General features: G+C 40.0%; 2 protein-coding genes across 2 annotated transcripts; one reads left to right on the top strand and one right to left on the bottom strand.

Moving 5' to 3' along the window:
• Positions 1–1,858: 1,858 nt before the first annotated feature.
• On the bottom strand, positions 1,859–55,377 carry MARCHF5 (membrane associated ring-CH-type finger 5). Its single transcript, XM_047760018.1, has 6 exons — positions 55,018–55,377; positions 31,060–31,262; positions 13,114–13,244; positions 5,843–6,026; positions 5,551–5,717; positions 1,859–4,781 (listed from the first exon to the last, which is right to left on the bottom strand). The coding sequence occupies exons 1-6, from the start codon at positions 55,050–55,052 to the stop codon at positions 4,665–4,667; spliced, it is 837 nt and encodes a 278-aa protein (XP_047615974.1). The 5' UTR covers positions 55,053–55,377; the 3' UTR covers positions 1,859–4,664.
• Positions 55,378–92,220: 36,843 nt separating this feature from the next.
• CPEB3 (cytoplasmic polyadenylation element binding protein 3) lies at positions 92,221–254,225 on the top strand. The gene is given in 10 exon segments (XM_047759869.1): positions 92,221–93,230; positions 93,232–93,396; positions 130,816–130,906; positions 141,525–141,581; positions 175,699–175,866; positions 177,756–177,845; positions 201,146–201,264; positions 215,366–215,480; positions 224,997–225,178; positions 251,766–254,225. Coding segments are annotated over 10 exon segments (2,199 nt in total). The 5' UTR covers positions 92,221–92,246; the 3' UTR covers positions 251,994–254,225.
• The last annotated feature ends 34,133 nt before the right edge of the window (positions 254,226–288,358 follow it).

Below are 288,358 nucleotides of genomic sequence, written 5' to 3'. Positions count from 1 at the left end.
GGGGTGACACTGCAAGGCTGTTGTGTCAGGAAACGCCACCCTCCCAGGTTCCTGTCTTCATAATGACCTTTCAGCTGGAGCCCAGCAGTCTGTGCAAAAGTCAGCCCTCTCTCTCCACCCTCCTTCTAAGCTCTGAATCACAGCCTTGCAGGGGTGGGGTGGCCAGGAGGAAGAGCCCTTCTCTCAGGCCTTCGTTAACCTACTGTCTACTCTTCTTTAGCCTAGAGGTAGTGGTTGTTATTGCTTTTTCTCCCGCTACTTTAAAGCCCTTCTTTCCTCGAGTGTTTACTTCCTACAATGATTCATTGTATTACATTTTACCTGTTCAAATAACTAGTGTGATTTCTATTTCCTGACTAGACCCTGACTGATACATTACATGATCATCCTGCAAAAATTTACCAAGATTAATGCTTAAGTTGTGCACTTTACATGTTTTATTTTTGGTGTACAGTTATCTGAATTGATACACTGATACATAAGAATAAATACATTGATAAATGTGAGTTATTAAAAGATCATGAGTATATTACCTCTCAGTTCCTGTTAGATTTTTTTGCTTGCTAATTTTAAACTAGAGACAGTCCACATTTAAACAGGGCATGTCTTCTAAGGTTTCAAAGTATTCAACAGTGGCCCCTGAATGCTGTTAACTTATGGAATATAGTAAAAAAAAGTAAAAGCAAAACCCTCCTCATTCTTACAGATCTTACATTCTTACGGTGGTAATATCATAAGACTAAGTAAGAACTCTTGTGTACTTAAAAACACTCTATAGACATCTCAAAGCAGGTTTAGTTCCCATCCATGCCAGGACTAAGCACAGGGCCTGGCTCGTAGAGGTGCTCAACAAACATCTGGTAAAGCAGGTTATGTTGTGGACATGCAGTAACTTTGTAAGGCTCTTAGTAGTAAGAGAAACTCACATGGGGTTGACCAGAAGGGCCTAACATCTGTTACTTGCCCAAGGCTTCTACAGTCATTCAGCTGCAAACCCTTCTCTTCCTTTTGCTCAAAATCTCTCCTCCAGGAAGGCAATTGAACAAGACATTTGATCACTCTACCATTTCTAATAGGTACGTGGGTAGCAGGTAGCAGAAAAGAGGCAACCTTGAAATCCCAGGGCTCCAAAGAAAGGTTGCGGGCAAATGAACCTCTAAACTGGCACAGATTTATTTAGTTTCTCTGTATGTCAAGGTGTCCAGAATGTTACCTCACTTAACTCTCACAATAACCCCGGAGAGAGGCTGTATAATCTTCATGTTACTGATGAGGAAGCTGAGGATCTCTCTGAAATGTAAAGTAACTTGCTCTACAACTAATTAAACATTACCTAGAATATGTACCCAGGGCTGTCCCACTCCATGCCATTTCTCCTCTACCAGTCAGTCTCACAGAGGGTGGTAATGAAATGACCTAGACACAATACAATCCCCATGGACTGAAGAGCCTTTATTTGATAAACTCATTCTAGAAGACCCTAATCTTCTTCAGAAACTTAAGTTCTTAGTATCTCAGAGGAAGCAACTTGTTCTGTGTGTTCACAAACCACCCAAGTATACTTAAGATACCCTGTGCATGAGACCACCCACAGATCTTGCCTAATCAGCATCCAAGTGGCTCTGAGGGTAAGTAAGAGGGGATTCATTTTAAAAATTAGAACATACTTCACATTTAGGCTAGCCTGCTTACAAAATTAAGACAAATTCCTCCATAGTTTTTAAAAAAATTCAGATTACTTTTACTAAGGAAAAATCTTATTAGCATCTCAATTACTATGATTTAAAAAGAATTACATAGGGTATAGAATAAACAAATTATGTTTTGGGAGTTGTTCAACAGACAAAGTACACCTAGAGAACATAAAAATTCTTTATTTAAACTAATCCAGCCAGTGTTGAGATAGTCTATGTTAAAAATAAGACGTTTAAAAAAAATTACAGCACAGTTAGCAAGGCAGTGACTAATTAAGTCACTCAGTTTAATTTTATATTCTTCACAGTCATTTGATAATCAGGTAATGATGAACAATATTTTCTGCCACTTTGGAGATAAGTTAAATTCTGCAAAGAAGAGAATTCTACTAGTTGTCATTGAATTCTATAAAAGAGGTTTAAAACATTAAAATTCATAGAAATAACACAGTAAAGCAACATGAAAATAAACTGGAAAACACAAATACACCCGCCCATCCCAAGAGTCTAGAGCATTCCTTTGATCTGTCCCTTTAATGCCTCTCTACTAGCTCATTCCCTTTTCCTAGAGTGGTCAGCAATTAAGACACTACTGCTCTCTCTGTATGGGGATATTTTGAGTCTAAAGTGCCTTTGCTCTTTTAATTTCTCACTTAATCCTAGAAACAGTCTTCTGAGATTAAGTATCACTTGAATTTCAGAGATGAAGAAAACTGCAGCTGAAAGTTAAGTCGCTTGGCCAAAGTCATACATATAGTTACCAAAAGCAGAATTAGGATTTGAACCCAGTTTCATCCAGCTTGGGTCAGCCCATGCTTTTGCTGCTTCAGGGTGGTACAGGCCACTTTCTGGAGACAAGTTTTTGGTACTTCTTGAGCTAGTACGGTTCTTAAGATGTAAATGTGTTCAACTCCAGGGCTGAGGCCACTCTGGTCCCCAGGCACTTGCAATTCCCTTCCCATAGCCCTAGAAACTACTTCTTCCTTCCCCTAAGGGATTATAGTTGTTTCTCTGGCCCTGACAAGCCCTGATGCCAAATAAACCCAAGCAGCTACTCCCTCATTTGGGGCATAAAGTAGTAAATGGGAGCTGTGTGCTTATATAATTTTAGTAAAGGCTGCTAAAAGCTGTTCTAGGTAACAAAATTATTCAGGAACTATCCAGTATGCCTTTTCATATTGAAAATTAAAGAAAAGCCAATATATTTTATAATTATAGCTGTATAATCTAAGTTACTTTTATATATAATCATAGATTTTATATTTCCCCTTCAGAACTGTAGCAGTGTTCTTAAAAAGGCTCACTGTCAGTCAAATATTCCCTTCCTCCCCAAATAATTACAACTTTGAATGTTTAAAGGCCATTCACATAAATTTCATGTTATTTCTCAAAATTAAGACATTCATACTAAAGAAAGGTACCAGTCTTAAATTACTAAAGTTAACATACATTACTGCAATCTAACATAGCTCAATCTATATTTGCTACAATCCTAAAGAGAAGTGGCCACTTATCTGTAAGGGGGAACATTTATATTGTCATGCATTAGGTATGGTGAACAAGAAAATAAAGAGGGTTTTTTGAACTATCTTTAAAAAATTTGATATTCATGAAAATAACTGCAAGATCATTCAGGTTACTGAACATTAAAAGGGCTGCTACTGAACAGCTGAAAATGTTTTTGAAAAATGAATATAAATCTAGTTAAACAGTGATTATTAAGGTGCTAGCCTCCTCAATACAACAAGCAATTAAAATTTAAAAACATTAGTATTTGGGGGGTTTTTGCTTATAATAAATTGACAAAAAACAATGACCTTAATATTTACTCAAGATTTCTTGTTTTCATAATTATCTTCTCACTGACTGGTATAAAAACAAAGAGCTCAAGGTCTCACCTTGGTTTACTTGCTGCTAGTTTTTTTGTCTGTTGAAACTAGACCATAAACTACATAAAAGCAGGAACCAAGTCCAACTTGTTCACCACTGCATCGCACACAGCATTTTGCACAGTGCTTGTGCAAGTAGGAGGTGATCAACAGACACCTGAATAACGGAATCTATGAGAGGAGAGTAAAATAACTTTATTGATCTTTTGCAAATCCTTCTCTGTGCTCAAACAACTATAAACCGGCAGCTCTAATTTTTATAAACATGGATTTAAAAGCCTTACTCCAGTGATGGAAGGACCTGATGTCTGTCTCATGTCTCTCTCTCTTCCTCTCTCTCTCACACACAAACACACACACACACACACACACACACACCACAGTAATTAAGACTGCATGAGTCAAAATCACATTATGAACTATGAGATGTCGACGTTATATAAATAATAGTGAAAAAGTGATCTGGAAGCCCTGTGAATTTTTACCCTATACATTTTGGAGGACATCACCTGGGTTAAGAAAAAAACATAACAAAGTTGCATTTGTTCAGATAATCATTTGAATGTTTACATAAATTTTTGGCTTGTTATTTATAACTAATTTATATTTCCTCATATTAATATATAGTCCTGTTTAGCCTGTAATCAAATTATGCCAGTGAGAAAAATTCTCATAGTACCTTCACTGAGTTGCTGAATCTAAGAAAACACTGAACATGAACATGTACAAAAGAGCCATTTGAATAAAATAGTATGTGCATTTTTAAGTATTTGCACAGTTTGATCTTTACATTTCTTTCTGGAGAAAATATGATCAAAACTCAGGTTCACCATGCTAAGATAATGGTTCAGATGACTGCCATAAAAGAAGTACATAAAGTACAATGAAAACAAATCACATCCTCAGGTTCCGTGATTACTGAGAGGGTTTCCCCTGCCCTAAGTGCTTTATTATATTTCTTAAAAATATGAGAGCAGCAGTTTGTCACAAATCTCCACTACTGTGCATTAATGATGGAATCAAAACAACACAACAGACTCATATGAATGAGAGAACTGCAGAACAACGAGAAGTCACAGTTCTATGCTTCTTCTTGCTCTGGATAATTTAGAATTTTGCGGTGTGCCTGACGTAAATATTGCTGCTGTTTAAAGTAAACCTTGAATGCTCCTTTAATGGCAACAAAAGCAATTCCACCCTAAAATAAAAAGAAAAATTAGCTTTTTATAATGCAGATTTAGAGAAACATAATAAAAATAATTTTACTTAAATCACAAAAGACAGGCACTGATGCTAATTCAGGTGACTGCAAATGAAAAAGTTTTCTTTTTTACTGAGGGGTGAGATATGAAGAGAGACATTACAGGTAGCAGAGATCAGAGATGCCTCTCTAAGTAATCTTCTTTCACTCAACTCTAAATTTATTCTCATATAGTAGAGAGAGTAATACCCAGGAACTATGTGCAGGCTGCCACCAGAGGGTAGAAGTGGCAACAATAATAACGTCAGCAAACAACGTGAGAACTTACTATGTGCTAGTACTTCAAGTGAATTATCTCATTTAATCCTCAAAATAATCCAGGGTAGCTATTTCTATTCTACAGGCACAAAGAAGTCAAGAAATTTTACTTAGGTTTCTCAGCAAGGCGATGTCTGTGATAGGATTTGAATTGGGCAGTCTGACCCTATAGCAGAAGCTCTTCACCATATCTTGTTGGTGACAGGGATGGGTGTAACGATTCATGCTTTTTCCAGGGAGGAAGTGACCCACAGCATAGTTCCAAAAGACCAGAACTACTGTGGCAGATCCTCCTTTTTACTGCTATTGGATGACAGTAGGGGTCAGAGAGAGGCTTATGGTACCAGGAGCCATAGAATATTTTTCTAGTCCCATTTTTTTTTTTAAATATACAGTTCATTCTCTTTTGTATAGTCACTTGAAAAAAATAATATTAAAGCCATCTTACCAAGATTGTCCTTTGTAAGTTAGAGTTAACACTACTGAACATTAGTTTACCAACTATTGTCGCAATAGTAGGAAAGACAAGGGCTCCACACAAAATTCGGGTGGCAGAGACATGATCTGCTAAAGGATTAGCCTCAGCTGGAATTCGAGGAACAGGACAACCAATCCCTAGAGAAAAAAATGTAGGGTATTAGTACTAAAAAATCAGAATAGCTACAATATCTTTGGCATGCTAAGAATCGGCCACAAGATTAATTTGTTATGCTCGTTTTGACCATAATTCAAGGTCTTACCTGGAAATATACTGTTTAAAATTTGTAGTTTATTTGAGTATTTGCGCCATAGTCTAAGCACATAATCCTCCCAGCGAATCATCTTGCCTAATATCAGCATGACAGGAATAGTAGGAAGTCCAATTAAAAGGAATAAAGGATCAGCTCTCTCCATAACATCCAGACCTTCTTTATGGCCTACAACCTGTGAAACAGATAGCATTTGCTACAATCATTTCCTTATCTAATAAAAGGCTGCATGTTTGAGTGTAATTCATTTTAGAGGAAATGCTAAATCTTAAAATAATACAGAAATAGAGTTTTAAAAATAAGCTGGAAAGCTATCAGTCCTGATTTATTTTTAAGAAGTGTCTCTCATTCAAGGGGGGAAAAAAAGCTCCCAAGCTGTTTCATATTACTTTGGAATAAAAGCTTTAAAACCCACAATAACATTTCAGTTAGAGGGGAGGGGACTTCTGGTTCTTGCTTCCATTCCTCTTACTTAATTTGGTTAGACTGGGCTATAATTTTAGGTCTCATGTGTCTTCCAGAAGAGCATCTGTTTTTCTGTTCTTCCTACTAGGAGGTAGCACAGCTGGCCAAGGCTGGCCTTCAGATGGCCTGAAAGCTCATTTCTCCTTGGCTTTCTCCCCATTCAGTGGTATCTTAGACTAAGTATGATTTCTTTGGCTGACTAAATGCCTGCTCCACAGACCTAACTCCCCTAAAATGCAATCCCAAGGTCTAGATCCCAGGGACTGCTACAGGAGTTCCAGTTTTGGCTAGAGGTTCCAGTCATTTTCTCTAATCCAGGAAGCCTAGGCCCAGAGATTGTCTTTACCTATACTGCTTGCCCCATGACATTCTATTTTTTACATCATTTTATTATTTTTCAATATTATCACTTTAGAGTTACAACTAAATGTGACTTAAATACTTCCAAAGTATTAGCAAATAAATTCATAAAGTTGAAAACTTCCTTTGTTGGGTTATTATTATTATTATTTTTTAGAATTTAGGGTTTAAAAATATAGAGTGATCAGCATGGGGTAGCAGTAAAAACCTTCCAATCAGGTGTCTAAGAATGGGGAAACAAAAAAAAAGATACAGGGCAAAGAGTCAGCAAAGGGCCTTTGTCCCATTTGTGCTCAAGCTGAGGCTGACCATACATGCATACCTGCAAGCATTCATTCAACTGAATACCGATTACGTGCTAGCTATAGGCCTAGGTGCTAGGAATTAAAAGGTGTGCTAAATAGACGTCTTTTGGAAGTGTGCAAATATAAATGTTAAGGAACTAGGATAATATAATACCTGTAGTGTTATACCACCTGCTACTACAGTCAGACTCAAGGGTAATAAATGAAAGATGAATTAAGCAATAGCGTTAACTTAGGTCAATAAAAATTAGCAAATCTTGCATAGGATAATGTGCATTCTGTTTTTTGTTCCTTTTATGGCCGCATCTGTGGCATGTGGAAGTTCCTGGGCTAGGGGTCGAATTGGAGCTGCAGTCGCTAGCCTATGCCATAGCCACACAACACTGGATCCAAGTCACATCTGCGATCCAAGCTATGGTTTGTGACAACACTGGATCCTTAACCCACTGAGAAAGGCCAGGGATCAAACCTGCAACCTCATGGTTCCTAGTTGGATTCGTTAACCACTGAGCCATGACGGGAACTCCAAAATAAGATTATTTTTAAGACTTCAATTTTGAGGTAAGATTCAGGAGCTATAGACTGTCTTCTGTAAGAATTTTGTATCCATGTATAAAAAAGGCCTATGGAACTTTAGGCTTATAGAAAGGTTTGTTTTTCAGCTTAAGAGCTAAAAGCTAGATCTTCTTAGGTAGGTCTGCAGTTTTCACCAATGCTGAAAGGCTAAGAGTTTTAATTAATTTTAAAGCACTGCCTATAGAACTCTACTCTTAAACAGGAGAACAGTGATGAACAGGTTTTCTTAGAATTAAGGATAATTAAATGTAATATAATTAAGAATGGACAATGCTTGTAGGGTTTGTCTTTACACTAGTGGCAGAAGTGGTTATTAAGGTTCCATTATTCTAGGATAAAATTTTCCAGCTGCCTTTGGGACCAGGTTTCATTTAAAGAGCCCTAGATTAGGGATAGGATTAGCTTCTTCCTGCAAGCTAAGAGTTAAATGATAGTATCTATGCTACAAGATTGTTGCAAGAATTATATGCACCAGTACTTGAAAGGTGTTCAGCCAAGTGTGGTGAGAAAAAAAGTTATCATGTTGGAGTTCCTGTCGTGGCGCAGTGGTTAATGAATCCAACTAGGAACCATGAGGTTGCGGGTTCGGTCCCTGCCCTTGCTCAGTGGGTTAACGATGCGGTGTTGCCGTGGGCTGTGGTGTAGGTTGCAGACGCGGCTCGGATTCCGCGATGCTGTGGCTCTGGCGTAGGCCGGTGGCTACAGCTCCGATTCAACCCCTAGCCTGGGAACCTCCATATGCCGCAAGAGCGGCCCAAGAAATAGCAACAACAACAACAACAACAACAACAAAAAAGTTATCATGTTGTCTATTCAACAGAAATTTATGTGGAAGGGCCCATTCAAGATCTTCACAATGAACAGGGATTGGGCCTAAGATTGGTTCATGAAGAAATAAATGGGAATAAATGGATAAAATATAGTGATCTGATTCCTTAATCTGATTTACTTGACTTCAGAGTAGTCAATTAAAAAAGGGCGGGGAAAATAAAATAGTCAAATGTTAAAAAGCAAACCCCCAATACTGCTGATAGTACAGAGTACACAAATGTTATCAAATATACTCAGAAAGATAAGTCTCCCAATACTCTTAAATCACACAATAGCACCTACCTACTGTCACAGCTAATCTCTCTCATTTCTGAGCTAAAAAAATCTTTTCAAGTGAGACAGCACACGTGAAGGTTACTTCTAAATGGTAACACATATATACATGTCTTATAATTTCAGTTCTTTTCTGTCACCTTATTAACCTTTTTACTGTCACTATTAACACGTTCATTTTCGCTCATATCATTTCTTCCTCTTTACTAATCCAAATTATTCCCTTCAAGGGTCAGCTTAAGACTTATTTTTTCATAACTTCAAATGATCTTTCACTTTTATTGAATTAAAATACCGTGAATATAGTCTTCTGCACTCTCTTCACATCTCTTTACATAACCTTTAACTGCTCTCCAGCTTTTCACTCAAGTACACCTTGTCTCAGACTATACTGCTTGAGGCTGGGGATCAGGGCTTTCAATTTGTTTCGTATTTTCACAGACCTCAGTTCAGTGTTAATTTTTTGAATGACTCACACTAATAGGTTTTAAAAGGCCAAAATAGAGCTCGTGGCCCTTTACGGGGGATACAAACTATATTCTTTAATTGGCTCCTGCTGTTGAAATGTCTAATTATCAAGATTCTGTTAAGATTGATCTAGCCTAAAATCTTTTCCTCAAAAGGAGCCACCCTGATTCTTAGAGTCAATTAGGTCTTAAAGAGAAGTCACTCAGTCTCAAAGGGCTTTTGTTTCCTCATCTACAAATATACTTCTGTGTAATGTATTTGGATATTACACAATGCACAATTTTGGAGTTCCCGTCATGGCTAAATGAAAATGAAATCTAACTAGTATCCATGAGGATGCAGGTTCGATCCCTGGCCTTGCTCAGTGGGTCAGGGATCCGGTGTTGCCATGAGCTGTGGTGTAGGTTGCAGATGCAGCTTGGTTCCTGCGTTGCTGTGGCTGTGGTGTAGGCTGGCAGCTGCAGCTCCAATTTGACCCCTAGCCTGGGAACCTCCATATGCCATGGGTGTGGCCCTAAAAAGAAAAGAAAAGAAAAAAAAAAGTATAATCTCTAAGTTTTCAGATCTTTGTGAATCCTAGCGAATGTTCCTGAACTTCCTTGATCTAATGATAAACTGATACTCATTACTGGAGTTTAACAAATAACTGTAGAGAATATTATCAGTCAAACCTGTTACAGGAATTCCTGTTGTGATTCAGATTCAATCCCTGGCCTCACACAGACTGTTAAGGATCAAGGAACTGGCATTGCTGTGGCAAAGGCTGGCAGCTGCAGCTCTGATTTGACCACTAGCCTAGGAACTTCCATATGCTGCAGGTGTGGCCCTAAAAAGCAAAAAACAAAAAAAAAACCCCAAAGGCCAAACCAAAACCAAAACCAAAACCAACAACAAAAAAAACCCCAAACCAATCCCCCTGCTCCCCAACAAACCCATTACTATTTGATAAAACAGGGCATATTAAAAAAAATCAGTACTTGGAGTTTCCATCATGGCTCGGTGGTTAACAAATCTGACTAGTATCCATGGGGACTCAGGTTCAATCCCTGGCCTTGCTCAGTGGGTTAAGGATCCCACATTGCCATGAGCTGTGGTGCAGGCTGCTGACATGGCTCAGATCCCGTGTTGCCGTGGCTCTGGGCGTAGGCCAGCAGCTACAGTTCTGATTCGACTGCTAGCCTGGGAAACCCCATATGCCACGGGTATGGCCCAACAAAGACCAAAAAAAAAAAAAAAATCGTGACAGTCTTTTAAAGTCTGTGAATATGCTATACAAGGAAAATCAATGTATAAGATTGTCTCTACTTTCAAGGAAGTTACTTGTTAATAAGAAGAATAAAGCCTGAATATAGCAAAAGCTAATTAACTTAGGTAACCTAAGAAATAGCACTTGGTCAACACTAGATTAGCTGCCATCTGAGGAACTAAAATGGCATACACTTTGCTGTACAGCAGAAATTAAAACAACACGGTAGATCAACTATACTTCAATACAATTTTTAAAAGTATGACATGAATGTTAGAGTTTCTGCTGTGGTACAATAGGATTGGCAGCATCTGGGGAGTGCTGGGACACCGGTTCAAATCCCTGGCTTGGCACCATGGGTTAAGGATCTGGCATTGCTGTGAGCTGTGGCCTAAGTGGCAACTGCAGCTCTCATCTGATCCCTGGCCCAAGAACTCCATATGCCGTGGAGAGGCCAAAAACGGAAAAAACAAACAAACAAACAAAAAACCCAAAAAACCCAAAGAAAAAGAAAGACACGAATGTAGAGGAAGAAGAAATCACACTGGGCAGGAGTTGCCTGATAAGGTTTCATGGAGGAAAAGTGGCTGAACTAAGCCTAAAGGAGGGTTTAAATTTGGGTAAGTGGAGAGAGGAGAGGTATTAGGCAGGCAGGGTGACATAAGCTAAAGGACATAACATAAGGATGGGTGGAGTAGACAGTCCAAGAGTCCTCAAGGTAGAATGAAGTTATGATTGTGGAGAACACTGGTAACAGGTTAGGGAAATGGAATCTTTTTCAAGTCAGTGGTTCTCAATTTTTACCCACTATCCTATGACAAATGATTTGTGATTCATTCCAGTGACTATATCCAGATTTCTGGGGTGTCACCAACATTTTATGAGGAAGCCTTGCAATATTCTGTCTCATCATGATTATTAATGGAGCAACCAGAAAGACTGCTTGCTCACTATGGACCTAGCATAGATGGATTATGTGCAATTTCTAGAGTATTACATATAATTCCCTTAATCTCCTTTTTTTTCAGGTACTCTTTAGTTTATATTAAAGAAAAGCAAGTTATATCACCTACAAACCTATGTGTGTTAACTATTACTAAGGTTAGTTATTATGAAACAATCAATACACGTCCTGCTTTTAAAAATGATTACTTAAGGCAAAGAAGATGGTAAAATTTGAAGTAAGATGTTGAAAGGCATTATTTTAGCAAGATTTATTTGGAGGGATGGATTGACAGAAGAGAATGAAGTTAAAACAACCAAGAGGCTTCTTTAGCCATCCAGGTATGATGGAGGAATGACAGTAAGTCAGGTCTTAAAGACTATGGAAGGAAGCCATAGATGTAAGACATATCAAAAGAGAAACTGGACTAGATCAATTGACTAGATACAAGCTATGAAGTAGAGTTAAAGGTAATCCTATGTAGGCTATAAATTGAGTAGATGGAAACATAATTGTAGAAATCAAAGATATAGGAAAATTATAGCAGGGAATAAATTTAGGTTTCAAATTGAGGAAAAACACAAGTTTTATTTCAATAATAGTGTGAAGGCACAAGAGGTCATTTAAGGAGAACCAAAGTGCTCTTACAGAATTTTTTTTTTTTTTTTTACTTTTTTTTTTTAGGGCCACACCTGAGGCATATGGAGGTCCCCAGCCTAGGGGTCGAATTGGAGCTACAGATGGCCTATGCCACAGCAACACCAGATTCAAGCCATGTCTGTGACCTACACCACAGCTCATGACAATGCTGGATCCTTAATCCACTGAGCAAGGCCAGGGATCGAATCCACAATCTCATGGTTCCTAGTCTGATTCACTTACGCTGCGACACAACGGGAACTCCTAAACTGCTCTTACAGGATTGAATCTGGGAAAAGGTTAGGGCAAAAGGCATAGGTCTGCACACAAAACACAGAGTTATGATAGCTGGAAATCTTTAAGGAAGAAGTATAAAGTAAGAAGAGTCAAGGGCCTGGGACTAAATCTCAAAATCTAAGTCTCTCATCTTTACCAGCAGTTACTGATTGTAGCATTGTTTTGTAATAGCAAAAAGCTAGAAATAATTGTCTAATCAACAAGAGACTGGTTAGTAAAGTGTTGAAAATCTATACAAAGAATGCTATGCAGTTTTCTCCATACTTATGTGAAAAGATCCTCAAAATTCACTGTTTTTGGAAAAAGAGGTGTTTATGTTTAGATCTAATATCCTTCCTTTTGGAGGGAAAGGTATAGTGTATGTAAGAGAACATTTATTTTTTCTTGCATATGAACAAAGAAAGTATGGAAGAATATATCTGAAACTAATACTAGGGGCTACATGGTGAGAGGGGAACCTGGGCAAATGAGCGACAGGAGTAGGAAGTCTTTCCCCTAGATAGATTTTTATATATTTTCTTATTTTTAAGCCATGAGAATGTTATTACTTGTTCAAAATAATAATTTTTTTTGTCTTTTCTAGGGCTGAGGCATATCGGGATTCCCAGGCTAGGGGTCTAATCGGAGCTGGCAAAGCCACTGCAATGCCAGATCTGAGCTGCATCTGCGACCTATACCACAGCTCACGGCAACGTCGGATCCTTATCCCACTGAGCAAGGCCAGGGATCGAACCTGCAACCTCATGGTTCCTAGTCAGATGGAAACTCCCCAAAATAACAATTTTTAAAACTCCTAATAAAAACCTATCTAACTGATCTTCATATCAAAAGTAACATCAAATAGAATAAAATAGTGAACCTGCATCACTGTCACTGCTCCGTAAGTCACAGCTGTCCAATAGATAGAGCCAACCATTATTCCCGCTGCAGCAAATGGACAGGCTTTTGAGATCAGTCTATCTGCAAGATCCAAGACGTAAACAACTGGACCTATAATACAAAGAAAACAAGTAAAGTTTCAACATAATACCTTAAAAAAAAAAAGACCTGTTCAGTATCTTCACAGGTCTAAAATATTTTAATGAAGTTGGGTGTTCTGATGCTTTAGAAATAACTTTGATAAATGCAATAGGAACCTGAATTTCAAAAGATTTAGAATTTCTCAGTCATTTGCACGAATAGCTAAGTTTTACTTCCCAAATCTGGGAAACACTCTCTTCAAATTTTTACCTTTATCAGTAAACCTAAGAGTAAAGCCTCAAACACAGCTGCTTCTTAGGGAAATAGTTCTCTTACTCTGTTAATCACACTGGCTACAGCAGAATGACATGGCCATTTCAGCCTGCTCTTTCCCAAACAGTTCCTGGCCACAATTAGATTCTCTAGTACTTGATAAGAATATAACTTCTTTGACTTCACTCATTACTTCCTTGGCAGTGTATGAAGGCAACTAGGCTATTTTTTTTCTTTTTTCTTTTTTTTTAAAAGGGCTGCACCCATGGCACATGGAAGTTCCCAGGCTAGGGGCTGAATTGGAACTGCAGCTGTCAGTCTATGCCACAGTCACAGCAACTCGGGATCTAAACTGAGTCTGTGACCTACACCACAGCTCATGGCAATACCGGATCCAAGGCTATTTTCTTCAGGTTACACCAAGTCAATCTATCTTACTTTGATTTTCAATATGCTACACTTAGCTGAGTATTACTCTCTAATAAGGTTCTTTTAATGATCACGCAAGTTTTTATGGCATTCTAACAGTTGTATGCGCCAATTATGCTTCTATTATATGTGCCTACTAAGTGAAATTTGGTTATTACCTCCCTCTGGTAGTTACTTAGGAATTGTTACACTTGGAGGAATTCTAATTAACTACCATCAAGCCCAATATAATTTAGCTCCAGAATTTTCAAGAATAGTGAAAAGGTCTTAGGCCTGAATTAGAGCAAGGCCGAAAGAACTGAATATCTTAAGCTTAACTAAAGGAACATGAAACCTTGACTTAGTAATCATCATTTGTTGAATGCCTTCTATCTACAAATATTACTTAAGACATTTTCTTAAGAAATATATAAGAGTTATTACCTACCTCTGGGGGTTACAGTCTACAGGAGGATGCTATATACAAAATCAATTTATTTTCATTGTACAAAGAAATTAATATCACTAGTCACTGTATAAAGAGAGACCACATTGTGAAGAAGAAAGAACATTAGGAGAGATGTCCAAGAGATCTAAGATTTAAATTTAGCATATTTACCTACTTTCGTCAAAATATAACTTACATATAACATTTAAAACTATGACAAGGTACCTTTTGGGACCAAAGAGATAAAGTAAGCCTAGTTCAGTGCATACTGACCCTACATCCTCTAGTAATAGTTAGCAATTCTTGAATATCTACATGATAGTAGGCACTCTGCCACACATGAGTCATTATTTATTCTCATAATGTAGGATTTAATCCTTAAAATACACAAATTTGCTGGGCTAGGTTTATAACTTCCTCAGAAGGCACAATAAAAAGCATTTTAGTGAGTCACCAAAGACCCCTCTAGTGCTGGTACAAAAAGCTAAATAGGTGAATATAAAACCTCAAAACTTCAGCTTTTATATTCCCTATCGTAATTATTAAATCAGAAAACTGAAGCCACAAGAGAACACAACTAGACTCTTTACGCACATGTATCTACCTACCCACATCACACCTATCTGAGGTCAATCCCTTCACTTATATACCAGATCTCACCCCCCTGCCAACTCAATTCATGGCTCCAGCAATTCACTTCTACTCTCATTTCCCCCCACCCTTTACTGGATTATTTTCATCAAACCAACATGTCATTTATTTCTTCTGTCTTAAAAAACAAAAACAACCCCCACCACCCCCAAATTCTTGATTCTTCTTTTCCCACTGCTTCATTTCTCTGCTCCCTTTACAACCAAATTACTTGAAAGACTTCTGTTTTCACTCCCTCTCCTTCAATTCTCTCTTGAACCCCCTCCACCAAAACTGCTCATCAAAGTCCTTAACAACCTACACACAGCTAAAGCCAATGGCTTAATCTCAGCCTTCCTCTATTTGGCCTTCCACCACACTCCGACAGATGTTCCCTTCTTCCCAATATGTGGTTCTTCCTTGCATTGCCAGGACGTCACTATCTCTTGGTTTTCTTTCTACCTCACTAGTCAGTCATTTTTTCAGTCTCCCTTGCTGGTTCCTCTTTTTCTTGACCTCAATGAGGCCCATACTGTCAACTTCTAACTCATCATATTCCCTATTTGATTATTCTGCTCTATTTTATTTTTCCCAGAGCACTTATCACTTACTATACTCTAATTTACTTGTTAATTCTGTTTCCACCTATTAATGTTGGGTTTGAGGAACTATGGTCCGTGGGCCAAATCTACCTGAATGTTTTTGTAATTAAAGTTTTATAGGAACATGGCCACATGCAAAGCCTAAAATACAGTTGCCCCTTGAACAAGGTGGGTTTAAACTGCGCAGATCCACTTATACTTGGCTTTTTTTTTCCATAGTAAATACTACAGTACAACACAATTCTGTTGGTTGAATTGATGGATGCAAAACCATGGACAGAGGGGAACTGTGGACACGGAGGACTGACCATAAGTTTTTTGTTGTTGTTGTTGGTCTCCTGTCTTTTGAAGGCCGCACTTGAGGCATAAGGAGGTTCCCAGGCCAGGGGTCGAATCAGAGCTGTAGCTGTCAGCCTATGCCACAGCCACATGAGATCCGAGCGGTGTCTGCGGCCTATACCACAGCTCATGGCAATGCTGGATCCTTAACCCACTGAGCAAGGCCAGGGATTGAATCTGTGTCCTTGTGGATGCTAGTCAGATTTGTTTCCACTGAGCCATGATGGGAACTCCCTGACTATAAGTTAGATGTGGATTTTCGACTGCACAAAGGGTTGGCACTCCCAACCCCATGTTTTTTAAGGGTCAACCGTATTTACTTTTAGGTCTTCCTTTTGCATTATTTTGTATGAGGCCCAAGTGATAAGACTATTTTCTACCCAGTCAGAATCAGATTCTATTAAGAAAGAAGGTATTTTACCTGCTTCCAACTCACCTCCCCCTCCTCCCACCTTTTCAAAAGGGTAGTTAGAAAAATGTACTGATGGAGCAAAGCAATATAACTTCTAAGAAGAAGTAACAGGTCAATTAGATGAGAAATAGTTCCTAAAAAGTAATCCATCACCACCAATTTTACCTATTATGAACATGGACAATATAGAGATATTTGAATTGTCTTTCCCTTAAAAGATCTCAGAAGGTTCTAACACCGTAAACTCAATTTTCTCCCTAAATCACTGGGTATGAATTCTTTCTGTACAAACAAAAACAAACAAATCCTCATACTTCCTTCTGGAAAATATTTTACTCATCCCTTGGGTCATATGAAACAGATGTGCTGGATTAAATGAACACACTGGTTGCATTTTATAATCCCCAATTCTAGTTTTCCTGACAAAAGTTTGTCTGAGCTTTTGTCTTAGTTTATTTTGCCTAAACCTCTCAAGTCTCTTCCAGATAGAAGAGTCCAAGATTAGTTTAATATTTAAAAGGAAGCATAAGCGATCAGTGTTAAAAATGCCATTTAGAATCATGAACTGCCACTGGGGGAAGTATTTCTGAGGGCTAAGATTACCTAGGCAAGCTATTTGCTGAATAAGAACAATCACTGAAAATTTCTTTTTTTTTTTTTTTTGGCCTTTTTGCCTTTTCTAGGGCTGCTCCCGGGGCATATGGAGGTTCCCAGGCTAGGGGTTGAATCCCAGCTGTAGTCACTGGCCTACGCCAGGGCCATAGCAACGCGGGATCCGAGCCGAGTCTGCGACCTACACCATGGCTCACAGCAATGCTGCATCCTTAACCCACTGAGCAAGGCCAGGGATCAAACCCTCAACTTCATGGTTCCTAGTCGGATTCGTTAACCACTGTGCCATGACGGGAACTCCAATCACTGAAAACTTCTGGATGGCATCCCTCAATCATACTTTTCTTATTAGGAAGCTTATCATGTGCTACTATCCTATGACTTGGTGTCATCAAAGGAAAATAGCCCCAGCCACTAGATTCTTCTTATTGTCCTATTACAACAAAAAGAGGTATGGGAAATAAAGAAAGGCAAGACTCTAGCCCTTAAAAATCTCAATTCTAATGGGGAGAAAGAAGTATGAATGAATGGAACCTCACAAGTTAAAAATGTAAGGTTAACAATAATAAGGTTTAAAAAAATAAATAAATAAAAAATAAAAAGGTTTAAGTATTTTAAAAAGGCGTTATTGAATTTTTAATGCCTCAGTGGGCTTCATCACTTATGTTTTCAACAATACTGTATTTATACAATGAATGGCAATTAGAGAAGATTTGTATAAATACAAGTTTTGAAAATTCAGTAATTTAAAGGACACTAGGAAACTTGCAATTAGAAGGAAATCTATTGTGAATTCTTTTGTACAATAAAGCTTTTGTAAAGAAAATAACTGTACCCTAAAGTTTTCGGTAAATTCAAATTTTCACATTTCAGATTTGAATGACATCAAAGAATGATCTGGGAACTACTAGGGAAACTCCTAAGTCCATGTCTACTGAAAAGAAGTAATCGATTTTATCTGGCAGACTCTGCAAAAGTAGATTTGTTGTGATTTAAATTTAAGTCTGTATGCATGGTGTTAAAGGTACATCTTGAAAATTATGAAATTAATGACTGAAGGGCAGGTAATACATAGTGCTCAGAATATCCTGGCATTGCTTACTATGATACCCAGAATTGCCAGGACTTTTCTTGGGGATAGAAAGGTATCCTCAAAAACACGTCTGACCAGTTCTTGGGAAGTAATTCCTAAATGCTGCTGGAGTGTTCTAACACAAAACATAATTGAATGCTTCACAAGATAACCTTATGGAAGTTCCTGAGATGGTATCAGCTCCCATGAACTCCAGGGTTTCTGTTAAATGGTCACATTTAAAAAAGAGATTTAACAAGAAAAATATACTGCAGAAGCTACTCAAGTTTCCAGGTTTTACTGGTTTGCGTTTTGCTTTGCATACAACTAGCTTTGACCCAGACCCAACTCAAATGCCGACTTGCTAAGCCAAAACATCAACCCCACTTTGAGATTCAGAACCATCCAGAATTGCAGATTGTGGAGGCCACCAAGAGTCTAACAATGTAGTTCTAAATTTCTTTCTTTGCTCAAAGTCTTCTTTTTGCTGCACACTATTTCTGGAATGTCCTATCCCTATTTTGATTAAATCCATGAAAACCCAACTTCCCAATGAAAACTAACCTAACCTGATAGAGGCTAATTGCTCTATTCCCCCCATTCATATCCACGAGGCTTCCTTTACATACTATCCCACGAAATGCACTTACCCCTTTGCTTGTGCATAATGTTAGTACTTTATATTCTTGTTCAATGTTTGCTCAGTTGTCTCAATGTCCTTTATGTCTGTCCATGTCAGCATCATCTTAGACTGAAAACTCCCAGGGGGCAGGGGTCATGTCTGTTTAACTCGTTTTGTACAGTGCCTAGGATAGAACCATGTACAGATAGGTGCTTAAAAAAATGCTTTTTAAATGATGATTGGCATCACTCTTAGGGACTCTCTAAGCTATCTCAGCACATGGTACTGGGCAGTTTATCAGGGCACTTTGGCTTGTTTCACAGGGTGTTAGAATATAATGGCACAGGACCTAGGCTGCAGCACTCTGTGGCAAGTATCTGACTCAATTACTTGTTAAAAAACAAAAGTATTAATTACATGGTCTCAAGACAACAAATGTAGATTTTTTTTGAGGACATGAAATAATATCAAAACCACAATTCAATTAAGAGTTAAAAGTATGTGGGAATTTTAATGGGTAGTAGTTTTAACTTTTAATTCTTTCTCTAGAATTCATCACTGTTTTATACACTAAGACTCTGGAGGCTAGATCTAAGAGCCTCAGATGAGTTTATGTAAGTTTCATTTTTAATTGCTGTATTTGTGGGTTGAGATTTTACCGTTTTTTATGTAAAAACAAACATCCTGCAAACTCAGCTGCAAATTATTTTCCTTAATAACAAGAACTTAGTCATTAGATTGTAAACAGAAGAAAGGCTATGTTCTTGGACAATTTTTTATTTAACCAGACTAATAATAATTGACCAAAAACCTCTCACAACAAAACAAACAACACTAAAGAATAAAGATCTAGAGTCGAAGCAGATGAGTACCATGTTCGTGTGTGTGTGTGTGTGTGTGTGTGTGTGTGTGTGTATGAACAGTAACTAAAGACCATTGTGGTATTTCTTTATGATTACATAGTTTGTGCCAAGGGAAAGCTTAAATTTATTCTCATTGGAATAAAATAGCCCATAGAATATTTGAGAGCTATAAGGTCAACTATTAAGTACGTATTAAGCACCTATTGTACACACAGCATTTTACTATGTATTAAAATAAATGTAAATAAAATTTAACACACCAGCCTCTGCCTCCAAGGAGCCTACAATCTAGTCAGGGACAAACAATAAATACATATTAAACAACTGGAAAACTTTACAGCAAATAAACATATGATAGTATCATACAAACTATATAGAAAGATGTTAAAAATTTTTTAAGTTAAGATTATAGAGGGGGTAAGGATAAGAGTTTTTAAATTACTGTATGTATGTACTTACTAATTAACAGAAGTTAACCTTGAACCTAGAAATCTATGATCTGAAAAGGAGGGGGCAGGCCAAAAGACCTAACTAGAAGCAAAAGACTTTATTCAGAGGGTTTACATGTGTTTAAAAATCTAGTATGCCAGTAAAGTAGGGGTTAATTGATAGAAACTGTGGCCAGATTTTGAAGAACATAACACAATAGGAAGTTCCTGGTGAGAGACATGCTAAACAAATAAGCTATTTTAGGAAAACTATGATTATTTAAAGTCAGAACAAACTAGAATAGAACCTGCATGATTTTGTGTCCAAAGTGAGTACAAAGAAAGAGAAAGTAACACTGATCCCAAAGTAGCTTAATATAAAAGAGAGTTGAATTGGAAAGGATAAAGAAACATCAAAATTTATTAGAGAAAAACATTGTTTTGAATGTCTTTTTATTAGGATAAAACCATTCCTAAGGTATTAAATTTTCTGAACTTCAAAATAAAAAGCTGAAAAAGTTGTCATGATGAAAGAAAAACCATTGTCAGTTATTATTATTCTTACATAAAAATAGATGGCAATATTAATATTCAATACTATATATATGCCAAGGAATTGTTATTACATATTCTTTTTCTTTAAACATACCAATATATATATATTTCAAATTCTCCATGATGAGAATTACCTTTATTAATAAGAAAAACTACTTTTTTGAGAATAACATAGGCTATCATAAAATTTAGGCAACCATACCCTAAGGAAAGTCAACTTTTTTGGCTGTGCTCGTGGCATACAAAAGTTCCCAGGCCAAGGACTGAACCCATGCCACAGCAGTAAATGCTAGATCCTTAACCCGCTGTACCACAAGGGATCTTTCTAAGGAAAGTCAACCTACCGTTACTGTTTCATTTTCTTTTCCCCTTTATATGAGAAACTCACCTAAGGCTCCTCAGGAGGCAAATAACAAGGGTGGGTAAGGATTAGGTAGGGTCTACTATATGAACATGGACAAAATGCTATCTCTGGGCCTCAATTTCTACATATGTAATGATAATGAAGATATTTACCCTCAAAAGTTTTTGTGAAAATCAATGTATATGAAGCTTTTAATATAGTACTTAGTGTTCTGCTGTAATAACATCAGATATTAGCTCTTTCAAAAATGACATACTAAGGCACAAAAGAATTTGGGAATAAGAGGTATAATCCAAGAGAGATGTTTGAGGAAAATTTTATGGTTTAGAACTCTGGTATAAAAATAAAACCATTTCAGAGTTCCCATCGTGGCGCAGTGGAAACAAATCCAACTAGGAACCATGAGGTTGTGGGTTCGATTCTGGGCCTCGCTCGGTGGGTTAAGGATCCGGTGTTGTTGTGAGCTGTGGTGTAGGTCACAGATGCAGCTCAGATCCGGTATTGCTGTGGCTGTGGTGTAGGCGTAGGCCGGCAGCTGTAGCTCTGATTAGACCCCTAGCCTGGGAACCTCCATATACCTCGGGGTCTGGCCCTTAAAAAAAAAAAAAAAAAGCAAAAAAATAAAAACAACAAAAAAACCCCCAAACCATTTCATAAAAATCTGAGGTAAGAAATAAAGGTATTTTTTGCTTAAAGGACAAGGAGGAGGAAAATCTGACTAGTATCCATGAGGATATGGGTTCAGTCCCTGGCCTCAATCAGTGGGTCAAGGAACCAGTGTTGCCATGAGCTGTGGTGTAGATAGCAGACATGGCGTGGATCCCACATTGCTGTGGCTGTGGTGTGCTGGCAGCTACAGCTCTGAATCAACCCCTAGCCTGGGAACTCCCATATGCTGTGGGTGTGGCCCTAAAAAGCAAAAAAAGTAATAATTTAAAAAATAAATTAAAAAACCCTCTTAATTATATGAAGAAGGTACTTGAGTTCTTAAGCCTATACTGGTTTTCAAGTACTGAAATAAGCCAACAATGTATTTTGAGAACAATCAGTAAAGTAACAGGTTGGATTTATGTGAGTAATAGAGGGCCATATGGCTCAAGAAAAACAATGGAGACGTTCTTAGAGAGTAAGGACAGCTTAGAAAATAAAAAAGTAAACTGAAGCAATGGAAAACTTTAAGTTTGTGGAAAATGTATTTTATATTTAGTACCCTTTTCAATCAACAGCATTCTTTCTTGCTTTCAATGGTTTAGCCACCTCACAAATAAAGCAATGTAAATTAAAACTATGAGATCCCTTTTCTTTTCTTTTTAATGGCCACATCCATGGCACATGGAAGTTCCTGGGCCAGAGACTGAATCTGAGCCACAACTTTGAACTATGCCACAGCTGTGGCAATGCCAGACCCTTTAACCCACTGTGCAGGGTCAGGGAACAAACCTCCGCCTCTGCAGCAACCGAGCCTCACTAGTTGGATTCTTTTTGTTTTTTTTTAGGGCCGCCCCCACGGTATATGGATGTTCCCAGGCTCGGGGTCTAATCCAAGCTGCAGCTGCCCGCCTATGCCACAGCCAAGCCGGATCCTTAACCCATTGAGCGAAACCAGGGATTGAACCTGAGTCCTCATGGATATTAGTCGGGTTTGTTAATCACTGAGCCACGATGGGAACTCCACCCTAGTTGGATTCTTAAGCCACTGCTTTATAGCAGAAACTTCTGAGATCCCTTTTCTTACCTAACAAATTGTACTGATTAAAATGTTAGCCAATCTATTGGAAGCTGTAAGTAAAAATGCAAACTCATCTATTGCAGGTACATATACAAATGGTATAACACCTATGGAGGTGAGTTTGGTAATATCCAGCAGATGGATATGCACAATTCACCTTTTGACCATATAATCCCTTCTCAGTTCATCTTTAGTAAGTATTCTAAGCTAATAAATGCAAAAAAAAAGGAAAAAGAAAATTACAATGCCATTCTTCTGTGCAATCTAATGAAATAGATCTAGAAGAAATAAATGAAAAAAATTATCAATCTCTGCTAAAACCAGTAGATGGAAGCTGACAGGGAACTCTACTGGATGCATCAGATTGATAACACCTATATCTACTCATCAGTCTTATAAAAAAAAGATAACTATACATTTTTCCTGCTTTATTGGGCTATTATTGACATATAAGTTTAAGGTAGGGAATGTTATAATTTGATAAACATATATATATTGAGAAATGATTGCCACAATAAGGTTAGTTAACACCTCAATCCTCTTACATAATTACCATCTTTGTTGTGGTAAACACTTGAGATCTACTCTCTTAACCTTCATTTATATAATACAGTTGTTGTTAATTATGGCTACCATACTGGATACTGATGCCTACAACTGACTCTTAGAGTTTGGCTATTTTAAAGTCCACTTATAAGGGAGAACATACAGTATCAGTCTTTCTCTCACTTATTTCACTTAGCATAATGAATGCCCTTAAGATACACCCATGTTATTGCAAAAGGTAAGGCTTTTTTTTTTTAAGTGGCTAAATATTCCACCATATATATATATATTATATATATATATATAATATATATATTATATATATATATATATAATATATATATTATATATATATATATATAATATATATATATATATAATATATATATATAGACACCATATTTTCTTTATCTATTCACATGTTGATGGATGCTCAAGTTAGTTCCGTGTCTTGACTATTGTGAATAATGATGCCGTGAACATGAAGGGGTAGGTATCTCATTGAGACGGTGATTTCATTCCTTTGGATATCTGTTCAGAAGTGGCATTGTTAGATCATAGAATAGTTAAAAATTTGGGGGGGGGGGCATTAATCTCCACATGTTTTTCCATAGTGGCTCTACCAACATACATTCCAACAAACAGTGCACACAATACTCTTCCTCTACAGCCTTGCTAACACTTGTTGTGTACTGTCTTTTTGTTAATAGTCATTCTAACAGATTCGAGGCAACATCTTATCATGGTTTTGATTTGCATTTCCCCAATAACTAGTAATGTTGAGCATCTTTTCATTCATCAGTTGACTATTTGCATGTCTTTTATGGAAAACTATCTTTTCAAGATCTTCTGACTCTCACTATGGAGAAGTGGGTTAAAATCCAACTGCAGCAGCTCAGGTTGCTGAAGAGATGCGGGTTTGTTCCCTAGCCCGAGAAATTCCATGTACAGCACATATGTGTAGCCATTAAAAAAAAATCTTCACCCATTTTAAATCAGATTGTATGTGGTTTTCGCCTTTATTTTTTTTTGTATGGATTCCTTATATATTTTGGATATTAATCCCCTGTCAGGAGTTCCCATCGTGGTGCAGTGGGAACGAATCCCCATTGTGGTGCAGTGGGAACGAATATGACTAGGAACCATGAAGTTGTGGGTTCGATCCCTGGCCTCACTCAGTGGGTTTAGGATCCAGCGTGGCTGTGAGCTGCGGTGTAGGTCACAGACACGGCTTGGATCTGGTGTTGCTGTGGCTCTGGTGTAGGCTGGCAGCAACAGCTCTGATTAGACTCCTAGCCTGGGAACCTCCATATGCCACAGGTGCGCCCTAAAAAGACAAAAAAAAACCCAACCAAACAAAAAATCCCAAAACCAAAAAACCCCATCAGATAGATGGTTTGCATATATTTTATCATTTTCCATAGGCTGCTTTTTCAGTTTGCTACTTTTTTCTTTTGCTGTGCAGAAATTTTTTTTTCCTTTTCTTCTTTTTACAACTGCACCTGTGTAGGAGTTCCCGTCTTGGCTCAGTGGTTAACAAACCTGACTAGTATCAATGATGACACAAGTTTGATTCCTGGCCTTGCTCAGTGGGTTAAGGATCTGGTGTTGCCATGAACTGTGGTGTAGGTCTCAGATGTGGCTCGCATCCTGCATTGCTGTGGATGGGGCATAGGTCAGCAGCTACAGCTCCAATTCAACCCCTAGCCTTGGAACCTCCATATGTTGCAGGTGAGAATCTAAAAAGACAACAAACAAACAAAAACAAAAAACCCTCCACCTGTGGCATATGAATATTGTGGCCAGGGGTTGAATTGCAGCTGCATCTGGGGCCTATGCCACAGCCATGGCAACACTGGATCCAAGCTGCACCTGTAACCTACCACAGCTTGCATAACACCAGATCTTTAACCCAGTGAGTGAGGCCAGGGGATGAACCCACATCCTCATGGGGACAATGTCAGGTTCTTAACCCACTGGGCCACAATAGGAACTCTAAAATTTTTTATTTTACTATTATTTTGGCCAAATTCACAGCATATGTAAGTTTCTAGGCCAGGAACTGATCCCTCGCCACAGCAGTGACAACACTGGATCCTTAACCCGCTGTGCCACAAAAGGACTCCCTGCAGAAGCGTTTTAGTTTGATGTAGTCCCATGTATTTAGTTTTGCTTTTGTTGGTTGTACTTTTGGTGTCATATCCAAAAAAAATCATTGCCAAGACCAACACCAAGGAGACTTTCTTGTTTTATTCCACTGTAATTTCCAATCTTAAACCTCTAATCCATTTTGAGTTTTTCCAGCACCATTTACTAAAGAGACAATTCTTTCCTCATTGAGTATTCTTGGCTCCCTTGTCAAATATTGAACATGTTGTTGAACATGTATGTGTGGGTTTAATTCTGGGCTCTCAATTCCGGTCCACTGGCCTACATGTCTTTTTATACTACTACCTTATTATTTTATTAAAGCTTTGTAATAAAGTTTGAATCAGTAAATGTGATGTCACCTGCTTTGTTCTTCTTCCTTAGGATTGCTTTGGCTATTTGGGAGTCTTCTGTGGTTCCATACAATTTTAGAATCATTTTTCCTACGTCTGTGAAAAATGTTATTGGACTTTTTTTTTCTCTTTTTCTCCTTTTAGGGCCGAACCCTAGGCATGTGGAGGTTCCCAGCCTAGGGGTCTAATCAGAACTGTAGCTGCTGGCCTACGCCAGAGCCACAGCAACACCAGATCCAAGTCTCGTCTGCGAACTACACCACAACTCATGGCAATGCTGGATCCTTAACCCGCTGAGCAAGGCCAGGGATCAAACCCTCAACCTCATGGTTCCTAGTAAGATTTGTTTCTGCTGCACCAAGACGGAAAACTCATCATTGAACTTTTGATAGAGATTAAACTGAATATATAGATGGCTATGAAGTATGGACATTTTAACAGTATTAATTCTTCTAATTCATGAACATAAGATAGCTTTCTAATTATTTGTGTCTTTAATTTCTTAAATCAATGTCTTGTAATTTTTTCATTTTACTCACAAGTATTTATTATAAATGGGATTTGCTTTATTTCTTTTTCAGATAGTTTACTGTTAGTGTGTAGAAACACAAATGATTTTTTGTTTTTTTTTTTTTGCTTTTTAGGGCTGCACCCGCAGCATGTGGAGGTTCCCAGGATGGGGGTCCAATCAGAGCTAAAGCTGCTGGCCTGTACCACAGCCACAGCAACACTGGATCTGAGCCACATCTGTGACCTATGCTGAGGCTTGCAGCAACAACAGATTCTTAACCCACTGAGCGAGGCCAGGGATCGAACTTACGTCCTCCTAGATACCATTTTGAGTTCTTAACCCATTGAGCCACAATGGGAACTCCAATAATTCCATTTAGAATAGCATCAAAAAGGAATTCCCTCATGGCAGAGAGGGTTTAGGATCTGGCATTGTCACTGCAGTAGCTGGGGTCACTGTTGTGGCATGGGTAGGATCCCTGGACTAGGAACTTCCACATGCTGCGGTGGGGGCAAGCATCAGAAAGAATGAAACACAAGGGATACAAACTATTAGGTATAAAATAAGCTGCAAAGATACAGCATGGGGAATATAGCCAATATTTTATAATACCTATAAATGGAGTTATGAGTCACCTTAAAAATTGTGAATCACTGTATTGTACACCTGTAACATTATATTATACAGCAACTACATTTCAATATAAAATAAGAATTAAAAAAATCCCTACCTTAAAAAAAAATGAAGGAAATATACCAGAATAAATTTAAGATCTGTAAACTGGTAAGTATAAAACCTCAGTGAAAGACATGAAAGAAAAGTAATCTAATGTGAATCAATCTCTGCTACCCCTGTGAACCAAGACGGCAGAGGAGATACTCCTCCTCTGAATCCTCCTGTTTAGCTAAACAAGGTAACTATCCAGTTTTAAACTTCATGGAAATGCTTTATTTTTAATGGAAGACCAACTTTTTTCTTCTGGTGTAGCCTTCATGTTTTAAGTCAATGCTCCTTAAATCACATAAATTATCTGATGATCTCATGAAAATGCAGATTTTGATTAATTACACTGGGTGTGGGTGTGGGTGGGGCTATGGCTCTTAATTCTTAACAGCTCTCAGATGATTCTAATGCTGCTGGTCCTCAGATCACACTTCCAATAGTTTTAAGCACCTGTACCTATATACATGTAACTGTCAAAACTCACTAGAAAAAAAAACAAACCCTAGGATGGGAAGCAAATAATGAGAGGAATGGAAGTCTGTCTGATGAGTTCTCTATGTTTTTTATAACTGAGCACAATATATTCCCTACTGAAAATTAAGAACATACATTTGCATCATCCCTCCATTCTGACTACCGCTAAGAACCAGAAAAGATGCAAACTTTGACTAGCTAACCAGACAGACTGAGGCTAAATCCATAAGAAAAATTTTTAAAACACCTGTTACACAGAGATCATCTCATAGAATGTTAACCATCACCTCTTTCTGCATTTTTCTTTTGTCTTTTATTCCTTCTGTCCAGAGTTTCCTAAGTATCATTTGGGGACCAATGGTGTTCCTTGGCAATCAATTGACTGGTTTATTATAGATAATTCGACTTTAAAAAAGTGATAAAAGCTTTGATCACAAACATTTCACAAATTTGAAAAGACTGTGACTTTCAAGGAAATTTTTTTAGGTTCTTAATTGCTGTTATGTTCCAAGTGCCACATGTGCTTTACAAAGATACTTAAGTGGGGATTGTTTCAGCTAACAAACTTTGATGTCATGTGAGTTGTTTATATTGGTTAAATATATATTTTGTTGTTCCTATCATAATGTGTTAAATACCCAATTTTGGAAAATGAGTCAATGGCTCAAAAGTGTTTATTAAAAAGTAATAGTGATAAAAACACATTTGACTCAGAATATCATAAATGGTAAGTAGTATGAATAGAGTGAAAATAGTATGATCTTATCACAATGGACTGCGACTACTGAATTACAAGTTATTAGTTTGTACCAGGAGACCTTCTTGTTCCCACCATACTGTAATGCATTTTTAAATGGGGACTTAAACATTATAAAACGGACAAGAAGCCACAGAAGCATTCACATAATTTTCAACCACTCTAGTAAACCTATCAAAGCCTGCATTATAAATTTTGTCATTGGAAGCAAAGATTAAAAACTACAGTCAAAGGAACTTCAAGGCATTTTAACAAAAACAGGTATAACTATAGTCAGCTACAAAATCAATGACAAATATGCTCAGAAAGAAAACAATCTACTGGTAAATTTCTTATCATATAACACTACTGGACATTAGGTAAGAGGTGAGGTATATATGAGTGAAAACAGTTACTCTCATGGCTACATGAAACTATTAGTATTCAGAGTATGAATCAACTCTTGGTATAAACATAATATGTAAATCAAGAAATAAAGACAATTTTAGGGAGTTCCCGTGTGACACAATGGTTAGCGAACCCAACCAGGAACCATGAGGTTGCAGGTTCCATCCCTGGCCTCGCTCAGTGGGTTAAGGATCCAGCGTTGCTGTGAGCTGTGGTGTAGGTTCCAGACGCAGCTCGGATCTGGTGTTGCTGTGGCTCTGGCATAGGCTGGCAGCTGTAGCTCAGATTTGACCTAGCCTGGGAACCTCCATATGTCGTGAGTGTGGCCCTAAAAAGACAAAAGACCAAAAAAAAAAATAAAGAAAGAAAATTTCTGTTCTGATTATCAATGAAAATACACTTTAGAGAAGGGATTTTCCCTTAACCAATAATTATTTTTGAATTTTGACCTGAAAACATATACTGGGATCAATATGGCCCCAGGCACTAGCCATGCACCTGAAAGTCAACTCACACATTCACACATGGCTTCATTTATAGAAAACATCTGGCATTTGAGAGTAAGTCTTCTACTCCTGAGTCTGTTAAAGACTGAATGGAAAATTGTGACTATAATTCAAACTGCAGCCCCTGGACAGGTATCCCCAGCATGTCATAACAGCAAGAAAGAAGCAAATACAACACTGCTTTTCTCTCTTGTCAGGAGGAAAGATGCTAACAAAAACTTCAAATGAATATATGTATTTTTTCCTATGACACCAATGTCAGTAAAAAATTTCTATGATTATCTGTGGCTTACTCAAGTGGCAGATCTCCATGACATATAGTATACTGAATAACTTGAAACTCTCATATGAGGGTGCAATAACAATTCTTACGATAAAATACAAAGACTAAATCATGATACACATGGTTTACCCAAAGAGTTTGACTTTTCCAGAATCTAGCCATTTTCTTTCCTTGCTGCAAAATGAAATCAGTGTCTTATTAGCTAAACTTTAAAAATGCATTCAATTACCACACTAGACTTGAAAACATATTTCCTAGAACTTAAATACAACCAAAAGGGCAGAATCACCCACTGCCATCTTCCAAGCTTCTCTGCTGTGGGCTTACATTTGTTAATTCAGTGCTTCATTGGACATTGCAGGTAGTTTTCAGTGAGAATTCTTGCAATATTTTTTTAATCCATCCATCTAAATAGCTAAAACATCTAAAAGAATCATCCTTTACTTGCTGCTATTCCCAACAACCTATTGTTGAAAAGTGGAGTTATCTAATTCGGCAGAACTAAAGAGTAGTTAAAGAAGCAGTTAAATAGGAAACTCTAACTTTTAATTTAGTAAGCCAGATAGCAATGCGGTGAAAGACTGCAGCAGTAATTTGCATTTTGTGATGCTTATAGTACTTTAAAACAATGCTTTCATATTATAATGACAAATTTTTGGATTACTCTTTTGCGGTACTTCACCTAAAATCAATGGTATGCATAAAGACCTATCAATGAGGTCCACAAATTCAAAATGTTTGAGAAGCACTCCTTTCTTTACTGTTTTCCTTTCATAGGAAGCCATCATTTCTTCCTATGCACTGTTAGAGAAATATAGACAACTACAGAAATTTTGTTTGCCTTTATTATCAATCTTCTTACACTAGAAAAGCAATTAACTATTTGCATTTATGTTGTCTCATTTTAAAAAAGGGTCTGATTTCAACATGTATTGCACCTAGAAAAAACAACATCTAATAATCATTTCCAATTTCTCCTTGAACCTTATACCCTCACAGAGTCATTGTTTTCCTTCTGACCTTCCCAGAACTGAAACTGCCTTCATAAACCTCTTGATGACAGTTACGGGTAAGATTAAAAATGTTTAACAACTGGTATGGTATAAACACCAAAGAGAATGACACCAGTTCATAATCATGTGGTTGTAATGGAACATGCTACTAAATTATCAGCCTTAGTTACTTTAAACATGCTAACTAAATTATCAGCCTTAGTTTCTTTAAACAGTCTGCTACATTTATTTTAACACCAGCCCCATTCTCAAGGACCTTTGGTTATTCCTTGACTGCCAATTCACAGAAAGAGAAGAGCAGTTTTCATGACAGACAGCCACATAAACTGGATTCCAAAGGTGAGTTTAACACTGTCTTTTATTAAACCTTTAATTTCCCTACTTTTATTCCTTAATAGAAGAATTTAGAAAAATAAGTATTAGGAAGAACACATGATTGTTTTCTTTCTCCCATACCAATGGTTTCCAGAGAATGAGGCTCTTCAGTCAACTTTTTATTACAGTTTGTTATTTGATTCTATCCATAGATGTCCAAGTTCTTTACCTACTCAACCAAATGAAAACTTAATACACAGACAAATGGAGGGATTTGGAGATATATTAAGGACAGAGTAAACTGTTAGAAAAACAAATAATGTCTGATATTTAGAGAGAAAACAGAAAGAGGACAGAGAAATTCACAAAAAAGCAAAGAGATGAGTCATTTCAAAATAAATATAGGATCACAGAGTTATGTATAATATAATAACATGACACATATTTGTGTTGGTTTTAAGAATCTTCTTACCCAACTTTGGAAAAACTATTAAGTATTCAGCATTGCACTGAGGACATGCCACTCTGGCTGTACTGTTTCCTCTTTGTTTTTCATCCACCCAGCGCTGTAGACAAGCCTGGTGAACCCATTTTGTAGATCCTCTGCATCTGCATGGTCTCACCCATTCAGCTGTTCTATCATCTTCATCAGTGGCAAAACATACCCAGCAACTTCTATAAATCAAAAGAGAAAATAACCACATTATCTTTAAGACCCCAGCCTCCTCTCCACTGCAACTCTCAATGGGATGAGTCTACTATGTTACATTACAGAACTTTCAATTCTATATTAAAAGACTGAGGAGACAAAACAACCAACACATTTCCAGTACAGTGGTTTCTTCTTTTTTGTTTTTCCTTGTATTCTTCTGCAGAATCTTATGTTTTCAGAATATTGTTTTTGTGTACTTCCTCCATCTTTCTAGTAATTCTTCACCTTCTCTAATAAACCAGAATGTAGAAACAATTCTCAAGCTGCTTTTTTAAGACCTAATAATTCTTTGAAGAGTGGTAAATACAAGAATATGTGAAATTCAGTGTATCTCTCATTTCATCAACATTAACCTCATAACCTCTTGAACCTGAAGAACTATGGTAGTACACAAATTATTTCACATATGGTCTCATTCAATTTTCAACTAAGACAGGAAAAAACCCCACTCATTTTTCTTTCTGGTAAAGTATGACTATAAGAGAGAAAGATGATTAAATTTAAAAAGTCCAAAGGGAAGAATGAAGACATCAGGATAAACTGTTTTAGGACAGTGATATGGTAAATTTGGGCCTACATGTTCTATTATAGGTATGATTGTTTTGTTTTTCTGTGGGAATTAAAAATTCTGAAATGGTTAATTTTAAAACAATTTTCCTATTTCGGTTTTAAGAATACTTCATGAATTCTAATTTATTCTTGTGGAATCAGGTTGCAATTCCTTTTTTTTTTTTTTTTTGGTCTCTTTAGGGCTGCACCCACAGCCTATGGAGGTTCCCAGGCTAGGGGTCGAATCGGAGCTGCAGGTGCCAGCCTATGCCACAGCCACGGCAACGAAAGATCCGAGCCACGTCTACAACCTACACCACAGCTCGTGGCGGCAATGCCTGGACCCTTAACCACTGAGCAAGGCCAGGGATTCAACCTGCATCCTCATGGATGCTAGTCAGTTTCATTTCCACTGAGCCATGATGGGAACTCCAGGTTGCAATTCCTTATTTGTTCTCCCAATTAACACAAGTTTTGACATCAATTTCCATTACGGCACATACAATTTAATTCAATGACACCATTCACTGCCTGCCCCACCATCCACAGTTAAAGTTTGACTGCAAAAAAGGAAATAACTGCTAATTAAAGCTTGTTACCTACTGTGCACTTTTCATATAATTAGATAAGTGATTTCTGTCAAAACAACTAGCTAACTATGCACAGTGGGAAAGTCTATATATATATAACTAGGTACTAGAGATGGGTGAGGTCTCCAGTCTTTGTAGGACAACATGAATTTTAATTGTGTGCTCCAATTAAAAATTTTCAATTAGAATAGAGAAAAAACTGAACTGAATACATGGCAACAAGATCCAAAACATGCTTTTACTCAGCTTTCAAATTCAGGTTTCTCACATCTACCTAGGTAAAACTGGAGGTAGGTAGCAATTGTTTGAACATGCTCTCTGATCCACCTCAGGCAAGCTGTCTGGGCCCTCATGCTATCTTAAGTTTATCCAAAAATGTCTCCTTCTCCACCTTCTGAAACTTTAACCATTTTTTAAGACTACAATTGTAGCACTAAGTCATTCACACTGTTGTCCAACCATTACCACTACCCATGATTTGACTGGGTTTCACCAGTTTGTTTTTTTTCTCATAAAATTTCAATTGACAAGTAAGGAGCAAATAGACCAGTTAATTGTGTTAGTACATATTTTCCCCATTAGGAAGGTGATTTTTTTTTCTTTTTCTTTTTAGGGCCATACCAGTGGTATATAGAAGTTCCCAGGTTAGGAGTTGAATCGTAACTATAGCCGCTGGCCTATGACACAGCCACAGCAATGCCACACCTGAGCTACGTCTGTGACAACGCTGGATCCTTAACCCACTGAGCGAGGCCAGGGATCGGACCTGCATCCTCACGTATCCTAGTCAAGACTTGTTACCCGCTGAACCACAATGGAACTCCCTTCTAAGTTTTTCATATCAACAATGGAACATAATCAGTATTAAGGTGAAATGAATTTTAAATTAAGCCAATTACCAGTCATTAGGAAATAAAACGTAAAAGAACCTTAATACTATGTCACATCAAATGAAATGGCCTTTGTCTGTTTTTTGACTTACATAAATAGCAGTTTCATATACTAATCTAATGGGAATACTTGTATATCTATAATCCCCATAAATTCTGGATAGATTTAAGTTTATTTTTCACCAACATTTTATAAGAAAAAATTTCAAAGCTTCAAAAAAAGTTGAAAAACTGCTTCTGTTTGGTGAATACCATATTTGTATCTAGATTCTATGATTCTTTATCATTTTGCTATATATGTGCTTTACCATATATTAATTCCATCAATCCATCTTATTTTTTGATTCATTTCAAAGTTTCAGACATACTTTATCCCTGAGTACTTTCAGTTTTACCTTTTAGAAGGTACTCAACTGACATTTAAAACAGGATTTTTTTTTCCTTTTAGGACCATACCTGCAGCATATGGAAGTTCTTAGCCTAGGGGTCCAATCAGAGTGGCAGCTGCTGGTCTGTGCCACAGCCACAGCACAGCCACAGCCACGAGGGATCTGAGCCGCATCTGCAACCTACACCACAGCTCACGGCAACACTGGATCCTTAACCCACTGAGCCATAATGTGAACTTCAAAAATAGGATTTTTTTTTTCTAATTTCACCACTATGGTAGATAAGATAGTTGGAAAATGATACACAGTAAAAGTTAGGCATTAAACCTAACTGGAAGTGTTAATACCAATAACCTTGTTTTATTATTGTTTTATTCATAGTGACAGTATACAGCTTACTAATTGGATTTTGAACCTTATGCTCACTAGAGATTAACTGAAATTATCCTATGGAGGAAATAATAATAAAGAAAACTTACTGATAACAATACTCTCAAAAAGTTTTGCTGATTTTCAACATCTACCAACTTACCACATCCATTTCCTACTTATTTCAACTGCTTAACAATAAATCTGATGATGGCCATCTGAGATCAAATAGTATTACCCATAATATGTAAACTTCTGATAACACCACCAAATTACTGGATCTAATATTATAGTTTCGGGTTCCCTTGTGGGGCAGTGGGTTAAGGATCTGGCATTGTCACTGCAGCAACTCGGTTTGACCAATGGCCTGGGAACTTCCACATGCTGAGGAGCAACCAAAAAATAAAAAAAATTAAAAATTATAGTTTAGATACAAATAAACGAAGTGGAAACATCTAACTTAGTAACAGTACAAAATAAGTACACAACTGAAAACTACAGAAATTGACCACAATTTACTGAGCATTTATGATTCCATGTAGTTTCACTGGTTCCATGTGGCTGCATAAACAAAATAAATGGAAGATGGTATCTACCTGGAAAACTCTGTAATTTAATTGGGGCTACATCTAGTAGATGCAAGAGATTTGTTCTAAGGTTTCAGTGAAATTATCGTAGTACCATAGGAACATCCATTTAAGAAGAAGGAATAAGTAATAGTACAGAAAATGTTACCTTCTAAAGAATTTACCTTATAGGTAATAAGAGTTTAATCTATGTAATACGGAAAGAACATTAGTCTGTGAATAAAAGGGTCAGGTACATGGGAAATTAAAGTATATAAAAATGGACACATAATATTTTTAGGCTGACAGACTGTAAGACAGAATTTTTAGTGTTCAGGGCTGGAAATGAGCCTCTGCAGAGACCCAAGCAGGTGCAATCGGACTCTTAACTCACCACACCATAGCAGGAACTCCTAAGTCTTTTTAAAAGTGAGAAAAGTGGGAGTTCCCTAGTGGTTTAATGGTTAGAACCTGGTGCTTTCACCACTCCAGCCTGGGTTCAATCCCTGATCTGGGAACTGAGATTCTACTTCAAGCTGCTGCCACAACCAAAAACCAAACAACAAACAAACAACAACAACAACAACAAAACAAACAAAATGAGGAAAGAAAAGATTCCTTTACATATTTTGTTCCCTACTCTCATTTCCCTGAGAGCTCAGTGGGTTAAGGATCCAGTGTTGCCACTACTGTGATTCCTGGCCAGGGAACTTCTGGATGCCACAGGCATGGACGGAAAAAAAAAAAAAAAAAAAAAGGAAGGATCAATTTGGATAAATTAGCAGGGGGAAATGATTTTATTATAGGGATTCTCAAAACAATTGTCTCTGGACTAGCAGTTCAAAATCACTAGAGAGGAGTTCCTGTCGTGGCTCTGTGATTAACGAATCAGACTAGGAACCATGAGGTTGTGGGTTTGATCCCTGGCCTTGCTTAGTGGGTTAAGGATCCAGTGTTGCCGTGAGCTGTGGTGTAGGTTGCAGACGTGGCTTGGATCTGGTGTTGCTGTGGCTCTGGCGTAGGCTGATGGCTACAGCTCCAATTCGACCCCTAGCCTGGGAACCTCCATATGCCGCGGGAGCGGCTCAAGAAATGGCAAAAAGACAAAAAAACAAAACAAAACCCAAAATACAAAAAAATCCAAAATCACTAGAGAACTTACAAATTATAGAATATAACTATAATTCTACTTTAAGTTATTATATATTTTAATGTTATAATTTATGAGATGGCAATTTTAATGCCCTTAAAAGTGAAAATTGTCTATTTGCCATTTTAAAGGACAAAGCCAAAAAACCTTTCAAAGTCCACACCTAAGAAGAGGTTGTAATTTCTGACCAAACTCTAAGAGTTTCTCTTAATTTCCTTTCCTTGTTTTCTTCAATCCTCCAGTCTCTCAGAAAAGTTCTCAGTGTAAAGCACAAACGTTATCTGAGAACTTGCTAGAAATGCAAATTCTCATACCCACCCAGACACACAGAATTGGAAACACTGAGAACAGGACACAACACTACATTTAAAAAATTTACGTACTTTAAATTTCTTATTATTTTTCTTAATTGTGGTAAAATACATAAAATTTACCATCTTAATCATTTTTCTTTTAGGGCCACACCCATGGCATATGGAAATTCCCAGGCTAGGGGTCAAATCAGAGCAACATGGGATCTGAGCTGTGTCTGCAACCTACACCACAGCTCACGGCGATGCCAGATCCTTAACCCACTGAGCAAGGCCTGGGATCAAACCCACGTCCTCATGGACCGAGTTTGTTAACCAGTGAGCCATGACGGGAACTCCATCGTAACCATTTTTAAGTGTACAATTAAGTGGTATTAAATACACTTATACTCTTGTGCTACCATCACCACCACCCACCCTTGTAATTCTTTAGCTTGTGAAATGAACTTGAATTAAACAACTCCCTAATCTCCTCTGTCCCAAGCCCCTCACAGATTATACTTTCTGTCTTTATAATTTTGACTACTCTAAGTACCTCCTATAAGCAGAATCATCCACTACTTGTCTTTTTGTCTTCAAGGTTCATCCACATTGTAGCATATTGCAGACTATCTTTCATTTTTGAGGCTGAAAAATATTCCATTATATGCAGATATACCACATTTTGCTTATCCAGTTATTGGTCATACTAGGATTGCTTCAAAGTTTTAGCTATTGTGAATAATGCTACTATGAACATGAGTGTACAAATCTCTTTGAAACCTTCTTTTCAATTCTTTTTGGATATATACCAAGAAGTGGAATTGTTGGATCATATGTTAATTTTATTTTAATTTTTTGAACAACCACCAACGTTTTTAAAAACAAGCCCTTCAGGTGATCATGATACTTAAAGTTTGAGAATCTCTGCTCTGGCCATTCTTCTTTCCCTTTTCCAATTTCTTCCCTTTATAAGTTTTCTCAATTTACCATAATACAAAAATGGAATTTTATTTTACATTCAATGTAAACATTTTTAAGTTATTTGGTTTTTAATTTAAACAGTAAGAAAAATGCTTGAGACTTTCTCTCCTAAGGAAAAAAGCTAGCTGAATTTGGGGAAAAGATTTTGTCATCTCAGGATATTTTAAACCCTAACCCCTGTGATTAAAGAACCTGGGCTTTGGAGTTCAAATTCCTGCTTACCACTTATTTTAGGTTTAATGAAAATCTCTTTTCAGAGTTTTTGCAGGGGTTCTCAATCCGGGGTCCGTGAAAAATTAATAGGGATGGTAAATTTGGATAGGAAAAAAATTACATCTTCATTTTCACTAACCTCTAAATAAAATTTAATTTTCCTACAATGATGAATGTTAGCAAAACACAGTAATATTAGTTCAGAAATTAGAAATTAGTATAGTGACCAGAAATATTCATATTATAGCTGTGCAAATCCCAAAATAACATTTAGCCCGTTGTTAATTTGCAATTATCTGCCCCACCAATAAGATCCTGTCTTTTAAGGTGTTAAAGCTCATATTACTATGTCAGATTTTATATTTTGAGAGCTGTATTTCAATGTAATTGGTTCATTTCTGACCTATATATTTTGTTTCATCCTTTTAAAACATTCAGAGTCAGAACTCATAGGCTCAACTAAACTGTCAATGGAGTTCTCCATGTGTAAAAAGGTTTTATGTTAAGATTCCCTATTGCCAACAATTAAACAAGTAATCATGAAACTGTTAAGAACTGTCTGGCACATGTACAACCATTAAATGAACAGTAGCAATAATGGCATCAACAGAGATGAAAAAGATGGTGGCACTCTTACATCTATGCCTAGGTTTTATGGATGCTTTTTCTTACCTAAATTAGCATATAAAGCAATTCTGCCTGGCACCCAGTTATTCAGTAGAAACATCCCGCATTTTTCTCCAATATTTCAATAGGCCAACACCTCCACTTAAGATATTCATTCAAATCCTCAATTCATTTTCTTCTACTCTTTCTTTCCTTCACAAGGTTTTCTAGATTCCACCTGCTCACTGATATACACACTCACTATTTACATCCACATCTTTCCACCAAACAAGTTGTAGCTCATTAGTTTACAGAGTAAAGGGAGGTCTGGAAATTATTATATTGGTTCAGAGATCAAAGAACAAATCACTGTTATAATATGAAGAACTAAACCAGACAAATCTAAAGACTATAACATATTCCTTAAAATAAATGTATGGTCTAACTGGTATTGGTAATATCACTAATCTGTATGTATAACATGCTACTCTTTATAAAAGATCATCATTTAATTCCACATAACTTTATATTAAAATTATAACTTTTTCCAATTATAAATCCTTCTTAATAGTAAAATTTATAAACAGTTCAAGGAATACATAGCTAGTCTGCCTTAATCTAAGGGTAGTCAAGGTCTCCTAAATTAACTTAAGTACCTAACTAAGTACATTCATTATTTGATGCCACAAGAAATACATTTAAGGAACTTAGTTGAGCTATGGAACAAATATATGCATAAAAGATTCACATAAAAACAACCACATAAAACATGAAGTGCCAAGAAACGATGTCAGTGACCACAGATATTATAGAAATGTGATGACGACTATAAGGAACAAAGAATAAATTAGCTCAGGGAGTTCCCATCATGGCGCAGCAGAAATGCATCCAACCAGGAACCATGAGGTTGTGGGTAAGACCCCTGACCTTGCTTAGTGGGTTAAGGAGTGCCGTGAGCTGTGGTGTAGGTCACAGACATGGCTTAGATCTAGTGTTGCTGTGGCTGAGGCACAGGCCAGTGGCTACAGCTCCGATTAGACCCCCTAGCCTGGGAACCTCCATATGTCACAGGTGTGGCCCTAAAAAGGAATTAAAAAAAAAAAATCTGAGAAAGGTTTCATGAAAAGGAAGAACTACAAATGAGATGAGGATTGGGAAATGAAAAGAATAAAGAGTATCTAAAGTAAGAATACCAGTATAAACAAGCTTAGAGATAGAAATGAGCATATGTTCACGGACAGAGAGCAGACCAACATGGCTGGAGCAGGAAGGTTAACCCTAGGTATTACAAACCAGTCGGGAAAGGATGGATGACAAAGGTAACGTGACTTCATAGAGTTAATCTGTGACTAAACCACTGTTTCTATGATCAAGTTAATTATTTAGAAAGTACGCAGAAAAGTAGGGAAGGAAATTTCAACAGAATAATTTCTCACTGGCACATAAATTAGGCAAGATAAGTATGGTTATCTAATAAAATAGCTGGCAGTAAAGTCTATCTTTGCAAACTCAAACTCCAAGTGTTTATCTTGGATTATTACAAAGATCTGGAAAACCTAGGCCTTCTTCCCTAGAGATCACTTTGATGAAAACTAGAGTGTAGCAGAATAGAAGAGTTCCAGAATATAGGAGTGAGAGCAATGAAACAAGCTTTAAATTGTTGCTGTTGTATTATATACAGTATCTTAACAATGTATCTGTAGGACTGTTTTAATTTACATAACACTTAAGTCATGCTCTTAATTCAGAACAGGCTTACAGAACCTTGCTCTGGTTATGTAAAGAACGACCCAATTTACAAGGAAAAAAAACTGCTTTGTCTCAGGATTAAAAGTGTCACATCCTATGTATTATTAAACAGAAACTATATGCCACCAAGGAGACTAAAAATCCCGTTATATGTTTGTCCAACCAAGCAGAATGGAAGTTAAAGTACGTGGATTCATCAAAAGAACTCTCATAGGACGGGATTAAGATGGTGGAACAGAAGGACTGGAGCTCACCTTCTCTCATAAAAACAACAAAATTACCACCAAATGCTGAACAACCTTCAACCAAATGGATTGGAAACTTTCAAAAAGATATCCTACTCCTTGGAGTTCCCATCGTGGCTCAGTGGTTAACGAATTTGACTAGGAACCATGAGGTTGCGGGTTCGACCCCTGGCCTTGCTCAGTGGGTTAAGGATCTGGCGTTGCCATGACCTGAGGTGTAGGTTGTAGACGCGGCTCAGATCCTGCGCTGCTGTGGCTCTGGTGTAGGCTTGTGGCTACAGCTCTGATGAGACCCCTAGCCTGGGAACCTCCATATGCTGTGGGAGTGGCCCAAAAAATGGCAAAAGGACAAAAAAAAACAAAAACAAAAACAAGACAAGATATCCTACTCCAGAAGACAAAGAGGAGGCCACGTCAAGAGGAAGGTGGGGGAGTTCCCGTCGTGGCGCAGTGGTTAACGAATCTGACTAGGAACCATGAGGTTGCAGGTTCAATCCCTGGCCTTGCTCAGTGGGTTAAGGATCTGGCGTTGCCGTGAGCTGTGGTGTAGGTTGCAGATGCGGCTCGGATCCCATGTTGCTGTGGCTCTGGTGTAGGCCAGTGGCTACAGCTCTGATTCGACCCCTAGCCTGGGAACCTCCATATGCCATGGGAGCAGCCCTAGAAAAGGCAAAAAGACAAAAAAAAAAAAAAGAGGAAGGTGGGGTGATTATACAATATAAGCAACCTTATACCTACCCTGCCAGGTGGGAAGCCCACAGACTGTAAAGTTATTGTATCACAGACACTCACCTAAAGGAGTGAGAGTTCTGAGCCCCATGTCAGGTCTCCAGGCCTTGGTATCTGGCACTGGGAGAAAGAGCCCCCAGAACATCTGGCATTGAAAGCCAGTGGGGCTTGTGTGCAGGAGCTCCATGGGACTGGGGTAAACGGAGACCCCATTCTTGAAAGGTGCACACAGGCTTTCACATGCACTGGGTTCAAGAGCAAAGCAGAGGCTCCTTAAGAATTTGAGTCGGACCTGACTGCAGTTCTTAGAGGATATCCTGGGAAAACAGGGAATGACTGTGGCTCATTGTGGGGGAAGGACATTGGACGCAAAGCTCTTGGGAATATTCATCAACCTGTGTTCCCCTAGAGGTAGCCATTTGGGGGAAAATCTGGCCCCACCCATCAGCACTAGGAACCCCCAGTTCAAACAATAATCTAGGTGAGAATCACAGTCTCACCCATCAATAAACAGGCTGCCTAAAGACCCCCCCAACCCCAAGCACACAGCCACATCTAATCCCACCCAGAGACAATGCCCCATCCACCAGACAAATAGGAATCAGCCCCACCTACCAGTGGACAGGCACCCATCCTTCCCATCAGAAAGCCTACAGCAAGCCCCCTTACCAACTTCAGCCACAAGGGGGGCAGATATCAGAAATTAGAGAGACTACAACTCTACTATCTGCAAAAAGGAGACCACACCAAAATCCCATAAAATGAAAAGGCAGAGAACTACATCTCAGATAAGGGAGCAAGAAAAAACTTCAGAAAAACAGCTAAGTGATCTGGAGATTATGAGCCTCTGGGAAAAAGACTTTAGACTGATGATGCTGAAGATGATGCAAGACATTGGAAATAAACTGGAGGCAAAGACTGATAATTTACAGCAAACATTGAGCAAAGAAATACAAGATTTAAAACTTAAGCAAGCAGAGATGCAAAACACAGTAACGGAAATAAAAAATTCATTAGAAGCAGCCAACAGCAGAATACAGGAGGCAGAACGAATAAGCGAGGTGGAGGACAGAAGTGGAAATCACTGATGCAGAACAGCAAAGAGAAAAAAGGGATTGAAAAGAAAGGAAGGCAGTCTCAGAGAACTCTGGGACAACGTTAAACACACCATCTGTATTACAGGGGTGCCAGAGGGAGAAGAGAGAAAGGGACAAAAAGTATCTGAAGAGATAATAGCCAAAAACTTCCCTGACATGGGAAAGGAACCACTCACTCAAATCCAGTACCATATACAATAAACCCAAGGAGGAATACCCCAAGGCACATATTAATCAAACTGACCAGAATTAAAGATAAAGAGAAAATACTGAAAGCAGCTAGGGAAAAGAAACAAATAACACACAAGGGAACCCTGATAAGGTTATTGGCAGATTTTTCAGCAGAAATTCTGCAGGCCAGAAAGGAGTGGCATGATATACTTCACGTGATGACAAGAAAAAAACCTCCAACCAAGATTACTTTACCCAGCAAGGCTCTCATTCAGATTTGAAGGAGAAATCAAAAGGTTTACAGGTAAGCAAAAGCTAAGGGAATTCAGCAACACTAACCAGCTTTACAACAAATACTAAAGGAACTTCTCTAGGCAGAAAAGAAAAGGCCACAACTAGAAACGAAAACACCACAAATGACAAGGCTTATCAGTAAAGGTAGGAAATCATCCATGCACAAATATGCTACCAAAATTAGAAATCGTGAGAAGAGGAGGGTACAAATGCAGGGCACTGGAGATGCACTTGCAGTTAAGAGAGCAACAACTTAAAACAATCTTGGATATGTACAGACTCCTATATCAAAACTTCAGGGTAATTGCAAGCCAAAAATGTACAACTGATACCCACACAAATAAGAAAAATCAACTCAAATACAACACTAAAGTGAGTCATCAAATCAGAATAGGAGAGAACAGAGAAGGCAAGAAAAAAGAGCAACAAAAACAAATCCAAAGCAATTCATAAAATGGCAATGAGAACATACATATCAGTGATTACCTTAAGTGTAAATGGACTAAATGCCCCAACAAAAAGACACAGACTGGCTGAATGGATACAAAAACAAGATCCATATATATGCTGTCTTCAAGAGACCCAGTTCACTTCTAGGGACACATACAAATTGAAAGTGAGAGGATGGAAGAAAATATTCCCTGCAAACGGGAATGAAAAGAAAGATGGAGTAGCAAAATAGACCTTAAAATAAAGATTATTATAAGAGACAAGGAAGGACATTACACAGTGATCAAAGGATCGATCCAAGAAGAAGATATAACAATTGTAAATATATATATGCACACAACATAGGATCACCTCAATATATAAGGCAACTGCTAACAACCTTAAAAGGAGAAATTGATGATAACACAGTAATAGTGGGGGACTTCTAACAACCCACTTACAGCACTCAGACAGAAAGTCAACAAGAAAATACAGGCCCTGAATGAAGCATTACACCAGATGGAGTTAATAGCTATTTATAGGACAGTCCATCCAAAAGCAACAGAATACACATTCTTCTCAGGTGCACACAGAACATTCTCTAGGACTGATCACATTCTGGGCCACAAATCAAGCATCAGTAACATAAAGAAAACTGAAATCACATCAGGCGTCTTTTCTGACCACAACACTATATGACTGGAAATCAACAACAACAACAACAACAAAAAGCTGCAAAAAACACAAAGACATGGAGATTAAACAACATGTTACTAAACAACCAATGGCCAATGGCTCACTGAAGAAATCAAAGAGGAAATTAAAAAATACCTAAAGGAAGTGAAAACACAGATACAACACTCCAAAACCTATGGAATGCAACAAAAGCAGTTCTAAGAGGCAAGTTTATAGCAATACAAGCTTACCTCAGGAAATAAGAAAACGCTCAAATAAACAACCTAACTTTACATTTAAAGCAGCTCGAGAGAGAAGAACAGACAAGATCCAAAGTTAGCAGAAGGAAAGAAATCATAAAGATCAGAGTGGAAATAAATGAAATAGAAATAAGAAAACCATAGAAAAGATCAATGAAACTAAAAGCTGATTCTTTGAAAAGATCAATAAAATTGATGAACACTTAGCCAGACTTACCAAGAAAAAGAGAGGACTCAAATCAATAAAATTAGAAATGAAAAAGAAGTTACAACAGACATCACAGAAATACAAAGGATCATAAGAGACTACTATATACAACTATATGCCAATAAAATGGAAAACCTAGAAGAGATGGACAAGTTCTTAGAAAAGTGCAACCTTCCAAGGCTAAACCAAGACAAAATAGAAAAGACGAATGGGCCAATTGCAAGTACTGAAATTGAAACTGTGGTTTAAAAACTTCCGATAAACCAAAGTTCAGGACCAGATGGCCTCACAGGTGAATTCTATTAAACATTTAAAGAAGAGCTAACACCTAAATGTCCTTCTGAAACTACTCCAAATAATTGCAGAGGAAGGAACACTCCTAAACTCATTCTATGAGGCTACCATCACCCCGATACCAAAACCAGACAAAGATACCACAAAAAAAGAAAACTATAGGCCAATTTCACTGATGAACAAAGATGCAAGAATCCTCAAGAAAATACTAGCAAACCGAATCCAACAATACAGTAAAAGGAATGCACATCATGATCAAGTGGGATCTATTCCAGGGATGCAAAGATTCTTTGATATCTGCAAATCAGTCAGTGTGATACACCACATTAACAAACTGAAGAATAACAACCATATGATCCTTTCACTAGATGCAGAAAAAGCCTTTGACAAAATCCAACACCCATTTCTGATAAAAAAATCCTTCAGAAAGTGGGCACAGAGGGAACCTACGTCAACATCATAAAGGCCATATATGACAAACCCACAGCTAACATCATTCTCAGTGGTGAAAAGCTGTAAGAATTCCCGCTGAGATCAGGAACCAGATGAGGATGTCCCCTCTCACCACTACTATTCAACATAGTTTTGTCTTTTTTTTTTTTTTTTGCTATTTCTTGGGCTGCTCCTGTGGCATATGGAGGTTCCCAGGCTAGGGGTCTAATCGGAGCTGTGGCCGCCAGCCTACGCCAGAGCCACAGCAACGCAGGATCCGAGCCGCGTCTGCAACCTACACCACAGCTCACGGCAACGCCAGATCGTTAACCCACTGAGTAAGGGCAGGGACCGAACCTGCAACCTCATGGTTCCTAGTCGGATTCGTTAACCACTGTGCCACGATGGAAACTCCTCAACATAGTTTTGGAAATCCTCGCCATGGCAATCAGAGAAGAAAAAGAAATAAAAGGAATCCAAATTGGAAAGGAAGAAGTAAAACTATCACTATTTGCAGATGACATGATACTATACCTAGAGAATCTTAAAGACTCTACCAGAAAACTGTTAGAGCTTATCCATGAATTTGGCAAAGTGGCAGGATACAAAATTAATACACAGAAATTGGTGGCACTTCTATACACTAACAATGAAAGATCAGAAAGAAATTATGGAAGCAATCCTGTTTACCATCACATTCAAAAGAATAAAATACCTAGGAGTAAACCTACCTAAAGAGACAAAAGATCTGTACTCTGAAAACTATAAGACACTGATGAAAGAAATCAAAGATGACACAAATAGATGAAAAGATATACCACGCTCTTGGATTGGAAGAGTCAATATTATCAAAATGACTATACTGCCCAAGGCAATTGACAGAATCAATATAATCCCTATCAAATTACCAAGGACATTTTTCACAGAACTCGAACAAAATATCTTAAAGTTTGTTTGGAAGCACAAAAGACCCAGAATAGCCAAAGACATCCTGAAAAAGAAAAATGGAGCTGGAAGAATCAGGCTCCTGGCTACAAAACAACAATCATCAAAACCATGTGGTACTGGCACAAAGACAGAAATATAGATCAGTGGAACAGGATAGAAAGCCCAGAATTAAACCCACACAGCTACAGCCAACTAATCTATGACAAAGGAGGCAAGAATATACAGTGGAGAAAGGACAGCCTGTTCAATACGTGGTGCTGGGAAAACTGGACAGCCGCATGTAAAATAGTGAAATTAGAACCCTTCCTAACACCATACACAAAAATAAGCTCAAAACGGATTAAAGGTCTAAATATTAGACCAGATAGTATAAAACTCTTAGAGGAAAATCTAGGCCAAACACTCTCCAACATAAACCATAGCAATATTTTCTCAGATCCACCTCCTAGAGTAATGACAATAAAAACAAAAATAAACAGTGGGACTTAAACTTAAAAGTTTCTGCACAGCAAAAGAAACCCTAAAAAAAACCAAAAAGACAACCCACAGAATAGGAGAAAATCTTTGCAAGTGAATCAATGGACAAGGGATTAATCTCCAAAATTTATAAATACCTTCTGCAGCTCAATACCAAAAAAACAAACAAAAAAAAACCATCAAAAAATGGGCAGAAGATCTAAACAGACAATGCTCCAAAGAAGACATACAGATGACCAAAAAACACATGAAAAGATGCTCAACATCACTAATTATTAGAGAAATGCAAATCAAAACCACTGTGAGGTACTAATTTACACAGCCAGAATGGCCACCATCAAAAAATCTACAAACAAGAAATGTTGGATAGGGTGTGGAGAAAAGGGAACCCTATTACTCTGTTGATGGGAATGTAAATTGCAACCACTGTGGAAAACAGTATGGAGAGTTCTCAGAAAACTAAAAATAGAATTATTGTCGCGAGACATGTTTCTACCATATTTTCTTAGCCTCTTTGCTTCTGTTTTCTATGCTGAAAACTCCAACTTGTCCTGCTTTACTTTACCCCATCTTCCTGCTTGGAAAACAGTTGAAGTGCTGGTAAATGACTTAAGCTTAAGAAATAAAATGTAAAGGCAATAAGTTATTCATGTGGTCAGCTGAATGAGGACATAATGTATTGGTCTAGGCATGCAGGACCTGTGCAGATAGGCAAGACTTTGCCCAGCATGATTATGTCCTCCAAAGAATAAGAGGAAGAGGAGCCTCATGGCCCCAAGGGGTTTATAAGGGGTCGTTAGCAGAATATGCATTAGCAAGGAGAACCGAGATGCAAACCTAGGTATGCCGGGTTGCTGCAGATAGGCATGCTGTTTGCAGAAGCACAATAGTGATTCTCTAGAATGCTATGCATAGATAGCTGCCGCCAAGCTTCCTCACTGCTAATGACTGTTAAATGTGTAAAGGTCAGAATAAAAGCTTAATCAGCTACTGGATATGTGACTTTTAAAATAATTAAAAAAAACCCCTATATCCTGCACCTATAACCCCCTCCTCACTTGACGTAATCCTAAAGAGCACAATAAAAGCAGTGTGGTTTCTTGAGGAGGCGCTCGTGGTCCCTGAGACCTTGAGTCCCCTGGTTCCCACCTTTGATTAAGATAAATGTCTCTGTGTCTTGTTTTATGTTACTTTTTCCTTAAGTTTCGCAGCACCCATTCTTCAGCCCTAACCTGCTAAGCTGGTCTCGGCAAATTATCATTTGATCCAGCAATTCCACTCCTGGGCATCTATCCAGAGAAAACCATGACTCAAATAGACACACATACTCCAATGTTAATTGCAGCACTCTATACAATAGCCAAGACATGGAAACAACCTAAATGTCCATCTGCAGAGGAGTGGATAAAAAAAGTAGTACATATACACAATGGAATATTACTCAGCCATTAAAAGGACAGAAATAACAGCATTTGCAGCAACACGGATGGACCTAGAAATTATCTAGCTAAGTGAAGTCAGTCAGACAGCAAGACACCAACATCAAATGCTATCACTTACATGTGGAATCTAAAAAAAGGACAGAATGAACTTTGCAGAACAGATATTGACTCACAGACTTTAGAAAACTTATGGTTTCCAAATGAGACAGGTTGAGGGCTGGGGGGATGCACTGGGGGTTTGGGATGGAAATGCTATAATTCTGTTGTGATGATCACTGTACAACTACAAATGTAATAAAACTCATTGAGTAATTTTTAAAAAATCCATAAGAAATAACTTAAAAAAAAAAAGAGCTCTCATAATCATGACAAATTATGAAAGAGGGGAAGGGAAATATACCACAATGAAAGCAATCATTTACTGAGCATATATATTCAGGTCATGCTCTTTGTCTCTGATCTTCATTAACTCTGCAAAGCATAATCATTTCCTTAAGGAAATAATGAAACATAAGTCCAGAAAAGTTAAATAGTTTTTGCCCAAGGCCTCAAGATTAGGTAGAAAAGCATGGGTGTAATCTAGGGCTCGACTCCAAAACAGCTTTTTTCACACCACACCATGCTGCCATATGGACAGTGTGTTCTGAGAAAATTCTCCATTTCTCATTTCTATGAAATTATAGCCAATATAAGAAATTATATATGGAGTTCCTGCTGTGGTGCAGTGGGTTAAGAATCCGACTACAGTGGCTCAGGTCGCAGCTGCAGCTTGAATTCAATGCCTGGCCTGGGAACTTCCATATGTTGCAAGTGCAGATATAAAAAAGCAAGCAAGCAAGCAAGCAAGAAAAAATTAATCATGTGTTTCATTTTTTGCTAAGGCACTTTTAAGCAGCCATAAGGAATTTTTATCAGAGATCTAAACCCTTTCCAGTACATTCCAACGTGCCACATAAATATTACCATCTCTCATCTTATGAACTATATGGCATGTAAAGACATGGGAGACATATATATATATATGTATGGCACATAAAGAACTGCTATACAAGTGTGGAGAAGGGGAGAAATAATTTCTGGCTGAAATAGTCAGAAAAGCTTTATAAATGAGGCAGAAACTAAATTGGGTCTTGAAGAGTGGGTAGAATTTTGAAAGACAAGATACTAAAAAAGAACACAGGACAGTGAGGAAATCAGTTTGGCCTGGCCAAAAGACCTTTATACATTACATAGTCATTTTGTTTTTTGTCTTTTTAGGACTGCACTCACAGCATACGGAGGTTCCCAGACTAGGAGTCAAATCGGAGCTGTAGCTGCTGGCCTACACCACATCCACAGCAATGCAAGATCTGAGCCGTGTCTGTGACCTACAGTACAGCTCACAGCAATGCCCGATCCTTAACCCACTAAGAGAGGCCAGGGATCAAACCTGTGTCCTCATGGATTCTAATGAGATTCATTTCCACTGAGACATGATGGGAATTCCTATATATTCTTTCTTAAAGGAGAGACAAAGTTTTAATAAGGTAGTTGGTGCCAGCCACACTTGTGAGCACAATAAATGTGATTATGGAGATGTCTTGAAGACCAGTCTAAAGCATGTGAAAGAAAGCTTAGTAAGCAATTTAGAAAATGCAAAAGATTTTCGGAAAATGAGATATTTTAAAAGTGGTGAAATAATCTTCAGTAAGATTATTCCAGGCATTGGTACTTTATAAAAGGTGAAAAGAAAGACATTATGATTCAACAGTGTTTCCAATGTACATTCCCCTTGTAAGGAAATGGGATAGGAAACAGTTTTTGTTCTCAGTTAACTTTCATTGAATGTGCATGGTGATGGTGGTAAAGGGTATTTGTGGAAGGCTCCATGACATGGGATAAGCACGTTAAAAAAATTACAATAAAGGAGTTCCTGCAGTAGGTTAAAGGATCCGGTATAGACTGCAGCTGTGGCTTGGATTCAATGCCTGGCCTGGGAACTTCCATATACCATGAGTGTGGCCATAAAATGAAACAACAACAACAACAACATAGTGTGATGTACTATGATGAATGCACAAGGTTCCACGGAAGTACAGTAAAGAGTAACTCACTCTGCCTGAAGATGTGCAATACTTTTTAAGGTGATTATTTGAGCTGAATTCTGAAGACAGATCAGACACGAGATTATGTGGGGAAGCATACGAAACACAATCTACAATATTTACTTATTAAAGACTTATTTGTTGAATACCTACTATGTACTAGCACCTAGGTACTAGGAACAAAATACAGTAAAAGAAAATAATTCCTTGAAAAAAAAAAATAAAGATGGGTCAGAGTCAGCCAGGTGTCAAAAGCAAAGTTGTCTAAAACAAAAAGAAGATGTAGAACAGGATATGTTCCTAGGACAAAGAAGTGGAGTTCAGAAGAGTATGGTCAAAGAATGTAAGGGCTGGATTGTATTAACAGAGCTAAACACCTTCACTTGGGTCTTGAAAAGTTTAGATTTTATCCTTTAGGTGATGCAGAGACTGGCTGGTTTTAAAGCATGGAAACATGATTATAATTGTTCCTTGGCCAATTCTGGGACCATTCTGTAAATCAAACTGGCAAAGAAAAAATGGAGTTGGAGAATCTCTAGTATTTGATAAGCAAGTAGATTTGGAGGGAAACAAACCAACAAAAGATGTAGGTTTTGTGGCTGGTGTACTAGAAGAAAGGTCCTATCAAAGGCCAAATTGGGAGTTCCCATCATGGCTCAGTGGTTAACAATTCTGACTAGGAACCATGAGGTTGCGGGTTCAATCTCTGGCTTTGCTTAGTGGATTAAGGATCCAGCACTGCCATGAGCTGCGGTGTAGGTCACAGATGCGGCTCAGATCGTGAGTTGCTGTGGCTCTGGCGCAGGCCGGTGGCTACAGCTCCGATTAGATCCCATATGTACGTGCAGCATATGGGAACCTCCATATGCTGCACGTGCAACCCTAGAAAAGACAAAAAACAAAACAAACAAAAAAAAGGCCAAATTGGGAAGTCAAGAACCCAGGAAATATCAGTAGTTTATAAAGTTTTAGAAAGGTTAAGGCATTAGTAACAGTGTATATACCCAAACAAAATGTCTACTGAGCAGCTAAGAAGGAGACACTAAAATGTGGGGGAAAGAGGTCAGGAATAAAGACATACATCTAGGAGTCACTCAAAGAACAAAGATAGTAAGTGGGTACACTTTTCAAAGAGGAGTGCTAAGTGCTGAGGACTGAACCATACTTCTGTGATTGAAGGGAGTAAAGGTAAGGTGATAATATAAGAGGGGGAAAAAAAGCAATAGACAAAGAGTGTGGTAGACGAGAACACAGTTTCAAGAAGTTAGGGGTGGTGGTCATCAGTTTCATTTTCATTACAGTCATTAGGTTTACCACTTAAAAAATTATTGGTAATCTTTAATACTTTTAGTAGAGCTAAGGACAAGAAAGATGAAAAATATAAATATCAAGATAAATAACTGCTAAACTAAATTTAATTATTGACAAATGACAATTATAAAAATATAAAAATTATAATGAGAGATAATAAGGAGAAAATAAGAATCTAAATGTCATAAACAGGGGAATAGATTAAGAAAGAAAAGGGTGGTATGTTAATACAATGGATTTTATATATATATATATATATATATATATATATATACTCTCTTTAATTGCTGTACATCACAAAACTCAATATTTAAAAAAGCAAGTTGTAGATTGATATATTTAAATTCTAGAAACAAAACCAAAACTACATACAAAAGAATTAAAGACTGGAAGAACATAAACCCATTTATGATAGAGGAGTGGGGATGGGGAAAAGATATGGGACTGGGGATAGTGATCAAAGGGGATTTGTTATCTGTAAAGTTTCCACTTTTTACAAAGAGATGAAAGTAAATATAACTAATTACTAATGTTTAATTCTAGGTATTACTCTGTAAATGTCAAAATGGGATAGGTGGAAAAGATTGAGGAAAAAGATGTACAAGAGAATGAGAAGTCGTTTCAGTAACTGTGAGATGGTTATATAAATCAGAACATCTAAAGGGATGTACACCCTTGAAGTAGGGAATCTAATTCACTTTGCCAAGGCAGAAGGCCAGTGGGGAGCAGATTATTCTTCCTGCCTTTCTTCCCATGTGACGGTTTGGAGACACTGGCTTCATGCCTTGCCTACTCACCAGGTGCAAGTAAGTGATGCAAAACAGCCTCCACAAATTCCTGAGTGTTTAAAGTGAAAGGGTACACAAAAGTCAAGTCTCCAGAATCATCTCTCATCAGGCCTAAAACCTGAAGTCCATTCCTGCAGTTTGTTACAATATTCTTTGCATTCTCTATAAATTTATTACTAATTCTGAGAAATAGAAAACAAGAAAGTGTATGGTGATAGAGTAATCTATAACAGACTTCTTCTTAAAAAAGTAAAGCAATGAAGGAAAGGAAGAGAAACTGATCAAGATCCCAAGAGCCTGATGTAAAGGGTTTGATTTTATGAGCGATTATAATTTCAGGGCAAAGATTTGTGACCCCAAATCATTCATGACACTAGAAAACCACCCCTTTTCCCACTACTCTCAATTTAAAAGGTTCAAATGATAAACTTATATAAAATAGTTGCTTATTTATAAAAATGAAAGGCAATCAAAATATATATCTATATATACTCTTTCCACCTACAAATACTGCAAGAATAAAATTTATCGATACGCTAATAAGTGCTAAACTAAATTCAGTTATTCACAAATGGCAAAGCAATTGAACTTCAGCTATTAGTAAGTTACTACGAATTTAAAAAACTTTGTGATGAAACATGATGAAGAATAATGTGAGAAAAAGATTATATATATGTATGACTAGGTCACTTTGCTGTACAGCAGAAATTGACAGAACACTGTAAATCAACTATAATAGAAAAAATTAAAATAAAAAAACCTTGAAAAACTAAATGTATAAAGTGTTCATACCATTCATATTACATAAATATAATCTTCATTTTATTTGACAGTTTACGGAACACAAACCTCACTAGAATTAAAGCTCCATTTCAGCATTTTTGCTTATGTTCACCACTATATACCAAGGGCCTAGAATGGCACTGGGCAAATGTTGTCAGTATATATTAAACCAATACAACAAGCACAAATGTTTAATAAGCACTATAAAACATATTTTTAACCTAGAGGAAAAAGAACAGTATAGCTATACACATTTCCTTACTCTTAAGGACAGAAGTTGCACTGAAGAAATAAACACAAGGGCAAGTTTCTTAGCTAAATATGCCCCTCAGAAATTGCCACCCAAAGAAAAGCTGGGGGTAAGCCAAATTCATGACAAGAAATCTGGGCCCTAATAGGTTGACATATTTTACTCTCTTGGGCCCATCAGTACTCCTCAAATCAACCTATTAAGTATCTTTGCATTCAATTTGCATGTAGGGCCAGCCTAGATTAAGATGATAGTAAATATGAAGAGGATGGGGGAGGGGCAGGGATTGCTACAGTGGTTGGTTACACTAGAATTTTAAGTACCTTCTGTGTGCACAGCATATGAATAGTGTTTCATTGTTTATAAAGTGCTTAAACATGTTTCATTTATGCAATCTGGTGAGGTAGGATATTGCCATTTCATAAATGAGGATGTGGAGCCTCAGAATTTGAGTGCAAAGTCACATAGCTGGTAAGCAGAAAAATAAGAACATCAAGATTTCTGCCCAAGCTTATCTCATTCAGCTGTACTACCTCTTGTAGTGGTTTTCAACCACAAAAAATATTTGAAAAGTGTCTGAAAATATACATGCTCAGGTCCCGTTCTCCAGAAATTTGTAAACTAATTGGTCTTGGGCAGAGCCAGGAATCCATCCATATTTTAAAATGCTTCTCAGGTGATGCTAACATGTGGCCAGGTTGCAAAATACTGATTAGATAATCAAGATCTTTAAATGTCATCTTAAGAATCTTTCTTGGGGTATATACAAGAAGTACAGAAGATGAGGGAAGCCAGAATTACAGTCACTTGTTTCAGTATATGCTGCCAGAATTTCCAAGTTCCTGTTGAGATGTTTTAAATGCCTCACTAGTACTTCTTGGCTTTTTTCTTTCTTTCTTTCTTTTTTTTAACTTGTATGGAAATCTCCAAAGAACATATGAAAGTCAGACACAAAAGTTTTCTAAAAGTCACCTACATAAAAGTGGTTTTCCCTCAGAGGAAAAAAAAAAGTTAATTACAAAATACCCTGCACCAGAATAGGGTCTCATTTGATTGCAACTGACAGTGGCAGAAAGGTGGACTTCTCTGGGTATATTTCAGTATCCTATGAAATTTGTGAGTATGGTAAATTATCAAACCCCTAGACAATTGGGGAAAATGACCAAAAAGTTCATGCATTTGTTCATAAAACAAATACATATATACTGAGGACCTGCTGAGTACCAGGCTCTGTTGTGGGATTCAAAATAAATAATGAGTAAGCTGCCATCTTCCAGGAGGTTGTAAACTGCTTACATGAAGGGAGTAGTCAACACAACCAGACCTGAATGCTCTCATCAAACAAGGGCTGGATTAATCACTGGGTCACCCCAACTAATAAACAAGTCAGTTCCATGATTTCTATCAACTTAGACATCTCAAAATTCTAAGCTCCAAAGGAAACGTCTGTCACTTTGGAAGAAGGCCTACTCTTGGGGGATGTGTGTTCTGGGTGGGGCAGATCCAAACAGCATTTAATTGGGTATATCTCATTTAAGCGAGGCCTTTCATTTAACACCTTCCAGTCGGACCTTCCCTCAGTACAAAGAGCTGTACCTCATGCTGAACAGGGGGACAAGTGGTCTACTGAAAGGTGTAGGCAACCAAACATGCATTATTAGCCTGTAGCATTGGCTATGCTGGGAAGTTATGTCCTGGTTTAGGGGGAAATGTGGATTACCGGTCCCCAAAAACTCTTGATAGAACCCTCGGACTAGAATATGAACAGCAGAGGGCGGTGTAGCCGATTTCACAGAATTTTACCCCCTGGAGCCCCCAGGAGCTGGCCCCAAAATAAGATGAAACTTGCTCTGTGAACTCAACGAATAGTAAAATATGCTAAGTGTTCAGGGTTGGACTCACGGCTGTTTTCCATAACCTCTACTCTGGTCTGACCGTTAAAGTCCCTTGCGGATACTCTTGACCTTACAGCCTGGGGTGGGGATGGGATGGGGGAGTTAGGAGAAATGTAATCAGCCTATCAGGCTTTCCAAAACAATGCTTATCTTGGAATAAGTATTAAAATTGGAGGGGGATCACTCCCCAGGAAAAGAGTCTGGTTCTCCTTGCCAGTGACATCACTGACAAACACATTACAACAAAGTTTGGGGGGAGGGGAGAAGAGTAAGAAAAAGAAACTAATTCTGTGGGTTAACACGAACCCCTCTCACTTCTCAACGGCGTTCGAACAATACTATACGGCACTCTTTAAGTTTCGCTTTAGGTCTACGCATCCAGGCCACCCGCTCTTTCCTCTCCCACGTATGGGCTCCAAACTTTCTGCCCCTCACCCGGCCCCCAGGCCGTGGAACTCCTCCCAGCACGCCGGGCTCCGCTTCCGAAGAGCCCCGAGGCTGGGTGCGGCAGGGCCGGAGCGAGGGTCCGCGGCTCGCGTCCTCCCCCAAGGTTGCCCGTACCTGTCCAGCATCTGCTGTAGGGCTTGGTCCGGCATCTTCCGCGGAGCCGGCGCACTCGCCTCCCCAGTGGGCCCGGTCAGGGCCGGGCCCAGGGACAATAGCACTGAGAGGCGGCGGAGTAGGCCTCAGTCCAGCGGCCGCCACGAACCCGCCAGCCAGCCTCCCGGGGCGGCTCCGCGAGCCCAGCGGTGGCGGTGCGCGGCCCGCGGGCGCCCGGAGGAGGCGGTGGGGAGCGAGGAGGAGGAGCCTGGGGCGGGGAGGCGGCGATCGCGGCCCGGGTTCCTGCCCGTCGGCCCGGGGTTCCGGTCCATGGACCGCGGGCGCCGAGTTGCTGCCGGCGGAGGAGCTACCTCTGTGAGGTAAGAGTCACCGCCTCCGTGCGCGCCGGGGTCACGACGCAAGGCGGCCCAGAGCAGCCTGGGAGATGTAGTCCTCGGACCGTCCCCGCTAGAGGCTGCACAGCCTGCCCAGACCACCGCCGCTGCGCCCGCCGCCGCCCGGCCGGCGCCCTCCCGTTTCCTTCCTCCAGGGGGAAAAATGTCCTGCGGGCCGCTTTCCAGGAAGCAGCAGGATGTGCCGCTCCACTGTCAGTAGCATCAAGGTCAGCCCTCCCTGCCTGTTTCTTTTCTCTCCGCTTTTGCGCTCAGGTGGGACCGAGCCAGGTGAGGGGTGGGGGCTGAAGAGCCATTTCTCAGCAGGGTCCCCAGTCCTGGCCGCGGCGTCCGGGCGGGCCGTGGCGGAGGTGGGGGTGGCAGAAGCGCCTTCTGAAGCTCTCGGCGCAGGGGCCAGCCTCTGCCGCATCTGAACCCATTTTGGGGAATTACACAACCCCCGCAAAGGGTCGGATGCTCTAGTGTTATTCCTGAGGGGTCAGGAGGACAGGGGCTACCGTGACCAGATGGTTCCCACCCGAGTGTGTATGTTTGCCCCGGGGGATGGGGTGGGGGAGAGGGGAGAGGGGAGGTGGGATTGGGGGAAAGATTATTTTCTCCCTCTCTAGGAACCTTCTAAATGTGCCCGGGCTTTCAAGGGCTCTCCGATAGTCTCCAAATGGAACATGTTCGTGAATAAACAGCTCTTGCTTACTCAGCTGTGGGTTGTCAGGGGTGTTTGTTTCTCTCTCTGCTTCTGGTCACTGTTAACCATTTATAGGCGCCTTGACACCTCCAGGCAGGTGGATGGATGGATATGGAGGTGGGGGGGAATCAAAAGGGAAAAATCATAAATCGCTCCTTGGGTTGTTCTCTGATGTTCTAGGGACAGCTTTGGCGGGAGGAAAGGAGCTGTTGGCTAAAATGAATGCGTCTTTTGGACGACCTGTGGCGTTCTTTAGTGCAGTGATTGGTACGACGTCTGGTAGTTTTCCCTTGATTATGTCTAATTTCTGCCGCAAGAGGCTTGATTTTTTTTTTCTTCAAATCAAAATGTTTTTTAAGCTCTTTTTTTTTTAACATAGAATTTTACAATCAGCTCTTAATTCTGTTTAAAGTTTGCGTCCTGAATATATTTGAACTAGAGTGTACATTGCCAGGAAGAAAAACAAAAATAACATGTGACTAGAAGTTTATTTGGCCTCCAATTTCTGAAAGATACTTTTATGAAAGGCTTTAGAAATTTACATGACTAGTTATAATTAATGCTTCTGCCTTTTTCTCATGAAATGAGAAGCAGGCCCTTGATAGGGAAGAGAAATAAGTAATTTAGGGTGTTTGATATTGTGAATGCCTATTTATTGCTACTCCTACTGTGTTAAGTCCCTTGCTGTGTGTTTATCTCTTAAGCAATTGTCAGTCACAGGATGGATGCATACATGCTGCTCAAAAAATAGAATTTGATCCTAGAATATCTATTAAATAGGTTAGGACAAACGCCATTTAATTTCATGATTTACACTAAAAGGAGTTCTCACCTCATCTTAAGATTTCTATTTGAATCCCAAATTGGAAAGTGATATGATAACAGTTCTATTGATAGCAGAATGGTGTGCAGATTAACCTTATTTTTTTAAAAAAAGAGTTTATATTAGCATCTTCATGAAAATTCCATTTCCTGGCTGTGTCAAAAAATCCTTTGAAATAGAAAAAAAAAGTTATTCATCTTAAGAGTGATAGCAAGAGAATGTATGTGTATGTGTATGTATATATACATGACTGCATCACTTTGCTGTACAGCAGAAATTGGCACAACATTGTAAATCAACTATATTTTAATTTTAAAAAGTGATTATTAAGAAAAAAAAGTGATCAGCACCTGACCTAGTAGTTCCATTCCTTGATATCTACACAAGAAAAATAAAAGCATATGTCTACACAGAAGCTTGTATGCCAACATTCATAGCAGCATTATTTCTAATAGCCAAAAGTGGAAATCACCCAAATATCCATCATCTGATGAATGGATAAACCAAGTGTGGTGTATTCATACAATAGAATGTTATTAAGTGGTAACAAGCAATGAAGTTCTGATACATGTGAAATATGGATGAATCTTGAAAATATGATGCAAGTGAAAGCCAATTTCAAAAACTGCATATTGTATGATTTCATTTGTTTTTAATATTAAGAATAAATTCATAGAGACATAGATTAGAGCTGGAGGGGTTGGGGAGAAATGAAGAGAGATTGCTAATGGGTATGAGGTTTCTTTTTGGGTTAAGGAAGATATTCCAGAATTAGAGTAGTGAGGGTTATACAACTTTATCAATTATATTGTAGTTTGAAAAGCAAGATAAAACAAAATTAGATTCTGGTGATGGTGGCACACTTCTGTAAATATACTTAAAATGAATTGTACACTTAATATGAATTAATTTGTACATTTAGTGTGAGTTAATTTTATAATATGTAAGTTATGTCTCAGAAAAGTAGTTAGAAAACTAATTTGTTCCATATAAAATGTTCATAAAGATATCTAAAGAGAAACAGATAACTGATAATTCTTTATTGTCAAACATATATTTGTGTGTATATATATATATATTTTATTTTATTTTATTTTATTTATTTATTTATTTATTTTGGCTGAGCCCATAGCATGTAGAACTTTCCAGGCCACAGATCGCCTGTGCCATAGCAGTGACCTAAGCTGTTGCAGTGCCCACACTGGGTCCCTAACCTGTTGCACCACAGGAGAATTCCTAACTTTTTATATTTTGTAATTAGTAGGGGCAAAAATCACGATTAATAAAACTCATGAAGTAAGTCCCTTACATTTGAAATGGGTGACACACACAGCTTGTACTTCAATTTTGTTTGTCCACTTTGTTTTCATTGCTCTTGCATTTTCCAGTAAAACTTAGAATAATTGGAATGATAATTTACTCTCTGATTTTGAAGGAGAAAAGTCTTGATTACTTAAGATATTAGTCTGACCCCTTCCCCCACAAAAAAAGTAGAAACGGACTTAGGCATTTTACATAGAGTTAAAGACTTATGGTAAATGATATTTAGCCAAGAGAGTAGCAACATCACTACAAAGAAATAGTTTCTTCAGTGCTACATTTTAAAATAGAAATTAATCTACTGAAAATATTTCAAGATTCTTCCACCCTCAGAATAAGAACAAGGATTGATAATGTTGTTTCCTAAAGAATTATGGGATATATTCATAATTTTTAATGGATTTAGAAATATCTGAGTATAGAGATGCTCTAGATATGTTAGGAAGTTTAAAGTAGTATATTACTTTAATGTTCTGCCATGACATTTGTTTTGAACCGTCTGCCAAAAGGAGCTCTGGAGGTATTCCATAGAGATAATATAAAATATCCGGGTGCCCTCTAAGAATTGTCAATTGCCAAATTTGGTGATAAACTTCAGGCTGAGTCTACATTGCAGGCCAAAGAATAGTCTTCATTAATTTATTCTGCTGACATTTCCAGAGGATTTATGATTTGCCTGGGTGCCCTAGTCACAAATTAAACAATACCTTTTAAGAACATACAAACTACCTAACAATACTTATTCTTAAGAAGAAATAAAACAAGGCACTTAAGAAATACTATATAATGACACATGGCAGCATATGATGAAGTGCCAAAGTGAATGGCATAGAAATAAAAAGGGAAGTAAAAGTTTAAAGGAGACTGTTATGAGCTGGTATGTTAAAGAAAACTTGGTGAAACAAGGGGAATTTAGGCTCTACCTTGTAGCAAAAGGAGGAATTATGTAGATAAACAGGTGGAGAAGAATCTTGGGTCTGGATAAGGATAAAAGGTGTAGAGAGAGGAGTTAACCTCCATAACTGGAACTGTGTGTCTCTATTGGTAAGAGTGAAAAATATGGTTTTGTTAAGTAGGGAATAGTTTAAAGGCTTTAAAGCTATTATTTCAACAAGTGTTTATTGAACAAGCAATATTTATGTGGACAGGTACTAAGTTAGGCACTGGGATACAGTAATGAGCAAAAACAAGCACAGTCCCCACCTTTATGGAGTTTATAATGGGAGAGAGGTAATTACATAAATATATTTTTTTTTAGGTTGCAAATGTAGTACATGGGGTTATCAGAGATAATAACTAGGGTTTTGACCTAGACGGGGAGGTCAGAAAAGTTTCTTTCTGGAAGTGTCCATTATGCTGAGGCCTTAGGAAGAGCAGGAGTTAATTGGACAAAGGAATGGGAAGAGCATCCCAGGCCAAAGAACAGCATGTGCAAAGATCCTGTGGAGGAAAGCCCTGAGATGAAGAGGAAAAGCTGAAACAAAGAGGGGACTTGGGGGGAAAAATAAGGACCAAAAAGGTCAGTCAAGTAACAGACTATAAATAACTCTGTAGGCCAATTTAAGGAATTTTGCCCTTATCCTAGACTCCTGCCAGAAGGAGTTTAGACATAGGAAATTGACACCATTGAAACGCACCATGAAATGGAGAGTTAACTTGTAGTGGTTCCCAAACCTGCTGTGAGTCAGAAAATTACCCTGTATGTTCTGATCCATGTGCCCAGTAGTTGTGCTCAATTAGCTGTTTTTGTTTTTGTGTTTTGTTTTGTTTTTAAAAAACAAGTTTCCTAAGTGATTTTTAGACCAATGGTATCACTGCAGAAATACCACAGTGGCTGAGAGCTTCAACTCAAGCCTATATTTGAGTTTTAGCATTGCCACTTAGAGGCTCAGCAATTTGGGGCAGGTTATTGCATCTTTTAAAGCCAAAGTTTCCTCATCTTTAGGAGGAGAATTACACAACCTATCTCACTGGGCTATTGGGAGGATTAAATGAGAAAATTCATTTAAATTGTTCAGGACAATGCTGGGTATGGCTAAGGTCTCTGTTGGTGTTAGCTCTTAATTATTACTAAAAGTTCTTGAATGAAGGTGAGATTGATTTAGAGGTATTAATTTTGCAGTGGTATGCAGGGTGGGTTGGGAACAAAAACAAGTTAGGACTGGCCTAGGTCTCAGTAACTTAGCCACGGTCTGTAACTATTTCAGAAGTTTGCTTTAACACAGCTATAAGTTCTTGAAGAGCCTTAGGCTAAGTAGTTCTCAACTAGAAAATGTTCCTGAGCCTCTTAAAGGACTTTTATGGGAAGACCTTGGTCCACAGAATACACTTTACTGGCTTTTAACATCTATAGGATTACTTTGAATTGACTTTTTCTTAATTCTGGACAGTGGCTTTATTGGCCACTTAGAGAGGACAATCTAAAACGTATCTGTCTTCAGTTTCTATACAGAAGATAGAATTTTAACATCTGATAGCCACTCTAATGGAATAGATATTTATAAAGGGTAAATAATTGCACAAAAAAGGTCACCCACTAATTAGTCTTCTTTTCCTCCTCGTAAATATCGTGGAGACCCATTGCTTTTCATTGTCATTGCTCAAATTCCTCTCCCTGGTTTAGGTATCCATATGCAGCGGTTTGTCAGGTGTAGATAAAAATCATTGGATAACATACCCCATCTTCCTTCTTGTGATCTTGTTCCAGAAATATCAATTTTATGAGAAAATGTATATATAAAGAATTGTTATCTTTTTAAAAACAAATATGGATGTCGTAGAGCAGCAATTCTCAAATGGTGGTCTCGCAGATGTGTAGGACTCCCTGAAAACCTTTCCAGGAGGTATGTGAGGTCAAAGCTTTTTTTTTTTTTTTTTTGCTTTTTAGAGCCTCACCCGCAGCAATGGAGGGTCCCAAGCTAGGGGTCCAATTGGAACTACAGCTGCCGGCCTACACCACAGCCACAGCAACATCAGGTCTGACCCCCATCTGCGACTTACACCACAGCTCACCCCAATGCTGGATCCTTAGCCCACCGATGGAGGCCAGGGGTAGAACCTGCACCCTCATGGTTCCTAGTCGGATTCGTTTCCACTGCACCACGATGGGGACTCCCAAAGCTATTTTTATAATAACACTAAAGCACTATTTGCCTTTTTCACTACATTGGCATTTACACTGATAGCACAAGCAATGGTTGATAAACTGCTTATATCTTAGCACCATTAATGATGCTGACACCAAACTGTACTAATGGTGATAGAGTCTTTACCACTACATACATGGAGTAAAAATGAAACAAAAGTTCACTTAAGAATAATCTTGATTAAGCAGTAAAAATTATTTGTTTATTAAATCATGAGTCTTGGGTATGCGTATTTTTAATATTCTGTGTGATGAAATGGGAAATATGCACACTTCTGCTGCATCCAAATTAAGACAGTTGTCTCAGAGAAAGCAGTTCACATGCCACACTATTTTTACCTGAAAGACAACTGATAGTAAAATTTTTAAACCTTTGAGCTGTTAAGAAAAAGTGAAAATTCACTCATTTCAGAATGGGAGAAAATTTTTGGAAATCATGTATCTGAAAAATGACTTGTATCAAGAATATATAAATAGGAGTTCCCATCATGGCTCAGCAGTCATGAACCCAACTAGTATCCATGAGGATGTGGGTTTGATCGCTGGCCTTGCTTGGTGGGTTGAGGATCTGGTATTGCTGTGGCTGTGGTGTAGACTGTTAGCTGCAGCTCTGATTCGACCCCCTAACCTGGAAATTTCCATATGCTGCAGGTGCGGCCCTTAAGAGACTATGTATATATGTATATGGGTTGCACCTAAATAACAGGTAGATAACCCAATTGAAAAATGGACAAAGGATCTGAATAGACATTTCCAAAGATATACAAAAGGCCAGTGAGCACCTGAAGAGATGCTCACCAACATTAACCATCAGAGAAATGCAAATCAAAACCAGAATGAGGAGTTCCCATCGTGGCGCAGTGGTTAACGAATCTGACTAGGAACCATGAGGTTGCGGGTTCAATCCCTGCCCTTGCTCAGCAGGTTAAGGATCCGGCGTTGCCGTGAGCTGTGGTGTAGGTTGCAGACGCGGCTTGGATTCCGAGTTGCTGTGGCTCTGGCGTAGGCTGGTAGCTACAGCTCCGATTCGACCCCTAGCCTGGGAACCTCCATATGCCACGGGAGCGGCCCAAGAAATGGCAAAAAGACCAAACAAAAACAAAAACAGAATGAAATACCATTTCACTCTCCCTCGCATGACTATAATAAAAAAGATGAATAATAAATGACATGTGACAATAAATGTTGACGAGAATGTGAAAAAATTAGAGCTCTAATACACTGCTGTTGGGAAGGTAAAATGGTGTGGCTGTTTTGGAAAACAGTCTGGCACTTCCTTAAAATGCTAAACATAAAGTTTCCATATAGCCCAGCAGTTCTACCCTGGTTATATCCCCCAAAGAGATGAAAACGTATGTCTAAAACAAAAACTTGTGCATGAATGTTCATAGCAGCATTATCCATAATAGCCACAGAGTGGAGCAACCCAAATGTTTATCAGCTGATATATAGAAAAAATGTGATATGTCCATATAAGGGGATATTATTCAACAATAAAAACGAATGAAGTATTACTAAATATTATAGCATAGTTTTAAAAACCGTGAGCTAAGTGAAATAGGCCAGTCCAAAAGCGAACATATTCTCTTTGTATGAATTTTTCAGGATAGGTAAGTCTACAGAGACAGAAAGTAGATTAGTGGTTGCCCAGGAATGGGGGAGGTAGAGTTTTGAGGAATGACCCTTAGGGGTGTGCACCTCCTTTTGAGGTGATGAACGTATTCTAAAATTGAGTGTAGTGATGATTTGACAATTCTGTGAATATACTAAAAATCACTCAAATGTACATTTTTTTGGGGGGGTCTTTTTTGTCTTTTTTGAGGGCTGCACCTGTGGCATATGGAGGTTCCCAGGCTAGGGGTCTAATCAGAGCTGTTGCTGCTGGCCTATGCCACAGCCACAGCAACACAGGATCCGAGCCACGTCTGCGACCTACACCACAGCTCATGGCAATGCCAGATCCTTAACCCACTGAGCAAGGCCAGGAATTGAACCCACAACCTCATGGTTCCTAGACAGGTTTCCGCTGTGCCACAATGGGAACTCCTCAAGTATACACTTTAAATGGGTGAATTATTTGGTGTTTGACTTATATTTCCAAAAAGCTGTAGTTTAAAATAACACCAGATAAAACCTTAAAATCCATTATTAGTTGATTTAATAACTTGCAGCATATCAATATAACAGTATTACATAGCTGAGCTAGTGAAACAAATGAGATATTTCTGTATTGGCCATAATGAAAAGTTGCCAAAGATGTAGCAGTCATCAGTTAGGATTCCCAACCCCAACCCCCACCCCCAGAAACCAACTCTAGTGAAATCAGTCCCTCTAGGGGACATTTGTTCATGTCTAGAGACTTTTTCAATAGTTACACTAGGAATGCTCTTGGCATCTGGCAAGTTGAGACCCAGGATGCTGCAAAACATACTATAATTCACAGAACAGCCCCTCACAACAAAAATGATGTAGCTCCAGATGTCAATAGTGCTGAGGTTGTGAAACCCTGAGTTAACTTAAGCAAAGGGAAATTCACTGGAAGGGTATGAGTGAGATCACAGGATTGAAAGTAAGGCAGGAGAATCCAGCTGGAAGCAGTCGTTTAGCAGACACCACAGAGAATCTTGCAGGAACATCCCATGCTCTCCTATGGGTTCATCACTGGAATGGATAGACTTCCTCCAACGGTTTTTATTCTGCTCACAGTACAAAATCTGAGGTGGGGGAGCATTTAATCAATCTTCGTTGCGGTTGGCTAAGGGACGGCAGTATACCTTAAATGAAGGCAATCCCTCCAAAGGAAGTCCATCCACTAGCAAGCACTTATTGACCGTGTAGTTATGATCTGGGTACTATTTAGGTGCTGGGGATAGAGAAGGGCAAAAGAGACAAAAATACTCTTGTGGAGCTTATATTCTTATGATACTAAGTCAGGGCAAATCTTTAAGTAATATCTTAAAGTTGAATGGTTGCCAAACACCCAAACAGATAAATACTTCTTATGTGTTAAGTGAAAAAAAGCAGGGAGTAGATAGTGTGTATAGTATTCTCCCATTTACTTTTTTTTTTTTTTTAACTTAGCATATGTGTAAGGAGGTTTCTAGAAATACGTAGGAGATCTTTTTTTTTTTTTTTTTTAATTACCTGGAGGGGGGAGGACCTGGATATGGGGAGAAGAGCCTACTTTTCATTACCCTTATGATGTTTTTCATTTTCATCATATATATTTTATAGCTGATATTTTAATTTTTTTTTGTCTTTTGTCTTTTTTGTTGTTGTTGTTGTTGTTGCTATTTCTTGGGCCGCTCCCGCGGCATATGGAGGTTCCCAGGCTAGGGGTTGAATCGGAGCTGTAGCCACCCGCCTACGCCAGAGCCACAGCAACGCGGGATCCGAGCCGCATCTGCAACCTACACCACAGCTCACGGCAACGCCGGATCGTTAACCCATTGAGCAAGGGCAGGGACCGAACCCGCAACCTCATGGTTCCTAGTCGGATTCGTTAACCACTGCGCCACGACGGGAACTCCTATAGTTGATATTTTTAAATTAAATTTTAAAAGAAAAAAAAAATCCTTGGTGGAAGTGAAGGATGATTGAAGGCTTTAAAAAGTCGCAATAGGGAGTTCCCATTGAGGTACAGTGGAAACAAATCTGACTAGTAACCATGAGGTTGTGGGTTTGACTCCTGGCCTCGCTCAGTGGGTTAGGGATCCGGCATTGCCGTGAACTGTGGTGTAGTTCGCAGACGCAGCTCAGATCCCGAGTTGCTGTGGCTGTGGTGTGGGCTGGCAGCTACAGCTCTGATTTGACCCCTAGCCTGGGAACTTCCATATGCCATGGGTATGGCCCTAAAAAGCAGAAAAAAGAAAAAGAAAAAAGTCACAGTATTGTGGTTTGGTTTATTATAGAAAAACAGAAAGAAAGGAAAAAGAAAATATGACTGCAAAGTGGCTTGTAATCATTCAATAAATATTTGTTGAACACCTACCTACCTTAAGTCCTTTTTGGACAAGGTGGAGTATAAATAAGTAAAAAAGCATCAGCCACATATGGGACACTCTGTGAGGTGCTGTATCTGGGACAGGATTGGAATTTGAAAAAGATTTAACAACTGCCCTCAATGAGTGCTTGTTGACATCTACTTACTCAACACCTAATATGTGGCGTGTACTGGGCCCTTTATACACGTTATTTCAAATACTAACAATGACCTTATCAGGTTGATGGCTTGGTCTCTTACATCATAGATGAGAACTTGAACATTGGAAAGATGAAGTCATAGCAAATTAGTGGCACAGCTGACATTTGAATCCAGGTATACTTCAGAAGAGTGTATGAGTATTTGAATAGTTAAATAACAAGAAGAAAATGATTGGAATAGTTAAATAACAAGAAGAAAATGATTTATTATTGGAAGAGCAATCAGAGGACTGCCCATGATTAATTTTTGAGGAGTTTTACAGGTAAGTACTCTAGGAGCTCAGAGAAGGGGAAAGAAGTTGCTGCGTATTAGAGTGGTCTGAGCAGGCTTCATTGTGGAGGAGTGGTTTGAACTAGGTCTTGAAGGAGGAGTATATGAATGTATAAAGAGAAAGGCAGAGTGCCAATCTTTACTAAGCAGAGTGCCATCTTGAATCTAGAAACATCCCACCTAATCTGCATAGCCTCATTTGAGAGATGAGGAAACAGAGACTCCTCTCACCCCCAGCCCAGCCAGGAATAGGCAATTAATAGGCATTAATTGTTGGTAATCTGATAGGTGTGAAGTGAAATTTCATTGTTTAGTCAAATGTTTACCTCTATTTTATAGCTTCTGGGTTTACCTCTTGAGTAAGATGAATTAATGATAGCAGAAAAAGTATACATAGTAAACTGAAAGACCAGGATATACTCTTTTGGGAGATTAGACAATTCAATGTAAATAGTTTTCCTCTACTTAGGGAGTTTTAGCCCTTTATAAAAGTATTATAACTAATTTTATAGCCTACAGCTGAAATCTCAACTTGGCCAGCCTGAGAAAGATCACCCATTTGTTTATTCATCATCATTTCTTGAGCTCCAGCTATGTGCCAGACACTGTGGGAAACACTGAGGATACAAAGATGTGAATAATACATTGTTATATGTTCTTGTCATCAAGTTGTTTACAACTTAATGGAAGATACATGTTGTCATATATTTAAAGTATATGAAAATCTGAGCCAATACACATGTAGGCACTCCCTGAAACCTAGGAGTCCTTCTTGAGTCGTCCTTCTCCTTTAGCCCATCCTCCTATCCTTCAGTCATCACCAAGTGTCGTCCATTTATCTCCTAAATACCTTTCAAATCCATTTATTCCCATAACCCCTGCCTTCATCCCACTCCAGGTGCCTGTCATCTCTTACCTTGGACTATTCATAATTGGTCTCCCCACAGAATCTTTCATCCCCTTCAACTGATCTGACAATTGGCATTTCCAATCTACGCTTTCTTCCTTTGATTCCCAAGTAGAATGACTTGTTAAGAAATGTAGAACTGATCATGTTCATGTTTAAAATCCTTCTGTGGCCTGTTGAAATCCTGGTAAGAAGGAGCCAGTAGAAAGCATAAAGTTAGCAATTTGGAGAAAATGGAAATTATCGATAAATTAGTCTTCCAAGCTTCATGAGGGCAGGACAGGAGCATACTTATTTTGTTCACTATTATATCCCCAATGCCTTGCACAGAGCCTGGCCCTTGGCAGGTGTTCAGTGAATTTAAAAAAGAGTCACACAAAAAAATAAAAATCATTTAAAGATCAAAAGAAAAGAAAAGAAATAAGAGCGACACTTCTAAGACTGGAATGAACGCTGAGATGTTTCCCTGGAGTTGGAAGTATCAATACAAATTCATGATGGAGTTCCTGCTGTGGCTCAGTGGGTTCAAGGACCTGGTGTTGCTGCAGCTGCAGCATAGGTTGCAGCTGAGGCTTGGATTCAGTCCCTGGCCTGGGAACTTCCATATGCCATGGGTATGGCCATAAAAACAACAGCAACTGCAATGAAACAAACTCATGATTTTACAGATATAGATACATAGATATGTGCACACATATGCTTTTAGCTCTTGTCTGCTCGGAGGGCCTAAGGCGTTAATATCCCAGAACCAATGATTATACCTAATGCTATCTCCAATGAAGGGAACAAGGGCATTTTGGAGAAATTACTAATTCTAGACTGATAGGAAAAATACATGAGCCTATAACATCTGCAGTGCCAGAAAGTAGTGCCTCCAAAAATGACATGTCAAAAGGTCCTAGGAGTCAACTTGAAGGGACCCCAATGTCCAAATCAAGGACATTTTGAGTAACAAAAGTAATAAAAATGAATTATAATCTGTAGAATACTATATGAATCTATCGAGTCTATGCTGATAAAAATAAAGGAGTAAATTAGGGGAGAAGGAAAAACTCTTCCTTAGAATAGCATTCCAGCTAATTAGAAGGGTTGATGACAGTAGCAAATTACCACTTGCAAATGCCACAGGAATAATTGATACAGACAAGAATCATTGATGGATGCTCAAGTTGGTGGGTGAAAGTATGTTGATAAACAGGATATTCACATAGTCAGAAAGTGTCTTCCCAAAGATATTTAGGTAAAAGGGGAAAGATAGTAGCTTTACAGTGGAGGAATCTGGAAGACACTACCTTAATCAAGTGATCAAAGTTATTATCACCACAATGGGACTATTCCATATCATGTTCCTTCTGAAATTATGCACTTAGAAAGGATACAACATGACTTCTGTGGTATTGTTGCCCAAAATGTATGACCTGAATTTGATTGTGAGAAAACATCAGAGACACCAAAATTGAGGGACATTCTACCAACAGCTGGCCAATGCTCTTCGTGTCAAGGGCATGGAGTTCCCTACTGGGCACAGTGGGTTAAGAATGAAACTGCAGAGGCTTGGGTCAATGGGGAGGCGTGGGATTCAATCCCTGTCCCTGTGCAGTGGGTTAAAGGATCTTGCGTTGCCGCAGCTGTGGCATAGGTTGCAGCTGTGGCTCTGATTCAGTCCCTGGCGTGGGAACATCCATATGCCTCAGGTGCAACCATTAAAAAAAAAAAACTCGGAGTTCCTGTCGTGGCGCAGTGGTTAACGAATCCGACTAGGAACCATGAGGTTGCGGGTTCGGTCCCTGCCCTTGCTCAGTGGGTTAACGATCCGGCGTTGCCGTGAGCTGTGGTGTAGGTTGCAGACGCGGCTCTGATCCTGCGTTGCTGTGGCTCTGGCGTAGGCCGGTGGCTACAGCTCCGATTCAACCCCTAGCCTGCGAACTTCCATATGCCACGGGAGTGGCCCAAGAAATAGCAAAAAGACAAAAAAAACAAAAAAACAAAAAAACTCGAGGTCTTGAACAACAAAGACTGAGAAGCTGTGCCATATTAACGGAGACTAAGGAGGAGTTCCTGTTGTAGTGCAGCAGCAATAAATCCGACTAGTATCCATGAGGGTGCGGGTTCCATCCCTGGCCTTGCTCAGTGGGTTGGGAATCCAGTGTTGCCACGGGCTGAGGTGTGGGTCGCAGACGCGGCTCAGATCTCAAGTTGCTGTGGCATAGGCCGGCAGCTGTAGCTCTGACCTCTAGCCTGGGAATTTTCATATGCTGCAGGTGCGGCCTTTTAAAAAAAAAGGAGTCTAAGGAGACATGACCACAAAATGCAGTGTGATCCTGGGTTGGGTTCTTAGAAGGGACATTAGAGGGCCAGTTGGTAAAATAAGGTCTAAAAATTAGATCAATATTACTTTTCTGATTTTGATAATTATACTTAAATTAACATTTAAGATGTTAACATTTGGAGAATGCTGTTGAAAAGCATAGGGAAATTCTTTTTTGAAACATTTTTGTAATTCTGAAATTATTTTAAGATGAAAGTTTTTTTTTTTTTAAAAGGTAAAATAAAACTCCACTTTTAATAGTTTTGTATTGTCCTTGCCTACTTTTATCTGCTTTACTTTACTCCCCACCTCGCTCTGACTTCCCAAATGAACTTTGAGCCCTAGCATGCTGACCACTGGCTTTCTTTAGTTCCTTGACTATGCCATGACTCCTTCTCTTCAGATCCTGAAGATAGGAAGAAACATGTATTCTTTTTGCCTGGAGCATACTTCCTTTGCACTTTATCCTTTTGTTCTTTAAGGCTTATTTTACTTACTCTAGCAAACCCCCTCCCTGACCCCCTCATTCAGGTCACAATATTATATGGTTTTGTAACATCTGGTACTTTTTCATAGTATTTTTATTGCAACTGCCATGAAATTATTTATTATGGAACTTACTATTTCAAGTCTCTGTCACTCACTGGAAATTAATGTTTGTAAGAAATGAAAAGATCGTGTCTTTTTTTGCTCAGTGTTATTTCCCTATTGCTTTGCACACTCTCCATGACTGCTTGAGTAATTAATTAATACAAGTCATGCAATGGAGCACCCTACCCCACCCTGCCAAAAAAACCTCAGTGTGGATGAAACTGACACAGGAGATATTTTAAGTTTGGGGAGATGAAGGTAGGGGCCAGAATTGGTGGCAGTGATAGGAAAGGATAGATGGAGGAGTCTTATCATGGAGGAGCCATAGGACTTGATAAGGGAGGAGGAAAATTAAAAAGTGATTCAGGTTTAATCACCCACTGTATGAAGGCACACAGTTGAAATGGCACTTGAGTCACTTTTCCAGCAGTATTATGAAAGGATGATGTATCTAGGAGTACATCTAGGAGTTCCCTTGTGGCACAGTGATTCAAGGGTCTGTTGTTTTAACTGCAATGGCATGAGTTTTGTCTTTTGCCCAGGAACTTCTACATGCTGCAGGTGAGGGCAAAAAAAAAAAAAAAAAAAATTAAACATGAAGTGTTTATTTTATTTTATTTTTTGCTTTTGCTTTTTAGGGCTATACCCCACGCCATATGGAAGTTCACAGGCTAGGGGTTGAATTGGAGTCACAGCTGCCAGTGACCTGCACCACAGCTCATGGCAACACTGGGTCCTTAACCCACTGAGCAAGACCACGAATCGAACCAGAAACCTCATGGTAGATTCTTTTCTGCTGTGCCACAACAGGAACTCTGAAGTCTCTATTTTTAATAAAAATGCCATATGTCCATGGTAAAATACTATATTATGTGGTAGATACTAATTGACATGCTAATTAGTGTATTTGGTATACTAAAAATTACTAGAGTATTTTAGTAAAAATATACCCAAAACATTGTAAATCAACTTTACTTCAATAAGATTAAAAATACTATATATCCATGATAAAATACTGTGTGCCTTGATAAACATTAAATGATAAACATGACTGTATGAGAATACCTGAGTATCCTTTTGTAATGGGTACTATGATACTCCAACCTAGATCCTCTCTTCATGGGTGATGTACTCTCAGCTGCTGGGAATTTTAGTTCCTGATGGTGTGAAGCTTTGTTTTTGCTGGTGTTGCATTAGGTTGCAGGGAACTGCCACACTTTAGTTAATCCTACCAAGAGCCCGCAGCCACTGACTGGCTGATTTAAGATGCAAAAGCCCAGCTTCCTTGCTTCATTTGAGGACAAGTCTGAGGGACCACCATCCCAGCTATCACAGGTATTGGCTGAGTTGCAACCACCTTGGGAGCCACTGTCTCCCTCGGACTCATCTGGCTTTCCTCATGTCATTGCAGGTATATTTGCCAGTTGTGTCCAGCCTCAAGAAATCACTTGCTTGGAGTTTTGTTGTGGCTCAGTGGTTAAGAATCCGACTAGTATCCATGAGGATGCGGGTTCAATCCCTGGCCTTGCTCAGTGGGTTAAGGATCTGGCGTTGCCGTGAGCTGTGGTGTAGGTTGCAGACGCGGCTCGGATTCCACATTGCTGTGGCTGTGGTGTAGGGCAGTAGCTACAGCTCTGAGACTACCCCTCAGAACTTCCATAAGTCACACATGTGGCCCTAAAAAGACAAAAAAAGAAAAAAAAAATAACTTATTTGAGGAGTTCCCGTGGTGGCGCAGTGGTTAACGAATCCGACTAGGAACCATGAGGTTGCGGGTTCGATCCCTGTCCTTGCTCAGTGGGTTAAGGATCCGGCGTTGCCGTGAGCTGTGGTGTAGATTGCAGACGCGGCTCGGATCCCGCGTTGCTGTGGCTCTGGCGTAGGCCAGTGGCTACAGCTCCGATTCGACCCCTCGCCTGGGAACCTCCATATGCCGTGAGAGCGGCCCAAAGAAATAGCAAAAAGACAAAAAAAAATTATTTGAAATTTATTTGAAAATTATTTGAAAAAATTATTTGAAAAATCTCAGAATCTGTCACCAAGGAACCTAACCTATGGCATTATCTAATGTGCAAAGGTTGCCATCATTGGAATGTCTTTTTGTGTATCTGGGTTTTGCTTTTGTTTTCTCCCCCGGATACACCCCCCAAATGCCCAAATTAAATGTACACCTTGATGAATTTTCAAAAAGAGCTTCATTTTTATCAAGGAACAAGAAGGGAGTTCCCGTTGTGGCTCAGTGGGTTATTAGCCAATTGACTAGTATCCATGAGCACTATGGTTCAATCCCTGGCCTACCTCAGTGGGTTAAGGACCCAGCATTGCTGTGAGCTGTGGTGCAGGTTGCAGATGCCGCTTGGATCCTAGGTTGCTGTGGCTGTGGCATAGGCTGGCAGTTGCAGCTCCTGTTCCACCCATAGTCTAGGGCAAGTTCGGCCCTAAAAAGAAAAAAAAAAGAAAGAAAGAAAAAGAAAGAACAGGAAATAGAGTTTGGAGAACCAGCTCCATTTCAAACTTCCTTGTGGTGAAAACTGAGAAAAAAGGAGGTTTTGCCAAGGAAAGTCAGAAGTTTCTTGGGTTTTAAAAGAGCAGTTTTGTTCTTTTGGTTGACTACAGTGTACCCTGAAATGAGAGGAACATTCTAAGTACACTTCATAATATACTTCAAGTGGGGAAAATAATGAGTATCAGAGGAGAAACTGAATGATTTCACCAGGAGGAGAAAGGAAAAGATGATCCTCCTGAAAGTCAAATACCTGTAAATCAAACATGTCAAAATTTTGCTAAACTTTTGAGTAACCAAGATTTTTCTATTAATCCGTCTCTTTATACTACTCTTTTGATTTTGAGGTGAAATTTCGGAATTCCTCCATGGTTTTGTTTATCAATGATAAATATATTTATGAATATAAATATTTGTTCAGTTCTTTTTGTCTCTTACCACCACCCTCATTCTCTCCTTCCTGAATGATACTATAGCTGGCGTCCTAATCAACTCCCTCTGTTTCCACTCTTACCCCCACCACAGCCTGGTTCTTCCAGAACCATGGTGACCTTTTCAAGACATAAATCCTAGATCATGCCACTGCCCTGCTTAAAACTTTCCAGGGGATTCCCATCACATGTAGGAAAAAAATCTAAAATCTTAATTTAGCTTAAAAGGCACTCCACCAGATGGCTCCTGCTTACCTTTCAGATCTCATTTTGTACCCCTTTTTCCTTCTTGACTTACTCTCTAGCTACAATAGATTAGATATTCCTCTAAAGCAGGGTTCAGAAAACTAAGGGAGGGTCAAATTTTGCCAGCAGCCTATTTTTGTACTGCCAGGGAACTAAGAAGAGCTTGCTACATTTTTATTTATTTATTTAGAAGGTTTTTTTTTTTTTTTTTTTTTAGGGCTGCACCCATGGCACATGGAGGTTCCCAGGCTAGGGGTCTAATCGGAGCTGTAGCCGCCAGCCACAGCCACAGCTGCGCAACACCAGATCCGAGACGCGTTTGAGACCCACATCACAGCTCATGGCAGTGCCAGATCCTTAACCCACTGAGCAAGGCCAGGGATCGAACCTGCAACCTCATGGTTCCTAGTCAGATTCATTAACCACTACGCCACGACGGGAACTCCTACTTTTTTAAAGGATTGTAAAGCAACTACAGTAACAGGAGCAAAAAATGAAGAATATGCAACAAGATGGATGGGTCTTTTTATTCAGGTGTCAGGTGTTACTTCATCATTGAGGTCTTTAATAACCACCTAATCCAAATGCCTTACCAGATAGATACTCTCAGTCATATCACTTTTTTTGTTCTTTATAGCACTTATCTGATATTTCTTATTTTTATTTTTCCATAACCATTCCCCTTCTCTCCCCGATCCCCCATGTAGAAAGATCTTTTCTTTCTTGAATACTACTTTTGAGTATTCTTAATCTTGCATTTAGACAGAAGAGAGGGATAGTGAGTGTCGGGAGCCTACTGCATAGTTGGTGCTCAATGCATGAGTGAATTTACAGATTATTTCTGCATATGAAGTTTAGGGCTTGTGCTTTCTTTTCTGTCTTCTCTGAGAGGACCTATATAGTGTAAACTGCAATGAAGAGCCACTTTGGAAAGGAGAAGCCAAACAATGTCTCTCTCTTAAGAGAGCAGATAAACTTCTCTTTTCCTCCTGGCTTTCCTTGGGAGAGGCCATTGATAGAAGAGTGGGGTGTTTCAGAGGGATGCCTCAAGGACTTCTTATTTAAAAACTAAAAAAAAAAAAAAAAGGTTTCTTCTTTTCATCTTTTCTTTTAAGAGAGGAATTTTTTAGAATAGTAAGACTGATGGGAGTTTCATTCTCTTAGAGGCTCTGAGGCTCTTGGGTGAAGAAGGTAGGCAGAGGCCTCTGCTTGGGCGGTGGATTTAACTCTAAGAGGAGCCAGGTTTATAAAAGAGAAGCCAAGAACAGTCTGAATAGGGTTTGTTCTAGGTGATCAGGTGTGTGGGGGTGGATGATAAAAGCCCCATAGGCACAGGTCCTGGATTTTTATGGAGTGCAGTTATTTCAGATTGTCAGGCCACGTGTTTTTTGGCTTAGAAAAATTATGGTCACAAAAGCAGTGGGAGGCAGCAGGCTGATTGTAAAGAAAATGTGGGCACGATCCTCTGGGTGTGGCAGGATGTGAGAGCTAAGAGTTAAACTTTGGAGTCAAAGTGGACCTGTGCTTATTCATCCACTAGTAATGTCACCTTTGGCAAATTATTTAGCCTTTCTAAACCTTGGTTTCCTTATCTGAAAAATGAGAAGAATGATAACTTCTGTCTTTAGTACTACTATGAGGATTAACTGATAAGACATGTAAAATGCTTATTTAGATGCCTACATAAGTAACTAAACAGTTAGTATAGACATCTTCATCACCATTACCAGATGGTGAAGAAATTCTCTGAAGCTACAATTTTTTTTTTTTTTTTGGCCGCACCCTCAGCGTGCAGAAGTTCCTGGGCCAGGGATCCAACCCAAGAGGCAGCACTGACAACACCAGATCTTTAACCTCTGGGCAACCAGGGAACTCTTAAAGCTACACATTTTGAAACTAATAAACAATTAAATCTGTATCCTCAGAATTCCCATTGTGGCTCAGAAGGTTACAAACTCAACTAGTATCCATGAGGGTGTGGGTTCGGGATCCCTGGCCTCGCTCAATGGGTTAAGGACCTGGCGTTGCTGTGGCTGTGGCATAGGCTGGCAGCTGCAGCTCTGATTTGACCCCTAGCATGGGATCTTCCATAGGTCTCAGCTGTGGCACACACACACACAAAAACCACAAAACAAAACCAACCCCTGTATCCTCTAGCAGTTAAGGGTATATCTCACTGTATTCTGCCCTAGGATATGGAAAGAGGTGGAGTAAGAAACATCTGAGTAGCAAGATCATTGTTGCTAGAAGAAGCATAGGCTTAACACAGCTCATTTGACTCCCAGTATTAAGCAGGAAGTAGACAAGGAAATTTGTACCTGAGTGTAGACCTTCCAGATAAACCCATCTGCATGTCAGTGTTAGCTTTGGATTTCAAACACTGACCTCTCTTGCTTTACATTTTACTAAAATTGTTCATGTACATGCTAATATAATTCTGATTAGGTGGAGCAGCTGTTATTATTATCTCTATTTTATTCTGGAGGAAACAAAGACTGAGAAATTAAGAGCATAGGCTTTAGAGTCATATTGCTGGGATTTGAATCCTGGCTCCTCCACTTCTCAACAGTGTAACCTCGGGTAGGTTACTTAAGCTTACTAGGGCCTCAATATCTTCATCTGTGAAATGAAGGTAATGAAGTTATATACCTCTTAGGTTTGTGTGAAATTATTCTTCACATAAACAAAGTCCATGGTAAGGCCAATAGTATGTGCTCAATGAATATTTGTTATTGTTATCTTCCAGGGCCAGGCAGCTAATAAGTGGTAATGCTAGTGTCTAAATTTAGATAATTGGATTTCAGACCTCATGTCCTTTCCACACCCCACCTCCCTTGTATTAACAATGTTGACTTCCTGCCATTGTGATGATGTATGATCCGTAGCATTAGGACAGGTGGTCTAATTTGTTTTTCCAGAAGTGGTAGGAGATCCATCTAAAGGATCCCTCTTGGTACAGGTGGCACACATATCTATTTCTCAGCTTCCTTCATAAGAGAACAACTGTGGCTTCGGGACAGAGCTACACTGAAAAACTTTGGACTTTGGTTCAACTGGTTGGAGCAATGTACTGAGGATACCAGTCTGCTACAGGAGAAGACAGAGATAGCCTTCGTTAAACTGAACCAATGGGAGACTTATGTATAGTTGAAAAAGCATGCTAACTAGTAGGTTGGAAGACTTGAATCTTAATCTTGGATCCACCACTCATTAACTATGTCTTGTAACCTTTGCGAGCCTGGGTTTCCACATCTTTATTTACTTTTTATTTTTCTATCTTTATTGAGATATAATTGGCTCCTGCATATTTAACATAGGGATCCCAATAGTAATCCTTGGTGCTGTCATCTGTTGACAGTCCCTTTGTGGAAATTAGGAAAAGGTGCCTTTCCTCCAGGCAGATGCAGCACTGCCACTAAGGTTCATGAGCTTGGTGAGCAGAGCATATATTAGACTTCAGTCTCCACTAGCCTCCTTGGCCAGTCTTCTGGTGCACTGCAGAAGCAAACACGAGGGCCCTGTCTGTGCTGTTTTTCTCCACCACACAGGGCTGCTGATATCAAGTGAGATAATAAGGTGAAGGAATTTGGTAAACTCCTCTGTGAATGTGAGGGATGGATATCACGCAAACACTACTTGGTTTCAAACACCAGGATCCAACAGTGACCTGGGTAGATACACTGACCATTGCCCTTCCCTTTGGTTCTGATGATCCTGGTAACTCATTAACTTGTACAACATCTGCTGTGTACTTGTATAGAGATTGTGGCCAAAAAAGGTTTTCGCCATCATTTTAAGCCTAGACCAGCCTTTCTCTTGGTCTCTGAAGACCAAAATCAGTTCTTTTGATGATTCAACCTTTTGAAAACAATCATGTTGTTTTTAGAACACCACGGAGTAGGGCTGGGTCCTGGTGGAATTTGGAATTTTTTGGTTAAAACTTATCTCTACTTTTCAGGCAAAGGTCATTAGTATAAAAGCTTTGTGTCAAGGGGAGAGAGATAAGTTGCTGAACCACAGTTTGCCCTCTTTTCACACCTTTGAAGCCCAGGCTGTCTGCTGGGCTGTTTCGATCAAGTAGGACAAAGAGAATCTGCTTGTGTGAGTCACTAATGAAAAGACAGTTTAGAGTCAGACGAAACTGAAATTAGGTCCTAATTCTGGCACTTAATACTTTTGTCCCCTTGAGCAGGTAAATCACCTAAGTTTCCATTTTGTCATCTGGAATTAGGGACAATAACAGTACTTACCACATAGGGCTTTTTGTGTGGATTAAATGAACTAATATGTAGAACACTCTTAGCACACAGTAAATGCTCCATAAATGTTAGCTCTTATTACGAGGCTCCTTGCTAAAGGTACTCTACCAGACTTTGAAGAACAAAAGCATAAGTTCCAGTGCCTTCCCTGAAGAAGTTTAGAGTTCTAGTTGGGAGTTAACATAATTATATCAGAAAAAGTAAATAAAAATGCAAAGCTGTGAAGGTGTGGTACAGATAGATAGGATTTTTAGGAACTAGTGTTTGAACTAGGCCCCGAAGAAAGGTGAAATTGGTGTAATAGAGAGAATGAGAAGGGTATGCCACATGGTTTAGCAAGGTTTAGCACCATGACTAGGCCAATTTGCCTGAAGAAGTGGGGCTAATGCTATCTGAAACATAAGCTGCGATTAGAAGGAGAAAACCCTAAGTACTAGGGTTAGCATTTGCTCTTGTCCTGTAGATAATAATGCGTGATACGACGAAACTTGCACATGGAAACGTCTAGCAGGCAGCTGGAATGCTCTTGGGAAAAATGCTTAAAGCCATAAGTAAAACTTTGGGAATGGGAGTTGAATGTGGAAGCTGGTGATACTTCCAAGGCCAGCCCCTTGAGAGGTGCCTGTTGATTCAGTTTAATGAGGGCAACTTTTGAACAGCATTTAAGGTGAAATGGTGAAATTGGAGATTTGAAGAACAGCTTAAACATTACCCAGGTAGAATTTGCTTCTCTGAAGTCTTCTGAACACATGGCCTCTCAGAATAATATTTTAAATAATATTTTAAAATGAAAATTTTAAATATAAAATGGCAGTTGTTTTGGGGGAGAAGAAACAACCCATATAAAGCCCGAGTATATTTTCTGAAATAATTTTGCAACTTTCATAGTCTCCAGAGGGTTCTTGTAACTGAGCTACTATGATAAGAGTAGGAAAGTGAACAAGCTGTAGTTGACATGGAGACATGCTGCATCAAAAGCAGTAAAGGCAAGGACATTGTGAGGAGGGGATTCAACTGGCCACTGGATAAAAATCTAAAAATAGTGTGGGATGATTTTTTAAGAGCACAAATTTAGTTTCTGTGTAAATTTACCCTCCCCTTTTTTTTTTCTTTTTTGCATATGGAGGTTCCCAGGTCAGGGGTTAATTGGAGCTGTAGCTGCTGGCCTACCCCACAGCCACAGCAACGCTAGATCCTTAACCCACTGAGCGAGGCCAGGGATCAAACCTGTGTCCTCATGGATACCAGTCAGATTTGTTTCTGCTGAGCCACAATGGGAACTTCACTTTACACATTTTTGATGCATAAAACTTTTTATATAAAAATATCTGATCTTGGTGTTCCCATCATGGGTCAGTGGAAACAAATCTGACTAGTATCCATGCAGACGCAGGTTCCATCCCTGGCCTCTCTGAGTGGGTTAAGGATCTGGTGTTGCCCTGAGCTGTGGTGTAGCTTGCAGATTCGGCTTGGATCTGGTGTTGCTGGGGCCACAGCTCTGATTTGACCCCTAGCCTGGGAACCTCCACATGCCACAGGTACAGCCCTAAAAAGCCAAAAAAAAAAAAACCAAAACATATATATATATGGTCTACTAAACATTCTTCCAAAGCCAAGATAAACACAGATACATGAAGTATATATGAATATTAGGATTTTTTCCTTTTTCAAATTTGAGATATAGTTGACATATGAATTTTAGGCGTACATCATAATGATTTGATATTTATACATATTGCATAATAATCACCGCATAAGTCTAGTTAACATCCATCACCACACATAGTTACAAATTTTTTCTTGTGATAACTTTACAGATCTACTCTCTTAGCAACTTTCAAGTATACAATACAATATTATTAACTATAATCCCTGTGCTGTATGTTATATTTCTGTGACATAACTTTTGATCACCTTAATGACTATTAGTTTTTAAAATAAACTTAATTACAATTGAAATCTAGAAACATGGGGAACGTAGATGAAGACTGTTCATCTTTTTTTCTCTAATGGAATACACATTTATATGTCATTCTTTGAAAGAAAATCTCCAGCTGATAAACATAGGCTGTAAGTACATAAACATATTTTTACTGTTTCATTATCACATGAAAATGAAGAAGAATGACAGAGTATTAAACATATTAGGATGCTGAAAAGGACTTAATCTTATTTGGCATAACAAAAGAGTAGAGACTTTTTTTCTACTTTAGGTTATTATCAGAGCAATAACCATAATATTATTCTTTGTTGTGTACACTATTCATACATTGTTTTCAAGAGGTTCTTTTAACTAGGAAGTATAAACTGCTGCAACTTTATTAAAAATTTTGCTAATGTGTATCAGAAACCTTAATATTGTTCCTTTCAACCAGGTGCATTTTTTTCTTTAGAAATATGGCTTTAAGGAGTTCTGGTCGTGGCACAGCAGAAATGAATCTGACTAGGAACCATTAGGTTGCCGATTGGATCCCTGGCCTCACTCAGTGGGTTAAGGATCTGGTGTTGCCGTGAGCTGTGGTGTCGGCCTCAGATGCAGCTTGGATCTGGTGTTGCTGTGGCTGTAGTGTTGGCCTGCGGCTACAGATCTGATTCGACCCCTAGCCTGGGAACCTCCACATGCTGTGGGTGCAGCCCTAGAAAAGACAGAAAGACCAAAAAAAAAAAAAAAAAAAGAAGAAGAAAGAAAGAAAAAGAAATACGGCTTTAAGGAAACAGTTTGGAAAATAGCAAAAATGTAGAAACAAATGTCCTATAATGGGAGAAAGGGTGAATTAATTACACCAAATTTTAGTGCGGAATATCTTCATTAAACATTAAATATAGTGTCATTAAGGATAGTGTTTTTGAAATACCTTTAATGGCAAAAGAATTTCTCTTCATCTGATGTGAAGTGCTCTAAGGAGTTCCTGTTGTGGCTCAGTGTGTTAAGAACCCGACATAGGAGTTCCTGTCGTGGCTCAGTGGTTAATGAATCCGACTAGGAACCATGAGGTTGTGGGTTCCATCCCTGGCCTTGCTCAGTGGATTAAGGATCCGGTGTTGCTGTGAGCTGTGGTGTAGGCTGCAGACTCGGCTTGGATCCTGCTTTGCTGTGGCTCTGGCGTAGGCCGGTGGCTACAGCTCCGGTTCGACCCCTAGTCTGGGAACCTCCATATGCCTCGGGAGCGGCCCTAGAAAAGGCAAAAAGACATAAAAAAAAAAAAAAGAACCTGACATAGTGTCCATGAGGTTGTGGATTTGATCCCTGGCCTTGCTCAATGGGTTAAGAACTGCATTGCTGGAAGCTGTGCTGTAGGTTGCAAATGTGGCTCGGATCCGGTGTTGCTGGGGCTGTGGCGTAAGCTGGCAGATGCTGTTCTGATTTGTCCCCTAGCATGGGAACTTCCATATACTGCAAGTGCGGCCTTAAAAAGAAAAAGGAAAAAAAAAAAAAAAAAAAAGAAGCAGCAGCTCTCTCAGCCTCTATAAATTGAGGTAAAAGATATTTTTCACCTATGATTTACCTCTTTATTATAGGCCCAGTGCCTGGGTTACAAAGATGAATGGTCCTGATCCTGGACTATTGTAGAAAAGACAGATACGTAAACAGATAATTATACTTAAGTATAAAGAATATTGTAGTAGGAGTTCCCGTTGTGGCGCAGTAGTTAACGAATCTGACTAGGAACTACGAGGTTGCGGGTTCGGTCCCTGGCCTTGCTCAGTGGGTTAACGATCCGGCGTTGCCGTGAGCTGTGGTGTAGGTTGCAGACTCGGCTCAGATCCCGCGTTGCTGTGGCTCTGGTGTAGGCCAGTGGCTACAGCTCCGATTCAACCCCTAGCCTGGGAACCTCCATATGCCGAGGGAGCAGCCCAAAGAAATAGCAAAAAGACAAAAAAAAAAGAATATTGTAATAGAGATGTGTGTGGTGTAGAAGTATATAAGGAAGGAATGAGCACTTCTGTTCACATGGTCAGGGAAATCTACAAAGAGGCGACGTTTGAACTGGGTTCTAGTGGGTGAGTAGGAGTAGTTTATCAAGAGGTAGAAAGGCATTTCAAGCAGAAGGAATATGTGCAGAGGCGTCATAGTGGAAGAGCATGACCCATCCAGGGACCTGAAGTAGTTTGATATGACTGGAAACAAGAGTAGAAGAGATGTTTGTATTTTAGCTTCTTGGCAAGGGAAACGTAATGAAAGTGTTATAGGAAGGGTCATACCATAGTAAAACTGTGTTTGATTACTCAGGCTTTGGGACAGAGGCCACTTTTGGAAGGGTATTAGATGTGAGACATTAGGATACTACTGCCCTAATTCAGATAAAGCATTATGCCAGCTGTGAATGAAGAAGGGGGCATTTTCAGCAGAAATTTAGGAGGCACAATTAACAAGTTTTAGTGGCTAATTGGACTTGTTGCTCACTGAGGGGGAAGGGAAAGCCAAAATCATGTCCATCATTCCTAACTTAAGTGACCAGATGGATGTTGGTACCACCAAACAGGATTAAGATAAGTAAACCAGGAGTGAAGCAGAAGCCCATTTGTGGGAGGAGAGGTGTTACAGGATCCTTGGATAGAGAAATTGTTACTTAAATAGTGCTTTGGAGTTTAGCAAAAAGATTTGTTGTGGAAACCTAGATAGTGGTGAACTCAGTTTCCCAGTTCGTGAATGTAACACTTTCCAGGGAGAGAGTAGGAGAATTAGGAAAACCTTGGTGGAAGTTGTACTGAGTGGCCAAGAGACTAAAAAGAAACTTCAGAAGTGAAGAAGCAGGAGAGCAGTGTCTTCAAAGATGATGGAGTACCTTTTTTTTTTTTGTCTTTTTGCCTTTTCTTGGGCCGCTCCTGTGGCATATGGAGGTTCCCAGGCTGGGGGTCTAATTGGAGCTGTAGCTGCCAAGCCTATGCCAAAGCCACAGCAACTTGGGATCCAAGCCGAGTCTGCAATCTATACCACAGCTCACGGCAACGCCAGATCCTTAACCCACTGAGCAAGGCCAGGTATTGAACCCGCAATCTCATGGTTCCCAGTCAGATTCATTGACCACTGCGTCATGATGGGAACTCCAATGATGGAGTACTTTTGGAATTCCTGCTGTGTCGCAACGGTATTGGTGGCCTCTTGGGGGCGCTGGGATACAGGTTCGATCCCCAGCATGGCACAGTGTGTTAAAGATCTGACATTGCTGCAGCTTGGATCTGATCCCTAGCCCGGCAACTCCATATGCCTCAGGAAGGCAGAAAAAAAAGACAATGGAATACTATTGTGTTAGTTTTCTACTGTTCTATAACAAATTACCACAAGCTTAATGGCTTAAAAAAAAACCCACTCATTTATTAACTTATGGTTCTATAGGTCAACATGACTGAGTTCTCTGTTTAGGATGTCAAATCCACTTTCAAGTTCATTCTTCTTATTGACAGAATTGCAATTATAGGACTAAGGTTCCTGTTTTTGTTCTAGCTTGGAATCTTGGACGGCCATCTTAGAATTCTGCCTGCTACAAGTGTTTTATGAAGGATAAATGGCAAATAAAATAAGAATTGAAAAAGTGTCTTTTGGTCTTTGGTGACTTGTCAGTAGCAAGAACAATTTTAGCACGATGGTAGGAGCAGAAGCCAGATGCAGTCAACTGGAAGTGAGAATGAAGTAGAGCTAGGATTCAGAGGTTTCTTTCAAACAGCCTATCTGGAATGGGAAGAAGAAAGTTAGGCATAATTAACTGATAATCCAGGTCTCAAGAAAACTAGATGGAATGAGCTCTAGACTGCAGATGGAAGGATTAATTGTGGACCTGCAGGGGAACTCAGCTTCCTGTGAGATAGGAGGAAAGCAAATATGAGTGGAAATACAGATAAGTTTGTCAAGGGCGTGTAGGCAGCTGAGAAATTGAGCATATTACTGCCTAATATGTTCATTTTCCTCTTAATGGTTAGAGACAGGGTCAGTAAAAAAGCAGGTGAAGGTTTTTATTGCTACTTGGAGCCTAGGAGGTCTTTCATAAAATTGTTGAATGAATGAATGAACTGAAGACTAATGGACAGAGAGGCAAGAAACGTAAAGAACCGCAGGTGCTCTTCAAACCACACCTGACTCTTCTGGCTCCCCTTTTGTTCCCTTTGTCTTCTTCTGTTCTCAAACTTAGTCTGATTTAGAATTGCTTAACAGGTCCTTACTCAGAGGATGTGGACTGACTTCTTGTAAATAGGCCTTAATAATCTTAAAAGCTTTCTAGGTTACTTAGGGAGTATCTAATTTACCATAGTTGAGCAAAATTATTTTTTCCCTCCTTATGCTGTGAGGTATTTGAAATCAAGGGATTTGAGCTTTTCTCATCTTTGCATTTAGTGCCTCTATTACAAGTCTGGCACATAGCAACTCCCCAGTTTATTTCTGTAGCTTAGATGACCCAGACTTAAGGCTCCCTTTCTTATGTGGCCAGATAGTGCTATTTTTTCCTTTTTATCCTACAGAAGATAGTTAACCTTTACATATACATGTTTATGTTTTATAAATTTAAAGAAAGTATAACAAAAATGCAAAAAAGTGCAAAAATCCTAGGTGTCCCATTTTCTGAATCTTGAAATACACCTGTGTAACAGTATCTAGTTAAAGAAACAGAGTATATCACCAGCATCCCTGCAGCCTCCTTTCATGTCCCCTATCAGTCATTATTTCTCTGCAGAAGTCACCAGCATGCTGTCTTCTAGCCCTGTAAATTGGATTTATTAGAACTTTATATAAATGGAATTATGTAGTATGTATTCTTTGGTGTCAGACTTTTTTCACTCAGCATTGTAGTCATGCAGTTCATCTATGTTATGAGTTGAAGTCTATTCATTATCTTTGCCTTATGATATTCCATTTTATGACTCTCACAAATTTACTTATTCAATCTATTGTAGATGGACATTTGCATTTTTCCCCAGATTTGGGCCATTATGAATAATGTTGCTTTGAACATGTCTTTTGGTGAACATATGTTTGCATCTTTGTTTGATACATATATATAGAGAGAGAAATGCAGAATTACAGGGTTATAAGGTGTGTCAATATTCACTTTAATAGTTCCTGCTAAATAGTTTTGCAATGTGGTTGTCTAGTTATACTAAATTAAATTATACTTCCTTCAACAGTGTTTGAGCATGAGTTGCCCCACACCCTTGCTACTGTGTGGTATTGTCTGTTTTTTCCAACTTTAGGCTAGCCATTCTGGTTTTATTTTTTATTTCTCTGATGATTAGTGAGGTAGAGCACCATATCATATGCCTTTTGGCCATTTGAATATCTTTTGTGGGAGCCTCTTGCCCGTTTTTCTCTGGGATGTTTGTTATTAATTTGTAAGAGTCCTTTATATACTTGGATTACAAGTCTTTTGTTGAAAAAATATGCATATATGTTGAATATATTTTTCCCTTTCTGTGATTTTTCATTGTCTTTTGGTTATTCATTTAATTTATTAAATTTTTCCTTTATAGTTACTGCTTTCCCGTTGAAGAAATTGTTGCCTACTCTGTCATGAAAATATTCTGTTCTTTTTTTTTTAATTAAAAAAATTCTTTGGGCTGCACCTGCAGTATATGGAAGTTCCCATGCCAGGAATTGAATATGAACTGCAGCTGTGACCTAAGCCATAGCTGCAGGAATGCCAGAGCCTTAACCTGCTGCTCCACAGTGGGAGCTCTCTGTATTCTCTTAAAGATTTTATTGTTTATTTTTTACATTTAGACCCGCAATCTGCCTGGAATTTATTTTTGTGTATGGTGTGGCAAGGATGAAGATCTCTTTTTTGCCATATGGATATTCAGTTGACTCCAATATTCTGTATTGAAAAGACCATCCTTTCATTACTGCAGTATTACAGTTTTCATAACCTTTTGGTCCATTTGTCTATTTGCTTATTCTTGTGCCAATAACCACACAAGCTAATTCCTATTGCTTTATAATAGGTCTTAATATCTGGTAGTACAAGTCCCTCTAGGTTTATTTTTTGCCACCTAGATTGCCTTGGTATTCTTGGCCCTTTGCATACAAAAGTAAATTTAATTTAATAAATATTTACTAAATACCTGTTTATTATGTGGTAGGCACAGTCATGGATGTTGGGCATGTTGCTGTCAATAAAATAGGCCTGGTCCTTTCCTTATAGTTGGAAAAGCCACTCACATAGAGTGAGATGAGAAGAGGGCTTAGGATAGAGCCCCAAGGAACTCAATATTTAAAGTCAGTTTGCAAAGAAGACAGAAGGAGTGTGTGTGCGTGCACATGTAGGCAAGCTTGTAAAGTCCCAAATGCAAGAACACCAAGGAAGGATAACATGAAAGAAGCCAAAGGAAGAAGATATATCTAGAAAGTATGGTCAGTTATGTCAATGTTGCTATATAAGGTCAGGCAAGATAAGACTAACAAACATCCTTTGGACTTAGCTCTTAGTGGCTATTGTGAAGTTAATGGAGCAGCTTTTGTGGAGGGGTATAGTGTGTGTCTTTATTAGATTGTAAACTCTTAGATGGGAACAAAGTTCCCTGTTCAATTAGTGCCTAATGAATGTTATTTCGTGATGATAATCCAATGATCTGCATACTGGTGAGCATTGTAAGGGTCAAAACTGTTTTATCCCACTTCCCATTCTTGCAGCTGATGAAGAAGTAATTGCTTTTGTAAATGGAGAGTAGTTTAATACTTACTCAAACCTTGGCTGTTTTAGATAATCAAAAACTATACTTCAAAAAGACAAAAAGACACAAAAAAAAAAGAAGTGGCATCCAAAAATATTGGAGTTCCCGTCGTGGCGCAGTGGGTAACAAATCCGACTAGGAACCATGAGGTTGCGGGTTCGGTCCCTGCCCTTGCTCAGTGGGTTAATGATCCGGCGTTGCCGTGAGCTGTGGTGTAGGTTGCGGACGCGGCTCGGATCCCGCGTTGCTGTGGCTCTGGCGTAGGCCGGTGGCTGCAGCTCCGATTAGACCCCTAGCCTGGGAACCTCCATATGCCGCGGGAGCGGCCCAAGAAATAGCAAAAAGGCCAAAAAAAACACAAAAAAAACAAAAAAAAACCTATACTTCATCCATCCGTTCGTTACATGTATTCATTTATCCAGCAACCACCAGCTACCCACAACTTAACAAGCGCTGTGCCAGAGATGTAAGTCAGGAAAGAAGGAAGCCTAGAAAGATGTTTTTGATCCATATATAATACCTCAATGAGTTAACTTTGCAGTTGCAATCTCTTTTTGCAGCCTTCCATGACTATTCAAATAGGGACTATGGTTAAGCTTCGTGACCTAAAGACAAAATTTCAGAAAATGCTTCTTTTTTGGTTAAATAAAAGACAAGATTTCAGTAGAGAAGGTCTTTGTTTTTGTTGGGGGGTCCTCCTATAATTTTCTTGGCTGTGCCTAAAGCATGCAGAAGTTCCATGGGCCAGGGATCGAAGCTGCTCCATAGCAGTAACCAGAGCCACAGCAGTGATAATGCCGGATCCTTAACCCACTGAGCCACCAGGGAACTCCTCTCCTATAATTTATTGTTTGCCTGGTATTAATTACACTTTGGTATATATTTGAGCCTTCTCTTTAAATTTGAGCGCTCATTTTAGGAATGGAAGAGCAGAGATAGTTCATTTTCAAATACAATAAAATTACATTAAGTATGGGCAGTGCTAATTATTGTCATTTATCAAGAGTCAGAGGCGAAAGTTTATTTTTCTTCATTGGGTGAATTATTGGTAAATCTGTACTTGGGGTGAGGTGGATTGATAAATGCCCAAGTAAACAATTTTCAAGAACACCTGAATAACTTAAGAATTTACTTTACCAATAAAATCTTGACATATTAATTTCAAGTAATTTTTAAAAATCTATTTCTTTTGTTGTTGTTGTTGTTGCTATTTCTTGGGCCACTCCCGCGGCATATGGAGGTTCCCAGGCTAGGGGTTGAATCGGAGCTGTAGCCACCGGCCTACGCCAGAGCCACAGCAATGCGGGATCCGAGCCGCGTCTGCAACCTACACCACAGCTCACGGCAACGCCGGATCATTAACCCACTGAGCAAGGGCAGGGATAGAACCCGCAACCTCATGGTTCCTAGTAGGATTCGTTAACCACTGCGCCACGACGGGAACTCCTAAAAATCTATTTCTTAAGACAAGTCTTTGTAAGGATTTTATGAGGGGACTTTTTTTTTTTAACTTAATTGAAGTACTTTAAAATGTAGAAGTTTGGTAGGCTAGGGAAGTCTTCAGGAATAAGATTAACCTTGAGTTGATCCTTACAGACTCTGGAATGAATATGGTGAGTATAGCACTTTGGCAGGAGTAAAGCATTCTTTAGGAAAGTAGAGGAGAAAAAAAAAAAAGGGTAATACATGCTAAGTTCACACAGGAATAAGACCATTTAGTTTTTTAAAAAGAGATTTTGGGGCGTCCTCATTGTGGCTTAGTGGGTTAAGGCCCTGATATTGTCTCTGTGAAGATGTAAGTTCAATCCCTGGCCTTGATTGGGGAGTAAAGGATCTGGTATTGCCTCAGCATAGGTTGCAGATATGGCTTGGATCCTGTGTTGCTATGGTTGTGGTTGTAGGCCTCAGCTGCAGTTCTGATTTGACCCCTAGCCTAGGCACTTTCATATGCTGCAGGCGCAGCTGTAAAAAAGAAGAAAAAAAGAAAAGAAAAAGAAAAAAAAAAAAAAGAGCTTTTGGCAGATTGATTCTAAGTGATTTTTTCCTCTTCAATTGTTAGTTTTGGTTTTTTCCTTAGAAGTAACTAGAAACAAAGACTGCTGCAAATTGTAGTCTCTGGTAGTACTACTTTAGTTCTAATTGGTGAAGAGGGGAAATAGAAAATTAAGACAGTTTTAAATGATGCTTAACATTTTTAGTTGCAAGTTCAACCAGCATAATCATCAACTGACATTTACTCTGAACCCCTTGGACTAAATGGCATTGAACCAAACTCCTAAAGAAACACTATCTTTTGCTTATGTGAGCAAGCTGGTAATTGAACTATTGCTCTCAGAAGTTATAGATACCAGTTGATGTTAAGATGTTGTGAGATTCCAGCTTTGGAGTCAGGAGGTTAAGATAGTAAAAATGTACACTGAAAAAAAATGTTTGTATAGAAACTATCAACTTTCTATCTTGAATGAAGTCACTGCCCTATGCAGTGAAATGTTAAACACGTCAAATTATTTTTTAATATTTTACCAAGTACAATTTTAGCTTAGAAGAGTTGAATTTTATTTGATTGATCATTGTATGAGTAATACAAGGTAAACTTTCATTTTGATGAGTAAAATAAGGAGATGAGTTGCTTTAGAGCATATCAAGTAGAATCTCGAAATAAGTGAAATTTGTGCCTTTATTGAAAATCAAATATGGGAGTTCCCACTGTGGAATAGTGGGTTAAGGATCGAGTGTTGTCTTTGTGGTATGGGTTTGATCCCTACCCCCTCCCCACCCCCTTAGCTCAGTGGGTTAAGCATCTGGCATTGCCAGATCCCTGGCAGGGAACTTCTATATGCTGCAGGCGCAGACAAGAAAAAGAAAATCGAACACAAAGAAACCTTGGTGTATGTAAGACATAAACAGAAAACTAGTGGATACCAGTGGGAAGAGGGGAGGGGCAAAATAGGGGTATGGGATTAAGAGATACAAACTACCATATGTAAAATAGATAAGCTACAAGAATATATTGTATAGCACCGAGAATTATAGCTATTATTTTGCAATAACTTTCAATGTAATATAATCTATAAAAAATTGAATCATTATGTTGTACACCTGAAACTAATATAAATATGGTAAATCAGCTGTACTTCAATAAAAATACAGAAAATCAATTAAAAAAAGAAATATTAGTGGATAGGTGTCAAATTTGTGACTGAACCTATTTTTAACCTGACCTCCAAGGTTAATATCACATTTAATATTAAGGTACTTTTCATTTTATCATATTAAACATGTTTATTTAAAATATCAGATTTTAAGCAGCACCCCTACCCCCCCCCCCATCCTTCCCCATCCTATCTCTTTCGCTATGTTAGAGTTCCTATTGCTGGCTACCCAGTTATTACCATTCTATTACCATTTAAGGTGGCTCTGCTGGATTTATTTATCTTGAGTCCTATGATCCAGTTTTCTTTTAACCTGGCTTCCTAAATCAAGTTGACAAACCAGTTTATTTTCCCCCCTTTTCATCTCGACAACTCGTGATTAGATTGGTTAGGAAGATAAAATGTAATTCGGCACAATCTCTTTCCCTTAGAGTCGTATTCGCGAGGCTTCCTCCTTTTCTGGCTGAACGTGCTTTAGTCGGGCAGAGTACCTTGTGAAGGACTTCAGCCCCCACAGTTCCCTGTGTGCGCATGCCCTCTCTTCTTACAGTTGTCAAAGTGCTTTTGCCAGAGCGGTCACATAATCAACCCGAAAGAAGAAAATAAATACTGTACATTTAAAAATTTTATCGATCCTTAAAAACTGGACACTCAAAGGTAACTGCTGCTAAGAATTTGTTACTTGAAATTGGGCGATTGCATGTAAAGGAAGGTCTATTGTGTGTGTGGTGGGGGGAGGGGAAGGAGGTATCTATTTCTCGGACTTTGCTGTAAATAAGAAAAAAGAAAAAAACAAACCAAAAACCCACCCAAACGAACAAACTGTACAAGCAATTACTGACATTGCATATTACCTTTGTAAATGTTATTCTAATCTATTGCTTATCTTTTGTTTAAAAGGGTCTTATTTATTAAAGATGGGTCTTGACCTTGACAGTGAATTTATGCAGAAAGTGAAATTTGTCTTTAAGGAATGTTGAGAAGAGACATGGGTGTTCCTGGTATGGTTAAATTTCTAAATTTAATAAATATATTAATGTTAGTCATAGCCTTAAAATATTCTGAGTCCACCTTACTTTTTCGCTTTTTTGCTGTAGTACAGCATTAATTTTTTTCGCCAAGAACATATAGTTAAAACCGAAAGCCTTAACAGAAAGCATTAATATGAGCATTGGTAAAGCTGAGTGATATTAAAATTATAATCAAATGCACATTTCAGCCATGATGATATGCCTATTGTAAAGACAATTCTAGCCCACTGGAAGAGACTCAAATCCCAGATTATAATGGTTTACTGCAGCACCGCTTAAACCAAGAATGAAAATGTCTCTTTCTATATCCGTTTCCTTTGGCAGCAATAGAACTTTGTGCTCTTGTGAATCCAAGCTTTGCTTGCCTCTTTGTCATATTTTACAATACTGATTAAAGACACTATTTTAGACCAAGGGAACTAAGGAACACAAAACCAGTCTGAAGGAGGTTTTCTTGATAGTGGCTGGCAATTTGTGCTGTGTATTGGGTTGGGGTTTTTTGGTGGGGGGCTGGGAAGGGAGGAGTAGAAAGGGAAGTTAAGTGGCTTGTGAAGCTTTTCCTTGAGCCCACTCTTTTGTCTGTGTATGAAACTTTAAAATGAAAGATTAAAATTTAAAAGATATTATTCAATAAAATAATAGAGCTACTTTTAATCCCATTTCTTAGTCTGACATATTTTGCTTTAATAGCTGAGTGGTAGCATATGTTTTCTAACACATTTATTTTACAGCTGTTATTATCATGAGAATGTCCAAAGGCAGAACTTCTCTGTGTTTCTAAATGTCCTTTCACAAGTGTCCTGAAAAGATGCTTCTCCAAGTATGAGTTAATTAACTGCGTTAAATATATTAATAACTTTGTTGCAATTATACTGAATCATCATCTAAAAATAATTATATATTTGGTCATATGCTCTTTGAACATGTCAAAATATTTGTTTTCAGGGTCTGAGCACTGTAATATTTATGTTTTTAAAACAATTAACATGTTCTAAGGGATGAGCTAACTCAGTGATAACTATGTATATGGAAATCTGGTTTTGAGCGATTACTATTTTCATCCTTGAATGATAAAACAGGCTTATGGCAGAGGTGAATATAGCCCTTCTATGCGAAATGGAAAATACCATACGCTCCTTATATGGCTAAATGAGGCAGTGATGGCAATGCACTATAATTACAATGTATGAGAATTTGGGACTTTGTACTATGCTATTTTTAACACTTTAACTAGCATATGGTAATTCAGGGTCTTCAAACCATAATCTTTCACTGCTAATACTAGTGATAAAAGAATGGATTCTAAATTTGCTGAAGTCTTGTGATCAAGGCAGCAGCAGGGGGATTCAAAGATGAAAATCTGGCAACCTCAGAACTATCTTGACTTTCTACTTAAATCTTAGAGGGATTTTTTTTTAAGCCCCACCCCCACCCCATAGTCGGTGTCCCTCCCCACCGCCCCCTCCTCCCTCTCTCTCTCTCCTTCTCCCCTCCCTTTCTCCTTCCCTCCCTCCCTCCCTCTTGTGCTCTCACTCTCTCTGACCTCAAATCCAACCAGAACACTTCTTCACTCTGCAGAGAAATTCTCAGGCTCCTGTTGAGACCTGAACCCCTGAGATGTCAGGAAATCTCTTGTGTGGCAGAATTGGAGACGCGAAAACCGGAGAATAAGCAGAAAACCCTTAATCCTAAGAGTAACAAGAAGCAAGCACTTCTAAACGTATCAGTAGATTTTTACCTCTTTAAAAACAGTGGGTTTCTTAAATGTCTCCTAACAAAATGGAGTAGCTGCAGTTACTGGGAGGCCAGAAAATGATTGTGCAGCTGAGTCCTCCTCCTAACAAATGCCAAGGATTTCCTCCCTCGTGGTTCGCCGCTGCTAAATGAAACAATTATCAAGGCAAGAAGGCAGTTTGCTAATCAAGGGGAATAAGACTACTGTTTCTTTAAAGTGCCCGAACTGGGAAGGGGGGAAGAAAGGGTCGTGTGTGGTGTCTTTTTAACCTTGCTGAAGGACGCAGCAGTATTTATTGACGTATGCAAATAGCTGGGGGAGGGTGGTGCTTGGGAAAAAACAGGAACCAGAATCAGTTTTCTCATTGCAGGGTGAACGCTCTGAGTTCCGGTGAAGGGAAAAGAGACGTGGCGAAATTGCTGTCTTTCTGTCTTATAAGCACATCTCTCACTAATACAGAAAAGGAACCTAGGCATCAGAAAGGGTGAAGACGCTCTCACAGTATTTTTAGAGACCTTTCACGAGCCCCCCCCCCCCCCCCCCCCCAGCCCGACCTGTTCTTCTAAATGGGAGATTATGGATTTGCATTGCAATTGGCTAGTAGCGGTGGCACTGGATTTTCGCAAGTAAAACACCCGCCTGCTTCAGCTAGGGGCATTAACGAACACATTGACAATAACGCGTCTCTCTTTTTTCCCGTTTCAGCTGCGCAAACCATGCAGGATGATTTACTGATGGACAAAAGCAAAACCCAGCCCCAGCCCCAGCCGCAGCGGCAGCAGCAGCAGCAGCCCCAGCCCGAGCCCAGCACAGCCGAAGCCCCGTCCACGCCCCTGTCTTCAGAGACCCCCAAGCCGGACGACAGCAGCGCAGTGCCGGCCCTCAGCCCCGCCGCGGCCCCGCCGGCCCCCAACGGCCCCGACAAGATGCAGATGGAATCGCCGCTCCTGCCGGGCTTGGGTTTCCACCAGCCCCCTCAGCAGCCGCCGCCACCGCAGGAGCCCGCGGCACCGGGAGCGTCGCTGTCACCGTCCTTCGGCAGCACCTGGTCAACGGGCACCACGAATGCGGTAGAGGACAGCTTCTTCCAGGGGATCACCCCAGTCAACGGGACCATGCTCTTCCAGAACTTCCCGCACCATGTCAACCCAGTCTTCGGAGGCACGTTCTCCCCGCAGATCGGCCTGGCGCAGACCCAGCACCACCAGCAGCCGCCGCCGCCTGCGCCGCAGCCCGCGCAGCCCGCGCAGCCCCCACAGGCCCAGCCCCCGCAGCAGCGCCGGTCGCCGGCCAGCCCTAGCCAGGCGCCCTACGCGCAGAGGGGCGCTGCCGCGGCGTATGGTCACCAGCCCATCATGACTAGCAAGCCGTCCTCGTCCTCCGCTGCAGCGGCCGCCGCGGCCGCCGCCGCCGCTTCGTCCGCGTCGTCCAGCTGGAACACGCACCAGAGCGTGAACGCCGCCTGGAGTGCGCCGTCCAACCCATGGGGCGGCCTGCAGGCGGGCCGGGACCCTCGCCGGGCGGTCGGCGTGGGCGTGGGCGTGGGTGTGTGGGGTGCCTTCACCGCTCAACCCCATCTCTCCGCTCAAAAAGCCCTTCTCCAGCAATGTGATCGCGCCGCCCAAGTTCCCCCGCGCGGCCCCGCTCACCTCCAAGTCCTGGATGGAGGATAACGCTTTCCGGACTGATAATGGTAACAATCTGTTGCCATTTCAGGTAATGCTCCAGTGCACCTGCACACACCCTTCTTTCTGTTCCACTCCCTTTGCCCCGTCTTCCCTGCCATTTTAAACGTCCATTCATTTTTGTTCTTTAAAAAAGGCAGTGATGCCCAACTCCCCTGCCCCTTTCCAAAACCTTTAGTTCACTGGGGTGTTCCACTACTTGGGACAAGGGTGGGGGAACATTGCGACTGCTGCCCTATATGTGTACCCTGACAAGGTAGAAAAGGGCCTTTTTCTTTTATTTTTTCCTTCATCATGCTTGTGCCTCTTATTTTGACCTTCTTTGACAAGAAAAGCTGCAAGTGTATGGCAAGGTGCCGGCATAGTCCCAGGATGAGTGGGCTGAGATGCCAGTCGTTTTAAGTAGCTACATACACATTTCAGGTTATGCAATCCTGGACTCAGTGTGTCTCCTGAAAGTGGGCCACTCCCAAACCACCCTGGCCTTACTCTTAAAGAGGTTAACAGCCCTTGAGTGGTGCTATTTCAGACAGTTGCATATGCTCAATTAAACTAATGTGAACACATGTGTTTATGTCTCGCTAAGGTGCTGGCATCATTAATAGCAATCAGCATATTGCCCCTGCCGGGAAAATTATGAGTGTGAGATTCCAATAAACTCTATCAGGGGCCAAGATGGAAGAGTGGAAATTCTAGGGGTATACCCATTTCTATGTTACCTAGAGGAAGGACTTAAAAATTGTTTTTTTTCCAGAGGAAAGAGACAATAGGACACGACCTTCAGAGCCATATTGCAATGGAGTCTATTTGCTAGCTAGCACTGAAATATTTAAAGCTGCAGTGTCCTTCAGTTGGGTTATTTAAGAAGACAATGCAGATCAATTACACCATTTGAGACTGGGCAAAGTGAAAGTCTTGCAACTTTAATGAAAAATGAGCCTTGTGTCTTGGTGTTAAATGCCAATGAAAAACCCAGGAAGTGCCCCAGACAAAAAGGTTGAATGGAGCGTCCTTATTCTGTTCTCACTTTGTGATCCAGCCCACGGCCACATCGGTTGGCAGTGTCCTGGACATCTTGAGTTGGAAAGGGGTGGTGAGGGTGAGTGTTCACTGGGGGCCTTTGTTCTCAGGCAAACATTTATCCTTCACTTACAAATTGATTTGGCCATACACTTCTAGGCTCAATTTAAAAAGAAGAGAAAGGAAGGAGAGAGGAGGGCTTTGGATAAGACCCAGTTTGGATCTTTGGATCCAAGGAAATGAAACAGAAAAAAGGACTTCTTTGAGCATTGCTGAAAAATGGCAGAACCGACGTTTGACAGGTTTATTAAGAAGCACATGATTCTCTAAGCTAGAGCAAAGGTTTTTAACCTGGACAGTTCAGGAGTGTTCCCTGAAACCCATAAATTGTGTGTATGAGAGTTTTTTGTGAGAGGATCTTAACAAATTTCTACAAAGGTCCTTCAGGATTGGAATATTTTAGTATTAAGATATATCGCTCCCCATTATCCTAAAGTTTATTATAATAAAATGAAGACACTGCAAGCTGGGATTAGTTTGATAGAGAAAAGGAGGCGGAATCTGCATTCTGGAATTTCTCTTTGCTTCTTTCTGTGTGTGTGTGTGGGGTGGGGTGGGGTGGCAGGGGGCCGGACAGGGAGACTGCATCTGGTAAGAGAGCCCATCTTTTTCTAATGGTCCTTTTATTCTGCTGCTCTTTACCTACATCCATTCTTAAAGATAACCTAAAATCTGACAGGGAGGTTTAAGGCCTGGAGACTGGTAGTGTAGACATCATTTACCTTTTTCTAGGAGTAGAGTCTGAATACAGCTTAGCTTCTGATCAATTATCTCCAGAAATGGGGACTGGGGAGAGATTAAATCCATAAAATCTCCCCCAAACTGATTCTGACAAGTAACGTGGGGATTGCCAGTTGTTTCTCAGCAAACCTTTTACCAGCCTTGCTAATGAGAGCCAGATGGACTGGATTGAGTTTGAACTCTTGTTTTCTCATCCCTGGTAGTGCTATTGAGTAGGGGAAAGATGGCCAAAAGATTTGTAGGAGGAGAGATTTGATTGAAAATTGAGCTTTATAAATTTGGCCTCAGGAAGAATTGCATGGACTTTATGTCTCATTTCTTTTTCTTTAAAATGGAGCTTCAGGGTTTTGAAGCAATATTAAAGCCAGAGTAGGAGGAACCTGGCTGTGTTTGGCTTGGAATATTACCAGACTTGGTTTGTGTTGAAAAGCATATCAAGTTTAAAAGACAAAAGCAAAATATCTTGAATCTTGGGTATAGAATTTTACATGTTTGTGTATTTATTTAAATCGTTTCTGTACTAAAGAACAAATACCTTAAGTAGTCCCTAATGACTTTTAAAAAATTATTTTGACAAATAGAACTTTTTTCTTTAAATTGAGAAATAGGATTTTTTTCTTCAAATTTTTTTCCTTTATGTTATTTTATAGAATACCAGTTTAATTTTTTTATTTCACAGACTCTGAGCTAAAAGGGGCTTTCAACAGTGATCTGATGTATCTTTTTTTTTGGCATATGGAAGTTCCGGGGCCAGGGATAGAACACGCCACAGCAGCAACCCCAGCTGTTGCAATGAAAATGCCAGATCCTTAATCCATTGTACCACAAGGAAACTGAGGAATGTATCTTCATATTAAAATAAAAAAAAAATCCATACCCTCCCAACTCCAGCAGTGTGGCTTCACTCTCTTTTGCCAGCCAACATAATAGAATTTTTGGAGCTTTACTTCTGTGGTTTATATTGTGAAAACAATAATTGTATTTGAATGTGGTTTTTCAAACTAAACATACTTTCTTACACCCTTCCCTTAGTTCAAATAAAGTTGATTCCTCTGGGTTGGGGTGGCTGCTTCCTTAGGGATTTCTTTTATTTAAAAGCTACTTCATTTCTGTAAGTAAGAAAACTGAGGTCCTAAAAGGTAGAGTGACTTAACTCAGGTAACCAGAGCTTTGGCTAATTTTGTTGAAATGTGTCCTTAACTTCCCTGCAGCACTAGTGCTGTCAGGTTCTTTGGGCTCCTTTCAAAGGGACTTACTAATCCAACTATCTCATGAGGTTCTCTATCTGGCTCTTAGTGGTGTACCCCCACCAACAGAGCTCAAGAGCAGTGAGGCACCCCACCTGGGGAATTAGACATATGATTCATTCTCTATTTATGTGAGACAGGGTAGCCTTAGGTATGTGAAAGGACTAGAAGAGAGGATTTTTCTGTATGTAGTGAATTTGGGTTTAAATAGCACTTTTGTCCAGAGACGTTTAGAAGGGACTTTGAGATCACCTATTCCACTACACTGCTCATTTTCCAGAAGAGGATATTTTCAGATATGTGAAATGACTTGCCCAAGTTCAGGTGGGTAGTTTCTGTCAGAAGCAGACTTTGGAGGCAGATTGCCTAGGTTCAGCTCTCAACTCTGCCACTGTTTGGGCAAGTCATTGGCCCATAGTAAAGTGCCTTATAAATGTTGGGGTATGATTATTGTTATTATAATGTTGACCAGGGGCTCTGCATGATCTTATCATAATATGAATTACTGATATTACTGATTTTTCATCCAGGGCAATTTTGGAAAACTCTAAACTTCAATGTAGTATTATTTAGTCTTTTTTTTTTTTTTCCCCCTGTCTGAAGGTACCCTCTGGTTACTGTAACAATGTGGTAATCCACCATTTACCTTTACAAATAGTTTCTCATTGGAACTTCTTTAAGGTAGGAATTCCTGTTGTGGCTTAGCGGTTAATGAACCTGACTGGTATCCATGAAGATGCGGGTTCCCGCCCTGGGCTTGCTCAGTGGGTTAAGGATCTGGCGTTGCCGTGAGCTGCAGTGTAGGTCACAGATGTGGGTCGGATCCTGAGTTGCTGTGGCTCTGGTGAAGGCTGGTGGCTACAGCTCTGATTCTACTCCTAGCCTGGGAAGCTCCATATGCTGTGGGTTCAGCCCTAAAAAAGACCAATTAAAAAAAAAAAAAAAGGAACTCCTTTAAGGTAGAAGGCTATTATTATCCTCATTATCCTAATAAAGAAATTGAGGGTTGGAGCTCCCATTGTGTCTCAGCAGGTTATGAACCCAACTAATATCCATGAGGATGTGGGTTCAATCCCTGGCCTCACTCAGTGGGTTAAGGATCCGACGTTGGCTGTGAGCTGTGGTGTAGGCTGGCAGCTGCAGCTCCAGTTTGACCCTGTAGCCAGGAGCTTCCATATGCTGCAGGTACGGCTCTAAAAAGCAAAGAAAAAAAAAAAAAAGAAGTTGAGGGTTACTGCTGTACGTGACCTTCTGATATGTTCTGGAAATCGTGTTGTTAAAATATTGTATGTTAGAGTTCCCACAGTGGCGCAAGGGGATCGGTGGTGTCTCTGGAGCACTGGGACACAGGTTTGATCCTGGCCCCAGCACAGTGGGTTAAGGATCCAGTGTTGCTGCAGCTGTGGTATAGGCCACAACTGTGGCTCACATCTGATCCCTGGCCTGAGAACTCCACATGCCACAGGGCAGCCAAAAAAAATTTTTTTTTTCATATCAATAGAAACAGGAAGATGGAGTTCCCGTCGTGGCACAGCAGAAACGAATCTGACTAGAAACCGTGAGGTTGTGGGTTTGATCCCTGGCCTCCTCGCTCAGTGGGTTATGGGTTAAGGATCCGGCATTGCTGTGAGCTGTGGTGTAGGTCGCAGATGCAGCTCAGATCTGGCGTTGCTGTGGCTGTGGCATAGGCCGACAGTTACAGCTCCGATTGGATCCCAAGCCTGGAAACCTCCATATGCTGTGGGTTCGGTTCTAAAAAGACAAAAAAAAAAAAAGAAAAGAAACAGGAAGAAAGGTATAATGCCCACGCATGTACTACCTCTTGGATTCAACAGTAGTCAATATTTTCCCTTATTTATTTATTTAATCTATGAATTTTTGAATATTGTATTTTTAGAACAAAATTCAAACTATATTCTGCCTTCTGTCTGCATTTCTGCCTTTATCGCTCCCCTCTTTTCCTACCCTATATCGACTATATGGATTATAGACTATATAGACTTTATATTTTCTGGCATAAATCAACTTCAGTATCATTTAGTATTAATTTGTGCTGGTGACTTATCTATAACAGAGAAAGGAATTCCTTTTATGAATTCAGGGGGATAAAAATTATTAAAAAATAAATGTCTATCCATAATAAATTTTGCAGTAGCATGTTTGTTGCAACATACTGTAGCAACATCACTGTGTTCAACCATGCTTTTTTAAAACCATCTTTCCAAGAAGTAATATAAATTATCCTTTGAATAAGGATAGTATGACCTAGATTTAAAACTAGAGACTCTTCCGTAATTGGTTTCTTAACTACTGCTCTAATGCAAAACCACTTAAAATCCACCCAACCCCACAAACTGTTTTAGAACCTATTACGGCATGGTTAATATGTATGCCAGCAAAGCCACATTATCTATATTTTATTTAAAAGAGGCATTGGTTAGGAAATATTAGAAGGGTTTTTATGCTACTGAAAACATTTATCTAATAATATAAACTGTATACTTTAAAATTGCATGTTGAAAATTACTTAGCTTTAAACTCTTCATGACCTTGAAGCAAATTTATATAAAAAACACTCCCAGAAATGTCATGTTTAGATATCCTCTAAGACACAATTTTCTACTTAAATGGCTTTCTCCATTGGTTGGCTTATTTTTCCTGTCTTTCAAGGGTCACATAAGGAATACTGCTTGTCCATTTGGAAGGTGTCTTTGCTCAGGTGGTTTTTGTGATTTTTGATCTGCAGGTGTCAAAATATTATGGCTTTGTGCCACAATATGAAAGATTTTGATTAAGCCTTGTGGATTTTACTGAGGAGAGAAATGGATAGGAGTATGGAGTAGTGGATAGTCTATAAAGCTAGAAATGGGGAAGACGGTGGTTGAAACCTCAGCTCTGTCACTGGTGATTGGAGTCAAGTCATTTATCCAGTGATTCTTTTTCCGGGAAGTCTGCAAAGATGGAGAGAGAGAGTCTTGTGTTCTGGATTTGCTTTAAGAGAGAATGTATATAATGTGATCAGAAAATTAGATACTGTTATGGCTCTTAAATGCCTGACTACGCTACTGGTAATTTGGTCAGTTTGAGTGTAATAGAGGAAATATTTGTTGATAGCTAGTGGTCCAGGGTCAGATGCTAATTGATGGCATCTGGAAGTGGAGAGAGCGTAGAAAGATGTGTCCAGAGGAATGGAGGAGCAATGTAAGGCTCTTTGTATGTTATGGTGACTGCCTGTCCTAGAAAGCCAGTCATGGTGCTCTGAAGGTTAGAGTATAGACCGTGTCACAAACACAGCGAATATTTGTAGCTACCTGCTTCTGCTTATGGCTGATGCACCAGTACAAATGTGAGAGTTTTCCTTGCCTCCGTGAACATTTTAATTGGTGGTGGGAGAAATGCTTAACTTCATTTCCCAACTGCTACCAGTGTTAATTTTGGTAGTTCTAGAGCTACAAAGGCTCTAATTTGAAGCTCCTTATGACCACTTCCCTGAAGACTGAGCCTGGCTCTCTATAGGCGCCAGTGTGGTTGTCAGAGATAGAGGCCCAAGTTTGGATATTGAGAGTTGAGGAATATAATTTAGCCACAGCTTCAAAGGGGATTTTCTGGGGTGATTGCTGTGCTTGCAGTAGTTGCCAGCTTCACAGCAAATTTTCCACAAATGGTCCTTGTACCAAATAAATGGCTTGTTCTCTGGGGGTTCTGTTATGCTTCATTTCTCTTACATTTAGTTTTCCTATTCTTCAGTGTTCTTTACAAGTTTTAGACATATAAACTTAATGTGACACCATTGTAATATCTTCTCTAACTTGACGTAGAAAAGTACTAGTGAATTAAAATAATACAATAAATTAGCATCTTAGAATCAAGACCACTTTTCTCTCCCCAGAAGCACTACTGTGTAACTCTCAGAAATAATGAATGTATGATATGGATCCTTACTGGCAGTCTTTGGAGGGCAGAAACAGCAATGGGCACCAACCAGCCTTTATATCATTTGAAGTGATCATAAAATTAATGTACACAAAGGGAAGGAGACATTGTGTACCGATGTTGTGTGGATAAAATTGTTGAACAGCCACATATCTTTATTTCTCAAGTGGTCAAACTTATTTCAAAGTCAAGATCAGGTGCAAGAGAAAGAAATATAATTACTAAATTATCTTTAGTAATTTAGTGTAATGAATGAAATGGTCAGTGCTATGAAATGAACCGGTGTCTAGACGTTCATGAACACCTGATAATAGGTGCTCACTGAATGATTGAATAAACATTTAAACACAAGTTGCTTTAATTTTGCCCTTTCTGTAATACCATATATTTAACATTTTTGAGACAGGTTCTCCACGATAGCATTTCTCTACAAGGGGTTCATGGAATGTGGAAACAGGTGAGTGTACAGAATGTCATAAAGGACATCTTCAAATTGTAAAAATAGAAAATAGCTGGGTTCCCAGATTTTATGGACATCTCATAGTTTCTTGGCTGTGACTCTATTTTTAGGCTTGGTATGCTAAAAAGTAAGCAGGGTTCTTGCTTTGACACAAGAGATTTTGGCAACCAGCAGATGGGAACACTTATGAGTTAAATTTTTCTTTACCTCTTTACTCTTAATCAACTCATTCTCATGGAGTTAATTTATCCCGTCATGGTGATCTGTTTTATTCCTATCTTCCCAAATAGAGTTATTAATATTGGAAGTGACCAAAAGGAGGGTCAGAATAATTCTTTTTTCCCTCATTGATATTTCATTGGGTAGAAAATTATATTTAATTGTTGTAATCTTTTTTTTTTTTTTTGGTCTTTTTAGGGCCTCACCTGAGGCATATGGAGGTTCCTAGGCTAGGGGTTGAATCGGAGCTGTAGCCACTGGCCTACACCACAGCCGCAGCAACACCAGACCCAAGCCGCATCTGTGACCTACACCACAGCTGATGGCAACACTGGATCCTTAACCCACTGAGTGAGGCCAGGGATCACACCCGTGTCCTCGCAATACTAGTCAGGTTCATCAGCCACTGAGCCACGACGGGAACTCCAGGGTCAGAATGGTTCTGTCAATAACACTTAGAAATATTATGGAGAGGATTCTTTGGTCTAAGAGATTGACAAAGAATAGATTATAGTAGGCCCATTAAGCCAGTCATTTGAATATTATGAGACTGGAAAAGAGGTATAAAGGGCAAAAGACTTTCTATCTTAAATATATGGTTGGTTTTGGGGACTAGTTAGGGATTGAAAAACCTCAGAGGAAACATTATAGTGATCTGATGCTCTAACCCCCAACTCAAAGTCCAGGAAGCCTAGTTCTTAGGTTTCAGATAAGCAGCAATTAAAAAGGACAAGAAGTGAATGTGCCCAGAAGAACCTCTCTTTTGTAGTCTGCCGTGGAAAATTTCCTTTCCTCTTTTGGACCAGAGGAATATAAACTAGATATGCAGGGGATTAAAAATAATGAAGACCAGGGAGCTTTATGAATAAAGATTGTGGGGAAAGGCTGAGAGACAATTTTTGAATCATGAATCTGTTTTCATCTGTTTGCATTTGATATTATGGGTAAACTATTCAGCTCTTTCCCACATTGTTGGTTAAAGCAGTTATAATCAATAGTGGGATCCCAAGTTCAGATAAACAGTTAAGAAGGAGAGCAAATGCAATATTTTTGTTAACCACATATCTATTACAGAATTCCCCGATCAAAGGGGTGGGATTTACATTAAGTTTCTTTTGGCATCTTCACTCCCAGTCATAATCCATGTGCAATCCCTGCTGTATTATTTTTGATGCCTTCTCCAAACAGGTTCAGCTAACAAACTCAAGGGAGCCTGCAGGCCATGCCCTGGCTGCACCCTTTTCAAGTAAATTATTTTATTTAATCCTTACATGTTTTTGTGAATTAGGAATTATTATCCTAGTTGAGACTCAGAGGATATTACCTGACTAGCAAGGTGACGGAGGAGGAATGGAAATGTAGATCTTTTGGCTCCATGTCCAGTTAGTTCCTCCATCCTATACTATACCTGCTTGCATCTTATCCCTTCCCATTTTTCACTCTGCCTTTGATGTTTCGCTTTCCCCCCAGATCTTCCCTAATTCCCCTCATCCCGCATTGTCTTTGTAGCACTTGTTACTCCCTGAAATGAGCTGGGCTAAACTGTTTGTGTGTTTCTCCACCCTAGAATGTAGGCTTCATAAGGGCAAGGACCTTTTCACGGTAGTGTTCCCAGGGGTTGTGACAGTAGGCGGGATATTTTAAGCACATAGTAAATATTTGTGGAATGTGTTAATGATTTACATTTACAAACGATTGATAAGGCATTTATGGGTCATTTGCATGTAGCAGGCGATGTAAGAGCAATTTCATTTTTATAAACATTTCGAGAGGTGTTTCTGGCCTGCGACCAGAAGTCAGGCACTAAGGATTAAAGCTGAACCATATGCTGTCCTTAGATAGCTCCCTGGCAAACGCAAATTAAAATATAGGATGATTGGCATTCCTGTTGTGGTTCAGTGGGTTTAAGAACACGAGTAGTATCCACGAGGCAGGTTCGATCCCTGGCCTTGCTTAGTGGGTTAAGGATCTGGTGTTGTCACAAACTGAGGTGTATATCACAGATGCAGCTGGGATCCGGTATGGCCGAGGCTGTGATGTAGGCTGGCAACTTCAGTCCTCAGCTCTGATTTGACCCCTAGCCTGGGAGTGTCCATATGCCATAGGTTCGGCCCTAAAAAGAAAAAAAAAAGTGGATGATAAGGTTGATAACCATGTGTGGTATACACAACAAAGGAAATGTATACTTGAATCAGAGGAAGGAATAATTAAATTTGTGTGTGTTTTGGTGGGAGGTGGGTTGGGAAGGCTCTAGGAAAGTCTTTGTAGTTTAAAATATTTTAGAAGTTTTTCTAATTTTGGAAGCAATACCTATTCATTATCTAAAACTTGAGGGGAGAGAGTTCTTCAGTGGCCTAGCAGTTAAGGACTCAGTGTTGTCACTGCTGTGGCATGGGTTCGATCCCTGGCTTGGGAACTTCCACATGCCACAGGAAAGGCAAAAAAATACAAACCAAACCAAACCAAAACTTGGGGGTGGGGGGAAATTGCCCATAGTTATGTTACCCAGAGGTAAGTACTCTTAATGTTTGGTGAATGGAGTGATCACATCTTTGTTTCAGAAAGATTTCTGGGATATGGATTGTCAGGAAACGAATACAGGCAGGGACATGTAAGGACCTAAAGTGATTGAGAGGAAGGGACAAATTTGAGAAATGAATTAGGAGACCAGCTGGAAGGCCTGGTGATTGCTTGGATGTGGGGAATAAAGGAGGCGGAGGAATTTAGAATGACTCTTCAGGTTTTGGTTTAGGCAGCTGGGGAAAATGATCTAGAGGTGAAAAGGCTTGATAATGACAGATTCGCATTTTCAAGACTCTTAAGCCTAGGTGGGTTTAGACTGCAGGAACTTCAGGAGAGAAAGCTATGTGTTAGGAATAGCTGAGCAAGTGACTTGACATCTCTTACCCCACCCATGCTTTGTGTGACTCTTAATGCGTAGGAAGGAAAAACCTTATTAAGACAGATTGTTTTATGTACTACTTATTAGAACATTAAATCTGAGAGAAGAAATAACTACCATTCTAAGAGCTTTTTCTAATTCTAGCCTTATTTTTTTAAAAAAATCGCACCTGAGAATTAGAGTGTGTGTTAGCGGAGTAGTCATCTTGTTTATGGGTAGCTTTGCTTGGTATTGCCAACAAGTATAAGGAATTACTAATCCATCATATGGGAGGATCACAGGAATTAAGAGAAATAAGACCTGATATCCATTATTATTTAGTTGAATAAACTCACTTGAGAGGTAGTGTATGTTATTAGTTGGTCTGACGTACTATTAGTAAGGTCTTAGCAAAGTGAGATTAGACATTGTAGAATTTAGTTCTGCTCTACTAATACAGTGCTTAATGTTTTTTGTTTGTTTGTTTGCATGAAATGAAACTAAGCCAAACCATTCCATTTGCCATGTATGTATGTATGTATGTATATATGTATGTATGTACATACATATGTATTTTTAGGGCTGCAGATTTGGCGTATGGAAGTTCCCAGCCTAGGGGCTGAATCAGAGCTGCAGCTGCTGGCCTACAGCACAGCCACAGCAATGCCACATCCGAGCCACGTCTGCAACTTGCACCATAGCTCATGGCAATGCCAGATCCTTAACCCACGGAGCGAGGTCAGGGATCAAAACAGCATCCTGGTGGATACTAGTCGAGTTCATTTCCCCCAAGCCACAGTGGAAACTCCTGCAATGCTTAGTTTTTTAATGGGTGTGAACATGAAATGTTTTGAAGCTTACAATCCATAGAGCTATGGGGAGATGTGCTTTCTGAGAGGGTGAAGGAAAGATGGGGACAGGTATAAGATCCACCAGAATTGTGTGTTTACTCATTTGTATTTCTAGGGTGAGAAGAAGGCTGTGACATTCATTAAATTTCCAAAGGAGTCCATAACTCAAAAATGCTTAAGAATCGCAGATAGGTAGGAAAAAGCACTGCTACCTGGCACCCAATAAGCCTTTAAAAGATTTAAAAAATTTAGCCATCTCACAAAATTTGTCTTTATTTCTCTTCATAGCTCAGAGGAATTTTGCCTGACTTTAATCTGAGAATTTAATAGATAGAAGGGACCCAACTCCTCTTTTATTTATCTTTTCTTGAACATTCACATTAACTTTTCATCATACAAATAATTTTTTGGCATTCCTTTCATTGGCTTACATTAATTAAATAACAGTAGCACTAGCATTAACAAGATTAGAAGATAAGCTCATCATTTTTAGGTAAACTTGCAACTAATCTGGAAGGACTGAAGTTTATGGGCTTATTAGTCACAGGTATTGAATGTACTAGGGGAGTTTTTTTATTGGGAAGGTGGAATTCATGGGTTGATCTTGAAAGAAAATTAATCAAAGCTTCATTTATAGTGGACACATATATTTGAATAAATAAATGGACTAGAAGGTTTGATTCAAGAGAGGGATGCTGTTTCCTTGCTGATATAGGAAATATCTTAGAAATACTGACTTTCAGGAGTTCCTGTCATGGCTCTGCGGAAACGAATCTGACTAGGAACCATGAGGTTATGGGTTTGATCCCTGACCTTGCTCAGTGGATTAAGGATCTGGTGTTGTCGTGAGCTGTGGTGTAGGTTGCAGACTGCAGACGCAGCTCGGATCTGGTGTTGCTGTGGCTCGGGGGCAGGCCAGAGGCTGCAGCCCTGATTAGACCCCTGGTCTGGGAACCTCCATGTGCTGCGGGTGTGGCCCTAAAAAGACAAAAAAGACAGAAAAAAAAAAAAGAAATACTGACTTTCAGAAATTGCTAATTCGTGGGAGTTCTCTGGTGGCACAGAGGGTTAAGGATCTGGCATTGTCACTGCAGTAGCTTGGGTTGCAGCTGTGGTGTGGGTTTGCTCGCTGGCCCAGGAACTTCCACATGCCTTGGATGTGGCAAAAAAGAAAAGAAAAAAAATTGCTCATTCTTTTTTTTTTTTTTTTTTTTGAGATCAAGTTTTCAGGGTTTTGCTTATTTGGTTTTGTTTGTTTGTTTGTTTTGGCTGCGCTCACAGCATGCAGAAGTTCCCAGGCTGGGGATTGAACTTGCACCATTGCAGTGACCCATGCAATTAGCAGTGACAACACCAATCCTTAACCTGATGAGCCACCAGGGAGCTCTAGAAATTGCTAAATTGTAAAAGACCTTTATTCGAGAAAATTTTCGCTCACCCATTCATGTCTTTCTTCTTGTGTTCCTACTATTGTAACCGAATGGAGAGAGTAGAGAGTAGAAATGGGGAGAGGGTAGAAATTGGGGGTTTGGGGAGTAGAGGAGCAGTTGTCCTAGATCTCAAAGACAGACCTGTAACACACCAAAAGAAGTGTACCATAGCTGAAGTTTTTCACTTAGAAACAATGTTGCCTATATCATATAGGAGTTTTGTTTAGCTTTGTAACCAATTAACTACCTATAGGCTAGTGTGGAAACCTAACCATCAGCTATTACTTAGCTTCTGTTGGTAAACAGCCATTTTAACAATAGTGCATTTTGGTATACGGTTGTCTTTAAGTTGTATGAGACGTCAAGACCTGGTGAGAAAAATGGATCAAACTTTTTTGCCAGTTCAGAACTCTTTTGCAGCATCATATTTTGCGTATACCTAAATTAAAATAGACTGTTTTGTTAGTTTGCTTGTTTGGGGAACGAATTGTTGTTTTTGTTGTTTTTTGGCATCCCCTTGGCATGTGGCGTTTCCCTGGCCAGGGATCAGATCTGAGCTGCAGCAACGCTGGATCTTTTAACCCATTGTGCTGGGCCAGGGATCAAACCTGTGTTCTGGTGCTGCCAGAGATCCTGTGATCCCCAGCCGGAACTCATGTTTTTTTAACATTATAATTTAAGATGAAGCTTTACCAGGCATCTTATTACCATCCTGCTCATTCAAAGGTCACAAGGTATCCCTGTGGGGAAAGCTTTAAAATAGTTGGCTTAAGCTGCAGTGATACAGTCTGAATACTTTGAATCATTTTACAATGCTGAAGAAACATTACTTTGCAGTGTTTATTACATTAAGCTTTGTGTGATTTTAAGCAGAAGAAAGACTAATTGTGCTAATGCTTCAGGCTGTTGCAAAGTAAAACTTGGTGAATGGAAAATTTTAGACTCTTCTTTCAAAGGCATTATAAGTTTACCTATTTTAGAAGATTTGGGACTGGGAATGGAGGTTGATTTTATCATTTGACCTTGGATTCCTCAACATTCCAAAGACATTAGCTCATTTGAAAGTAGCAACATTAACATTTTAGAGCTTGCTGCATACTTCCTACTTACTTGCCAAAGTGGATGATTCTGTTTGACCTGTCAACTTTGGTGTGATCTAGCATATGAAATGTTATTCCAGAGCAGCTATTTTAAAGTTGGTGAATCATCCAGGTATATAACACATGATTTTCATTTCAAAATACAGTGGGATATTTGATATTCTAATTCTAATCAAGCCTAGTTTTGTTAAATTTGATACATAGAAGACTTAAAGGAAATTATAGCTTAAAGTCAAAAACGTAAGACCCGAGTTTGCATTGTGGCAGAGTGGTAACGAACTTGACTAGTATTCATGAGGATGCAGGTTCAATCCCTGGCCCCCCTCAGTGGGTTGAGGATCTGGTATTGCCATGTGCTGTGGTGTAGGTCGCAGATGCAGCTCAGATCTGATGTTGCTGCATAGGCCAGCGGCTGCGCTCCAATTTGACCCTTTGCCTGGGAACTTCCATGTGCCATGGGTGTGGCCCTTAAAAAAAAAAAAGAGGGAGAAAGAGAGAGAAAGTAAGACCTGGAGTGAGGAGGAAAGGAAGAAAAAATCTCTTGATAGTGAATATATTCCTCCATACTAATGGGGTATAATGGAGAGCTAAAGCAGACAAGGGAGCTGAAGTGACACATTCTATTAGAGGGACATAAATAATAGAGGATGTATTGAATACAGAGATGTCAAAGGACATTGAAAGACAGTAAAGAAAATTTCAATGAAGAGGACAAAGCAAGGTAAAAGGATGCTTGCGCTTTTGTTACAATAATTAAATATTCAAAAAGGCAGCCACTTTATCCTGTCCAGGAAGTTAAGCAATTGCCCATTTTATATCCCAGTTTCATGCAAGCAAGCCATAAGCAAGTAAGTTAACATCAGGGATTGATATTAAGTTTCTTCTAGGGAATGTCATAAGCAAGTTCAAAACCCAATCTTTCAGTCGCCTGTGGCATGATCATAATATTCATGATGCCTCTAAGACTCTTCGTTTGTTCTAAACCATCAAAGAAAGACTGTGTGTTCAGCATAATTTGCATTGTGTATTTTATTAATGATCTAGTCTCATGACTTCTCACAATAGTCAGAATTGTAAAAAGATGACCTATGTAGAAAAGATATTGTTTTACAGATCTGTGTTCTATAGAAAAACTGTAGAAACTATGTTGTGCAAAATTCTTTATACTCTTTTATCTGTTTTTCTCTTTATTATAAATCTGTAGAAATCTGCATTTGTTATATGTGGTAGTGCTGTAACTGGAGTTTGAATTCAGTATTTACAAGGTACATGCTATATTCTTGGACTGGTGTTAGGTATTGTGGATGACGCAAATTATCTGAATCCTGTCTTTAGGAATTAACGTACACGCAATGGAGCATTATATGAAAGCACGTACCAGACTGTGTGATGTGTTAGTTGCTATGAAAGGTCAAATAGGGGCAAAAATAATTTGGCCTACAATGGTTTTTTAAAAAGTGGTAGAGAATGTCACTGTAGCTCCATTTTAAGGAAGAATAGGATTTCGCTAGATTGATTGAATGGGAATCCAAAATGAGGAAAGAAAAAATGAGGTCTGGTTATTGACCAGACCTTCCTGACTAGAGCAGGGGATGTTTAGGTCCTACTGGACGTGAGGATGAATTGATTGTTCCTTAGGATTAAAAAGAAATAGGGAGTTCCCTGATGGCTCAGTAGGTTAAGGATGTTGGGCTGTCAGTGCTGTGGCTTGGGTCACTGCTGTGGCATGGGTTTGATCCCTGGCCCAGCGACTTCCACACTCAGTACAGCCAAAAATAAATAAATAAATAAAATAAAACAATAATTTTAATTTACTGGATTCTGCTTTGTTTTAAAACACATTTAAGATGTCTTTTACACATACTACACTGTAAGAGAACTTAAATTAGAAGTTGATGAGGGAAAAGTAATATAAGAGTAAGGATGCAAAATGGAGCTCACAATTAGAATAGTACTGATGATACTTATCAGGAGAGTGACAGTCTTGAATGTCTGACTTAGGAATTTGGGTTTTCCTGTAGACAGTGGGAGACCCTGAAGGACTAACATCAGTGACATAATAAAAATACATGTTGATAGAAATAGACTTACCATATAATTCATTAATTCCACTCCTGGGCATGTAATGGAGAACACTGTAATTCAAAAAGATCCATGCACCCCTATGTTCATAGCAGCACTATTAACAACAGCCAAGACATGGAAGCAATCTAAATGTCCATCGATAGAGGAATGGATAAAGAAGATGTGGTACATGTGTATAGTGGAATATTTCTCAGCCATAAAAAACAATGAAATAATGCCATTTGCATAACGTGGATGGACCTAGAGATTATCGTACTGAGTGAAGTAAATCAAAGACAAATATCATATGATACCACTTATATGTGGAATCTTTAAAAAATGATATAAATGAACTTATTTATAAAACAGAGGTAGACTCCCAGACATAGAAAACAAACTTAGGGTTATTAAAGGAGAAGGCAGAGAGGGATAAATTTGGAATTTGGGATTAATAGACACTAGTATATATAAAATAGATAAATACTGTGCTGCTATATAGCACAGGGAACTATTTCAAAATCTCATAATAACCTATAATGGAAAAGAAGCTGAAAAAGAATACATGTATTTATTTAAAACTGAATCACATTACTGTACACCTGAAACATTGTAAATCAACTATATTTCAATAAAAAATAAAAATTAAAAAGCATGTGTTTAGAAAGACAGGGCAGGTTGGAGTTCCATCGTGACTCAGTGGAAATGAGTCTGACTAGCATCCATGAGGACGCAGGTTTGATCCCTGGCCTCACTCAGCAGGTTAAGAATCTGGTGTTGCTATGAGCTGTGGTGTAGATCACAGATCTGGCTTGAATCAGGCATTGCAGTGGCTGTGATGTAGACTGGCAGTTACAGCTCCGATTTGACCCTAGCTTGGGAACCTCCATATGCCGCAGGTGCGGCCCTTAAAAAAAAAAAAAGACAGGGCAGGTGAATTAGAGCCATGTCTGTGCCTGCCAAGGTGCAACCTGGGGCAGGGAGGCTGGTGAGAAGGCATGATAGTTGTCTGGAGTTTGGCACAAATCTAGAGAGGTGGAAATGTGGGAAGCTTTACAAAGGAAAATATCTTAGGAGTACTGATGGATAGAGGATGGATAGAGTGCTGATGGATATGGAGGAGTGCAAAATCGTTCTGAGCTACCATGCTTAAAACATGCTTAAAACTTTAGGCTTTTTTTTTTTTTTTTTTCCCTCTGTCTTTCCCTTTCCCTACAGGGTTCTGCCCCAGCTAAAAATGTTGTGACGCTACATTTCCGACACCATTCTCCATGAAGGTCCCTATCCATGAACAGGATTGGCGGGGGAAGAGGAGAGGATAGGTCTTTCCCCTGTCTGTCTTTGGCAATTTCAGAATTTTACCACCTACTCTTTGAATTTTAACTTTTGAGGCGCAAGAAGTCAAAACTGCTGTTGCCTAATTTCATTCTTGAACTACTGACAGGGCTATTTCCACTCCTTGAATCCCTGTCCCCACCATAGGTTGAGTGTTATGGTACCGAAGGGTTATTCGAATAAAAATAAGCAGCAAGCATACAATTAAAAGTGAGGATGCAGAACTGATGTGAGGTCAGGCTGTGAGAGTGAGAAAATCTCCTTATGCTCTAGTGTTTCTTATAACACCTTCTCTTGCTCTTCCTCCACAGAGTTCACCTAAGTGTATGGTCTTAGCTGTCTAGCGATTTATGTTGGGTCACTATGGGTAGTATACTTGAAGGGAGGCTAGAGGGACAGGGTGACCGCTCATAATATTTTGCACTAAAACACATCTCTCCTTTTACACATGCATGCATGCACATATACCTGCACTCTATAGAGACATCTTGAGTAGACCATTTCACTGTGAAGTGTTATTGGTGATCTAAAAATCAAAAATTTCTCTTTGCTTTTGAAATACTGTTTTTGTCAGTGGTCATTCTTTTATTATTAGTAGTAGTAGAAGTAGTAGTAGTAGTATATATTTTTTGCCACACCACAGCATGCAGAAGTTCCTGGGCCAGGAATCCAACCAATGGCTATAACCCAAGCCACAGGAGTGACAACGCCAAGTCCTTAACTGCTAGGCCACCAGGAACCTCCTATCAGTGGTCAATCTTAATCATTTTTACTTTTGTTAATATGGACTCGATTCGAGTATTCATTAATGTTGGAGAAATACTTAAACATACTGAAAGTCAATAGGAGTTCCCATTGTGGTTCAGGGGTAAATGAACCCAACTGGTATCCCTGAGGACGGAGGTTTGATTCTCTGGCCTCACTCAGTGGGTTAAGGATCCAGTGTTGCTGTGAACTGTGGCATAGGTCACAGATGCAGCTCGGATCCCATGTTGCTGTGGCTGTGACTGTGGCTACAGCTCCAATTTGACTCCTAGTCTGGAAACTTCTGTAGGCCAAGAGTGTGGCCCTAAAAATACGAAAGACAAAAAAAAAAAAAAAAAAAAGTCAAATAAAACTGCAAAGTTGCAAAATTGATTGTGGCTCATAATATTGATAAATTAAGTAAATGTGTTTTTGTTAAAAATGCATGGTTCCCAAGTCAAGAAAGATTTTTATTCTGTCTCTAGTTAGATTGCCGTAGGATTTGGAGAGTATCTGATGTCTTTGATTAAGAAAATCTTTTGGAGTTCCTATTGTGGCTCAGCAAAAACGAATCTGACTAACATCCATGAGGACAAAGGTTCGATCCCTTGCCTTGCTAGTGGGTTAAGGATCCGGTGTTGCTGTGAGTAGTGGTCTAGGTCACAGACGCAGCTTGGATCTGGCATTGCTATGGCTGTGTCATAGGCCAGCAGCTACAGCTCCGATTCCACCCCTAGCCTAGGAATTTTCATATGCTGCGGGTACAGCCTTCCCCTGCCAAAAAAAGACAAAAAAAAGAAAATCTTTTAACTTACTAATATGGAGAATACTGGGTGAGTTCCCATCGAGGCTCAGTGGTTAATGAATCCAACTAGGAACTATGAGGTTTTGAGTTCGATCCCTGGCCTTGCTCAGTGGGTTAAGGATCTGGTGTTGCCATGAGCTGTGGTGTAGGTCACAGATGAGGCTTGGATCCTGTGTTGCTATGGCTGTGGTGTAGGCCAGCGGCTACAGCTCCAATTAGACCCCTAGCCTGGGAACCTCCGTATGCTGTGGGAGCAGCCCTAGAAAAGGCAAAAAGACAAAAAAAAAGAGAGAGAGAGAGAACACTGGGGAAGTTGAAAGAATATGATTAAAATAGGCTTGGATGGGATGGGTGACTATTTTGGAGTAAGTGAAAATGTGTGTACAATGGTGAAAATTTGAAAACTAAGTCTTGTGTATGGGAGTTCCCATCGAGGCTCAGTGGTAGTGAACCCAACCAGTGTCCATGAGGATGTGGGTTCAATCTCTGGCCCCACTCAGTGGGTTAAGGATCCAGCGTTGTCGTGAGCTGTGGTGTAGGTTGCAGATGTGTCTCAGATCCCAGGTTGCTGTGGCTGTGGTATATGTTGGCAGCTGTAGTTCTGATTCGACCCATAGCCTGGGAACATCCATATGCTACAGGTGTGGCCCTAAAAAGCAAAAAAAAAAAAAAAAAAAAAAAAGTCTTGTGTATGGTTTTCTGTTTAGTGATTTGAGGATATATTTAGCTTTTCATAAATATGGCCTATTTAAGTAGCTGTAATTTCTGGCGTTTAAATGTGGCCATTGAAGGGACTCAAAATGACAGGGTGTAATTCACTCAGTACTGGGAAGACTTGGTAGAATTCAGCTAACTTGCCACATTGTAATCACCTCTAGACTAGGGGGTTTGCTCTGGCTATTGGATTTTTAAATGGTGTTCTACCGAGTCCTGAGACTGAAGGAAAAGTGGTGGAGATGGCCACATTTGTTTTGGGTCTCTAAAACCTCACCCGTATTACTACTCTATAGATTCAATATAGGAGTTGGGTACAAATTGTGAAAATGATAAGTCTGAAAAATTAAACCAAGTTTCTAGTCTATTCATAAGACCTAAAAACCTCCACATCAGTAAGTCTAAAAAGTTATTTCATGTTTCTAGCCAGTTTATAAGGCCTATTGTGGCTCAGCGGGTTCAGAACCCTCTAGCCCATGAGCATGTGGGTTCCATCCTTGGCCTTGCTCAGCAGGTTAAAGATCTGGTGTTGAGAGCTGTGGTGTAGGTCGCAGATGTGGCTTGTATCCCATGTTGCTGTGGCTGTGGTGTAGATCGTGGCTGGTGGTTATGGCTCCATTTCAGCCCCTAGCCTGGGAACTTCCATATGCCACAGGTGCAGTCCTAAAAAGACAAAATATCATTTTGACATTTGATCAATATAGAAATTATTGATGTGTTTTCTTATGTTGTTCTTTTTGTACTCTCTGTTCAAAATCCAGGATATATTTTACACATACAACATGTCTCAGTTTGTTCTAACAAGATTTCAGTTGCTCTATAGCCATATGTGGGTAGAGGCTGACATATTGGACAGTGTAGATATATAGTCATATCTTAGAACAAATGGATCTGAACTGATGCTTAAAGCAATTTTTTCTTTTTTCTTTTCTTTTCTTTTTTTTGTCTTTTTGCCTTTTTCTAGGGCCACTCCCACAGCACCTGGAGGTTCCCAGGCTAGGGGTTGAATCAAATCGGAGCTACGCCAGAGCCACAGCAATTCAGGATCCGAGCTGCGTCTGCAACCTACACCACAGATCATGGCAACACCAGATCCTTAACCCATTGAGCAAGGCCAGGGACCGAACCTGCAACCTCATGGTTCCTAGTCGGATTCGTTAACCACTGCACCACGACGGGAACTCCAGCAATTTTTTCTTAGTGTTTTATGTCGTGATTTTGCAGTTTATCTGTATTGGAAGTCATAGTATAGTCTTATACTTGTGGTTTCTGTTTCATTTCTCACTTTGATGCATAAATCTGTGGTTTTCCATTAGCATGGCTTCCTTAAATCAACATTTTGCAAAGAGAGATATAATCAATAATTTACAAGGAGAATGTAAGAATTTTCTTGTAAGCTTGATAGACTGTCTACTAAATTAAGCCTTCTCTTCCAAGAGGTAGAATTTTTCATCAATTTTTCAAAGCTAGAGAGGTTTTTTTTTGTTTGTTTGTTTTTTGTCTTTTTAGGGCTGCACCTGTGGCCCATGGAGGTTTCCAGGCTAGGGGTCCAATTGGAGCTGTAGTTGCCAGCCTATGCCACAGCCGAGTCTGTGACCTACACGACATCTCACGGCAATGCCAGATCCTTAACCCACTGAGTGAGGCCAGGAATCAAACCCATGTCCTCGTGGATCCAAGTCAGATTGGTTTCTGCTGAGCCATGACGGGAACTCCACTAGAGAGTAATTTGAACAACATATATTGCCCAGAAATGGCTAAATGCACTTATTGTACTGACGCTGTTTCTATTAATTTTATGTGGTGCTTTTTCTACAGTTGACAAAAACATTTTACATATATTCTCATTAGTTATCACTAAAGACATTCCTAGGTATTACCTTTGAACTTTTATGTTTACATTTTGAATGAAATTATTTTTATATAAGATAGATGAGTTGTCAACAAAATCATAAAATTATTCAAAAGTATTTTGAAAAGAACTGTATATCCATTGAAGTTTTGTTCCTACCTACAGTGTTTCCAAGTGACTACAGATTGTTAGGTGTTACTTCTTAAAGCGTGTGTGTTTGTATACAGGTAATATTTACCCTCCTTTCTTTTTATCTCCAACTTTCCTATCTTTTGTTACTTCAAAATAGTTGCTGTTGGTTTTTCCTATGCCTTATGTATATTCACTCCCACTTAGATGCAATTTATTTACCACTTGCCTCTTTCATATTTCCATAGTTTGCAGTCTAGAAATCATGCCTTGTTTTTCCCTTGGTTCGTCATTACTTCATGAAAAAGGAATTGAAGTTTATTCTGAGCTTTCATACCATGGTATAGGACCACCTTCACTTCCCTGCATGATGACGGGAGTGAATGGTAATCATTTGTTTATTTATTTCACACTTACTTGGTCTTGTATTAGGCCAAGTAGTGTGCTAAGAGCTTTGCGAATATCTTCACAGCATCCATGTAAGATACAGGTTTTATTGTCATCCTCATTTTTCATATGAGGAAACTGAATCACAGGGAGGTTAAGTAACCATATCTGTTAAAATATGAGTACTTATCAGTGTGTTGTGATTTAAGAATTTTTACTTTTACTGACGAGCTGCAGCACAGAGTGTTTTCCTTCTGGCTACCACTGGTTATCCCAGTGAAAAGGCTGATTTTCTTGTGTATACAGTTGTGCATATAGTGAGTTCTGTCTGCTTTTTCCTTTTTATTTCTTCTTGGCTTTTGTCTCCTTTTTCCTTTCTCAAATTGTGCCTTGAAATTCTTCTTTTGAGCCTTTGCTTTTGGAATATTGTATATACCCTGTCTCATTGAATGAGGATAGTCATAACACAAGCCAGTCCACTTGCTTGTTCTTTCTTCTGCCTGCAGAAGGCATAACATATTCTGGTGACAGTAGAGTGCATGGGAAGAATAATATTTATGTATTTACACATAAACATATACTTATATATTTATATATTTATGTTCATATGTAATTTTTTACATTGCTATCTTTTTAGGCAGTCAACATTTCCACATTTTGGGAATAAAAATTTTTGAAAATTGAGTCAGTTAAAGAACCTCCAAACAGCTATGCCTTAAAAAACTTTAATTACTTTTTTTTTTTTTTCTCTTTTTAAGGCCGCACCCATGGCATGTGGAGATTCCCAGGCTAGGGGTTGAATTGGAGCCGCAGCTGCCAGCCTACACCACAGCTCCAGCAATGTGGGATTCGAGCCACGTCTGCAAACTGCACCACAGCTCACAGCAACCCCAGATCCTTAACCCACTGAGTGGGGCTAGGGATAGAACCTGCATCCTCATGGATGCTAGTTAAGTTTATTTTCCACTGAGCCACAACGGGAACTCCTTTAATTAAATTTTAGAAGCAAATTAAATAAATTTTTTTCATTGACATAAACAGTTTCCTCCGTATAGCGTTTGAAACACAAATTAAAGTAGAACATTAGGGTCTTTTCAATCCTTTATTAGATATGGGAGAAGAATTTTAAATTATAGACAGAAAAAAAATGCTTTAGAGTTATTCATGTTTTTGCTTTCCCTTGTTCCTGTGGAATTCAGTTTAATGAATAAGAAGCAACAATAAGCGTTTCTGTCATGGCTCAGTGGTAATGAACCTGGCTAGTATCTATGAGGACATAGGTTTGATCCCTGGCATTGCTCAGTGGGTTAAGGATCCGGCGATGCTGTGAGCTGTGGTGTAGGTCACAAAGACAGCTTGGATCTGGTATTGCTGTGGCTGTGGTATAGGCCAGCAGCTACAGCTCTGATTCGACCCCTAGCCTGCAAACTTCCGTTTGCTATGGGTACTGCCCTAAAAAGACCAAAAAAAAAAAAGAAGAAACCGTAATATAAAAAAGATAATTCTCTGTCACACACACACACTCCACATCAAGAATGGTAAAACTTGATGGTTAGATAACAGAAATGAGAATTATTGACTAGGAATCATTACCAACCTAGACACACAAGAGCCCAATGGTTTTAAGGCTCAGAATTGCCTGGGTTTGACCTCTGCCTCAGATGCTTGCCATGCCATATCTTTTGCCTCAGTTTTTTTTTTTTAATGGGATAATAAGAGTACTTACCGCCATAGACTTTTATGAGGAAGAAATTAGATGAAAGTGCTTAAAACAGTGCTGGGCACATAGCTGGTATTGATCAGTTCTGCTATTCTTTAATTCTGGGAGTTTCTCTTGGCCCTGTTGTTGGTTTAATAAGAGGTGAAAAATTCTAGGAGATGTTGACATGGAATAGGCATGGAAGTAAAGCTCAAAAGTATACCTTAATGAGGTTTAGATGAGCAAAGGTGTGTGAAAATGCTTTATGAGATGTAAAGTAGTCTATAAATAAAAGATAATAGGGAGAAATCAGATTATTTGTAGGCTTAGTATGCTAGAGAATGAACATTTGTGTATCTGACTTCATAGATAATGGTAATGTTCCCCTCCAGATACCCAAAGTTGAATACCAGGGAAAAGATTTAAGGCCACACAAAAAAATCTTTACAATAGACTTCAACTCCTTTGTGATAGGGTGTAGTTTTGAAATTAGGCACGCTCACACTCAAATTAACCTGATACTGTCCTAGAGAAAACGGTTCCTAAGCTACATCCTTAATGTTAATAGTATATACAAATGAGCCTTACTATTTATAGCTTATAGCATATTTTTCCTCTGAAGAATCTCTTCTTGAGTCCTTGCATATTTCTCGAGGAAGTTGGGCCCAGGCATCTGTGCAAGTCTCTGTGCCTCTGGCCTTCCTTTTCTGGAAGCATTTTTGATCTCTCTGTCATTTGTGCTCCCGTAATTCCAACCACATAGCTCTGTCATTGCATTTACCTCATTATATAGTGATTCTCTGCAAACTAGACAGCTGGCTTCTTGTGGACAGACTATGCCTTACTTTTCAATCTTTAATGAAAGATTGGCATATTAAAGTTTTCAATAAATATATGTGGAATAAATGGAGAAAGAGTAAAGCAGCCCTCAGCATACTTGGCAACATCTCGTTAGCACTAACATTTGAAAGTAATAAAGAAAATTGTTTTTCTAAAAAAGGTTCTGTGATGTAGACATTTTGGAAATTCTAACTGAACTCCCCTTAATCTAAATTACTGCATTTTCCCTGTATACTCTCCAGAATACCTTAATGTAACATTGCTAGAATGATGTAGGCTTCATTTTGAACTAAATTCTTTAGCCTTCCAGGTACCAAATATTTTAATAAATGTAGATGCTTTAGATTTTATATGCTTTGATATGTTCTTCTTAACTGTGGTAACATTTAAATGGAAGACTAGGCTAAGGACTTATAGATGTTCTTTCTTCCTGGAATGTTTATATAAGCTTATATAATAGTTTGTGTGTGGTTAGCTTTCTTCAAGGACACTTGATTTGTATTAGGAACTGAATTCAATGTTTAGTTTCCTCATCTGTAAGATAGAGATTACCTCTACTGCGTAAGACGATTGTAAAGATTAAGTAAATAAACCAAGTAGGTACTCAGCACAGGGTCTGGCACATTAATTATCTGTCATGTGGTAGCTATGACCTAATAAATTCTACAAGGCTTATTATGAAAAACAGTATACCCATCCATCTTCCTCTCTCCAGAGGCAGATTGGTAGCTGTTTTATAAACCAGCATTATCTTTTGTCAGAGACAGTTGGGCAGAAAGGGGGAGTAAGCCTGATTAAATTCAAAAAGAATAAAGCGTTAAAAATGGTTAGGATAGTTAGGGCTTTGGACCATAGTGTCCTATTGTATTTGTTCAGTTACTTAAACCTGTCTTTATTATTGGTCTCATCTGGAATCAGATGAGATTGTACAATAAACCTAAGGAGCAGAGGTTTTTTTTGTGGTTTGTTTTTTGTTTATTTTCCCTTCTTCCATTGGAAGAGAGGGATTTGGAAACCAAGAAAAAACATTGTACTTCTCTTCCTCTGGTCCTAGTCCATCAACATGGAGTGAATTTTTTGGGGTACTCACCAGTTTCCTTGCTTAAAAATAAACACACAATACATGATGCCCTCTCCAGTGGTGGCCATAGAGTGACAGTGAAAAACTGTAGTCCATAGCTCTTAATCTTTGTGTATGCTGGGCACGACATCATCTGTTGGTTTCTGAAAGGGGAAATAACTCTAACCAGGTGCTAGCCCAAACTGGCACAGTTGATGCTTTATTGCTTTTATTGACATAGGGCTATTTGCATAAAAGCTTCTGTGTTTTGCTGATCATTTTTTAACTATAAGGATCAGAGGATAACTGGCAGCCACAGTAGAAGCATTCACATTGTGGACCATGTCAGATTCTGGTGAATTTGCAAATTCTGCTGTGCCACCTCACCTACCATTGAAATCAAACAGCCATTGAAACAAACAAACAGCAGCAGGGCTGCTGGTGTTTAAGGTCTAGTAGTGCCTCTAGGTAAATGCTGGAGCATGTCATTTTTAAAAGGTTATAAATGAAATGAGCTGCATCTCTGAAGGACACAGTACATCACTGTTAGGAATCTCTGGGATAAAAAACTCATCAGAAACAATGGAAGATGTGAAAAGATGCTGTTTGTGGGTAATATGGCTAAATACTGCTAGTTGGTCTCTGGGGGAACCTTAAAGACATCCTTAGAAATATAAATAATACTGTGACAGTGGATGGCATTAGTTATTTGACTGGCAGTAGAATTGCTTTTTGAACTTTACTAAAGTGTGGTTTAGGTTTAATTACCTGGCTTCTTCAGTGGCTGCTGAATGGAACAGCTGGAGTCAAGACTTTGCCTTCCTTTAATCATAGCTCAAGAAAGTTATTAGGTCTTATGTCTTATAACAAACATAGATGATTTGCAGGTAGTGTCATAGTTCCTACTAAAACGTTAGAAAAGCTTTTTTTTTCTTTTTAATTTTTAAATTTTTAGGAGGTCACGCCCACAGCATGTAGAAGTTCCTGGGCCAGGGATTGAACCCAAGCCGCTGCATTGACAACGCTGGATCCTTAACCCACTGTGCTACAAGGGAACTCCTTATCATAGTTTTTTTTTGCGGGAGGGGCTGCACCCACGGCATATGGAGGTTCCCAGGCTAGGGGTCTAATTGGAGCTGTAGCCACAGCAACACAAGAACCGAGCCACATCTTCGACCTACACCACAGCTCATGACAACACCGGATCCTTAACCCACTGAGCGAGGCCAGGGATTGAACCCGTGTCCCCATGGATACTAGTCAGCTTCCTTAATCACTGAGGTATGAAGGGAACTCCTCATAGTGTTTTTATGTTTCATCCATGTTATAGCACATGAGTACTTATTTTTTAATTGCTGGATAACATTCCAGTGTATGGATATACCACAATTTGTTTATCCATTCTCCAATTGACAGGCATTTGGGTAGTTTGGGAAAGTTATGAATGAATTGTTTTATAAAGTTTTTATAAACATTCATGCACAGGTTTCTATCTGGACATATCTTTTTATTTACCTTGGGAAAGTTCCTAGGAGTAGGGTTGCTAGGTTGTATTTTTTGTTTTTGTTTTTGTTTTTGGTTTTTTTTTTTGCCTTTTTAGGGTACACCTGTGGAATACAGAAGTTCCCAGGCTAGGGGTAGAATTGGAGCTGCAGCTGCTGGGCAACTCCTTAACCCACTGAGTGAGGCCAGGGATGGAACAGGATTTCTCATGGATACTAGTTGAATTTGTTACCGCTGAGCCACAACGGCAACTGTGGTTGCATTGTTAAGTGTGTGTTTATAATTAACTCCCAAATTGTTTTTGCAAAGTCGAAGTACTATTCTGCATTCCCACCAGCACATTGGAAAGGTATCTGACTAGTTGAGGGTTTGATCCCTGGCCTTGCTCAATGAGTTGAAAAGGTCACGCATCCTCATGGATCCTAGTTGGGTTCGTTAACCACTGAGCCACGATGGGAACTCCTGTGAATGGATTTTGACATTTATGATCAGTAAAAATGAAACAATATGAGGAGGTACATGTACCTTTGCATAATATTCTAAGATAGGCCTTGGTTGCAAAGGTCACCTCCCCCCCACTATCAGGTCTAATAATCAGTGCCTAATAAGCTACTTAGGATAATATTCTGCTTCCTGACAGATTTTTGGGGCAACACCAGCTAGTCACATAGGCACTATCAGGAAAAGGGGCAACCTTAATTTTTGTAGTTCCTTGGCGCCTGCTCTTTTGACCACTGTAGTTCTTTGCCTTTTTGTGTCCTTGCTAGGTCTGGCTTTCTGCCTTTTACTTAGCACACTGCCAAACTGTATAATCACCCCCCTTTTAAGTGCCTGTATACTTAGCTCTGAACCATTTACCACAGTCAGAAGTGGTAGCAGTAGGCATTTGTACTTTCTGTCCACTTGACCCAACTAGATCTGGCCTCAATACGAAGGTCATTTCAGATGAATAAGGTTCCACGAGCCATGTTTTCCTATGTCTGATAAACTGGGCCTTTTATCAGACGTGTATGGCAAACCAGTGAGAAGATCTGAGAAGGAAGATTGGGCATGGCAGAGAACAGGAAGAAACAAGGTGAAAACTGCTGGATTATGCCTCAAGTTGTCATGCTCATCTTATTTTTGAGCATCTCTCAGAGAGGGTCAAACTATCCTTTTTTTAAAAAGTCTCAAGAACCTTGGCTTGGTTTGTTGTTATACAACAAGGAAAAATAAGAGCTGATAAAAAGTTTAAAGTGACTGTAATTAGTCATTCTTATGAAGGAAAAACATGAGAAAGTCATAATTTCTTTGTGTACCCTAATCTCATTCCAGACTATTTTGAGGGTTCTTGGGGATTTTTTTGAAGGGAAGATTGGGTTTAGCAATGTTAAAGAATACTAAAATTCATAGCAGGAGCTGATCTTTTTTTTTTTTTTCCCCCGAAGTGAGAAAAGCAAGAGAGATCTCAACTTTGTAAGGACTTTAGGTTAGGTATAAGGAGCATTTGCTCGCTATTGAGTGAATGAAGAAAAAGCTACAATCACATGTTCCAGATGGCTACAAAATGATAGTCTCATTTGGGAAGGTTAAAATTTACCATTGAGGAGTTCCCGTCATGGTGCATCAGAAACGAATCCGACTAGGAACCATGAGGTTGCAGGTTCCATCCCTGGCCTCGCTCAGTGATTTAAGGATCCAACATTGCCTTGAGCTCTGGTGTAGGCCACAGACACGGCTTGGATCTGGCGTTGCTGTGGCTGTGACAAAGGTTGGCAGCTGTAGCTCTGATTCCTCCACCCCTGGCCTGAGAACTTCCATTTGCCGAGGGTGCAACCCTAAAAAAAAAAAAAGAAAAAAAAAATTACCATCCACTGAAGGACTTGGTACCTACTGAAGATGTGATGAAAAATCTGCATTTGAAAAGTTTTTTCTCTCTTCCCCTCAGGTTAGTGACATTGATTTTCCTTTATTTGGTAAAGGTTTTAATCTTTGGTCAAAAGTTTATCAAGCTGCTCAGTAGTATAGTAAAGTTCAGTTTGATACAGGAACCTCATGCTTTTGATAGGTGCGGTATATAGAACTATGAATTCCTCGACTTCAACTTTGTGATACATAGAAATTTCATATTACTACTCATCTGATTGTTTCCTGCCTCTCTCTGATACTTGTTGTGAAATGTTCTGTCTGTTCTCTAGGACACTCTTAAGCAGTTTCTGTGCTTGAAATCACTACATGTCGATCTTTTGGATATATCGCCTTTTGTTTTTTACTCTGGCCTGGCAGGTTCTGTAGATCCTTCTGTTTCATTGGTAGGGGTAACCTTCATGGAAACCAGGAGTCAGGCAACTATTGTACCAAAGTAGACCAAGCATGGAAGATACGCAGTTAAAGGACCAGAACATAAATCTTGGGAAAATTGGGGGGTAGGAAAGAAATCTCAAAATCAGAAAATTATTTTTTATAGTGTACACTGGGGTGATTACTTGATTCTTTTAATGTGCTCACTATGTGTTTTATTTACTTTGTAAGAGGCAGATATGTATGGTTTGGTGGGGGAGAGGCAAGAACATATAAAAGGGACCTATCTCAGAAGGAGAATATTGATCAAAGAAAGCATATTGCAGAACAGTATGCATATTTTTACATTTAGGGAACAAAAAAAAACCCAATGTATATTTTCTGTATATATATATGTATATACTCTAAACATCTGAAAGAGTACATGCCAAATGTGTGTGTGTGTGTGTGTGTGTGTATATATATATATATATATAGTGGTCTGAAGAGAGTTCAGGAAGGCAGGAAGATTTGGAGACTTTTGCTTTTTCTATAATATTCTTTGTGTGTGTTTGAAAAGAGTAAATTCACATTTTAATCATGTCTTTAAAAATAGGTGAAGCATATTCATTACGTTTGAACAATGTTTATAGTGTAGACAGAACTGAGGTGGTTTCACATAATATAAACTAATTAGAAAATTTATCCTTTGTTGGTTTTTTCAAATATCTGCCCACCTTTTGATTTTTGATCTTGTCTGTGCCCTCTTGTCCCCAACTAAGCCCCCATTGTTCATGGGGCACACGGCGGCAGATCTGTATAGTGCACTGGAATGGTACTGGTGTGGACTTGAAAAGTCACAGACCTGGGGTCATATCCCGATTTCTGACCAGCTTTGTGACTTTGAGCAGTTACATAATCATGATTTATTTTATTATTTGGTTCCAGAGCTGCTGTTTTTCAGATTTTCTCGGCCCCTTGCAGCTTCTACCTTGTATCTCCAGGAGAGGAAATGTCTGGGGGTAATCCAGAAAGGGTAGAAAGGGTCCTGGATTTCTCTCCCAAGGAAAAAGACATAAATGGAGCCGGGCTGGCAGAGGCAGGCCTGGAGCTGTCCTGGAGGGTAGATGGAGATCCTTCTTGAATTTAATTATTGTCAGTAGAGCCTTGGTCATAGGCCAAGGGCAAGTGAGGGTCAGGTTTGCCTGTGTGGGAGGGTAGGATCAAAGAGTTCTCTCTCTGATTGTGTCAGGATTAGATTGAAGGGGGTGTTTGTGAAAAAGATTTAAGGTACAGCGAGTAGGAGGAAGTCAGAAGCAGTACGTAACCGTCTTTAAGAGCACCGTCTGGGTTTCACTGAGTCTTGTCTCTGTCTCTTACTAGCCCCGTAACCTTTAGCCAGTTACTTCACTTCTCTAAAACTTAATTGCTTAATTTATAAAATGAGGGTAAAAGTTATCTACCTCATAGAACTGTGAGCGAATACAGTTCATATGCTTAGAACAGTGCCAGGCATGTACTAAGTACTTGATAAGTTTATTAATATTAAGTTAAACTAGGGGAAGAAGGAAAGCAGGGCTAATGAAGTGTATAGTGAGCGTGGGCTGCCTCTGTGTACATCCAACTGATAACATCTGTCCTTGGTTATCTCCGGAGAAAGAGTCCATAATGGGAAACATTATTTATAAATGTTCTAATATTTCCTGATGTATTTTCTTGTTAAAACAAAGCTTATGGGGAAAAAAAAAGACTTAAAAAAAAGATAAGTTGCCACTTGTAACCGTCACTGTTAAATGATAAATTATGGGTTTGGTTTCACTATGCATAATTTCCATCGAATTTCACTGCTAATTTTTTTGGCTTTTCCTATCTTTTATGTTGTTTCTTGCAGGCATCCTCATTAATCAGTTATTTCAGCATTTACTACTTATAAACCCAGAAGGATTAATAGTATGCAAATATAAATTGATGAGACATAGAATTTTAGTGAGAAAAATAAGTCAGCACTTATTAGCGTTTGTTCAGTTTAGAAGCCTTTGTAAACTCGGCTGTGCATTTCACATGTTTCATGTGTTGAGTGCTAGTGAACCCTGTTGGGTTAGCATCCATGAACCCCTAGGTTTTAATATCTGTTTTCCAATACGCTGAGGTGGCATCACAAGATCTCTTTGTGTTCTCCTTAATATTCCAATAGCCAGCATTGTACATTGTCATCTATTACTGAAAACAACCATAAAAAGAGAATTATTATCACTCCCATTTTATAGATGTAGATAATCCAGGCATAGAAACTTGTTCAGAGTGACATGCTACCAAGTAGCAGAGTCAGAATTTGAAAATCATATGTTTGATTTCAGAGTTTGTGTTTTGAAAAACGAGGCCACTGACTGCTTCTCTCAGCCACTATCAATTGGAAGACTGCAAAGCTGACCCTTGGCAAAGTGGCCAGGCTTGTTTATTTCCTGCTACTATCAAGTCTCTCCCCTCACTTTACTGTCCCATTCCGCTGATCATGGCTGTAAAGGCTTAATTTGAAGAATCATCCAGTCTGGTGGTTCTCAAATCTAGCCTGTCATAAGAATTACTTGAGACATTTATTTTTTTTTAATTATAATTAAGTTGGTTTAGCTGGAGCCCTACAAACCTGCTTTAACCATTCTACATATGATTTGGACAGTCTGACAGGTTTGGGAACCACTTCAAATACATGAATCCCCCTCCAAAGACCCCTGCAATTTTCCTGACGAGTAGTCATCTAATATCTGAAAGTCTTCTACACCTACCACCCTGCCAGGAAGGTTATTTCATTAGTAATTAGATGCAGCGCTATGCTTCTATAGAGCTTTCATTTATTGTCTCATGTGGATTGGATCAACTCCTTTGGACAGATTTTCATACTCCTTAGGTACTGGCTTGGAGGTCAGATCTAGGTCCAAATCTTCTCTGAGCCTTACTTTCCTCATGTAAAATGAGTATGTTGTTATCTACCTTGAAGGATAATATCAAGAATTAATTGGAAAAAAATCCAACAACCCCACCCTGTCCTAGCTGGAAAGATTCTAGATTGCCTTCCAACAGCCATTTCTTATAATTCCTTCACCTCATCAGCCTTTTTGGAAATAGTCCTACAATTGCAGGGTTCTAGTTAGAAGTGTGGGTGAGTGTGATAGGAGGTTCTTAGACATTCTTTCTAGGGTTGTCAGTGCCAGTAATAGGCTGTCATATTGAGTACTCAGCAGCACTTTTTTTTTTTTTTTCCTGGCTTTTTCTTTGGACAATGGCTGTGATACCACTTATGGGTACAGACAAACCTGCATTTCTGGAAATTCAGCTTTCCCTCCATAACTAATTGGAGTTTCTACTGATAATCTGAATCCAAAGCAAAGCAAATGATCTGCAACAAGACCCTAAAGGCAAAGAAAAGATCTTCTTGAATTATATAAAGACCAAAATGGAGAACCAAAGAAAATATTCCATGTCTCTTTCTTATCTAATAGTAGAGACAACCACTGAGTATTAAAAAGGAAAAAAAGTGGGGTGAGGTGACAAATGGTAGGAATGATAGTAAAAAAAAAAGGTCAAACACATTTAAATAATTTCACCCTAATCCTCACAGGTAAGATCCTATTTTACCAATGAGAATACTGAAGACGTGGAAAGTAACTAAGACAAACTTCGTACCTGGTTAAATGAAGAACCAGAGACAAGGCACTTGGGACTTTACAGAATGTAATTTTTTTAAAAATGATAACACACACAAATATATGTTCTTTATGAAATAATGTGACTTAGTTTTCATTGTACTGTATCCATTCCTTTGTTAAAACATCTGTCATACTCTTATTTTAATTGGTTATATCTCCCTCTACTAGTTACTTGCAAGCAGGAACTAGGTTTATAACATTCATCTGTGAATTACCAGGACCTAGCAAGGGAGATGGCCCTTAACTTGTGCATTAAAGGTTTGTAAAATGGAATTTCTCTCTATAGCATTTGAAAACATCTTTGCCGTCTACCCTTACTTCTCATGTGTAAGTTAAAAAAAAAAAGTGTAGGATCGTAAGAGGTATTATAAATAATCTAGCTTAATCCCCTTGTTTGTAAAGGGAGGAATTTCAGGCACAACTGGAGAGGTAGCTCATGATGTACCCAGACTCCCTCAGTTGATTGTACTTGTGCCAGTTCTCTTGCACAGTTCAGGACCCAAGCTTACTGCACTCATTCATTCACTAACCCTCTGGTTCCTCTTTTATGCTCAGTGCTGGGGAACTGCCATCTTCCTTCTGCCTCCCTGGAGAGGTATACAGCCATGCTTTCCAGAAACCAGAAGAAAACAGCTTCCCAAGAGTTTAAGGCTTAAACTAGAAAATGGTCACCATAGCTGAGGTTTCTACCTATTGTATCCATTTTTGTTCATCTAGGCATTCATTGTGTTACTCTGTTGTTCATAGGGGAGGTTAGTGATCACTTGTGAAGCTGGATAAATTCTTCAAGACCCTGAAAGTAATTGCTCATTGCTCTAGCTTGATTTGGTGTAGTTATTGAGGTTTATGATGGTCTGATCTGTATTTCTTTAACAAAGGCACACTAAATCCATTCTATAGTACTTTTTTTTTATCTTTTTTGGGGAGCACCCGCGGCATATGGAGGTTCCCAGGCTAGGGGTTCAATCGGAGCTATAGTAGCCAGCCTATGCCATGGCCACAGCAATGCCAGATCTGAGCCACGTCTTCGACCTACACCAGAGCTGAATCCTTAACCCAATGAGTGAGGCCAGGGATTGAATCCACAACCTCATGGTTCCTAGTTGGATTCGTTTCTGCTGTGCCACAACAGGAATATGTCAATTTTCTAGTGTACAGCAAAGTAACCCAGACACACACACGTGCACACACACACACACATTATTTTTCTCACATTATCCTCCAACACACTCCATCACAAGTGACTAGATATAGTTCCCAGTGCTATACAGCAGGATCTCATTGCTTATCCATTTCAAAGGCAATAGTTTGCATTTATTAACCCAGATTCCCAGTCCATCCCACTCCCTCCTCCTTGGCAGCCACAAGTCTGTTCTCCAAGTCCATGATTTTCTTTTCTGTGGAAAGGTTCATTTGTGCTGTATATTAGATTCCAGATATAAGTGATATCATATGGTATTTGTCTTTCTCTTGCTGACTTACTTCACTTAGGATGAGTCTCTAGTTCCATCCATGTTGCTGCAAATGGCATCATTTTGTGATTTTTAAATGGCTGAGTAGTATTCCATGGTGTATATATACCACATCTTCTTAATCCATTCATCTGTTGATGGACATTTAGGTTGTTTCCATGTCTTGGCTGTTGGGAATAGTGCTGCAGTGAACATACGGGTGCATGTGTCTTTTTCAAGGAGTTTTGTCCAGATAGATGCCCAAGAGTGGGATTGCTGGGTCATATGGTAGTTCTATGTATAGTGTTCTGAGGTACCTCCATACTGTTCTCCATAGTGGTTGTACCAGTTAACATTCCCACCAACAGTGCAAGACAGTTCCCTTTTCTCCACACCCTCCCCAGTATGTGTTTTTTGTGGACTTATTAATGATGGCCACTCTGACTGGTGTGAAGTGGTATTTCATGGTAGTTGTGATGTGTGTTTCTATAATAAACAGTGATGTTGAGGATTTTTTCATGTGCTTGTTGGCCATCTGTGTATCTTCTTTGGAGAAATGTCTCCTCAGGTCCTTTGCCCATTTTTCCATTGAGTTGTTGGGTTTTTTGCTTTTGAGTTGTATAAATTGTTTGTACATTTTAGAGATTAAACCCTTGTCAGTTGCATTATTTGAACTCATTTTCTCCCATTCCATAAGTTGTCTTTTTGGTTTTTTTTTTATGGTTTCCTTTGCTGTGCAAAAGCTTTTCAGTTTGATTAGGTCCCATTGGTTTATTTTGTTTTTATTTCTGTTGCCTTGGGAGACTGACCTGAGAAAACTTTTGTAAGGTTGACTTCAGAGAATGTTTTGCCTATGTTCTCTTCTAGGAGTTTGATGGTGTCTTGACTTATGTTTAAGTCTTTAAGCCATTTTGAGTTTATTTTTGTGCATGGTGTGAGGGTGTGTTCTAGTTTCATTGATGTATATGCAGCTGTCCAGTTTTCCCAGTACCAATTGCTGAAAAGACTTTTTCTCATTTTATATTCTTGCCTCCTTTGTCAAAGATTAATTGACCATAGGTGTCTGGGTTTATTTCTGGGTTCTCTATTCTGTTCCATTGGTCTGTATATCTGTTTTGGTACCAGTACCACGCTGTCTTGATCACTGTGGCTTTGTAATACTGTCTGAAGTCTGGGAGAGTTATGACTCCTGCTTGGTTTTGTTCCTCAGGACTGCTTTGGGAATTCTGTGTCTTTTTTGTGATGATCATTGTACAGCTATAAATGTAATAAATTCATTGAGTAATAAAAAAAATTCTGTGTCTTTTATCGTTCCATATAATTTTTTGGATTATTTCTAGTTCTGTGAAAAATGTCATGGGCAATTTGATAGGGATTGCACTGAATCTGTAGATTGCTTTGGGTAATATGGCCATTTTTATGCTATTGACTTTTCTAACCCAGGAGCATGGAATATCTTTCTATTTCTTTGAATCCTCTTTAATTTCCTTGATTAATGTTTTATAGTTCTCAGTGTATAAGTCTTTCACCTCCTTGGTCAGGTTTATTCCTAGATATTTAATTATGGGGGCTGAAATTTTATTTTATTTTATTTTATTTTAGTCTTTTCTAGGGCTGCACCCACGGCACATGGAGGTTCCCAGGCTAGGGATCTAATCGGAGCTATAGCTGCCGGCCTACACCAGAGCCACAGCAATGCGGGATCCAAGCCGCGTCTGCCACCTACACCACAGCTCATGGCAACGCCAGATCCTTAACCCACTGAGCGAGGTCAGGGATCGAACCCACAACTTCATGGTTCCCTAATCGGGTTTGTTAACCACTGAGCCATGACAGGAACTCCTGGGGCTGCAACTTTAAAAGGTATTATGTTTTTATATTCCTTTTCTAATATTTTATGGTTAGTATACAGAAATGCAATGGAACTATCATTAATAATTATTAAAGATACCCAATTAAATTACATTGGCACTAATGTCACCTTTTGATTTTTTTCAAGGAAGTGATTCCGTTTGTAGACTGAGAGGGTTTTTTTTTTTTTTTTTTTGCTGTGCCCACAGTATGTAGAAGTTCCCAGGCCAGGGCTCAAAACTCTGCCACAGCAGTGACCTGAGAGCTGTTGCAGTGACGATGTCAGATCCTTAACCTGCTACGCCTCAAGAGAACTTCTTCTGGTTCTTAGTTACGGTTTTCCTCTAGGAAAAAAAAGGTCCCTATTCATTAGAATACAATATCCATTTGATAGTAGAGACGGGGGTGAAGGGTAGAGGGCAAAAGCCAATTCACTTGACTTTTCCTTTGATTTTACCTTTTTAGTTCGTTTCAGAGAAAATCAGTCTGAAGTAGTGGGACATACACTTTAAAGAATTAGTTGGGGGGAGTTTCCATTGTGGCTCAGTGGAAATGAATCTGACTAGCATCCATGAAGATGGAGGTTCAATCCCTGGCCTTGCTCATTGGGTTAAGGATCTGGCGTTGCCATGAGCCGTGGTGTAGGTCACAAAAGCAACTTGGATCTGGCATTGCTGTGGCTGCGGCATAGGCTGGCAGCTACAGCTCCTGTTTGACCCCTAGCCTGGGAACCTCCATATGCCAAGGATGCGGCCCTAAAAAGACAAAAAAAAAAAAAAAAGAAAGAAAGAAAAAGTATTATTAGGGGAAAGGATGTGATTTAATTAATTATAGAAACATATTAAAATTAATGTTGCGAAGTCATTAGTCTTAATGAAAAGAATGACTGTGTGCTGTATGTTATTAAAAGTGTCTGGAACTTTTTTTTTTGCCACACCTGTGACATGTGGAAGTTCCTGGGCCAGGGATTGAATCCAAACCATAGCAGGAACTCCTAACTAAAACTACCTGGAGTTTTGATTCATGTCATCAATCTATAGCAAGAAGCAAATAACATGGTTATTAATTTTGTGAAGTAATTTTATGTATTGTCTTGTTCTGTTTTTACTTTTAGGACCGGAGTAGGCCCTATGACACTTTTAACTTGCACTCGTTGGAGAACTCCTTAATGGATATGATAAGGACTGATCATGAGCCTCTGAAAGGTAAACACTACCCTCCCAGTGGCCCACCAATGAGTTTCGCTGATATAATGTGGAGGAATCATTTTGCAGGTTAGGAATATTCATATGTCCATTCCTTGCTTGGTGTTTTTAAACAAAAATCAGCTTTTTAATCATTGTGATTTTTGTTTTTGTTTCTTTTTTGTTTGCTTTGTTTGCTTTGTAAAGCACTGTGGAATGTATTTAAAGTTGATTTTTTTAAACCTGGGTTCAGCTACCCTACCATAATCAAGTTTGATCGCTTTAATCATAATGTCTGGCAGAAGCATGTGTGGGGTAGCTGAGATCGTGGTTTTATAGCATGAGACCAGAAGCCAAGTGTTTTGAGCTTTGTGCATTTGGAATCCTTAACTGAAGCTGGATAATTCATTGAAGTCCACGTATACTGCAAGGAAGTATAATATTTAATCTCCAAAGACTGCTTCAGAAAAGTTCATAGAAAAGGGTTTCATTTCATTAGAATATAGTCACTTTCCTAGTGTAGGAGGTATCACTACACAGACATAGAGCAAACAGACATCCTTTGCGTTCTCTAAGGCTAAACACAAGAAAAATGTTTTGGGTTATCTCTAAGGCAGAAAGTCCTGGGGTCAGCAGTATTAGGACTTCCTATTTTTAGAGCCCATGTAAGTTCAGGATAGAGGCTGATGTTACATTCATGAAGACAGATAGGTCTTGTTATGGGTTATAGGATTTTTTAGGGGCTCTGTGATATTTTTAAATACTGTGATGGAAATTTTCTGTGGAAATAGCCACTGCACTGGGGCTTAGAGCCTAATTATCTGAAAGCTGTAAAGCGTCAGCCACAGGGATGCCCATCTTTTATGAACCTTCTGTCCTCTAGAGTTGTGAGGAATCTGATCCCCTCTGGTTCCCTGCAGGCTCTTACATACGGTATGACTGACTGTGAACACCTGATGGTCATTTCTTCATGCCACACACCAAAAATCTGCTGCTTCATTTTCTTGTCACACTCATGGTTTTCTGCTGCTTTCCTCAATTTCCAGTGAAGAGAAAGTAGTTAACAGGCTGTGAAGACAATAAAAGATTTTGAGAAAAGCTACATTTCAAGGCCTTGAGAAGCAGGAAAAAAGGCCTCTCATTTGGTCATTGTTATATTTATTTACCGTTACATCTTTCTACAGTAAAGATTAGGTACATGGTAATTTCACTTAGAAGTGAGAATGGTGTTAAAAAAAAAAAAGCAATATTCACAGACCGTTCTGTGTTTTTAGTACCATCTACGTCTACGTTTGTCTTCCTTCTCTACCACGCACAGCTGTAAGCCTCTCCTAATTATTCTAAAATATTCAGCCCTTGTTCTGTATGCATACCTGTTTTATCTTGCTCTGTATTCTGCTAGCAATAAAAGATTATGGAAGGATCTTAGACTATAGTCTATAAAACAATTTTCTAGAATTTTGTGAATATTGATTAAGCAGGATCTGTTGTTCCCTGTTGAGAGTAGGAGCTGTCAAAATACAAGGAGCTGTCCAAGTAAACCCCCTTCCTATGGGGTAATGAAAGTACCGTATTCCAGTTGTGGTAGCCCCTTTTTCATTGCATGTCCAATTTCCTCTGCATACGTTTCTCCACTACACTTACAAATGTGAGATTTCATCTAATAAAGCCTTCTGCATTGTACTTGTAGATGTAATATGACCTTATAAGTTGGAAGGCACTTAATATGTACTTTTTACAGCCTCAGTACATTTGAAACTTCCAATTCATACCATCCACATTAATTTCCTAGGAAGGGACTGTTTCCCATGGTCAGTTACATCACCATGTTATCGTCCCCTCGTTAAGGTGTTTGAGCTTCCGGCTTCCCTTTTCTAGCTGGGAGACTTACATCTGGCTTATGGCACCATGTGTTTGATCCTTATTACTTCTAAAAAACATAATTATGGGGAGTTCCAGTTGTGGCTCAGCAGTAAGGAACCCGACTAATATCCATGAGGACTCAGGTTCAATCCCTGGCCTTGCTCAGTGGGCTAAGGATCCAGTGTTGCCATGAGCTGTGGTGTAGGTCATGGGCACAGCTTGTATCTGGCATTGCTGTGGCTATGGCCCGCAGCTGTAGCTCGGATTTGACCCCTACTCTGGGAACGTCCATGTGCCACAGGTTTGGCTCTTAAAAAAAAAAAAGATTATGATCCTAGCATTTTAAAGGAAAGATTTTAAGTAATTTTTGACTTTAAAAAATAGAGGAAATTATGATAACAAAAAGATAATTAAAAAAAAAAAACTATGATGGTATATCCCTTATTTTTTTATTTCCCACATGATAAACATTATCTTCATTTTTATCTGAGGTCTTTATAAATTACTGATAGACCTTAAAAAGGTTGACTCTTAGATTGTTTCCAGCTTTTTCTCCACGTAGGTAATGCTACCATGGATGAGTTCTTCCGCATAGCTTTTTCTTAAGGTAAATTCACTGTGAGTTTCCTTGGGCCAAAAGATGTAAATATTTAGGTAAATCAAGCTTTTAGAAAGGTGGTAGGCTAGGGGACCTACCTCATGGCTTCTGTAGGAGTCTGTCCAGAAACGCTTTCCTTTATCCATCCTGTTCTTCTTCCTAACTTTAATATCCTCTTCTCCCACTTGAACATGGGAAGACTTTTTTTTTTTTTGTCTTTTTGCCATTTCTTGGGCTGCTCCTGCAGCATATGGAGATTCCCAGGCTAGGGATCTTAATTAGAGCTGTAGCTGCCAGCCTACGCCAGAGCCACAGCAACGCAGGATCCAAGCCACGTCTGCAACCTACACCACAGCTCACGGCAACGCTGGATCCTTAACCCACTGAGCAAGGCCAGGGTTCGAACCTGGAACCTCATGGTTCCTAGTCGGATTTGTTAACCACTGAGCCACAAGGGGAACTCCGTAAACACTATTTTGAGGGTCTCAAAACTCAAGTTAGAGTCATTGGTTTTTTTGTGTGCTTATTTGTTTTGATGCTTTTCTCTAGAGTTCAGTTTTCTTTAGAAAAAATACATTCTTGCTCATTGTAAGAAATTCAAGTAGTCCTTAAAAAGACAAAAAAAGAAAGTGAAAAAAGCAGCTGAGACTTACTACCTAGCGACAACAAAGACTATTGCTTTTGGAGTTCCCATTGTGGCACAGTGGTTAACAAATCAGACTAGGAACCATGAGGTTGTGGGTTCGATCCCTGGCCTTGCTCAGTGGGTTAAGGATCTGGTGTTGCTGTGAGCTGTGGTGTAGGTTGCAGACATGGCTTGGATCCCTCATTGCAGTGGCTCTGGCGTACGCCAGTGGCTACAGCTCCTATTAGACCCCTAGCCTGGGAGCCTCCATGTGCCGCAGAAGTGGCCCTAGAAAAGGCAACAAAAAGACACACACACACACACACAAAAGGCTATTGTTTTTATTAACATTCATTCAAATTTTTTATATTCTCTGTATAGAAGATGAAATTTCAATTGAGCCTTTCTGATTCTGCAGTCATTCAAACCTGGGTTTGAATTCTGGTTCTGCCCTTAGGTTGGCTGTTGATCTAGATACATTAGCCTCTTCAGAGCCTCAGTGTCTTCATCATTAAAGTAAAGCACCTACTTCATAAAGTGGGTGTGAAGGTGAGATAAAGTCCCTGACACTAGAAACCTCTCAAAAGTTATCTGTATTTTTCTTCTGGCAGTGGTAGTGGTGTGCCTACTGCCTGGCCTAGGGAATAAAGTAAACCTTTATACCCCTACAATATTTATTTTCTTCCAGCTAAACTGTAGCTAAATGTTGAAAGCTTGCAAATGCAAGTTGTCAAAAATTTTGTATTCGCCATAGGTATAAGTAATGACTAGTGAAGGATAAACATTCCATCATTATAAAAAAACCACCTAAAGGAGAAAGAAACATAATCCTTATAAGTTATGTTGGCTTTCCGAAGTTGTGTATGCGAATAGTATTAAGAAAGTATAATAAGTCGGATATCACGTTCATGAAAAGTAAAAGTACTTCATAATGTAGTTAAAGTGAACATGGTAAAAATATGTTCACATTGGCATTTCATCTTATAAAAGTATTCAATAAGAAATCTTTTTATTTGGAGTTCCCATCTTGGTGCAGCAGAAATGAATCTGACTAGGAACCATGAGGTTGCCAGTTCAATCCCTGGGCTCGCTCAGTGGCTTAAGGACCCAGGAATCTCCACATGCCAAGGGTGCAGCCCTTAAAAGCAAAAAAGAAAGAAAGAAAGAACAAGAAAGAAAGAAAGTAATCTTTTTATTCAACTGCTATCTTGATTTAAGAGAAAAAAGGGTTGGTGGGAGAAATGACAGAATAGGAAATCTAGGAAGTAATAAGACTCCTGTTCTAGTAAAGAGCTTTAACAGTTTTCCAATTGTATTTCTCCTTATACTGGGTCAACCTTGAAGATATTTGTAGGAAATTTTTAAAAATCCCCTGCAAATCAATTGTACTTCAATAAGACTTTACAAAAATGAAAAAAAAAAAAAATCCTCTACTTTCTCCTCCATGATAAAAATGTCAAGTAATGTAGTAGAAAAGTTAAATCAGAGTTCCTGCAGCTCAGCAGTAACAAACCCAACTAGTATCCATGAGAACACAGGTTCGATCCCTGACCTCGCTCAGTACGTTAAGGATCAGGTGTTGCCATGAGCTGTGGTGTAGGTTGCAGATGCGGCTCAGATCCAGCGTTGCTGTGGCTGTGGTGTAGTCCAGCAGCTGTAGCTCCCATTTGACCCCTAGCCTGGGAACTTCTGTATGCCGCAGGTACAGCCCTAAAAAGAAAAATAAGAAAAAAGAAAAGTCGGATTAGGCTTCTTCACAGAATCCTGAGGAATGTCTTCTGCTGTGTGCTCAGATCACAGAACCCTTATTTATTTATTTATTTATTTTGGCCATGCCATGGCATGTGGAATTTCCCAGGCCAAGGATCGAACCCATGCCACAGCTGCCACCTGAGCCACTGTGCTGACAGTGCCCAATCCTTAACTTGTTGTACCATAGGGGAACTTCCTCACAGAACCCTTATTTTAAAAAAAAATTAAACGAATTTTTTTTGGCTTCTTCGATCTCAAACTATGGTTCTTGATTCCAGCAGAATAACATTTTAATAAATTACCTATTGTCTCTTACCATACCTTATGAATGACTTTTCCTGTTGTTCATTTGAGAGACTGTCTCTAGGAAATGAGGAGGGTTTTGAGAAGGGTGATGAACTGGTGAAAACTACCCCATATTTCTTTTCGAAATACGGAAATCCTTGGGTCAGTAGAGAGATGAACGAGCCTGGGTCAGAAGCATTATCCTCTGCCCTCTTTTCTAGTGGACTGTAGGGAAAGCCAACTGTCCCCATCACTGTTGAGGATTAGGGGGATTTCCGACATTGGGGGGGTAAAGATTAAGATAGGGAAAATAGTCACTCCTGTACCCTCCTTATAGCTGTCCTTGACTTGCTGCTAATGGTGAGGGCTCCCCTCACCACTGGACAACCCCTCTGGAAACCCAGAGACGTTAGGTTTGATTATTCATCACCTCTGTTGGGATTATTCTTCAAAGAAGACAAGGTAATGAGAGAGAAGAATAAAAAGGAAAATCCAGCCGCAGTGCATTGGGCAGTGTAGGTGACATTGCGAAGCAAGGTCCTGTTGACCGGCTGGCGTAGCACAAGATAGCAGACATCTTGGCAAAAACCAGGAAGGAGTCACTTTTCTCTCCTCCCATGCAGACTCCCTGTTACAACAGAAGAGTAGGGTTGGCTGGCCACTTGGGGGTAGTGCCTGATGAAACATTTTTTTGTGTATTTGAATTTTCTCTTCTGTCGCCATTCATGGAACCGAAATTTGAAAAATGAAAAGAGCAGGTGTCAGTTGAGAACTGATAGTGAAGAGCTTGCTTTTCAGATGTAAACTGAATCTGGGAAAGAACAGCAGCTATCTTCCGATAATAGTGCTTTAAAACACTTAAATTGACAGAAACTTGGAAAGAATAAATGCCAGCCCTTTGGTGTTACTTACAGAGGCTTTTCTTTAAATTTAGTATTACAGAGCCTTTCACAAAATTGGCCCCTTTTGAGGAATGTTGAGGTCACCTTGTATGAGAAAAAGTATACATTTATTACATTTAGTTTTTTCAGAAAAATTTACAGTCTCTTTACTTGAACTGTTGATTCAGTTCTGTTTTTGTGCTACATCCCTTTTGCCCTTATCAGTCTGTCCTATATAAAGGTTAGCAGATTCCAGACTATTAGGGCCCAGCTTCGAAGTGAGCAAGAAATGATTGTTCTTGTTCTACATAAAAGGGAGGCCAGTAGATAGAAGTTGAGTGATTTTTGTATTATAGATACTGCCCATTAATTTCCCCTTTGATCCTGCTATAGCACTATAATCACATGGGAGAAAAAGATTATGGGTACTTTAATCCTGGTACTACAGCTGGAAATTTTGACTTAATTGTTCTAGAGTATAAATGAGGAAATGTAGGCACAAAGGACTTGATAACATACCAAAAATTATTCACTGCTGGTATGTGAAGAAACTAGGATTTGACCTTGGGTCAAAGCTCATGTTTTCACTTTGTGGTTCTTTGGAACACATTGAGACTATTATAGTATCATATTTTTATCATTTTTCTTTAAAAGGGATTTGAAACACCAATTTGTTGTATTCTTATATAATTGTATCTTGTAGACGATTTTTCTGAGGGACTGTCTTTTCAGCTTTATAGAGAAAATTGGTTGGAGATAGAATCAGATGAATATATACTGTCTCATAACATTTTCTAGAGCACAGTACTCATTTTCTGTTATGTAAAGTCTCCAAAGTACTTGACTTCTTAGAGCATGTGGGCATGATTGGAGAAAGATACAGCAGTTGTTCCCTATCTCACAATGTATTGAAAAAGTGAAGAGGTTTTTTTTTTTCATAATTAATTATGACAATAAAAATTCCAGTTTTTGTTTTGGACATGGGTTTAGTTTGACTCTGAAACTTAACAGTAGAGGCAGTTTTTTATAACTGGCATCTTAAATGATTGAGCTCATGAGACTATGATTTTGTAGAGTCTGAATAGCCATATGTAACCCTATTCTCCAACCTCCCCCTCCATCCTCTCCCACCTCCATTTATCAGGCCTTGTGCAGTAGGGAAAGTGGGACACAGTCTCAGATTTCCACAGCATCATTTAACTCAGTAAAACCAAGTATGCCTTCCAGTTTTCGAAACCTTATATTTTACACTATACTTAAAAGATAGCTAGCTGACAAGAACAATTTAAAAATAGCAGACCATGGACAGGTGACAAAATGTCACGCTGGCAGCACCAGACTGCATTAACAAAAATCACCAGATGTCACACACTTGATTCTATTTTCACAGCTGATTAAACAGCAGTATTTGTTGGACAAAAGGAAGAAAAAAGAAATGGCCTCATATGAAGTTGGATTCAGTTTTTCTTTTGCTGTCGTATATTTTCTGTCTCCTTCAAAATCCCATGTTAACTGTAAAACTTAAGGCATACAATATATTAAATTTAAAAAGTATTATGAAATAATCCTAATTCTAGAAAAGCAAACCTTTATGTATATATACTCACTATACTGGCAACTATAAAGCGAAATATTAACAGAGCTTGTCTTTGCTTGGTGATCTTGTTTTCTTCATTTTTCTGTATTGTCTAATTTTTCTCCAATGAAAATATGTTGTATTTTATAATCTAAACATTAATTTTTGAATAGGTAAGGAAAGTAACTTAAGCCATAAATGATTTTACTAAAAAGAATTTATATTTAGTTGGGAAAAATTAGATTACATTTAAATAATTTGTTCTGATAGGTCTGACATTGAACTAGAGTTTCTTATAAAATCTTTTGTTAATGAATTTGATCCAGAGATCCACTAAAGTCAGAGAGGCAACAGAATTAGGAAGGATACCAGGAAAGACAATAAATTTTGTGCTTTTCAGCAAGCAGTGATGCCTTCATCAACAAAACATTGCCTAAGGCTCTCGTTTTGTGGCATCTTTAGAAAGCTTGAATTGGAAGTAATCACTGTGGAATGGAGGATTATAATTAGAAAACTACTGAGCTTCCTTTCAGTTTCATCTTTCTAGGCTGAAAAGTCCCCAAACCTGATGGAAAGAGTATAAGAAAGTTCCAACTTCTGGAGAACTAGAGAGGGGCACCCCTTAAAATTAGGGAACATAAGTAGTTCCAGAAACATATGAAAATTATTATTTGATGTAGTGATTGTAAACTATGTTATTCTTTACCATGAAAGAAGTTGAATGAGCTAAATTTGGGCTTGTTTGGTTCCCTTGGTAACCCTTCATTTTTCTGAGAATGTTTAGGGAACATCCCTAGCTTATGGGAACCACACCCATATCTGAATATTCCTAGGTCAAAGACAGAAGAGACCCTGTGTGTGTGCCATTTGCTTAAATTCTAATGCGCAGTGTAGGTTCTTAGTTATCTTAGATGTTAGTATTTGGTGGTACTCCAAATACTCCAAATAAGGTGGCCATTATCTGAAAATAATGAAAGTGTAAACACTGATACAGCTAACTAAAACTGGAATGTAAATTCTCCCAACTGTTCTGGTGACAAATTTTCCTATAGGACGTTCTGATCTATGTGCTGTGGTGGGAGATTGCATATGGTGCAGATTAGTTTTTAGGGACTCTAAAATGACTTAGGAGTTGGAAAAATGACACATAGAACAATTACATATGCAGATACTGTTAAGGTATATCTTTTAACAGTAGGTAGTTTTTGAAACTGCTAGTAATTAACTTCTACTAAATATGGAAAGGTCTATGGAACACATAAAAATAAAAGTCAATTCCATCGTTTAAGATAATTCTTTACTAATGTGTTTTCCATAGAAAACATTAAAATATATTCTAAAAAAGAATTTACTGTAATATAAATGCTAGCAAAATAGTCTCCATACAGCTAGAGATATATGTACCTAATAAGGAAGTTTAATATTATAAAAACTACAAATAATTTTTGTTGAAAGTCCTATAATGCTTCATGGTAAAGCTAGAACAGTTTCAACAGAATCCGTCAATGGCTGATGATTTTTCCATTCTCTCTCTCTCTCTCTCTCACACACACACACACACACATCCATCAAAACAAGTAATAGTATACTTAGGAGAGTTTGGCTTTTTCCCTATCCTTTAATATGAAATGACCTTTCACAAATTACTGTGACCTAAGAGTCTTTAAGAGATTAGGATGTCCTCATCTAGGCAAAAAATTGATTTGACTGGAAATTCATGATTCCCCCATCCGCTTGTTTTTATTTGACACAAGTATTTCACTTTGACCACTGTGATTCTTCTCTTTTGGGCGAGAGAGCTTGATAATGCTTTTTGCATCCAGTACCCTGTAACAGCGTTTAGTACCAAATTACTGACCTTTTGTAATTATATATAACACTGTTTTTGTTGTCAAGGTCAAGCATTTCTTCCTTATCTCCAGCTTTATCTGTATCATTCTCCTCAAAAATACTATTGACATTTATTTGTTTAAATAATGGTAATGACATAAAATCAACACTTTCCTGAGAATTTCATGATAATCTTTGACATATTTGGACATGCAGAGCCAAGTTCACATATATCATGTGAGCTTTACACAAAAGAATTGTTCCAGTAAATATTTTATTAAAGGAATTGGTTAAGAAAACTTATGAGGTACATTTTTTTTTCTGTGTAAGACTCTCTGTTTCATTTTTCTTTTCATACAGCCACCTCCTTTTTCCCTAGTAATTATCACATTTTCCACTCTTAAACCTGGAGACAGTTAGTTGAAATGTCTGATTTAGACTTGTCATCTTATAGGCCAGAGATTGGCAAACACTGTCTGCAAAGGGCCAGATAGTAGGCCTGTGGGCCATATGGTTCTGTTGCACATTCTTCTTTTTTTTTTTTTTAACTTTTTGTGTTTGTTTTTACAACTCTTTAAAAATGTGAATATGATTCTTAGCTTGGAGACATGTGAAAACAGGTAGCCATCCACCTGATACTATAAGGGCGAAAGTCTGGACACAAGCACTATGCCCAAGGTCATATAACTAAGTAGGGATAGGGGCAGCAGAAGAACCCTACATTTTTAGGCCAGTCATTGTTCCCCCACTGTTTCTATCACATAAGTTTTACATCTTTACATTCTGATCATTATGTTGCATTTTCGAGCCACTATGAAATCTTTTCATTCTCTTTAAGCTTCATGTTTATATACTTCTTTGAATTCATTATTTTGCTGGTTGAATTCGAAAGGCAGTATAAACTGTTTAAGTAAAATGCTTAATCCAGGGAGTTGGCATGTTTAAATCGGAATGTGGGAGATGCGTTAAAATTTCCTATTATTATAATGGAAGCTTCTTTTTGTTTTGTTTATTTTTTGTTATTGAGACTTTGGCTTTGTTTTAAGATTTTTTTCATGCATATGTTTTATGACTTGATTTAAAACTGTTGTAACTGCCATGGCCTGTGATAGCATTGTTATAGATTAATCTGTTTTAGTTTTTTGTAATGTTCATATCGTACAATGTATTTGTGATTATATTACACATTCTTTTCTCTGCGCTTAAAATAAAATTATTTTATTTTTTAGGACGCATGGGAATAAATTTCCACCATCCAGGAACAGATAATATTATGGCACTTAACAGTAAGTCTTCGCATGAAATATTCTATAAAATTAGTCGTCAGGTCTACAGCATGTAATTCCTACTTTCTTAGTTGTGCATTACATTTCAGCCTTCTGCTGAGCATTGTATAGATCATTATTCTATACCAGTGGTTTTCAAAGTGTGGTCCCTGGACCAGCAGATCGGCATCATTTTGGAGCGTACTCAAAATGCAAAGTCTGGGAACTATATCCAGTCTCTTGGGATAGACCATGATGGACGATAACATAAGAAAGGGAATGTATATACATGTAGGAATGGGTTACTTGGCTGTACAGCAGACATTGGCACAGCACTGTAAATCAGCTGTATTTTAATTTAGAAAAAAAAGTGAACACTCAGGCCCCACTACAGATCTGCTGAATCAGAGACTTGAAGGATTGGGCCCAGGAATGTGTGTATTACCAGGTTCTGTAGGTGATTCTGATGCAGATCCGACGTGGCTCGGGTCTGGTTGCTGTGGTGTAGGCCAGCAGCTACGGCTCCAGTTTGACCCCTAGCCTGGGAACTTCCATATGCTGCAGATGCGGCCCTAAAAAGGAAAGAACAGTATGGTAGTGTGTCTGCCTGCAGGAAAAAGTGTGTATTTTATTTTATTTCAATGAATTTTATTGTATTTGTAGTTGTACACCCATCATCACAACCTAATTATAGAACATTTCCATCCCCAAGCCTCAGCTTATCTCTCCCTCTTGAACCTGTCCCCGTTGGTAACCATAAATTTTCCAAGTCTGTGAGTCTGTTTCTGTTTGGCAAATAAGTTCATTTGTATCCTTTTTTTTATTTTTTATTTTTATTTTTTGTCTTTTTAGGGCCACACCTGAGGCGTATGATGTTCCCATAAATAGGGGTTGATTTGGAGCTGTAGCTGCCGGCTTACACCACAGCCACAGCAATGCTGGATCTGAGTTGAGTCTGTGACCTACACCACAGCTCATGGCAACACTGGATACTTAACCCACTGAGCGAGGCTAGGGATTGAGCCCATGTCCTCATGGATACTAGTCAGGTTCATTACCACTAAGCTGCAATGGGAACTCCTATCTTTTTTTAGACTCCACATGTAAATGACAGCATATGATGTTTGCATCTCACTGTCTAACTTCACTTAGCATGATAATTTCTAGGTCCATTCATGTTGCTGCAAATGCCATTATTTCATTCTTTTTATGGCTGAGTAATATTCCATTATATATATATGTACCCCATCTTCTTTATCCACTCTGTTGATGGACATTTAGGTTGCTCCCATGTTTTGGCTATTGTATATAGTGCTACACTGACCATTGGGGTACATGTATCTTTTCGAGTTATAGTTTTCTCTGGGTAGATGCTCAGGAGTGGGATTGCTGGATCATATGGTAATTCTATTTTTAGTTTTTTTTTTGAGGAATCTCCATACTGTTTTCCACATTGGTTGCACCAATTTACATTCCTACCAACAGTGTGAGAGAGTTCCCTTTTCTCCACACCCTCTTCAGCACTTCTTGTTTGTAGACTTTTTAATGATGGCCATTCTGGCTGGTGTAAGGTGGTAGGTACCTCACAGTGGTTTTGATTTGCATTTCTCTAATAATTAGTAATGTTGAGTATCTTTTCATGTGTTTTTTGATCATCTGTATATCTTCTTTGGAGAAATATCTGTTTAGATCTACTGTCCATTTTTTGATGGGATTGTTTGTTTTTTTGATATTTAGCTGCAGGGGGTGTTTATATATTTTGGAGATTAATCCCTTGTCAGTTGCTTCATTTGCAAGTATTTTCTCCTGTTCTATGGGTTGTCTTTTTGTTTTGTTAAGGGTTTCCTTTGCTGTGCAAAAACCTTTTAAGTTTAATTAGGTCCCTTTTTTTTTTTAATTGTCATTGCTTTAGGAGGTGGATCTGAGAAGATATTATCAGTTTATGTCAGAGTATGTTCGGCCTATGTGTTCCTTTAAGAGTTTTATAGTATCTGGTCTTATATTTAGGTCTTTAATCCATTTTGAGCTTATTTTTGTGTATGGTTTTTGAGAGTGTTCTAATTTCATTCTTTTACATGTAGCTGTACAGTGTGTGTATTTTAGAAAAGACCTAATTTGACACCTCTGAGTCCTCTTTTGCAAGAGGGAAAGGATATGACTTTTGACTTTCTGTGTAAAATGAACCTAAAAGACATTTTTCTTTTTAAAAGATTTTGATTCTCTTTGATTTGATTCTCTTTAATTCTCTGCTTTTAAATAGGAGCTTTCATTTTATGTTCTTCCCACTTTGTACATGTTGCTCAAATTCTTCTTCTGGCCTCAAAATTTCCTTATTTGTAAAAGAAGGGGAGTGAATTAGGTCATCTTAATGATTGCTTTCAGAATGAAGATTATGAGATTCTGTAATATATTTTTTTAAGTACTAAAAGGGTCATTTTGCCAGTATCTGTATTGAATGTTGATGAGTTATACATATTTGCAACATTACAGCAGATGCTAGAGCACATCTATCTTTAAAAGACTCTGTGGGTGCTCACCTGTAGGCTCCTCAGAGTAAACCATAAAAACAGTTGGAATGTGCCACAACATTTTCCTGTTGTGGCACAGTGAAAATGAACCTGGCTAGGAGTTCCCATCATGGCTCAGCAGAAGCGAACACAGGTTTGATCCCTGGCCTCAATAGTGGTTAAGGATCTGGTGTTGCCATAAGCTGTGGTGTAGGTTGCAGACACGGCTCGGATCTGGTGTTGCTGTGGCTGTGGCGTAGGCAGGAGGCTGCAGCTCCGATTCAACCCCTAGCCTGGAACCTCTATGTGCCATGGGGCAGCCCTAAAAAGACAAAAATAAATAAATAAATAAATAAACCTGACTAGTATCCATGAGGACTTGGGTTCAATCCCTAGCCTCATTCAGTGGGTCGGGGATCCAGCATTGCTGTGAGCTGTGGTGTAGGTCGCTGACGTGGCTCAGATCCCAGGTTGCTATGACTGGTATAGGCCGGCAGCTGTAGTTCCTATTTGACCCCTACCCTGGGAACTTCCATATGCTGCATATGTGGCCCTAAAAAGCAAAAAAAAAAAAAAAAAAACCCAAAACAAAAAAAACCCCCAAAGCGATTGGAGTTTGACATTCACATTACTTTACTGTCAGCTCTCTTTTAAAGTTAACTTCAACTTCTAACGATCAGAATAAGCAAAATATCCTCCTTGGTGGATTCTTGTAAGGTCTACAGGTTTTGACAGATGTACTGTGGTTAAGCTTTTCTTCCCTTTTGTATAGTTGGGCCTAACCCATTTCATGACTTACATATGTAACACATGCACAAACACACCTATGTGCTTTTTCATCTTCTTTTTTATGCCTGCCATTCATCGGCCCTACAGTTGTTGTCCTGTAACTGGTCTGTCCTTATTTTCCCTCAACTTTTATACAGATGAGGTCCCAAATTATAAATCCTTATTAATTCAGAATTTGTGATTATTGAAAGGCTTTGGGTTGGTACAGCAAAAATTGGCACAACATTGCAAATCCTGTATGTATGATTTATACTTTAGTTAAAATAATAATTTTAAAAAGTAAATTTATCAGAAAAAAAGAAAGGAGGCCTGGGTTACAGTTGAGCTATCTTTTCAGACAAGAAGAGATAGGCTGTGAAAATTGAAAAGAATTGAGTCAATGGTTAATTTTTTTTTGGCTGCACCTGTGGCATGTGGAAGTTCTCAGGTCAGGAACTGAATCCACACCACAGCAGCCACCCAGGCTGCTGCAGTGACAACACCAGATCCTTAGCCCTCTGTGCCACAAGAGAACACCAATGGCTAAATTTTCTTAAAAAGGAAATGTGAGGAGTTCCCTGGTGGTTAAAAATCTGGCGTTGTCCCTGCTGTGGCTTGGGTCACTGCTCTGGTGCAGGTTTGAGCCCTGGTCTGAGAATTTTTGTATGCTGCAGGTGCAGTCAAAGGGAAAAAAAAAGGAAATGTGAGTCAGTTGTAGTTGCTTTTTTTTTTGTTTCTTTGTTCTTAAGGTTGCACTCATAGCATATGGAAATTCCCAGGCTAGGGGTCAAATCGGAGCTACAGCTGCTGGCCTACACCACAGCCACAGCAACTTGGGATCTGAGCCTCGTCTGCAACTTACACCACAGCTCAAGGCAACACCAGATCCCCGACCCACTGAGTGAGGTCAGGGATCAAACCTGCATCCTCATGGTTCCTAGTCAGATTCATTAACCTCTGAGCCACGAAGGGAACTCCTGTCCTTAGTTTTTTATTACCCCTTTTTTGCTGTGCAAAGTCTGTCCTTCCTAATTCAGTTCATAATGCTGCCATTCACTGTGTCTTCGAAAAATCTCCCATTCTTTTACTTCGTTGATCTCACCAAAACCCAAACCTCTCCTGAAGGTATCATGCTATCAGCTCTCCTGACTTGATGAGAAAGACAGAGATGTCTTGGTGAACATTCTCACTTCTCAGTACTCCTGCTCAGCTTTGAATGGGCCACTTCCCTCCACCCCCCTCCTTTTTTCTGATGTTTCTAGCGCCTTTCAGCCATACTTTCTTTTGAGAATCACCACTGCTGATGTCATCCAGAAGCCAAAAATGGAGCTTGGGAGAAGAGAGTGGGATACCAACTATAGAAAACAGTAAACCTGCAGACATTTTGGATGTTGGAGGATTGACAAGATGTGTGTTAAGACAAAGAATCTACTGATTTTCCCTAGTTAAAACCACAAATCTAGTAATAATTAACAGGCCAAATTTTGGGAAGGAAACTAAGAGGCCCATCTGAATTTTGGCTTTTCCCAAAAAATATTAGTCCTCAAGTATTGCTGAACATAGCAGGGGAGATAGGAAGAAATTCTGACCATCAGTAAGATCTGCCACTTATCTGGTATTTCCAAAATGTGATTAGTTCTGAAACAATATGTCCCTTCCATTTAAACTGTTAATGAGTTTTTCTTTTCTTTTTTCTTTTTTTTTTTTTTTATCTTTTTAGGGCCACACCTGAGGCATATGGAGGTTCCCAGGCTAGGGGTCTAATCAGCTGTAGCCACCAGCCTTTGCCACAGCCACATGGGATCTGAGCCTGGTCTGTGTCCTACACCACAGCTTAGGGCAACGCCGGATCCTTAAACCACTGAGCGAAGCCAGGGATCGAACCCAAGTCGTTATGGATGCTAGTCAGACTTGTTTCACTGAGCCACGACGGGAACTGTGAGTTTTTCTTAACCTTTTAATGATTTTCCTTTCATATGCTTCACCCTTACACTGAAAACACTATTTTGTATAACATTTTTAAGATCTTGTTGGAGAAGGAAGCAGGTCCACTGAGAGTGCTTCCAACCATGTGTGTAGTACAGATTTTTTCTAACCTTACAGTAGCGTGTGGTTTTTTGTTTCTTTGATTGTGGTGTGTGTGTGTGTGTAATTACACTCTAGGTATAGAGTTGAGTTTATCAGTTGTGGGCTTGCATAGGATTGATGCCTGAATTGGTGCTTTGTCCTTTGTTATGATGATCTTCAGGAAAGGATATTGGTGCCTTCATCATTAGTTAAGTCAACCAAATTTATGGTCAAATTAATGTTCAAAACCAGAATGCCTGGTCTTGTTATTTACTCTAGAATCCCTGCTGAGTAGATCCACTTTATTCTTTTTGATTGGTCAGCTCTTCTTTTTTCAAGTAGAGATTGGGCTTGGATAAACAGTGAAATGTCTGACAGTTGCTTGATGAGTACATTAGAGACAGAGGGAGAACGGAGTTCCCGTTGTAGCTCAGTGGTTAACGAATCCGACTAGGAACGATGAGGTTGCGGGTTTGATCCCTGGCCTTGCTCAGTGGGTTAAACATCCGGTGTTGCCATAAACTGTGGTGTAGGTCGCAAACTCGGCTCAGATCCTATGTTGCTGTGGCTCTGGCATAGGCTGGCAGCTACAGCTCTGATTAGACCCCTAGTCTGGGAACCTCCATATGCCCCAGGAGCGGCCCAAGAAATGGCAAAAAGACAAAAAAAAAAAAAAAAGAAACAGAGGGAGAAGTGTGGCATAAGGGGTAGGATCATTCAGCTTCACGGAGGAATTTTCCAAGTATGCTGGAAGGCATGTGAAATCTGAACTTGGGAGCAATAAATTAGCATAGCCGTGAAAATCATTGTCTCAAATCAGGCAGACCTAGTCCATCTTAGAAGCTATATGACCTTGGAACCACATTCTTAACTTCTCTGCCTCTGGTTTTTTCACCTGTAAAATGGAGATAATGACCACTAAAGTGGCTGTGTATAATATATAATTTTGTAAAGTTTAACATAGTACCAGCCTAGTAGATAATGCTCGGTTGAACTGCTCTTGTGAATACTTGCATCAGCTTTATTGCTGCCTTTTAAAGATTTTCCTTTCTTTACATGTTAGACTTCCAAAACAAGTCTTACATTGGTTGTATTTAGATGCTTTCCTGATGGAATTTAAGGCAGCACACCTGTAAGTCACTCAGAGGCTAGAGTGGCTGTCCTGGAGAATGGTACCATCTCTTTTTGTATGAATCTTTTTCTTCTGCATGAAATGTTTCCTGTCTCTGTCCCCTGACTGAAACAATGCACCTTTTTGGGACGTAGAGTTGCTATATCTTCATGATGTTTGGCACTTTTAAAGGTGTTATACGGTAAGGCTTGGGCTGAAAAATGGGATAGCCATTTTGGACAGTAGTTTGGCGGTTTCTTTAAAAGTTAAATGTACATGCCAGGGATTGAACCAGAGTCCTGATGGATACTAGTCGGGGTCGTTAAACACTGAGCCACGATGGGAACTCCCAGTTTTATTTAAATTAAAAATTCTCATGCCATTCATTATCTGATATTTCTCAGCCTATAACTATTCCAAGTTTCAAGAGATAAGTAAGAAATTTAAAGTACCACTTTCCCTCTGATGGGAGAGATGATTGTTTGCCATCATTCTTCCTTATCAAACTTTTAAAAACACTGATAAATTGAGGCATTCTAGATTTAAATCTTGGGCGTTTGAAGATTTAAAATCTTCATGTCTTTTTAAAAAAACAAAAAGGCATTCATCTGGGAGTTCCCATTGTGGCTCAGCAGTAACGAGCCCGGCTATTATCCATGAGGATGCAGGTTTGATCCCTGGCCTTACTCAGTGGGTTAAGATGTAGGTGTGGTGTAGGTTGCTGTGGCTGTGGCATTTGCTGGCAGCTGTGGCTCTGATTGGACACCTAGCCTGGGAACTTCTGTATGACACATGTGGCTCTAAAAAAGCAAAAAAAAAAAAAATCATCTGCTTGAGGAAACCCTTTGGTCATTGATTATTAATACCTTATACACAGCTGAAGCACTGAGGAACTTGGAGCATGGACCTTGGGTTATGCCATCTTCCACTTTTCTCCTCTTATTAATGCCTTGAAAATATTATTTGGAAGACTTTGCTTATATTTCTGTTTAAACTGAGGGCTGCCAGACCTTTTGTTGAATCAAAGAGGAAATGTGGAAGAGTTTGTATGAACTTTGTGTCGGGAAGACTCTGGTATGGCCGCAGAGCCTGCTCTTTGCCCCTCCCTTTCTTGCTCTGCTGAGAGTGAAGTCCTTGGGGAGAGGCTCAGCTGAGAGGAAGTGGCAGAGAGGGAGCTGAACACATGATGCTTTTATACCAAAATGGGAATAGAGCCAGGTTGGCTAGGATTCCAAATGGAATTTTCCAAAATTTGAAGAGTGCATTGTATTTCTACTCACCATGAATGGATATAAGTAAATAGTTTTTGTTGTTGTTGTTGTTCGTTTGTTTATTTTTAGGAGATTAATAAGGTAGTGAAGGAATTATTTGGAGATTCTCATTGAAGACATTGTCTTGAGTATCCTGAACTTTTGGAAGATCCCCGTTTCCATCTGAACAGATTTAGAAGTAAAATCAGTATACAGTTGTGGTATGAAAGGGTGTGTGTGTGTGTGTGTGTGTATACACAAATATATGTATATATATATATATATATATATATATAATATTTTTTTTGGCCATGCCTGTGGCATGTGGAAGTTCCTAGGCTAGGGATTGAACTTGTACTGCAGTTGAGATCTACCTCACAGCTGTGGCAGTGGCAGATCCTTAACCCACTGCACCACAAGAGAGCTTACTGAATATATTTTAAATGATGGCTAATTAAAAAATGAAAAATAGTGGTCAGAAGGTTATGTCATGATCTATAACTTTTAAGTACTAAAGTTTCAAACTGTTTTGGATAAATACTGCACATGAACATACCCTTAGGGGACCTAAGGGTATTGTGGCTTTGTTTTGACTTTCTCATTTTACAGATGGGGAAGCTGAGGTTGAAGAGACTGTGTGAATTGGCTAGGGTGACATGATGGAGCCAGGATCAGAACTTTCTGCCTCCAGGTTGAGAGTGATAATCTTTGCTTGAAATACTTACTTGTTAAGAGTGGTTATTTTTATACTAGTTTAACATAAACACACAAATTCGGTGTCTCTGGGAAAATCATTTTTCTAATATTACTTGTCACCTTGTTTGTACTCTCAATGCTTGATAAATCCTCTTTCCTCAAAAAATAGAGTGAAGTAACTGGTTTACATGGCCTGACATTGAATATCATAAAGATGTCTGAAATATTCATGACTGACTTTATTGGATTTTCAAAGAAGTTCCTGGTGTGTGTGAATATGTAGAAAGTTCTAGGATTTGCATTTTCCAACCTAATAAGATGCAGGAAACTGAAAAGTTACCTGCTTTTTCCTGTGGGCTTCCCTGTTTGCTTTCTCCACATATGTAGTCCATAGGACTTAGACTTCTCTTTCATAGGACTTACCACCCTTGTAATTAATTATTTAACGTTGGTGTTTTTCTTTAATATGTATGTTTCAGAAGGGCCGAGACTAGGCTTATTCACAGCTGCTCATTGGCTTCTAGTGCAGTGCCCAGACCATGGAATAGTTACTCAGTCTGGGAGACTGGAAGAGCGGGCAGAATGGCTCAGAGGGATTGTGAAAAGCATGGTGTAACAGCCGTAGAGAGTATCTAGTCCACCTTAGTTCCTTCCTAAAGATTTGTTTTAACTCTTCCTTTTGAACATGGTAATAACATATATGGATCGGGCAATTAACAGTTTACAAAGTGCTTTCACAGACCTCTTGCCTGCCTTTGTAATGCTTAACATGGTTTGCTAGGATATGGTCAGAAGTTTCCTTAAGCACCAGTTTTACCCCAGAAGTATTCTCTTATCCAAACAAAATATGGCTCTGTGATAGAGCAATATAGGAAACTGAATGCAGTTTGTAATATAGAGCTGGAGACTTTTCAAGGGGTTTTCTAGATTTCAGTAAGTTTTAAGAATGCTCTATGATCCATTTTCGTCTGCTGTTAGGGCACTTTGATAGAACAGTTGAGACTCGTGGTCATTAATTTCATCTTTATTTCATTCTCTCTCTCTCTTTTTTTTGTTTTTGTTTTGTTTTTTGTTTTTGTCTTTTTAGGGCCGAAAGTGTAGCATATGGAAGTCCCTCAACTCGGGGTCGAATCAGAGTTGTAGCTGCTGGCCTACACCACACCCACAGCAACTCGGGATCTGAGACCCACGCCACAGCTCATGGCAATGCCGAATCCATAACCCACCAAGCAAGGTCAGGAATTGAACCCATGTCCTCATGAATATCAGTTGGGTTCCTTACCACTGAGCCATGATGGGAACTCCATTTTTATTGCATTTTTGTTTAAAACATGACAGTATCTTTATTTTCCAAAAAAGGTAAAGGAACTTGCTGATATTATACAACCAGCAAGTCCTCTATGACTTGGACACACATAGTATTCTGCCAGCCAGTCCTCCAATCCAATGTGATTTCTGCTCTTTTGGGTTTTCCCAAAAAGATCACTCATACTCCCTTTAGTAAGTTAACTAAGTAATACTTTATTGATTTTGGAGAATGAGTGCATTTCTGAAAATAATCAGTTTTACTTTCAGAATGTAGTCTTCCTTGTTAGTGACAGATCTTTTAACACACTTTCACTCAGGCCTCTAGTCTATGCAGACTGGGAATCTGAGACTTAAACAAAGACTTGCTATGCAGATGATCCAGAGGGAAAGCTAAGTCTGTAAACCCTTATCTTCCTTTGTTAGCCTGTATACACACACACCTTTGTTATCTGACCAAAGTTGCTGTCGCTGTTGTTGTTTTTTCCAGCCTAACATAGTGGAAATAATGCAGTTTGAGAGGACCCAACAGATCTGGGCTTAAATCCAGGACCTATCCCTTATTTGTTTCCTTGGGAAAGTTATCTGTGTTTAATTTTAAATGCACACGTGTTAATCTCTCTTTACCAATAGTAAGGTTAGTATGCAATCCTCAATTACCAGACCTAGCAAGAAACACACACTTAACAAACGCTTGTCCTTTTTTACACATCCACACCCTCCTTTTTTCCCCTTTTGAGTTAGTCATAATCTTGGTTCTACAACCAAAATGGGAACCAAAATAGAAAATACTCGTGGCCCCACACCAGTGATTGTAATTTAATTGTTCTGGAATGGGACCTGGTTGTAGAGGGTGGGCAGGGGGTGGTTGGAAAAGACCACAATTAGAAGTAGTTACCTCTTGAGAAATCTGATGCTACCCACCTACCCCTTGCCAGTGTCTATCTTTATCTGAACACGAAGGAGTCACGTGGTATGAGGATCGTGCGGTGTATTCCCTCCTATTTTTTCTTTCTTTTTTATTGGCTTGATCTGCTTTTATTGTTCCCTGAAGTTTTTCCAAGTCCTGATTAGGAGAGGAAGCTGTCTTTGAGAGGTCAGGATAGGTGAAGGGAATGGCAGTTCCCTTTGTTGCTGGAGTTCTTCCCAGGTTCTCAGGTTGGTTCCTTTCTATAACTTTCTTCCACGAAGGAACCCTCTTTCTCACATGAGAGGAGCCTTGCTGCTAAGGAGGAGATGAGGAGCCACTGACAGGGGGCCTGAGCTCAACAGTACCCATTTTGTTGGCCTTCTCTTCCCTCTGTATAATTTCCTTTTTTTTTTTTTTCTTTTTAGGGCCGTACCTGCAACAGATGGAGGTTCCAAGGCTAGGGGTCAAATTGGAGCTGTAGCTGCTGGCCTATGCCACAGCCACAGCAACACAGGTTCCAAGCCGCTTCTACGACCTACACCACAGCTCAGGGCAACGCTGGATCCTCAACCCACTGAGCGAGGCCAGGAATTAAACCTGCATCCTCATGGATGCTAGTCAGATTTGTTAACCGCCGAGCCATGATGGGAACTCCTAATTTCCTACATCATCTGGGGGTTTAGACTCATAGGATTAGCAAGTATTGGCTGTCATGAACAACCTAAAAATTGACTATTTAAAGTTTGAAGTGGAGTTCTCTTATGGTGCAGTGTGTTTAGGATCTGGCATTGTCACTGCAGCAGCTTGGGTCGCTGGTGTGGCCTGGGTTCGATCTCTGGCCCAGGAACCTCCACATGCCATGGGCACTTGCTAAGAACAGAGTTTGAAGAGACCTCAGGATTTTGGCATAGTGAATATGGTTTATTGAGAACATAGTTTGGGTGCATGACGTGGGGATTTTCAGACCTGGTTGGGATAGACTAGTCTGTGTTAAATATAAAATACTCTGGTAAGTGATTAGAGTCCTCAGTGCTTTGTTGGGTTTTCTTGCTTTTGGGGAGGGCAGTTAGTATGTTATTTAGAAATGTGCTACTGAAATAAAAGTAAAGTGATAATTAATTACTCAGTGGAATGCTATCAGGCCACAGGCGTGAGGGTGCATAGACATCAGCGGATGTAAGCATGTGTGCATGCTCATATTCTCCAATCAGCGATAGCCGTGTAACACACAGATGCTTTACCTAGGTTTGTTTCCATGGAAATCTTGTCAGATGTACAGATTTTGAATAATACTTCTCTGTTTTAATGAGAAATTTAAGACATGAACCTGGAAGCTCTGAAGTGCTTTCTTTGGTAACATGGCACATATCGAGAGGAGAGGTTTAATTAGCAACCTTATGGTAAATGTAGTTTAGAAGCTAATACTAGGTGTGCATGGACACTGCAAGATGGTGTAGTGAAGCCTTGAACTTACCATTTTGGACAAGATAGGAAAAATAATAGTGGTTGGAAGTGGAAAAAGGGATTAGGACTTTCCTAGGAAGCAGAAAAGAATAGATGTTAAGACATGGTGGTATCTAGATTCTTATGCTAACTGGATAGGTGTTTATATTATAATGCTGCTGTCAGAAGAGTGGGTCGAATTAGTGTGACTAGAATATGGGTTTGGGAGTTCCCGTCGTGGCGCAGTGGTTAACGAATCCGACTAAGAACCATGAGGTTGCGGGTTCGGTCCCTGCCCTTGCTCAGTAGGTTAACGATCCGGTGTTGCCGTGAGCTGTGGTGTAGGTCGAAGACGCGGCTCGGATCCTGCGTTGCTGTGGCTCTGGTGTAGGCCGGTGGCTACAGCTCCGATTCGACCCCTAGCCTGGGAACATCCACATGCCGCAGGAGCGGCCCAAGAAGTGGCAAAAAAAAAAAAAAAGAATATGGGTTTGACCGTGAAATAGTGGGGTTGAGGATCTGAAAGGTGATTAGAGGTCAGAGGTGAAGGACCTTAGATGTTCATGAGAAGCTTGGACAGATAAGTATTGTTTAATTGGAAAATTAGATTTATTGAAGGAGAAGATTCAGGATGACGTGGGGTATGGAAAGCCATTTCTTATTGAGAATAGCTAAATATAACTTCACTGTAAAAAAGAAAAGCAAAAAGAGATAAAGTAATGACCCTTAAATAAAAGTGGGATTAGGCTGGTGTCTGTGGCTTGGGATAGTAGTGAGGCAAGTACAAGAAAGAACTTGGTAGCTAGAAAGAATGGTCCTGCCATGCAGTATAAATTTCCAGTTTTCCAGTCTTGTTCTGTGGAACCCCAGCATCCAAGGAAGTTCTTGAAGGGCCACTATGGGGAAGGACAAGAGGGGTTCTGAGTTCCTGTGCTACTTGTCTTCAGGATACGGTTATCTCGTAACAGTTGGGGTTCATTTGTTGAGGAGAACAGATTCTGCTACTTATAAAACAGTTTGAAAAAAAAAAAATGACTGGAAGAGGCTGAAGCAAGTCTCCTTATTCTTTTACTTTAACTCTTGATTATTCCAGCAGAACCAGGTAGAATATCTTTGTGTCAGTTGTAGAAGTAATTCCTGTTTTGTTTGGGAGATTGATTAAAGATCTATAGGTTTCCATAAGATTTTGTGAGCAATGAAACAGAATATTGCAAAAGTTCGGTTGTTTAGAATGCAGGATACAGCTTCATATTTTATTAAAGACAATTAGATTTTCTGATCAGTCCACAAAAATACCTATTAAGTTCTGATTTTAATTCATAAATGATAGCATTAAGTGTAATAATTAATAGAAAATAATAGTGCTATGGTAGTGATAATAAAAATTTGGGTGAGATGTCTCCCTTATTAATCTTGGATTGTGATATTAACAGTGAACTCTTAGAGGATGGTAAGTTTGTGGAAATCCTAAAGGGAATTTCTGGGTACGTTCAGTGACTCTATAGGTTTGAAAACTGGCCCTGTGATCTTGGTGGTTAAGAATAAAGGCTTTTCAAATGTCCACTGACTGGTATATTACTTTACTAGGGCTGCCATAATGAAATATAGACTGGATGGGTTAAACAAAATAAATTTATTTTCTCATGGTTTTGGAGACTAGAAGTCCAAAATTAAGGTGTTGACAGGTTTGGTTTCTCCTAAGTGCTTTTCCCTTGACTGGCAGATGGCTACCTTCATGCTGTGACCTCACATGGCCTTTTCTGTAGGCATGGCCACTCCTGGTATCTTCTTCTTAAAGGGACACCAATCCTATTGGAATAGGACCCTACTCTATGAGTGTTGTCTTAAGACATAGTCACACTGGGGGTTAGGGCTTCAACCTCTGAATTTTGGGAGGAAACACATTTCAGTCCCTAACAACTGATGATGAATGGATAAATGGTGATATTTCCATACTAAGGAATACTACTCAGCAATAAAAAGAAATGAAATATTGACACATGTAATACTATGGATAAGTCTCAGAAACATTATGCTCAGTAAAGGGAGTCAAACACCTTGATTCCATTTGTATGAAGTTGTATAAAGGGCAGACACAACTATAGTCAGAAGCCAGATTAATGGTTGCCAGGGGCCATGGTTCACGTGATCAACAGGAAAAGGGCACATGGAAACATTTTAGGGAGATGAACTATTCTGTATCTTGATTATGATGGTACTAGTTACATGGCTATATATGATTACCAAAATGAATCAAGTTGTAAACTTATAGCAGGTTCATTTTACTGAATGTAAATAATATCTCAACTTATAAGAAACAAAAGAATAAATGCTTTAAAGCCAGTGTGGACCTGGATTCCATCCCAACTCTGCTGTTTAGGTAGCTGAATAACCTAGACCAGTCACTCATTCTCTTCAGGCCTCAGTTTGCCCATCTGGAAATGTACATTATGGTAGTCGCTTCGGGAATTAGAATCCACAATGTTAAGCATTTAGCATACAATGCCTGGAGCATAGTAAGTCATCAGGTTATTATATTTTACTTTCTGGTATTTCTTCTCCTTTATGAAGTATGGAAGCAACACTAGTATTATGCTTGCCAGTTATTAGTGTTACTTTTTAGGCTTGTAAATAAAATGGCATGATTTTTCTGAGAAAAATGGGAAAGCATCAAAGAGAAGGGTAACAAGAAGGGATTTTAGGGAGTTCCCGTCGTGGCGCAGTGGTTAACGAATCCGACTAGGAACCATGAGGTTGCGGGTTCGGTCCCTGCCCTTGCTCAGTGGGTTAACGATCCGGCGTTGCCGTGAGCTGTGGTGTAGGTTGCAGACGCGGCTCGGATCCCGCGTTGCTGTGGCTCTGGCGTAGGCCGGCGGCTACAGCTCCGATTAGACCCCTAGCCTGGGAACCTCCATATGCCGCGGGAGCGGCCCAAGAAATAGCAACAACAACAACAAAAAGACAAAAGACAAAAAAAAAATCCAAATACTTTATGGGAATGTAGCAGATGAAAATGTATCTTGTCTCTTCAAGCATCGTTTTTACCTCTTAAGTTTGTTTATGAAGAAATTGATCTTTTCAGTAACATTTTGCCAGATTTGAAAATTGTTAGGCTAAAACTTCTTACCTTTAAAAAGACAGAGATAGAGGAGATGCACTTATGAATCCAAACTCCATCACTGCTGCTCTTTGGGAATTTACAGTCTAATTAAGGAAAGGGGATATTTTTGTACTAACTTTAAGATCTTAACCTATCTTAGGTGGAATTTTTTGCATGACTAATACTTAGATGGAAGCTGAAAGGGACCATTAGATGTTCTAATAGGATTTAATTTTGTGTACTGAAATGGTATCAAAAAGCAAGTTTACAAGTTGTTTTTAAGAAACTGATTTTATTGCAAGGGAAGTAATTAACAGCTTGCTTCTGCAGTTAACGTTTAACATCTTGACAGATAGTTCCATTCCAGTTAGTAAAATGTTGTACTAAGATTTTGTATCTTGTTCATTTTTTTTTTTTTTTCTTAAGTATGGCATTGTAGAGACTCTGCTTAGGTTCCTGAGATGGGTGTGTGTTACTTTGATCCACCAGAAAATGGAGGTAGAGCTCTCTTCTCTTCTTTCCCTCCTCTCTCTCTCTGTTGTGCCAATCATGAGCATCTTCGAACCTCAGTGGTGGAATCTGTGTATGATGTTACTTTGCTTACAGAAACTTCAGCAGGTTTGGGTGAGTTCATGTAGCTGAAGATGTAGTTTAGATTTTAGAATCAGATTGTAAGTTGCCCTTAGGAGGTCACATGTGTGGGTACAAGCCGATCACAGGTCAAGTCATAGGAGTGACAGATGGTCTGTTTTTACAGTGTTGCCTCGTGTGCCTGACAAAGTACCATGCCATTAATATGAGGGGCGCCATTCACAATGTACTAGTTACTGATCATGTGAACTTATTTTTAGAATAACTCTAGCATATCCCACTGCAAACATGCACCCTTTTATATTTATTCTGATGGGTTGAAAATAAGTCTTTAATTTTTTTTTTCAGTTTTGGGTTATTCAGGTTTATAATTTAAAGACTACAAAATGTTAGCATTTGAGACTTTCTACATTAATCTTATAACATTTTATTCCAGTGAACTAGTCTAAAATATTTTAAAATTTTAAAATAGAGTACAATATATATACCAAAGAATGGATAGATGATAATTAGATTGATATATTATCACAAGTTGAACACAAATTAATCAGTACCTTGATCAAGATCAAAACATTACCAATATTCCAGAGCCCTCCTCAGCCCTCCTTTCCAGTTAACACCTCTAGCCAAGGATAACCACTACCTTGGACTTTTGGAAATTAAATATAGGGAGTTCCCGTCGTGGCGCAGGTGGTTAACGAATCCGACTAGGAACCATGAGGTTGCGGGTTCGGTCCCTGCCCTTGCTCAGTGGGTTAACGATCCGGCGTTGCCGTGAGCTGTGGTGTAGGTTGCAGACGCGGCTCGGATCCCGCGTTGCTGTGGCTCTGGCGTAGGCCAGTGGCTACAGCTCCGATTCAACCCCTAGCCTGGGAACCTCCATATGCCGCAGGAGCGGCCCAAGAAATAGCAACAACAACAACAAAAGACAAAAAAAAAGAAAGAAAGAAATTAAATATAATTTTTATGAGGTCTAAATTGTTTAATAATGAAACAGCAAAAGAATTTTATCTATAATGATGATGATTGATAGTAAAGAATTAAAGTTCTGGAGTTCCCGAGTGGCTCAGGGGTTAACTAATCTGACTAGCATCCATGAGGATGCAGCTTTGATCTCTGACCTTGCTCAGTGGGTTAAGGATCTGGCATTGCCATGAGCTGTGGTGTAGGTCGCAGATGTGTTGCTGTGGCTGTGATGTAGGCCCAAGGCTACAGCTCCAATTTGACCCCTAGCCTGGGAACCTCCATATGCCACAGGTGCAGCCCTAAAAAGCAAAAAAAAAAAAGTTCTTGGAGAAAGTAGGTGGGCCTTTGAAATATATCCCATCTTGTTAATATCTGGTATAAATCTATACTAGCATAGGGTATGTTATATAGATGGAACTAGTCACATTACTTCCTTTTTCTCCATGTGTGATCATTTTGTGCTGACTCATGGACATTTATGTATTCAATATTCTTTCTTGTTTAAAAATCATATTTATTCTCAGGGGAAAGCACTACTTTTGTGCTCTGAAACTTTTGTCCTTGGTGTTCACTTCATTACCTCTGCCTTAGGGAAGAGTGTGACTCTAATTAGTCCTATTTGCAAATGGCCCTCATGAGCAAATTTTTAATCACCAGCGGAGGTGGCCTACATTCAAAAGGCCATCATGGCATGTATTACTCGCTACCCTCAATTGCACATGCAGCTAACAAGCCATGTTTGTTGAATACCAGCTTGGTACAGAGCGTTCTACCAGGTGCATTAGAGAATATTCAAAAGAATATAAGATCCTGACCTTGTCCTCCAGGAATTTAACAGTATAGTGGAGTGGTTGAAAGGGTAGGCTCGGGAGCCAGAGTGCTGAGAGTCATATTCCAAGTCCACCACTTCCTAGTGGCAATTTTAGCCAGACACTTAATTCCATGTCCCATTTTCCTCACCTGTAAGAAGAGACTAATAAGAATGTTTATGTCATAAAGTTATGGTGTATATTAAATGATAGGAATATGCATAAAGCATTTTGAGCTGCTCCACACACATAGCAAGTACTCATTGTTTTAGCAGCTGTAATAATAATTACCATAGAGATCATAGATAAACTATTGAAATTAGGACCAAGGTAGCACATAATTACTCCACAGTGAATGATGGAAGCAAATTGAAGCATTGCAGATCACCACTTTAAATTGTCTCCCTATTCCATATGCCCTTTTGTGTCCATGTTATCAGCATGTACAGGCTGACATGAACCAATTTGCTATTTTTGATTAGAAATGGGAAAAGAGAAAATCTGTAAAAACCATGACCTGTTTAAGAAAGCTTTTTTTTTTTTTTTTTTTGCTTTTTTAGGGCTGTGCCTGCGGCATATGGAGGTTCCCAGGCTAGGGGTCCAATTGGAGCTACTGCTGCCTGCCTGCGCCACAGCCACAGCCACACAGGATTAGAGCCCTGTCTGCGACCTACACCACAGCTCACGGCAACGCCAGATCCTTGGACCTACTGAGCGAGGCCAGGGATTGAACCTGCAGCCTCATGGTTCCTAGTCAGATTCGTTCCTGTTGCTCCACGAAGGGAACTCCTTTTTAAGAAAGCTTTGATTAAAACTCCTAAGTATGTCTTTTGCAAACTGCCCCCATCTCCAATCCTGGATGTTGCTCCCCACCCCCATACTTGTCTGGATCTGACCACTTCATGTTCTCTATTACTTGAATACTTAGCACTTGATGACATGAGTGAGCAGCATTCTCTTATCCTTTAAGGGTGTTAAAGTCTGATGAGTCAGTTTTACCTTAGAATTGTGGTCAGATTCTTTTCCACTGAGTATCTGATCAGAAATCAGATAAAATGAAAGAATGGGAATGTTCTGTTTGGGAAAGAAATGATTACTTTTGAAATATAGAATGTTTTATTTCCTCTCTAAATAGAGATTTCGTAGTTGGGGGTGTTGGCAGCATGACGTCATTGGGATGGGAGAAGGGACAAAGAAATAAATGGTAGGATGTCAAAACTTATTTAATCTCTTTTTAAGTGTTGTCTGTTAGTATTAATTCAGCCATATTCTTATAAATGAAGTCAGCTTTGGAGGGGGGCAAGCTAGGAAATTACCATTTATTATACATTCTGTAGGAAGATGAATTCCAGGTTCCAAATAATGAAAAGTGTAGAAGTTTCTTAAAATTTTTGGGGGGATGTATTCCCTTTGTAAGTGATATAAACAGTAATTGCTGTGTAGATTCAGAAGAGATGTTTCCCATTGAGAGTTATAGCAATGGAAGCAGTTAGGGAATTAGGGTTTGAACTGGATAATCCTTTTTTTTTTTTTTTTTCCTTTTTCTTTTTATAGCCGTTCCTGTGGCATATGGAAGTTCCCTGGCTAGGGGCTGAATTGGAGGTGCAGCTGCTGGCCTTCACCATAGCAGCACCAATCCCAGACACATCTGTGACCCAGGCTACAGCTTATGGCAACACCAGATCCTTAGCCCACTGAGCAAAGCGAGGAATCAAACTCCCATCCTTAAGGACATGATATTGGGTTTTTAACCTGCTGAGCTACAATGGGAACTCCCTGAATAATCCTTATTAATATTTGGTTGTCGAAAAGGGAAGAGACCAAGGGTGTGTAGGTGATGGTGAGTTCAATGCCTGAAGAAAAATGAGAACTAAGAAGATAAGATTGGCCAACTGGTATTTCAAGTTTCTAGCTGAAAAGTCTGAATTCTTTTCCTAAGAGAGAAATAGTTTTCTTTAGCTCTCTTTTGCACTACAAATGTAACCCCAAATTATCCTTGTTTTTGGTTTAAAGTTAATATAACATTTCATGTCTTTAAAATATGGATTAAATAGAGTTCTCATTTGTTTTTATAGAACTCAAGGTTTTGAATTCAAAAAACTTTCCCCTTTGAAATTTATTTTAGATGACAGGATTTCCTAGCCATATATGTATGATGCGATGTTTAACAGAGCCAGACTGTAGCATCAACTTAATGCATTCTGTGGGCCTTGAGTTCTGAAGGGAAAGAAAATCTTTAAGGTGCTGTCTTCTTTAGCATAGCCTGGGATGATGTACTCATCACCTTAATCTCTTGCTACTTTTTCAGTTCACTTTCTAGAAGAAAAAGTTATTGCTTTCCTCTTACCTTCGATATTGTATGGAAAGTAAATGAGGAGGCTAGAGAAACGTCACAGAAAATTTTATAGAAACTGTTCTGTAAGCAAGAGCTAATTGTGTGTAAACAATTTTCAGGGGACTCTGAAGTGTGTGTGTGTGTGTGTGTGTGTGTGTGTGTGTGTGTAGAAATTTAGAATGACCACCACACGGTACAGTTTTTATTTATTTAGAATGAATGTTTTTTTTCTTTAACGTGATGTCTGGTGGTGGAGTTCCCTTTGTGGATCAGTGGTTAACGAATCCGACTAGGAACCATGAGGTTGTGGGTTTGATCCCTGGCCTTGCTCAGTGGGTTAAGTGTGGTGTAGGTTGCAGATGCAGCTCGAATCCCGCGTTGCTGTGGCTGTGGCGTAGGCCAGCAGCAATAGCTCCAAGGAGACCCCTAGCCTGGGAACCTCCATATGCAGCAGGAGCGGCCCAAGAAATGGCAAAAAAAAAAAAAAAAAGTGATGTCTGGTGGTAATATATAGTACAGATGAAGATTTACGAATCAGAAAAATGTTTAAAGAACTCTATTTCTGATATAGATAATGGGCCACCTATAAATCCTTGTAAGACTTGTGATACTTAAGCACCCATTGTATCTTTTCCAGTGGCTACCACATCCAGTTGAAGTTCTCTTTAAGACTGTGATTTAACTTGTGCTTCATAGGTTTTTTAAATATGTCTCTAGTCAAGTTGAACCGTATCTCCAGATTAATTCATTCTAAGACTACTTAGAAAAGGTTTGTGTAAATATTTTTTCTTTCTAAATTCACCATTTTGATACAGATACCCATGGTTTTCTTCTGTGTTTACATGCAGCCAGGAGCTATGGGCGGAGACGAGGTAAATTTTTTTTAATGAGATCTTTTGCTTGCCAAATTGTGAGTAAATATGAGTGTGTGTGTATTTATACCTGTGTGTGTGTATAAAACAATAATTATGGTTTGGTATGATGTTCTAGCTTAATTACTTTAGTGAAATAATTCTCTTGTCACTTTCATTATAATTATTTTTTTTGTTATTAGTTGGTAATTTGTTCTTTTGATCCTAATCAAGACATAACAAAGACCATTTCTAACTGGAAGTTTTTGTTATTTGGTTTATTGTAAATGGTCTTGAGGGAATAAAGGGCAAGCGTGTGTTTTTTGTTTTTTGTTACTGTTCTGTATCCACTGTGTTCTTTTCACACTACTTGGAAGACAGTCATTAGGTTTTAGAGGGCAGTTTCTGATCTTAGTAGGTTGACTGGTGAATTTTGTGTGTGTGTTACATCCAGAGACAGATTTACCTTGAAGCTAAATGAAACTAAAGTTTCAGATACCCTTATTTTCATGGGTATCCTCCAAGGTCTTTACCTTATTTTTGTATTCTTTTTCTTAAAGAGAGATCCTTCACTTGTGTAGGGTCTAGTCCCCATAAAATTTGAATTCTCTCCTGGTCACACCCAAACAAAGTAATATTCCTTTCATTTGTGTATTTCTATAACCTTTCTAAGTCATTTCCATGTTTGTAAGTTGTTCAAATAATTTTACAAAGTAGAGTAAGCCTAATGTGGAAAGAGTATGAGATTTAGGGTCAAAGACCTAGGTTATAACCCCTGTTTTATCACTTATGTCTTTTATGTTCATCTGTAAATTATGCAGTAATAGAACCAATTTTGTCAAACTTTAAGAATGTTAGTGAAGTTATAGCATAAAATGGGAGAGGAGGAGTTCCCATCGTGGCATAGTGGTTAACAAATCTGACTAGGAACCATGAGGTTGTGGGTTCGACCCCTGGCCTTGCTCAGTGGGTTAAGGATCCAGCGTTGCCATGAGCTGTTGTGTAGGTTGCAGACACGGCTTGGATCCCGTGCTGCTGTGGCTCTGGTGTAGGCCGGCAGCTGCAGCTCTGATTAGACCCCTAGCCTGGGAACCTCCATATGCCGCGGGAGTGGCCCCAGAAAAGGCAAAAAGACAAAAAAAAAAAAAAAAAGAGAGGAAAAGCTGTTATTGTAAACTAAAAACATTCCACAAATGTCAGTTGCTTTGGTGCTCATTTCCAGAAGCTGGGAGAGATGAAGTAATTTACTTGCTGTGTGATCTCAAGTTAAAGTTAGAGCCAAGTCTTTTGGCTGTTTATTGGGTAATGTTTATCATTCATCAGGCTGTCTCTGACTCTGTAGTTGAGCCCTGAAGAGAAGCTAATAATGTTAAATTCATAGTATTTTTTATTTACTCCATGGTAAATATTTGTCGAATGGGTGAATATTGGCAAAACCTAACATGTGTTTGAGACATTGTTGAAACCTTCTTTCATGGTAGAATCACATAGTTGATTTTGTTTTCATGTTATGATGAAGAAAAAAATTTGTATAGTTGATTATTTTTTAACCATGGAAATAAATACCATTTAACAGTTTTTTAACCTTATCATTTTAAAGTTTCAAGTATAGAGAATAATATTACTAGAAATCATCTTGTAATTTTTCTTCTTGTTGCTAGAGAATTGATCTCTCTCAGGAAGGAGTAGGAAAGGACATCATCTCGGGGGTGTACAACAGGGACTGTTCTTGTGCACCGATCAGTCACTAGATCTTGTCAATATTCCCTCTAGTTTCTCAGGCCTTGTCTCTCCCTTTTCATTCTGTTGTTTCATCTTTCTGAAACAACACTTTGTCCCTCTCACCCTTTTTCTCCATTCAGGATTCCTTTTGTCTGGCTTCTTCCTGTTTCATCCGTCTCATCATCTCCATTTTCCTCCCACCTTACCTTCCCCTGACCAATCCCTGTGCTTTTCCACTGTCTAGCCAGTACAAGTACTATCCACCCTTCCTCTCCTTTACTTCATTTTCATAACTAAAACTTATCTTTAGTTTATGCATCCAAGCCTAATTCAAGCCTTACCCTTTCCAAGAAGCCTTGCCCAGTGGCTCTACAGGCAATGTTTTCTTTTCTTGCGCCTTACATTCTTTATACCTTTTCTGTATGCCCTGATTCTTCAACTCAAGATAAGTTCTTTGAGGACAGTTGTCTCTTGTGCCAAACACTGTGACTTTCATATATTTAGCACTAATTAAATGCTTCTTATTATTTTGAAGTAAACCCCCACATTTCTGCAAAGCAGAGTTTGGCATTATATATATATATTTAAAATATTTTGTATTGGAGTTCCCATCGTGGCGCAGTGGTTAACGAATCCGACTAGGAACCATGAGGTTGTGGGTTCCATCCCTGCCCTTGCTCAGTGGGTTAAGGATCCGGTGTTGCCATGAACTGTGGTGTAGGTCACAGACATGGCTCGGATCCCGAGTTGCTGTGGCTCTGGCGTAGGCCAGCAGCTACAGCTCCAATTAGACCCCTAGCCTGGGAACCTCCATATGCCGGGGGACAGCGGCCCTAGAAAAGGCATAAGGCAAAAAGGCAAAAAACAAAAACAAACAAACAATAACCTTGTATTTAAAAATCATAGTATATTAAATACTAGACATCCAGAATATAAGATCACCTAATAGTTTCTAAACCCCTGAAAAAAATAACTAATCTTCCCTTTTTCCGTGTTGTCTTCTCCATCTCTATTTGTTTTTTTTTTTGTCTTTTGTCTTTTTTGTTGTCGTTGTTGTTGCTGTTTCTTGGGCCGCTCCCGCGGCATATGGAGGTTCCCAGGCTAGGGGTTGAATCGGAGCTGTAGCCACCGGCCTACACCAGAGCCACAGCAACACGGGATCCGAGCCGCATCTGCAACCTACACCACAGCTCACGGCAACGCCGGATCGTTAACCCACTGAGCAAGGGCAGGGACCGAACCCGAAACCTCATGGTTCCTAGTCGGATTCGTTAGCCACTGCTCCACGACGGGAACTCCTCCATCTCTATTTGTAAGGTTTGACTTAATTCTTTTCAGAAGCCATGATCATCTTTGCATCAAGTGCTAAGCTAAGCACTACCTAGAATGACTTGGTCTCTATAAGTCTGAAGTTTGATAGTTCTAGTTGAAGAAGACAATGACAAAAGTGTGTGTGTGTGTGACAGAGAGAGAGAAAGAGCACTAACAGACATGAGTGTTGACTTTCTGTAATGAGAAAAAAAGAGAATGTTTTTGTTCCATGCTTTTTTTTAGTCTTCTGTTCCCAAAGCTGAAAAAGAAGAAAATCCGTCTTTCAAAAATATAGTGACATAGTCACATGGAATGGCACAGGTGTACTTCATATCCACTCTCATTGCCTGAAATGTATTCATCATTCAGCATTATGTAATATAAATTTGATGATCTGGTAGATTTCCTCATGTTCATTTATTTGTGTGATCAGGGTTATATTAATGCTTAATTTCTTTCCTCCAAAAAAAGTTCAGACGTGCCCCAGAAATCATAAAATTGACTTGGTGATGTGTGTTAGTTATATTCTATGCATTACATACATGTTGGTAAACATTTTAGGAATAGGGGACCAAGGGAATTATCTGTGACAGTTTTTGAGATCTGTCAGCAAAAATTAGGCCAGTGGAATCTTTCACCTCTCCTGATAAACCTGGAAAAGCTTTCTGAAATAGGTAGGATTTCAGGAACTATTTGGATGATGGAAGAGGAATAGGAAGCAAAGCACTCCTGGTATCTGATTCAACTTAAAAGAAAGCTTCGAGGTGAGATTGGCATGACCAGATGCTTGGAGCCTGTGTGCATGGGTGTATGCAGTGGGGGCCAGCTGGAGAGGAGATGTTGGCAATGAGATGGTTTCTACTGCCCTGATGAATGGTTTTTGACACAGATATCTCAGGCTTTAGAAAGAGCATTTCATGATACGAGTAATGAAAACAGGAGAGAACTTGGGTATCAGTTGATGGCTTAGATGGGGATTCAAGAATTGGAGGGTTGTCTCTGGCAAATCAGGTGCTTCCAGAGGTGCAGCTGAAGCAGTAGCAGTAGGGAAGAAGAATTAGATGTGAAAGAATAGGATCTGAAAATGAATATTGGTTATACATAAAGTATTTAAATATTCAATTATATTTCCCACTGATACCCACTTTTAGAGATGTGTTCCAGTAGACAAATGTTTATTTCCCTTGTGGAATCAAAATAACACCAAAGAATTTTAACATTTTCTTTCTGTACTGTTCTGGCTTTCACAAGCTTTGATGTGTGTTTTCCTACACAGCTTCAGCCCCTGTTAGAAACTAGCCTGATAGCTAGTGTCATTAATGATCTTTGCTTAGACCCTTAACAGCACACTTAATTAAAATGTATTGTGTTTTCATTTCACGTGAGTTTTTATGGTTTCTGGAAGGCTTTTGTCTGTAAGTAGAGATGTTGGCTGTGTCAGTGCTCTTGACGTTTAACAGAATTTCTTAAAGAGCAGCAAGGAAAATACAAAAGATATTTTTAAGTAATGTGAATGAGCAATGCAAAGAATGATGAGAGTTACTTTAGTATTGGAGTTACTACTGGATTAGTGTTACTACTGTAAAATGTACTCCTGTGTATATTTAATCCATAAAAATCTGTTGAAATTGGTGTATGATTTAGTCAATGACAAAGGTTCTAAGAATCCAATAAAACAAACTGCACCAAGTTGGAGTTGAGTCTTCCTACCAAAAACAGCCTGCCCAAGAGAGGAGAGATCAGCTGTATCAGTGAGACCATGATACAAATGTGCCATCCTGCTAATTCAGACTTGGCTATGTGAACTTTCCTGTCTAAAAGAATGCATGGTCGTGGAGTTCTGTTGTGGCTCAGCAGAAACGAATCTGACTGGCATCCATGAGGATATAGGTTCGATCCCTGGCCTTACTCAGTGGGTTAAGGATCCAGCATTGCCCTGAGCTGTGGTGTAGGTTGCAGGCAGGGCTCCAGTCCCACATTGCTGTGGCTGTGGTGTAGGCTGGCAGCTACAGCTCCAATTCAACCCCTAGCCTGGGAACTTCCATATGCCACAGGTGCAGCTCTAAAAAGACAAAAAGAAAAAAGAAGAATGCATGGTTCCAGGAGTTCCCGTTGTGGCTCAGCAGTCAACGAATCTGACAAGCATCCATAAGAACACAGGTTCAATCCTTGGCCTTGCTCAGTGGGTTAAGGATCCAGTGTTGCCATGAGCTGTAGTGTAGGTTGCAGATGCAGCTCAGATCCTGCTTTGCTATGGCTGTAGCATAGGCCAGCAGCTACAGCTTCAATTCGACCCCTAGCCTGGGAACCTCCACATGCTGAGGGTGCGGCTCTATAAAAAAGCAAAAAAAAAAAAAAAAAGCAAGAAAAAGAATGCATTGTTCCAGAGTGAAACATGGACAGCTGAAGAAATTCTGAGTTCTAATATCTGAAATGTTACTGCTTGTAGTAATAAGAAAATTTGAGTGCAGGAGATGGTGAGGGGAATAAGATCACTAGTTTTTCACTTTTTCAAGAAGCTGTTTTGGGAGGAGTCTAAACTACTAATGAAGGAAGGGTTCTGAGTGTTTGTGTGTTTACTAGGGTCAGATGCTGTGCTGGACTCTAGCTGTCTGTCTACTGAGTGTTCATTCTAGTAGGGGAGAGAGAGAGAATAAATAGTGAAATGAACATTTTCAAACTCAAAAATTGCGATACATACTAGGAAGGAAAAATGGGAGGGTCCCTCCAAGGCAGGATGGTTTTCTCTGAAGAGATGATTTTTAAACTGACAAAGGATGGAAAGACAGGATGGAAAGATTTATTTATCTTTAAATAAATATTTTATTATGGAAATTTCTAAACATATACAAAAATAGAATAGTTTAGTGAACTACATAACCATCACTAGCTTCAATGATTATCAACATTTTCACCAATCTTGTTTCATATATTCCTCCCCCGTTTTTCCCTTAGAATATTTTCAAGGAAATTATCACGATACAGCTATTTTGGAGTTCCTGTTGTGGCGTGGCGGAGACAAATCTGACTAGTATCCATGAGGATGTAGGTTTGATCCCTGGCCTCGCTCAGTGGGTTGAGGATCCGGTGTTGCCATGAGCTGTGGTATAGGTCGCAGTCGAGGCTCAGATCCCATGTTGCTGTGGCTGTGGCATAAGCCAGCAGCTATAGCTCCAATTCGACCCCTATCCTGGGAACCTCCATATGCCGCAGGCACAGCTGTAAAAAGCAAAGGAAAAGAAAAAAAAGAAATACAACTATTTTAAGAGGCTTGAAGCCTAGTACTAATAAATTCTACAGTATTGATAAACCTGGAAAACACTCTGCTAAGTGAAAGAAGGCAGTTGGAACAGATCACATATTGGATAATTCCACTTTTATGAAATGTCCAGAATATGCAAATCTATTGAGACAGAAAGTAGATTGGTAGTTGCCTAGGGCTGAGAGAGTTGAAGGAAAAAGGGGAGTGACTGCTATTGTGTTAAAAGGATGAATCGCATAATAGATGAATTATATCTTAAAGCTGTATTTAAAAGGTGTGGGGTTTTAGAGGGAGGCATTTGAATCAAGGAAAGGCTTTGTGTGTTTGAGGAAGTAAAGAGTGCCCAGAATGGCTGAGCTTGGTGGAAGAAGAGAAGGGAGGGTGTATTAAGATGAGGTTGGAGGAAGGAAGGAAATCTGATCTTGCTGGGCTTTAGCTCCTGGTAAGGATTTTGAACTTGGTCTAAATAAATACAAGAGAAAACCTATGTATGTTTTAAAGCAGGGTCAAGTGTTTGGATTTATGTTTTTTGGTTTATTTACTTATTTATTTGGCTGCACTCATGGCCTATGGAAGTTCCCAAGCACATGGAACAAACCCTTCTCACAGCAGTGACCAGGGCTGCTTCAGTGACAACACCAGATCCTTAACCTGCTGCACCACAAGGGAACTCCCTGGATTTATGTTTTTAAAAGAGCACTCTGACTGTTGCTTGGGGTGGAGTGAGATGAGAAGTAGGTTGTCTAGCTCAGAATGATAGTGGTAGCACAGGCAAAAAACACCTTTAGGGAGTGCCTGTTGTGGCTCAGCAGGTTACGAACCCACCTAGTATCCATAAGGACACAGGTTCTACCCCTGTCTTCGCTCAGTGGTTAAGGATCCGGCGTTGCTGTGAGCTGTGGTGTAGTGCAGACTCAGCTCAGATCTGGCATTGCTATGGCTGTGGTGTAGGCCAGCAGTTGCAGCTAGGATTCAACCCCTAGCCTGGGAACTTCCATATACTGTGGGTGTGGCCATTTTAAAAAAGCGGAAAAAAAAAAAAAGGAAGTCATACCACATAATCCATTTTTTAAAAAAACCCTCAAAGTGACTTATTTCTGAGCTACTTGCAAAACTAAGATGAAAAGGGTCAGGCTTGGAATGGAAGTGTCATGTCAGGAGTGCCCTGGAGCTACTGGATTGATAGCAGAGACATGGGAACTCAGGGGTGAGGTCCAGTGGTTTTGGCTGCCCAGCATGACTGGTGGGCTTTTGTTTTCCCCTCATAGCTGTAGGAAAGGGAGCCTCCTGGGGAAGGCTTATTTTGGATAAGCCTTCCATGCTTAACTAGCACCTGGCAGTTTTCTTTTGTGGCACTTTTCTTACAAGGCTTCTTTAGCTTTAAGTCATCTCTACATTCAGATATTATTTATCCAATTACTGGACCAAAAACTATATTCTGGTTATTAATTGAAAATAGATATCAGGAGTTCCCGCTGTGGCACAGCAGAAACAAATCTGATTCATAACCATGAGGTGGGTTCGATCCCTGGTCTCATTTAGTGGGTTAAGCATCCGGCATTGCTCTGAGCTGTGGAGTAGTTCGCAGACGCAGCTTGGATCCTATGTTGCTGTGCCTGTGGCATAGGGTGGCAGCTGCAGCTCTGATTTGACCCCTAGCCAGGGAACCTCCATATGCCACAGGTGTGGCCCTGAAAAGCAAAACATAAAAATAAAAAAAGAAGCCCTTCTCCTGCTTCTGTTGAAATATTGCATATGAATATTTCATGTGAAAATATCATGAGATTCTAAAGCAGATTTATATATTTATATGCTAGGTACATGAGAATATAATCTCTGGTAAGTAATAACACTTACTTAAAACATTTGTGTCTTGGGGAATGCTTTCGTTAAAGAAAAGAAGTATGTCAGAGAAATACTAGTTTAGTGAAGCAAGGCCTCTCATGGGACACAATTTGGGTACAGCCTATAGTTTCAGTTTCTAGTAACACATATCCAGGAACTAAAACTTGATCAGTCTTCATAGGGCCTGTGTTGTGGGGGGATGATTTATGCCAACCAAATGCATGCACAGATACTAACCTCTTGAGGGTCCACTGGACAAATCAGAATACCAGTGTTTTTTAACTTACCATGGAGTTGGATGTAACAGAAATAGAATTTTAGTGGCTGATTATTTGTCTACTAGTTCAGGAGTCAGCTCTTTGTAATAACAAGGCACTAAATTAATAGAACAGTCCTTTAGGAGCTTATAACTAGAGCACAGGGAAATAGCTGGCTTTCAGGCTATGGAAACATCAAATGAGCCATTCTGTCCCACAGAGGAGGAACCCCCCACCCCCCACCACCCCAGTGTGATAAAAATCCTCTCTCTTGTTGGTTTGCAGTGGGTAAACACTACAGATTCTTAGGCTGTCCTTCTGTCCTTTAAATGCTTCCTGCAGACTAACTTTTTGTTCCATCAGCACTTCAGGCACTTGTGTTTTGGTACGGCTGACTAGATTATAGATTTTATAGTCCGTTCCTGAGAATATACTTTTTTTGACATGATTGAACTTGGTTGGATGTTTCCCAAGGCTCCATACACTTGACACAAAGTCTTTAGTGGGCTGTCTGCTACAGATGGATAATCTGCATTTCAGTGGTTCTTAAATTTGAGCATAAGAATCACTGGGGAAATATGTTAAAAGTGCAGATTTTCAAGTTTGACCTCCATGATCCAGAGTAAGTAGACCTGGAATTGAGCTCTGAGACCTGCATTCTTAGTTCTTACCTGTAGTTAGAGAAACACCATGTATATGTGAATTCCTAGCAGTTTCCAGGGGCAAATTTATTACTAAATCTGTGGTACTCTAAATACTAATAATAAGAGGTTTGGTTTTAAAACCTTGGAAAGTTTCTTAAGTACCCATAACCAATTTTTAAAACAGTCCAAATTTTTACAATTCTCTTGCTTTTATTTTCTCTGCCAAAATACTCTGGGGAAGCTGTGGTTATGTTGGCCACGCAGAAAGAAAGTTCTCTTTGTTCCAGAATGTCTTGAACATCCGCTGCTTCGCCTCACTGCTCTGGTTCAAGACTTCCTCATCTCTCAACTGGACAGTCACAGATTTCTTCAAACTCTCATCCCATCCCCCCTCTCCCTGGGTGCAAATTGCTATTGAGGGTGATGGTAGCTATTGAAGGGTTTAGAATAGAGGGATAACATCATCAGAGGATTTTAGAATCTTAGAGAAGTCATTCTGATGGGATAGAAGATGGATTAGGTGGGAGGATCAGAGTCTCCAGGGAGTGAGTGTAGTTTTTTTTTTTTTTTATGGTCTTTTTGTCTTTTCTAGGGCCACTCCCGCGGCATATGGAGGTTCCCAGGCTAGGGGTCTAATTGGAGCTGTAGCCACCAGCCTACGCCAGAGCCACAGCAACACCAGATCTGAGCTGCATCTGCGACCTACACCACAGCTCACGGCAACGCCAGATCCTTAACCCACTGAGCGAGGCCAGATATCAAACCTGTGTTCTCATCGACTGCGTCCTCACCGATGCTAGTCTGCTAGTCAGATTCGCTGACTGCTGAGCTACGAACTCCTTGTTTTTTTTTTTTTTTTAAGGCTAGTCTTAGAGTGAACTATTAAATTATGAAAATGGGGACATTTCCTATTGCTTTTGTAATATAGAATATAAGGTGTAGTGCTTGAATAAATGGAAGCAAGAGAAAAGATCTTAATTTTCTAAGAACATGGTCCCATCTCTTGCCATTCTCATACCTGTCTATTATATTCCAGCATATATTTGCGCATACTATTTTCCTTTCTTGGCTGCTGCCTCAATGTTAACACTTATTGAATACCTTTATGTGCCCTTATTAGAATATGAAGATACAGTGGTGAACTAGATTAAATTGGTCCCTGTCTTAATGGAGTTTACAGTTTCATGGGATTGAGGAATGAGATACCAAAGAAAAACCCACATGATAGCATGATACTAACTGGAAAAAAAAAATGTTAGGAGAAGTGTTATATAGAAAAAGGCATCTGATTTAACCTAGAAGGTCAGGAAGATTTCACCTGAGTTTCAATGACCCTTCAGCTTAGACCTGAAAAATTAATGGGAATTAACTAGAAAATTAGAGAGTTGAAAGGAAGGTGTTTGTTTTGCATTAAGGGAACACCTGATCCTTAGGGCCTGAGGCAGGAAGGAATCATCAGGAATTTTTAAGGAGATCTGTGCAATTGGAGATCAGTGAACCAGAGGGAGAGGCAGCAACTGTAACACAGGAGAGATAAGCAGAGACTATAGTTTACAGTAATAATTTATCCAAAAAAAAAAGAGAGAGAGAGAGATGAGGGGTTTTACGGATAGGGGTGAAGAGTGTAGTTACATGTTCAGGTTAATATTTGGAAGTGGCGACTTTGGCTGTTGTGTAGAGAAAGCATTGTGGGATAGGTGGAAATCAGTAGACTGAACAGGCTATTGTACAGACTCATCAGATTGTTAGTTCAGGACAGAGATGATGGCAATCTGGACCAGGGTGTCGGGACTGAAGGTGGAGAGGACCAAATGGGTTGAAGAATTATTTTGTAGTTTGACTTGGTGAGGACTAAGTGAGAAATGGATTAAAGGTGGAGTGTGAAAGAAAGGGATGTGAGGGTTGAGTCCTGGTTTTCTAAGTTGAATTGAGCATGGACAGCAGTCATTTTTAATGAGATTGCAAAGAACGGTAGAGGAGCAGGTTTCCAGAGAAAGCCAAGAGCTGTTGTGAAGGTTTTTTCTCTGTGGATTTTCACTCTTCCCCTTAGAAACTCCCACTCCCACAAGATTCTGCTCAAAATCGCCATCCTATGAAATCTCAAGCCCACCCCCCTCTTCCATTTTCTGTAGAGCAGTAAACTGTGCTCTTTTGTTACTTGGTGAAGTCTTCTCTTACACTTGTCTATTTTATTTTATTTTATTTTTATTTTTATTTTTGTCTTTTTGCTATTTCTTTGGGCCGCTCCCGCGGCATATGGAGGTTCCCTGGCTAGGGGTCCAATCGGAGCTGTAGCCACCGGCCTATGCCGGAGCCACAGCAACTCGGGATCCGAGCCGTGTCTGCAACCTACACCACAGCTCACGGCAACGCCGGATCGTTAACCCACTGAGCAAGGGCAGGGACCGAACCCGCAACCTCATGGTTCCTAGTCGTATTCGTTAACCACTGCGCCACGACGGGAACTCCACACTTGTCTACTTTATAGTTACATGCTTGTGTATCTCTCTCACCAGACTTGATTTCTTTGGCAGGGACCTCGAAATTATTTGTTTGGTGTTCCTGGAATGTGGAAAAATATTTCTTCAAGTGTTTTCCACTAAGTTATATATGTATATTAAAGTTTCCTTTATCTTAAATCCAGGTAATGCTGCATTAAGTTGTTTGACTGCAGAATTTTCTTCAGTCTTTGATACGCTAGTATGGATTGTGAATTTCTGGGAAAGGTATCAGGTGTGCAGTATTTTCCAGTATTATTTAGTTTTCCCAAGCCCTCCCCTCCACTAGCTTTTTTTTCTGAGCATCTCATGTTATTAGTGTTGTGGATAAGAGGTGGGTATAGGAAAATATTGAAAATGCTGATTGGGGTTTGTGCCTATCAGAGTAGGCACATAATTTACTGAGTGTGGACTATATCAAAAGCAAACCTAACAACCGTGGGAGAACACCTCTGGAAGTCTTTGGGAAGCTCATTTTGACTCTAGTTGCTGTAGATCTAGTTTTTACACCCCACCCCACCCCACCCCCAATGAACAAAACAGACATCAAGGGATGAGAATTTACTGTCTGTTGTTTGTCCTTGCCAGGCTAAAAAAGCTAGGTGACACAAGGTGACAGATTTTGTTCTATTTCTTTGTAGCTCAGCTGGGAAGAGCTGAACAAAAAATCCTTTTATTTATGAACTCTCAACATGAAAACAGTGCCTTTCTTTTACCACCTGGGTTGTTCATAAAATAAACAGAGTTATATTAGTAACTTTTTTAATAAAAGAAATAAATGTTCAGTATTTTTCTAAGGCTATTTATATTCTGTTTTAGAGAGCTGGCTGTAGTGACGCAGAACCTAGGTCTCAGGGAAATATAGACAGGATAGACTAAATGGAGAAGACAACAAGACAGTATCCTTTTTTTGAAGAATGTATGAATTTATTTTCGAGGGGAATTTTTCTTTTTTTTCAGAAGTTAGAGTGCTCAAGATAGTTCATTTTTAGAGTGGAACCTAGTGGAAAATTTTACTAGGAACTTTTACTGACTCAAACAGGAAACATATATATACACACATACTTTTTAAACTTAGATTTTATTTTGTAATGCCAGATGACATTATTGTGTTACATTTATTAATGGACTAACTGCTGACATCTTTCTTACGGTCATGTGGAGCTGGTAGGTGCCTTTACTCTACACACTTTATTTGACTCTAGAAGTAACAGTAGGAGTCATTTTTGGGGGAGATGTAAAATACAGTTTAGATTAGTAAAGATGTCATAACCACATGTACATATATATTCCCACATCTTAATTTCTATGTTTTCATTTACTTGTCCTGCCCTTTATATGGCAGATGTTTATTTCCAGATTGGCGTACCTTAGAGTGGCAGGGACAGCTTGATCATTTTTAGTCCTGCTGTCAGAGGAGTTATCAGCCTCTGTCATCAGCTTAAAATTCCCTCAGCAAATCAGGGCCAAACTTTAGAACCGAACCTTTGAGAGCTCAGTAAAGAGCCATCAAAATCTGTGAATAAATATTACCTTTCCATTTATTTTAAGAAATTCCCAGAGAAAGGAAAAATAACTGCTGAATACTCTTAGCAGCAGCGATAGGGACTGTATGAGTAAAATGTGGTGATTTTTTCTTTTTTAGCAGCGAAAACCACTGCAATTTTTGGTGCTGCTTCCTTAATATCAATCCAGTCGTTTCTGTGCTGGACATGCCTTTACACAAAAAAATGATAGTATAAACCTGGTAATCTGCAGCCAATTCTATTCTGTTGAAAAAGCTCAGGATCTATTTTTTTGGAATGCTTCATTCTGTGCTTTGGCTCCTAATAAAGCATGTGGTGTCCAGGAAAATAATTTTAACTGGAGAAACTCCCACATTTGTTTCAGGTCGATCTTCTCTCTTTCCCTTTGAAGATGCCTTCCTGGATGACAGTCACGGCGATCAGTCCTTGTCGTCAGGCTTAAGTTCTCCCACCCGCTGTCAAAATGGGGAGCGAGTAGAGCGCTACTCCAGAAAGGTGTTTGTTGGAGGCCTTCCTCCTGATATCGATGAAGGTATGGTGCACGCACTAATGACTTTATAAAGGCCAGGCTTGTTATTTGTGTGCTCTGATTCTGCCTCGCTTCTCCTCTTCTAAGGCAGCTTTAGGACATTTATATCTTAGTGTCAGGAGATGAGAATATTTGAGAGATGGGCAAGTAATAGATCGTGCATTTCAGATCTGCTCTTCATATGTAACAGCCTTCCCATTTCCTAGTTATTAATTTGGGGATACTTTTTTTTTTTTTTCTTTTTAGGGCTGCACCTGAGGCACATGGAAGTTCCCAGGCTAGGGGTCAAATCGGAGCTGCAGCTGCTGGGTTACACCACAGCCACAGCAACTCGGGCCATGTCTGCAACCCACACCATAGCTCCTGACACCTCCAGATCCTTAACCCACTGACTGAGGCCAGGGATTGAACCCGTGTCCTCATAGATACTAGTTGGATTTGTTACCGCTGAGCCACGATGGGAACTCCCATTTTTAAATACTAATGAGAGCTCATATTTGTGAAACTTGTCATTATGCTAAGTGCTTTACATTATCTTGGTACATCTCCACAGCCTTCCTAAAGTCATCTCCTACCAACTCCATTTTCAAGATGAGGACATTGAGGATCAGAGAGAAACAGTTTATCCAGGTTTATGTAGCCAGTTGGACTCAAAATCGGTCTGATTCTGGAACTTTTGCCCCTATCCATCACACCATCTCACATTAATGTAGATAACTATTAATGAAAAAACCCTCTTTCCTTTAAAAAAAAAAAAAAGAAAACTAACTAGAGTATTTCTTACTAATATTTTTGAGATACTGCCCATCCAGAATTGAGTTTCACTTATGCTGAGAGCCAGTCAGCACATAGTAGCTTGTCAATAAATATTTCTTGAATGGACAATTGAGATAAAATTGTGACAAAGTTAACTCAAGGGAAAAAAAACAACAACTGTAGCTCTAGTAGACTTTGGATCTGCTATGAAAACATTGTTAAAACAATTGTTTCACCAGCATTATTTTATCTATAATATTTCTCTAATTATTATTTTCTTTTTTTTCCATGATGAGAGAATAGTCTCTAAAAGTAGTTTTATTTTATACTTAACTCCTTTAAAATTGTACACAGATGGAGACTCATTTTTCTCCGAACTATTCTCATACTAGTGTTAATCTCATCTATAGATTGGAGTTTATGCTTTAAGACAAAGTTTTTGATCATGCCTGTGGGAGTGGCAACTTCCCCCTGATTAGGAGCTTAGTTATAACCTGTTTGAGTCAGAAGTCAGAAGGAAAGGATAAATTTATTAAGCTGTAACTTTTGAAACATTTTCTTTGTGGGATGAATAGTAGGTATGTATGAGAGAAACAGACCATTGGTTTTTAACTTTTTCTTACTCTTGAATGGAATTACCCACTTATTGTCTCTACTTGCCAAAAGAATAGGATCTATTTCTAAAACAATCTTAAATTAATTATAATAGTGTATGATGTGTGACCTTAGAGATTATTTCATACAAGTGGAAGCATATTTTAAGTACTTTGTGTACTTTTGCCTTTTTTTCTAAACACAGAGAACATTCTTATTTTTAGACTCTCCTTCTCACTTGACAGGGAGGTCACCTTAGCTAATGTCAATTTTTTTTTCTTCCAAATACTTTGTATCAGGTTTATTGGAAGTGAAGGGAAATGAATTATAGTTAGAAACACATTCTGCATGGTTGAAAGTGAATAACCAACTGTACCCCCGCCCCCAATGATGGTATTTCACTTAGTAAGTTTGACTTTTGTAAAAATCTTTAGAAAATAGCTCTCAAAACATTTTAAAATAAAAAGCCATGTTATATGGGCTGTTCTGTTTGCAATATATATTTTTTTCTCTTTTGCTAAGATCCCTTCTCTGTTTCGTAGATGAGATCACTGCCAGCTTTCGCAGGTTTGGACCGCTCGTCGTAGATTGGCCTCACAAAGCTGAAAGCAAGTCGTATTTTCCTCCTAAAGGTAATGCGCTGAAACTGTCTCCACTGCCTGCCTCTCGGAGAGCTGGCATCGTAGTTCATTAAAAGGCAGTGAAACTGTAGGGGGAGGGTGGGATAACATATACACACTACTATATAAATAGATGCTAAACAAGAACCTAGCATATAGCCCAGGAAAATCTCCTCAATAGTTTGTAATAACCTACATGGGAAAAAAGAATGGATGTATGTGTATAACCGATTTGCTTTGCTGTGCACCTGAAACTAATACGTTGTAAGTCCACTATACTCCAATGAAAAAATTGTTTTAAAAGGCAGCCTTTTCACTCTTGAAATAGCTGTTGACTCCCCCCAACCCCAATTAAGAAAACATTTTAACATTAGTCATCTTTTTGTGTTTTACTGTTCCTACTTGGAGACGATTTCCCCAGGAACTTACCGATTATTTCATGGCATGTATTTGATTGACGGTGAGATCCTGTGAGTCTACTGTAAATGAGCCTTGTGGCTGACTTTTCATTAATTGGGAGAAAAAAATCTAGGGTTTTGAGAAATGTCAGCAATGGAGAATAAAAGATTATTTTGTGTCAAATTTTATTTGTATCCCAGAGCCCTGTGGTTTTATAGATCTTACAAACCCCAAGCTTGGAAAAGCTAGTGACTGAAGAATGACACTGTATGAAATTACCTTTACCCATGTCTGTATCTTAAGTAACAGTCTGTTGACAGGTAGAGGACAAATTAGCAAAGGGCTCTTCATCTGTTTCTCTTATTTTTAATAGGCTTTTTAAAATAATTTATGAGGGCATGAATAAACTTCGCTTATAGTTAATCATTTCTGTGGAATCTGTGGAACTTTTCTGGTGATAATAATTTGGAGTATGTTCTTAGGTTTATATCGAAGAGTGTTTTGAGTTAAAGAGAAAGTGTTCTTCCTGTGTTATGTTCTGTATATTTCAAGGATGTCTTTCATCTCTAAGGAATTGTTTTTTGATATGTATTGTTGTGTAACAAAACTCTTAAGAAGATGAAGTCAAAGTACATATCCGTCCTGTGCCTTGTACAGGAATCAGATTATACCTTCACCCAGGAAAGGCAGAAGGCTTGCTTTTATGGCTGGCTTATTAGATTTCTTTGTCACCTGTACTTCTCTCCAATCTCTTTATAGGCTATGAAAATAATTTACTCACTGAATAGAAGGCTGTTTGTTTGCTTTTAACATTCTTCCCTTAATCCTCTCCAATAATTTTAAAAATTGTATTAATCAAAAAAAGATAAAAATCATCATGCTGGTTGTTGCAGTGAAAGAATGTTTTCTTTCTTTGTGGTACATGTATGACACTGTTTAAAGAAACAGATATTTAAAACATGTTTTTAAAAGTGGAAATAGTTTCTTGAATAAGCGTAGTGGTAATTCAGTGAATGAATGAATTCACCACTCTGTGCTGCATGTTAAACGCTCTGTAAAGTCACACGTATAAGAAGATGTACTAGTTGATCGTGTGAATGAAGGCAGTGTTATTTCAGTGAAGGAATGTATTTACCCACACTGTGGTGTGTGGGACACGCACTATAAAATGACATGTATAAAAGATATTTCTAAGAGTGCTAGTTGAAAAAAATAATTATGAGAAGGTTATAAAAAATGATTCTGGGATAAAAGGTGTCATTACAAAACATAAAAATGAAGATAAGCCTATATATGGTGATGTCCAGAGAAATTATCCCAAATCTACCTCTGTCAGAGATAATCACCGTATATATTTTATTACATATCCTTCTTATATCTCTTTATGAAAATATACATTTATATGAAAATTTAAATATTGTGTGAATGGATCACACGGTATATGTTGTTTAACATTTTGCATCGCCCCCCCATTTTCCACATCTTTCAATAAGAAACCTACATAATCCTTAATGACCTTATTTTATTTATGAGACTCATGTACTACCTACTACGCTAACGAGGCACCTAGACCTTATTTTATTTAATCAGTCCTGTTGATGGGCATTTAAGTTGCTTTCACTTTTCTTCTCTCAGTTGAAGAATATCCTTGTTCCTTCATTTTCTTTGCTTTTTCTAATTATCTCTTAGGGTGAATTTCCAGAAGTAAGGTACATGTTTATACATATTGCCAAGTTGCCCTTAACAAAGGTCATACACATTTATGTTCCCATCAGTAGTACCTAATTTATAAAACTCAGTTTTATTGAGGGTCTGAGATATAGCTCTTTTCCAGTCTTTTGCCAATCTGATGTTAAAATAACATCTTTTAGGCATTTTTCTCTCTTACTGGCCTTTGAATTTATTATTTTACTTTTTTATATTGACATCTCATTTCTGGTCTGGAATTTGTAATGGAGTAAGACACAACAAAGGATCGAGCTTTATTTTTCCAAGTAGTATGCCAGCTCTCCCAGTAGTCATTTATTGACAGTCTCATTTTTTTTTCTCATTGATTTGAGTCATTAGAATTAAGTATTGGTTGAAAGGTCATCTCTTCTGCTTCTCTATACTGAATTTCAAAGACTTAGTTAAAAAAAAAAAAAAAAGGCAGGAGTTCCCTTTGCGGCTCATCGGGTAAAGAACCCGACTTAGTGTGCATGAGAATATGGGTTTGAAACCTGGCCTTGCTTAGTGGGTTAAGGATCCGGCGTTGCCGTGAGCTGTGACTTAGGTTGCTGATGTGGCTTAGATCTGGTGTTGCTGAGGCTGTGGCATAGGCCTTAGCTGCTGCTCCAATTCATCCCCTAGCCTGGGAACTTCCATAAGCCACAAGATGCGGCCCTAAAGAGGGGGAAAAAAATGCAAAGGATTTCATTAGTAATTTTGTTTGTATATTAAAATGATAATTTTTTGGATACATCGGATTAACTAAAGTATATTAAAATTAACTTCACCTTTTTCTTTTTACCTTTATAAATGTAGATACTGGAAAATTTTAAGTTATATACGTGACTCATATTTATTGGACGGCACGCCTGCAGAACAGGAGTCAGCAGACTATCTTTTTTTGTGTGGTGTGTGATCTAAGGGTAGTTTTTATATTTTTAAGGGTTGTAAAAACACTCAAAGAATAGGTAACAGAGACTATACTTGGCCCTCAGATTCCTTTGTAGAAAGTTTGTTGTCTCCTGTTCTAAAATAGCCCAGAGAATTTCTCATTTAGCTTCTGAGACATCCAGTGACAAAGGAGGAAGTTTACTTCAGAGGAAATTATATGTTTGCAGACCTAACTAATTATTAAATTTTGTTCTTTTATTGAGTCAGATTTTTCCCCCGCAATCTTTATCCATTGGTCAGTTGTGTCCAATAAGATAAAGTAAAGCAGAGTAAGTCATTATTGTGACATTTATCTCTTGGTACTTAAAGGGCTATCAGTTTCTTTTTAAGTCTTCTCTTTTTCCAAGCTAGGTATTTTCACGTCTCTAGTCATACCTTATGCCTAATGGATTCTTGACCACCATTATTCTTGTCTGCCTTTTCTCTATATATCTTGTGTTTACAATACCCTACTTCACTATGTTACTGAGAGTTGAAGAGAGAACATCTGGGTTATATGAGCAGTAGAGAGTTTAGCTCTGTGAACTCCATGGTTTTAGTACGACTCCTATGGTTTTGTTTTTGTTTTTGATCTTGTTTTTTTAGGGCCGCACCTGTGACATATGGAAATTCCCAGGCTATGGGTCAAATCAGAGCTGTAGCTGCTGGCCTACGCCAGCAACGCAGGATTGGAGCCGTATCTACAACCTACACCACAGCTCATGGCAACACTGGATCCGTAATCCAGTGAGGCCAGGGGTCGAACCTGCGTCCTCTTGGACACTAGTCAGATTCGTTACTGCTGAGCCACAGTGCAAACTCTGTACCACTCCTTTGTAACAGCCCAATAATACAGAATTGTACAACATTAGAGAAGGTGCTCTTATTTTATAGCTGAGGTTAAGTGTGAAGATGGACTACGAAGAGCCAAACCAAGCCAAGAATCTGGATCTCCTGATTCTGGTCCTCAGGCTTGCATCCTCAGAGAGCAGATTGCCTTTCTGGTGATTTGGGGATCAAGGAAGAGAAATCATTATTATCCTATTGACTCCTGTTGTGTTTTGTTCTCAGCTAAAGGCTGAAGGTTGACCTATTTTAGAAGGGCCTAAAGAAATTTGATGTCATTCCAAGATTGAAGTAACTTTGAGAATCCACACCCATTGCTTTGAACATTAGGAACATTTAAGTAGTTTACCACAAACTGTTCTGTGCCTTCTTAGTAATACTCCCTCATACTGTTACCGCTTTTCCTTAAATTCCTCAGGTTTTAATTCAGGTCAGTGCTTTCTTGGTAGTACCCCTCTTGCTGATTATACTTTTCTTAGTAAGGTCATCAGGCACAGTTTCCTTGGCTCTACGTTTTAGCCCTGTGTGTAAATAAGAGGAAAACATGAGCCATCCGCTATTGAGTCCTTCTGCCTTTTTGTCAGAAAGTGTATGCTTAATGAAATAAACAGAATCATTAATTTATCCAGTAGGTGTACCTCTACAGATGTGGAGTAGGGTTTGTAAAAGCATGACTATTTCTGTGGACTATGGAGAACTTAAATCCATATAGAGAAACAGTGGCCGAGCACATCAACTGTCCCCTTAAGTGTTGTTGGGCCAGCAGAGTAGGAGGTGATGGAGATTGGGGTTCTCTCCAGCACAAGGCCACTGAGAGCTTTGATCAAATATTTGAGGTTTTGCAGAGCCCTCTGGATCAGGAAGTTGCTTGGTGTTCTCCAGAGCATCCCTGAGAACATGGAAGGCAGAAGAAGGCATCAAGTCAGCTAGTCTGTGTCTTCATGATGTATTCTCAGGCCTCTGAACTTAAGAGTCCTGTGGGAGAAATAAAAAATAATCACAAGATAACACAATTATAAACTGTAATGGTGCTCTAAAGGAGAGATGGAGAGCGCAGTGACTTTAAAAGGGGGACATTGGAGTTCCCATGGTGGCTCAGTGGTTAACGAATCCTACTAGGAACCATGAGGTTGCGGGTTCGATCCCTGGCCTTGCTCAGTGGGTTAAGGATCCGGCGTTGCCATGAGCTGTGGTGTAGGTCGCAGAAGTGGCTCGGATCCCATGTTGCTGTGGCTCTCGTGTGGGCCAGTGGCTACAGCTCCGATTCGACCCCTAGCCTGGGAACCTCTGTATGCCATAGGAACAGCCCTAGAAAAGGCAAAAAGACAAAAAATAAAAATAAAAAAAATAAAAAGGAAACATTGATTCAGATTGGTAGTATGGGGAACATTTTTTCTGAGAAAATAGTGGTCCAGTAGACCTAAAAATTGAGGAGTTAGCTAGAAAGTCTAGGGAAGGAGGTTCCAAGCAGAGTACCATATGGGAAATAGTATGAAAGGAGTGCTTTTGAAGAAATGAAGGAAGTGTGATTGGAATGTTGTGACAGAGAAGAAATGATGCAAAAGAAAGCTTTAGAGAAGTACGATTGTTTTTTTCTTCCCTGAATTGCCCTACACCCCTTGAGAGACTAGAGGTAAAGGCATTTGTGTGGTGTTTTTGTTTGGGGTGGAAACAGAATGGAGTTGGGTCAAATAGAAATATCAGTTTAAAACCCTTTCAAATAGCTATTGAAAAAATTGAAGTCTTGCTTGTGTTTTCTGCATTTGTTCTGAAATGATGCAAAGAAATTCAACTTTAATCAAAATATCGAGGGGAGTTCCCATCAGGGCGCAGCAGAAATGAGTCGGACTAAGAACCATGAGGTTGCGCCTTTGTTCAGTGGGTTAAGGATCTGGCGTTGCCATGAGCTGTGGTGTAGGCCGGCAGCTATAGCTCCTATTCGACTACTAGCCTGGTCTTGTGGAGGATCTAGAGAAGACACCATTCGTGTCTTTGAGAAAACTGCAGTTTTCCAGAGGAGCCATGAAAAGACGAATGTTGAACATTAAGTAACTGTAAAGAGCATGGATTCTGGAACTAGACTTGCTGGGCTACCCCACGTATTAGTCGTATGTCGTTAGGCATGATGGCTAGCCTTTCTGTTTCTTTTTTCTTTTTTTTTTTTTTTTGTCTTTTGTTGTTGTTGTTATTGTTGTTGTTGTTGCTATTTCTTGGGCTGCTCCTGCGGCATATGGAGGTTCCCAGGCTAGGGGTTGAATCAGAGCTGTAGCCACCGGCCTACGCCAGAGCCACAGCAACGCGGGATCCGAGCCGCGTCTGCAACCTACACCACAGCTCACGGCAACGCCGGATCGTTAACCCACTGAGCAAGGGCAGGGATCGAACCCGCAACCTCATGGTTCCTAGTCGGATTCATTAACCACTGCGCCACGACGGGAACTCCGCCTTTCTGTTTCTTAGTTTCATCTCTTGTAAAAGAGAGGTAATATGAGTACCCACTTCATCTTCATAAGGTTGTGATGAGGATTAAAATGAGTAAATCCATGTGGGATGCTTAAAATAGTCCTTGCACATGGTAGGTTTTATTAGTGATATTGTTAGTTTTATTAAACTACAGATCAATTTATGGTTCATGACAAGTGAGTAAAAAATATTCTAGGCATCCAGAGGAGGAATAGATTACTGTGGGCTGCACAAGACCTTGGTCTTAAAAGCTAGGCAAGAAGAAAACAGGCAAACTAGAATAGGGGACTAGAATAGAATAGAATAGAAGAGGGGATTAGAATAATAATTAGGATGGCTTTTACTAAGGGTTTGTTATGAGCTAGGCAGTAGGTTACTATTTTATATGCTTAATCTAATCTTCCTAATTCCACAACATCATGCAAATGGTCATGCAGCATTGAGAACATTAATTCATCTAATAGTTGTTGCTCATCAGTCTGTAGAAGAATCTAGACAATCTGGTTTTGAGGAGGATCTAGAGAAGACCCTATTCATGTTTTTCAGAGGCTGCACTTTATCATTCCCATTTTAAAGAGTAAGAAACAGGTTTAGAAGAGAGTAATTTGCCCATGGTCATGTGTTAAATGATAAGGCAAGAATTGGAACCTCAACAGATGAACCCCAGAGTCCCAGGGTTTTTAACTATTGCACTATATATACTCTAGTCATTGGGGAATTAGAATGGCCTAGAGGTAGCATGTTCAAGGTGGGGTTATGTGGTAGCCACACTGCCAGGCCTAAAACTTGGGCCCAGTAACGAGTGATCAAGAGTACAGGCTCTGGAGTAAGCTGCTTGGGTTAGATTCCTGTTCTATTGCCACTGCTGTATTTTGGGGCTGATTATTAATTTTCCAAAATCTCTCTCTTTTTTTTTTTTTTTCCTTATCTACAAAATGGAAACAGTAATACCACTTTTGGGTTTATAAAGATTAAATGACATAATGCACGTAGAATACTTTCATGGTGCCCAGATATTGTTGATGACTTTTTTCTTCTTTTTATTAAGCAAGAGAGAGATGCGATTTTTTATTTGGCTTTGGTTTTTTAGCCAGGGTCAGAAAAACCATTTCGGGATTTTTTGTAATCAAGCTCATGAGAAGTAATAAGGACCATGAAATCCTAAGATAGTAGCATGGAGGTATTCCTAGAATGAAGGGAGAAAGGGACCAGTGATCTTAGAGTAGATTATAATGGTAATAGATTTGATGGCAGGGTTGTGCTAAACTTCCTTCAACTGAATGGGAGAATCCTGGCCCTGCTAAATGTAGGCGAATCAATAAAGAGAAAACTAGTTTGGTGTAGTATTGATTGGATTAAAGACATGTAGGATTTGGTATGTCCCCACATCTTAGCTGAGAGGAAATACCTAATGGGCTACTGGAATTGTGGCTAGGGAGTTTGGAAAAAGAGACTGGAGGTGCATCTCTTTTGAGAGTCCTCTTTATAGAGAGGAGGGAGAAGAAAATGAAAAGCAGTTAATAAGTAAATTTTGTCAGAAAGGAAACGAGTACATCGTAATAGAGATGCAGGTGAGTGAATGACTGGGAGTGGGTCTGTGGTTGTGGAGGCTACAGGAAAGAAGTTCCAGGAAAGAACAGTTGGCACCATCACATACCGCAGGGTTACTGAGAAGTGCTGCACAGAAGTGCTTCACAGATGTGGGTGGCCCTCTTGTCATGTACATGATCATAGTTATTTCTATTGTTAATCTAATTCTAGGCCTTAATATTGTAATGAAGAAGTAAAAGCAGAACAAAGCACTTTGGTTTTTGGGGGGGCTTTTTGTTTTTTGTTTTTGGCTGTGCCCTAGCATGTGGAACTCCCCAGACCAGGGATCAAACCCATGCCACAGCAGTGACCTAAGCTGCTGCAGCAACAATGCCAGATCCTTAACCCTCTGAGCCACTAGAGAACTCCCAAAGCACTTTGGTTTGCGGTGAATAATGTTATTTTCTAAGCAGTAAGATTAATCCTACCTCCCTAGCAGAGCCAACCATCGTCATTTTTGTGTCCTTTCCGTCTTTATTCATATGTATCTTTTTTTGTGGGAGTGTAATAATAGCAAAGATAGTTTTCTATTGTTCTTCCTCCCATGTTTCTGCTTAATTTTCCTGTTTTTTTCCATGGCTGTCTAACCTGTTGTTGCATCATAATTTACTCACTTGTTGGCTGTGTAGGCTATTATAAATAATGCTTCTGTCAATATTCTCTTCATTTTTTATTTTTATTTATTTATTTATTTATTTTGGGGGGCACACTTGTGGTATGTGGAAGTTCCTAGGCCAGGGATTGAACCCATGCCACAGTGGTAACAACATCAGATCCTTAATCCACTGAGCCACCAGGGAACTCCTGTCAATATATTCTTATGTATGTTTTTTTCTTTCATATTATTTTCTTTAAGATAAATTTTCAGCAGAAGCTTCGCCAGAGTTAAAAGAAATGAAAATCTAATGACTCCAAATATGACATCATGTGGCTTCCCAAAGCTGTTTTCTTTGTGAAGTTTATGCTAATTTGGACATCTGCAGCACATTTCTCTGCTTAGTCCCAAGTCCAATAGATGTTACATTGCACTTGTGGACTTACCTTTTTGCCTATGTGTTTGGAATATAATAGACCCCTGCAGAAGCCAGGAACCACATTGGTAGGAATCTTGTACTTGAAGCGTTTAAAACCTTGTCCTCTTGGGTCTCATCAGTTGAATCCTGGGTGTTCATTGCCTGTCATTCTCCGCCTTACCTTCTCTGGCCACACTGACTCCTTTGCTATTCCTTGAGGTAAACTGAGGCTTCTCAGGCCTTAGCACTTACTTTTGTCTGAAAATTTGTCCCCTAATTTCTGAATAAACTGCTCCTCTCTTCCCTTAGACACACCTGTGCTCTGCTGTCACTTTCAGAGAGAGATCTTTCCTGACTTCCTTTTCTAAACTAGAAGCCCCTTTACTCTCTTGCTCTCTGTCCCTCTTATCCTCATGTTATTTTTTTCCCTCAAATTACTTATCACGGCCTAAAAAAATAATATGTATTTTTCTATTCTCCAGATTGGAATGTCAGTTTTATGAGAACAGGGTTTTTTTTTATGTTTTGTTCACTGCTTTATACTCAGTACCTTGCACAGCTGCGTCAATGGCTAGCCCTCAGATATTTGTTAAATGGATGAGTTTTATATTTGCAAATGGTGAGGTCATTGCCTGCGCAGAGTAGAGCCCGTCAAATTTTAGAGCAGCCTTAAAGATCATCTCATAACAACCTTTATTTTAAACTGAGAATTCGAGAGGTGAAGTGTCTTTTCCTAGGAAAACATAGCTCTTATTAGACAGACTCAAACCCAGCAGACCAGTAGTTTATGCTATTCTACCTAGTGACTTATAAAGGAAGTCGTTTGCTGGTGTGTATCGTTTGTGGGAAAGGAAGATAAATTTAAACTATATAACCTGATAAATTATGCTTTTATTTACAAGGCTTTATATAAAAATTAACAGCTTGAGTTATACAACACGTGGTATACTTTCGTAGCTATTTAAGTGTGAAAATGATCCTTGGGTTTTTCCTGAATTCTTCTATTCTATTGGCCATAGTCACATAGCTGAGGTATTTCCAAAGAGCTGAGGCTGTAGGTCTGAGCCACCCTTTAGCTATAGTTTAACCAGGGGATTCTGCCTCTTGGGTGATGGCTACACTGTTTCTGGACCTGAGTGCACTGCTTTGTAATGGAGTTTTTTGACTTCAAGGATCAGAGAGTTCTCTTGTGCTGCTTCTAATTGAGGATGTTGTTATGAGTGACAAGGAAAGTCCAAAAATAGGAGCCGTTATAGAACCAAGTGTCATGGAGACTGAGCTAGGGGGTGGCAGGCTGCAGGGATTTGAGCAGTGGGAGCTATTAATTCTTCATTGTAATGTTCCACCATTATTATGACTCAGCTCTTCTCTGCATGTGTGTTCCTCTCAGTTTGTGCTCCAGTGGGCAAATTGTTTTCATATTTCTAGTTGGATTTCAGAGAGAGGGAATCTGATTGGCTCAGTTCATCTTTTAACCCTTAGCTGTGACATAGGCCATCCTAACCGTGGTGGCCTTAGAATCCTTGACTGCTTAAATAAAACAAAACAACAACAAAAGAACCCCCCGCCCCCCCAAAAAAACCTGGTTCAGTTCTGCTTCCTCAAGCATGGGGCTGAAAATGTGGCGGCTAGGAAGATAAGTTGGATATGAGAAGCTTTTATGATGATAGACGTGTTTAGCATAACTTCCCTCATTGCCTTCAGGGAGAATAGCCCATGTCCTAAGTTGCTCTTACTAGAGCTACAAAAAAATGTCTACCTACCCTGAGCCTTCTACCCCTGGTTTTGTACTAAGGCAGCTGCTCCTGACACTGCCAACAGTCTCACCTCTTGTGCTGGGGTTGGGCCAGGGAGAGGAGTTGGCATCTCCTGGGCAGTGAGCACAGCTGCACTAGCACTGTTGGCAGAGACCTCTGAGGCAAAGGCAAGGACAGCAGCCAGCTGCAGATGTTGGACAGGCGATTGGCCATGTGGCTCTGAAACCGTGTTCAGAAGTCGGTGATGCTGGCAATGGAATGAGGGAGGCTGTCATTCTCAGCCCACTTGGAAGCCAGCTTCAGCTCCAGCACTTCAGGTGCATAACCAGGTGAACAGGAACAGTAACAGGTCATGCATATTTATGCAAGAGTGACCTATGCCTTGCACTCCTCCCACCTTGAGTAATGGGCGTCCTTCTGAGTGGCTGTTGCTACTGGTGGTCATGTGTTTCCTCTACACTGGTCAGGCTGACTTGACTGCTCGTCCTTGTGACCAAGGTCATGCAATTGTGGAAGTTTATACAATACCAGCATGGTTTGTGAACCTGGCATAAGACAGGCCACATGGGATTCAGATTGACTTGAGCCAACCAGCTAAAGAGGTACTATTGAAGAATGAAAAAGAGGGCAAAATAGGTCATTATGAAGCTTCAGTGGGCTGGTTTCACAGCACCTCCTTCCTTTTTCCTTTAGTTTGTCTAAATCCAGCTTTGGAAAGGAAAGTTTTCAAACTTCACATCCCCCCCCCCCGCCCGGTTAGCATAACTTGAATGGAAATAAGTCAGTGTTGTTTTAGGCCCAGATTCCAAGTTTTTCCACCTTCTGAGTTACATAAACTGATCAAGTTGAAACCTAATGGCGTTTTAGCCTGTACTTAACCTTTTACTGTTTGTAAGCTTTTGAGTAATACTTTGCAAATTTTCTTTTTTGCAAACACAGGTTCTGGCTTATAGTATTCACAGTCTTTGATGAATTATGAATCCTATACGTTAATATTTGATTGCTTGAAGTTTTCATTCTCAGGATGGATCTTCTGAGAATGTCTGCATGGAAACTGCATTGCAGAGCCACAAGAGTGGGCTTTTTGTTCTGTTTTGTCCTGTTTGGACAGATGGAGCAGCATTCTATTGTGGCTTTTAAAAGCTTAGCACACCCTCAGTTTAAGCTGTTCCATTAAACACCTATCTCTTTTGCACTGTATTAAAAATGAACTGTAAGAGTTAGTCTTTGATTTCAAAGCAGTCTTAGTTTGAGGAACAGTGTAGGCAGTAGTATTGTACAGGCCACAGGACAAAGCTGAGCAGCCACATAAACAACAGAGACATCTTGTGCTCTGTCATAGCAGCACCTATTGCACTATGCCTGGGCAGAGGTGCTAGAAAGGGGGGAATGCTTGTTTAGTTCAGAGAAGCCAAAACCATCCCCGATGAGAACTTTCTTTGGAAAAGTGGCAATTTCAGGAACTGAAATGGTAGGTGCCAACTTGGTAGGCTGAGGCAGAGAAAATGTTTTAGAAGAGGATGCAGCTTGGGACAGGACTTGCTGACAGGAATTGGGTAGGGCTAAGGCCTTGAGCAAGTGAGATCAAAAGAGGATATATTATCTGAAAGAGTTCAGAATGGGAAGCTGACTGAGAGGATCTGGTGAAAAAAATTTGAAAGCTGAGAGCAAAGACTTGAGTTGTCTTTCAAAATTGAATGGATAGCCTTAGTCTCAAGAAGGGGAAACGTTGGCCCTGAAAAAACCTGTTGGCACCCATATTAAGAGCTCCTCAGAGAGTTCCCATCGTGGCGCAGTGGTTAACGAATCCTACTAGGAACCATGAGGTTGTGGGTTCGATCCCTGCCCTTGCTCAGTGGGTTGAGGATCCGGCGTTGCCATGAGCTGTGGTGTAGGTTGCAGACGAGGCTTGGACCCTGCGTTGCTGTGGCTCTGGCATAGGCTGGCAGCTACAGCTCCAATTCGACCCCTAGCCTGGGAACCTCCATATGCCATGGGAGAGGCCCAAGAAATGGAAAAAAGACCAAAAAAAAAAAAAAAAAAAAAGAGCTTGTCAGGAGTTCACATCGTGGTGCAGTGGAAATGAATCCGACTAGGAAACATGAAGTTGTGGGTTCAATCCCTGGCCTCACTCAGTGGGTGAAGGATCTGATGTTGCCATGAGCTGTGGTGTAGGTTGCAGATGCAGCTCAGATCTGGCGTTGCTGAGGCTGTGGTGTAGGCCAGCAGCTACAGCTCCAATTAGACGCCTAGCCTGGGAACCTCCATATGCTGTGGGTTCGGCCCTAAAATGACAAAAAAAAAAAAAAAAAAACCCAAAAACAAAAACAAAAGCAAAAAAAAAAAAAACCCCACCTCATCAAAGGAGTATTAAAGTGCAAGGGGGAGAAATTGGATTGTCAGATTACAGGCAATATACAGTCCAGGCCGGACTAAAGCTTCATCTGCAGGAAAGCGTCTTCCGGGTTGAAATGTAGGATTTGCCAATTGTCTGATGCTGAATGAGGCAGAGCAACAAGCAGTGGGGTAAGAAGTAGGTATTTGTGGACTCGGACGTGGGCACCAGCAGTTACTAGCTGTATGACCTTGAGCAAGTTATTTAATCCATGAACTTCAGTTTATCTAGATAAATTATTACTACTCATTGAGTTCTTAAAAGGGTTACGTGAGACAATGTACATATACACCAGCACAGTACTTAGGTGTAATAGGTGTTAAAAAATATTAGCGTCCTTCCCCCCAATGAAAATGTGATGTTCAATAAAAACAAAACTGCCCAACTAGTTTGACCGGTTCCTTCCCACACACCTAGTCTGATCTTGGTTTTCTTGGTCAGGTGCTTGTTAGAACTAACTGTGACTAGAATAGATAGATTGGCAGACTTCACAAGGAACTCTTTATATAGGGAATGTGTGGTTACATAAACAGAGTAGCCTTTAAGCCCAAATGTAGTCCATTGCCCTGGACTACAGGACTTTGCTAAGAACACAAGGAGTAGACTGCCAATTTTCAGCTCTGAGGTGGTTCCACCCATCAGACTTGTTTTCTTGTCCATTCTCACCTTCTCCCACCCTGCCTGCCAAGCACAAGCCCACCGAGAAACAGTTACTAGTCTAATAGAACACGCAAAAGGGGGCAGAACCAGAATGTTTGTGCCTGAGCTCTGTGTGATAAATATAGTCAAAGAAATATGTTTGGTTCTGAATCCAAGAGGAATGTTTAGGAATCTGTGGACAGTACCTGCTGAGCCATCTCTATATCTTAACTTAGGCGAAATCCTTCCCTTGGCACATCCTTCCCCAGTTTTTCACCTTTGTCATACCATTAAGGCCTGGCTCCTGTGCCACCGCCAACACAAGTCTTCCCTGATTTCTTTCACACCAAAATATCTGTCTTCCTTCTGTGAAGTCCAACTTTAAAATATGTTTTAGAAATCCCTCTAAGGGTTCCTTAATGAATTGTTCTTAGATTAGAGTTCTCCGTGTACCTCCTCTTCATGACCTTCATCTACTGATTTATTCATTTCTTGAGAACAAGGACTTGATCACGTCAATATTCACCTGCAGTGCCCCGGGTACATAGTTAAGTATCAGTAAATCTTGGAAATCAGATGTTTTCATCCAAGAGGTGGATGAATGAGGAATCCAGTTCAGAGAACTACTGTGTTGTCCAGGCAGCAGGCAGAGGGTTGATGAACTGCTTCTTCTCTTCCCACCAGCCACCTCCAGTGCTCACTCTAACTAATGAACTCTACTCACTGTTTTCCAAATAAGCCTAGCCTTTGACTCGTTCAAGCCTTGGCCTGTGCTCTTTGCTGAACTGTGAATGCCCCTCCTTCTTAGAAAGGCAGTTACCTTCCAGCCCATATATAGCCTTTGCCCTATGGCTTTCTCCAATGCTTGAGCACCTCTGCCCCATTTGTCTCTGACCAATGTTCTATAGGACATAACCCCAACTTAGCACTTTTCCTGTTTCTTAGTCACTTATTTACAGGCTGAGTTTTTCCAGGGCAGTGTTCTTCCTTGGCTTATTCGTCTTTGTATCTGCAGTGCCTGTATCATGCCTTGTACCTCCTAGACATTTTTTATTCTATTGAATTGAATCCAAGGCAAACCAGGCAAGTCCTCTGACCTGAAAGCCAAGGTCAGGGAGAATGTTTGGAACAGACTTCCTGTGCCAAAAAAAGTCTGAGCTCATGCAGCTCTAGCTGGAGAGGTGCCCTTCAGGTCTCTCTAGGAAGGTCACAGGAAATCGGGAAGCCTGGATTCTATACAAGGAGAGATCTCTCTCTGTCCAGACCTTGGATCCTTCCTTCTGTCATCCGAGGCTGGTCCCTTGGTCAGTCCCTGTTTTATGAATGCACCTGTAGCTCAGGACACAGCTTCACAAGCTGGAATTGTTTTCCTATTGTAGTTGATACTTGAAACATACAAATCACTAAGAGCATTGGCTGGTTTTAAGAACTGTTAGGTCTTTCAAAAGACCACACACCTCTTTAGAGAATGGGAGAGTATATTACCCTCTTCTCCAGGAAGACCTTGTGGTTTTAATTTTTAATTTCCCACAACATTTTTATTTGCTTTTTTTGTTTGATTTTTGGCTACACTCATGGCATATGGAAGTTCCCAGGCCCAGGGTTCAAAACCAAGCTGTATCTGCTACCTATGTCACAGCTGAGGGAATGACAAATCCTTAATCAGGTGCCAGGTCAGGGATCCCACCTGCACCTCCACAGAGACAAGTGGGATCATTAACCCAGTGCACCACAGTGGGAACTCCTACACAAATTTTTATTTTGAAAAGTTTCAAAAGTTTAAAAAAAAAAAAGAATAGTACCATGAACACTTATATAACCTTCCGCTAGATTCACCAGTTGTTGGCATCTTGCCACATTTGCTTTCTCTTTTTATCTGTAGGTAGGTGTATATATACATATGTAATTTTTGATGAATCATTTGGGAGTAATTTGAAGACTTCAAGACCTTTCACTCCTAAAGGTTTCACTGTATGTCTTCTGAGAACAAGCAGTATTCAGATTGTTCTAGTAATGTCCTTTAGAGCTGTTTGGTTGGTTGGTTTGTTTTTTTAATCCAAGGTCCAGTCAAAGTCTAGCTTTACATTTAGTTGTCATGTCTCATTACTCTCCTTTAATTTAGACAGTTTCCTAGGCTCTTTGTCTTTTGTATCATTTCAAGAGCTGGATGTTTTATAGGACAGCACTTAAATCGGCATGACCGGTTTGTTTCCTCCTAATGAGATTCAGGTGAAACCCTGCCAGCAGGAGACTCTGTAGATGACGTGCTGCGTAGAGGACATAATGTAGGAGGCACATGATGTCAGTTTGCCATTTCTTGGTGATGTTAGGTGTGATCATTGGATTAAGGCGTTGTCTGCCAGATTCCTCCATTGTAAAAGTGCCCTTTTCTCCCTTTGCAAATACTGATTAATCTTTGAAGTGATACCTTAAGATTGTGTCCCCTCCCAAATTTAGCCAGTGGTTTTTAGCAAGCATTGAAGATGCTTGCTTAAGTTGATGACGTTCTTAATGAACTCTGATGTTCATCTTATTGAAATATAATTTAGTGAGATCTGCCCTTTAACTCCCTTCCCTCAAGAGCCTTCATTTTGATTACATAGCTTAAAAATACACTGAAAACCAATAAGCATCTTTACTCAATATGAAAATTTGATTGACCTAAATAAAACTAAAACTAAACTTCTCCTGATTATTTTGAAATCCATCATTTCAACTCTTCTTAATGTAATTTTTGTGGGCTTTAGAGCGAATATACCTGCATAGACCTTAAATTTCAGGACTAACACAGGTGACCACTTCCTGCAGCTAAATCACTGTTAAATGGTCCCTGTCACAAAAGTGACAGTAAGTAATAAATAGGCAAGTATTCTTGCTAGTGATTTTGAAATTTTATCTCATTATTTAAAAATTTTTAATTGAAGTGTAGTTGTTTTACAGTAATTTGTTAGTTACAGACATACAACAGCAAAGTTCAGTTATAGGTACTTTTCTTTCTCAGAATCTTTTCCCCTTATAGATTATTACACAATTTTGAGTATAGTTACATCTGCTATACAGTAGGTCCTTGTTGGTTATATATTTTATATACACTAGTGTTTATATGTTAGTCCCAACCTCCTAATTTGTCCCTCCCCCCACCTCTCTTTGGTAACCGTAAGTTTGTTTTCTATGTTTGTGAGTCTCTCTTTTGGAAATAAGTTTGTGTGTGTATGTGTGTGTATTTTAGATTCCACATATAGGCAACATCCTGTGATATTTGTCTTTGTCTGGCTTATTTCACTTAGTATGATAATGTCTAGGTCCATCCATGTTGCTGCAAATGGCATTATTTCATTCTTTTTTATGGCTGACTAGTAATTCATTGTATATATGTAGCACATCTTCTTTATCCACTCCTTTATCAATGAACATTTAGGTTGTTTCCATATTTTGGCTATTATAATAGTGCTGCTATGAACATTGGGATGCATGTATCTTTTCAAACTAGAGTTTTCTCCAGATATATGCTCAGGTGTGGGTATATGCCCAGGATCATATGCTAACTCTATATTTAGTTTTCTCTCTCTCTTTTTTTGGTCTTTATTTGCCATTTCTTGGGCCACTCCTGCGGCGTATGGAGGTTCCCAGGCTAGGGGTCAAATCGGAGCTGTAGCCACCAGCCTACGCCACAGCCACAGCCACGCAGGATCCGAGCTGCATCTGCAAACTACACCACAGCTCACGGCAACACCGGATCCTTAACCCACTGAGCAAGGCCAGGGATTGAACCTGCAACCTTGTGGTTTCTAGTCAGATTCGTTAACCACTGAGCCACGACGGGAACTTCCCTATTTTTAGTTTTTTAAGGAATCTCTATACTGTTCTTCATTGTGTCTTCCCCAATTTACATTCCCCCCAATAGTATAGGAGGGTTGCTTTTCCCCCACACCCTTTCCAGCATTTATTATTTGTAGACTTTTTGATAATGGTCATTCTAACTGATGTGAGGTGATAGCTCATTGTAGTTTTGATTTGCATTGCTCTAATAAGTAGCAATGCTGAGCATCTTTTCATGTGCCTGTTGGCTGTCTGTGTGTATTCTTTGGAGAAGCGTCTATTTAGATCTTTTTGCCCATTTTGTGATTGTGTGTTTTTTGTTTTTGTTTTTAGCTGTATGAGCTGTCTGTATGTTTTATTTTGGGTATTAACCCCTCATCTGTTGCATCGTTTGCAAATATTTTCTCCCAGTATCTCGTCATTTTTAGATGAGACAATAGAAGTTAATGGATGCATAAGGGCTCTGGAAGCTGACCTTAAGTTTCAATCTCAAATTTAATCTTTAGGTTTTAATCTGAGATGTCCCTTAACCTCTTAGAGCTTCAGTTTTCTCACCTGTGAAATGGTAATAATAACAACTGCGTTTACCTCATAGAACTACTGTGAGGTCAAGTGTGCATTATTAGCACTGTGCCTAGCACATTGTCAGCACTTCTTATTGGTGTGTGGTGGTGAAGTTGATAGTGATAGTTATTAGTACTAGGGATCAAGTACAAAAAATTATAACATGAAAAATTGTGTGTTAAGAGCTCAGGAAGCTTTGTTTTTGAAAGGTAGCCAAGAACATTTTGGAGGTTGTTATACTCAATGTGTTCTCAGGTATTAAAAGAAAAAAAAACCTTTTAATTAAATTTTTCCTTCAAAAATCTGGCCAAATAAAATGGAATTAGCCCAATTCAATCCCTCCTCCCTCATCCCATACCTCTTCATCCAGAGAAGTGCACTGGTCAGTTCAGGCTTGTCCAAGAATCCCTCACTGTTCTATCCTTCTTCCCCAGCTTATTTGGCAGCAGTGGGAAAACAAGCAGTTTCCTGCCACTCATAATGCCTATAACCCAGGGTGATGGTGACCATGCCAAGAGTTCCTGCTGCTTCCCACAGAGCCCATATTTCTACCCACAGACTGGCTCTGAGTGGTGCCTCCATCACCCGCTTTCTTAGGGCACTTAGAAACAGTGCCTAGTGCATAGTAGGTATTCAGTAAATGTTAGGTTTTAGCAATTATTACCACACTTCTTAGGTACTCAGGTAACAAGGTCACCGTTTCTGAAACTTGAGATTTATAATCCTGTTATCTTTTGGCTGGCTCAGAGGGCAAGGGAAAAACAGGAGTTTATAATTATTTGGCCAAATTTTTTAATATACTTTTCAAACTAGTAGAATACCTACCATCATAGTAACAGTTTGAGGAGCACAATTTGTAGGTAAAATAGGCTTTTATTTAAAGAACGCATTAAAATCAAATAATGCCACATCCAATAATTCTCTGTCCTGGCAGAAATGGCTAGTAATATAGGAAAGCAAATATTCAGTCATTTTATTGCCTGTCATTCAAAAAACTAAGGTTTTTCCTTTAGTATCTAGGTTATTTCCCTTTATTCACCACCAAATGCTTGCAAACACAGAGTAGAAAGTGTATCTTGGAGTTCCCGTTGTGGCTCAGTGGTAAGGAGCCCAACCAGTATCCGTGAGGTTGCGGGTTTGATCCCTGGCCTCACTCAGTGGTTAAGGATCTGGCATTGCGGGTAAGCTGTGGTGTAGGTTGCAGATGCAGCTCGGATCCCACGTTGCTGTGGCTGTGGCCTAGGCCAGCAGCTGCAGATCCAATTCCACCTCTAGCCTGGGAACTTCCATATGCCGCAGGTGAGGCACTAAAAAAAAAAAAATAATAATAATAAATAAATAAATAAAATAAAAATAAAAAATAAAGTATCTCATTCATTTGAACTCTAATTTTTACAGTGAGACCATATATAAAACTTAATTTAATTTTACTTATCTCAAAAATAACTGAAAATGCAATAAAAGTAAAATTGACACTTGCACAATATCTTGGCTTTCAAAGCACCTTACACCTTAGTTATAACTTTCATCTCTGTGAGATAATTAGGACAAATGCCTAGTTTCTTCACTGTGCAGATAAAAGAGCCAAGACGCAGAAACTTTAATATTTTTTTGGATAGACCCATGTTACGTGGAAGTTAGGTGGAAGTTCCCAGGGCAGGGATCAAACCTGCACCACAGTTGCAACCTGTGCCACAGCTATGTCAATGCCAGATCCTTAACCTTCTGCACCACAAGGGAACTCCCAGAACATTTAAGCTCATGATTCCACCACTTGTTGGATGACCTCAAACAAGTCTCTTAATCACTCTGTGAAGTTTCTTTAACTGTAAAATGGAATTTAAAATAGTACCTACCTCACAGAGTGTGTGTGAAGATGAAACAAGTTAATATACATAGTGCTCTTAGAAACAGTGCCTGGTGCATAGAAGGTGTTCAGTAAGTGTTAGGTATTAGTTATTATTACCGCATAGCCAGTTAAGTATTAGGACTAGGACCCAAATCCAGACCTTCTAACTCCTAGTCCAGAACTCCTTCTATAGCACCATGCGGAATTTGCCTTTTTGTAAATCACTGATTTAATTTCTGTCTCACATTGACCTTGTTATTCTTGAAGAGGTCTTTTTCTGCTTTGTTTACTTTGAGCTCTAATTTCTAAGGATCAGCAGGGAAATGTGTTTGAAGGACTTCCTGATTTTTTTTTTTTAATCCTCTGATTTCTGTTGTCATCTAGGTTTGTTTGACCTTGAGGTATCAGAAGGTGTTTTAGTAGGTGCCCATATCAGGAAGTCGTTTTCATGGATGTTTTGGGGTTTCTGTTGAATGTTATTTTGGTTGGAAGGCCTGAGGTAGGCAGTAAGGTTAAAGGAAATAGTTGGACTTTAGTCACACCCCTTCTCTGCAGTGTGATGGGAATATTGTCATTACTGAGAGTGGGAGCTGGCTGATCAGGGAATAGAGATGATTTGTTGTAAAAGAGCCATTCTGAAGAAACTGGTAAAGTATGACGGTCCGGTCCCTGAGAAAGGAAAAGAAGTTGTTTGTAGATATTTTTCTTGGTAATAATATTTGTGTCAGGCTTTTACTTGTGACCCAGTTGTTTTTAGTGTCTACTGCCAGTGTTGACATTTATGGCTGTGGGATAGGCCTAAGTGGAAACCTGTGTGCTTTTGTAGTAGCTACTCGGATGCTCTTGCGGAGATACCCTCCCTTTCCCCTGATGCTCAAATTGAACCCAGTGTGGGATTTGATGTGGGAGATTGTCGGAGGTGGGCAGTGATGTGCAGCCAGCCAGGTGCAGAGGCAAGGAGCTAGAGAAAGTCCCAGCTCACTGAGCATGCCCCACCCCAGGCCTTTTTGATGTGTTTGTACAAGGTATACCCAGATGGGTCCTCTCCAAGAACAAGATACCAGTATGCTGCTCAGGACTTTTGTGGATAAGCTGCACCAAAGTTGAGGCAGGGGATTTGAGAGGACGTGCTGAGACCTCCTCTTTGTGATCTTTGAGGGTTTTGTTTTGTTTTTGTTTTGTTTTCTCTCTTTTGTCTTTGCTAGGGACACACCCCCAGCATATGGAGGTTCCCAGGCTAGGGGGCTCATCGAGCTACAGCTGCCGGCCTACGCCACAGCCACAGCAATGCCAGATCCAAGCCGCATCTGCAACCTACACTACAGCTCACAGCAGTGCCGGATCCTTAACCCACTGAGTGAGGCTAGGGATCGAACCTGCAACCTCATGGTTCCAGTTGGATTCGTTAACCACTGAGCCATGACAGGAACTCTGATCTTTGAGTTTTTTAATCCACCGATCTCTAGTATTCCCTTTGCCAAGTATAATTAATGTTCTCACATTAAATGAAAACAGTGAATTTCTGTTAGATTCACTGGGGCTTGGTAGTCATTCAGTACTATTTCTAAGAGAGAGAGAGGGTACGAAAAAATGATGTATTATCCTTTCTAGTTTTGCAGTTAAGCTTTCTTTTTCTTGCCTGGCCACCTGCTGAATACTCTGACCCATCTAGCCTGGGAGCAAAGCCCAGAAAACAGCTCTGGGTCCTACCATGTCTGCAGCCTTCCTCTGGGTATTGGCTTCTGCCAGTTGCATTGGCCACTCTTGGTATGCAGCATCATGGTTCATATTTTTCCTGCTATGCTTGCTTGGATGCTCTGTATGGTAGATGGGGAGTTGGGAGAAAGGATTAAAAAAAAAGAGTATCCATTAATCACTCTCTACTGCCACTGTCATTGTGTGCTGCCCAGGACTCCAGAAAGCTTTGCTTCTAGACCATTTGATTTAGCATCTTTGTTTGATGTGTAATGAGCTTCTGAACATGGGGGTTCTTATCCTTCTTCACTACTTACAGCGTTTTGGCACACAGTGCGCCAGAGGAGATCTGTACTAGTGATGGTTTTCTTTGAGGTCGGTAGTAGGACTGGGAGTGGAGGTGAGAGACTTAGCAAAGCTAAAGGGGTTGTAGAGAGATTGAGTGGTTGACTATTCAGGCTTAGCCTAGCTCATGATGGGCCTTTGCTCAGCTGCCATTCGTGAATGCCAGGGTGGCAGCAAGTGCCAGTGTTGGCCTTTGAACATCTCTTACTCTCTTTGAAGTCTTTGCTGATTCTCTCAAGTCAGATTCCTTGCTTGTAAGGGCTCCCGTAGTCCTTTTTTCCCCCACTTAGCCCCCTTAGCTTTGTAGTGAGTGGTTAATTGTCTAGAAGTCTTTTCTTCTACCATACAAGTCTATTGACAGCTGAAACCTAGTTTCGTTGATCTCAGTTTTCCTCCATAGCTTGTGTCCCATTTGTAACAGTTGCTCAGTAAAACGTTCTAAACTGAACAAAGCTTGCTGTGTCCATGGACATCCCTCATGTCCCCGTTTACAGGTCATGTTCTCAGCCATAGATGGAAGAATATCCTTGAAGACACAGAGCATCACCATCAGAAAGAACATGTTAAGACACACTAGCCTATTTTGGAGCTTTTTTTTTTCAGGGGGGAACACCTCTTGAGATATAATTCACAGTTCACTCGTGTAAAATGTATAGTTTCGTGGTTTCCAGTATGTTCACAGAGTTATACAATCACCACCACAATCACTTTTAGAAAATTTTCATTATCCCCCCCCCTCCAAAGAAACACTGTACCTACTTCCGCCACCCAACCAGCCCTGGGCAACCACTAATCTGTGTTTTGTCTGTATCGATTTGCCTGTTCTGGAAATTCCATGTACATGGAATTATGCAGTATGTGGTATTCTGTGCCTGGCACATTTCACTTAGCATAGTGTTGTCAGGATACATCTATGTTGTGGCAGGTGTCAAGTCTGAAGCTTGGTGGAAGTTGGAGGGCAGGTGATGCCTGTTTTCTCTCTAGCAGCTGTGACTCAGGCCAATGGTGAGTCTGCCTGCTCTCATTAAAGATGACCAAACCTATTCAGTGGAATTTCCATGGACATGTTCTGAACTTGCCTGAGTCATTACGGGAATTAAGCAAGGTAAAATCTATGAGCACCTACTACAGTGCCTGGCATGTGAGGGTCTCAGTGACTGTTGCCTCCCTGTGTCCCACTTCAGGTTCTTAGATTTTCATAAGAATTTGCCAAAGTGAAACAAGAGACAAATGTTTAATTGGTACTTTGAGTTAATTTACTGATTCCTCCCCCTACCCGTTTGTTTTTGTTCTCCCCCAAGGCTATGCCTTTCTGCTGTTCCAGGAGGAGAGCTCAGTACAAGCTTTGATAGATGCCTGCCTGGAAGAAGACGGAAAACTGTACCTGTGCGTGTCAAGCCCCACCATCAAGGATAAACCGGTAAGAAATATGCAGCCAGCTGTTGCTTTGCAGAGCACGTATGCAATTGAAATAGCTGATCGCCTTCTCCTTGTCATGGGAATGCTGGGAACTGGGCTCCTCTTTCCCGGGGTGACCTTGCTGTGCAGTAGAGCTGGACTTCTGTTGATGGGAAGCTAATAACAAATTATTCAGTATTTTGTTTTGTACCTTTGGGACCACATATAAACAAGTGTGCCCTTGTCTTTCACTTTACGCCTCTTTTAAGCTAGTTCCTATTCAGAAACTCTGCATCAAAGTAAATAATGCTCTTAGTGGTTTTGGCAGCTGGTTTCTGTCATTATTTCAGATCAAGGACAGGAATAATTTTTTTTTTTAAAAAAAGATCATAATCATCAATGTTTATGTGCCTTTGAATGCAAGGCATTGTGCTGGGTGGTGCCCACAGCTGGCTAAATAGGGCCTTCTGGGCCAGGAGCTTATACTCCAAAATGGATAGCTTCAAACAGGGCAGGGGAGGGGAAGGACAGAGAACATGGACCCCAAATCATAAATAAATGTACACTTCAGAATTTGTGGTTAAGTTTGTGGTTTCTGAACCAAAGAATGTAAGTCACTGCGTAAGAGAGGAAGATGTTTCCTTTCTCCTGGCAGAGGGGGTATCAGTGGAGCAGGGGCAAGACTATGTTTAGAGCAGAAGAGAAAACTTGGTTAACATGGTAGAAGTAAAGATCCTCAGGAAGTTGCGGGGGGTGAGTTTATGTGTTGGTACTAGGAGTAGAAGATGAGTAGAAATAGTGATCTGGACTAAGGGACCAGAGGAAGTATCTGTCACGGAGCCTGCAGCATCCCCTGTAAGACTTACACAGAGATGTAGGGCTTGATTGACAGCTAGGTTTATTCTTAGAAATGTGTATGGGGAGAGAGTTGTGGTCGGACATAGAAGTTCCCAGTTTGAGTCTTGATTCTAGCATTTGAAAATCTGTTTGACTCTGAATAAGTCACTTAATCCATTTTGCATCTTGGTTTCCTCATCTATAAAAATAAGAAGAATAATGCTTCCTCTGTGGGATGTTGAGAGGCTCAAAGAAGAGGAACATGAATGTGAAACCATTTGGTGAGGTTGAGTACTTGTGCAAATGGTGCTATGTAGTCTTACGTAGTGCTAGAGGATTCAGGAGAGCAAGGTTAGAGATTATCTACCTAGTAATATTTTTTGAAAAGATGGTGACATCTAGAACAGGGTTTACAGTTAGTTGCAAAACAATGATGCTGGCACTCTGCATAGTGGGAGAATGCAACCTGTAAAGCAGAAGATGAAATTATTAAAGAACAGGGCTCCTGAGTCATTGTACGATAACTGATGCAGAAGATGAAGCAAGGAATTTAGCAAGTATGAAAGTACCACTGTAATTTTCAATTTCTGGGGCCATTACCCAATTTTTATAACAACAGTTAACAGCATTGGGCAGGGTAACTATACAGGTAGCTATTCAGGAAAATAGTAGAAAATAATAGGTTGAGCCAAAGAGTAGAGAGCCTTTGTTAACTTTGGTTTTAAACAGAGTGGAGAGGGTGTGTGTTACAAGAGACGTGGGGACTGACTAGAATGAGAGTGTGCGGTGTTGCCTCTGCGTAAATAATAAGAAAGCTGCAGTAACTTCTAAATCTCTGTGGAGTAATGTGAAATTAGGAAGACTGAGCCCAGTTTGGCAGGGGCAGATGTCTGAGAGGAAAATGGTCGACCTCCAGAGAGCCTCTGCCAGTGACACATCAGTGGAAGGGGGTAGGGAGGTAGGAAGGGTTGGGGTTGGCCGTGCACCATACAAGAGGTTTCAAAATATGTTTATATCCATCAGATGACACATTGAGACGGTTATGTCCATAGTAGACCGAGAAGCTGTTGATTGAGGGGAGGAGCCTGGAGATGAGCAGGCGAGGCTGGCGTACTTTGGAAGAGTCATGTCATGGGCCGTGTGGAAGGCGAAGATAATATGCTGTGTGAGGGTGAGCTCTCACCAGGACCAGGCATCTTGTGAGAGGGCAGTGCCGTGACTGTTGAGTGTTTTCACTCCAAAACTTGTACTATCCCTAGCTTGAAGGACTTTTGACGAGATGGCGTGAGTGTGTTCAGGGTGGTATGGCTGTAGACATTGAAGGCCTTTGGAAGTGAATTCGTGTAATTATCTGTTTTGGAAATGTTTACGGGGAAACTAACTTTCATAGTTTTTGTTTCTACAAACCTCTGCCTTATTGCAGTTTTCATTTCCTGAGCTCAAGTGAAGCCGTTTTATTGGAGCTTAGTGAATTCTGAATGGTGACTGCTGCTCACGTATTTCTTTGACCCAAGCATACTCAGAATTTCCAGCATAAACAATTTAAATGAAACTTAGGATGGGAACCATAAAAGCCCCCAAACACCTGTAATTCCAATGAACTGGATCCCAAGTTGGGTTCTGGCTCTGTTGGCTCCATTTTTGAAATCTTCTCTTTCTTGGCTCCAACTCCACATCTACCACTCCCGGCTTCATTTGGCCACACTTCTCTACCAGGTTTTGGTATATTCCACCGCATTTGGGATGCTCCCACAGAAAATGAAAGCTGGGTTGAACCTTTGGGAGTCAATGAGGACCTGGGCAGTAGCACAAGGTAAAGTCAGCCTCTAGAGCTCATTCACCAAACCTTTTGAGCAGTGGCTCTTTTTTGCTTTTTCCACTCAGTTTAGCTCCCTTTCAGGATCTTAGTGCCCTCAGTCTGTTGTTTAGTTCTCTCTGGTCCTCGCTGGATTTCTCCTTGAAAATACATGCCATGTTCCAAAGTAACCTCACAGATTTTCTATCCTTTGCCCTTCTCCCTTCCCCCTAAACCAACCCCCCATTCCCTTTGTACGGATTAGGTTAATCACATGGTTTTTCTAATATAGAGCCTGATAGAAAAGTTCCCTCTCACTTATCCTTTCTAAGATCATGTTTGTTTTTTTAACGCAAATGAATCCATAATTAGTGGATTTCAGGTAGTTATATTTTTGGTCAGTAGTTACCTTTCATTACATGTCTCCACTCAGACTATTCTATATATAGGTCCGATCCTGAAAGATAGCAAAAGAAACTGTATTTATGGCCTGATTAATTGACTCCTTAGTCTTAAAGAACAAAAGACAAGTTGGCAAGAGCAGAAGTGATTGCATAGCTTCTATATCTGTGATTTTTTCCCCCCTCCTCCAGCAAGAGGAGTTCCATAGCTCAGATGTCTCAGACATCCCGGTGGATAGCTGGGTCTTTGCCCCTGCTTTCAGTGGAGCAGGCATACATTGTGACAGTGGCCCTTCTTATTAAGGCCTACTTTCTGAATCTATAAATATGCTGAACTAAAGTTTCAAGACAGCAGACTGACAGAGCAGGAAACCTAAGAGAGTCTAATAGATTGAGGTGCTGCAAAGGGTAACCCTGAACAGGAAGCGAGGAAGGAGATGTTGTGGTTCTTACCTTCTAGAACACTTTGGCCAGAGATGTGGGATAGCAAACACCCTGAAGGGAGTATCAGGGAAGCTTCCGAATTCCTCCTTATTACAATTTATAGCACAATCACAATTTATAAATACCCTAAAACATGACAGATTGACTTTGCTATATATTTTTAAACTGTCTTACCAAACTGAAGTGTGCTTATCCTGTAAGGGCAGTTCTTTAGGTTATTGTTCAGGTCATCCACTTAAAACTAGAAAGAAAAAAAATGGAAAAATGACAGGGAAAAAAAAATAGGAAGCTGGAAATAAAGTCTGGTTTAATTCTTTAATTTCTTTCTTTCTTTAGGGCCGCACCCACGACATATGGAGGTTCCCAAGCTAGGGGTTGAATTGGAGCTGCAGCTGCTGGCCTACACCACAGCCATAGCAACTCAAGATCTGAGCCGCATCTGTGACCTACACCACAGCTCACGGCAACACCAGATCCTTAACCTACTGAACAAAGTCAGGGACCAAACCTGCATCCTCATGGATATTAGTCTGATTCATTTCTGCTGAGCCATGACAGGAACTCCTATTTTTTTAATTTTTAATTTTAAGGTTTTTTTTTTGTTTGTTTGTTTTTTTTTTTGGCTGCATCTACAGCATGTGGAAGTTCTGGGCCAAGGATTAAACCCATGCCAGAGCAGCAACCCAAACCGCTGTGGTGATAATGCCATATCCTTAACCCAGTGTGCCACAGGAGAACTCCTAATTCTGTCTAATTTTTAATTCGACACTTTCTATCATTCCAGTGTCTCCTGCCCCCATTTATATATCAGAGGACTCTAGCATTTTTCATCACTTTTTTAAGTTTCAAAAATGTTCAGATCCTTTTGCTTAGGATTTAAGACCTGCTCAGTCTGACTTCAAATTTCGTTCAACCTTACTTTTTTCTGCTTTCCTCCTGAGCCCCATATTCCCATCAATTAAAATATTTAAGGTCCTATTTCTTTCTTTTTTATTTTACTTATTTATTTTTTGTCTTTTGTCTTTCAGGCCTGTACCCTAAGCATATGGAGGTTCCTACACCATTAGCTCTTGGCAATGCTGGATCCTTAACCCACTGAGCGAGACCAGGTGTCGAACCCATGTCCTCATGGATGCTAGTTGGGTTCATTAACCACTGAACCATGATGGGAACTCCCTAAGCTCCTGTTTCAATTTCTAATTCCTACCCTTATTTTCAGGCCCCTCTCAAATGTTGTCTCTTTTCTGAAGCCTTCTCTGATCACTACCCCATCTATAGTGAATCATACCTTCTGTCATAACTATCTCCAGCCCATGTACAGCCATCTTCTTAACTACTATGCCTTCCTTTCTTCCTTCAAACCATGTTTGAGTACCTACTATGGGCAAGACATTAGTACTGGTTACTATGAATCAGACATGAAATCCTGTGTTCATAATGTTAATAGTATAATGAGTAGCTAAAACAAGTGTATAAATACACAAATCTATAGAGCCTGGCACATAAAATGTTCTCAAATATTTGTTAAATTAAGAAAGTAACAGATACAATGAAGATAAGATATGGATTAAGTACTTTGGACAGTCTGTACATACCTGGAGTGATGAAAGAAAACTTTTTGGATGAAGTGTCATTTAAACACGGCCTTGAAGGATGAAGAGAGTTTGGAGATTGGCCAGGAGAAGTGTGGAAGTGTGGGGGAGTGGACGTTTTAGAGAAAGGCAATAATATGAACACAGAAATGAGAAATTATGTAGTATAAATGGAGAACACTTAGGCTGGTTAGTTGGAACACAAATAAAGGAAAAGAAGGAGTTCCCATTGTGGATCAGTGGAAGTGAACCCAACTAGTATCCATGAGGATGTCGGTTCGATCCCTGGCCTCACTCAGTGGTTAAGGATCTGGTGCTGGCATGAGCTGTGGTACGGGTCACAGATGTCGCTTGGATCCTACGTTGCTGTGGCTCTGACACAGGCCGGCAGCTACAGCTCCCATTTGATCCCTAGCCTTGGAACTTCCATATGCTATGGGTTTGTTCCTAAACAGCAAAAAAAAAAAAAAAAAAGAATAAGAAAAAGAGTAGAGGGAAATTAAATTGGAAAAAATAGGTAGAGAGGCTTATAGGGGAATCTTTATGGATGGTCTCAGTCCTTCAGTGTGTGGTACACTCACTCAAACTCCTCTTCCATCTACTACCTCCTAAGACAATAACTATAATTTTATCTTGGCTCAATCAAATTTGGTTTTATATCATATCCCACCTTGGAAATCTGTAGCATTTCTGATCTTCTTTCTTTATTATTTATTGAAACCTTGATCTAAAATCATGGTTTGGGTACCTCCCATCATAGGAATTTATTGAAACCTTGATCTAAAATCATGGTTTGGGTTCCTCCCATCATAGGAATTTCTCCAGAGAAGGAATTCTTTCTCTAAAATGAGAGAAGTACTTCCTATTCATAATTAAGTCACATTTCCTCATCCTCAGTATCTGAATTTGCAAATGGGTCCAGAGTTCTTAGTGCTGGAGTCTTTGGAAGCTGTTATTCCTTTCTCGGGAGATCCAAAAGATACTGCAATTCCAGTGTGCAGAATGGTATCGAGCGGACAAAATAGTCAAACCATCCCCCAAGGGATCATATTCAGTGTTTTCCAAAGTGTGTTCTGAAGAACAGTTGTCTCATCAAGCACTGGTCTCTTGAGAGGATCACTGGCAAAAGGTTTGCTCGTAGTAAGAGGTAGCACTTACTGAGCACACGCTTCGTGCATTTTATATCCACTTTCTCCTTTAATTAAAGATTCCATAGCCAAAACATTTGGGAAACATAATAAAGTTCTGAGGAGTCGTGCAGTAAATAAATTAGTGGAATATTGTTTAATCCAGCATATTATATACCTCTCTGGGGATTATACTTGTGCAGATTCCGGTGGAATTAGTATTCCAGGAAGCTCACTCAAAGAATAGGCTTCTTCCCAGGAAAAACTTAGGTAACTTGAACTTTTATGTGTGCATTCCTCTCAGGAGTTGTAGTGATCTGCATGCCAGTGACAACATCCTTGTTCTAGCACCATGGAGCTGAAAATACACATTTCTGTAGATGCTGGACAAAATCTTCTGGCTACAGAGCACGAGCTCCTGAAGCTCCGAACCTAAAAGTTAAAATAGCTGAAAATAGTGCCAGTTTCATCACTAAATCATTTTCTTGAGCTTTTTCTAACTGCTAGTTTTGTTGGTAGCTTTAAAAAGAATCTGTGGGTCATTTCTTAATGCATTGAAAATGGGCCAGATGAGTTTGGAAGGAAGAGAGAGGTTAATCACTCACAAATAAAAATGCATTGTGTCTTTTCAGAGGTGGTGGCCAGTAGCCTGAAGGACAGGGAGCCTTGCAGGCACACAGCATCATGGCAGCAGAAAGAGTATATATAGACTTTGGGTCAGATAAACCTGGGTTTCAGTCCTGAGATGACTTCACTCTTCTGGGCCTTAGTTTCCTTACCCTGAAAGCAGGGATACTTTTTACAGCAGACTGTTATGGTGAGTTTAAATGTGACAGTGTGTGTAAAAGGCCTAGCAAGTGGTACAGTGTGTGTAAAAGGCCTAGCAATTGGTGCAGTGTAGGTGCCCAGAAGTGCTAGTTTTCTTCTTCCTTTTGAAAGGGAATCATCCATCATGCTTATACTTTCTAAGCGATGTGGGAACATCAGAAGTGATGATGAGGACTAGGTGATTCTGATCATCAGGTGGGTCACCTGGTGGCATCAAAAATTTGCTCTGGGAGTTCCCGTCATGGTGCAGTGGAAACAAATCTGACTAGTATCCATGAGGACGAAGGTTCAATCCCTGGCCTCGCTCAGAGGGTTAAGGATTCAGTGTTGCTGTGGCTGTGGCATAGGCTGGTGGCTACAGCTCCAATTTGACCCCTTGCCTGAGAACTTCCATATGCTATGTGTGCGGCCCTAAGAAGACAAAAGAAAAAAAAATTGCACTGATTAGGCCCAAGCTCTGGGGCACTGTCTGGTGAGCAGATTTCCTGTATTACTGTGACTCTGGAAGGCAGCTTTCAGTGGAGTGAGGCAAGCCATCAGGGATCTATAGAGGGGCAGCTGCTGACGTGTTCTTATAGCACCGCTGTCTGCCCAGCAGGAAAACATTTGTTAATTCACCAGAACGCTGAGGAGCACAGAGCACTCACTGTGCTAGGCAGTTAGGATCTGCACAGAGCTATGGTCTCAGCCTTAGAGGCCCCAGAGTCCAATGGAGAGAAATAAACATGTGAATAGTAAGTGGAGTAAGGAGTCACGGGTGCTGTGACGGAAGTATAGAGAGTGGCTGTGGGGGTCAGGGGCAGCTCACAAAGCAGAGTGGTCTGATGTTCCTGAAGGAGTCTGGCAAGCCTTTAGCGGGAAGGTGTTCCCTTGAATCTTCCAGTTCTAGGTACCAGTATTAATCATAGCATCTAATTGATAATGGCTTTATTATATCATGCATAGAGCAAGGACATTCATCGCCATTTGGGGGGGCACAGCTTTTGCATGCTGTTTTTGTACTGGGTGCCTTTAGGAAACAGTATATAGAGTGCTGTTTGAATTGTCCCATTGGGGCTGTAAGCCTTGGTTTCCATGCATCAGGCTGTGCAGCTTGGTGCCGATGGCAGCAGTTTCCTTTTTGTACCTGGACCGTTTCCTGAGACTGATGTAGGTTGGAATATCCTGGGAGGGTGAGAGATTTTCCCAGGGTTGCTTTTGGCTCCCTGTCTAGGAAGAATCTTGGCTATTTTGATGAAGTGCTGTGCTCTACCAGGATCTGAGGAGTGGAAGGAATAGTCTGAGTGTAAGAGAGCTTTTTGCTTTGAGTCCCAGTAGAGTTCTGCCTGAGGCCCCAGAGCTGCCGAGGGTACAGAAGTCTTATCAAGGCTGTTGACTCTGAGCAGCTATTAGGTTCCTTCCCCCAGAACAGAGAGGGAGTGCATCTCCTTTTCCTCCCCAGTGGGTGGAGGGCAGCATTTGAGAATAGTAGCTAGGATCTAAACGCCTCAAAGTTGGCTGTTATGGAGCTGTGCAGTAAAAATTAGGTGGAAATGAGATACCAGCTACGAATGTGCTTTGAAGAGTCCGAACCACAATTATTGCTGTTATGGCTGTTAGTTTTGGTGGTTAATAATAATAAAACAACCAGGGAAGAGTTAAAGATGCCTCACAAACCACAAACTAGTTTATTTGTGATACTGTGAGGCACCCCAGTCATTCTGTGAGGCCTCTGTGGCCTAAAATAGAATTGCTGACAGCTGGGGTGGGTCTGAGTTCATTACCACTACAGCTGAGCTGCTGCAGCTGCATGTCAGCGGACCTCAGTCCAGCTGACTCATCCTGGCTGTCAGAAGAGCCGGAATGCTCCTGCTTGTTGGGGAGAGCAGTCCTGATGGTTCTGCGGTATTGTTTTTCCAATTCATGTAGATTGAAAGGATTGCAGGATTAGGGAGAGAAAAACGGAGACTTTTTCCTGAAGAGCTTGAGTAGGAGTTTGAAGGGAATAAAAAAGAGGAAAATGAAAATGGGGCAGGGTGGAAGGGATGCTGCGCCAAGTGCTTTATGGGTCATTTGTGGGAAAGAGATGGCAAGGAAGGGGCTTTTGTTCAGGTAATTTCCTAAACTGGCCACCAGATTGCACTGTTGACTCTGAACAGTTTGGTTGCTTTTTAGAGCTGCCTTAAGATGAACAGACGAAAAGGAAGGCACCATGCAGTAGAACGTTCATGTGGTGAATATTTGTAACTTAAGGAAAGGACCAGACAAGGATGAAGTGTTCAAAATGAGCTCAAGATAGCATTGTTTACTGGTAGATGAATGTCTAAATTTTTTTTTTTTTTTGTCTTTTTGCTATTTCTTCAGGCCGCTCCCGCGGCATATGGAGGTTCCCAGGCTAGGGGTCTAATCGGAGATGTAGCCGCCAGCCTACGCCAGGGCCACAGCAACGCAGGATCCAAGCCACGTCTGCAACCTACACCACAGCTCACGGCAACGCCGGATCGGTAACTCACTGAGCAAGGGCAGGGACCGAACCCGCAACCTCATGGTTCCTAGTCGGATTCGTTAACCACTGCGCCACGACGGGAACTCCTGAATGTCTAAATTCTGAATAGTGGTCTATACTGAAAGAATTCTAGAGCTATAGGATCGTGTTCAGAAACTTGAAACTCTAAGGCTTTTATTTAAAACTGTTCTTACTGAAACCGTATGTTTTTTCTTATCCTATTATTAAAGCTACAATACAGATGCATTTTATATTTAATTTTAACTTAGAGGCCTTTGCAAATTTTCAATGAAATTTTCTTTTTAATGTTATCTTGTAGCATCCTGTCAAAATAAGTGACCTATATTGCATTTCTTAATTTTGTTTCCTAGCACTTGGCCTAATCTTATCCCTGTTAATGACTTTCAGTTTCAACTAGAATGAAACTTTAGTTAACTCTCTGAGAGCAGTAACAGGAAATAAGTGAGGAAAAGGCCTTGATGTGAGTGAAGTTTCTATGATGTTTTGTTCAATTAGTTCAAGCCTATTGTGCTGTATTTAATACATACTAAGAGTAACATATAATAGGGTAGTGTTATCCAGTGTGGATATTAAGTTTTATGCAAAAAAATGGAAATAATTTGGAAATGCTGGGTTAAACAATGTTTGAACAGATTCCTTTCCTATAGAACTTCTCAGAGCCTTTAATTGATATATATGTTGTTGTGCCGTGAAACTCCAAGAAGGAAGAGGTAGTTTTTAACTTTTCCCACACACTGCTTGTCTGGCAGAATAACCCTGGGGACCTGTGCTTCACAGAACACACTTTGGGAAACCTCAAAAAGGAAACTTAGTGCTTTCAGTACTAAGTGTTGCTATTACATGTTAATGTTATGTTCTTTTAGATTTTTTCTTGAAGGCTGTTGAAGTCACTCTATGGTATAAATTGGCATATTTATACTCCCAAGCTTCATATACGGTTTTTGCCTTTATCCTTAAGAAGATTTGCCTTTGGAGATAAGAATTATTCAAAGCTGATTATTAATTCAGGAGATGAGAATTCAGAAGACAAGTAATTTAGCCAAAAGTAGGTTTATGATCCTCACCAGGACTTCCATAGGGATATATGCTTAAAAAAGAAACCAAAGAAAAACGACTTTTGTATTTCTTTCATAAGTGCTTATAGAGCAAAACATTCCATTGTGAGCTGTGTAGTAACTAACCTTTCTAGTCAGAGATCACAGACTGGGGCCGCAGAATGGATCTGGCGTGCAGATAGTTTTGTTTAGCCTGTACAAGGGATTTTAACATTTAAATTAGTTCCCAACATTTAAAAATCTTGAAGTTTCACATAAAAATCTAAATTTCTAGCTATTTTTGAGGAATTGAAAAGTCAGACCAAACATTTCCAAGTGAAATCTACTAGCTGGAGCTGCGAAGTGTTTGCTTCCTTTAAAAGGAGTGATTTACTCCAGTGTGTCACTGCTGGCCTTCTAATTATTGTCCTTTGGCCTTGTCATATTTCTGTTGCCTGTCCAGCCCTACAGACATTTGGGTGTAAGTAGCCCTAGTGGGTGCTGCCCCCAGATAGCCTCTTCCTAGAGTCACCTTTGTAATTACATGTCAGGTTTCTTCAAGAAGTAGTGTTGAGGAGTTCCCATTGTGGCGCAGCAGAAACCAATCTGACTAGTATCCACGATGATGCAGGTTCAATTCCTGGCCTTGCTCAGTGGGTCAGGGATCCTGCGTTGTCATGAGCTGTGGTGTAGGTTGAAAATGGAGCTCAGATTCTGGCTGTGGCGTAGGCCGGCAGCTGTAATTCCGATTCGACCCCTAGCCTGGAAACCTCCATATGCCAAGGGTACAGCCTTAAAAAGCAAAAAAAAAAAAAAAAGAAGTGGTGGTGTTGAAACCATGTAACCATGTCAGGCTCATGTAAGATAATCTTCACCATTTTTGGTTTCCTCCTTATACTTGTCCTTAGAATGTTGAGGCTTTTACTGCTCAGAATATAGCATTTGACAACATACTGGAAGAGTTGTTTCACACACACACACACACACACACACACACACACACAGTAATCCCCATGTATGTAAAAGTTGTTTTGCCAGGGGAAATTTATGTTGAATTAGGACAGAGAGCTAAGAAATAAAGATAATCAAAAAATCATTCTTTTATTTGTATTCTGCCCCTTGCTACAAAATATGAGTCAGCTTATAAAATATTTATTCAGCTTATAAGGTATTTAAAAAATAGAGACATATATGTATATATTTCTCTGCCATATATATAGACCAGAGCATATATTCAAAGAGTAAGAAAGATTGAACATGGGTATTAGGCCCTCAGGTCTGAGAATAATCCTTAGAAGATGAAGAACATGCATTGTGTGAGAATGGCCTCATATTTCAGACAGAAACCCAAGTGCGAATGGAACATATCAGTGCAAACAGTACCACAATATTATTTTTGCTTAGCCTGTGGAGTGTGCTCCTGTTGGCCTGTGTTGACATTTCTCTGAATCTGCAGTGGTGTGAGCTCTGAGGAGCTGTTTTGTGGTGGCAGCTGGAAAATGTGGGTTTGTGAATACAGTTAATCATTACTGTCTCCCTCGTCTTCTTCCTGTATTTTTACCAAGAATAGAGTAAAGGAATGGGTTGTGTGTGATGTAATGAAGGGGCGGGGAGAGTGTCAGAGGGAAGAAGAAGCAGTAATGAGAGCTCTCAGCGGGCAGGTTTGAGATCTTCTGCAGTTCTTTTGAGCAGCAGTAACCTCCCGCTATTGTAGAACGCTGCATTTTCTGTACTTCTGATTAAATGAAACCAGAACGCTGTGGATACTCTACAGGAATTGTTTTTATTTGTGAGCCATATGATCAAACTGAATTATCATAAGGTGAATGGACTTACCTTACCAGGTCCAGAGGCTGCCTTAACTACTTTATTAGGGTTAAGACTAGAAGAAGAGAGGGCTCTGAGTAGGAAAAGATTTGCCCTATTGTGTGTGTGTGTTGTGTGTGTGAGACATTGGAATCCTTTTTCTTAGTATCAGGAGGTTGTGTTTTTAATTAAAAGTTAATAATGAACCCTCTTGAAGGCTTTGAAAGCAGTGTTTTATGATATTGGTGAATCTGCCTTTATGGTAAACGTCAAGAGAACAATAACTTAGTCAAACAGACCAAATTTTACAAGGAAAGAACTGGATTTTTTTTTTTTTTTTAATGCGGTAAAGATAGAGCTGATGCTGGAGTGTTAACACAATTAAAAACATGTCCAAGGTTTCAGGGTCTAGGGAAGAAGTGAAGATTTTATGGTTTTCTGGCTAACTGGTCATAAAAGCCCAAGAAGTTGCTCAGAGAGGGTTGGGGGGGGTGGTAAATTTTGTAGCAATCATAAAGAATGTGTAGCCTGTTTCTAACTGAGCAATCCCAGTTGTAGAGTTCAGCTCTGCCCTCCAGATTCAAGGTGTTTTGAAAGTGTTAATGGGCAGGTTTACTACCCTGAAAGTGAGTACCGTGGATATCAGCCAAGCCACAGAAGAAATTGTCACATATGTTTCCTTGCATTAAGTGTTGATGGTTGAGCAGTGGGGAAAATGAAGAATTTTGTTGATACTAAGAAAATGAAAATTTAGCTGTTTTGTTTCCTATCCTAATCAATGCAGGGAAGGGAGAGACATATTCCTTAAGGACCCATGCTGGTTTCTGTGCTTCTCCACTTAGCCCACCTCTCCGAGCACATGGCCAGCTGAGTGACTAGTTGGTTTTTGGGCAGAGCTGAAACTCCCCTTTCGGAATGGGAGGGTTTTTTTGTGTTTTGTTTTGTTTTAAACTATACATTGATAGTTCGTTCATCTGTGGATTGAAAGGAATATGTTTTAAGGTTATGATTCTGATGAAGTACCTTATTTTATATGATACTGATAAAGCAGTACAAACTTTGGACAGGAAGTCTGAGTCCCAATGAAGAGAGATTATCAAATAGAAAGAAATATGTCATAGAGATTTCTTTTTCTACTCTTGGAAAATTTACTTCAATTTCTAGGCTTACCTTTCTTTAACCAGACTTATTTAGGAAAATCAGATAAATCAAAAGTAGATAACTGTGTGTCCTTCAGTATTTGATATTGCTGGTAATTGCGTGCTAACTTGATAAGTATTAAAAACTGTGTTAAATTAATTGCTGAAAGAGAAATGTTTTAATTTTAGGGGATGATAATTTAAAGTCCAGACATATAATTTTTAGAAAATATTCCACATGTTCCTGTTCCCTCTTTTGGTGAGCTCTTAAAAAGCTCAGTGCTGTAATGTGACAGGTTGTAAACAGTCTCTCATGTGTTAAAATGGATTCAAAACCCAGACTCTGTCTCTAAAAGACTACCCTTTTTTAAACCAAAGGTGGTTTCTGAAGGTTTCATGGTATATGTCTATCTAGAGTGCTATAATACCTGTAAGTAGATTCCCCAGGAGTTCTATTAAAAGGCAATTAATGCAGATTACATTAATAAACGGATTTTGTTTGGGTTGTGTATGTGGTAAAATGCACAAAATCAGTGGGTTTGTCTTTAGTCACCTTATTCTCATTTGGGGTTGATGGAAATGAAGTAAGGACCAAGTAAACAACTTTTTTTCAGGTGCAAATTCGACCATGGAACCTAAGTGACAGTGACTTTGTAATGGATGGTTCTCAGCCTTTGGACCCCAGAAAAACTATCTTTGTTGGGGGAGTTCCACGACCCCTTCGAGCTGGTGAGTGGAAATAGTAACACCACAACAACAAAACCAACAACAAAATCCCCAATGTGTGTAGTCTTCAGTATTTTCTAGGCTTCCTGTCAGCTATACATAGTCTCCAAGAAGAAGGCTGTCATGTCAGTTTCACTGAGCTGACCCTTAAATGTTTTCTTCTAAGATGTTGTATTTTCTTATGGTGCCAGAGTGAATTTCATTAAACTGTTATTTTCAGACAGATGAATTCCAGTTCCTGCTCCCCTACTCAGCCACATATTTTAAAAATAATGATACATTTGGCAGTGTGCATTCTTATGCGGGTTAGTGTTGTTATGTATGACAGAAAAAGAAGTCACCCCATCAGAAATCTATCCAGTGCAACTCTGTGCCCATTTAATGACCAAACCCCTGCTGAAAATTGTGTCACTGGGAACCAAACTGAATTCCTCCCAAGTGAAACAGGTTCCTGTTTTTCTTATGTACTTTGAAAAGTGAGTTATGTATTTGAGCATCTTTATTTTGACTTCCTGAAAGCTTCCCTGTTTTTGTTTAAGTTCCTTTCCAGTGATGGAATAATCGTGCCTGCTGGAATCAGGCAGAATCATAAGTGACCTGGGGCGTTGATGCTGTACTGATGACTTCAGTATTTCAGTCCAAAGACAAATCTAATGAGTTGTGGATCAGTGTTATTGTCCATGGACTGTAATAAAGTTATTTGTAAGAGCAAAGTTTTTAAAATGCTTTAAACAGTTGAGTTAATTTTTCAAAGTAAGATAAAAAAATAAGGTAACCGTTGCCACTATAGCTGCAAAAATACAGTGTTTCTATGTTAGATGTAAGCAAGTAGACAGTTCCACCTAAAAAGTAAAAGAAAAAAGCAGAAATCATTCAAATCAAGTGGTGAAACAGAATTATAAAATGTACCTACAACTCTTTGGCTCTATGACTTCTGTGACTTGTTAATTCTGAACGTTCCTCAACGTTTCTAACATATTTATTCAAATATCAACTCCAACCTGTTCTTAAAAGATAGCTTTAGATCTGTATAAAGATGTATTCATAATTCTATTTTGAAGGACTTTAAAACATATTGATTATGACTGTGGAGTTTGTAATTTTGTGGTATTTCAGAAAGTCAAATATCTTTGGGTCTTTTTCTCATTTGAATGGAAAACTATGCCCAAAGAAAGAAAGCAAAGCAGCAGAGACGCCTCCCCTTTATCTGCTGTCAGAATAAAGTCTAGGCAGGGCTAACTCAAACGTGAACAGCATTATGAGATGAGGGCCAGTGCAGCCCTTTGTTTCTAGACAGCTTGTGCTTTAAAAAAAAAAAAAAAAAAAGTGGATGGAGGCGCTGTGGAGTATTCCTGGCTTTTTCTAATTGATAGTGTTTGAGGAGTAGAGAAGGAAAAAAATCCCCTTTGACAGTCTTTTAACTGCATATATAATCTACAAAAATGGACATTCATTGGTAGTATTCCAGCTATTCTTTTTTGCAACTAAATACAAGCACAAACTGGTTTTAATATTTTAGCCCCTCTCCTTTTTTTGTAGATGGGGACTCCCCCCACTTTTTTTTTCTGAAAGAAAAAATCCCACAGTTGTAAAAATAACGAAATTGACTTTAACCTCTTCTGTCTGTTTTTAAGTCAACAGACACAATAGTTTATAAAATAAATTCCCTTTTTTATTATTTACCCCTTATTTTTTCTGTTCAAATGATTTGAAAGGATAGTAGTATCGGCCTCTACATCATTTTCTGTCTGTAAATCTTATGATAATCTGTTTTTCACACTGTTCATCGGTGATCACACTGACACCAAAAGACAAGAAACTCAAGATGCTAAATTCTATTTTTTCCTTAATTTTCTGTGTCTATAAGATGCTGCAAGTTCTAGAGTTAAACAAGAATTATATTTAGTTATCTAGTCAGAAATGGGGTTTTGTGTTCCCTGCCTAGATAGTATACGTTTTATAAATGTCAAATTTTTTTTTAAGGTAAGCTAAAAATTTTTCGTCTAAACTTTTGTTTTTGTTTTGTTTTGTTTTGTTTTTGGGGTTTTTTTTTTTTGGCTGTTATTAGGTAGTAATCTGTAGTCCCTTGGGCTAATGGAAATGTTCCCCCATGTCAGCACCTCTTTTAAGTGTAACTAGTTTTAGAAGACTAAACAATCTACATTAGCATCTTAGAATTTTGTTATCAATCCAAGACTTCTAGATTGGAGGCCACATGATCTAGATGGAAAGAGTTAAATCTGCAGCTTTTATCCATGTGCATAGAATTGGATTTCTTTGAAACACACTGAGCTTTGGACTGATGTGTGTCTTGGAACAGAAGATTGTTTTTAAAGGCATTCATTTCAACTTTGCTAGACAATCTTAAATTGAATACTGTGCCGTCCACTTGAACAATGAACATTTATCGAGCATGCACTATGTTACTGGCACTGAGAAAGTGCGTGTCATGCCAAACTGAAGGAACATCCCATTATTGTGTTGAATAGGTTGTCATCTCTAGAGTCAGAGATTTCACAACAGAAAATAATGAGAAATGTATTAATAGAATGCTAACTCAGAATTAGGTGCTGAATTATACTCCTAAGAACATGATCCTTCTCAAATTTGGTTTTTAAATACTTCAGAGCATTTTTTTTTATCATTTCCAGGGATATTGTGGTTATGGAATTCTGAAAAGTCTTAGAACTATTTCAGGCACTGTACGCAAGGTGATCCCAAGTAGGTGTCAGTGATGGTATTCAACAAGTGAGGGTTTTTTGTTTGTTTGTTTTATGTGTCCAGATTGGTTTTGACCTTATTCTGGGCCAAAAACGTCCTTTAACATGTTAGAGTGACTGAAATGTTATTACTCAAGAATTATTCCTTTAAATCTTGTAAAGCTTTTTATCTTTGATATTTTCCCATTGAAGACAGGAGTCATTATCACTAGTAGATAATTCTACATACGGTCCTTATCCCAGCAAATAAAAATGTACACTTCTAAGAAACAAGACAACATGTTTTAAGGAATATTGTCCTGCTGAATTTAGGTTGCTCCTTCTGATCCTTTGACAAGTCTGCCTTTTAAAAATTCAGGTGGAAAAAAAAGTCAGAAGCCTAGAGAAATTAGCGTGAAAATGGGAAAATATCAGTGGGCAATCTAGATGGGTTTACCCTAAGTGGGATTTCTTGATTGTTGCCTTCTCTAAGTCAGATAATATGCTGTCTCTTGTCTCTCCCTTCTGTTACTCCCGTCAATGCCAGGGGGCAAGCCAAGGATGGTTTGCCCGAAGTCTCTTGGTGTTTTTCTTCTACTCTCCACCTCTTCCCATACCCATGCTAGGAAAGGCCACAGGTAGACTCAGCATGCCACCCTGTGGCTACAGTGTACATATCCTTCAGATAGTACTGGGAAAGGCATGGTCTGTGTGGTACTCCTCCTGCTACCACCTGCACAATACAACAGCGTGTTGCCACTCTTCATTCAGGTGCTGTAAGCAACAGGTCTTCCTAAATCTCAGTATGGAACTGTCCATGCTTCATATCCCTATGGCATTAGACCCTCTCCAGAATCCATCTCTTTCCTCTGAGAGCAATAAGTGCCAAGCTTGGAGGTCAGGAGGAGACCACCAGGAAAAAGTGGGAAATGAAGGCCCTGGTCCCTGTGCTTTCCTCCAGTTTGTAAACATGAGTGTTCTCTGACTCCAGCTTCATGGCTTAGATATCTCCTTTGAGAGCTGCCTTAGTGATCAGACTTTGGGACCTTTCCAACATTGATCAAACTTGAAAAACCCTCAGTCGTCCTGTCTAATTAGAGGCATTTGAGCTATTCCTCCACTTCACGACCTCCTTCTGACAGGTTATCTGACCAGGCCTTCACGACCTCCTTCTGACGGGTTATCTGACCAGGCCCTGCAGAATAAATCAGTTCCTAGAGCCCTACCAATTGCCCATCATCTCTGGGTCTCCCATTTTTCCTAACTATCACTCTGATGATTCTTTTCTTTTTCTCCCCTACAAATACTCTGCGATGGATCCTGAAATTTCCTTCTCCACCTTTTTTTTCTCTGACTGTTGTGAGGATGACCCTTCTATGGAGGAAATAAATTTTTTTTAGGTAAATATTCAGTGCTGTATGGCAGTTATCTAGAGAAGTACATTCTGAGTTTTTCTAAGGGCATGTGTTTCAGACATTCTGTACAAACATTCCAGTAGTTCACGTGTGTTAAGAATCACATCCTGGGAGTTCCCGTTGTGGTGCAGTGGTTAACGAATCCAACTAGGAACCATGAGGTTGCGGGTTCGATCCCTGGCCTTGCTCAGTGGGTTGAGGATCTGGCGTTGCTGTGAGCTGTGGTGTAGGTTGCAGATGCAGCTCGGATCCCGCGTTGCTGCATCTGTGGTGTAGGCCGGCGGCTGCGGCTCGGATTCAACCCCTAGCCTGGGAACCTCCATATGCCGCGGGAACAGCCCCAGAAAAGGCAAAAAGACCGAAAAAAAGAAAAAAAAGAATCACATCCTGATTTGTGATTTAGGAAATAGGAATATTGTAACCATATCCCTTTTTGTTCAGTGAAGTGGTGGCAGGCAGAAATCCTTATGTCATGTTTCTCAGCATTAGCAGCTTTTTCTTTCGATAAACCCAAGTTCAGTATGAGTTGTTGCAGATAAACTCCAGATGAGGCCTACTGACTTAATTGCCCCTCGGGTTAAGGATTTTCCAGTGTTGGTATGTATCTGAGTGTTTCCCTCCTCCAAAAAAGCACACCCTCACACATAGCCAATGTCAAAGTTTGCCATGTCAGTGGCAGGCTAAGTAACATTAGCATAAAGCCAGAGTCACACTGGAATGAATTGGTGCTTATGGAGCAGAAACCAGGCCACGTTAATGTTCAGCAAAGATTTATGAGTAGAGAAAAAACAACCCTTGGGCAAAACTGAATATTCGAGCACCACTTTGTGCACTGTGTTGTGCTCAGAGCTCTCAAATACATTTAATTTGCGTGATAACCCTGTGAGATTGCCAAGTGGTAGACCTTTCATTGTAGAGATAAGAATGTAGAGTTCAAAGCGAGTGATTAGTCAAGGCCACAACAAGTGAAAAAGCCGGGGTTTAAACTCAGATCTCCAGACTCCAAGTTCAGGGCTCTTTGAACAGAAGGAAGCTGCTTTATCAAGCTGAGGTGTAAGGTGTTGTCTCAGTAAGAGTAATAAGCCAACCTAGTACCAGTTTGATTTAATCAACACAAACACTCTTATCTCTCTTAGTTGGTTGTTCATGCCATTTATTTGAAAATATTCTTAACTTCCCAGCATCTCATGTTGAGTGGAAGCTTCTGAGCACATTTCTCCCACTAAAGATGCGTGGTTGCTCTTGTGAACCAATTTGGCAATTGTAAATCTAGAAAGTCCACCTGTAAGTTGAATTTTCCTTTCTTTCAGAAGTTCGGACCTCTTTGTCATCCTGAGGTGCCTTCTGCCTATTTCCTGTCTACCTTTACTTCCAAAGAGGAGAAATGTAGTTTCTAGATTCAGTTTAGAATCTGGAAACATGAACGTGTTAATACTTCCCTCAAGAATCCTCATTCCTGCTCTACCCCTTCTGGTGCTCATAGTACCTCAGACATATTCATTGCCTTAGGCTGGCTTCGAGATCCAGTTAAATGATAGCAACCGGACCCTAAGGTGAGGCAGGATCGGGGAGTCATCATGATTTCCTTTTTTTCTGATGAGCCGAGGTCCCTTTCAAATCTCTGTGAAGAATTATGAGGAACCAAAAAACCATAGTTGGGGTTCAGATTGACCTTTGGAGGCATAGTCACGACAACCCAGAGGAATTCGTGGAAATGCTACCTGCTACATGCAACTGCAGTGTTCTTGGCATTATCTCCAGTCTGGGGCAGAGTGAAGCTCATCACAAGAGCCAATGTATGGGTTAGACTCACAGTAGTGTGCCATTACCTTGGAACAGTTATTCATGAAATGACTTGAATTGTCTTAGGAACACAGAGCATCTTATCCAAAGTACAGAATGCCCTTGAATATAGCTACCAGAACTCCTAATTTTCCACCCCTGTGGTGACCACAGAGACCTGTCTGGATAGGAAGGAAAAAAATAAAAATTGTTTGGAGACACCTGACTTCCTCACAGACTCTGCTGTGCCTGCTGTCACCTCCATCTGTCTGAATTTTAGCCTCCACCTGTATGTCCTGCTCTGGTAGCCTCATCTTAAGAATGTGCTCCTGGGAGCTACCCTGTCCTTGTCCTCTACAGAGAATGGTTTAGAATGAGGATTCACTGCCATAGGTTTAATAGGTGGTTTGACTGCATTTTCCAGGTAAGACACATCCTTGATCAGGACTCACATTTCATGAGCAGGGTTGAGACCATAAGATATGGATAGATCCATGAAGGTTTTTGTTCACTCGACTAGATCCTTACTGCTTTTCTTCTTTTTTCTCTCTTTCTCCCAAGTAGTCAAAATGGTAGCTCTCTTCTTGGCTCAGCTTCTCCCTGTGAAAGGAAGGGAGTTTATATGGGACTTCCCTGTGCTGTTAATACCCACTCGAAAGAACTCTTCAAAACCTACTCTGTAAAAGCAGTTGTACATACAGATGTGATAAATTCATTTGAGTAATAAAAAAACAATAAAAGCAGTTGTACATTCTGACATCTGTAGGTGAATTTGTATCTTCTCTATTAAAGAAATTATTTTCAGATTGGAAATATGTAGGACTTGAGGAAAGTTTGCGTTTTGCTCTGTGTTTATTAGTTACCTATGTAATAGGTGAATTAAATTAGTCTTTTTTTTAAATGCTGTTTATACCAATCGGTTACTTTTCTCAATAATTAAAACTGTGTTTACTATTTAAGTGACACCCCTCTGGTGTTTGAGCCCAGCATGAGTTTAGCTTGCAGGAAGTATGCTTTTAGCAAAGCCTTGCTGATTGAGTAAAGGACCGATTATAGACAGTGGTTGTTTGGACATTATTTACTTTTCTTTAGGGGTCATCACAGTATTAGACCTTATGTAGTTAAAATAGAGATTAGTGTGGGGAGATGGTAATTTTCATACTCTTTCCCCAAAAAACTCTTTAGTCAACCTTGGTTCCTTTTAGTTTCTCAATAAATTGTCCTTCACTTGAATGAGACTTCATTGGCTCAAATGTCTGCAGACGCTTTGGTGGCCACGAAAATGACTGTATATAGGCTTTTATGTGGAAATGATTTATTTATAATAAGTTTTCATAAAAGCTGAGTGACTGAAGGTTTCTTTTTCCTATCAAAAGTGCTTGACTGCCAGCAACAGCATTCATGACCTAATCTTTGGTGATGAAGACGACTGATTTTCCAGCAGCTAGAATTGCACAGTGCTTGTGGAAGGTGCTTTCTCTGGCATCTGAGGATCCCTAGGTTTCCTTTGGAGACCACTATGCAATAGAAGAACCTATGGTTACAGTAACCCTCCTCTTGAGCTGAAGCTTCAAGCTTAGAATTGATGTGTACACCTTTGTCAATTGGACACTTTCTTGTGTCCTTCCTAAGGGTGGAAGACAAGTGTTATTCAGTCCCTCGCCAGCATTCTTCTCCTGGCCATTCACTGGACTGAGGGAGTGTTCACTGCCTTATTCTGTTCCAGAGGAAGCCAGATCTTTGGAAAATTAGTCTTTAATTTCTAGGCCCTCAGGTTATTATATGTTTTGCTAAGCCCACTTGTCTAATAAGGGAAATTCATTAATGACTGGAATGAATTAATTCCACTTTCAGTTTCTTGTTGTCTGTAACTGGAATCACATTAGCTATGTGAGAAAGTCCTCAAGCTGTCAGAAGTGGTTGAGATGAAGTATAAGGACCCACTGAACTCTGGTATTCAGGGTATGTGCATGATTCTTATTGCATTGTTTGAAAAACAATGTGATTCCTGCATCCTGCCCCAAGACTGTAGCCAAGGTCCCTTGGCTGATAGGACTCAGTAATTCTGATCATAATGGGATCATTGGAATCGTTGCCTGCTCTTCTGCCTTTCGGAGCACTTATTCTTGGGCTTAATCATTGCTCCTTTATCACTTATTTTCTCACCTTCTGAAAATTATGTTAGTTGCAGGTCATTCTTCTCTTTAAAACAGATACTTAGAAAACAACTACCAGTAATAGGCAAACTGATTTGGGAAGAAATTTTGAAGAAATTAAATAGAAAGACAATCTTTCTGTCGTAGCCACGTAGCTTTCTTACTGCCACAGCAGCATTTTATTACAGGAATCAGTAGTACTTGGCTTTCCTTCTGTTTGTAGAAATCTGATGGAGTTCTTAAATCAATCAGCCCTTCAGCCCCTGTACCTGCTGCAGAGTTCCTCCTCTACCCCACCAGGCCGTGCTGCTTTGCTTCCCCCCAGATAGTGGTTCCTGTGGAGCTCTCCTGCGATGGTCTCTGCACACTGGCTGTGGCCCAGGTCATCATCTGTCTTCCTAGTCTGCCCCTTTCCAAATACCATATGTAGGTGTTTGAGAGACGTGGGTTCCTGGGTTGTTCCCCAAGGTTAGGGCTAAGTCTTTTGGATTTAAACCATTTAAGTGGCCCGAAAGGAATGGTCATACCTGGAGGAGGTGCCATCCAGTGTCAAGTAAACAATTCTCTTCAGGCAAATTGGGTCCAGGTAAGTAACTGCTCTCTGTCTCTCTATGGTACCTTTTTTGTGAGGACAGTTTTAGAATATCCGACCTTTGGAATGGTCCAGTTTCCAAATGCCACCTATACAGATGTTTTTCAAATAAAACAATATGAAGGTGTATTTAGAAGAAGTATGGTGAGGAGTGTAGGCCAGACCTCTGGAATTAGAGCTGGGTGCAGGATGGGTGTGTTCTTACCGACTTGGTAGCAGCTTAGTGTTTCCGGATGTATTGTAAGTGTTCAATAAATGTTCATTGCTGCTATTATCATTTTTAGTATTATTTAGAATCCTGTGTTGAAGTTAGTGTGGAGATTTCTCAATAGGAATAAATATACTCTCAAACCTCTAATTTTTATAATTGTAGAGATTTACTTGAAGGCTGCAAACATATTGCCTCTAGTTAAAATGAATGGATTCTTCTATAACTTAATCTTAATACAGTAGTGTGACTTTCAGTAATTGCTTTCAGTCCTAGAGGTCAGTAAATAGAGCAGTTTCTTATTAACTTATCAGAGTCACCTGAAATGCTTTGCCTACCCAGGGCCCACTCCCGTGGACTAAGTAGTTAGAAATTAGAACAGGAGGATTACTGATAGATCATTTTCTTTAATACTGTTGCCGAAGTTCTGATTATGTAAATTTGTATGTGCATGTGTATAAATTCTTAATTTTTTTCTTTTGTTTTCAAATATCCTATAAGGAGCTCCCCTACTTGAGTTGAAAGACTGGTGTGGACATTCTTCCTGATATTTAACATGGGTGTACCTTTTCTTAATTACACTGCATGATCCTTAAATAGTCCTTCCTTCTCCTGGGCAAGAGTACCTTCTCAACATTTATACAGAATGGTGTTTATTTTCTTGCAGTTGAACTGGCAATGATCATGGACCGTTTGTATGGTGGTGTCTGCTATGCTGGCATTGATACGGACCCAGAGCTGAAGTACCCCAAAGGTGCTGGCCGCGTGGCGTTCTCCAATCAGCAGAGTTACATTGCAGCCATCAGCGCTCGCTTTGTGCAGCTCCAACACAATGACATTGACAAACGGGTAAGCAACTGCTCAGGGTGTAATTGCTCTGGGAAAGAAAGGACAGTTGCTCCTTGGGCCCCTGGGGAGAAAAGCACCTGGTGATGGTAAGTGAGCAGCTCCAGCTTCCGTGGCGTTTGTCCATGAGCCCATCTAGGCTGCCTGAAAAAGAGAGCACCCTTGGTATTTAAGGCGTTAATGAACCTTCTGTCTCACCCATCCCCAGGGTGATGTTACACTTATGAAAATAACCCTGCAGAATTTAGCATACAAAACCAGTGCTGTTCAAAAGGTGATTCTATCAGCACAGTAACGAAGGTCGAGAGCTGGTAACCTGTTTGACCCATGTGATACTCTTAAGCAAACTTGAAGGAACGTTCAGTGTTAATATTCAGTAGTATACATAAAATTTTGAAATTCTGGTTTCTCCTAAAATTGCAGGATGATACATGGTCCCAATCATTGGAGCCAGATAGTTACTGTCCCCTCCAGTCCCATCTCCAACTCCTTGTAGTTCTGCTCATGTCGTATATGCGTATACATTACATGCCCCTTTGCTCATTGATATTACCTGCCTGGCCACTAGAGACACTCAGATTTGCTAATAACTCTCCTCTAAAAGGGACAGTAGAGCTATAGGGTGTGCTTATTTGGGTTTGGGGACGGGCACAGGCTTTAACCCCTTAAATCCCAGTTGTTTGGAATCTTAAGGGAATAGAAGGTGGTTGGAGCTAATTCGGGACCTGTATTCATGGTTTAAAGGAGCAAGTGGGAGAACATTGAGTCTGAAATACTTCCTTATGCAATTGTTCGTGGCTGTTAATACTTCCTGTAAAGAATACTTCCAGTTCTTGGGGTATTCTGGACTGGAATAAAGAAAGTAGTAAGTATGTTTTATTGCAGAGTTTCACCTATACTCTCTATGGTTGACTTTGACTAATTTTGTATGGCAGACTTAAGTTTCTTGGGAGGTGAAAGTTTCAATTGGTGATGGACTTGTATCAACAAGATTATATTTTCTCTAAGACATAGGACAAATTACAAAAGCCAGTGCTTAAAATAAACAATCTATTTGCTTTGTCCCTGGGATCCTTAAAAGTAAGTAGTGGTGGTTTGTTTTTTAATTGAAGTGAATAAACTAATTGTTTTACAGAATATTGAAACACTCTTGGAATCAGTAGAAACTCAGAAGGATGATAAAGATTCAGCTCCGTTCCTAGTTTCAAGCACCCACAGCATCCTGATCTTCCCCTTTTGTAACAGTAATTCTCCCTCCAGACTTTAAACTATAGAAAGCTAGGCATGGTGTCTGTCTCATTCTCTGCTTTATTCCCAGTGCTTTCCCATTGCTTATCCATTTGATGTATTGATACAGTAAATCCTTGATAAACCCTTGGTGAACTGATAAATGGTGCTGCGTGGCAGGTTTTCTTAACTACTGCTGGTGGACTTGCTTGTGCCTATACATTTGTGAGTCTAAGACCCCAGATTTCATTACATTTAGATTACTGCTGCCCCCACCACTGGTGATCCCAGGCAGTAAACTTAACCTGAAGAGCCTTATGTTCTCATCTGTATCAAGTAGCTGTCTTTGTTCCCCTCTGAAGCCAGAACTAGTGAGACTGCTCAGGACATAGGTCCTAGAGATGATAGAAGAAGGTTCCACTTCCCCATGCTTCTGTCTTTCTTTTGCCTCCACCCTAACAACCTCCTGGCCCAATCCTTAGTAGAAGGAAGGACACTTGCCCCAGGGATTACAGTAATCTTTAGCTCCTTTAAGAATCACAGTAAATTCAGGCACTCTTTGTTTTATCGCCTGTCTCTGCTCTCACCCCTGCTATGCGCAGGCCCTTAGCATTTCTTCCCACAAGATACAGACCTAGGTAAGAAAGAGAGAGGTGGATTTACTTTTGTTAGCATAATCACAGGCCATGCTGTAAAAATGTATTTGACACATCAGACTTCTCAGGACTCGAACGCCATGGACTATTTTTTGCTTGCTATATTGGGGTAACCATACCCTCCATATCTGAGAGTAGTCCTTGATAAACATTTAGGGTAGCAACCAGTTGTAATGAAAGGATTATGGAGTTTGGAGCTAGAACAAATTTCAGTACATTTAAACCTCTGCTGCACCAGTCACTGGTGACCCTAAGCAGGTTACTTAATGCCAGGGCCTTGGTCCCTATCTGTAACCCTCTCCTGGGGGTGGCCTGAAGATCAAATAAGATTTGAGGATTGAGCTAGTCATATGGCAGCTGGATAGACATTTAACTGGCACTGGGTGGTTAACAGTATTAATCTTGCTGCAATGCACTTGTACTGATCCTGTTAATATTACCTTGAATCTCATTGGTTGCTCTACTGAAAATGCAGTGAAAGGTACGCTAGTTACTTTAAAGAGCACTGGACCAGAGTCACATGGCTGGGTCTGCATCTGATCCTGTTCCCGGTGGGCTATGTGACTTTGAGCAGGTCACTTAAATTCTGAATGTCAGTGTATAAGGAGAGCGGTAGTAATATTATGTATCCCTCAGTATTGTTGAGAAGCCCAGGAGAGATACTGAACAAGAAAGCAGTATAGATAATGTGACTCATGCACACAAATATAGTGGGACTGTTGTTGTGGCTAAAAGAATGCCATCTCCATCCATGTCGTGTCACAGAGGGTTCCGTCACTTCCTTCAGTGCCCTGGGATGAGAATCATCTAAGAGGGAGAACTGAAAATCACTGAAAGGCGTGGGGTCCCTTCTCTCCCTGTCTTCTAGCTCCGTCTTCATGTTCTCTGTTTGCTCTGGCCATTTTCTTTCTTATGAGAGATGGAAGCCGGCTTCCTCTTGAGTTGCGCTCCTTTTTCACTGGTCTTCTGTGAATATTACACTCCTTTCTCCCAAACTATTACTCTATCCTCTTCTTGTTTTCCTCTTGCTTTGAACATAGCCAACAATACCTTATTTTGTCGTCTCTGCCATTTTGAGCCTCTGCTAACTGCACCCTTTTCTATAGATGCTTTTTTAGGTTTCTTCCACTTTTATATTTATGTGTCTTTCTTCTAAAGCTTAAGTTGGGAGTTCCGGTCGAGGCTCAATGGTTAATGAACCCAACTAGTATCCGTGAGGATGCGGGTTTGATCCCTGGCCTCACTCAATGGGTTAAGGATCTGGCGTGGCTATAAGCTGTGGTGTAGGTCGCATACGTGGCTCAGATCCCACGTTGCTGTGGCTGTGGCATAGGCCAGTGGCTACAGCTCCAATTGGACTCCTAGCCTGGGAACCTCCCTATGCTGTGGGTGTGGCTCTAAAAGACAAAATAAAATAAAGCTTAAGTTTGAGCTTTCCAGAGAGCTTCCATTATATATAATATTTCCTTGGGCAATGCCCTTTTCCTTTCTCAGGGGCTCTGTTCTTGATTGTTTATGGAGAGTTTCTTTCTTTTCTATTTTCCTTTTCTCTTTTTGCCTTTTAAGGCCGCACATGTGGCATGTGGCAGCTGTTAGGCTAGGGGTCGAATCAGAGCTGCAGCTGCCTGCCTACACCACAGCCACAGCAATGCAGGACCTGGGCCTCGTCTGATGTACACCACAGCTCACAGCAATGCCAGATAGTAACCCACTGAGTGAGGCCAGGGATCGAACCTGCATCCTCATCGATACCGGTTGGGTTTATTACTGCTGAGCCACAACTGGAACTCGAAGAATTTCTTTTTTTTTTTTGTCTTTTGTCTTTGTTGTTGTTGTTGTTGTTGTTGTTGTTGCTGCTATTTCTTGGGCCGCTCCCGCGGCATATGGAGGTTCCCAGGCTAGGGGTTGAATTGGAGCTGTAGCCACCGGCCTATGCCAGAGCCACAGCAACGCGGGATCCGAGCCGCGTCTGCAACCTACACCACAGCTCACGGCAACGCCGGATTCGTTAACCCACTGAGCAAGGGCAGGGACCGAACCCGCAACCTCATGGTTCCTAGTCGGATTCGTTAACCACTGCGCCACGACGGGAACTGCCGAAGAATTTCTTTCATTGGGAATAACCTTCTTTCCCGATTAGCCCTTTCAGGTTTTTAGCAATAGTCTCATAGCTAAAGTTTTGAAACTTTGAAACTCAAGGGCATATGTCTACCTGTGCCCACAATCCCTTTTCCTTGCTATATTGCAAATTCCAAGATGCTACAATCTTTTTCTTCATCAGTTTGAGGTTAGCCTAGAGCTGCTTTTAAACTATTTTGAATGGCTTCAACCTTTATTTCTTTTTTGGTCAAAGGACTCTCCTTTGCTTGTGTATCATTATCATGCAGATTCAGTAGAATCAGCAGATTTGAAAAAAAAAAAAACTATAGGTGGCACTTTACAGGCCACTTGGTTCCTGTTTGCAGCCCTTCTCCTTTCACTGTTTGCCTCATATGGAGAGTGGGAGAGGGCCTCTGTGGAGCAGCATTGCCTGGAATCATGGAACTTGCAGGACTGTTTAAGGTGTGTGCTCCCAGGCTGGGAGGTAAACTGGGAGGTCTAGGGAGAAGGATCTGAGTGGTATATTTCCTTGACCTCTTTCATATCCAACTGATGTTTTTCAAAAAAGACATCTCTTTGGAGTTCCCGTCGTGGCTGAGCAGAAACAAATCTGGCTAGGAACTTTGGGGTTGTGGGTTCGATCCCTGGCCTCTCTCAGTGGGTTAAGGATCTGGCGTTGCCATGAGCTGTGGTATAGGTCACAGATATGGCCTGCATTGCTGTGGCTGTGGGGTAGGCCGGCAGCTGCAGCTCTGATTCAACCCATAGCCTGGGAACCTCCATATGCCAAGGGCGTGGCCCTAAAAAAGCAAAAAAAAAAAAAGAAAAAAGACAATCTTTTTTGAGAGTCTATATGTTTATGTATTGCTATTGTTTATTTGTTGTTATTGCTACTCTTTGGCTACTCTTTGGCAAAACTTTAGATGGAGTGGTTTATGGGGAAAATATAGCCATTATAGATTGTATTTCTTCTCACGATTGTTGGACTTTCGGCTTGGCTATGAATGTAAAATATATCAATATGCAACTTTCTAAAAAAAGTCATCCTGTAGCTTTAGCACTTTCATCTCTGCTGTCATTTCACTCATCCATAATGTCATCATCTTTCAGGAGAGGTGTTTTTTTTAATTTTTGTTTTAGGTAACAACTTTATATAATTCATATACCATACAAATCACCAATTTAGAGAATTCACTTCAGTTTTGTTGTTGTTGTTGTTGTTGTTGTCTCTTTCTAGGGCCAGATCATCGGCATATGGAGGTTCCCAGGCTAGGGGTCCAATCAGAGCTATCAGAGCTACAGCTGCCGGCCTATGCCACAGCAACGCCAGATCTGAGCCGTGTCTGCAACCTACACCACAGCTCATCGAAATGCTGGATCCTTAACCCACTGAGCAGGGCCAGGGATTGAACCCGCAACCTCATGGTTCCTAGTCAGATTCGTTAACCACTGAGCCATGACAGGAACACCTCACTTCAGTTTTTAGTATATTTACATAGTTGTGCAACCATCACCACAGTCAATTTTAGAACATAGGAAGACGCATTTTAATGTGTATTCCTCAAGCCTGCAATAAGATGGTCAATTGAAATAATAACCCCAGTGAGGACAGGGAGTGGGGGGTACTGCATTTTATCCTGCATAAATTTTACTCAGCTTATAGGGAGGGGATCCTACGTATGTAACCTTTGTTCTTTGAAGTCCCAGGAACAAGGTAGCCCAGGCTGTTGGGGCAAATTTCTGACTCCCCCCCCCCCATAGCAGTAATTAGGGTCCTCCAAGAATATATGACTTGTTGGAGTCGGTCATGCATCAAGTTTTTTGCCATGGTATGTGTAGCAATGGAAGGACTAGCAGAAGTGAAAGATTTCTTTTTTCTTTCTTTCTTTTTTTTTTTTTTTTGTCTTTTTGCCATTTCTTGGGCCGCCCCTGCAGTATATGGAGGTTCCCAGGCTAGGGGTCCAGTTGGAGCTGCAGCCACTGGCTTACGCCAGAGCCACAGCAACACAGGATCCGAGCCATGTCTGCAAGCTACACCACAGCTCACAGCAACGCCAGATCCTTCACCCTCTGAGCAAGGCCAGGGATCGAACCCGCAACCTCATGGTTCCTAGTCAGATTCGTTAACCACTGTGCCACGATGGGAACTCTGAAAGAGATTTCTAATGAGAGTTCCTTACAGAGCGGCCATGATCTTGACTCTGCCCCCTGTGCCCAGAGGTCTGAATGGGAGTGCTTGGCACATGGATGACACTCAGTAAGTGTGTTGAGAAAGCTCGGAAGATATATAGGAGAGCAAGGGCCTGAAGCAGCAGTGGAAGGCTGTCGGGGATGGCAGAGTGCATCACTCTAATCTCACCTGGACATCTAGGATCCCTTACCCTCCGGTCTCCCTAGTTCAACTGTAGCCCCTCTCCAGCTCATTCTTTACATAAAAACTAAAGTGATCTTTTAAAGTCAGAATTTGAATCATGTCTTCCCCTCCTTTAAACCTTTTGATTATGTTCTACTGCTCTTAGATTAAAGGTCTGAGTCCTTAATTAGCACTGTTTACATGACCTTTCGTGTCATACCTACCACCCCTGCCTTAGCTCTGCCGCTCCCACTTCCTCATCTTGAGCCAACCGCAGCAGACCTTGTCCTCTGTTTTCCAGGTCATTATGAATACTGTTTCCTCTGCCTGCATAAAACTCACTTTTCCTTCAGGTCTCAGGTTAATTTTGTTATTTTTAGGAGTCCTTTCCTCAGTGGAGCTTACTTCTTCCCCACAGATCCTTGTCATGATACCATCTGCTGTTGCTTTGTGGCATTAAATACTTCTGCAATGAAGTAATGCCTCTTTTATTGTTCATCTGTGCTGCTATACTGTACAATACTACTGTACAATAATTGACAGAGGGCCATGACTGTGTGTCTCTCATGTTAGCTTCTGTATACTCAGCAATTGATACACAGTAGACACATGTTAATTATAATTGAATGAATGAATAAGTTATTGAATGAATGCTCATTGTTTGAGAGCTTCCAGAGAGTACTCTGCTCCTCTTTCTTTTTTCACTTAGTTAAGAGCACTCACTTGAGTAATAAATTTAGGTTTTGCAGTTGAGCATATCAAAAGGTATGCTTAGACATAGCACATTAAAACCAGACCCTTGTCCAACCCCCTTTCTTTGCAGCAGAGGACAACCTAGGAGAGGTTTGAAGACTCATAAGACACTTGGTAGTTAAGGGCAGTGCTGCCTCTATTCATGGAACTCCCCTCCTGAACATTGCTGGTCATCCAGGGTCTAATGTTCCTTCAAACCCACTTCTTCTATGAAGGCCTTTTCCATAGACCTAGGTAGGAACCCCTGAGTTATAGGTCCCTTAGTTTTATATGTTTCCATATTTCATGTAACTTTTCAGGTGAAGATACACTACACAGAGCAGGGCACATCTAGAATTTGTTATCAGGGTTTGCCAGTGTGTCTGTAGGTCATTTTGAACATTAACAGAATGTGTTTGGGTTTGTGTGTGTGTGAGATTGTTTTGCTTTTGATTTTCTTTTCTGGGGGGAGTGCGCGCCTGTGGCATATGGAAGTTCCTGGGCCAGGGATCAGACCCACAGCATAGTAGTGACCCAAGCCACTGCAGCGACACCACCACATCCTTAACCTGCTGCTCCACAAGGGAACTCCTTGATTTGCATTTTTATGTTGTCTTTATGTAAGCCTTTTTCAAGTCAATGTGAGCCAGTGCACCTCCACTGGATTATAACATTTAGTGAAACTGTTTGGTATTTTTGGTGTGATAATGACCCTTGTTATTGAACATTATTATAAATGAAAAAAATGCAATTCATGCATCAGTTTTTACTTCAAAGGAGAAGTCATTAACAACGTGAAATAAATCCTTTAAGGCTTACATTTATGCGTATTTTATGACCCATGTTCACCAGTATTAGCCACTTGGTGTCCCTGTGATGACAATATCAAGGTTGTATGACACCTGCCTGCATAGCATTCTCAGTGTTTCTTCTGCCTTGGCAAACACTCTCATGGATAACAGAGGCTCCCTAGAACCCTCATGGGGTGGGATGTTTATGTATCAAGGAGGAGATACACCCCATACCTGCTCCTATTCTCATACCCACAGAACCATGGCTATAGTGAAAAAGTGCCCTGGCTTGGAAATTGGGAGATCTGAGTTTATACTCCTGTCTCTCTCCCAGTCATGATGTGACCTTGGGCAAGTTACTTAACCTTTTAGAGGCTCGATTTTATTTATTTATTTATTTATTTTATTTATTTATTTAGTATAATGATTTTTTTTTTCCATTATAGCTGGTTTACAGTGTTCTGTCATTTTTCTACCATACAGCGTGGTGACCCAGTTACATATACATATATACATTCTTTTTTCTCACATTAAGTGTTCCATCATAAGTGACTGGACAGAGTTCCCAGGGCTACTCAGCAGGATCTCATTGCTAGTCCATTCCAAAGGCAATAGTCTGCATCTCTTAACCCCAAGCTCCCAATCCATCCCACTCCCTCCCCCTCCACCTTGGCAACTTATTGCCTGATAGTAATCAAAACACTGGCCTATCTTAAGGTTTATTACACACGTAAACAATGGAAGATGAAGAAGTGTTTGGAAAGTTATTAGGCTGGACAGATGTTGATTTATATTATAGCTGAATCTGACCTATTTAAATTGTGGTGTTGTTGCCTAACCAAATGTCCAAGGCTAACAGTTGATTTTCTTTTTTTTTTTTTTTCCCTTTGAAGTACTTACTCCGTTCCACTGGAATCTTTAATATAAGGATAATGAAATAATTGAACTTGACACTAAAAAAAAGAAAAATTGCCATAAGTGGCAGTCTACTGACATGATGGTTGGATATTAATCAAGACACATAGAGACTCTTAAGTTCCTTCCATACATGTAAACAGCAGGATGCATTTTCTGTTTGAAGGATTAAAGGGTTTTTTCTATCTAGTCTAGAAAAAAGTGTTTTTACCAGTACCCTTTCTCTGATAATGAAAAGATTTTGAACCTGAAATTGAGTAAAAAGTTAAGATTAAATTTTGCTTATATTTCTTTGAACAGTGTTTCCGTGAAAAACTGGGACAAAGTGTTTAAGTACAATAAGGGCAAAAGAGGGCACCTGTACTCATTCTGTCTGTTTTAATGGTATTTTTAGAAGTGATGCCAAATGAACACTTAAGATGTGAAAGCTCTGCTAAATCCAGTTTTCTTTATAACTCAAGTCTAGGTCACTTACGTATGAAAGATTTTTGCAGTGTGAAAAATGAGATTAGAAAATGGGTAGTCTTTTTTCAAAATGGTGATTTTTTTTTTCCTGCCCTTTTGTTTCCTCTCTGTGGTCCTGAGAAAAGCTGTAAGGGTAGAATGAGTTGAATCTCCCCCAATCCAACAAAAACATATAATTTTTGCTGTTATCAACAATTTATAAAAATCTCAAGGGTCCTCCCCTACTTGCAGCTATTGTTTAACACAACTTGGTCATATTGTCTCCTAGAAATTTGTATGTCAGCTGTTTATAACTTGAAAGGCTTCTTTATACAGTGGACCTTGGGTATGGTTTTGCCACCTCAGTCCATAGAGTTGGGCTTTTTACTAGAAGAAAGGATGCTAGACTAGAATCTGCTAGTCTGGGGTTTAGTCTTAACTATACCTACTTTATTGCCTAGGTTGAAGGAAGGACATGTGTGTTTAAGCTTTTAAAAACTATAAAACACTCTGTTGATATACAGTGGCACTGATAACACATTTATTTATAGGAAATCATAAATGACTAATATTTGAGCTCTTCTGGAAGATACTTGTTAGAGAGTCTAACTGGAATTTCACGTGATGAAGGGAGTTAAATATTTCAGGCAAGATAGGGGTAAAGTTGCTTGGTTATTTGAGTTTTTGAAGCAAGAGGAGGAATTCTCAGTAGGCAGGTCTGTCCTGCTCAGGAATCTGACCCTAAATCATCATTTCTTTTTTTTTTTTTTTGTCGTTGTTGTTGTTGCTATTTCTTGGGCCGCACCCGCGGCATATGGAGGTTCCCAGGCCAGGGGTCGAATTGGAGCTGTAGCCACCGGCCTACGCCAGAGCCACAGCAATGCAGGATCCGAGCGACGTCTGCAACCTACACCACAGCTCACGGCAACGCCGGATCGTTAACCCACTGAGCAAAGGCAGGGATTGAACCCGCAACCTCATGGTTCCTAGTCGAATTCGTTAACCACTGCACCACAACAGGAACTCCTAAATCATCATTTCTTAAATTGTCCTCCGTGAAACATGAATCCCTTGGGATTTTGTGTGGTGTGTGTGTGTGTGTGTGTGTGTGTGTGTGTGTGTGTGTGGCTTTTTAGGGTCACACCTGAGGCATATGGAAGTTCCCAGGCTAGGGGTCAAATTGGAGCTGCAGCTGCTGGCCTACCCCATAGCCACAGCAACACAGGATCCGAGCCTCGTCTGTAACCTACACTGCAACTCAAGGCAGTGCCGTATCCTTAACCCACGAGTGAGGCCAGGGATCGAACCCACATCCTCATGAGTATTGGTCAGGTTTATTAGTGCTGAACCATGACAGGAACTCCTCCCTTGGGATTTAAATATTTATTTTACCAAAAAAATTTCCATGTCTGAGTTAAAAGAGTTTGGAAATGCTTGCTTGCTTGCTTTTTTTCCTGCACTCACAGCATGTGGAAGTTCCGGGGCCAGGGATCCAGCCCATGCCCACAGCAGCAACCCAAGCCGCTGCAGTGACAACACTGGATCTTTAACTTACTGCACTCCTTGAACTCCTTGAAGAAAGTTAAATAGGCTGGTTTATTCAAGGACTTCCTAGAATCTTTTATATACTAATCTTCATTCTGAAGATTTAAGAAGAGGACAATATGCAATTTTTCACAAATGTTTTGATCATGGAACTTGTCTAAAATGTACCATCTCTTGGGAATAATGTTCTAGGGAACCCAGTTGCGAAATTATAATGTTTTTGGTTTCTTTTCTTCTTGCATGTTCAGTGTCAAAAGTTCAATAAGCAGTTTATTGTTTTTCTCTTCCTTGGTCCTTTTTCCAAGTGTGTCCCACTCACTGTACAGTTTCTTTTCTTTTTTCTTATTGTGGTGAAAAAAACAACAATCTTGAGATCTACCCTCTTTACAAATTGTTAAGCGTATAGTACAATACTGTAACTATAAGCACAGTGTTTTACTGAAGATCTGTAGAAATTTGTCATCTTGCATAACTGAAAATTTATACCCTTTAAATAACAACTCCTCACTCCCCTGCCCCCAAACCCTGTCAGTCACCCCACTCTGCTTTCTTTTTTCTATGAGTTTGACCACTTTAGATACCTCAAATGAGTGGAATCATTCAGTGTTTGTCCTTTTATGACTGGCTTCTATCATTACCGTAATGTCCTTAAAGTTCATCCATGTTGTCACATGTGACAGTATTTCCTTCCTTGGTAGTTGTGAATAATACACCAATTTATGTATATACTACCTTTTATTTGTCAGTAGGCATTTAAGTGCTTCCATGTGTTATTTATTGTGAATAATGCTGCAATGAGCATAATAGTGCAAATATCTCTGCTAGATTCTACTTTCAGTTCTTTCAACTACCCAGAAATAGAATGCTGGACATATATTTTCTACCTACAAAGGGTTGTGGTGGGACAGGGAGACAGCAGCTGCATATTGAGAATGATGGAAAAGGCATTGAAAGATTGATATTTCCTTTAGTATTTATAGTTCTTCATCTTTTGATCGCTTGATATTATCTATTGTATCTTTCTAACACATCAATCTCTATATAAGAAGGGAAAATGGTTTTGAAATCAATATAGCCGTTGACAAACCATATTCCCTTGACTCTATTTTAGCTTAGTGTAGAGAACTAGAGAGTCTTTCAGTTAGCTAACTTGGGACTTCCTGATACTTTTATTTAAGGAACATTGGGCTGGTTAAGCCATAGCACATAATATTTGCTTTGAATAGCATACTTTTTAGAATAATCCTTTTTTTTTTCATTTAATGAGATTTTTGTCCATTGTATCTTTCTTCGCAAGCCCTTCAAGTACTTCATATATTTAGTCTTTTTTTTTTCTCTCTCTCTTCACAAGAAACATGTTGGGCCTGAATTTTAGCTAAAGATTATCAAAGGCTTTATATTTTTAGCCTGAAAGAAGATTAATATGACCCAGTAACCATACTAACAGAAGTGCTGATAATACCATGATTTATCCCTGGCCACAGCTGGAATGTATAAGATGACTCACAATCAAAAGAAGTGGGGTTCTGATGACCTATTCCCAGACTATTTATGCTCCTGGCCTTAGTCTGAGACTCCCACAACTGGGCCTTTATTTTGCTGCTGTTAGTGCCTCTTGCCTTGATCTGGCTTAAAAGTTACCCAGCAGTAGCTAGAGCTAAGTTTGATTTGAGCCTTTGAGAGAAAGCAACACCCAGAACTGAGTTCAAATATTGTCTGAAATAATCCTACATGGGCTTTTTATATATATATATATATAAAACACTGGGAATCTCAGAGCCTTTGACTAGAAATAGCTGTTTAAATGGCGTTTGGGTCATCTCAAGAGCAAGAGGAAGATTTTCTTCTCTGAACGGCATGGGGCCTTTTCGTTTTTCTCTCCTTCCTGGTCTTGACCCCTGGTCTTCTTCTGCCCTTTTCTCTCCTCTCTCATGGAGTTTTGGTCATTTTTAATATGAAAACTTTTTAGGGTGCTTAAATGTTCTTCTTTCCTGCTCATATTTGAGGATAGAGGCTGTTTATGAGATTATTAATGGGAAAAAGACAACCACCATTTTTTTTTAAACGTTGTTAACTCAATAGGTCATTCCAAGTTTTTTTGACTCTAGAAGTCAGGGCTTAACCATTTCTTGGCGAGTGCTTATTCTTACTTGGAAGAGCTGGTCCAAACCTCTCATATAGTAGAGGAAACTGAAACCTACAAGGTTGTGATGTAGCCTATTAACGGAAGAGCTGAGTGCACTACCCTTCTGCATCCTGGGGCTGGGGGTGGAGTGGGATGCCATGGCAGTTAAGCATTTCATAGACTCTCAGTGGTTTTCTTACTCTTTGTTCTCCACATGATATCTGCTACTAGAACTTGGTTTGGGGCTGATTTATATCTTTACCTCTAGCCCCACTCCCAAGCTGCATGGAGGGAAACCAGACAAGAGAGTGAATCTGTGGATTGCTGCAGCATTCTGTCAGCTGGACTTTATTTGTTTCATGGAAAAGTTATCTTAAGGACACACAGATCACTCACAGATCTCTCTGTGCTCTGTAAACATATGGCAGAGGTGTCAACATTCGCTCCTATAAGAACTGTGGGAAAGGCACGAGGGTGGTTTTAAAAGCTTTCTTCTCCTGGCACATGAAAATATGAAAAATGGTAAGTCCCATCCTTTGAATGGTAAGACGGAAATAAAATTGAAACCATTTCCACTATGTTTTTCTTAATCTACCCAAAATGTCTTCTAAAATTAATAACTACAAATTTGCTGTATCTGGAAGGTTGTAGCTCACTTTGTTGCTAAGGAAAAGCTATTTTCACGTTGCTACTTTGATTTCCTAGGCCTCTGGCATCTGCTTTCTAAACAGCAGGATTCCAGCTCATGGTCAGTTGAAAAACTAAAAATTTGTGTTTAAACATTCTGAATATTGCCTTGCTGGTGGAGGACTTCTTTAGCAACTGTAATGACACCGTGTTTAGTGGAAATGGTAATGAGGTTGCTGTGAGTTTTAGGCCTGGCCGGATATACTGTGTGACACATGCCAGGAAGATTAGGAGCACGTGATGTTTAAAGCTTTGAGTATACCAAACGAAATGGTCTTTCCAGGAAGTGTGTTGCTCCAGATGATGTGAAATGGCCTACCTGACTTCTGGGCACATCGTTCCAGACACTTAACCCTATTAAATTATGGCTCTTCACTTGGCCTCTTTCCCCAGTGTGTCCACTCCGATTCCATTATCTGAAATCTTTGCTGCTCCTAACCTTCCAGACACCTGTAAACGTGCCTTGCTTGCCCTAGGGTGGCTAGGTATCTGGAAGATTTAATTTTTTTTTTTCTGGTCACCAAAGAGTGGCCTACAGCAGGAACCAGTCTTTAGCTGTTCTTAATATGACCTTTAGCACATAATTCAAGCTGAGCCTGACCTTGGCTAATGCCCCTCCTTTCTCATTACAACAACCTTTTGGATCCAAGGAGCGAGGATTCTGGACCTGTGAATAGTTTATGGTCTCCCTAGGTATCTCCTCTCTGCCACCAAAAGCTGTTAGTCGTTGCTCTATATACTTTGGGAGGTCATTTTGTTGACTGATATCACAATGACTGCTGAGCAAAATATTTCCCCTAGCTGGTTAGAAACATAACAATGTCAGCATCGAGATCAGCTTTGTCTATTATCATTCTACCTATATTATTCCCTTTATTCATCTTCTTATAGCCACTTATCCAGCATTCCACATCGGTCTTCCTTATCCTTAATAGTTACCCCTCATCAATAAGTTATACATCTTCTTCAGCATTCTTGGGCATCATCATCTCCATTAGGTGTGTGGTAGGAATTCAGATGTTTCTCTGTTGGAAGCTTCCAACTCCTGGTCCTGCAAATCATTTGAAGCAGCAGATCAGCTTGGCGATTTGACTTACTCTGCATGGGGCTCTAGTATTTGAACTTTAATGGTAGTGTAGATCAGTAGTGAGATCCCAGTCCATTGGTGTCTCCAAAGTGCCTTAGCTTAATGATGTTCCAGGTGATGTAGGTGGTTCACAGAGAAACCTGTTTTTATTTAAAGAGTTATGTATCTGTATATTGGAAAAAATAGAATTAATCTGGATAGTCAAGTAAAACATCAAGTGGTAGTACAGGCAGTATTAGGATATGGCAAATGGTTGGGAATGCCATGAAGAAACTCTCAGGTAGACCATTGATTATTTCAGGGAAGAACTGTGTCTTGTTCTCCATTGTATTTCAGTTTTTAATGCGAATATGGTGGCATATGAGAAATAGGCACTCCATGACTAGTCATCAAATGAATGAATACATTGGAGCCAATCACTATTCTTAAGTATAGGCCCACCTAACTATCAATGTCCTTCCTGCAGCTACTTCTCTTTATGGATATCAAGTTGTCAGAGGTACTGCTTAACTATTACCCCTTGAGAGGTTGTGATAGCTACTTTGCACATTTGTTTACAGATCAGTTTGAGTCTTGATGTGTGTCTTATCTTTTGGGCAAGCCTCTACTCTTTGGATCTGCCCTTACACACAGGGGCTGGAAGCTGCTTTGCAATAAAAATGCCACTCACCCATCTGGAAGACAGTCCTCCAGAAGTTGACAAGAAAGACCTCTAAGAGCTCAGTGGCAATCCAGAAGCCACTTCATTTACTTTTTAGGCTGTATTCAGAGTTTTACTTATTTATTTAGCTTTTTTAATAGCCACATCTGCAGCACATGAAGATTCCCAGGCTAGGGGTCGAATCGGAGCTTTAGCTGCCAGCCTACACCACAGCCACAGCCACGTCAGATCCAAGCTGTGTCTGCAGCCTACGCCACAGATTGTGGCAATTCCGGATCTGGGGAAGAATAAATAGCATATTTTAGGAAGATTTCTATCAAGAAATATTAACATTCAAGATATTTGGCACCAGAAAGAAAAAAATGTCTGCTACATGGAAAGGTAACTTCTGAGAAATCCATTATTCCCTACGGAAGCTGATTAAATAAGGTATCAGTGTGTACCTAGGCCTAGTACCTCTGGCCTGATAGGCATCATGACAGGGCTGCTGAAGTATGGTGTTGACTGGATCTCTCACAACCCCTCACCTGGTAAGGAACATTGGTGCCACGCTCAGCTGGAAGCCTGAATACAGGAAGGTGCAGTTTATTCATAATGCATTTTCAAGTATCAGCACAGATGTACCACCTGACTTTATGTTTCATTAGTGTTCAGTTTGCAGTAGATGTTTATATCCATCATTCTACTAGATCTTAATATCCTCATGTTGTGGAAATCCTTTCAAATCAAGGACCAATTCAGTCTTTTTTGTGACTACATGATATTCCATGGGGGTAGATGTACCACATTTTATTAATTATTTCCCTATGAAACCAAGTAGGACTGTGCAGGGCCCTCCTGAGTACAAAATCCCCTCTGTGTCCCCCATTTCTTGTTTGTAGAAGAAGATTTTAGTCTCTTAGGCCTTCCCTGAGTTCCAAAGAGCAGACCCAAGCAGGGAGTGAGGGGATGCAGAAACAAAGGAAAAGCAGCCAAGAAACAGTAGCTCAGAGATAAAACAGCATCCTAGTTCCTCCTCAAGGATGCATAACAATCTGACACAACATCCAAGTGGTTCTTCAGGAACTAAGATCCCCAGCCAGGTGGAAGATGGTGACGTCAGGCTGACCACAAGCTCATAGGCCCCAGACTGGTTGGAACCAGAAGGTGGATGATTCAAATTCCTGAAACACCATCCTCTTGCCTCACCACCAACCCACCGGCCAGAAGAAAGCCATGCCCCCCTGCAACCCTCACTTCAAAGGTTGCCTTTCAAAGCCCTTTCCTGAAAGTCATCAGGGAGTGTGGGTCTTTTGAGCGTGAGCTGCCCATTCTCCCTTCTTGGTCCTGCAGTAAACCTTATACTTTTCTTCACCACAGTGTGGTGTCAGTGAATTGGCTTTGCTGTGTGGTGGGCGAGGGGACCCAAGTTCAGTTGGGTAACACCCACAGGTGTACATTTACTTTGTTTTTCAGTGTTTTGCCTTTATTAGCAATTCTGCCATAAATACACCTTTCACGTGTCTTCGCATCTGTGGTTTTACTTCCAGCATTGGATTATAGCATTAACAACAACTAACAGAGGAATTACTGGGTCAAAGAGTATAGGTATTTTTAAGAACTTTTAAATAGCTAGTTTGCTTTTTTTTTTTTAAAGGTTGTAGCAATTCACTTTTGTATCAGCAAATGATAAGAAGTAGTTACCACCTCTTTTAAATGTCTGAGGAGACTAGAGTGATATTAATTTTGATTTTCTTGACTGTGACTAAATGTGAACATCTTTTTAGGTGGGTTGCCTGTGATTTTTACATGCATTATCTTCTAACCATTTTCCCACTGGGTTGCATGTCTTTATCTTGACAATTTTTTTTGGTCTTTTTGCCTTTTCTAGAGCCACTTCCCACGGCATGTGGAGGTTCCCAGGCTAGGGGTCGAATAGGAGCTGTAGCCACCGGCCTACGCCAGAACCACAGCAACGCAGGATCCGAGCAGCGTCTGCAACCTACACCACAGCTCACAGCAATGCCGGATAGTTAACCCACTGAGCAAGGCCAGGGATCGAACCCTCAACCTCATGGTTCCTAGTTGGATTTATTAACCACTGTGCCACAATGGGAACTCCCTATCTTGACAATTTTAAGAGTTCTTTGTATGGTACAAATAGTAATCTTCAGTTTTTTTCCAAATCCATCACATGCTTATTGACTTTTCTCAGGTTGTCTTTGCCATTTAGGTGTATTTTATTTTTACATAATCTAATATATTTATTTCCTTCTGAAGCATCTAGGTTTCTAATCCTTATTAAGGATGCCTATTTTGCCCTTAATCTGTATATATAGACCTAATTTTTTTTTAAGATTATCGCTATTTTTTTGCAATTACATCTTCCTTTATGTAGATGCCTGTCTTTACGGTTTGGTTCAAGTAATTTATAATTTTTTGTTACAACTGTGAATAGAACGTATTTTCTCCATTTTTATTGCTAGAATAGCATAAAGTTACTGGTGTTCTTATAAGTCTTCTTGACAGAGAAATGATATCTTGACCAGATACAGGATTTTGAGAGTATATGTCTTTCTCTCAGACTGATGGATAGTATTCTGTGGTGTTCTAGCTTCCAGTGCTGCAGATGAGAACTCTGATGCCAGTTTCTTTCTTTCTTTCCCTTGCAGGAGAGAGTAACTAGCTCTTCTACATGACATTTTCTCTTTACCTTTAGTATACAGAAATGTTAGTGCAATTACCCAACTTGGGTCCCCTCGCCCACCACACAGCAAAGCCAATTCACTGACACCACACTGTGGTGAAGAAAAGTATAAGGTTTACTGCAGGACCAAGAAGGGAGAATGGGCAGCTCACGCTCAAAAGACCCACACTCCCTGATGACTTTCAGGAAAGGGCTTTGAAAGGCAACCTTTGAAGTGAGGGTTGCAGGGGGGCATGGCTTTCTTCTGGCCGGTGGGTTGGTGGTGAGGCAAGAGGATGGTGTTTCAGGAATTTGAATCATCCACCTTCTGGTTCCAACCAGTCTGGGGCCTATGAGCTTGTGGTCAGCCTGACGTCACCATCTTCCACCTGGCTGGGGATCTTAGTTCCTGAAGAAACCACTTGGATGTTGTGTCAGATTGTTATGCATCCTTGAGGAGGAACTAGGATGCTGTTTTATCTCTGAGCTACTGTTTCTTGGCTGCTTTTCCTTTGTTTCTGCATCCCCTCACTCCCTGCTTGGGTCTGCTCTTTGGAACTCAGGGAAGGCCTAAGAGACTAAAATCTTCTTCTACAAACAAGAAATGGGGGACACAGAGGGGATTTATCCTGGAGGACTCCTCATCGTCCTGCTCTATTTTAACACCTCCCCTTTTTTTTTGCATATTCCTCAATCCTGAGAGAAACAGGGGGTGGAACAAGAAAGAAAATAAAGTTTTGTATAGAGAGATTAATCATAAACTAGGCAAGAAACTTAGCTTTAGAGGAACTTGGTTTCAATAGTTAGTGATCTTTCCAGGATATGCCTGGAGGTATGTTTTTTTCTCATTCATCCAGACCTGACCTGGTGGAGTTTTTCATATGCAGTTTTAGGACTTTTGTCAGCTTATTACTTTTCCTCTTTTTTTCCCCCTTCTTTTGGAACTTTTGTTATTATATGTTAGCTTTTCCTGGATCTATTCTAAGCTTTTACTTTTTCTTTCTTTCTTTCTTTCTTTTTTTTTTTTTTTTTGCTTTTTAGGGCCACACCCCAGGCATATGGAGGTTCCCAGGCTAGGGGTCATATCAGAGCTGCAGGCCTACGCTACAGCCACAGCAGTGCCAGATCCAAGCCGCATCTGTGACCTACACCACAGTTCACGACAATGGCAGATCTTTAACCCACTGAGCAAGGCCAGGGATCAAACCTACAACCCCATGGTTCCTAGCAAGATTCGTTTCCACTGTGCCACAACAGGAACTCCCTTTTTCCTCTATTCTTAAAAATTATTTTTTCTGGAGTCCCCGTCGTGGCGCAGTAGTTAACGAATCCACCTAGGAACCGTGAGGTTTCGGGTTCGATCCCTGGCCTTGCTCAGTGGGTTAGGGATCCAGCGTTGCTGTGAGCTGTGGTATAGGTTGCAGACGCAACTCGGATCCTGCGTTGTTGTGGCTCTGACGTAGGCTGGTGGCTACAGCTCCTATTCGACCCCTAGCCTGGGAACCTCCATATGCTGCGGGAGCAGCCCAAGAAATGGCAAAAAGACAAAAAAAAAAATTATTTTTTCCCAGATGTTTGAAGTATTTCTTTTTTTATTTTTATTTATTTTTATTTTATTTTTTAAAACATTTTATGTGATTTTTATTTTTTCCATTATAGCTGGTTTACAGTGTTTTTCTAACACTTGATCTTCTAGGCCACTAACCTGGATCTCAGCAGTCTTGTTCAGTCTTCAGTTCATCTGATAATTAGTCTAAAACTCACAGTTTATATTTTCTTAACTTCTAAATGATAAACAAGTATAGAGTAGTGTAATGAATTCCATCATCCAGTTAGAACAATTATCACCATAGTCCTATTATCCAGTTTCAGTGATTATCAGCTCGTGACCAATTCTGTTTCATCTACACCTCTACCCACTTTCCCACCATCGCCCCAGATTATTTTGAAGCAGATCCCAGACATCATATCATTTCATCCTGAAATAATTCAGAATTTATCTCTAAAAAACAAAACTGAAGATATGAGGTTTCCTTTTGGGATGAAGAAAATGTTTGGAAACTAGATGTGGAAGTTTTACCACATTGGGAATTATTAAATGCCCCCGGATTGTTTACTTTAAAATACTTAATTCTTTATGACTTTAACTTCAATTTTAAAAAATAATTAATGTTTTTTTAAGGTGAGGGAGGAATTCCCTCGTGGCTTAGCAGGTTAAGGATCTGGCATTGTCACTGCTGTGGCTTGGGTCGCTGCTGTGTTGCAGTTTCCATCCCCTGCCCAGGTACTTCCGTGTACCATGGACGTGGCCAAAGAAAACCTGAAGGGGGGAAAACCCCCACAATGCCACTTTTACATCAAAACAAAAGTAACCTTTTAAAAAATATGTATTACTGAATTCCCATCGTGGCTGAGCAGAAACAAATTTATCTAGCACCCGTGAGGACACAGGTTCGATCCCTGGCCTTGCTCAGTCAGTTAAGGATCCTGTGTTACCATGAGTTGTGGTGTAGGTTGCAGACTTGGCTCAGATTCCGCATTGCTATGGCTGAGGTGTAGGCCAGCAGCTATAGCTCCGATTCGACCCTTAGCCCGGGAACCTCCATATGCCGTGGGTGCAGCCCTAAAAAGACAAAATAATAATAATAATAAAATTAAAAAGTATATTACCAGAAAAAACAGAAAGTGCCTTTTGTGCTAGACTTGAATCTCCTTAAATACTTTTCTGTGTGTGTATATATTAGAAATGGCCATTGTCTTTCTTCTCCAGCAGTTTTCTTTTGTTGCCTGTGAATTCTCTTTGTTCAGACCAGTCCTCGCTCTGACTGCTGGATTCCCCTTTTTTAGGCTTTGGGGGCCCAGATCTACTTGCAGGAACACCCTGAGTGTAGGCATCTACCTGGTGGTAGAAGCAAAGCAGCTGGCTGCTCCCAGTTCCCTGCTTTTACCAGTAGTCCTCCCACCTCGGGTCAGAGAGGACTCAGTCCACCACTTTGCTCCTTGGCCTTCAAGTACAGGGAGGTCCAACCAGGTTATATACACTCTCATAAGCCTTCAGCTTCCTTCCCCAGGAGCCTACAGTCTCTGCAGACTAGATTTACCACTATCCTGTCTTGCTCCAGGATTCTGTCCTCAAGTTGCTTGAGGATAAGGGAGATGCTGACCAAGGCAGGGCTATAGATAGGAAATGCACAGAGGAGTAAAGTGGAGTATTAAGTTCAAAGGAGGAAGGAGTAGATCCTTGTGGGACTGAGATAGTTAAGGAGAGATGGGTCTTTAATTGACTTTCAACAAGGTTGCTGAGGCTATTCAATGGATAAAGAGTAGTCTCTTCAACAAATGGTCCTGGAGTAACTAGCTATGCACATGCTAAAGAATGAAGTTGGACACCTGTCTCACACTGTATACAAAATTAATTCAGAATCATTTAATCTAGGAGTTCCTGTCCTGGCTCAGTGGAAATTGACTAGTATCCATGAGGATGCAGGTTCAATCCCTGGCCTTGCTCGGTGGGTTAAGAATCCAGTGATGCCGGAGTTCCCGTTGTGGCGCAGTGGTTAGAGAATCCGACTAGGAACCATGAGGTTGTGGGTTCGATCCCTGCCCTTGCTCAGTGGGTTAGGGATCCAGCATTGCTGTGAGCTGTGGTGTGGGTTGCAGACGCAGCTTGGATCCCCTGTTGCTGTGGCTCTGGTGTAGGCCGGTGGCCACAGCTCTGATTGGACCCCTAGCCTGGGAACCTCCATATGCTGCAGGTGTGGCCCTAAAAAAAAAAAGACAAAAAAAATCATTTAACCTAAATATAGGAGCTACAGCCGTAAATTTCTTAGAAGAAAACGTAGGGCCAAATCTTCATGACCTTGGATTTGGCAGTGATTCTTAACCGTGACATCAAAAGGAAGAATAACAAGAGAAAAAAAAAACCCCGGATAAATTGGACTTTCTCAAAATTAAAAACTTTTGTACAACAAAGGACATTTTCAAGAAAGTGAAACGCAACCTACAGAATAGGAGAAAATATTTGCAAATCATATGATAAAAGTCTAGTATCTAGCATATATAAAGAACTCTTACAGCTCAGGAGTTCCCGTCGTGGCACAGGGGTTAACGAATCCGACTGGGAACCATGAGGTTGCGGGTTCGGTCCCTGCCCTTGCTCAGTGGGTTAAGGATCCGGCGTTGCCGTGAGCTGTGGTGTAGGTTGCAGACGAGGCTCGGATCCTGCGTTGCTGTGGCTCTGGCGTAGGCTGGCGGCTACAGCTCCGATTGGACCCCTAGCCTGGGAACCTCCATATGCCACACGGGAGTGGCCCTAGAAATAGCAAAAAGACAAAAAACAAAAAAAAAAAAAAAAAAAAACTCTTACAGCTCAACAACCAAAAGACAACACAATTTAAAAAAAAGACAAAGGACTTGACCTTTCTCCAAAGAAGATATGCGGATATCAACAAGCATATGAAAAGATGCTCAATGTCATTAGTCAATAGGGAAATGCAAATCAAAACCACAGTGAGATACCTCTTCACACCAATTACGGTGACTATAATCACAGAAGTGGAAAACAACAAGTTCTGGTGTATATGTGGAAAAATTAAAACCATGGTACATTGCTGTAGAAATGTAAAATGGTACAGCCACTGTGGAAAACAATTTGACAGTTCCTCAAAAAGTTAATTGCCATATGCCCTAGCAATTCTACTCCTAGGTATACCCTGAAAACAAATATTCACACAAGCATATTATGCACATGTCCATAGCAGCACCATTCACAGTGGCCAAAAGGTAGAAACAACCCAAATGTCCATCAGTGAATGAATGGATAAACAAAATACCGCATGCGTGCGTGCATGTACAATGGAATATTATTTAGTCATTAAAAAGCAATGAACTATTGCTGCATACTCCAACATGGATAAACCCCAAAACATTATGATAGGTGAAAGAGCCAGACACTAAAGGTTACAATTGTGTTATTCCATTTATATAAAATATTCAGAATAGGTAAATCCATAGAGACAGGAAGCTGATAGGTTGCTGCCAAGGAGAGGAAGTAGGGTAACTGGTGGCTACAGAGTTTCCTTTTGGGATGATGAAAATGTTTTGGAACTAAATAGAGGTGGTGGTTGTGCAACATTGTGAAGGTATTAAAGACCACTAAATTGCTCACTTTAAGAATATTAATTTTATGTTAAGAAAGAAAAAGGAGGAGTTGCCATCATGGCACAGTAGAAACAAATCTGACTAGGAAGCATGAAGTTGTGGGTTCAATCGCTGGCCTTGCTCAGTGGGTTGAGGATCCGCTGTTGCCGTGAACTGTGGTGTAGGTCGCGGATGTGGCTCAGATCTGATGTCGCTGTGACTGTGGCATAGGCCGATAGCTGTTGATCACCCCTAGCCTAGGAACCTCCGGTAGGGTATTCCTGTTAATGCTAGGCTTCCAGTGATTAGTGCTGTTGTTGTGAATCGTATTGCTTTGTAGTTTGTCATAGGTGTGGCCCTAGGGAGAAAAAGAAAAGAAAAAGAAAAAGGAAAGCCTTTATTTGGTATATGAAATTGTTGGGTGGGCTGAGCATTTAAGGTGGGAGGAAAGTGCAAATAAAAATAGAGACCAGGTCAAGTTTGAGTTGAGACAGCTCGGGGAGAGATTGGGGCAAACCATGAAGGCTCTGGCTTACATTTGAGTTGTAGGGAACAGGGAGCACCCTGTTACGCAGAGGCAGCTGGGCTTAATCCTGTAGGCAGTGGAGAACCTGAATGGCTTTTGACAAGGAGAGGAACATTGTGAAGGCAGATGACTGAAATGTCCACGTGGACATAGAATTGAACCAGGGAAAGCCTGGAGCTTGGTGACCCATGCAGAGGCCATCTGTATTAGACACATGTGGGTGCAAGTTGTGATGGCCTAGACTAGAGAGGGAACAGGAGGAATAATAACTGTGCTTAATTAGGGTTGGTGATGTCCCAGGCACTGTCGTGTGTGCTATACATGATTTAAATCATTTCCTCCTCACAGGAACCCTACGAAGTGCGAACCCTTCTTTTCCCCCAGTGTACAGATGAGGAAACAGAGGCTCCGAGTGCCTGAGAAACTTGCCTAAGTTTGCGCAGCTACTAATTTGGCCTCAATTTGAACCTAGGCAGATAACAGCAGAGCCACCAAAAATTATGGTTTTAATTATGATGCATAGATAAATGTGAGAGATGTTTTTGAACCCCATTCACTAACCTGAGGAAGGGAACTAGAACCAGAGTGAAGACATTTCTCCCTGGGGTGGCCAAGGGCTAGGACAGGTCATCTCAGATGGGTCTTCCAAGCAGAAATACCTGGCTGGCCAAGGACCCCTGGACCCGAGGTGGTGGCAGGAGACAGCGCTCCAGAAGGGAAGGAGCAGGGACACAAGAGTCCAGTCCCATACAGTCCCCATTTCCCTGCTCACCCCATGCTCTCCATCTGCAGACCCTCCCACGCTCTGCCCCGTGTCTTTCTGGCACAGGACAGAGGCATCTCAAACTGTCCGGCAGCTGGCTTATGTCAAAAAGCATTGGGGAGTTCCCGTCGTGGCTCAGTGGTTAACGAATCCGACTAGGAACCATGAGGTCACGGGTTCGGTCCCTGCCCTTGCTCAGTGGGTTAAACATCCGGCATTGCCATAAACTGTGGTGTAGGTTGCAGACGCGGCTCGGATCCCACGTTGCTGTGGCTCTGGCGTAGGCCGGTGGCTACAGCTCCGATTCAACCCCTAGCCTGGGAACCTCCATATGCTGCAGGAGCGGCCCAAGAAATGGCAACAACAACAACAACAAAAAAGACAAAAGACAAAAAAAAAAAAAAAGCATTGGGTCCCCATCCCCCTGGCCCTAGCGGCTGCAGTGGTTGCTCTTTCCCAGAATTGCCCTGTGGTGGGCATGGGAAGGAGCCTGATTACAGACTTAGCAGCTTCCTGCTAATTTCTAACACTTGGGATGAAAACATTAAATTTTCCCTTTCTGAGGTTCTGGGAAGAAGACGTGGGGGGAAACTGTGGGAACTTTTGTTCTTCATTGCATCTGGTTTACATATAATAGAACATTGCTTCATTTAGAATAAAATGCCCTCAGGGGTAGGGAGGGATATAATGGGAGTTTGGGGTTAGTAGATGCAGACTATTACATACGAAAGGAGTAAATAACAAGGTCTTACTGTATAGCACAGGAAACTATATTCACAGAGCTGTGGAGTTCCCATCGTGGCGCAATGGTTAACGAATCTGACTAGGAGCCATGAGGTTGCAAGTTCGATCCCTGGCCTTGCTCAGTGGGTTAAGGATCCTGTGTTGCCGTGAGCTGTGGTGTAGGTCACAGACGCAGCTCGGATCCCGCGTTGCTGTGGCTGTGGCCTAGGCCTGAGGCTACAACTCCAATTGGACCCCTAGCCTGGGAACCTCCATGTGCCGCAGGAGCAACCCTAGAAAAGACAAAAAAAAATAAAAATAAAAATATCCAGAGATGTTAAGGATATTAAAAAGAATATGTGTTGGGAGTTCCCATTGTGGCTCAGTGGATTAAGAACCCTACTGATATCCGTGAGGATGCGGGTTCAATCCCTGGCCTTGAAATGCAAATCAAAATCACAAAGATCTGGCATTACTATGAGATGAGGTGTAGGTTGCAGATGAGGCTCAGACCTGGCATTGCTGTGGCTGTGGCTGTGGCTGCAGCTCTGATTCAACCTCTAGCCTGGGAACTTCCATATGCCAGATGCAGCCCTAAAAAAAAAAAAGAGTGTGTGTGTGTGAAACTGAATCACTTTGCTGTACAGCAGAAATTAACACAACATTGTAAATCAACTATAAGAAGAAGAAAAAAAGAATAAAATGCCCTTAAAGGGTTGTGGTGATACGTTCTCTATTGAAGCTTCCAGTCTTGGGAGATTAAGGCAATAAAGTCTCAAAAATATAAAAGCCTCAATTGTTATAGCAGCTTCTTAACATCTCCCTAGTCCCCTTTTCCCTCCAATCCATTGTGTACGGTCCTGGGAGGTCAATCTTATGAAAGCCTTGTGCTTAAGACATTGAAGCCCAGAGCTTTGAGGTGTGTCGCCCTTCTTCTGGCCTTGCCAGCCTCAGTTGGACTTCCGCCTCTGGCCTGGCTCTTGCCAAACTGTTCCCCAAGTATGTGCCCTGCCTTTGCCTGCTTCTAGGCTTTGTCCTTGCTGGTTCCTCGCCAGGTGCTGCGTGGCCTTCAAGATTCAGCTCGTGTGCTTTTACACATGCTGCCTCTCTTAATCCTCATCAGCACCCTTTGAGGTAGACACCATTATACCCATCTTCCAGATAGAAGATGTGTGTGTGTGTGTCTATGAATCAGTGTTGCAGCCCTTTACAGATCCATAGATAGAGCCAACAGAAGCACAGAGAGAGGTTTAGAATTTACCTACGATCACAACTAGTAAGTCAAGAAACAGATCTCACAGCCCATACTCTCAGCTTCTGTCTGATACCAGCTGAGTTTAAAGCCAAGTCTGACTAGGATATATTAAGATATATTTAAGAACTCTCGAAAGGAAGCAATGTGAGGAAGCTTTGCTAAAATCTTTTTTCCTGTCTTTCCTCTTCGGGTCCAGGTGGAAGTGAAGCCATATGTGCTGGATGATCAGATGTGTGATGAGTGCCAGGGCACACGCTGTGGTGGGAAGTTTGCCCCGTTCTTCTGTGCCAACGTCACCTGTCTGCAGTATTACTGCGAATATTGCTGGGCGAGCATACATTCCCGCGCCGGGCGGGAGTTCCACAAACCGCTGGTCAAGGAGGGAGGCGACCGCCCTCGTCACGTCCCGTTCCGCTGGAGCTGAGCCCAGAGCAGACCCAGCCACAAGTACTGGAGTAGATAACAAGGAGGGAAAAGAGAGGGCACTGCCTCAGGGCTTACAGTGTTCTGGAAATCTGTGCATTCGTTCTCGATTTTTAAAGAAGAAATGGGTCTTTTTATTATTATTATTATTTACAGTCATATTACTGAACTCAGTGTCCAGTATAATGCAGAATTGCAGAGTGTATAACGGTACTGATTTGCACTTTGATTCACACCTTTGTCTGCTTGGTACCTTAATTTCTTACACCTGATTTGTCACTCGTAGACTGCCATTCTCATCAGCGGCCATCAGGTTGATGTCTGTGATTTTTTTTGTTTGTTGTTGTTGTGTTGTTGTTGTTCTGATTGTTTTTGAACTGGAGCATGCACTTATTTTCAGAAACTTAGAGAATTGCCCCTAGGAGAAGACTTACCAAAGGTAATACTTGTGAGTAGGTGGCAGATGTAGCAAAAACTTCGCAACAATTCAGCAATCAATAGTTGGGGTCATTTAGAGTAAGGATAACCCTTAATGAAAATAAGCCTTTAGTTGCTCTCTATTTTGACATGTAAGGATACCTCATAAGCTGAATCTTTATTTTTCCTTCATGTTTGATTTTTGTTTTGCTGACAATTTTGGTTAGATCTTTTAGTGTTATGTAAATTTATGCTGCAATAGCTTTTGCTGCTATTAAGATGGTATTATTAATACCATAATACTCTATTCAGGCTAAGGTATCAATTACAAAAAACCCAACAACACACTTTTGTGATTTAGGGATAGAATCAGCTGCCGAAAGAAGATCAGAATAGACTTGAGAAAGCTTCAACGGAAGGTCACTATTTCTGACTGCATGTTTACTTAATCAGGTTGCTGCATGCAATAAATTTTATATCCAATGTCTAGTATAAAACCTTCCCACACTGCACAAATTAAGAATCTATATAAGCTATAAAATACTGATTTTTTTAAAAAGATTTTTTTCATTCAAAGAATTGGTAATTGACTGGAGGAAGGCATGCCTCAATAAATGGAATGCTTCTGAAATTAAGAAGAGCCCATAACAGAATGACCTATATTACAACCAATATAAAACCTAGGTGTAGGATATTCTTAAAGCAAATTTGTGGATGGTAGATGAAGTACTTTGCGGTGCTCTGTTATATATTGTGCAATTTATTTTATATAGTAAAGTGATTATGTCTAACTGTGATCAAACTTAACTGTTTAAAGCCTCTGTGTCAGACATTAACGAACTTGACAGTTCATAACTGGTATATTATTAACTAACACATGAGCTCTTAGTTACAATCTCCTAGTGCTTGCACCATTTTACATAGCTTCAGACCTTGTCCAGAAAACCAAAGAGCTCATCTTAGCTTACAAACACTAGGAATATATACAGTATATAGAGATAAGTTGTCAGTTGACAAACTAGGCACATTTTAAGAAAGTTGTGTGATTGTGATGCTAAAGAAATGTCTGTACAAAATAAGATGGCCTGGGCAGGGTTGGTTGTCTGGGTGAGAAATTAACTACTTAATTCCCTGGATTTATCCTGTAAAGCTTGAATAGAATTAAGACCTGCTAGTACTACCATGGACATTTTTTTAGCATTCACTCTTGGGCTGCAGATAGTAATATATAAACACACACAATGATTATGAGACTATGTAAATCTTTTTTTAAATCTTCTTCCTATGTTTTGGAATTCTGGGGACAATCTGACTGGATATGACACTGCAGAATAGACTTAAGTCGCTGTGTTTTATGTGCTGTGATGTCCTTGTACTGTCTTAAGTTAATATCGCTTGATTTTGTTTTGGTTCTCCAGTGTTTAGTTGCAATTACCAGCTCTCAACCTCTAGTTTGTTTTCAAAAAGGAAAAAAACAAAATAGTTTTTTACTGGATTAAAAATGCTTATTAGAATCCTCCCCCTTTGAGGTTATCTCTGGGCTTTTTAGTAATAATTGCTTTTTTCCAGCCCAGCTGTGGTTTTCTGTTTTTTTTTTTTTTCTATGTTTGTGGTTTTTTTCATCTGTACAAGAAATTTTGTTATGCACTACTACTTTTTGTATTCTAGACAGTTTTCAAAAGTTGGCTGAAGATTTTTTTGTTTGTTTGTTTTTAAGGAAAAAGGCATGCTTTCTGACTGACATGATCTTTTGCAATACCTCAATTTTGAAATATAGGAAAGAAAATGATATTTTCTAAGTAAGTTTATTCAGAAAAATATATATTAATTTAATTCTGCAAGAAAAATGATTTAACAGATGGGTAACTTTATTTTTTTCATGCTTATTTGTGTTTTTTGAAAATGAAGAAGTTAGAGCTTTATAACTATAATATTAAAGATCATATCTAACCTACAGAAATCTACCTAATTATGTGAAAGAAGCAAAACTTTTTGAAGAAGCACCCCTCTTTCATGTACTAAAATAATACTGAGATTAAAAAAAAAAGCTGGAAGATTGTACAGCATAAAGCTGAAGTAAAGGCGAAAAACATTGTTATGAAGAATAGGTTACAAAAAATAAACTCCATTTGGTGCTGAAAGTTGTGAATAGGTGGTGGAAACTACTTTCCCTTAATTTGTATATTTATAATCAAGCGTTGATTGTGCACGACTGACCAGGATTGTGAAAGAGTTCTTCTGTTTGTATTTTTTTAAAGAGAACTTTTTTAGTTTATTAAATTATAACATGTTCCCTTTTGTTTTGTAAATAAATGTGCCCCCAAGTTGTTAATGTTATATTAAAAGAGAGGGTCCTTCAAAAAAAAATTATTTTTTAAAACACAGAGGTGTTCTGACCTGCAACTTGATGGGAAGCCCCCGGGTATCACAGGTCCTGTTGTGGCCTTTCCTTGATGTGACACTTGAACTAGTCGATTTTTTGAAGGCTATAACCTAACCTCGACTATTTGTTGTTATGTGCAATACTGTTTGTACTGTTTGTATAAAAAATAGAAAAAAAAAGAAAAGAAAAAAGGCATAAATCTTTATTGCAGATTTATTTTCATTGCAAACTTTAGACATTGTGATTCACTGAAATCATTTTTCTACTGTCAAATATGTACCTTTTCTTCATGCTGGTATTTTTTCAATAGTAATGTAGCCTTTGTACTGAGACAAATTTTCATTGTTATTTTAGAAAGATTTTTTGCTAAGAAAAAAATTAAACATATTTACATATTTTTCATTTTATTTCGTATTTTCTTTAAGGAGTGCTTTCTCAATCATTAATAGAGTTGTTTCTGGGAGGGACTTTCATATCTGGTCAATGTCATAATATTATTTTGTATTTTTACTTGGAATAAATTAATTTTATGATGCTAATTCTTTAAAAGTTTATTTTTTTCATTTTCAGTTATTTTTGAAGCTAAAAACCTTTGTAATATTGTTACTAAAGTGTCTAGTTTTTTGAAATGCAAAGCTTTATGTATTAACTTGCTGATGTGGTTTACAATAGTGTGACAACGATGAAAATGGTTGGTTATGTAACGTGATTGGAAAATGTAATGGATAATTGGGTAATAAAATGACAGAATGAGCAGAACATGTGAGATTTTTGACAAGCCTTTTCCTTTATTACAGTGGTTTAGTGTAAGACTAGGGATGTCACAGTACAGTTCTCTAGGGATGTCACAGTGAATTTATACAACACCAGGTGCAGCCAAATCTGTGGCCCTGATGATGAAGTCAGCCCTTACTGAGATACCACCAGGTTGAGAACCTGGCCAGGTCGATAGAGTGGTTCATTGCTTTCCCCTCTAACTCTTCATTATGTAGTGCGTGTGTACGCATGTGCATGCGTGCCTGTGCGTGTGCATGTGCGTGTGTGTGTGTGTGTGTGTGAATCTGCCACCACCTGCTGTCCACATGTGAGACGGTGCCTTTTGCCCAGCCCGAATCTTTCCCCTGCATTGACAGTGGTGACATCTGAGAGTGAAAGGAAGCCACTGAGAGGTTCTGGCCTCTGGGTTGCTACACTTGGATGGCCGTGTCTCGCCTGAGTGACCTCCCCATGCAGTATGGGTGGCCTAGTGAGACCACTATAGTGGCCACTCCGAGGTCACCACTATACTTGGACAGTCTCTGACTTCGTCTTCCTCCACTCCCCCCCCCGCCTCCCGTTACGGTGCCCCTTGTTTGTCCCTTATTGTGGCAACACACCTGGCCACTCCGAGCATGATCTGTCTGCCCTCCTGCTTCTTTTCCAACTCCCAAACTCACCTTGAAGCTGTGCTCTTGAGGCAGCGTGTCATTGTCATGGCACCTAAAATTAAACAAAAATTATACAACTGCAAAACTGGTGTTGCGTAAACGGAACATCCAATGACTCGCTCTAGACAGATGGTGTGTTTCTTCCAGTCCTTGATGGCCTCTTCCAGGCCTTGCTGCCAAGAGGCAAGGTTTTCAGTGACTCGGAGAAACATGTGTCCAGAGTTGGCTCTTGGGTATGCTCTATGTATTCAGTTTTGTAAATAATATATAGATTAGATCAAGTTGTGATGTAAAATTTTAACTCTAATTGGGTACTACTGGTTGGAATTTTACATTAACTACAAATAAGTGATTAGGAACAGAAGAAAAGAAATTGGAAATTTTTTGCTTAGTGATATAAAGATTATGCTTAGATTTCTGCCTATATCTTGTGTTTTATAGCTTGTTAGTGAGGCATGGGCTAATGCAGAATGTACTGCATTTATGCAATTAGCAAATAATGCTAGTTTTCATTTTATGTATTATATTAGCAACAAAATGGCATTTAACTGGGTAAAGCTCCTACCTAAGTATTTGAGTATTGTGACATCTCTACTGCAAGGTTTGAGTGAAAGATTAGTCACAGATTAGTGAAAAAAAAAGTATCTTTTTGTTAAAACTGGCTTATTTGTATGGATTGTTGCTTTTTCACCAGTTTGTATGGTATGTCAGCTAACATTTTCTGTTTTTTTTTTTTTTTAATAATAACCAAACTTCTCTATCTCAGCTGCAATAGTGTTCCATTTTACCACAGAGTATTTTATAATTAATGCTGTTGACTTTATACCCCAAAATGGGTCAAGAAATGGAAATGTGATTTGGGATGTTCAAATTTGTATGACAATGAAGTTAATCACAACAAGTAGAAAACCTGGGTGCTAATACAGGATAACTTCTGCTCTTTTTCTTTCCTGGATACAGTTCTGTTGGGGTATAAAGTATTAGGTATTTGTATTTTTGCTGTCAAAATAATGGACATAACTTTTAGAGTGTTCACAGCTAAGATCTCTGTATTTGTTTTTCAACTAACAACTAATTTTAAATGTATTGTATCTTTTATTACCTGTTCTCTTAGATTGTTTTTGCTAGTAACCCTTACTCAGCTTCTGCCTTTGGGGCTTGGACTGATATATTGCTTGTGTGGAACTGCAGTACTGTGACTCACCATGGAGCTCAATGCAGCTATTGCTTACAACTGCTTAAACTTTGTAGTTTGAACTTCATTTTTTTTTCTGTAATAACAACTTATTAAATCTAGTTGTATGAAGTACTGACACTTGTCATCCTTTGCACTTGCTAAGGAGTAGCTTGGATTACATGGATTGCGTCTGGGAACATTTGCACACTCCACTTTGCTCCATGAGCTTTTGCGGGGAGGGGGACAAATTCCTTTATAGCTGGTTAAATACAGCAAAATCCACCTTTTTTTTTTTTTCCCCCTGACACGAACAACCCTCGTTCAAAAAAACAAACAAACAAAAAAACCACGAGTGTATTTGAAACAGGAAGGTGTTTGTTGACACAATGTGAGCGTGTATGCAAGGTTTTAAGGGGCAGGTTGGTTTCCATGTCAGTACTTGCCACATGAAACCAATTTTCAAAATCAAAATCGAGAAAGTCAATGGAAACGTAAGTACTCCCCACTTCGTTTTATTTTTCTCGCTAGGTTCTCTGGGATCCTCCTGGGAAAAGGGTCCTTTTTAATTCTGTAGAGACTTTGGACGTGCTAGAAACTCTCTCAAAGGCACTAACCTCAATCCTTTTAGACAACGGATTGCAAGTGGCCGCACGAAATAATCCCCCGAGAGCTTTTAGGAAATGCAGGTGCCAGCATCCCAACTTCGAGCTGGAGTTCAACTGTGGGGGGTGGGGCCTGGCGCAGGTGTTTGTGGCCCTCCGGGCTCCTGCTACGGGCGCCCGAGGGGGCGGGGGAGGTGCCGGGCAGCGCTCCGCCCCCCCCTCCCCCCCGGGGGCCCCGGCTCCGCCTCCCAGCCGCCTGGCGCTGCAGGGGAGCGGGAGGGGCCGTGCGGGGCGGCTGTGAGCTGACTGGGCTCCCGAAGGGTTGAGGGGCTGCGAGGTTGCCGCGGCCTCCTCGCGGCTCTTCGCCCCGCCAACTCTCGCCTCGCGTCCCTTCCAGCCGCTGGTCCCCAAATCCAACCTAGTCTGCCTTTCCCCCAGGTGGCTTCGGCGTGTGGCGGCGGCGCGCAGGTAAGCTAACCCGGGACCGGTGCGCGAGCCCACTCTGCCTCCTCCCGGGCTTGGCGCTGCGGCTTCAGCACCGGCCTCCACAGCGGCGAGCAGGGCCGGAAGGGCTGAAGCTCGTTCGGGAGGCCCGGGGTTCAGCGCAGCGGTGTGCCGGCCGGCGTTGACCGTTTCGGGCTCCGAATCCCTTGTGCCGCCCCTCCAAAATAGGGAGAGGAATACTACGTTTCAGGTCCCCTTTACATTTGATTTTCTAAAAATATGTCATGCACTAAAGCCAAGCAACAAATAGAATCCTGTTTTCAGAACGCTGCTCTGACTTGGACCCTACACTTGTCCCCTGGCAAAACGGTTCTGGGATCTTAACTCTCGGAGTAAAGGGGGAGTTGGTAAGTGAATGGGCCTTGGTGACGAGTAGTCTTTTCTAGGAGTAAAAGCCAGGAGGCCTGGCGTTGCTGGGGCATGAGGTTGGAAGCAGAGGTTCTGAATCAGCTTCCTTGCTGGCCGCTAAGCCGTGCCGCGAGAATGTGCACGACAGACCCTGATGGCTGAGAAGGCTGGGGTCCTGTCTAAGGTACCGCTTTACGGAGAGCAAATGCGTCACCCGCAAACACTGAGGAACACAGCTTAAAAATTGTTCTTGGGTGGTTTTTTCACCAGATTCTTGGCACGTGGGGTCACTTAGACACTCTTAAACTGGAAGACTTAAAAATCACGTATTTTAACTAGAATAGTTCTACTACATGGGTTAATGATTGCTAATGACATGAGGGGAATCCAGATTGAGGGGGGTCCTACTGCTATGCTAAGGATTATTAGGAAGAAAAACTGTTTCCTTTACCAATTTAGGCTCAGTGATAAGAGGCCTGTGAGTTGACTGGCAAAAGACAGAATCACAGCAGAAAAGACAAAGCTTATCCTTAGGCACATGAATCAGGCAAAAGAAGTGGCCCTTCCGTAGTTAGAGGTAGGTGTTTATACTCTAGTAGGGGAAAGAAAGCGGGGGAAGGGGGCTTCTGTGGAAAGATCCGACGGTTTCTTTTTTAAAAATCAACTTTCCAATGCACTGGTTTTTTTAATTTTAAGAATTTTTTGAAGAGATATATGCACTTTTTTTTTTTTTAGGGCTGCACCCATGGCATCCGGAGTTTCCCAGGCTAGGGTTTGAATCAGAGTTTATAGCCGCTGGCCTACACCACAGCCACAGCCACGCGAGATCTGAGCCGCGTCTGCAACCTACACCACAGCTCACGGCAACGCAGTATCCTTAACCCACTGAGCAAGGCCGGGGATCGAACCTGTGTCCTAATTGATATTAGTCAGATTTTCTGCTGAGCCACGACAGGAACTCCTAATTTTTTAATTTTTAAAAATTGGAGTATAGGAGTTGCCATCATGACTCAGTGGTTAACGAATCTGACTAGCATCCATGAGGATGTAGGTTTGATCCCCGGCCTTGCTCAGTGGCTTAAGGATCCGGCGTTGCAGTGAGCTGTGGTATAGGTCTCAGATGTGGCTTGGATCCCGAGTTGCTGTGGCTGTGGTGTAGGCTGGCAGCTACAGCTCCGATTCGACCCCTAGCCTGGGAACCTTCATATGCCGGGGTTGTGGTCCTAAAAAAAAAATTGGAATATAGTTGATTTACAGTATTAGTTTCAGGTGTGTGATATAGCTATGCAGTATTTTTATAGAGTTAGGAAGGAGAGGGGGTTTTTAGGGGAACAAATGAGAAATAAGAAAGTTTGTGATAATGTTTGTTTACACAGGTGCAAGCCTTTTTCTCTGTGTTCTTTCTAAGGCAATGAAACTCCCCAGGAGAGGGCTTTGATTACAGCCTTGGCTCTCAGAAGTTTCTGCCTTTAGTCAGATAAGGGAAGCTTTGAAAAAGCTTCCTTTTTGTATCTACTAAGTGTCTTCCTTTTAAAATAATCTTCACGGAGTTCCCGTCGTGTTGCAGTGGTTAACGAATCCGACTAGGAACCATGAGGTTGCGGGTTCGGTCCCTGCCCTTGCTCAGTGGGTTAACGATCCGGCGTTGCCGTGAGCTGTGGTGTAGGTTGCAGACGCGGCTCGGATCCCGTGTTGCTGTGGCTCTGGCGTAGGCCTGTGGCTACAGCTCCGATTCCACCCCTAGCCTGGGAACCTCCATATGCCGCAAGAGCGGCCCAAGAAATAGCAAAAAGACAAAAAAATAAATAAATAAATAGAAATTAAAAAAAAAAAAAAGATGATTTGAGGGCGTTCCTGTTGTGGCTCAAGGACCCAACACCTCTGTGAGGATGCAGGTTCAATCCCTGACCTCATTCACTGGGTTAAGGATCTGGCATTGCCACAAGCTGCAGTGGCTTGCAGACCACAGCTGTAGCTCCAGTTCGACCCCTGGCCTAGGAACTTCCATATGCTGCAGGTGTGGCTGTGAAAAAATAAAATAAAATAAAAAATTATTTGAGCTGAACTGCTAAGTATAAGGGAAACGTTCCAGCTTGTCATTTTTCAGTGCAGGCCGGAACCACATGAGGTTCTTTTTGTCAATGGAAGAAAGACTTGGGCAAGTTCTTGTCCCTAAGGCGAGGAGTTGTCTTATATGCCTGGCTTCTTTCAGAAGACAGGGCCCTTCTTCTCAGTTGCATTACTTATCATTAAAGGCAAAATGCAGTTCTAACACATAGTGATAAGGACTAAAATTTAAAAGACTAGGAATGTTATTATGAAGAATCTAGATGAGTACTGGTAGAGGTCTACAGTGTTCCAACCATATTAGGGAACTGTTTATTAGGGCTGAATGTATATATCCCGTAATTTCACCTTTTCGCTCATAGGCAGGAGCCCAACAAAAATGTGTAGCATGTTCCCAAAAGATAATACAAGAAAGATCACAGCAGCATTGTTTTTACGCCTGATCTGGAAGCTTTCCAAGTGCCCTGCAGGATAGGAATGGATACAATGTAGTATATCCATAAGTGGAATACTGGATAACAATATAAGAATGAAGACCTAGAAATATATGCCACATTACAGAAGGATCTCACAAACTTAGTGTTGACTACGATAAGCCAAACACAAAGAGTACATAGTGTATGTATGATTCTATTTATATAAACGGAGGAGGAGTAACTGAAAGGGAGCATGGAGGTGGCTCCCGGGCTGTGGGTACCTTTCTTGATCTGGGTGTTGTATACAGGTGGTAAGCAGTTTGAGAAAACTCTCGGAGATCTATGCACTTTTCTCTGTTTCAGTGAAACATTAAAACAAAAAAGGAGGTTCTGTGAAAGGTAACAGCTGATGCTTGGCACAAATGCAGTTCTTTCCAGGAAAACGCCATGCAATTCCTCTCATACTCCTGAACCAGATTTATTTTCTGGCTGTCGTCATTGGTACCAGGCGCCCATCCAGACTAGTCTGCTTTCTCAATCACCCAAACCTCTGTTTCCCTGCTCCCCATCTTCCCCCTCCCATCTTTAGGCTCGTTTCTGCTCTTCCTTAAACTTACCAACATCCAGGAGGATTTGTTTTGTTTTCATTTGTTTGAGTTGGTTCGAGAGGAGAGGTGGAATAGAGAAATAGAGTTTTAAAAACCTCCATCCATTGCTCTGTACAGTTGATAGTCTAGCATCAAATATTAAAAGCCAGTTCATCTCACAGTGCATGTGCACCCTGGTTTATGTGAAGTCTTTTTTAACATGCAAGATCTGTTGGCCCCAGTTGCACATTACAGTGTGATTGACTTTTACATTATAACTTTTTAAATTTTTGGATATGTGTAGATTCAGATACTGTTGTAAGAAATAGGACAGAAGGATCTCATGTATTCTTTACCCACTTTCCCCCTAACATCCTGCAAAACTGTATGAAATATTATGCCCAGAATACTGACATTGATAGACAAAATGAAAAGCATTTCTATCATTGTAAGAACACCCACTACCCTCTCTTTCCCACCTCCCTTAATCTGTGTTGATGACTAATCTCCAGTTCTATGACTTTCTCCTTTCAAGAAGGGAATGTAGGAGTTCCCATTGGGGCTCAGTGGTTAACGAATCCCACTAGGAACCATGAGGTTGCAGGTTCGATCCCTGGCCTTGCTCAGTGGGTTAAGGATCCGGCATTGCTGTGAGCTGTGGTGTAGGTTGCAGATGCGGCTTGGATTCCTCATTGCTGTGGCTCTGGAGTGGGCTGGTGGCTACAGCTCCAATTAGACCCCTAGCCTGGGAACCTCCATATGCCCAGGGAGCAGCCCTAGAAAAGGCAAAAAGACCAAAAAAAAAAAAGGGGGGGGACTATAAATGGAAACCTACAATGTGTAACCTTTTGGGCTTGGCTTTTTTCAATCAGCATAATTCTCTAGAGATTCATGTTGGTTGTTGTGTATATTAATAGTTTGTTCCTTTTGATTACCAAGTACTGTTCTATGGCCTGGATGCAACCTGGGTTTGTTTAACCACTTGTTTGAAGGACATCTGGATCATTTCTAGCCTGGAGCTGTTACAAATAAAGCTGCTATAAATGTTCATGTACAGGTTTTGTATGAACATGTCTTCTTTTTCTCTGGGATAAATGCTCAGGGGTGCAATTGCAGGGTCCTATGGCAGTTTTATGTTTAGCTGTTGTGTTGGCTGCACCCACAGCATGCGGAAGTTCCTGGGCCAGCGATCAAACCCATGCCACAGCAGTGATGATGCCAGAACCTTAACCACTGAACCACCAGGAAACTCCTCATGTTTAGTTTTTTAAAAAGCTACCAAGCTGTTTTTAAAGTGGATGTGGCTTTTTACATATCAACCAGAATGTATGCATGATCCAGTTTCTCTGTTGCTCTCCATCATTTGAAGCAGCGCCATTTGCAGTAATGTGGATGCACCTAGAGATTATCATACTAAGTCAAAAAGAGAAAGACAGGGAGTTCCTGTTGTGGCTCAGTGGTTAATGAACCCCACTAGGATCCATGAGGATGCAGGTTCAATCCCTGGCCTTGCTCGGTGGGTTAAGGATCTGGCATTGCCCTGAGCTGTGATGTAGGTCACATACGTAGCTTGAATCCTACGTTGCTGTGGCTGTGGTGTAGACCAACAGCTGTAGCTCCAATTCAACCCCTCCCCTGGGAGTTTCCATATGCCACAGTTGTGGCCTTAAAAAGACAAAAAAAACCCAAAACTGTATGATATCACTTATATGTGGAATCTAAAATATGACACAAAATGAACTTATTTATAAAGCAGAAGGAGACTCTGACATGGAGGACAGACTTGTGGTTGCTGGGCATTGGGGGGCGGGGGATGGATGGATTGGGAGTTTGGGATTAGCCGGTGGAAACTATTTTATATAGAATGGATAAACAGCAAGATCCTACTCTATAGCACAGAGAGTTGTATTCAGTATCCTGTGATAAAACATAATGGAAAAGAAAAAAAGCTTTTGGTTTTGTCAGTGCTTTTCAGCTTTGCCATTTTGATGGGTGTGCAGTAATATCTCCCCTGTGGTTTTACTTTGCATTTCCCTAGTGGCAAATAATGTTGAACATTTCTTCATGTGCATGTTTGTTGTCTTTATATCCTCCTCAATGAAATGCCTCTCTTTTAGCCCATTTTCTAATTGGCTTGGGATTTTTACCATGTGGCTCTTTTTTATTTAGTTTATTTGATCAAATAGTAGAGTTCCCATGTACCCCCTTCAGTCCTTTCCCCTCAAGTTCCCGCTGTTAACATCTTGCGTTAGGGAGTTCCCGTCATGGTGCAGCAGGAACGAATCCGACTAGGAACCATGAGGTTGCTGGTTCGGTCTCTGGCCTTGCTCAGTGGGTTGAGGATCCAGCATTGCCGTAAGCTGTGGTGTAGGTCGCAGACACAGCTTGGATCTGGCGTTGCTATGGCTATGGTATAGGGTGGCAGCAACGGCTCCCATTCTATTCGACCCCTAGCCTGGGAACTTCCATATGCTGCTGGTGGGGCCCTAAAAAAGACAAAAGACAAAAAAAAAATCTTGCATTAGTGTGGTACATTTGTTACAACTGATTAACCAATATTGATAAATTATTAACAAAATCCATAGTTTGCGTTAGGGTTTACTCTTTGTGTTGTACATTTCTGTGGGTTTTGACAGATGCATAATGTCATATATCCACCATTGTAGTGTATAGGGAATAGTTTCACTGACCTAAAAATCCCATGTGCTCCAGCTCTTCACCCCTCCTCCTTCCCCCTCACAGCTACTGTTTTTTTTTACTCTCTGTATAGTTTGAGTCTTTTGCATGATGTCATATAGTTGGAATCATACAGAATGTAGCATTTTTATTTATTTATTTTATTTTATTGCTTTTTTAGGACAGCACCTGCAGCATATGAAGGTTCCCAGGCTAGGGGTCGCATCAGCACTGTAGCCATCAGCCTACACCATGGCCACATCGATGTGGGATCTGAGCCCTGTCTGTGATCTACCCCGCAACTTGCTATATAATCTCATAAATTTCAGAGTTATTTGTTTGTCAATTCTTTGAGATTTTTCTGCATAGAAAACCGTGTGTCATCTACAAACACAGGTTGATGTCCTCTTTTCAATCTGTATACTTTTTATTTTGTCTGATATGACTATTGCAGCTCCTGCTTTCCTGTCTTTTCCATTTGCATGAAATATCTTTTTCCATCCCTCACTTTAAATTTCTATGTGTCCCTTGCCCTAAGGTGAGTCCCTTGTAGGTAGCATATTGTAGGCTTTTGCTTTTTTAATCCAGTTTGCCACTCTTTGTCTTTGGATTGGAGCTTTCAGTCCATTGACATTTAAGGTAATTATTGATAAATATGTATTTATTGCCATTTTAAACCTTGTTTTCCAGTTGATTCTGTGTTTCTCCTTTGTTCCTTTCTTTTTTTGGTTGGATGATTTCCTTTTATTTTATGCTTGTGTTTTCTTCTTTTTAGTCTTCATGAATGTATAGTTTGGTTTTTATTTGTGGTTGCCTTGTTTTTCAGGTATGTTAACCCCTTCTTATATCTACTTGCTTAATTTGATAGTTATATAGGCTCAAACAGTCTTAAAAAAAAGGTTTATATGTTCTTCCTTTCCTTCCCCACATTTCATGATTTTGATGTCCTTTTTTAACATCTTCGTTTTTATCCTGTTCCTTGTGTTTATCATCGCTTTTACAAATAGGTTTGTTTTTTTTTCTTTTAAATCTGTATACTGGCTTATCTGTATACTGGCAATTTACTTTCCAATTGTGATTTCCTCCAATCCTGTATCTTCTTACTTTCCTATTTAGAGGCGACCTTTCATCTTTTAGAATGGGTTTAGTATTGCTGTATTCTTTTAGTTTTTGTTTGTTGGAGAAATTTTATTTTTCCTTCTATTTTAAATGATAGTCTTGCTGGGTAGAATATTCTAGGCTGCAAAAAATTTTCTCTTTGAGAGCTTTGAATATATCTTGCCACTGTTTTCTGGCCTGTAGTGTTTCTGTAGAGACATCAGCTGATAGCCTTATGGGGGTTTCCTCTTTTAATAAGCTCATTGTTTTTGTTTTGCTGCCCTGAGAATCCTCTCCTTATATTTAACTTTTGCCATTTTTACTATACTATGTCTTGGTGTGGGTCTCTTTGGGTTCAACTTGTTTGGGGTGCTCTGTGCTTCCTGTATCTTGATAACCGTTTCCTTTAGATTTGGAAAATTGTCTGCCGTAATTTCTTCAGATATATTTTCAATCCTCTTTTCTTTTTCTTCTCCTTCTGGAATCCGTGTTATGTGTAGGTTGGCCTGCTTTATATCATCCCATAGCTCTCTCATATTATGTTCGTGTTTTTTTCATTTGGTTTTCTATCTGCTGCCCTCATTGGGTGATTTCCATTATTCTGTCTTCCAAGTCACTTATTTGTTCCTCTGTGTTATTCATTCTGTTCTTCAATGCCTTTAACTCAGCTTGTGTCTCTGCAAATGAATTTTCTAATTTTTCTTGGCTCCTCCTTATATTTCCTAGCTTCTTTCTAAAGTAATCTGCATTACTGTTATCCACTCTTAATTTCTTCATATTTGCTCTTAATTCCATCCGTATTTTCACTGTCTCCTTTTTGAACTTGGTGTCTGTTAGACTGCAGAGATCTGTTTCATTGTTTGCTCCTTTAGGGGTATTGTCCTATTCTTTTACTGGTAATGGTTTCTGAGCTTCTTCATTTTGCTTACATTTTTTTCTTATTCAGTGAGGTTAGGGAAAACAACTCCTGTAGTCTTGGAGGGCTATTTATATGTGAGAGCACCCCTGGGGATTTTTTTAAGGGCTTACTGTTTTTTTTTTTTTTTTTTTTGGACGTGAGGGCTGCTTTTGGTTTGGATGCTTGCTGTCTCTTTCCTCCGTGTGTACAGGCTGTTATCCCCATCCTGGTGTATGGCCTTTGTGTGCATTCAGGGAGATGGAGGCAGTGGGCAGGGCTAGTAGCCAATGCCTGGTTGCTGGGCCCTTGACAGTAGTGAGGACCCACTGTAGGGAGGTGGCACAGGCTGCTTCTGGTTGCAGCACCCTGGGAAGTGGCAGTAACCAGGCAGGTGTAGAGCACCCAGGGTGTTTGGCAGTGGCAGCAGCAGGGTGTGTGCGTTCTCGAGGGAGTGAGAGCAACAACAGGTGGCACTTGTTGTAGTACCCTCCTCTGTGTTGACTGATGAGGTGACTGGGGCCATAGCTGGTGCCAGTTCATGGATCCCTGGTGGTGGTGGGCCTTGCCCACCTCTGTAATCTAAGATGACTGTGGTGGTTTGCCCCTGGTGCCTGTAGCCCACACAAGAGGGGCCCTGTGTCTGTAGTCCATGCAAGAGATGCCCTGCTGCCCTTAGCCCTTGCAAGAGGTACCCAGCCACCTGTAGCCTATGCAAGAGGTGCCCAGCCTCCTGTAGCCTGTGCAAGAAGCACCCCTGCCACCCTACAGCCTGCGTGTGTGCAGAGAAAGAAAATTCCTATGGCGGTCTGCCCCTCTTCCTTTCACCCTTCCAAACAATGGTGACTTGCTTCTCTTTCGGGACCAAGCCTCCTCCTGGGTTCCCTTGGCTGTGGTGCTCTGCTCCCCAGCCTGTGGCACACCTCTCCCTAGCCCCTCAGGCTCTCTCCACACAACCACCTTTACTTCTCTCCCTGGAACTTGCCTCTGGAGCCCAAGTCTCAGTGCCCAGCCTCTGCAGAGCATCTCAGGCTATAGTGTCTGGAGGTAGTGGTAGTAATGGTTTGTGTGACTGTCTCTCTGCTTTGCCCTCCTCAGTCCAACTGCTCTGCTTTTCTCTGAGGCTTTGAGGTCCCTCTGCCTTGGCTGATTTCCCTGACGGTTAGGTGGCTTCCCAGGATGTGGGTTCCTTTCCTTTTTCACAGCTCCCTGCCATGAGTGCTGTCCCCATTATGATCCCTTTCTTCTCCTCCTCTCTCTTTTTTTCCCCCTTTTGTTCTACCCAGTAATGTGGAGGATTTCTTGCCATTTTTGGAGGTTTAAGTTCTTGCCAGCATTCAGTAGACGTTCTGTGCAAATCACTCTACATGTAGATGTGTTTTTTTTGATGCACTTGTGAGCAATGAATGAGAGTGCCATGTCTTACTCTTCCACCATCTTGATTTCGCCTTCAGGTTTTGATTTTAGATCTTTTGTCACTTGTAATACGTAATATAATGTTATAAAATGATAAGTTGTATTTTCATTTAGTTCAAAATATTATTCCCCCCCCCCTTTTTTTCTTATGGCCACAACTGTGACATATGGAAGTTCCTGAGCCAGGGGTTGAATTGGAGCTGCAGCTGCCAGCCTGCACCACAGCCACATCTTAGCCACATCTGCAACCTACATTGTAGCTTGTGGCAATGCCAGATCCTTAACCCACTGAGCCAGGCCAGGGATTGAACCCACATCCCCATAGAGACAACATCAGTCCTTAACCCACTGAGTCACAAGGGGAATTCCTAGTTCAAAATATTATTTTAATTTCTCTTGACTTTTTTTTTCTTTGTGTTGTTTACTCTCCAAACATGCAGGGGATTTACCAGCTATCTTTCTTCTGCTGCTTCCCAATTTAATTCCATTGTAGTTTGAGATCATGTTTTCCATGATTTCTGTTCTTTTAAGTTTGATGTAAGGTTTTTTTTTTTTTTTTTTTTTTTTGTCTTTTTGCCATTTCTTGGGCCGCTTCTGCGGCATATGGAGGTTCCCAGGCTAGGGGTCTAATCAGAGCCATAGCCACCAGCCTACGCCAGAGCCACAGCAACACAAGATCCGAGCCGTGTCTGCAACCTACACCACAGGTCACGGCAACGCCAGATCCTTAACCCACTGAGCAAGGCTAGGGACCGAACCCGCAACCTCACGGTTCCTAGTCGGATTCGTTAACCACTGCGCCATGATGGGAACTCCTAAGTTTGATGTAAGTTTGATGAGGTTTGTGTTATGGCCCAGAATGTGGCCAGTCTTGGTCAGTGTTCCATGTCAGCTTGAGAAATACATGTATTCTTCTTTTGGATATTGTTCAGTTTTACTGTATCCTTACTGATTTTTTTCTCTGCTGAATCTGTCAATTACTGATAGAGATATGTTGATGCCTCCAACTATAACAGTGGATTTGTCTGTTTCTCCTTCAGTTCTATCAGTGTTTGCCTCAAATATTTGGATGCTCTGTTGTCAGGTGCTGTATCTTAAGGATTGTTATGTCTTGGGGAATTGCTCCTTTTATCACTATGTAATCCCCCTTTCTAGCCCAGATAATCTTCCTTGTTCTGAAATCTGCTTTGTCTAAAAATTAATGTAACTACTGCAGCTTTCTTTTGATTTGTATTAGCATGGTGTATCTTTCTTCATCTCTATTTTTTTTAATTTTTATTTTTTAGTTGGAAAAAAACACATAATACATACAACATTTACCATCTAAACCATTTCTGAATGTACAGTTCAGTAGTGTTAAATGTATTCATTGTTGTACAAAAGAAGAAGTTTTTCTTCCTACAAGACTAAAACTCTATACCCAGTAAGTAACAACTTCCCCACCATTTTCCTCCTTGGCCCCTGACAACCGTCATTCTACTTTATATTTATATGAATTTAACTACTCCAGATAATTCATTTAAGTTGAATCATACAGTATTTGTCTTCTTGTGACTGGATTATTTCATTTAACATAATGTTTTCAAAGTTCATCCATATTGTAGCATTTATCAAATATTCCTTTTTAAAAGCTGAGTGATATTTCATTGTTTGTCTGTACCATTTTTTTAAAAATCTTTTCATCCATCCATCCATTGATGCATACTTGGGTTGCTTCTACCTCCTGGCTATTGTGAATAATGTTGTTATGATATTGGGTGTGCAAATATCTCTTTAAGATCCTATTTTCAATTCTATTGGATATGCAAAAGTATATAATTGCTAGATCAAGTAGTTTTTAATTTTGTTTTTAATTTTTTGATGGATCAACATATTATTTTCCACAATAACTACACCATCTTACACTCGCACCACAAGGATACACATTTCCAGTTTCTTCACATTATTGCTAAAACTTGTTGTTGTCTGTCTTTTTAAGTAATAGCTACCCTAAGCAGTTCTTGTTGTGGCTTAGTGAGTTAAGAGCCTGACATACTGTCCATGAGGATATGGGTTCGATCCCTGGCCTTACTCAGTGGGTTAAGGATCTGGCATTGCCATGAGCTGTGGTGTAGGTTGCAGATGTGGCTTGGATTCTGCTTTGCTGTGACTGTGGCATAGGCCAGCAGCTGAAGCTCTGATTTGACCCCTAGCCCAGAACCTTCCATACGCTGCAGGTCATCCCTAAAAAAATGAGGAAAAAAAACCCTACTCTAATGAGTATGAGATGATTCTCTTCTTTTACTTTTAATTACCCATCTGTTCTTGCATATTGTTCCCTTGTTCCATTAAAGCTCATAGTACATTAATTATAGTTATTTTAAATTTCTAATATGATAATTCCGGGGTCTTGCCCTGTGTAAGTCTGGTAGTGATGCTTGCTTTGTCTCTTCAGATTGTGTCTTTTCTTGCCTTAGCATGTTTGTATTTTTTTGTTGTTGAAATCTGGGCATGATGTATTGGGAAATGGTAAATAGGTCTTCAGCATAATATTTATGTCTATCTGGTTGTGAGTTAGGCTCTGTTTAATGTTTACTGTAGTTGTAGGTGTTGGGGGCTTGGTTTTCCTCTGTGTCCTTGTTTTGTTTCCCCTCTTTCCTTTGTGTTTCCCTAGAACCCTTTTTTTTTCCTTTCTTTTCTTTTGTTTGTTTGTTTGTTTGTTTTTTGGCCACCCCACAGCATATGGAGTTCCTAGGCCAGGGATCAGATCTGAGCCACAGTTGAGACCTAAGCCACAGCTGATGTAACACTGGATCCTTAACCCGTTGAGTCTGGCTGGGAATCAAAACTGTCTCCTAGCACTCCCAAGACACTGCTGATTCCATTGTGCCACAGCAGGAACTCCTAGAAACTCTCTTTAAAAAAAAAAATTATTGAGATGTAATTCTCCCATTTTAAGTGTGCAGTTCAGTGGTTTTTTATGTATTCACAGGTAAATATAACCATCACCCACAGTCAATTTTAGAACTTCACAAAGAAGTCTGTACCCTTGGAGTTCCCCATCATGGCTCAGTGGAAACAAATCTGACTAGTAACCATGAGGACGCAGGTTTCATCCCTGGCCTTACTCAGTGGGTTAAGGATCCAGCATTGCCGTGAGCTGTGGTATCAATTGCAAAGACAGCTTGGATCTGGCATTGCTGTGGCTGTGGTGTAGGCCAGCAGCTACAGCTCTGATTCGACCCATAGGCTGGGGACCTCCATGTGCCACAGATGCAGCCCTAAGAAAAAGAAAGACAAAAAAAATTTTTTTAATTAAAAAAAAAAGGAAGTCTGTACCCTTTCCTATCACCCACATTTGTTCCACACTCCCCACCTTAAGTAATCAGTAATTTTATGTCTCTCTGGATTTCCCTGTTATGGATGTTTCATATAAATGGAATTATATACTGTGACTAAGTTATTTCACTGAGTGTAATGTTTTCACGGTTCACCCATACTATAGCATATAGCAGTATTTCATTCATCTTTATGGCAAAATATTCCACTGTCAAATGCCCATTTATAAAATGTATCCATTTGTCAATGGACATTTGAGTAGTTTCCATCTTTTGCCTAATATGAATAAAGTTGCTATAAACATTTGTGTACAAGTTTTTTTGTGAACGTATGTTTCATTACACCTGGGTAAATAACTAGGGATGGGACTCATGGTAAGTGTATGGCTAAATTTTAAAGAAACAGCCAGATTAAGGATGCGGCGGGATTAAGATGGTGGAATAGAAGGACCAGAGCTCACCTTCTCTCATAAAAACAAAATTATAACCAAATGCTGAACAGCCTTCAACCAAATGGACTGAAAACTTTCAAAAAGATATCCTACTTCTGAAGACAAAGAGGAAGCCACATCAAGGTGGTAGTAGGGGTGATTATATGATATAAGCAACCCCATACCCACCAGGTGGACGGCCCACAGATTGGAAAGTAACTATCACAGAGACCTACAAGAGTGAGAGTTCTGAGCCCCACATCAGGTCCCCACACCTGGGGATCTGGCATTGGGAGAAAGAGCCTCCAGAACATCTGGCATTGAAGACCAGTGGGGCTTGTGCACAGGAGCTCCATGGGACTGGGGTAAACGGAGACCCCATTCTTGGGGTGCACTGGGTCCTAGGGCAAAGCAGAGACTCCATAGGAATCTGGGTCGGACCTGACTGCAGTTCTTGGAGGATATCCTGGGAAAACGGGGTGACTGTGGCTTGTTGTTTGGGAAGGACATTGGAGGTTAAGCTCTTGGGAATATTCATCAGCGTGTGTTCCTCTAGAGGTGGCCATTTGGGGAAAATCTGGCCTTATCTATCAGCGCTGAGAAGCCCCAGGCCAAATAATAATCCAGGTGGGAATCACAGCCCCACCCATCAGTAAACAGGCTGCCTAAAGACCCTGCAGGCACACAGCTGCCTCTAATCTCACCCAGAGACAAAGCCCCACCTACCAGTGGACAGGCACCCATTCCTCCCATCAGAAAGCCTACAGCAAGCCCCCTTACCAACTTCAGCCACAAGGGGGGCAGATATCAGAAATAAGGGAGACTACAACTCTACTGTCTGCAAAAAGGAGACCACACCAAAATCCCATAAAAATGAAAAGGCAGAGAACTATTCCTCAGATAAGGGAGCAAGAAAAAACTTCAGAAAAACAGCTAAGTGATCTGGAGATTATGAGTCTCTGGGAAAAAGACTTTAGACTGATGATGCTGAAGATGATGCAAGACATTGGAAATAAACTGGAGGCAAAGACTGATAATTTACAGCAAACATTGAGCAAAGAAATACAAGATTTAAAACTTAAGCAAGCAGAGATGCAAAACAGTAACGGAAATAAAAAATTCATTGGAAGCAGCCAACAGCAGAATACAGGAGGCAGAACGAATAAGCGAGGTGGAGGACAGAAGTGGAAATCACTGATGCAGAACAGCAAAGAGAAAAAAGGGATTGAAAAGAAAGGAAGGCAGTCTCAGAGAACTCTGGGACAACGTTAAACACACCATCTGTATTACAGGGGTGCCAGAGGGAGAAGAGAGAAAGGGACAAAAAGTATCTGAAGAGATAATAGCCAAAAACTTCCCTGACATGGGAAAGGAACCACTCACTCAAATCCAGTACCATATACAATAAACCCAAGGAGGAATACCCCAAGGCACATATTAATCAAACTGACCAGAATTAAAGATAAAGAGAAAATACTGAAAGCAGCTAGGGAAAAGAAACAAATAACACACAAGGGAACCCTGATAAGGTTATTGGCAGATTTTTCAGCAGAAATTCTGCAGGCCAGAAAGGAGTGGCATGATATACTTCACGTGATGACAAGAAAAAAACCTCCAACCAAGATTACTTTACCCAGCAAGGCTCTCATTCAGATTTGAAGGAGAAATCAAAAGGTTTACAGGTAAGCAAAAGCTAAGGGAATTCAGCAACACTAACCAGCTTTACAACAAATACTAAAGGAACTTCTCTAGGCAGAAAAGAAAAGGCCACAACTAGAAACGAAAACACCACAAATGACAAGGCTCATCAGTAAAGGTAGGAAATCATCCATGCACAAATATGCTACCAAAATTAGAAATCGTGAGAAGAGGAGGGTACAAATGCAGGGCACTGGAGATGCACTTGCAGTTAAGAGAGCAACAACTTAAAACAATCTTGGATATGTACAGACTCCTATATCAAAACTTCAGGGTAATTGCAAGCCAAAAATGTACAACTGATACCCACACAAATAAGAAAAATCAACTCAAATACAACACTAAAGAGAGTCATCAAGCCACAAGAGGAGAGAACAAGAGAAGAAGGGAAGTAAAAAGAGCAACAAAAACAAATCCAGGAGTTCCCGTCATGCCGCAGTGGTTAACAAATCCGACTAGGAACCATGAGGTTGCGGGTTCGGTCCCTGCCCTTGCTCAATGGGTTAAGGATCCGGCGTTGCCGTGAGCTGTGGTGTAGGTTGCAGACGTGGCTCAGATCCCGAGTTGCTGTGGCTCTGGCGTAGGCCGGTGGCTACAGCTCCGATTCCACCCCTAGCCTGGGAACCTCCATATGCCGTGGGAGCAGTCCAAGAAATAGCAAAAAGACAAAACAAACAAAAAAACCAAATCCAAAACAGTTAATAAAATGTCAATAAGAACATACATATCAGTAATTACCTTAAGTGTAAATGGACTAAGTGCCCCAATCAAAAGACATAGACTGGCTGAATGAATACAAAAACAAGATCCATATATATGCTGTCTTCAAGAGACCCACTTCACTTCTAGGGAAACATACAAATTGAAAGTGGGGAGTTCCCGTCATGGCTCAATGGTTAACAAATCCGACCAGGAATCATGAGGCTGCAGGTTCCATCCCTGGCCTTGCTCAGTGGGTTGAGGATCTGGCGTTGCTGTGACCTGTGGTGTAGGTCGCAGACGTGGCTTGGATCCTGCATTGCTGTGGCTGTGGCGAAGGCTGGTGGCTTCAGCTCCGATTTGACCCCTAGCCTGGAAACCTCCATATGCCGTGGGAGTGTCCCTAGAAAAGGCAAAAAGACAAAAAATGAAACAAACAAAAAAACAGCCAAGCTGTTTTCCAAAGTGGCCATACCACTTTGCATTCCAAACAGCAGTGTATGAGAGTTCCAGTTGCTCTGCATCTTCATCAGCAGTCTTTATTATCAGTTAAAATTTTTGAATTATTCTCCTAGGTGTATGATAGTGGATATACCACTACACACTATTGGAAAAATGTTAAACATCTTGAATATCTTTTCATGTGCTAATTTGTCTTCCATATATCTTATTAGATGATGTGTTTGTTCTTTTGCTTGTTTAGTTTTGTTTCTTTTTATTTTATGACTGCACCCAAGGTCATATGGAAGTTTCCTGGCCAGGGATTGAACCAGAGCTGCAGCTGCAGCCCTAGCCTCAGCTGCCACAAAGCCGGATCCTTTAAGCACCTGCCCTGGCAGGGGATCAAACCTTTACCTTTACCTCTGTCCTGACCTGAGCCTCTGCAATTGGATTCTTAACCCACTGTGCCATGGGGGGAGCTCCATCTTTTGCTTGTTTTTATTTTTTTGCTTTTTAGGGCCACACCTGCAGCCTCTGAAGGCTAGGGATGGAATCGGAGCTGTAGCTGCTGGCCTATACCACAGCCACAACACCAGATCCAAGCCTTGTCTGCAACCTATACCACAGCTCATGGCAATGCCAGATCCTTAACCCACTGAGCAAGGCCAGGGATCGAACCCGCAACCTCTTTTTTCTTAGATTCGTTTCCGCTGTGCCACGACGGGAACTCCTTTTGCTTGTTTTTAGATTGAGTTGGTTACTGAGTTTTAGAGGTTCTTTATGTATTCTTGATATGAAAGACATGTCTCTTATCAGATATGTATTTGGAAATATTTTCTTTCGTGTTATGGCTCTTCTTTCTAGTGCTTTTCAAATAGTAGAAGTTCTTGATTTTTTTAAAAAAGTACAATTTATTTTCTATTCTATGGATCATGCTTTTGGTATCATATCTAAGAAATATTTGTCCAACCCAACATCACAAAGTTTTTTTCTGATGTTTTATTTTTATAAAAGTTATACAACTTTAGATTTATCATTTATGTCCATGATTAACTTCAGGTTAAATTTTGCAGTTGAGAAATAGGATATGTTTGGACTTGATTTTTTGTTTCTTTGGTTCTTTTTTTAGCGTGTGGACACCTTTTTTAAAAATGGTAGTTGATTTGCAGTGTTGTGTCGATTTCTGCTGTGCAGCAAAGTGATTCAGTCATACATACACATGCATTCTTTTTTTTAATTGTTATCTTCCATCATGTTCTATCCCAAGAGAAAGGATAGAATTCCCTGAGATACACAGTAAGACCTTATTGCTTATCCACTCCAAATGAATAGTTTGCATCTACTAACCTCAAACTGCTAGTCCATCCCATTTCTTCCACCCTCCCTTGGCAACCACAAGTCTGTCCTCCATGTCCATGAATTTGTTTCTTTTCTGTAGATAGGTTCAACTGTGCCATGGCTCTGTTTCCAGATATAGGTGGTATCACATGGTATTTTTCTTTCTCTTTCTGACTGACTTCACTTAGTAGGAGAGTCTCTAGTTCTATCCATGTTGCTGCAAACAGCATTATTTTGTTATTTTTATGGCTGAATAGTATTCCATTGTGTATATGTGCCACATCTTTTTAATCCATTCCTCTGTCAATCAACATTCAGGTTGTTTCCATGTCTGGGCTATTGTGAATAGTACTGCAGTGAACATAGGGATGCATGTATCTTTTTCAAAGAAAGTTTTTGTCCAGATATATGCCCAGGAGTGTAATTGCTAGATCACATGGTAGCTCTGTGTTTAGTTTTCTGAGGTACCTCCATACTGTTTTCCATAGTGTTTGTACTAATTTACATTCCCACCAACAGTGTAGGAGGCTTCCCTTTTCTACACACCCTCTCTAGCATGTGTTATTTGTAGACTTAGTGATAATGGCCATTCTGACTGGTATGAAGTGGTACCTCATTGTAGTTTTGATTTCCATTTCTCTAATACTCAGTGATGTTGAGCATTTTTTCATGTTCCTGTTGGCCATCTGTATGTCTTCTTTAGAGAAATGTCTATTCAGGTCTTCTGCCTATTTTTCACTTGAGATGTTTGGTTTTTTTGCTGTTGAGTTGTGTGAGTTGTTTGTATATTTTGGAGATTAAACCCTGAATGGTTGTATCCTTGTCTTTTTTTTTTTTTTTTAATGGTTTCCTTTGCTGTGCAAAACTTATAGGTTTGATTAGGTCCCATTGGTTTATTTTTCTTTTATTTCTATTGCTTTGGGAGACTGACCTAAGAAAGGTCATGACCTATACAGTTGATGTCAGAGAATGTTTTGCCTATGTTCTCTTCTAAGAGTTTTATGGTGTCTTGTCTTATGATTAAGTCTTTAAGCCATTTTGAGTTTATTTTTGTGCATGGTGTGAAGATGTGTTCTTATTTCATTGATTCACATGCAGCCATCCAGTTTTCCCAGTACCACTTGCTGAAAAGACTTTTTCCCATTTTATATTCTTGCTTCCTTTGTCAAAGAGTAATTGACCATAGGTGTCTCCGTTTATTTTTGGGTTCTCTATTCTGATCATTTGGTCTGTATGTCTTTTTTTTTTTTTATCAGCACCACACTGTGCTGATTACTTTTTTTGCAATATTGTCTGCAGTCTGGGAGAGTTCTGCCTGCTCCTTGGTTTTGGTTCCTCAGGATTGCTTTGGAAATTCTGGGTCTTTTATGGTTCCACATAAATTTTTGGATTGTTTGTTCTAGTTCTGTGAAAAATGTCCTGGGTAATTTGATAGGGATTTCAGTGAATCTGTAGGTTACTTTGTGTAGTATGGCCATTTTAATGACATTAATTCTTCTAATCCAGGAGCATGGAATATATTTCCATTTCTTTGAATCCTTTTTAACTTCCTTAATTAATGTTTTCTAGTTCTCGCTATGTAAGTCTTTTACCTCCTTGGTGAGATTTATTCCTAGGTATTTAATTTTGGGGGCTGCAATTTTAAAAGGTATTATATTTTTATATTCCTTTTCTAATATTTCACTGTTATTATCCAGGAATGGAACCGATTTCTGAATGTTAATCTTGTATCCTGCTACTTTGTTGAATTCATTGATCAGATCAAGTAGTTTTTGTGTGGACTTCTTAGGGTTTTCTATGTATAGTGTCATGTCACCTGCATACAGTGACAATTACACCTCTTCTCTTCCACTCTGGATACCTTTTATTTCCTTTGTTTGTCCGATTGCTGTGGCTAGGACTTCCAATATTATGTTGGATAAAAGTGATGAGAGTGGGCATCCTTGTCCTGCCAGATTTTAGTGGGAAGGCATTCAGCTTTGATCCATTGAGTATTATATTGGCTGTGGGTTTGTCATAAATGGCTTTGATTATGTAAATGTATGTTCCCTCTATACCCACTTTGGTAAGAGTTTTTATCATGAATGGATGTTGGACTTTGTCAAATGCTTTTTCTGTATCTATTAAGATGATCATGCAGTTTTTGACTTTTCTTTTTTCGTCTTTTTTGTTGTTGTTGTTGCTATTTCTTGGGCCGCTCCCGCGGCATATGGAGGTTCCCAGGTTAGGGGTTGAATCGGAGCTGCAGCCACCGGCCTACGCCAGAGCCACAGCAACGCGGGATCCTACACCACAGCTCACGGCAACGCTGGATTGTTAACCCACTGAGCAAGGGCAGGGACCGAACCCGTGACCTCATGGTTCCTAGTCGGATTCCTTAACCACTGCGCCATGACGGGAACTCCCTGACTTTTCTTTTGTTAATGTGGTATATGACGTTGATTGATTTGTGTATGTTGAGCCATCCTTCTGAACTTGTGATGATTCCCACTTGGTCATGGTATATAAATTTTTTTATGTATTGTTAGATTTGGTTGACTAAAATTTTGTTGAGAATTTTTGTGTCTGTATTCATCAAAGATTCTGGCCTTCAATTTTCTTTTTGGTACTATCTTTGTCTGGTTTTTGGTATTAGGGTGATAGTGGCTTCATAGAATATCTTTGGGAGTGTTCCTTTTTCTTCACCCTTTTGGAAAAGTTTAAGAAGAATGGGTATACATTCTTTGTATGTTTGGTAGAATTTGCCTGTGAAGCCATCTGGTCCTGGACTTTTGTTTGTAAGGAGTATTTTTATTACATGTTCTGTTCAGTTGATCTATTTCTTCTTGATTCAGTTTTGGCAGGCTATATGTCTCTAGAAACTTGTCCATTTCTTCTAGGTTGTCAAATTTGTTGGCATGTAATTGTTGGCAGTATGTTTTTTTGCGTTTCTGCAGTATCTGTTGAGATTTCTCCTTTACTTTATTTATTTATTTATTTATTTGGGTTCTTTCTCTCTTCTTCTTGGTGAGTCTGGCCAGAGGTTTGTCAATTTTGTTCACCCTTTCAAAGAACCATTGTTCACCCTTTCAAAGAACCAGCTCTTGGTTTTATTGATGTTTTTCATTGTTTTTTGAATCTCTATTTTATTGATTTCCTCTCTGGTCTTTATGATTTCCTTCCTTCTGCTGACTTTAGGTTTTGTTTGTTCTTTTTCAGTTCTTTTAGGTGGTAGGTTAAGTTATTGATTTGAGATTTTTCTTCTTTTTTGAGGAAGGCCTGCATTGATGTAACCTTCCCTCTAAGAACTGCTTTTGTGGCTTCCCATAGATTTTGAATGGTTGTGTTTTCATTATCATTTGTCTTGAGGTATTTTTTTTATTTCCCTCTTGATTTCCTCATTGACCTGTTGGTTTTTTAGTAGGACGTTGCTTGGTTTTCATGCAGTCAGTTTTTTCTCATTTCTTCTGTGGTTGATTTCTAGTTTTATACCATTGTGGTCAAGAAGATACTGGAAATCATTTCTATACTCTCAAGTTTCTTGAGGCTATTTTTGTGCCCCACTATGTGGCCAGTCCTTGAGAATGTTCCATGTGCACTTGAAAAGAATGTATATTCTGATTTGTTTGGATGTAATGTCCTGAAAATTTCAAGTCTAACTTTTCTGTTGTGTCGTTTAGGATCTCTATTGCCTTACCGATTTTCTGTCCAAAGGCTCTGTTCATTGATGTGAATGGGGTGTTAAAGTTTCCTGTTATTATTGTATTCCCAGCAATTTCTCCTTTTATGTCTGTTAATATTTGTTTTATATATCTGGATGCTCCTGTATTAGGTGCATATATGTTGATGATTGTAATATCCTTTTTTCCCCCTTTTTTGGTCACCCTGTGGCATTTGGAATTCCTTGCCAGGGATCAGATCCAAGGTACAGTTTCCATCTGCACTGAAGCTGCAGCAGTGCCAGATCATTTAACCCACTGTGCTGGGCCAGGGATCAAACCTCGTCCTGGCACTGTAGAGACATCGCTAATCCTGTTGTTCCACAGTGGAAATTCCTAATATCCTCTTCTTGAATTTATCTTTTTATCCTTAAATGTTATCCTTCTTTTTCTTTATGGCCTTTGTTTTAAAGTCTGTTTTCTCTGATAGGAGTCTTGTGACTCTAGCTTTCTTATTTCCATTTATATGAAATATCATTTTCTATCCCTCACTTTCAATCTATGTGTGTCCTTTGCCCTAAAGTGGGTCTCTTGTATGCAACATATTGTAGGCTTTTGTTTTTTTATCCAGTCTGCCACTCTATGTATTTTGATTGGAGCATTCAGGTAATTGACATTAAGGTAATTATTGACATATATATATTTATTGCCTTTTTTTTAGGGCTGGACTGTGGCATATGGAGGTTACCAGTCTAGGAATCAAATTGGAGTCACAGCTGCTGGCCTACACCACAGCCACAGCAATGTGGGATCTGAGCCAAGTCTGCGACCTACACTACTGCTCATGGCAACGCTGGATCCTTAACCCACTGAGCGAGGCCAGGGATCGAACCCACATCCTCATGGATACTAGTTGAATTTGGTTCCACTGCGCCATGATGGGATCTCCCTATTTATTGCTATATTAAACCTTGTTTTCCACTTGCTTCTACATTTCTCCTTGTTCCTTTCTTTTTGTGTGTGTGGTTGATTTTATGCTTGTGTACATTTGTTTGTTTGTTTGTGAATCTATTCTTTGTTTTTGATTTCTGGCTGCCTTGTTTTTCAAGTATTTTAACCCCTTCCTATATCTGCTTGCTTTAGCCTGAGAGTCGTATACGCTTGAACACATTCTTAAAAAAAAAAAGTCTAGGTGTTCTTACTTTCCTTCTCCACATTCTATGATACTGAAGTCCTTTTTAAATATCTTTATGTTTGTCATTTTGCTGTTCCTTGTGTTTATCATTGCTTTCACAAATATGTGATTTTCGTTCCTTTTTGATCTGTATACTGATTTATTTGATTACTTTGCAGTTGTGATTTCCTTTATCCTTCTTACTTCTCTCCTATTTTAGAGAACTTTCAGTATTTCTTTTACAATAGGTTATTGCTGTATTCTTGTTGGTTTTTTTTTTTTTTTTTTTTGGTCTTTTTGTCTTTTTAGGGCCACACCCACAGCATGTGGAGGTTCCCAGGCTAGGGGTCTAATTGGAGCTTCAGCTGCCCGCCTACACCAGAGCCACAGCAACGCCAGATCCGAGCTGCGTCTGTGACCTTTACCACAGTTCATGGCAACACCAGATCCTTAACCCACTGAGCATGGCCAGGGATCGAACCTGCAACTCATGGTTCCTAGTCGGATTCGTTTCCACTGCACCATGATGGGAACTCCTATTGCTGTTTTCTTTTAGTTTTTGCTTGTCTGAGAAATCCTTTATTTCTCCTTCTATTTTATTTTATTTTTATTTTTTATTTTTTTGTCTTTTTGCTATTTCTTGGGCCGCTTCCGTGGCATATGGAGGTTCCCAGGCTAGGGGTCAAATTGGAGCTGTAGCCACCAGCCTACGCCAGAGCCACAGCAACGCGGGATCCAAGCCACGTCTGCAACCTACACCACAGCTCACGGCAACGCCAGATCCTTAACCCACTGAGCAAGGGCAGGGACCGAACCCGCAACCTCATGGTTCCTAGTCGGATTTGTTAACCACTGCGCCACGACGGGAACTCCTCTCCTTCTATTTTAAATGATAATCTGCTGGGAAGTGTATTCTGGGTCGCATATTTTTACCTTTTAGAACTTTGAATATGTCTTGCCACTCTCTTCTGGCTTGCAGTGTTTCTATAGATAAATCACCTGATAGCTTTGTTGGGGTTCCCTCTTTTAATGAACTCTTTGTTTTTCTCTTGCTGCCTTTAGAATCCTCTCCTTTGGCTTTTGCCATTAATATGCTCCATTATAGTTCTGTTTGGCTTCATCTTCTTTGGCACCCTTTGTGTTTCCTGTATCTGGATATCTGTTTTCTTTTTTAGATTTGGGAAGTTTTCAGCCATAATTTCTTCAAATACTTATATTGCTCTCATTTTTTAAATTTGGTTTTCTCTCTGCTGTCCTGATTGGGTCATTTCCATTCTCTCCTCCAAGTCACTTATTCATTCCTCCGCATTATTCATTTTGCTTTTCGATGTCTTTAGCTCAATTTTTGTTTTGGCAAATGAATTTTCTATTTTTTCTTGGCTCCACATTATAGTTTCTAGTTCCTTTTTACAGTAATCTGCATTACTGTCGATAGCCGTTCTTAACTCTTTGAGTATTTTCATAACATCCTTTGCGAACTCAGCATCTGATAGGCTGAAGAGGTCTGCTTCATTGCTTGCTGCTTCAAGGGCATTTTCCTGTTCTTTTACTGGGAATGGTTCCTTTGCTTCTTCATCTTGCTTATATTTTTCTTACTCTGAGTTTAGAGTGAACAGTTATCTACTGTAGTCTTGCAGGGGTGCTATTTGTATGTGGGAGTATCCCTGGGCAGCTTGTATGGGTTACTATTTTTTTGGCCTGAGGGCTGTTTTTGCTTTGGATGCTTGTTGTCTCTTTCCTCAGTGTGTGCAGGCCATTTATGGAGCAGGCAGGTGCATAGCCTGGGCATATGTCCTGGGAGATAGGAGTGGCGGGCTACGCCCTCAGTAGGGACAGCAAACCCCAGAGACATGGGGGCAGTGCCTAGTCACGGGGCCCTTGGCAGTGGCAATGACAGGGCATGTGCCTTCCCAGAGAGGTGGGGGTGACAGGTGGCACCTGGTTTCAGGGCCCTTTGCATTGGTGTTGATCCCTGGGTTAGTAGGTTGTAGGCAGTGGCAGGCCGCGCCCACGTCTGGAGTCTGAGATGGCTACCGTGGCTTGTACCCCTGTATTCCACACAAGAGTACTTTGCCACCTGAGAGCTTATGTGCGCACAGAGAAAGAAGTTCCTATGGCAGTCCACCCTCCCCCACCTTCTCACACTTCCCAGCAATGGCACCTTGCTTCTCTGGCACCCAGGCCTCCTCCTGCCCTCCACGGTCACAGTGGGCTGAAGCACCCCACTCCCAGCCCTCTCAGGCTGTCTCCACACAGCCGACCCTAGTCCTCTCTGCAGGACTGACCTCCAAAGCCCAAGCCTCAGTGCCCAGCCTGATTGTCCCAGGCTGAGGTGCCTGATTGTCCCAGGCTGAGGTGCCTGGGCAGTGGTACCAGCTATCTGTGTGGCCCTCTCTGTTTTGTCCTCCTCAGACTGGCTGCTGCACTTTTCTCCCACCTCATCTCCCCACCAGGCCAGTCGGGGGCCTCCCAGTATGAGGATTCTTACCCTCTTTCACAGCTCCCTCCCAGGAGTGCTGGTCCTGTCCTGAGACACTTTTCTCTCTTTTCCTTTTGTCCTACCCAGTTATGTGGAGGTTTTCTTGCCCTTTTTAGAAGTCTTAGGTTTTCTGCCAGTGTTCAGTAGATCTTCTGTGAGAATCATTCAATATAAACATTTCGAGTTCCCGTCGTGGCGCAGTGGTTAACGAATCCGACTAGGAACCATGAGGTTGCGGGTTCGGTCCCTGCCCTTGCTCAGTGGGTTAAGGATCTGGCGTTGCCGTGAGCTGTGGTGTAGGTTGCAGACGTGGCTTGGATCCCGCGTTGCTGTGGCTCTGGCGTAGGCTGGTGGCTACAGCTCCGATTCAACCCCTAGCCTGGGAACCTCCATATGCCGTGGGAGCGGCCCAAAGAAATAGCAAAAAAAAAAAAAAAAAAAAAGACAAAAATATATATATAAACATTTGTTTTGATGTATCTGTGGCAAGTGAATTCCATGTTGTACTCTGCCGTCTTGACTCCACTTGACACCTTTTTTTTTTCCTTTTAACACTTCTTTTTTTTTTTTTTAATTTTTTTGTCTTTTTGCCTTTTCTAGGGCTGCTTCGCATGGCATATGGAGGTCCCCAGGCTAGGGGTCTAATTGGAGCTGTAGCCACCGGCCTATGCCAGAGCCACAGCAATGTGGGATCCGAGCCACATCTGTGACCAACACCACAACTTATGACAACACCAGATCCTTACCCACTGAGCAAGGCCAGGGATCAAACCTGTAACCTCATGGTTCCTATTTGGATTTGTTAACCACTGTGCCACAATGGGAACTCCCCAACATTTCTTTAAAAAAAAAATTATGGCTCAGTGGGTTCAGGACCCAAGTTCTCTCTGAGGATGCAGGTTTGATCTCTGGCCTCACTCAGTGAGTTAAAGATCTAGCATTGTTGTGGCTAGGGCGTAGGCCTCAGCTGCAGCTCTGATTCTGCCCTGGACTGGGAACTTCTATATGCTGCAGATGCAGCCTTAAAAAAGGAAAAAAAAATTGTTTTTGGCATGGATTTGATTTACAATATGGTGTTACACCAAAGTGATTCAGTTTTACATATATATGCATCCATTCTTTTTCAGGCTATTTTCCCACATAAGTTATTACAAAATATTGAGTAGAGTTCCCTGCAGTTCCTTTTCATTTTTCTATTTTACATATAGTAGTGTGTATATGTTAATCCCAGACTAATTTATCCCCTGCCTTTTCCCCTTTGGTAACCATTATTTTGTTTTCTATGTTTGTGAGTCTGTTTCCCTCTTGTAAGTAAATTCATTTGTTCAATTAGAGTCCACATTTAAGTGATATCATATATGTCGTCATCTCTGACTTGGTTCACTCGCTATGATAATCTCTAGGTCCATCCATGTTGCTGCAAAAGGCATTATTTTGGTCTTTTTTATGGCTGAGTAGTATTCCATTGCATATATGTACCACATCTTCTTTATTCTTTCCTCTGACGATGGACATTTAGGTTGCTTCCATGTCTTGGCTATTGTGAATAGCACTGCTGTGAGCATTGGGGTGCATGTGATCTTTTTGAAGTATGGTTTTCTCTGGATGCCCAGGAGTGGGATTGCTGGTTCACATGGCAGTTCTGTTTCTAGAGTTTTAAGGAAACTTTATACTCTTTGTCAAAGAGCTTGTACTAATTTACATTCCCACCACCAGCAGTGTAGGAGGGCTCCCTTTTCTCCACACCTTCTCCAGCATTTATTATTTGTAGATGGACACCCACTTTTTGAAAAGATTATCGTCCCCATTGAATTGCTGTAGCTCCATTGTAGAAAATCAGTTGACTATTTGTCAGTATATTTGTAGCCAGTCAATTTGTAGGAAGTTCCCAGGCCGGATGTAGAATCAGAACTTTAGCTGCAGGCCTATGCCACAGCCACGGCAATGCCAGCTGCAAGCTACATCTGTGACCTATGTTGCAGCTTGTGGCAATGCTGGATCCTTAACCCACTGAGCAATGCCGAGGATCAAACTCACATCCTCACATTTCTAACCTGCTGAGCCATGAGAACTTCTGGAATTTTCTATATAGACAGTCATTGTTAAAACAGTTTTGTCATATTCTGATTTGTACGCTTTCCCTTTATTGCCATATTGCACAAGGAAGGACCTCAAATATATCTTTGAGAAAGTGGACCCTATATATATGATTTTAATTTCTTGAAATCTGCCAGGACTCGTATTATGTATGGCTCAGCATGTGGTCAGTTTTGGTGAATGTTCCACATAAGCTCCCAAAGAATGGATTCTGTAGTTGTTTATCTCTAGATATATGTCAATTAAGTCACACTTATTAATTCTATTATTCAAATCATCTATATCCTGTTACATTGGTGGGGGAGGGTCTCCTGCTGGTTCTACTAAAAGAGGTGTTAAAATCTCTGTGACCCTAGACCTGCCCATTTCCTTTTTTGTAGTTGTCTACTTTTGCTTTATGGATTTTGAAGTGAGTATCAATTTAGAGTTGTTGTAACCTCATGGTTAACTGAATCACTTTATCATTATGAAATACCCTTCTTACTGCATTTAACATTTTTTACCTTGAAGTCTACTTCTAAAATTAATGTATCATCTGTTTCTTCCCTCTTCGCCAGTCCCTGAGCTTTTCCCATTGTGTTTGGCACAATGCAGGAAGTGATCAATAAATGCTGTGCATATGACTGTCACTCAGTTTTCTATTTTTCAAATGTGAAATAACCGTATATGTGATTTGTTTGCATATCCCCTATACAGTTTCATTTTTGCCTTTAGTCTTTACGTAAATGGATTCATACTGTACATATCCCATTATTTTTCTTCATTCAACCTTGTTTTTGAGATTTATCCATGTTTTTTATTACTCATTTTCACTGCTGTATAGTATTTCATTATATAAATAACTCCCCAGGTCATTCAGTCCCATACATATCTTAAAATACTATTTTCCAAATTTATCTCTCTCGTCTTGGCCTTTCCTTTGAGCTCCAGATTCAACATTGCTACTTTGACATAACAGCCATCTCAAATTAATGACCAAAAGAGAATTCTTGATTTCTACTCTCCCCTTCACAATTTGTTCCCTCTTCAATATTCCACATCACACCATGACAACATTCACACAGCTGTTCAAGAACTAAGTCAAGATGGAAACACATTTGTTTTTATGATGAAGGGTAAGCAGGGGGACAGACTGACTTGACTGGGGTAAAAATGATGGGATATGATGAGAGGAAGTCAGAGATGGGGAGTGGCTCGGACCTGTATGGCTTGTATATTATGATAACTTCAGATTCAGTATGAGTGTTCTAGGAAGCCACGGAAGGCTTGGCAAGCTAGAAGACCAGCTGGAATACAGGAGTCGTGAAGAATTAAGATGATGGTGGGAACTATCACATTAGTAGTAAAGATGGAGAATGGCGATCAGACTTGGAATATATTTTGAGGCCACAGGATAGAACTTGCTGATGGACTGGAGTGTGTAAAAATTAGACTTAAGCTCCTCATCTCCTTTTCCTTCTAGACCCTCCTATTAACTGTATTATTAGGTGCTCTCATTGCCTCTCCCATGATTTTTGTCTATTCTTTCATTATTTCCTATCAGTTCATCTGTATCCCATCACAGGTGGTTTTGTAACAACATTCTCTCAGTTCACATTCTTTCTGCACCCATGTCTAATCTGCACTGATAACTATCAAGTTTTCACTTCCAGTAACTTTTCATTTATGAATGTTTCAACTCTAATTTTTACGTATCTTCCTTATTTCTATATCTAATTACCTTAATCATACTATTTTATGGCTTTTCAGATTCTTCTATTTGCAATTCCTAAATAACTAATTCCCCTATTTGTACCTGCTGACTCTTCCTCTTGGTAGTCCACTGCCTCCTATGGATTGAGTGTGTGTGTGAACTCAATTCTTAGAATCTTTCCCCACGTGATAGTCCTACAGGACCTTATCTGAAATTATTCCTATAGGGAAGTTTTGTATTTGCTTCTGCTTGGGTCCCAGAGTTGATTTGTTATTTTCTTGGCTTGTACTTCCTATAGCTATACGCTGAGCATAAACCCAACCTTCAGCTTACCTGTGGTGCAGGCTGGGGGTTCTGATTGCTCATAGAAGACTTCATGATTCTGGGCTCATAGACAGATCTACTAGTCCTGTTTGAATACATGAACTCTTTGTGGCTTTGTGGAAAGGATTAAGTTATAGTTCAACTTTATTCTGTAAGCCTGAAACCAATGCTTTTGCCCCTATGTCGATATCAGGATCTCAGCCCCTGTACTCTTCAACGGAACTTTATTGGTTTGAAGGAATTTACCAGAGATTGGCAGGAACGCTTTCTTGAAGCAGTAGGCAATTTTTGATGGCTGTCCTGACTGTGTGAATAGCGAATGTTTTCTGTTAAGTGGCATAACTCAATTTTTTGCTTTATAGATTCACATTTGAGTACTCTGGCACTTGATAACAGATATTCCTGCAATCAATTTCAGATTCCACTGATGCCAGCATTTATTGTTGCAAATGGAGGTCGTCTGTCTTTAATCAGGAGGTATAAGATTATATTGGGATTACAATCCCAATCCCTTGTTACTTTTCCTATAATTTCTATTATGCTCTTTATAGTTCCTCCACCATTCCCTCTAAGTGGTCACATTCCCATGCAGCATCACTGCAATATATACTTTTTAATAAGATTATGTTAACCATTCAGAAGGAATAAGGCTATGTTGCACGAATTCAATCAGTTCCATCATCAGAGACTTTCACTCTTGTTACCCTTATAAATTCTCATTGAAAGTCTATTTTTTTTGAGAAATGTTTGTGGATATATATACTTATAAGAAAATTATACCCAGAACCCCAAACTTTAATATTTTTTTTAGTATTAAAAACTTTTAACATTTTTCTATAGGAAATACTAGTGATGACTCTTAATTTCTGAATCTATAATTATTTTTAACTGTCTGAAATTTTCTATCATAAACACACAAAAAAAGAGATGTACAGTACCGCAGACATAGTATTATCATCACAGTTTGTTTTGTTTTTTAAATGCACACATTAAAAAACATAACTACTATATCATTATCACATTC

The sequence above is a fragment of the Phacochoerus africanus genome, chromosome 15, assembly GCF_016906955.1.
Source record: "Phacochoerus africanus isolate WHEZ1 chromosome 15, ROS_Pafr_v1, whole genome shotgun sequence".
NCBI classification, from domain to species: Eukaryota; Metazoa; Chordata; class Mammalia; order Artiodactyla; family Suidae; genus Phacochoerus; species Phacochoerus africanus.
Note: the sequence above shows the minus strand (reverse complement) of the source record. Positions and strands in the feature narration are given on the sequence as shown.

Bases quoted from the DNA above. Each gene is read 5' to 3' on its own strand.
- MARCHF5 (XM_047760018.1), bottom strand. From the start codon at position 55,052: ATGCCGGACCAAGCCCTACAGCAGATGCTGGACAG. The intron at 13,245-31,059 runs GTAAGAAGATTC...TTTGTATTATAG, and splicing joins AATAGTTTTTCCAAAGTTGG to GTCCAGTTGTTTACGTCTTG. The intron at 4,782-5,550 runs GTAAGATGGCTT...TTTTTATTTTAG, and splicing joins ACTTACAAAGGACAATCTTG to GGTGGAATTGCTTTTGTTGC.